Source organism: Manis javanica, chromosome 5 (assembly GCF_040802235.1).
Source record: "Manis javanica isolate MJ-LG chromosome 5, MJ_LKY, whole genome shotgun sequence".
Lineage (NCBI taxonomy): Eukaryota > Metazoa > Chordata > Mammalia > Pholidota > Manidae > Manis > Manis javanica.
The window spans coordinates 29,716,848-29,926,169 of NC_133160.1; the positions used below are offsets into that span (position 1 = coordinate 29,716,848).

At 42.0% G+C, this 209,322-nt stretch overlaps 4 protein-coding genes, 1 long non-coding RNA gene and 2 pseudogenes across 17 annotated transcripts; 3 read left to right on the plus strand and 4 right to left on the minus strand.

Annotated features, from left to right (window-relative positions):
* Window positions 1–29,432: 29,432 nt before the first annotated feature.
* On the minus strand, window positions 29,433–33,792 carry LOC108393858 (UPF0764 protein C16orf89-like). The gene is made up of 2 exons (XM_017654988.3): window positions 33,538–33,792; window positions 29,433–30,539 (listed from the first exon to the last, which is right to left on the minus strand). Exons 1-2 carry the CDS (start codon window positions 33,743–33,745, stop codon window positions 30,433–30,435), a joined length of 315 nt encoding a protein of 104 aa, XP_017510477.3. The 5' UTR covers window positions 33,746–33,792; the 3' UTR covers window positions 29,433–30,432.
* A 3,624-nt stretch (window positions 33,793–37,416) lies between these two features.
* On the plus strand, window positions 37,417–56,011 carry LOC108393860 (chitobiosyldiphosphodolichol beta-mannosyltransferase-like; annotated as a pseudogene).
* Window positions 56,012–57,117: 1,106 nt separating this feature from the next.
* Window positions 57,118–68,167, plus strand: MAVS (mitochondrial antiviral signaling protein). Of its 3 annotated transcripts, none has more exons than XM_017654989.3 (8): window positions 57,120–57,659; window positions 59,607–59,776; window positions 60,893–61,067; window positions 62,257–62,429; window positions 63,175–63,304; window positions 63,697–63,828; window positions 65,179–65,678; window positions 66,617–68,167. In XM_017654989.3, the coding sequence occupies exons 1-8, from the start codon at window positions 57,557–57,559 to the stop codon at window positions 67,031–67,033; spliced, it is 1,800 nt and encodes a 599-aa protein (XP_017510478.3). In that variant the 5' UTR covers window positions 57,120–57,556; the 3' UTR covers window positions 67,034–68,167. The 3 variants fall into 3 exon arrangements, with proteins under 3 accessions (XP_017510479.3, XP_017510478.3, XP_017510481.3); XM_017654992.3 differs by lacking the exon at window positions 57,120–57,659 and adding an exon at window positions 57,666–57,881; XM_017654990.3 differs by lacking the exon at window positions 63,697–63,828 and having other exon boundaries at window positions 57,118–57,659.
* Window positions 68,168–82,663: 14,496 nt separating this feature from the next.
* On the plus strand, window positions 82,664–110,360 carry PANK2 (pantothenate kinase 2). Of its 7 annotated transcripts, XM_037017405.2 has the most exons (8): window positions 87,765–88,169; window positions 98,989–99,198; window positions 101,817–101,959; window positions 102,229–102,482; window positions 103,515–103,691; window positions 105,064–105,187; window positions 106,626–106,751; window positions 109,866–110,360. In XM_037017405.2, exons 1-8 carry the CDS (start codon window positions 87,887–87,889, stop codon window positions 109,914–109,916), a joined length of 1,368 nt encoding a protein of 455 aa, XP_036873300.1. In that variant the 5' UTR covers window positions 87,765–87,886; the 3' UTR covers window positions 109,917–110,360. The 7 variants fall into 7 exon arrangements, with proteins under 7 accessions (XP_073092985.1, XP_036873301.1, XP_036873303.1 ...); XM_073236884.1 differs by lacking the exons at window positions 87,765–88,169; window positions 101,817–101,959 and adding an exon at window positions 82,664–82,712 and having other exon boundaries at window positions 98,989–99,341; XM_037017406.2 differs by lacking the exons at window positions 101,817–101,959; window positions 106,626–106,751 and adding an exon at window positions 109,456–109,633 and having other exon boundaries at window positions 87,759–88,169; window positions 98,989–99,341.
* LOC140849526 (uncharacterized) lies at window positions 83,272–87,560 on the minus strand. The gene is made up of 2 exons (XR_012131515.1): window positions 87,114–87,560; window positions 83,272–86,509 (listed from the first exon to the last, which is right to left on the minus strand). It is a non-coding gene; the product is annotated as an uncharacterized lncRNA (long non-coding RNA).
* A 2,900-nt stretch (window positions 110,361–113,260) lies between the features above and the next one.
* LOC118972265 (polypeptide N-acetylgalactosaminyltransferase 1 pseudogene) lies at window positions 113,261–129,672 on the minus strand (annotated as a pseudogene).
* RNF24 (ring finger protein 24) lies at window positions 113,261–208,963 on the minus strand. 5 transcript variants are annotated; one of them, XM_073236886.1, is made up of 8 exons: window positions 208,818–208,954; window positions 198,131–198,232; window positions 162,074–162,135; window positions 137,851–138,000; window positions 131,475–131,517; window positions 129,681–129,722; window positions 119,811–119,890; window positions 113,261–119,084 (listed from the first exon to the last, which is right to left on the minus strand). In XM_073236886.1, exons 4-8 carry the CDS (start codon window positions 137,991–137,993, stop codon window positions 118,946–118,948), a joined length of 447 nt encoding a protein of 148 aa, XP_073092987.1. In that variant the 5' UTR covers window positions 137,994–138,000; window positions 162,074–162,135; window positions 198,131–198,232; window positions 208,818–208,954; the 3' UTR covers window positions 113,261–118,945. The 5 variants fall into 5 exon arrangements, with proteins under 5 accessions (XP_073092987.1, XP_073092988.1, XP_036873305.1 ...); XM_073236887.1 differs by lacking the exon at window positions 162,074–162,135; XM_037017410.2 differs by lacking the exon at window positions 198,131–198,232 and having other exon boundaries at window positions 208,818–208,953.
* Window positions 208,964–209,322: the final 359 nt, after the last annotated feature.

Below are 209,322 nucleotides of genomic sequence, written 5' to 3' on the forward strand. Positions count from 1 at the left end.
CCCAATTGTCCTTATAATGTCCTTCGGAGCTATTTTTGCCACATCGAGGAACCTATCCAGGAGCTGGATTCAGTTGTCATGTCTCTTTGGTTACCCTGAATCTGGAACAGGAAAAAACCTTGGTCTTTTCTGACCTTAACATTTGGGAAGAGGTCAGGCAGGTCAGCTACATGATTTGTAGGGATCCTTGTTTGTAAATTAGGAATTTCGAGATGGTGAGAGCAGAAGGTGAAAACAAGGGTAGGACCCTTCATGTGCAGACCCTATGCACCTATACAGGTCAGAGACCCCTAAAGCTGGCTACTTTGCACGTTGTCCTTTACACTTCCTTTGAGTGGCTAATTCTCTTCAGGCCTCTGGTCCAGGACAGTGTCCAGGGTTAGGTGGCCTTTTGGTGCCAGTGCAATGTGTGGGCACCCCAGAGCCAGGACAAGTCCAGTTGGCCTTTGGTACCATGTGTTACAGTAGGTAGAGAGCCAGACATGAGCAGCACAGGGGAGGGGGACGTCTGTGTTATTCACATCTGGCTGGGTTTACTTCTCTTAGATGCTTGTTTGTATTCTAAACATTCCATGTAAACTGTTCTGGCTGGGGAGGGAGTGGCTAGATAACAGACCTGCCCAAACTGGTTCCAACATGGAGAAGTTGACCCTGATTCACATCAAAATATATGCTCATTAGCATACTAAAAATCATGCTTCTTGGCGCATGTCCCCAGACAGACCATCTAAGAACAAAAATAGGATGTCACCCCATTTCAGTTCTGATCCCCTTCCAGTTCTGAGAAGACCGCACCTATCCTGATGAATATTCCACACACACCCCACCTTCACCCCCGCCCCCCATTAAACAAGTCAGTTTTAGGACCACCCAGTCCCTACTACCGTGCTGCTTGTCTCTGGAGCTTGCCTGCAGTCCCTCTTACAGGTGTCCTTTTGCCCTGTTAAACTACTCTTTGCCTGTACCTGCTCGACCTGCCAGTGAATTCTTTCTCCATCAGAGTCAAGAACTCTTTCCCTAGTTGAGGTCTCACCTAGTGTGCAGGGAGATCTCCCTGGACTGGATTGACCACGTATGGGTACTAGAGAGCCAAACCAGCCCCTTTTTCCCTTTTTGTCCACAGTCAGCACTGTTAGTGCTTGAACTCAGGCCCCTCTTTGAGCCACTGCCCCTTAGAAGCAGTCAGGGTCAGGGTACTGGTATCAATCAAAAAAAAAAAAAAAAAAAAAGGCCGAGCTGTAAAACAGTTGTGTTTATTTGGGGCCTTAGGGATGGCATCTGGGAGACACAGATTTGGGTAGTAACCCAAATTATGCTCTGAGTTGCTGACAAAGTTTAGGGTTCTTAAAGTGAGCAGTATAAGAAAATAGTAATTTATCTTTCATTTACCCCATGGTCCCAAGCACAAAAGCCGGTGAGAATTAAGCCTGGGCTTGCCCCACCTTATCTCTAAACATCCAGACCCTCCCCTAAGGCAACAAGCCAGCAGATCCCCCACAGTAAAAGGCACAACTCTCTGCACCACGCTGCTGCTCCCTCTCTCTCTCCCTCCCCTCCCCTCTGGGGAAGCCACTTTCTCTTTCAGATAATAAAATCTGCCTGTGCCCATGTCTCCTGAGTAGTTCTGGGTAAGGAGGGTCATGGCAAGATTCCCTTTCATTGGTGCTGTGACTCAGATGAGGCTCTCCCATTGGCTTTGCTTTTCCTCCAGGAACCTGAGCTGCTTTGGGAACCCTCACTGCCCCATCCTCCTCCACCGGCTCACCGTCCATTTCCCCAGTCGCTCATCTTCTCACCCAACACCGGCCTTCAATTTGGTGAGTCTCCCCTTCATGGTCAACTTAAATGTCCCTTTGGAACCTGGGAAGTGACCGTTGAGTGTCTGGCACCCCCAAGGGCTCCTCCAGGACAGGGGCACCCCCAATCACAACTTTCAGAGTCACTTCTCTGCCTCCCTGTGGTGAGTATCCTCATTCACTGAGGCCTAGTCTCCCTTTATCTATGTATCTACTCATAAACTCCTGGTACCAGGTGTTGTGCCCAAAGTCTCGAATCCCAGAAGACCACCAAGGAGCCAACACCGATGCAAAAGCAAAGAGCCTTTATTCGAGCTAGCTCCAGCTCAATCTCTCATCTACACCAAGGCAGTGGCAAGATGCCAGAGAAAGAGAGCGAGTTTCAATACCACAAAGGTTTTATGGGGTTCTAGGGCAGTTGGTGGGGTGATGGGCGTGGCTCTGGCTGATTGGCTGGATCTAGGGATAGTTGGTGGGGTGATAGGTCGTGGCTCTGGTCAATTGGCAGGGTTTAAGGATGGTGGGTGAGCTCTTTGCTGAATGGAGAGGAGAGAGACCAAGCTCCGATTGGGTGAAATAGGATCCAGGTCCTGATTGGCTGAGGTAGGATCCGGGTCCCAATTGGCTGAAATAGAATCTGGGAGCTTGCCCTTTCACCAGGTACCAAGCCTCCTCGGCATTTTCACCCCGACCCCTCAGTTAGAGGTGGTGATGACCTCCTAACTGTGTCTGATCTTCTCCGTGACCATCTTAATTGCTCAGGGATGCCTCAGCGACTTCTGAATGGTCTCATTCTCACCATGGGATCTGGCCCCTCTGTTCCTGCAGATTGACCACTAGGGTGCTTACTCAATAATCTAAAGTCCCTCCACCTCGCTCCAGACCTCAAACCTGTTCACTACTTACTGTAATGAGACCTGGCCACAATATCCTTTGGACAGTCTAAATGGCCCCCCAATGGCTCTTTAGATCCTAAAATTCTCTGCTACTTATACAACTTCTGTGAGCACACCGGCAAATGGAAAGAGATTCCATATATCCAGGCTTTCTCCTACCTCTGAACTAAGCTCTCTCCCTGTCTCCCCTGCAATCCTAAACACCTACTACTTGCCTTAAAGTCCACACCCCTAAGCTTTTTTCATGTTCCCAAATATCCTTAACTGCCTATAAAACCCCTAGACAATGCACCACCACAGGCTCTCTTGTCCCCTCCTGGCTCATGCCAGGAGCTCTGTCTGTCCTCTCACTGTATCATTACGTCTCAATCTGTATGTTTGTGTGTCTTAAGTATGTAAATGAAAAATATTTTTCTACCTCCGCGTGGTATTAATAAAACTGATTTAGAGACAAGCGCTTGTGAAAATTGGGCATTCTGAAACTTCCAGAAAATTCTAACAGAAGATATTAAGCATTAATGCTAATTTAAGTTGAACTGAAATAGACATGTCCTTATAGTTATCAGCTGCCTAAGTTTACCTAAAGTCATTTTAGTTAATGTTATCTGTTAAATCTTTCAAACAGAAATGCTTAAAGTGAAGTGTAGCTTTGTCTAATGTGAGTAAGATATCATAGTTGTTGGGAATGAATAAACTAAGTGTGGCAAGTGAACATCTTAATAATAATAGTGTGTTTCATTGTGTATACCTACAAACAGCCTGAGAATTTTTGTAGTAACCTAAAAAAATCTTAAAATTTTGCTAAGTTTAAACATATTTTGTGCTTAGAGATTGGGCTGCAAAGCACTTGGTTCCAGAAATTATAAAATGTGTTCATAACTTTGTCAATCTAAAGAATGCTAGTGTAACAGTTTATAATAGCCTACTTCTCAGTGTTCACTAAAAATTAAGGTACCTAATAGATTTAAATTCTAATTAAAACTACTTAAAAAGGAAAACATTTCTGCATGCTAAAGAATGTGTCTTTTGATAAAAGAAAGTAACTTTGTTCTAAAGTACAGCTGTTTCTTTAGAGGGAGAACACTGAATGTGAAAAGAAAGTTGTAGAAAGCTTGTGAAAAATTGATATAGTTATGCTGTGTGAAATTAAAGCAAATAAGTCTCAATATCAAGTACACAGCAAAACTAGAATTCTTTGTTAAAAGAACAAAGATTAGTCAACCGTTAATGTTGAAAGATTACAAAGGGTTTTCTAATTGTTTTATCAAAACAGTTTCTCATGCTTAAAGTCTCAGTGAGTTGTCTGAGTATTTAAGAAAATGAGATCTTAATATTAAAAAGACTAAAAGCTAGGCTTTGCTAACAACTGTAACATTCTGTATTTGCCTTTAAAGTCTTTTATTGTCATTCTGGTTAGAATAGATAAGTATTGTTTCATAGTGACTTATGATTCTATTTAGGCTATTTAAGCAAGTGCCTCAAAAATTTTAACAGCTTCCCAAAATTAAATTCAAAAAGGTGCTTTTTACCTCTAGTTCACTCTGATATTTTCCAGAGGGCCCCTGGAACATGTCAGAGGAATTTTTTCTCCTCATTGGGGAAAATATATGGCTAATTTGGCTTATTTATCTGATACATATTTACCTGGAAAGCACTGTCAAAAGGAATGATGCTAAACTTTGTTACTGAATGTTTTATGTTACAGAAATACCTGAATTTCCTTATGTCAACTGTCTTCCAGTAAGCTCTCATCAGATCTTTAACTGTTGTCATTTGTAAGTCTTTTGTCACTTATAGTCAATGTTTTATTACTCTTAAACTAGTAAAAAACTAAATTCCAGCAGAACAAATATCCTAAACTAGTAAAAACTAGATTTCAACAGAGCAGGTATTAGTTACATAAGACTAAGTAAACTAAAGAAAATGATTTTGTGGCTTTTTGTTTCAAATGTTGTTTATAAAGTGTTTTAAGCTTTTTCTCTTAAGCTGAGAACAGTTTAATAAATAATAATACCTTTATAAGCAGAATTGAAACATTTATCTCTCTACCTGACCCCTCCAGAATTTAAAAGGTTTCAGTGAGTATTTTTTATATTTCATGGCAGTATGTTTATTTGCATAAACTCAATAAGAATCTGCTTTCCTTGTAACAAGACCAATTAAAAACACTGATTATATTACCAAGGCTTTGACTGGAATGTTATACCTGAGAGGTACATGCATAAATTCAGATATGAAGAGCTTTAAGAAACTAAGGTTGATTTTATAAAGCCAACAAAGCCCCCTGGAAGAACTGGCCTGGGACCTTGCTTACAGGGTTCCCAGCAACCTTACCAGGTGAGTAAGAAAGGTCACTTCCTGACAGGTGAAGGAACCTCAGGAATGTCTTGGGAACCTCAAGAAGAGAGGAATTCACCCAAATGTACAGGTACTGCAGGCACAACCTGATGGCAAGTCTGGCTTGGCTCTCTGGCCTCGAGAAGCCATTAAAAGTTCAACCCTAAATTCCTTATAAAAAGTTCCACAAAGCATATTTAAAAGAGCCTATGTAATCAATTGCTCTTCTTGCTGCACTTATGCAAATAATAAAGCCAAGTGTTATTTTCTTAACCTGGTTACTTCTAATAAAAATGAGGGAGGGGCGGAGCCAAGATGGCGGCGTGAGTAGAGCAGTGGAAATCTCCTCCCAAAAACACATAGAGCTATGAAAATATAACAAAGAACAATCTTCCTAAAATAGAGACCACAGGACACAGGACAACATCCAGACCACATCCACACCTGCAAGAACCCAGCGCCTTGTGAAGGGGGTAAGATACAAGCCCCAGCCCGGCGGGACCCGAGCGCCCCTCCCCCCGGCTCCCGGCGGGTGGAGAGAAACCGGAGCGGTTTTTTTTTTTTTTTTTTTTTTTTTTTGGCGAGCGCTTTTTGGAAGCCTTAGAGGGACGGGCCCCCGTTGCTGGGGAGGCAGGGTGGCGGGACCGGTGAGGAGGTGCCTGGGAACGGCGCCGGAGGACAAAGAATATCCCGCGTTTCTCCCTGCGAGACCTGGGGGCGGGTGCCTGAGACCGGTGCCTGAGGACGGAGGAGGTCGCGCGTTTTTCCCCTTTTTTTTTTTTCTCTTTTTGGCGAGCGCTTTTTGGAAGCCTTGAAGGGACGGGGACCCCAGTGCTAGGGAGGCACGGTGGTGGGACTGGTGAGCGGGTGGCTGGGACCGGCGCCTGAGGACAAAGAATATCCCCCGTTTTTCCCTGCGGGACCGGTGGGCGGGTGCCTGAGACCGGCACTTGAGGACAGAGGAAATCGCGCGTTTTTCCCCTTTTTTTTTTCTCTTTTCTGCGAGTGCTTTTTGGAAGCCTAAAAGGGACAGGGACCCCGGTGCTAGGGAGGCAGGGCGGCGGGACTGGTGAGCGGGTGCCTGGGACCGGCACCTGAGGACAAAGAATATCCCGCATTTTTCCCTGTGGGACCGGTGGGGGGGTGCCTGAGACCAGCACCTGAGGACGGAAGAAATCGCGCGTTTTTCCCTTTTTTTTTCTCTCTTTTTGCCGAGTGCTTTTTGGAAGCCTTGAAGGGACAGGGACCCCGGTGCTAGGGAGGCAGGGCGGCGGGACTGGTGAGCGGGTACGTGGGACCAGTGCCTGAGGACAAAGAATATTGAGCGTTCCTTCCCTGCGGGACCGGTGGGTGGGTGCTTTTTGGAAGCCTTGAAAGGACAGGGACCCTGGTGCTAGGGAGACAGGGCAGCAGGACCAGTGAGCGGGTGCCTGGGACCGGCACCTGAGGACAAAAAAAAAAAAAAAATCGCTTGTTTTTTCCTTTTTTTTCCTTTTTTTTTTCTCTTTCTTTCTGTTCCCTCTCTCATTGTTGCTGTTGTTGTTTTGGTTTGGAGAGTGCTTTTTGGAAATCTTAAAGGGGCAGGACAGGTCACTTAGACCAGAAGCAGGGAATCTGGGGATCTCTGGGCACTCTAACCCCCTGGGCAGCAGGGAGCACAGAGGCCCCTTACGGAGATAAATAGTCTCCTGGCTGCTCCCCCTCCAACGGGGCTCCACCATTTTGGAGGAACAGCCCCAGCCAGGCCAAGCCCACAGCAACAGCGGAGATAAACCCCAAAGCAACTGGGCAGGAAGCAGAAGCCCTGTCTGCGCACAGCTGCCCAGCACAAGCCACTAGAGGACGCTATTCTCCCAGGAAAAGGCTACAAACCAACAAGAAGGGAAGCTCTTCCAGCGGTCACTTGTACCAGCTCTGCAAACTATCTCTATCACCATGAAAAGGCAAAACTACAGGCAGACAAAGATCACAGAGACAACACCTGAGAAGGAGACAGACCTAACTAGTCCTCCTGAAAAAGAATTCAAAATAAAAATCATGAACATGCTGACAGAGATGCAGAAAAAAATGCAAGAGCAATGGGATGAGATGCAGAGAAAAATGCAAGAGCAGTGGGATGAAGTCCGGAAGGAGATCACAGATGTCAGGAAAGAGATCACAGAAGTGAAACAATCCCTGGAAGGATTTATAAGCAGAATGGATAAGATGCAAGAGGCCATTGAAGGAATAGAAGCCAGAGAACAGGAACGTATAGAAGCTGACATAGAGAGAGATAAAAGGATCTCCAGGAATGAAACAACACTAAGAGAAATATGTGACCAATACAAAAGGAAAAACATTCGTATTATAGGGATACCAGAAGAGGAAGAAAGAGGAAAAGGGATAGAAAGTGTCTTTGAAGAAATAATTGCTGAAAACTTCCCCAAACTGGGGGAGGAAATAATCGAACAGACCATGGAATTATACAGAACCCCCAACAGAAAGGATCCAAGGAGGACAACACCAAGACACATAATAATTAAAATGGCAAGGATCAAGGACAAGGAAAGAGTTTTAAAGGCAGCTAGAGAGAAAAAGGTCACCTATAAAGGAAAACCAATCAGGCTAACATCAGACTTCTCAACAGAAACCCTACAGGCCAGAAGAGAATGGCATGATATACTTAATGCAATGAAACAGAAGGGCCTTGAACCAAGGATACTGTATCCAGCACGACTATCATTTAAATATGATGGTGGGATCAAACAATTCCCAGACAAGCAAAAGCTGAGGGAATTTGCTTCCCACAAACCACCTCTACAGGGCATCCTACAGGGACTGCTCTAGATGGGAGCACCCCTAAAAAGAGCACAGAACAAAACACACAACATATGAAGAATGGAGGAGGAGGAATAAGAAGGGAGAGAAGAAAAGACTCTCCAGACAGTGTATATAACAGCTCAATAAGCGAGCTAAGTTAGGCAGTAAGATACTAAAGAAGCTAACCTTGAACCTTTGGTAACCACGAATCTAAAGCCTGCAATGGCAATAAGTACATATCTTTCAATAGTCACCCTAAATGTAAATGGACTTAATGCACCAATCAAAAGACATAGAGTAATAGAATGGATAAAAAAGCAAGACCCATCTATATGCTGCTTACAAGAAACTCACCTTAAACCCAAAGACAAGCATAGACTAAAAGTCAAGGGATGGAAAAACATATTTCAGGCAAACAACAGTGAGAAGAAAGCAGGGGTTGCAGTACTAATATCAGACAAAATAGACTTCAAAACAAAGAAAGTAACAAGAGATAAAGAAGACCACTACATAATGATAAAGGGCTTAGTCCAACAAGAGGATATAACCATTCTAAATATATATGCACCCAATACAGGAGCACCAGCATATGTGAAGCAAATACTAACAGAACTAAAGAGGGAAATAGACTGCAATGCATTCATTGTAGGAGACTTCAACACACCACTCACCCCAAAGGATAGATCCACCGGGCAGAAAATAAGTAAAGACACACAGGCACTGAACAACACACTAGAACAGATGGACCTAATAGACATCTATAGAACTTTACATCCAAAAGCAACAGGATATACATTCTTCTCAAGTGCACATGGAACATTCTCCAGAATAGACCACATACTAGCTCACAAAAAGAGCCTCAGTAAATTCCACAATATTGAAATTCTACCAACCAATATTTCAGACCACAAAGGTATGAAAGTAGAAATAAATTCTACAAAGAAAACAAAAAGGCTCACAAACACATGGAGGCTTAACAACATGCTACTAAATAATCAATGGATCAATGAACAAATCAAAATAGAGATCAAGGAATATATAGAAACAAATGACAACAACAACACTAAGCCCCAACTTCTGTGGGATGCAGTGAAAGCAGTCTTAAGAGGAAAGTATATAGCAATCCAGGCACACTTGAAGAAGGAAGAACAATCCCAAATGAATAGTCTAACATCACAATTATTAAAACTGGAAAAAGAAGAACAAATGAGGCCTAAAGCCAGCAGAAGGAGGGACATAATAAAGATCAGAGAAGAAATAAACAAAATTGAGAAGAATAAAACAATAGCAAAAATCAACGAAACCAAGAGCTGGTTCTTTGAGAAACTAAACAAAATAGATAAGCCTCTAGCCCAACTTATTAAGAGAAAAAGAGAGTCAACACAAATCAACATAATCAGAAATGAGAATGGAAAAATCACGACCGACTCCACAGAAATACAAAGAATTATTAAAGACTACTATGAAAACCTATATGCCAACAAGCTGGAAAACCTAGAAGAAATGGACAACTTCCTAGAAAAATACAACCTCCCAAGACTGACCAAGGAAGAAACACAAAAGTTAAACAAACCAATTACAAGCAAAGAAATTGAAACAGTAATCAAAAAACTACCCAAGAACAAACCCCCGGGGCCGGACGGATTTACCTCGGAATTTTATCAGACACACAGAGAAGACATAATACCCATTCTCCTTAAAGTGTTCCACAAAATAGAAGAAGAGGGAATACTCCCAAACTCATTCTATGAAGCCAACATCACCCTAATACCAAAACCAGGAAAAGACCCCACCAAAAAAGAAAATTACAGACCAATATCCCTGATGAATGTAGATGCAAAAATACTCAATAAAATATTAGCAAACAGAATTCAACAGTATATCAAAAGGATCATACACCATGACCAAGTGGGGTTCATCCCAGGGATGCAAGGATGGTACAACATTCGAAAATCCATCAACATCATCCACCACATCAACAAAAAGAAAGACAAAAACCACATGATCATCTCCATAGATGCTGAAAAAGCATTTGACAAAATTCAACATCCATTCATGATAAAAACTCTCAGCAAAATGGGAATAGAGGGCAAGTACCTCAACATAATAAAGGCCATATATGATAAACCCACAGCCAGCATTATACTGAACAGCGAGAAGCTGAAAGCATTTCCACTGAGATAGGGAACCAGACAGGGATGCCCACTCTCCCCACTGTTATTTAACATAGTACTGGAGGTCCTAGCCACGGCAATCAGACAAAACAAAGAAATACAAGGAATCCAGATTGGTAAAGAAGAAGTTAAACTGTCACTATTTGCAGATGATATGATACTGTACATAAAAAACCCTAAAGACTCCACTCCAAAACTACTAGAACTGATATCGGAATACAGCAAAGTTGCAGGATACAAAATCAACACACAGAAATCTGTAGCTTTCCTATACACTAACAACGAATCAATAGAAAGAGAAATCAGGAAAACAATTCCATTCACCATTGCATCAAAAAGAATAAAATACCTAGGAATAAACCTAACCAAAGAAGTGAAAGACTTATACTCTGAAAACTACAAGTCACTCTTAAGAGAAATTAAAGGGGACACTAATAAATGGAAACTCATCCCATGCTCATGGCTAGGAAGAATTAATATCGTCAAAATGGCCATCCTGCCGAAAGCAATATACAAATTTGATGCAATCCCTCTCAAATTACCAGCAACATTCTTCAATGAATTGGAACAAATAATTCAAAAATTCATATGGAAACACCAAAGACCCCGAATAGCCAAAGCAATCCTGAAAAAGAAGAATAAAGTAGGGGGGATCTCACTCCCCAACTTCAAGCTCTACTACAAAGCCATAGTAATCAAGACAATTTGGTACTGGCACAAGAACAGAGCCACAGACCAGTGGAACAGATTAGAGACCCCAGAAATTAACCCAAACATATATGGTCAATTAATATTTGATAAAGGAGCCATGGACATACAATGGCAAAATGACAGTCTCTTCAACAGATGGTGCTGGCAAAACTGGACAGCTACATGTAGGAGAATGAAACTGGACCACTGTCTAACCCCATATACAAAGGTAAACTCAAAATGGATCAAAGACCTGAATGTAAGTCACGAAACCATTAAACTCTTGGAAAAAAACATAGGCAAAAACCTCTTAGACATAAACATGAGTGATCTCTTCTTGAACATATCTCCCCGGGCAAGGAAAACAACAGCAAAAATGAGCAAGGGAGACTACATTAAGCTGAAAAGCTTCTGTACAGCGAAAGACACCATCAATAGAACAAAAAGGAACCATACAGTATGGGAGAATATATTTGAAAATGACAGATCCGATAAAGGCTTGACGTCCAGAATATATAAAGAGCTCACACGCCTCAACAAACAAAAAACAAATAGCCCAATTAAAAAATGGGCAGAGGAACTGAACAGACAGTTCTCCAAAAAAGAAATACAGATGGCCAAGAGACACATGAAAAGATGCTCCACATCGCTAATTATCAGAGAAATGCAAATTAAAACTACAATGAGGTATCACCTCACACCAGTAAGGATAGCTGCCATCCAAAAGACAAACAACAACAAATGTTGGCGAGGCTGTGGAGAAAGGGGAACCCTCCTACACTGCTGGTGGGAATGTAAATTAGTTCAACCATTGTGGAAAGCAGTATGGAGGTGCATCAAAATGCTCAAAACAGACCTACCATTTGACCCAGGAATTCCACTCCTAGGAATTTACCCTAAGAACGCAGCAATCAAGTTTGAGAAAGACAGATGCACTCCTATGTTTACCGCAGCACTATTTACAATAGCCAAGAATTGGAAGCAACCTAAATGTCCATCAGTAGATGAATGGATAAAGAAGATGTGGTACATATACACAATGGAATACTACTCAGCCATAAGAAGTGGAAAAATCCAACCATTTGCAGCAACATGGATGGAGCTGGAGAGTATTATGCTCAGTGAAATAAGCCAAGCGGAGAAAGAGAAATACCAAATGATTTCACTCATCTGAGGAGTATAGGAACAAAGGAAAAACTGAAGGAACAAAACAGCAGCAGAATTACAGAACCCAAAAATGGACTAACAGGTACCAAAGGGAAAGGAACTGGGGAGGATGGGTGGGCAGGGAGGGATAAGGGGGGGGAAGAAGAGGGGGGGTATTAAGATTAGCATGCGTGGGGGGGAGGAAGAAAGGGGAGGGTGGGCTGCACAACACAGAGAGGACAAGTAGTGACTCTACCACATTTTGCTAAGCTGATGGACAGTAACCGTAATGTGGTTGTTAGGGGGGACCTGATATAGGGGAGAGCATAGTAAACATAGTGTTCTTCAGGTAAGTGTAGATTAAAAATTTAAAAAAAAAAAGAAAGAAAGAAAGAAAAGGGGGATTACTCCTTAACAGGATAAAACTATTGGTAAATCAAAGATCAACGCATGCTTTAAATATCCTTAATGTTGATCACTTAAAGGGTGTCAGATGATCAGCTATGGAGGTACTCTTTTCTGATAATATTCCTTTCTCTTAATTAAAAAAAAAAAAAAAAGCAGTTACTGTGTGCTGACCTCCAATGAGTTCTGCACAGTGGTATAGAGGGCATGTCAAAGTGTGGGCAAAGGGTCTGTTTGTTTCTACGCAGAAGATCAAGGCCTAGCTTGGATACCCAGAAAATGAACTAAGATACGATACGAGGAGGAGCTTCCGGCATCAGCACTCTCTGGAGGACTCGTGCCGGGGGATGATCATCAAAAAGCCTCCACAGGGATCCGGACGATGCTGCGGTTGTGGCTGCATCCAGCCCACTGTCTCCTGGACTTGCCATAAGAAGGAGGAGGGAGATGTCTAGGCTGGCATGTGCATACAGTGAGACAACGAATTTGACTGGATCTGTACTGTTGGAACTCAACCAGGAGTTGGGAGGGGTGCAAGTTGTAGCACCCCAAAATCTCATGACTATAGACTATCTATGGTTAAAAGAACATATGGGATGTGAACAGATCCCAGAAATGGGCTGCTTTAATTTGTCTGATGGTTCAAGTACAGTTGGAAAATATCCATCATATCATAGATAAATTTTCACAAATGCCTTGGGTGCCTAAATGGTTTTCTTGGCTTCACTGGAGATGGCTGGTAATTATAGATTTGCTTTGTTTATGTCACCGTATTCCTATTATGTTAATATGTGTGTGCAAATTAGTTAGTAGTTTAAAACCTATACATACTTAAGGTACTATACAAGAAGATATGTCAAAGAAATAATCAATCCCCCCAAGTTTCCTTCATATGCTACATCTATAGCTTTTCTTCTTCCTTCCTAATTACAAACCTTAAATAGAACTCGTGCCTCATATCGAATTTACCGAGTATCATAATTCCTCCAGGTGGTAAAGATACCTCGAGACAAGTGCTGGGCATAGAAGCCACAGGGCATAAATCTGCAAAGAAGTAAAAAGCTAACCTTTGCAAACAATATTGCTTCTCTCTCACTTACCAACTTTACATTTCCCTGTATGGCCCCGGAAGATGACTGGTTAGCCAGAGACGGGTAAGATTCCTCAAGGGAGGAACAACCTAAGACAGGCACAGTCGCAGGGGGGCCATCAGGTGAGAATTTGGGGATCAACAGAGGTGAGGCTCAGAACCTCACCCCCCCTGCTTTGAGAGAAATCTTCTGCATCCGTGGATGTCTTGCTGCCCTTGTCTAGCCTGGATTAATACTTAGTCCATAGGCACACATCTGATCATCTGATCATCTACATTTGCCTTCTTACAGCACTAAACTATGTTTTCTACCTTTATCTTGCATCTACCTACCACTTCAGCATTTTATTAAAAATAAAAATAATAATAATAATAGGAGAAATGTGGGATCAACATATAAATCAAGTACAAAAATCAAATGAATATTCATATTTGACCTGATGGTTTATAGGTCATATTGCATGATCAAAACCGAAAGTTTCTGTGATGAATGCCCTTGTACTGTTCACCATGTAAGAATTTATTCACTCTGTAAGAATTCGTTCACCATGTAAGAACTTGTTCGTTATCCTTCAGAAGATTGGAGACTGATGAGAATTAGGCTTGAGATGGATTAATGATTGTACATTGAGCATTGACCCCCCTATACTGAATTTTATTGTTGTTAACAACCATTTGATCAATAAATATGAGAGATGCCCTCTCAAAAAAAAAAAAAAAAAAAAAAGACATTTGTAGAATTACAGATGATAGCCAGCTTCCTGGTGTTTATACTCTGTGCAGTCCTCTCCCACACAGAATAGGGCTGATTGATATAGCAAGTAAGATATTGCAGAAATGATAGTGTGTGATTTTTAAAGTTCAGTCATAAAAGACATTGTGACTTTTACCCTCCTTTCTCATAGATCTACTTGCTCTGGGAGAAGCCCGCCACCATGATGTAAGGATCCTCAATCAGCCCTATGGAGAGGTTCATGTGGGGAGGAACTGAGGCCTCCTGCCAGCACTGACCTGCCAGGCATATAAGTGATATTCCAGCCTCAGTCAAGCCTTTACATAACTGCAGCCTGACTGACACTTGACTGCAACCTCATAAAGCCCTGAGTCAGAACTACCCAGCTCTCAAATTCTTGGTTCACAATATCTGTAATAAAATAAATGCTTTAGGATAATTAATCCTACTGTAATAGGTCATTAAAAAAAAATGAGGGCGATTTTAGAGAAAAGTATTGTTTCAATAATGCAGCCTTATCCATACTAAATCCTAATACTAGTCATTGGGACATAAACTAGATCCAGAATTCTAGCTTCTTCAAAATATCTGGCTATGATATTCCAGATGTTCTAGTTTTCTCCTATCATTTCAGTTAAAGTTTTACTATTTCTAGTTCTCATATTCAGTCATTCATTCTTAATCTCATCAAGTTTGTCCCTCCAGAATGGAAAATCCAACTCCAGATGTTGCTACTTAACCTAATATAACACAATTTGTTCTATCTTGCTTAGAAGCCATAAAACTGCAAATAGTAATAGTAATAGAAATGGAACCCAGAATAGAAGCGCCAATATTCTGAGGCCCTCCCAACTGACCAGTGATGGAGACCTAGCTGCACCCCCTCTCAGCATGAAGCAGCCAGAGTGGTCATCACCCCTTTTCCCTAGTAGCAGCTAGGGTCTTTATCTGTAGAGGGGGGATGAGACAGGGACCATAGGCTAAGACAGAATAAGGTGAGAGCCTCTAGAAAAAGCAAGGCAAGATATCTGAAGTCAGAGCAATGTAACTACATGCTAGGAAATTGAACCCTCTACTAAAACTATGTTGAACATTAAGCTCTAGAATCATTCTTCAGTGAGATCAGTTAATGTTTCCCAGATAAAGAAGAGTAGCACTTGTTTTCTTACGCTAATCATTTGTGACCATGTGTAAGATTCACTTTAGCATACTAAAAGGCCCAGGCCTATGTGCTGTCTTTCCTCCAGATCTGATGAGGCAATTTTGCAAACTGAGTAACTAACTTAGCATGCAGACCCAGCTGTAGATGACATGGTAAAAGGCAGGAAGAATTCCATCTTAAAATATTGCATTTTAACACCCAGGAAGTTTAAGAGGCAGGATTCTTTAGCAAATAGACAATACATCAGCCCACCTTGGGAGCTGAGCAGGCAGCCCTTTGATATGCTCCCAAACCAAGACACCAGTATCCCAGAGAGAAATCAAGGCAGGAAATTCCTTATGTTAAGTTAATATTCAGAGACCACTTAACAAGTCCTTCCCCAAGGCTTTAGAGATAGTCCCCACCTTTTGGACAGGTTCTAGCACAAGACCTCAAATCCCTTACTCTCTTGAGCCCCACCCTTCTTCAATATGTAGATAATCTCCTCCTGTGCAGTCCCTCCCTACAAACCTCTCAACAAGATACTATTCTCCTTTTAAATTTTCTCTCAGAATATGGCTATTGGGTCTCACCCTCCAAATTTCAGCTGTCTGCCTCTCAAGTCACATACCTGGGAGTTCAGTTCTCCTCAGGCTACAAGGCCATTACCATAGACAGGAAAAAACTTCTCCAAACCATGCCCGTTCCAAACAACAAAGACACCATCCCTAACTCCCAAATGGCAAGGATCACACACAGTAATCCTTTCCACACCAACCGCAGTTAAACTCCACAGTCTTCCCCATTGTGTTAGGTTGGAGGAAGGAAAAACAAGGACATGCAAACAGAACAGAGAGATGCCATAGGGGGAGAACAGACCAGACCCCAAGGTCCGTCCGTGCCTTATATTTAAAGGGGACAGCTCTTCCTGAATTCCATCCTTCTGATGTGCCAACTAAGACCCAGATGTCAGCCTCCTCCCTCTTGGAAGGAAAAAAGTTTCTAGTTATCTATTATGTCACCTTTAGCCAATCATACGTCTCCACACCCCCTAGGATAGCTTGCACACTCCTCCCCTTCCTAATCCCTTATAAGCCCCCACCTCCCTGACTGGGTGTGACTTCCCCGGCCTGTAGTACCCAGACCACAGAACATCACCCAGGAGTTGCACTCAAATAAACTACCTGGCCCTTTGTTGCCTCTTTTCGCCTGCTTATTTTGACTAGAATTTATCTTACATTTGGTGCTGAAACCTGGGAAGGAGCATGAGTGCGGAGCCCCGACTGGCCACTGGTGGCCCCGCCCCCTTCTCCCCTGACCTAGAACCTCAGCCTGCTCTCCACTGCATGGACTATTTTCCGGTGAGTCCCTCAGTTTCCCCCTGTCCATTTCCCTCCCTAACTCCATTTCACCTGGTCCGTTAGAAATTGTACGTACATCCAGGTGGGACATTCGGCCCACCCTCTGCAAGCATCCGGCCCACCCCTGGCCCTGTTGTGGGGGAGACGTCCCTCACCCAGGCTCCCAGGACGTCTCCCCTGACTTGGCATGCTTGGGACACTGGGCGCTCCTCTCAGTGGGATTAGTTGGGAAGTAGCACAGACATGGGGAACCAGCCCTCACAAGCAGAGGCTCAGACCCCACTGCAGTGTCTCATTTCTAATTTGGCTACTCTATATTTGTCCCAGGAAGTTCGCAAATAGAAGCTAGTCTTTCTTTGCTCTGAGACCGGGCCTCAGTATCCCTTGGACAATCAATCTTGCTGGCCTCCTGAGGGAACTTTCAATTTTAGCCTCCTCACCACCATGATTAATTATTGCTACTGGAGCGGACAGTAGAGTGAAATCCCATATGTGCAGGCTTTTTGGACTTTGCACTCCCATCCAGACCTTTATGTTACATGTTCAATGACTCAGGTTCTCCTAGCCTGATCTCCAGTTAAAGATTGTCAGCCTCTTACTCTGCTCAGTCCTTCTTCCTTTTCCGATCTGCCAGAGGACCTTGATCTCCCACCTCTCTCAGCTCGCAATCCCCTCCCCCTCTCTCCACCACCATCTTTAAATCCTTTGTCTTCACACGTGTCACCGCTCTCTTAAAGTCCTACATTCTCAACCATGCTGCTGTCCTGATCTCCTCTTCTGGTGGCTGCGCCAGCCCCTCCCCCTCTCCTTCCACCTTCACTTCCCTCTTCCCCCACCAGAACACGCTCCTCCTACCCTCTGGTTCCAGAAGCCATGGACAAAAAGCTGAGGAGAGGGAAAGCAGTTAGACATCAGTGACTTAAGTCTTTTTATCAGTTTGTCTGTCTGTGTATATGTTTTTGTGTAAAAATATTGCTGACTGTAGTCATTGTGTCTCAGTTTGTATGTTTGTGTGTCTAGGTGTGTAGGTGAAAAATATTTTCCTACTCTGTATGGCATTAATAAATTTGATTTAAAAAACAAGCACTTGTGAAAATTAGGCATTCTAAAACTTCCAGAAAATCTGATAAAAAATGTTAAGCATTAATGCTAATTTGGGTTTGCCTGAGGCAGGCATGTCCTTGTAGTTATCAGCTGCCTAAGTTTACCTAAGGTCATTTAAGTCAATGTTATTTGCTAAATCTTTTAAGAATAAAATGCTTAAAGGCTTGGCTTTGTCTAATATTCAGTAAAGGTCTTGTAAGTAATGTAGCATAGTTGTTACAAATGAGTGAAGTAAATAAGTGTGGCAAGTGAACACCTTTTAATTGTGTATTACAGTGTGTATACCTATCTACAGCCTAGAAATCTTTGTGGTAACCTAAAACCTTAAAGTTTTGCTAAGTTAAAAAGATATACTTTGTGCTTAGTGAGAGATTGTGTTGTAAAGCTCATAGTTAACAGAAATTATAAAATGTTCATAAATCTGTCAATCTAAAGAATGCTAGTGTAACAGTTTATAATAGCCTACTTCTCAGTGTTCACTAAAAATTAAGGTACCTAATGGTTTTAAGTTCTAATTAAAACTACTTAAAGTAATAAGGAAAACATTTCTGCATGCTAAAGAATGTGTCTTTTTAGATAAGAAAGTGACTTTATTCTAAAGTACAGCTGTTAATTTAGAAAGAGAAATCTAAATGTAAAAAGGTTGTAGAAAGTTTATAGAAGGATTTAATATAGTCATGCTATATAAAATTAAAGCAAATAATGCTGATGGACAGTGACTGTAAAGGGGTTTATAGGGGGGACCTGGTATAGGGGAGAGCCTAGTAAACATAATATTCTTCATGTAATTGTAGATTAATGATAACAAAAAGAAAGAAAGGGGGATTACTCCCTGATAGGATAAAACTAACTATAAATCAACAATTAATGCATGCTTTAAATATCCTTAATTTTGATCATTTAAAGGGTGTCAGACGATCAGCTATGGAAGTACATTTTTCTGATAATATTCCTTTATCTTAAAAAAAAAAGCAGTTCCTGTGTGGTGACCTTCAATAAGTTCTTCACAATGGTATAAAGGGCATATCAAAGTGTGGGCAAAGGATCTGTTTGTGTTTATACAGAGGATCAAAGCCTAATTTGGCTACCCAGAAAACGAACTAAGATATGATATGAAGAAGAAGTTCCAACATCAACATACTCTGGAAGAGTCATTCCAGAAGATAATCATCAAAAAATGTCAACAAAGATCCTGGCGCTGTTGCAGTTGTAGCTGCATTCATCCCACTGGTTCCTGGAATTGCCATTGGAATGAAGAAGGGATATCTAAGCTGTCCTGTGCATACAGTAAAATAACAAATTTGACTAGATCTATACTGTTGGAACTCAACCAAGAATTAGGAGAAGTACAAGTTGCAGCGCTCCAAAATCTTGAGACTACAGACTATCTACTGTTAAAAGAACATATGGGATGTGAACAGTTCCCAGGAATGTGTTGTTTTAAATTGTCTGATTTTTCTCAAACTATTCAAATTCAGTTAGACAATATCCATCATATCATAGATAAGTTTTCACAAATGCTTAGGGTGCCTAACTGGTTTTCTTGGTTTCATGGAGATGGCTGGTAATTGTAGGTCTGCTTTGGTTATGTAACTGTATTCCTATTATGTTAATGTGTGTGTGCAATTTAATTAGTAGTTTAAAACCTATACATGCTCAAGTTACTCTACAAGAAGATATGTCAAAGAAATAACCAATCTTCCCATGTTTTCTTCCGTCTGCTACTTCTATAGCTTTTTTCTTCCTTCCTAATTACAACCCTTAAATAGAATTCATGCCTCTTATCGAATTTACCGAGTATCATAATTCTTCCAAGTGGTAAAGATACCTCAAGACAAATGCGGGGCATAAAAGCCACAGGGCATAAATCTGCAAAGAAGTAAAAAGCTAACCTTTTCAAACAATATTGCTTCTCTCTCACTTACCAACTTTACATTTCCCTGTATGGCCCCGGAAGATGACTGGTTAGCCAGAGATGGGTAAGATTCCTCAAGGGAGGAACAACCTAAGACAGGCACAGTCGCAGGGGGGCCATCAGGTGAGAAATTGGGGATCAACAGAGGTGAGGCTTAGAACCTCACCCCCCTGTTTTGACAGAAATCTTCTGCATCCGTGGATGTTTAGTTGCCCTTGTCTAGCTTGGATTAATACTTAGCCTATAGGCACACACCTGATCATCTACATTTGCTTTCTTACAGCACTAAACTATGTTTTCTACCTTTATCTTGCATCTACCTACCACTTCAGCATTTTATTAAAAATAATAATAATAATAATAATAATAATAAGGGAGAAATGTGGGATTCACATATAAATCAAGTATAAAAATCAAATGAATATTCATATTTGACCTGATTGTTTATAGTTCATAATGTGTGATCAAAACCGAAAGTTTCTGTGACTACTGCCCTTGTACTGTTCACCATGTAAGAACTTATTCACTATGTAAGAATTTGTACACCATGTAAGAACTTGTTCATTGTGCTTCAGAAGATCCGAGACTGATGAGAATTAGGCTTGGGGTGGATTAATGATTGTGCATTGAGTCCCCTGTACAGAATTTTATTGTTGTTAACTGTTAACAACCATTTGATCAATAAAAATGAGAGAGGCCCTCTCAAAAAAAATTAAAGCAAATAAGTCTTGGTATCAAGTACACAGCAAAATTAAAATTTTTTTCAGTTCAAAAGACAGTCTTCTTAACTGTTAGTCTGCTCTTATTATTGAAAGATTGCAAAGTTTGCAAAGTGTTCTCTAATTGTTCTTTCAAAGCAGTTTCTCATGCTTAAAGTCTCAGTGAGTTGTCGGAGTATTTTTAAAAAAATAAGATCTTAATATTAAAAAGATTAAAAGCTAAAGTTTGTTAACAACTGTGTAACCTTTATTTGCCTTTGAAATATTTTGTTGTCATTCTGGTTAAATAGATAAGTATTGCTTCATAGCAACCTATAATCCTATTTAAGCAAGTGCCAAAAAAAAAAAAAAATCAAATGCAAAAAGGTGCTTTTACCTCTAGTTAACTCTGATATTTTCCAGAGGGCCCCTGGAACATGTCAGAGGAATTTTTTCTCATTAGAGAAAATATTTGGATAATTTGGCTTATTTATCTGATATATATTTACCAGGAAAGCACTGTCAAAGGGAATGATGCTAAACTTTGTTACTGAATGTTTTGTGTTACAGAAATATCCAAATTTTCTTATATCAACTGTCTTATAGTAAGTTCTCATCAAGTCTTTAACCATTGTCATTTGTAAATCTTTTGTCATTTATAGTCACTGTTTTATTATTCCTAAACTAGTAAAGAACTAGATTTCAGCATAACAGGTATTAGTTACATAAGATTACGTAAACTAAAGAAGATGATTTTCTGTCTTTTTGTTTCAAATGTTGCTGATAAAGTGTTTTAAGCTTTTTCTCTTAAGCTGACAACAGTTTAGTAAATGACTGCCTTTATAAGCAGAATTGAAACTTTATCTTTCTCTCTACCTGATTCCTCCAGAATTTAAAAATTCTACGTGACTATTTTTATATTTAATGGCAGTATGTTTATTTGCATAAGTTCAATAAGAATCTGCTTTCCTTATAAGAGGACCAATTAAAAACACTGGTTATATTACCAAGGCTTTGACTGGAATGTCATACCTGAGAGACACGTGTGTAAACTCAGATATGAACAGACAGCTTTAAGGAACTAAGATTGACTTTATAGAGCCAACAAAGCCCCTTAAAAGAACTGGCCTGGTACCTTGCTTACAGAGTTCCCAGCAGCCTTACCAGGTGAGTAAAGAAGATCACTGCCTGGCAGGTGCAGGAACCTCAAGAATGTCTTGGAAACCTCAGAGAAGAGAAGAATTCACCCAAATGTACAGGTACTGCAGGCACAACCTGATGGCAAGTCTGGCTTGGCTTTACGGCCTCAAGAAGCCTTTAAAAGTCCAATCTGAAATTGCTTATAAAAAGTTCCAGCAAAGCATATTTAAAAGAGCCTATGTAATCAATTGCTCTTCTTGCTGCACTTATGCAAATAATCAAGGCAACTGTTCATTATTTTCTTAATCTGGCTACTTCTAATAAAAATGAGGGTGATTTTAGAGAAAAGTATTGTTTCAATAATGCAGTCTTGTCTATACTAAATCCCAATACTAGTCATTGAGATGTAAACTCGATCCAGAATTCCAGTCCCCCATAATGGCCTGGCTAATGCCCCTACTGGGCCCCTTAATAACAGTTTGTGGTTTACTCTTAGTTGCCCCTTGTGTCCTCAGGTTCCTCCAACAGCGGCTAACCCAGATGACCCGGGTCGCCACCAACCAGATGTTACTTCACCGTTACACACATCTTCCCACTGAACCCCCTCCTTCGGCCTAATACCAGCCTCAAACCCCCATGACACCCTTTGTCAGCCGGAAGTAGCCAGAATCTTGGCTGGAATGTTAGGCTGGAGGAAGGAAAAACAAGGACATTCAAACAGAACAGAGAGATGCCATAGGGGGAGAACAGACCAGACCCCAAGGTCCATGCCTTATGTGGAAAGGGGACAGCTCTTCTGAATTCCATCCTTCTGATGTGCCAACTAAGACCTGGATGTCAGCCTCCTCCCTCTTGGAAGGAAAAAAGTTTCTAGTTGTCTATTATGTCACCTTTAGCCAATCATACCTCTCCACACCCCCTAAGATAGCTTGCACACTCCTCCCCTCCTAACCCCCTATAAGGCCCCCACTTCCCTGACCGGGTGTGACTTCCCCGGCCTGTAGTACCCAGACCGCAGAACATCACCCAGGAGTTGCACTCAAATAAACTACCAGGCCTTTTGTTGCCTCTCTTCGCCTACTTATTTTGGCTAGAATTTATCTTACACATTGGATACACAACTCCCACCTTAAACTGTTTGTCTCACCTTATTCCCCTCTCACCAAATCTCCCACAGTTCCTACTCCTCCACCCTGATGGGACCTCTTACTCCACATTTCATGATGCTCAACTCCACTTCCACTCATCACTGAAGAAGTTTCTGCCAGCACAGAGTCCCAAGACCTCCCTTACAACCGCCATGCATCATGCTTCAGGATTATTAACCCTGGTCTCAACACTTATTCTCTTACCAGACCTATCTTCCCAACACCAGCCCTTTCTTTTCTTTCAGACTGTCCAAGAGATTGCACCATCAAGGATTCCCTTTGCCCTACAGGTTGCTTTCTGCCTACACATCTGTCCCCAAAGAATGCTATAATTCAGCCACCCTATGTAAACATAGCAATCATCCCAAATGCAAAAAATTTCCAACCAAACCTTTAACCAGCTTGCATTACAGGATTACCAACCCCTCTCCAAAGACGATGATCCTTATTAAACCTGGAACATGCCATCACCCCTAATCAGCAGGAAGCAGTTACTGAAGACTGACCTTCACCCCTTCCCAAATCCTCTACCACTTATAAAACAGAAAAGGGAGGAATATAAGGAAATAGTAATTTATCCTTCATTTACCCTATGGTCCCAAGCACATAAGCCAGTGAGAATTATGCCTGGGTTTGCCCCACCTTATTTCTAAACATCCCGACCCTCCCCCAAGGCAACAGGCCCAGCGAATCCACCACAGTAAAAGGCACAACTCTCTGCACCACGCTGCTGCTCTTTCTGGGGGCAGCCACTTTCTCTTTCAGATAAAATCTCTTACATGTGACCATGTCTCCTGAGTCATTCTAGGTAAAGAGGGTCACAGTGAGATACCCTTTCAAACAGAAATTTTATTCATTTATATAAGTTGTTCGGAATATTTTGTGACTGGAGTCCAGCAGAGAAGTTTGTACCTTAATGGCCTCCCAGCTCCATTTTAGTTGTTTCTCTTAGCCATGCTGACTCCATTTTTGTTTTCATTTGTCACATTTCACACTGGATTGAATAATGTGCCCCCACATTAATGTCTTTCCCAGAACTTCAGAATGTGACCTTTGAAAGAGGATCTTTGCAGATGCCGTTAGGATGAGGTCATAATGGAATTAGATGGGCCTTAAATCCACTCTGACTGGTGTCCTTATAGGAAGAGAAGGGTCGTGCAGAGAGAGAGAGACATGTGAAGGAGGATGGCCATGTGAAGGCAGAGGGAGAGACTGCAGAGGGCCTGAACTTGGAGCATGCTTGACATAATTGTTGAATGAATGGGTGAATTCCTGGGAGTGTTGGGATAGTCTGCTGGGCCACACCACTGAGAAAGTTCCTCTTTTAATTTTTGGTCTAGTATCTGGGTAACCTGCTTTCCCCCAAGCCTGGCTGGGCTGCTGAGACCCTGAGAAGAGAGTTGGCTCCTTGAGGCAGGGATGCTCTAGCAGTGTCCCAGGGCCGCTGTGAATAAGCGCCGCAGACCGGGACCTTCAACAACAGACATTTATTGTGTCCCAGTTCTGGGGGCTGGACATCCAAGATCAAGGTGTTGGCAGGGGTGCTCCTTTCCAGGGTGGTGGGGGAGAGGCCGTCCCGTGCTCTCTTCCAGCATCTGGTGATTCACTGCCTTCCTTTCCTCCCTGCATGCATGCCTGTGTCCAAATTTCCCCTTTTCTAAGAACACAGTCATAGTGGATTAGGGCCCGTGCCAATGCCCTTCTTTTAACTTGATGAAGGCTATTTCCAAAGAAGGCCACCTTCTGAGATACTAGGGGTTATGAATTTTTTGGGGGGACACAATTCAAAGCAAAAAAGGTGCCCTTTGGAGAGCATGAGGAGCATATGACAGAAGGGGCATTACTTTTATCTCTGGACTTACACGAGTAAAGCCATGCCCCCAGGGTTAAGTGTAGCTGTTCTCTTTATACACCACCTGATGTCACACAGGTCTAGGGACAGGGCAGGTTTCAGCCTTGGGAACATCTGCATCCCTTAGGAGTCTGCTAAACATGCACATTCCCAGGCCCCCTCCTGGCAGCTGAATGAGAGTCTCTGGAGGCAGGGCCAGGGAATTTGCATGTTTAACAAGATTCCCCACACGGTTCTGATGCAAGCGGGCACAGCCCACACAGTGGGCTAATAACTGTTAGCTCCACCCTCCTGTCTATAAACACCTTCCATTTTGTTACACTTCCTCAGAGCATCTCTCTGATGGGAGAGGTGGGATGCTGCCTGATTCATGAATCGCTTGATAAAACCAATTAGATCTTTGGATTTACTTGACTGCATTCTATTACTTAATACTTGTAAACTCAGGTCCAAGAGCCTTTTTGCTCTATTTTGGTAACTAAAGACTTCTAAAAATGTATGGGTGTCTTGTCAGCTTCCATGACAAATCCGTCCCAGATCCAGGAAGCATGGGAGGGGGTCAGAAGCCCCCCTAATCCGGTTGGGTGCTGTGCCTGTCTTCATGAGCATGAGTTTGTGAGGCAATGTGGCAGAAATCCTGAAGCATATGGAGTGCCCAGGGGGTATTAAGTTGTGGCCCCTGGTTCCCCAAGAAAACCGCCACCTCCAAAGCAACCAAGCCCACCAACACAACCCAGAGTGTTCCCATGAGCCTGACAACCTAAGAGCACTTTTGGGAAGCATCCAGGATCAGCTGCCAAGAGGATCAGATGGAGACTAACTGCCAGTGGAAAGCTTTAGAAGAACCGCTTCCACCACCAGGCCATTCAGTCAGGTGCCAAAGGAGCAAAGGGTATTTTAATTCGGTTTCTCAAATATGACCAGATTGTCACATAAGGATGATTGGCAGCTATTTTCCACTTTGAGGCAAAGTAAGATTGATGGATTTAAAGAGTCTCCCAGCCTAAGGACCAGGTTTTTAGCTGGTTTTTCTACCCTGGAGTTTAATTTTGACACCTGTCTGCATGTAGCCTGAAATCAGCACCAAGCCAGGACATAGACCCATCGTAAGGTTCCAGAAGGTCTTTTCTCAAACATTAGATTAGTGTCAGAGCTCCAGCTGACACTTCTAGATAAACTCTCACTGAGGCAGGACAGGAGGGAAGAACCGCAAGCTGGGATGCGTTGGCAGCCCCTTCCCACAGCTGAGGGACAAGCACCCACAGGCAACGCTTCCCTGGCACTTTAGACTTTACAGGGACTGTTATTAGTACCCACGGCAGCAGAGGCAATACTGAGGTAGGTGCTACAACTGTTCCAGTGGTGTTTATGAGGAGATGGAGTCATAGAGACGCTAAATTACTTTGCCCAAGCATACAGAACTAATTAGTGAGACAGCTGGGATTTGGACTCTGGCAGCCTGGGTGCAGAACCCCACCATTAACCATTAGGCTACACTGTCTTTTGTAAAATGGCATGACCATGACGCTACATGGCAAGTGATCCTGTAGAACTCTACAACAGATATAAAGAATTTATGCACTGACTTTTGTGGCCATATTTCGAGTTCTAGGTCATGACTTGAACTGCTACTTTCAGAGACCCTATTCCCAGAATCCCACTGGGAAGGAGGCAACAGTTGACATCTGAGCAAATCACCTTGAAGACTCGTTTATGGGTCTGTTTAGAACTTATGCTGTGTGGGTAGAAGGCGTGAAACAGCCCTAGAGGTCGTCCAAAGGGCTGGGAAACAAGACTCAAGTCCCCACTAAATGCACCGTAAATTTATTCACCTGCTTCCATTCCTGGGTCCATCTGGCCCCCCTTCCCTGGCCCTGCTCCCCAGGGACTAAGCTGCCTGCTTTGTCATCTGTTTCTACAGCTGCCTCCTTCTCAGGGTGTAGCCCAGGCGCCTGGGACTTAAGGAAGGAAGCCGGGTATCTGTTTCATCTTTCAGCGGCCGGTGTGGAGTAGCCGGAGTACGTAGCTGCTGGCGGGAGGCGCCGGTGCAGACTGTCGCAGCTCTCCCTGTGCTGGGGGGTATTCTGCCAGTGCGTAAAGGAAGCCCCCCAGGGCCCCCATGGCCATGGCTGTGTTGTGGGAGGAGCAGCCATCTGAGAAGAGAGAGTCCTCTGTCATTTCTGGGTGGTGCCCATAGTTCCACCGTGAGTGCTTTTCAGCTACACCCCCGCCAGCCTGGTACCTGCAAATCCCCTCTGCTGGGCTGGGAACCCATCTGCCAGCTGTTGTAAGTGGGGGCAACTAACAGCTCCCATCTTTGGAGAAATATCTTCAGCCAGTTGGAGCCTCCCCACCTGTGACACCTCCACCTAGTGACTTAACTAACACAGGGACACAAAGCCGGGCCACCCCCTGCTCCTGTGGTCTCTGAGGCCACACATGTGTCCAGCTCCTTCCTGTCTTCCCTGCTCCCAGGCCCCGCACGAGACCTTCTAGAAGAACACCTTATTGCCCCATTTGACAGATGGGGAAACTGAGCTCAGGCAGCAGACCTGAGCTCCCGGCCTGGTGACCCCACAGCCTAATTCTCGACCCCGATGGCCCCCTTATTGCTGCCTTGGGCCTGCCCATGTGACCCTGAGCACCAGCCTGAGACAAGAACCCCTTAGATGTTATTTGGTTTTCCGAACTCAAAGAGGGCCACCCACTTTTATTGTCTCGCTAGTGGAGGGACCCAGACTTTCCTCCACCCTCACAGGCTTGGTGAAGGAAGGACCTTGGTCAGGCCCCTCAGAGGGAGGGAGAAGGCAGGTTCCAAGGAGCCTAATTATTAACCCTGTAGTCTATGCTGATCAGTGGCCTGCCATATGCCAAATGCCATGGGGAGTGCCTTGCACAATGATCTGATACTAACCCCAAGAGCCCTGTGAAGGAGGTACTGTTTGGGCCCCATTTTACAGATGAGGAAACTGAGGCTCAGAGAGGCTGAGTGGCCCCCACAGTGAGGAAGGAGCAGAAGCAGATTTGAAGGGGCATGACTTCGAATCCATCTCTTAATCTCACCGTTACCCTGCTCCACGGGTGTGCATCACAAGTGAAGGGCAGAGCGCGCTCCTTCCTCATGGACAGTTTTTAAGTTGCTGGTCAACCTACAGGGGCCCCAGGAAGGACCCTGGGCCTTGGAATTTCTGCATTTCTCTTTCCAGCTCTCAGGATGGTCCTAGCTTCCAGCTGTAAATCTTTCCACTGAGTTTACAGCATGCCCCCTACCATCCAGCCATAGGTAGTAGCCCCAGCTCCCTGTGTCAGGCAGGCCTAATTTCTTGAGAGCTTCTCTTTCTTCCTCTGCTCTACCTTTGGTAGCAGCTACAAAATGACCCACTGGGTCTGTGCTTCCACGCCTCTCCCTTGTCTACCTGTAGGTAGGTGGTGAGACCAGGGAGGCACTGATGGAGGATTTGTTGGCTGGAATCATTCACCACCATATGCTGGACATCTACTCTGTGAGCTGGCTGTTCCTCCTCCCTTTCTGTGTTTGCCTTGAAGTTATTAATTTTTTTTGATAAAAAATAGAAAAGCAAATATCTTCCATCTCTCTTCCTCTCTGCATCCCTCTCCATCTTCCCTTCCATTACGTCTTGCCTTCCTTCCCTTCCCAATATGGTTATATCCTAGTCACAGCTTCTCTACATTGTTGGGCTGACCACATAATTTATCTTCTCAACCAGGACCCTTTTAGGAGGAAAGCAGCCACGATTCATAGTGGCTCTAGGACAACAGGTATAAGTTGGAGGCATCAGCACATGTGACCACTGGGATTGTGCTGGTTCAAAGATCCCCTCCCTGCCCTTCTTTGCTCTGAACCATAGTGTACTGACCCCTCCAACTACAGTCCCCAGGATGCCTCGTGCACCAGCTTCCAGTTAGGGTTGACCAACAGCAGGAACAGGAAGGAGGGGAGAAGCTGGGTATTTCTCCCCCATCCTCTGTCTCCTCTGTGTCCAGCTCCCAAAGGCTGTGGTAACCCCACTCCTCCCACAGTCCCTCCAGCTATGCCCCCTGGGTGGGCAGTGACTCCCTGCAGTGGTCAGTCTCTGAGTTTTCCCACTTTCTCTGTTTTCAGCTCTCAAAACACTTTGGACATGAGTCTCCTATATTAAATTCCCTCTGCTGGACTTCCTGGTGTGGGTTGTTTTCCTGAGTAGATCGTGACTGAGGGGCATGATCCCTCCTATTTTTAGTAATGTACTCAAAACTTCTCTATCCTGGCCCTTCCACTGGAGATAATGTCCCTGGGCTCTCCCTTCCTAAGAGGAGGGTGTCAGGGACTCCTACCCTTCCTTCCACCTCCCAAGCACAGAGGGCCATCCACCGGCCCCTTCAGTGAATAGCCAGAGGAGCCTGTCACAAATGCAGGTTCCTCAGGCCTACCCTCCCTGCTGGATCTGTAGGTCTGGGAGCCTGAGAATCTTCATTTTATAAACCCGTCTGTGTAAAAACAGACTATCTTACTGCAAAAACTCTGCCTCTTTGAACATCCCAGGCTTCAGCATTTATGGGGAGCCTCCTGTGTACCCTGCACAGGCCAGCTGGTTTCACATGTGTTATGTTGACTCCTCATAGTTCAGGAAAGGGATTTGTTTTGCTCATTTATTTACAGATGGGGAAATTGAGGCTCAGAGAGGTGAACCGACTTATTCTAACAAGGACCAGCTGCCCAGTGTCACATGGCTGGAACGGGGCTGCATCCTTTATGCACCCACTTCTGCTTCTATGTCACCTCCTCTCAGACATCTCTTTATGACCACTCTGCCTAAAGAATCTTCTGTGATATTCTTTTTTTCTCAGTCTATTACCTCCTTCATAGCCCTTATCAGAACATGTAATAATTTTGCTAACTGGTTTATTTAGGTGATTTCTGCCTCTTTTCCTCAGGGCCTTTGTTTTCCTGGAGCGTAGAGAAATGTCTGACACATATAGATACCCAGGGAATACTTTCACTGAGGGAAAGAATTTATTAATGCAGGTGTAGGAGGCTGACCTCTTCCCACAGGGCTGTCTCCTGTCCTGTGAAGTTTTGGATTCCAAAGCTGTAACCCCATTTCCATGTGTGTGTGTATTTGCATGTGTATGCATGCACGTAAGTATTGCAAATCCCTCACAGTGTCCCTAACACCACTGTATTCTTTCCTTACCTGGTCTAGAAACCCAGCCTCCACCACCCTCCCTCTCCCAGTGCCGCTCACCAGGCTTCCTGAAGCATCCTTCCTGTGGCTTCTGCCAACTGAGAATGGCCTCCAGCCACCGGAGCTTGTAGAAGTCAGAGAAGCCACCGATTCCACACAACATGACTGGAAGCAAAGACAGAGAACCTTCTGCAGGCCTCCCTCCAGGTTCACCTGCTCTCACCCCTCAAGGTCACCACGGTGCCTCCTGCCATCAGGGTGAGGCAGCACCAGGAGGTGGGCACTCAATGCAATGGCTGGAAGGGGGCAGCCCCCAGGCTCTGCCTTAGTGAGCAGGGGCTCCTAGACTTAGGGTCTTGGTTGGGAGCTGGTTGGGGTCAGCATAGGGATCTGGATACCCCTTTATGCCTCATCTCCAGGGCTTTGAGGTCTCTTTGCTGGTCAGCTAGGCAGTCAGCCCAGAGGTCTGTCACTTGGTCAGCCTTTGGGGGCAGGAAGCAGTCACACAGTAGCAAATACAGTACAGGATGCCCAGTTAAATTTGCATTTCTGATAAACAAATACAAATTTGAAAAGGCATATCCCATGCAGTGTTTGGGATATACTTATATTAAAAGTGTATTCATTGTTTATCTTAAGTTCAGAGTTAGCTGGGCAACCCCTATTTTAATCTGCTAAATCTGGTGGCCCTACTGCGCGCGTGTGCATGCGTGTGTGCGTGTGTGCGTGTGTGTGTACGCCTGAACCAGGGACACCCTGCTGCTTTGTCCTTAGAGCGGAACGCTGAGGCCCACTGTTTTCCATAAAGATGTCCTGGTGGGTTAGGTATATCCGATGGCCTCAGCTCTCCGGTTCAGGGCCACATGTTGGCGCAGAAGAGATTCATGTAGAGCTGGCTCTGGGGGAACAGCCCATTCGTGCATCCTTTCTGGGGACACAAACAACAGGAGACAAGAAGTTGGTGGTACAGATAACAGATACCTGCTCTGTTACAGGAAAAGACCCGCAGTTCTGAGATGGTCTTGCAAGTGGCTGCGTTTGGGGCAGGTCTATCCCCCTTTCCCAGAATTTCGTCCCCATCCACACTCCCGTCCTCTGAGGGCTCTGTCACTGGGGCTCAGAGAGAGCTGGATTGGAGTCCCAGCTCTACACTCAGAAGCCGTGTGACCTTGGCCAGCTAAGTTAAGCTTTCTGAGCCTCAAGGGTATTCTCAGGAAAAGGACCATGTTCTGTGAGCTGCCCCAGAGGTGAGCTCCTGCGGTAGGCGACGTTTCCTAGGAAGTGCCCTACTTGGTGCTCGACACTAGAGGGCGCTCTAAGCCATTAGCTGTCATTACATTGTGACTCCAGCCTAAACCCCTGGCAGCTTCTGAGCCCAGAAAGGACAGATGAAAACATCCTTTAGAAACTTCTGTAGCAGAAGGTGGTGTTAAGAGCTTGATTTCTGGAGGTGGGCCTAGGTTCAAATCCCGACTCTATTACTTTTTGTTGGATGACTAGAGAAAGTCTCCTTTAATTTCTCTTCATTTCACTTTCTTCATTTGTAAAATAGAGGTACTTCTCGGAGGTGGGGGTGTTGTAAGGATGAATGACCTAATGTGTAGAGGGGACTTAGCATTCTCTGCAGTGCAAAGTAAGCACTTAATAAAGCTTAGCTATTAGTACTAATTAGGGAGACTTAGGGTTCGCTGTACAGGAGGAAAAAAAAGGAAGGGATTCAAATTTCAGGGTGGGAAGCCCCTGTACTATGGGACAGGTTGGACGTTGCACAATTTGCCATGTGTTGGTATAGTAAGACAATTTTCCAGCAGATGGCAGTCAAATGACTTGAGGAAGGGAAGTTTTTTTTCTAATATTCTTAAAGGTGCCCTATAGGCTGGCAGTGGCCCTGCAGGGGTGGGAGAGAATGGTGGTGGTGGGGAGAAGAAGGTCAAGAGGTGGCCAGAAAGAGAGGGGATGTGAGGGAGAGCATCAGGGCTGAGAAGGTGAGAGATGAGGCTGGGCATCAACCTTCAGGCAGAGAACTTTGTTGGGGAGGGGAGCAAGGCTTAAGAAGGGTGCCAAGCAAGCCTTATGGGGTGATGGGCTCCCTAACACCCTCCTGTGGCTTGGCTCCATCCCTGAGCTTGCACCCCAGCAGTCTGGTTCTGAAGCCTTGTTCTGGACCACCTGGCTCTTCCAGCAGATGGAACGTTAACATGGTGGCATCCAGAGGGCTGCCCCAGTCACCAGGGAGACCCCTGTGGCCTCGTGAGTCCTGAGCCTTGTTCCTATTGCTCCCTGCCTGTGTGGCGGCTCCTGCCACCTTCTGGAACTCTCTCCCGGCTGGTGGAGGCTGCTGGTGAGAACTTTTGATCTCTTAGAGTCAGTGTCCACCTGGCTAATCCAAGCAGAGAGGACCCAGGAGACAAATGGACCCCCTCAGAAGAGGAACCCCATCGCTCTCTCTGGGGGAGGCTGGGGATGGAGGTAGGACTCTCATAGTGAGTGCTGTGTGAGCTGGTTTTCAAGCCCCTCCCACTTCGAGTGCGGTGGACCTGTGAAACCAACAAGAAACTGGGGCAATGATGGTGTGTGATTTCCTAGGCTTCGCTGTGAAAGACAGTGAGGCTTCCACCTTCCTCTCTTGGGTCACTTGCTCCAGGGGAAGCCAGCCACAGGTTGTGTGGACACTCAAGCAGCCTTATGGAGAGGCCCTCGTGGTGAGGAACTGAGGCCTCCCACCACCAGCCAGACCTGTGAGGGAGACCGGCAGCTCGGGCTGCCCCGGTCAGGCCTCCAGGTGGTCACAGCACGGCCAGCATTGTGACTGCAACCCTCTGTGGGTCCTTCCTCCGCTAAAAAAATACACATTAAAGATTGTGTTGATAAATGCCTTGGTATAAAGATGGATATGCGTGTCATTTAAAGCATTTCCTTTGACTTAAAAGCTCATTTATTTCTTCTTAAGAGAAATTACAACCTTTTTATAGGCCCCCAGAAGTATCCTGTGCTGGATGGGGAGGCCGGCCCTGCATGTTTTGTATTATTATTAACTTCCAGAGGAGTCATGAAGCAGGGCTGGGCCTGAATGAAGGAGACAGTGGCATGCGTCTTGCCAAAAGCTGGTCCTGGCCTGGAGGGGAGGGGACTAGGATTGTGGCTGGGGAGACACCAGGACGCCACCAGGCAGTGAGGCCAGGGACAGAAGCAGATGTGTCCCAGACCCCCTCCTCCTGCTGGGACTGGAGTGCAGGTGGGCAGGGGGCAGAAAGCTGTGACTGGCTATGCAGAGGGCATGATGCAGGGAGTGGGGAGCAGGGCAGACAGAGCCCCAGGCTGATACCAAGTCGGCTCTTTGTCACTTAGGCCAGAATGGCCTTTTGGGGAGGGGTTCGTTAACTGGAAGTGTGTTGTGTAGGGTGCCTCTCTGTTTGCCTTGGCCTGACTCCAGTCCCCTCAGTGGAGATATTGCATCCCTAAAGCTGAGCAAACACTTAGCTTTTTTCTCTGAGCTTTCAGGCGGCTTTGGCTGCAAGTGAGGGGAGTGGGGCTGGAACCTGATCTGAAGGGTTCCCCGTTTGTCTGTAGCCTTCCCATAAATACTCCTTCAAAGGACACACTCTGTCTATGCACCTCGTTCATGGCATGTCAGGAGGAGGGACTATTAAATAGATCATTTCCTTTAGGGAAAATCATAATTTTCAAATCTTTTCTTATGTGGCCTTTGAATCCTTCCTGCTTCTAAAAAAAATTGATTACAGCGAGGCCCCAGTCCCCCAAAAAGGAGCAAGCTGCCCCTTGCCCCTCTTTTCTTACAGACAAAGCTGGCTCTTTGGGGGCCAAGAAGTGGAAGTGGCCAGGTCCCAGGGGTGCAGACCAGACAGGTGTCAGGCTGAGAAATGGTTTTCCCGGTGGCGGGTCCAGGGGAAAGAGGGTGCACCCACCTTCCAGCACTCGGAACACTACCACACCGTCCAGGTTGATTTCTGGCAGCCTCTTCTTTAGGAAGGAGGTGGCTCTCTCCAGTGCTGAGAGGACGAGGTTTGCAATGGCGGCCTTTCCCTCTGGGGTGTCCGGTGGTGGCAACGAGGAGGGCTGCAGTGGGGGCACTGCCATCAGCAGGAACACGAGCCAGAGCCCCAGACTGGGCATGGCTGGTTGTCTGCTTGCCACCGGTCCAGTGCTTGAGCCCCATCAGCCCGCCCCAACACGCCCTCCGTCTGAGCTGCCTCCTACTCACTGCCCTGCTGTACTGCAGGCAGTGGCCTGGGCAGAGCTGACCCAGCAGCCTGGGGTGGCCCAGGCAGAGGGCTCTAGGAAGGGCCTCTGTGGGGGACTGGCTTTGAGGGACCCAGTGGTCTGGCCAGCCTTGGATGTGGAGCCAGCTGGCCACAGGCCAGGGAGGTGGGGGCCCACTTACCTTCTCAACCCTGATTCTCCAGGCCCACAGGCTACATCTTTGATCTAGCAGTTGCAGTTACAATCCAGAAATCTAAAAGCACTAAAGTGCAAACTTTTTTGTTTCGTTTTATTTTTTAAGTAAGTTTGGAATAAGCTCATTTGAGGGCACAGCTGCGTGACCCGATGGAAGATTCCTTAGAATGGCGTCTCTCCAGGAGAAACAGAATGTGAGCTGCAAAGATGAGCTGTGTGGGCACTTCAGAATTTTCTAGTGACCACATTAAAAAAGCAAAGAGAAGCAAAGAATGCATCCAATAGATCTAAAATATTGCCATTACGATTTGTAATCAATATAAAAATGACTAATTTTTTACATTCTTTTTTTTAAATTATCAGTTTTCTCATATTGAGTCTCTGAAATTCAGTGAGGATTTTACACTTGAGCCACAATTCCACTCAGACTAACCACATGTGGCTCCTGTATTGGACAGGGAACACTGAGAGCCCTCATTTAGCTCACTCAGTGTGAAAGCACATCTGTTTCCTTGCAGAAATGTTAATGTTGGTTTACTGGCTGCTGTCCTGAACTTTTCCAGGATGGTTACCTGTGCACCATATTTCCTTTTAAAAATCCAAAACATTCTGAATTCAGAAACATGCCTGGCCCAAAGGCTTTAGGTAACAGATTATAGATCTGTAAAAATAATAAAAATACCACCAGTATGTGCATGTGACATGTCTTGTGGCCAGCCTCTAGGGTCAGCACTTCTCAAATTTTAACTTCATTCTTGCCCCCCACTCCCTGCCTTTTTAGACTTTCTTTTCCCTGATCAGTTAAAAATAGAAGTTTTATTGAAATCTAATTCATATGCCATGGAATTTCCTTTAAAAGTATATCATTTGAAAGTGTCTTTTTAGAGTATAGTCACAAACTTTCACAAGCACCACCACTGTCTCAATCTGGAGCATTTTTATCACACCAAAAACAAAACCCCTACTCATTATGGAGTCACTCCCTATTCCCCTCTTCCCTTCACCCAGCCCTTGGCAATCACTGATCTATTTCCCATTTCTATGGATTTGCCTGTTCTGGACATTTCACAGAAATGGACTCATACACTATGTGACCTTTGTGTTTGACTTCCTTTAATGTTTTCAAGTTTTATCCACATTATAGCATGAACCAGTACTTGATTCCTTTGTATGGCTGGGCCACATTATAACCATTCATTGACTGATGGACATTGGGTTATTTCCACCTTTCTGCTATTGTGAATGATGTTGCTATAAACATTCATTTACAAGTTTTTGTTTCCAAACTTGTCTTCAGTTCTCTTGGGCACATACCCAGGATGCAATTGCTGGATCATGTGGTAACTCTATTTTTAACTTATTGAGGAGCTGCCAAACTATTTTCCACAGTGGCTGCACCATTTACATTCCTATGAGCAATGTATAAGGGTTCCTCATGCATAAGTGTTTGTGCAGAAACCCCATGAAATTTTAATACTGCAGATGTACAGCATACTGTATCTATGTCTGTGCTTTATACATCAAAAGAATAATTTTTTTTCCCCTTCCCAACAACCACTTTTGGCCCTTTTGGGTGTACCATTGAGAACAAATGTTCCAGGTGAAGCTTGTCACTATCATCACTTCTGTTAACCCTTACAACCCTGAAGTGGGGGTACCATTCTTATCTCTTTTTATACCTTAAACAAAATCTGAAGCTCATAAGGGGGGTAGTTAAGTGACTTATTGTGACCTATTGTCTCATAGCTAGTATAAGGAGTCACAGGAATTCCAATCCCTGAGTCCTATTCTGACCATCGTTGACTCTGCCAGCAGTCAGCTTCCCACTTTTGGAAGAGGATTTCATATGTGATGTATGCCAAGTGGGCAGGCGGGACAAACAGGCCGGGCCCAGCTGGGAAGCAGCCGTGGCTGGTGGTGCATTTTGCTCCTTTCTCCCTGGAGAAACGACCCCAACTTCTTTTCTGGTCAGCACTTCATCTTTCGAAGGCAGGCATTTACTCCTGGCACCTGGTCCTCTGCCTCTTAGATCGTCAGAGCAGGAGGGGCTTTCTGAAGTGTGACGTCTCCTTTAACTTACAAGCAGTAAATCCAACTGATCAAGACTGACTTGCCCAAGATCATGGAGCCCAGGAGGCCGACGTCTCAGACCCCAACCCCTTCCCTCCAGCGGGCGGACTGAGTGGGCAGGGCATGTTTTCCAGCCTCCACAACCCCGCTGCCCCAACACCCACGCAACAAAAGGCAGAGGTCTCGCTGGGAACTGGGGATAATAAGGCACCCCACGGTGTCTGTCTGCCCATCACTCCCATGGGTACATATCTGCTCAACTGTCCTTCCCTTCTTCAGCTCAGCTTTAACTGCTGCCTCACTTACGGTGTGACATTCGGGGTCCTTATCTGTAAAACCGGAGCCACAGGGCTACTGTGAGAAGCGCATGAGACACGTGCTAAGTCCTGAGCTGGGTTCCAGGGGCGCTGGGAACCACGCCGGAGCTGTGCCGCCTTGCCCAGGCTCTCACCAAGGCAGGAGGTGCCCTTTTTGTTTCTTCGTCCCGTGCGTGAGCGAAGGGGGCAGCCGGCGGCGGGCAGTGGCTGAGCCGGGCGGATGCAGGCTCTGGCGGGGCTCCCAGGGCGCGGGGGCGGAGAGGGCTCCACCGACACGCTCTCGCTCTCTCTTGGCAGGCGGACCCTCTCCAAGGTCCGAAGGCCCTCCTGGACACACACGAACTCTTCAGTGTGGCTGCTTTGGGGGGGCGAAACGGGCAAGTCTGAGAAATTCTCCCTCTTACTACTATGGACACTTCCAACCGTGGTTTCTACTTCCTTGTTGTTTTTCCTTTCTCTTCCTTCCTTTCTCTTGTTTTATTCAAGTACAACATGCATCCTGGAAAATGAACAAGTTTTCTGTTGCTGCTATTTTCCCACGTTACCAGACGGTTCACGACCAGCCCTAGTCCCTGGCAGCTCCCCACTGCCCCCCTCCCCCACTCACTCCCCGACCTCCAAGGCCGGTCGCTCTCCTGACTTTTAACAGCAAAGACTAGTTTTGATTTTATATACTAAATGGAACCAGCCACTATGCACCCTGCGTTTGTCCTCTTTTTTCAACATTAGGTTATCGGATTCATCTGAATTGTTTCACTGTATTTGAGAGTTATCTTCGAAACTTGAAAAAAAAAGTCCTTAGATCCCCACATCGTAAACACTTTATTTCACTACCTAAAGCACTCGCGGTTCTCGGCCCCCAGCCTCCTCCGTGGTTCCGCGGGCCCCCACAGCGGGAACCGAGCCCCAGCGCCGCTTCCTTCCACCCCTCGGAGGCTCGGTCTGCGGCTGCGCAGAGCGCCCTGCGTGGGGAGGGTTACGTGACGGCGACCGGCCCCCTACATGGCGGCCTCCTGCGTGGCTTTGCTGCCGACGTCCGTGTCTCTCTGCCGCTGCTGCTCCTGGTTGCGTAAAGGCAGCGCGGAGGCGCGGCCCGGCACGTGATGGTCGTGGTCCTGGGCGACGTGGGCCGCAGCCCCTGCATGCATCACCACGCGCTGTCGTTGGTCAAGTGCGGCTTTTCCGTGACCCTGGCTGGGGTCTGCAGTGAGTGCCCGGGGATCTAGGAGGGAGGTTGCTCTCTCAGACTCTGACCCTGTGGCTTTGACGCCCCTCTTTTCTCCCCGCCTCTGGGCAGCTCTCCGAGATTGAGCGAGCCGGGTTCCTGCCCAGCCTCTACCGGGTGGGTCTCCGGGAACAGCGCCTGCCCTGTGTCGGGACTGGCTAAGCTAAGTGAGCTCGTTGCATAGTACCGATGCTCCTAGTGTGTGGACAGATAGACTGGCATCAGGCGCGTGTGACGGTAGAGCCAGTGCTAGTGGCCACGTCTCGTTGGGGCTCCTGTTGTCAGGCTGTGTCTGAGCGGATAACTTGTCTCCTCAGCATTCCTCAAGTTCAGTGCAGAATTCTGCAGAGAGATGTTTTATTTGCACCTTATGTCCAGGTTTTCCCCTCACTGTGTAGCGGCAGGGGTGTCTGCTCCTCCATCTTCCTCCATGTTGACATCTTTAGAGGGTAGCTCAACCCTCTCTGTCAGGCAGAAGCACTGGTTGCCCTTGGTCCCTGTTGAGAGTCTCCTATCCCAGGGTGAGGGAATGGAGTAGGACTTCCCAAGGTTCTCTCTGTGGTGAGATAAATCCACTAAGCAGGGAATCTAGGTCAGTTTGCAGTGCCAGGTATTGTGTTAAGTAAATAAAGATGGTAAGATTTGGCCCTCCTGTCTGGGGTATTCTAGTGGAATCCAGATAGGAACTGGTGTTGTTCTGTGTTCTGATTGCTGAGGAACAGAGAGAGGTTTGGAAAAGTCTTATTTTTCAAAATGCTATGATTCAGCCTGTTGGTGGTCATCAGACTTTGGACAGGATCACCCTGTCCAATACATTAAAGGGGACATTTTTTTCCAGACTCCAAACACCACGAAGAGCTATTGCAGAGTGACAGAATTCAGATTGTGAGTTTGCCAGAACTTCAGAGACTTGCAGGTAGGATGCAGTCAACTGCAGATGGCCTTGAATCAGTGCATGTGTGTGTGGAATCTGCAAATTGCCAAATTTGGTAGTGACGGCTGTTTTTTGACTTGCAGTTGGGCCCCACATTCTCCAATATGGAGTCAAAGTTGTATTTCAGGCGGTGCACTTTCTGTGAAAGTTGATGTGCTGGGAGCCAGAAGCCTACATCTTTTTCCAGGTATGTCAGCGTCACCTCCCTCTGTGAGAACCACTGTTAAGTTTTCTCTACTTTCCAGCCTTTAAAAAATGTACTCATTGGTAAATAGATTACATATTTGCATGTATATATCGACTTCTGAAAACATGAGTAGAAGCTAATGGTCATTTGTCCATTTTTTTTTAGATGACCCATCTGTTCTATTTTTCTGTGTATTATAGAGTCTTACATTGTATTTATTACAAATCTAAGTGTTTCACATATGTTAACTTATTTAATTCCTAATAGTAATCTGAAGAAGCAGGTTCTTGTATTGCCTGCATTTTAGAAATGAGGAAACTAGACCCAGAAAAGTTCTGTAAGCAGCCCGTTGTACACAGCTTGGAAGTGCTGGAGTCAGGATTTGAAGCAGGTAGTCAGTCAGATTCTGAAGTCATACTCTGAAACTCTTACTGTAACTGCTAATTAACATATAGAAGCATCTTCTTTTCATTGGCTGCATTGTATTCCACTATGTGATGTACCCTAGTGTATTTAGTGTCATCGTAGTGTACACTCAGATACGTCCTGATTGTTTTTTTACTTTTACAAATAGTACAGTGAAGAGCATCAGTGAACATACTTTTTTTGCAGTTTCTTCCTTTGGGTAAATTCCTGTGGGTTGAAGTGCTTGGCCAGTGTTCATGTACTTTTAAAATGCTCTGGTGTATTGCTGGATAATCCTAGAGTAAGTTTGGGTCAATTTTTCCCCCATGCAATGGGGATGCCTCTTCCCCTGTGTCCTTACTACCATCAGCTATGGTTAGGTGTTTTAGAGTTTGCATTCTAATAGACAAAACATGCACCTCTTTGTTCCATTATTCATCTCCTTGATTATTGATGATCCTGGACTTCTCAGGTTGGCCAATTTTTATTTATTTTTTGGTGAGGAAGAAGGGTCTTTCTTCTGCTTATCAATCATCCAGAGCTTTGTGAAGATAATTAACTCTTTGCCAAGTTTGTTGCAACCATTTTCACTCAGTTTATTGTTGACAGTGACCCAGGTTTCCTCCCTTTCATTCAAGCCTCTCTTTCTCAGAACCCACCGGACTTGCCTGCCATTGCCATCTGCTGGTTTGTGGGCTGCCTCTGCTGGAGCAAGCTTGTCACTGACTGGCACAGCTATGGCTACTCCATTATGGGTCTGGGGCATGGCCCCCGCCACTGCCTTGTGCTGCTGGCCAAGTGGTGAGTGTCTGGGAGGAGTGTGCATACACTTTCCCCAAACTGCCCTAGGATGAAGGGTCAGCACGGAGTCTCAGTGAAGCTGGTTCTCCGTGTGCTCCTTGGTAAGTACAAGGCTGAGCAGTTAGGCTGCTGCTCATTACAAGTGACAGAAACAGGCCTAAGTAAAGGAGGGTGTTTGTTTTCTTACTTTTGCAAACATAAATTTGCATGAAATTGCAAGTCCAGAGAAATGGCTGATTTTGAGCTCAAAAGGGTGTCATTTGGGACCCCTGTCATCTCTTTCCACACTGCCTCCTGGAGGTGCTCCTCAGGGATGGGGAGCTCCCCTAGCTCTCATCCCCCTGCCTCAGGCTCAGTGCAGATAGCATGCCTCTCTTACTGGCTCATGCCCACCTGCTGTCCTCTGACTCCGCTGAGGCTGGGGTGGAGTTGGGGGCTGTTGTAGTACCCCGTTGTCTCAGGCTTGGAGGAAGGGCTCAACTGCAAGAGCTGGGTGCACCCAGACAGATCCCCAAATAAAATCTGGGAGCTGCTGCTGGACAATGGGGACGCAGGCCACAGTCTACTGTAGCTAAGACAGGGAGAGAGAAGGGCCTGTGGGAGCAGGTTGGACACGGAGTGGGAAGAGTTGTTCGTGTTCTGAGCCCGAGTGTGTTACATCTCCCTCGGTGGACCTCAGGCCACTGGCCAGCTGCCACCTTCCCCCAGATGGTCGTTTCCCTGGCAGTGGTAATGGCGGCGACAAACAGTTACTAAATACTTCACAACCTAGAAAACCGAGGCTGACCAAGGCTGAGAGCCATTATGCAGCTATTAAGTGTGAGGACCAAAATTTAGTCCTTGGCAGTCCAGTTCCAGAGCCTTCTCTGCCTCAGGGAGGAACAGGCCGAGATGCACCGGAAGCATTACCTAACCTTGAGTTGCTCTTTCCCCAGTTCTTTTTCAGTTCTGCCCATGAAGGGGCTTGAGTCTCAGTTGGGAGCTAATCTGTTGTTAACTAACATTTGCTAAATTCCCCTTATAATGCATGGAGCCCCGTGGCCTTTGCAGTCAGCAGTGCAGTGTGTTTAAGATTTAATAAGGTCTTTATTGTATTTTTTCTTTTTGTGGCAAGAGAGACTGGATTTTCCCTTCTGTAGTGATACTTGGTTTCCTTTTAAAGTAACTGTTGAAGCTGAAAGATGATAGGACATAAAGAAAGATGTGAAGGAAAAAATAGTACAGGTGGAACTCAGAGAATGCAGACTCTGGGAAGGTGCCTCACCAGCACCTGATTTAGACCCCAGCCTGGCACCTGATTTAGACCCCAGCTCCGCAGGTGCTGAGTCACACTGCGGGGTGGTAGCAGAGATGCTCGTCGTAGGCTGGGATTCCCAGCTGACTACTGATAACATCTTTGCAGGTATGAGAAGATCTGTGGATGCCTGTCCCACCTGAACTTGTGTGTGACCAACGTGATGCGGGAAGATCTGGCAGAGAGCTGGGGTATCAGGTAGGGGCCTGGGGAGGCGAGGGGTCCGTGCATGGTTCGTCCCAGCTGCAGTGCCTGCTTGTCGTGTTGGTGAGGCATCTAGAAATACCCAGAGGCCTGGCAGATGATTACTGGTTTTGAGAAGCCAAGGACGGAGGCTGGAGCTTCTTTCCCAGCCAGCCAGACAGTCCCCGCAGTTTTAGTCTTAGGACAGCTCTCTGTGTGTTCCCAGGTAATTCTAAACCTCCTTACTATCGTCTTGGATCCCCTAAGCACCCTTATTTTCCGGATCCTCCTGGGCTTTGTGTTCTGTAGGCCTTTTCCACCCCTCCCTAGAGTCTCTCAAATGATCTCCTTGCAGAGCTGTGACCATCTATGACGAGCCAGCATCTTTCTTTAAAGAGATGCCCTTGGACCTGCTACACCAGCTCTTCATGAAGCTGGGCTGAACCTACTCTGTATTCAGAGCCTGGTAGGTCTGTGTCTTCAAGCATTAGCTGCCTTCTCTTGCGCTTGCTGCTGTCGCGTTTCTTCCCTGTCTCCCTGTTGCTGTCTGACCTCCCAGTCTCCTTGCTGCAGACATGGGAATCCACTAATCCAGGGGTTGGCAAACAGTGGATGCAGGCCCGCCTCCTATCTTCATAAATAAAGTATTACTGGAATGCAGCACATTTATTTTATGTGTGTCCATGGCTATTTTTGTACTACAACAGGAGAGCTGAGTTTTGAAACAGAGACTGGATGTCCCCAAAGCCTAAAGCATTTAGTCTCTGGCCCTTTAAGGAAACGTTTGCCCTGTGCTAAGCTGGGGGCATCCTTACCTCCTGCTTGTAGGTTCCTGGCTCTGGCGAGGTCTATGGACCTGTGTGTTCTCTGGGGTGTCTCACTGGCTAAGAGGAGGCCCTTGGTGCAGCTCTTCACACAGCTGGTCGTTTGCTGCTTTCAGTGACCAGTTGGGTATCGTGTCTTCATCCTAAGTGAGGAAATGATAAGAACAGTAAGCCCCATGAAGGCAGGGGCTAAGCCCTGAGAATGCAGGGGCTAAGCCCTGAGAATGCAGGGCCTAAGGAGTCTTGTTTGCTGCTGTGACCTCAGCACCTGGCAACAAAGACATATATTTAGAGAAAGGAAGCAAGGCCTCGGGGCGTAGGGTTGGCCTGGTGACTGTGATGTGGCCGCACTACCAACCTTCGGAGCCTGTGGGCCTTACTCTGGTGGGAGATGGCAGTCCTGGGGCCCGTGGGCCAGCTCTGTGGCATCTCACGGCCTTTGTCTGCCCCATCAGCTCAGAACCCTTGGACCTGGCCTTGGAGAGGTCAGCCTTCATGGAGCAGGATGCTCAGAGTGTGATGGTGACACGTCTTGGAGGGCGGCCAGCCCTGTTGCTCAGCAGCACGAGCTGGACAGGTCTCAGGACCCTCCTGTGCACTTGGGGCTCATTTGCGTGGCTGGCTGAGCCTAGGTTCTCCTTGCCCTAGCAGTTCGTGCCCCATATAATGAGAAAGGGGAGGGCTGAGCTCGGAGAGGCATCTGAAAACTGGCCTGTGACACTCAGCTGTCTTTTCTTATAGAAGATGAAGACTTCTCCATCTTGCTGGCTGCATTAGAAAGTAGGTGTGTGGCCGTGATCAAGAGCTGGGCTAGTCAGGGGCTGATGAGCTGTGAGGTGCTTGCACAGCCTTGCATGGCATCCTCTGCAGCATGTTCCTACCCCGAGAACACTGGGTGGGCCAGCCTGAGGACATGGGAGGTGGAGGTGGCAGCTGCATTCCCATTTGGGTCACTGGGTGGCCAGCCCTAGATCTGAAGGACTGCCTCCGGGAGAGTGAACCTGTGATTAGGAGTGGTGTCCCTCCTCAGCTCTGCTGCCCCCTCCCCGAGTCTGAATAGATGATCCTGGTTATCCTTTATTGTTTTAAACATTTTAAACACAGAGTTTGAACAGCTGATCCTGGATGGGGAAAGCCTTCCTTCTCTGGTCTGTGTGATAACAGGTACCACCTGTTACGGGACCATCCATGTTCCGTATTAAATGGGGTTAGTGAAGTGGGTAGAAGGCACCTGCCTTTATTGTGAGGACTGCCTTCCCCACGTCAGGCACATGATGTTCCTTGTCTCGTTATTCCTCACCACCACTCTGATGTAGGGTTTTCTACACCAGCTTGACAGAGAGAGAAACTGAGGCTCAGAGGGGCCTCATGCAGGGCATGGAGTCTAGTTGAATCTCTTAGAGCATGATCTCAGACATCCTGGGGCTTTCCAGTTCTGCAGTGATTCCCAGGTATCTTTCTCTCTCTTTTTTTTTTTTTTAAAGAAAGAATGTATTGTCCCATGTAAAACTGCTTCCAGAGTAGGCCAGTGGAGAGAAGCAGAGTATGGCTGGAGGAGGAGGGTCCTGGGTCAGCTTCCCCACCTTGCACATTGGGCCTTGTGGCTCCTGGGGGCAGCCGGGGGCCCACTGCACATGCTGGGGCACAGGACGGCACATGTGAGCAGCTGTATCAGTTGGCACTCTGGTGCCTGGCAGGTTTATCCTGACCACCTCCCCAGCACAAGGCCCGCTGGGTACAGGTTCCTGGGGGGCAGGGCTGTGGACTCAGTAGTCAGGGCTCACACCCCTGGGTGTGGGCCTTCTGCTCATGCCCTTGCAGGGGCTTGTCAGGCCTGGGGTTGGGATGGGGACAGAGATGGGCCCAGTGCAGTGACTTGTATTTTCTGTGCAAGGCAAAGGTCCTCTGAAGGAGTATTACAGCCGTCTTATTGACCAAAATCATTTCCAGCACATCCAGGTCTGTACACCATGGCTGGAGGCTGAGGACTACTCCCTGCTTCCAGGTAACAGCGTCCAGCAGGAGGCCTGCAGCAAAAGGGCTGAGATTTGAAAAGGGATCCTGGGGCAGGGAGACAGTTTTTCTGAAAGAGGCCAGGTAGTAAATATTTTACCAGCCTATCTCATAGTCTGTTTTCACAGCCCTTTAAAAATTAAAAACCATTCTCAGCTCAAGGGCCATGCATATACAGGCCTCAGCCCTACCTTGGGCCCTGCTCTAGGGGCCATCTGGGGCAGGGAGATCCGTCTTCCAGGAACCTGTTGGAGGAGCTCTTGGATGAACTGCAGGCCATGAGGCTGATTCCTGGTGGGCCCAGGAGCTGTTCACCCAGGGATTCTGAGAGGGTTACGTTTGTTTGGCCTCATGTGCTCCATTTAGTCTTGCTCTTCCACCCATCTGGGCAGAAGGGCTGGGTGTTGGGTTGTGGCCCATTCCCTGAGTCTGGGAGGGCAGTGTCTGGGAGGTGCAGGGATGATGCACAGACAGTGCTGACCGTCCCAGCAAGAAGCCTCCGCCCTCGTCCTCCCACCTTCATTACTCTGGGGAGGGGAGTGCCAGCTGGCTGCACTGTGACTTCTAGGGCCTCACCTTCCAGCGGCCGGAGCCCTTGGTAGGCAGGACTTTCCTGCCAGTGTTGTGATGTGAGGTTGTCTATTTGGCTTTACTTTTACAGTGACAGCTGGTTCTCTCTCTTGGGTCCGCTGTGGGTTCTTTTTCTAACAAAATGAGCTGTTTTAACCATTATTCCATTTTTAAGTGTGTATCCAGCTCAGTGGCATTAGTTGCATTCACAGTGTTGTGCAATCATCACCACTATTTCCAAAACATTTTCATCACCCCATGCAGAAACTTTGAACCCATTAAGCAGTAAATGCTATGGATTCTTTTAAAATACATTGTGGTTAAGTAGAAAAGAGCAATTAGTTTAAATAAAAATACTAATGTCAGGTGGGTAGTTTTCAGATAGGGCTGAATGGCCAGGAATGGCAGTTGGGAACCGCCTCCATGCCATTAGCTGCATTCACCCTGTGCCAGGCTGCTTGGCCAATTCCAGCCACTTGTGGGGCTAGGGGCGCAATTACCCATTTTGTACTTACTTCCCACCAAAGGTGTTGATCCAGTTATTTGGGGATTTGTGTGCACAGGAAGCACGGCCAGCGCTCTGACGGCCCCTTGCTCTCACCCCGCAGGGTCGGTGGACCTGGGTGTGTGCCTGCACAAATCCTCCAGCAGCCTGGACCTGCCCATGAAGGTGGTGGACATGTTCAGGTGCTGCCTGCCTGTGTGTGCCCTGGACTTCCAGTGGTAGGAGCAGAACCGAATCTTCCGGGAGTTAGGTTCTCATTCAGCACCTGGGGGTGGGCGGTGGAGGGAGGGATCAATGCAGTCAGGATTGCTCCAGGAATGTCGCTGCCTCCCCATCCATGCCACACAGCTAGGTGGCCCTAGACATTTGGAGCTTTTGTGGTTCTTGGGAGTAGGCTGTGCCCCACTGAGGAGCTGACTTCCACAGAGCTCATGCTGAACAGAAAGTAGTGTCTTAGTACTCTGCTCAAGGGGGGCTCGTGTTCACAGGATAAATTGGTGCCTGGCCCTGCCTGCACAATTCACATGGTTTTTATTTTCCTCTATCCCTGATGTCAATCTTATACGGTCAATTTGAATTAGTTAAATGAGCATAATTCCCTGTCTCCACTCTTCCTGGCAAAGCTGGGCATTGGAGAGGGTAGTGTTAGAGGAGGCCCTAGAAACAGTGGCCCCGCCGGGTGCTCAGAGCCAGCCTTTGAATGGGACACACAGGATATCAGACCTGAGCTCTGGACACATAGGGATCAATCTCCACTGGTTATCCAGCCTTGCGTGCTGAGCCTCCCTCCAGGGTGGCTGCCTTTTACTTCATTTCTCTGCTGTGGAATTCAGACAGAAATGTAGAACTCACTGAGTATATTCTTATAAGAGTGTGTAGCAGGAAAGGTCCAAATCCTTTTACTGCCTCTCCTTTCCAGAATAGGTTTGGATTTTTAGTGTGTATCCATCCAGTTTTTTTTTTTATTCACACTCCAAATCTAAGAACAGATTGACTGAAACAGGACCGACTGTTCCTGGCCCTCACTTAGCCTGTGGGTCGGGGGTGGGGTGCAGATCTCGGTGGGCACACGGACTTCTGTTTTCTTCTCCAGGCAGCTCTTAGGCCTCCCTTTGTTCTTTCTCCGCAGCTTACACGAACTCGTGAAACATGAGGAAAATGGCCTGGTGTTTGAGGACTCAGAGGAACTGGCGGCTCAGCTGCAGGTAGTCACGTCCAGGCTAGGGCTCCGAGGGTTTGGGGCCTGGCACCATGCAATGCTCCCTGATGTCTGCTCCTGCAGGGGGGCAGATCTCTGCAGGCCTGGGTGAAAAGCTGAGGGAGGGTGCAGTGGTCAGAGGCTGGGCCTCCATGGATTTGGGGGAATTAGGGCTCGCCCCACCTGCCCTCTAGGTTTATGGGCTGATACCACACAGATGGCACCAGAGCCAGGTGAATCCTGTGTGCTATTTGGGGAGTGATTGGATCTGGGAATGAAGAGTGAGAAGTGAAGAGCTTCCTGGACCAGCCTTGTGAGATGAGTGGGAGTCTTTAAAGGATACTAATTTATTTATTTTTATTTTGTTATCATTAATCTACAATTACATGAAGAACATTATGTTTACTAGGCTCCCCCCTTCACCAAGTCCCCCCACACACCCCATTACAGTCACTGTCCATCAGTGCAGTAAGATGCTGTAGAATCACTACTTGTCTTCACTGTGTTGCACAGCCCTCCCCATTCCCCCCGCTACATTATACATGCTAATTGTAATGCCCCCTTTCTTTTTCCCTGCCCTTATCCCTCCCTTCCCACCCATCCTCCCCAGTCCCTTTCCCTTTGGTAACTGTTAGTCCATTCTTGGGTTCTGTGATTCTGCTGCTGTTTTGTTCCTTCAGTTTTCCTTTGTTCTTGTACTCCACATATGAGTGAAATCATTTGATACTTGTCTTTCTCCACCAGGCTTATTTCACTGAGCATAATACCCTCTAGCTCCATCCATGTTGTTGCAAATGGTAGAATTTGTTTTCTTCTTATGGCTGAATAATATTCCATTGTGTATATGTACCACATCTTCTTTATCCATTCATCTACTGATGGACACTTAGGTTGCTTCCATTTCTTAGCTATTGTAAATACTGCTGCGATAAACATAGGGGTGCATCTGTCTTTTTCAAACTGGGCTGCTGCATTCTTAGGGTAAATTCCTAGAAGTGGAATTCCTGGGTCAAATGGTATGTCTATTTTGAGCTTTTTGAGGAACCTCTGTACTGCTTTCCACAATGGTTGAACTAATGTACATTTCCACCAGCAGTGTAGGAGGGTTCCCCTTCTCCACAACCTCGCCAACATTTGTTGTTGTTTGTCTTTTGGATGGTGGCGATCCTTACTGGTGTGAGGTGATATCTCGTTGTGGTTTTAATTTGTATTTCTCTGATGACTAGCAATGTGGAGCATCTTTTCATCTGTCTGTTGGCCATCTGAATTTCTTCTTTGGAGAACTGTCTGTTCAGCTCCTCTGCCCATTTTTTAATTGGATTGTTAACATTTTGTTTGTTGAGGTACGTGAGCTCTTTATATTATTTTGCATGTCAACCCTTTATCAGATGTGTCATTTATGAATATATTCTCCCATACTGTAGGATACCTTTTTGTTCCATTGATGGTGTCCTTTGCTGTACAGAAGCTTTTCAGCTTGATATAGTCCCACTTGTTCATTTTTGCTTTTGTTTCCCTTGCCCAGGGAGATATGTTCATGAAGAAGTCCTCATGTTTATGTCTAAGAGATTTTTGCCTATGTTTTTTTCTAAGAGTTTTATTGTTTCATGACTTACATTTGGGTCTCTAATCCATTTCAAATTTACTTTTGTGTATGGGGTTAGACAGTGATCCAGTTTCATTCTCTTACATGTAGCTGTCCAGTTTTGCCAGCACCATCTGTTGAAGAGACTGTCATTTCCCCATTGTATGTCCATGGCTCCTTTGTCATATATTAATTGACCATATATGTTTGGGTTAATGTCTGGAGTCTCTGTTCTGTTCCAATGGTCTGTGGCTCTGTTTTTGTTCCAGTACCAAATTGTCTTGATTACTGTGTCTTTGTAGTAGAGCTTGAAGTTGGGGAGCAAGAACCCCCCCACTTTATTCTTCCTTCTCAGGATTGCTTTGGCTATTCGGGGTGTTTGGTGTTTCCATATGAATTTTTGAACTATTTGTTCCAGTTCATTGAAGAATGTTGTTGGTAATTTGATAGGGATTGCATCAAATCTGTATATTGCTTGTCAGGATGGCCATTTTGACAATATTAATTCTTCCCAGCCAAGAGCATGGGATGACTTTTCCATTTGTTAGAGTCCTCTTTAATTTCTCTTAAGAGTGTCTTATAGTTTTCAGGATATAGGTCTTTCACTTCCTTGGTTAGGTTTATTCCTAGGTATTTTATTCTTTTTGATGCAATTGTGAATGGAATTGTTTTCCTGATTTCTTTCTATTAGTTCATTGTTAGTGTATAGGAAAGCTACCGATTTCTGTGTGTTAATTTTGTATCCTGCAACTTTGTTGTATTCCGATATCAGTTCTAGTAGTTTTGGAGTGGAGTCTTTAGGGTTTTTTATGTACAGTATCATATCATCTGCAAATAGTGACAGTTTAACTTCTTTACCGATTTGGATTCCTTGTATTTCTTTGTTTTGTCTAATTGCAGTGGCTAGGACCTCCAGTGCTATGTTGAATAACAGTGGGGAGAGTGGGCATCCCTGTCTTGTTCTGGATCTCAAAGGAAAAGCTTTCAGCCTCTCGCTGTTCAGTATGATGTTGGCTGTTGGCTTATCATATATGGCCTTTATTTTGTTGATGTACATGCCCTGTATACCCATTTTGCTGAGAGTTTTTATCATGAATGGATGTTGAATTTTGTCGAATGCTTTTTCAGCATCTATGGAGATGATCATGTGGTTTTTATCTTTCTTTTTGTTTATGTGGTGAATGATGTTGATGGATTTTTTAATGTTGTACCATCCTCGCATCCCTGGGATGAATCCCACTTAGTCATGGTGTATGATCCTTTTGATGTATTTTTGAATTCGGTTTGCTAATATTTTGTTGAGTATTTTTTCATCCATGTTCATCAGGGATATTGGTCTGTAATTTTCTTTTTTGGTGGAGTCTTTGCCTGGTTTTGGTATTAGGGTGATGTTGGCTTCATAGAATGAGTTTGGGAGTATTCCCTCTTCTATTTTTGGAAAACTTTAAGGAGAATGGGTATTATGTCTTCTCTGTGTGTCTGATAAAATTCCGAGGTAAAACCATCTGGCCTGGGGGTGTTGTTCTTGGGTAGTTTTTTGATTTCTGCTTCAATTTGCTGGTAATTGGTTTGTTTAGATTTTGTGTTTCTTCCTTGGTCAGTCTTGGACGGTTGTAGTTTTCTAAGAAGTTGTCCATTTCTTCTAGTTTTTCCAACTTGTTAGCATATACGTTTTCATAGTATTCTCTAATAATTTTTTGTATTTCTATGGGGTCTGTCGTGATTTTTCCTTTCTCGTTTCTGATTCTGTTGATGTGTGTTGATTCTCTTTTTCTCTTAGTAAGTCTGGCTAGAGGCTTATCTACTTTGTTTATTTTCTCAAAGAACCAGCTCTTGGTTTCATTGATTTTTTCTATTGTTTTATTCTTCTCAATTTTATTTATTTCTTCTCTGATCTTTATTATGTCCCTCCTTCTGCTGACTTTAGGCCTCATTTGTTCTTTTTTTTCCAATTTCGATATTTGTGACATTAAACTATTCATTTGGGGTTGTTCTTTAAATATGCCAGGATTGCTATATACTGTCTTCTTAAGACTGCTTTCGCTGGATCCCACAAAAGTTGGGGCTTTGTGTTGTTGTCATTTGTTTCCATATATTACTTGATCTCTATTTTAATTTGGTAGTTGATCCATTGATTATTTAGGAGCATGTTGTTAAGCCTCCATGTGTTTGTGAGCCTTTTTGTTTTCTTTGTACAATTTATTTTCTAGTTTTATACCTTTCTTTGGGTCTGAAAAGTTGGTTGGTAGAATTTCAGTCTTTTTGAATTTACTGAGGTTCTTTTTTGTGGCCTCGTATGTGGTCTATTCTGGAAAAAGTTCCATGTGCACTTGAGAAGAATATGTATCCTGGTGCTTTTGGGTGTAGAGTTCTATAGATGTCTACTAGGTCCATCTGTTCTAGTGTGTTATTCAGTGCCTCTGTGTCCTTATTTTCTGTCTGGTGGATCTGTCCTTTGGAGTGAATGGTGTGTTGAAGTCTCCTTAAATGAATGCATTGCATTCTATTTCCTCATTTAATTCTGTTAGTATTTGTTTCACATATGTTGGTGCCCTTGTATTGGGTGCATATATATTTATAATGGTTATATCCTCTTGTTGGACTGACCCCTTTATCATTATGTAATGTCCTTCTTTATCTCTTGTTACTTTCTTTGTTTTGAAGTCTGTTTTGTCTGATACTAGTACTGCAGCACCTGCTTCTTTCTCCTTGTTTTTGCATGAAATATCTTTTTCCATCCCTTGACTTTTAGTCTGTGCATGTGTTTGGTTTTGAGGTGAGTGTCTTGTAAGCAGCATATTGATGGGTCTTGCTTTTTCATCCATTCTATTATTCTGTGTCTTTTGATTGGTGCATTCAGTCCATTTACATTTAGGGTGAATATTGAAAGATGTGTACTTATTGCCATTGCAGGCTTTAGATTCATGGTTACCAAAGGTTCAAGGTTAGCTTCTTTAGTATCTTACTGTCTAAGTTAACTCGCTTATTGAGCTATTAAAACACAGTCTGATGATTCTTTATTTCTCTCTTCTTATTCCTCCTCCTCCATTCTTTGTATATTAGGTGTTTTATTTTGAGCTCTTTTGTGTTTCCTTTGACTGCTTTTGAGGGTAGTTGATTTTATTTTTTGCCTTTAGTTAGTATTTGGTTGGTCTGCTTTCTTTGCTGTGATTTTATTTTCTCTGGTGACATCTATTTAACCTTAGGAGTGCTCCCATCTAGAGCAGTCCCTCCAAAATACCCTGTAGAGGTGGTTTGTGGGAGGCAAATTCCCCCAACTTTTGCTTGTCTGGGAATTGTTTAGTTACTCCTTCATATTTAAATGATAATCATGCTAGATACCGTATTCTTGGTTCAAGGCCCTTCTGTTTCATTGCATTAAATATATCATGCCATTCTCTTCTGGCCTGTAAGGTTTCTGTTGAGAAGTCTGATGATAGCCTGATGGGTTTTCCTTTGTGGGTGACCTTTTTTCTCTCTCTGGCTGCCTTTAAAACTCTTTCCTTGTCCTTGATCTTTGCCATTTTAATTATTATGTGTCTTGGTGTTGTCCTCCTTGGATCCCTTCTGTTCAGAGTTCTGTGTGCTTCCATTGTCTGAATGACTATTTCCTCCCCCAGTTTGGGGAAGTTTTCAGCAATTATTTCTTCAAAGACACTTTCTATCCCTTTCTCTCTCTCTTTTTCTCCTGGTACCCCTATAATGTGGATATTGTTCCTTTTGGATTGGTCACACAGTTCTCTTAATATTCTTTCATTCCTGGAGATCCTTTTATCTCTCTCTGTGTCAGCTTCTCTGTGTTCCTGTTCTCTGATTTCTATTCCATTAACAGCTTCTTGCATCTCGTCCATTCTGCTTTTACGTCCTTCCAGAGATTGTTTTATTTCTGTATTCCCCCTCCCAGCTTTATCCATTAGCGCTTGTATTTTTCTCTGCAGCTCCATCAGCATGGTTATGACCTTTATTTTGAATTCTTTTTCAGGAAAATTGGTTAAATCTATCTTCCCAGGTTCCCTCTCAGGGGATGTCTATGTGATTCTGGTCTGGATCAAAGTCTTCTGCCTTTTCATGGCGATAGAGGTAGTCGTGGGGCGTTGTCGTGTGTGTCAGCTGGGAGAACCAAGTCCCTTCTGGCTTGCTCGTTGCCTTCCTCTCCTGTGAGAACAGCGACCCCTAGTGGCTTGTGCTGGGAGTTGCGTGCCGACGGGGTCTCTGGTTCTGGCCCGGGCGGCTGCCGGGAGGCTCTGTGCAGCTGCTGTCCCCTCACCATTTTTTAAACAATTAATACCGTATATTAAATTCTTTCCTGTGAAAAAAACTGACCATGTCAAGTATTAGTGAAGAAGAGGACTTGTTTGGATCATCTGGAATCATGAATATGCTGCTGGTGGAAGTGTAAGGTGGAAACCACTTTGAGGAATTCTTTGGAAGCTTCTACTAAAGCTAAACATACCCTACCCAGCAATTTTTAAATGAGGGCATGGCTCTACAAAAAGACATGTGTGAATATTCATAGGAGCTTTATTCCTAATAGCCCAGAACCAGAAAAGTCCAAACATCCCATTACAGATAGAATGAATAAACAAATTGTGTTGTATTTATATAATAGAATACTGCTTAGCAATGAAAGAACAAATTTCTGATACATGCAGCAACATAGGTGGATGTCAAAAACATGTTGGGTGAAAGATACCAGACACAGTACCTATTATATGATTCCATTTGCATTAAACTGAAGAACAAGCAAAACTAAACTATAATGATGGAATCAGAATAATGATTGGGGGTGGAGATTGATGGAGTACAAGAGAAGTTCCTGGGGAAATGGAAGTATTATAGATCTTGATATAGGTGCTGGTTACACAGCTATTTACTCAGATAAAAATCAAGTTGCAATTTATGACTGATATATTTCATTGAATGTAAATTATGTTTCAAGAAACAAAACCCATGCACAAAATACCTGCAGCAGTTTCTGTTTTCTGCACTGAGTTCCAGATCCTGGGGGAGGGGCCCTATGCCAAGAGACCGCAAGAGAGGCTGAAAGCAAGCAGGGCACCAGCAGTGTGACAGGAAGCTGGGGCCATGGAGGGATGTGACCAGGGAGAAGGCTCCTGTGTTGGAGAGATCCATGAACTTTAGAAACTCTGAATCTAACTTTGCAGCATGCCCTGCCCATGCATTCCTTAACCATTTTTCCTCTAAACCCCAAGTAAATGTCTGCTGCCTAGCGACTTATTTCAGTAGTTCTCAGGAAAGAAGGGCAGGATGGCAGCCGCTGAGTGGAGGATGACCAGCAACACAGGCTGATCAGGAGACCATGCTGACCACAGTGGCTAGACAGCCCTGGAGGAGCTGGCTGCAGCAGGGACTGACCCACTGGACAATGTAGACTAAGCCCCCTCCTGAGACCCCTTAGAGGTAAAGTGGGCTCATACTGGACCTATTATGTCCCAGATCATGGCTTGAGTCATCTTATATGGCTGGTCAAGACTCTTGGAAGCAGAGTACTGAGAGGCCCTGTATTAGAGAAAAGAAAATTCTAGAAGAGACACTAGAATGTCACCAGCAGTTTCTCCTGGGTGGTGGCATTATGAGCATGGCTTTAGTTTTTCTTCATCAAACATTTCTATTTTTCCCTATATTAACTATGAAAGCATATAATTTTCCTCCAGCTTAATTGAGCATATCTCAATTTTTTGGTAATAAAATTAACAGTGAAAAAAACCAAAATGGTTTAAGGACTATAACAGTTTAAAAATGTATTTGAAAGAAGGGATTATGTTTTGTTTTTCAGCCTTGGAAAATTCCCTGAAAGGACTCAGACATGAGAACATGTCCCTTTTTGGCACCCTCTGGCATTCTCTTTGGGCCTAACTGCTCTCTGGGGCAAGATGTGAGCTGGTGGTTGCTGAGGTATCATATGTGAGCCACTGTCCTTCTTGGAGCAGTGGCCTGGGGGCTTGGGCCACCTGCCTGGGGGTGAGGTTTACTGCGGATGGGGGCTCCAAGGCCCTCACTGGGGGATGGGGAGCAGCCTGGTGTATAGGCCACTCTCTGGACTCACCCTTCTCCTAATAAATGGACAATGATCAATGAATTCTAGTCATGAAATTGGGTGGGATGCAACCACAGTAAAGATAAAATAATACAGCTAGATAGGGTCCAAAGGTGATATTACAATTTTATTCTACCTTTTACTTCTTCATTTTGAAATAATTTCAGATTTACAAAACAGTTGCAAAAATAATACAAATGTGTACATGTTACATAACCACAGTACAATGATCAAAACCAGAAAACTAACACTGATAGGATATTATTAATCCAAAAGCCTTAGTAAGATTTGTCATTTGTCCCATTGATATCCTTTTTTCTGTTTTGGGCTCCAACCCAGGATTCCATATTGCTCTCAGTTGTTATGTCTCATTATTTTCCTGTAAGCTGAAACAGCTCCTCAGTGTCTCCTTGTCTTTTATGTTCTTGACATCTTTGGAGAGTTACTCAGTAGATCCGTGCTGTCCAATATAACTTTTTCTTAACTCTGATGATAGAAATGTTCTATATCTGTGCCATCCAATATGATATGGCCATTAGCCTCATGAAAATAGCATTTGAAATGTGGCTGGTGGGGCTGAGGAACTGAATTTTACATTTTATTTCATTTTAAATAAAATAGCTACATGTAGCAAGTGGCTACTGTACTGGACAAGTCAGCTGTTGAATGTCCCTCATTTTGAGTTTGTTTTATGTTTCTTTATAGTATGCTCCAGATATGAGTTTTGGCAAAAATACCATAGATGTGAGTTATGTCTTCCTTTGGGTCCCTGCCAAAGGTGGCAGGAAAGCACCTCAGCCAGGATTTTTATTGTGGTAAAATACATATATAACAATTCTGTAGCACTCAGTAATTCATATCATTGTGCATCCATTACCACCATTCATCTCCAGAACTTCCCCAACTGAAACTCTCTACCGTTGAGACACTACTTCTCCATTCTCCATTGCCCCCAACCCCTGTGAACTACCATTCTACTTTCTGTTCCTGTGAATTTGATTACTCTAGATACCCCGCATAAGTGGAATCATACAATACTTGCCCTTTTGTGACTGGCTTATTTCTCTTAACATAACTGATTCAGAGTTCATCCATGTTACAGTATGTGTTAGAATTTCCTTCCTTTTTTTTTCTTCCTTCATTTTTAAGGATAAATAATATTCCACATATGTATATGCCACATTTTGTTAATCCACTCATTGATCGGTGGGCATTTGGGTTGTTTCTGCCTTTTGGGTATTGTGACTGATGTTGCCACGAACGTGAACATATAGTTATCTGTTCAAGTCTCTGCTTTCATTTCTTTGGGTATGTATCCAGAAGCAGAATTGCTGGATCATACAATAATTCTTTTTTTTTTTTTTTGAGGAACTGCCACACTCTTCCATAGCAACTGCGCCATTTCACATTTACACCAGCAATGTACAAGGGTTCCAGTTTCTCCACATCCTTGCCAACAATTGTCATCTTCTGTCTGTTTTATTATAGCCATCCTAATGGCTTATATGTGCTATAGACAAAGTGTTTGTGCCCCTCACCCCCATTCATATATTGAAAACTAATCCTCAACATGATGGTATTTGGAGGTGGGGGTCTTGGAAGGTGATTAGGTCCTAAGGGTGAAGCCCTCATGAGTGGAATTAGTGCTCTCTTGAGAGAACCCAGAGCCCTCCTTTGCTCCTTCTGTCATGTGTGGACACAGCAAGAAGACTGCCTATGAACCAGGAAGTGGGCCCTCACCAGGCATCAAATCTGGGACCTTAATCTCGGGACTTCTCAGCCACCAGAACTGAGAAATAAATGTTTGTTGTGTAAGCCACCCTGTCATGGTATTTTTGTTTACAGCAGCCCAAATGGATTAATACAGTATCTCACCATGTTTTTGAGGAAGCTGTATTTTTTAAATGCCCTGAAAAGTCCATCAAAGACAAGATGACAGCTGCATTTGGAAGCCAGTAACCAAGACTCGCAGTGTTATTGCTGCAGGCATTAGATCGGAGGTCACTGGATTTGTAGCAGGCAGGAGTAATTCTTCAGTCAGTCAATATTTACCCTGTCTTGGCTAAACAAGGCAGAGCTGGCTTTCTTACAGTTAGTTAAGTTGATGAGTGATAATAACATTTTGTAAGTGTAAAGGTTACTTTTTTAAGTTGTAGCATAACATGTAACAGTCTTAAGTGAACAGCTGATGCATTTTTACGTATGTGCAAGCCATGGACACGCCACTTACATCAAGATACAGAACATTTCCATTCCTCCAGAAGACTCCCTTGTACCCTATCCCTCAACACCTCCCAGAGGTAACCAATGATATGATTTCTATTTATGTAGATGACTTTTTGCCTGTTTTTGAACCTGACCTTACTTTGTGAATGGGAACAGACAGCATGTACTCTTTGTGCTTAGCTTGGTTTGCCACAGTGCCTATTCATCCTGGTGAGATTCACCCATGTATATACATCAGTAGTTTGTTCTCTTTCACTGCTGTATACTATTCAATGATGCGCACGCATGTGTTTTACTTCCATTTTCTTGCTGATGCACATTTGGGTTGCTTCAGAAGTTTGCCTATTGGGAATAAAACCACAATGAACATTATTTGTGCTGCATGTTTCCAGGTAGACATATACCCAGGAATGGTTGCTGAGTGATACTCTTGGCATATGTTTAACTTCAGCAAGAGCTGTCAAACATCTCCCAAAATCTTTTCATCTCTTTTTAAAGCAGAAAAAATAAATCTCCACCTGGTTACTGTGAGAGTATTGAATGGGCTCTAAGGTATAAGACTGTAAACCTGTACCTGGAACACAGTAGGTGCTCAATTTTTCCTTGCTTCTGCCCCAACAGAGGAAACGGGAGGTGATTGGCAAACACTGTGGGGGAAGTCCCGCCCCAGACCTTTGCGGAAGGCCTTTGCCACACAGCACTCAGCCCACACCCAGCCAACCTTGCCGGCCCTGCTTTACACCCACCTGTTCGCCCCCCATTCTGCTTCCTCAGGCCTGGCATGTGTGTCACCTGGCTGGGCACTTGCACCCTTGTGAACTTTGCGTGTCACCCAAACTATGTGCCAAACCTTCGGTGCCCAGGAGCCAATGACGAAGAGACCCTCATTCCTGGAATTACTCGTTAGGAGGAAGGATTGCTTCGCTTAGAAAGTGCGGGGACCCGGACTCCAAGTCAGCCTTTGGTTTCTAGCCAGACCCTGGATTTCCTTGTTCTAGACAAACAAGGAAAGAAAATAATCTGTTCTTTTGGGCCCCAGCAAGAACGGAGATCTGTCCCAAGAGCGGATCCAGCGAGTCCAGGCCCCCAAACCAAGGCCAAGGGCCTCCTGCCGCCGTCCCGGTGGTCTGGCCAATGGCCGCTCGGCCCCGCCCCGCCCCGTCCCCGCCCTGCTGGGAAGCATTCGCGGCAGTGGACTGGTGTGTGTCTGCAGGTTACGGGGTCGCGACTTCTGGAGGTAAGGTCGCTGTGTCCCGGGCTCTCGGTCCTCTAGGCACAGGGTGCACGGACGCCTTTCGGGGTGGTGGCCCGCGGCGGAAGGAGCCGCGTGAGACTCGGAGTACGCAGGAGCGCCTGGGGCCTGGGGCACGCGGGGCTCGAGAAGAGAGGGTCCGAAGGCACCTGCGGTGCGGGCCAGCGAGGGCTCCACGCGCCGTGTCCTGCGCAGAGGGGTCGGGAGGTGAGTGGCGCGGGGCGTCTGCTCCGGCTGCTGGGAAGTTGGGCCGGAAGGAGCCAGTGCCGGCTTCTGAGCTCCTCCTGCGGCCCGCAGACCCAGGGTGACCCCCGGGCGCGGCCTGGCGCGAGTGCGTCAAACTCTGGCGGCCGCGGCCGCGCCTGGGGGTTAAGAGCTGTCGCCCTTCCCTGAGTCTTGACAGTTCTCGGTGACACCTGCTCCGAACACCAGCCCCCACCCCCTCCGCGGACCTGGGTCCGGTCCAGGAATCCTGGAATCTGAGCCGGAATTGCGAGTGCCCTGATAGGCCTCTGGGGCAGTCGGTGGGAGTCTCTTGCAAACGTCAGTCTGCGACACCCCTCTGCCCATCTTCTCTGAGACCGGAGAGAGGTGCCAGGAAAACATGGAAAATAAAAACAAAAACAAAAACGACGTTCCCCATAACGTCGGCTGCTGTAGAACCTCAAAAACCTTTGGAAGGGACGATCAGCAACCCAAGAACCACGGCTACCCTGGAGGGCAGGGTTAGAATGTCCTCAGCCCCTTCTTGAAGACTTCCATCTCACAAGAGAAGGGACTAAATGTTGCATCTTTCCAGGCATACCCTCACCCGGCGACCCCCTCACCCAGGCAGTGGCCTTGGCCCCTCCCAAGGGCTTGAAGGCAGAGGGCTCTGTGAGTCACCCTTGCTGCAGGGGCCTATGTGCCCTGCAAGGTGTATTGTGAACTGCAGTGAGGCAGCAAGACCTGGGTTCAAATCCTGTCAGGGCCACTGGTCGGCTGCAATGGCACCACTTCTCTCAGGGTATTGTGGAAGGGGCTCAATGAAAGAAAGTAAGCATGTGCCTGCCTATAGTGGACACTCCATGACTGTGAACACATATGGGCTTCCTTTCTTTTTCATTGGACCATATCATACCCCCACACTCTGTGCCTTAAGGGCTGAGGCTGGGGTGCAGAAGAGGGTAATACCTGACTTCTGCTGGTACCTCCCTGGAGCCATGGGGGAGCAGGAAAGGGGCCATTTGCATCCACAGAATTGTTCTTTGTTCATCTCTTGATGGCTCAGAGAACCCCCCACCCCCACACCATCACCACCTCCCTGAACCTCTTGACTTCTGTTATTAGCACTTGCCCCACCAGGGATGTAGCCCCTTAGTGCTTAGCAAAACAACTCATGCAACCTAGGACTATGACTGTGAGGTCAGTAGATGTGGCCATGGGACTGAGGCCTCAGCACTTTGTGGGCTGCAGCCTGTTCTGTTTGTCCACTCACTAGCAAGCCCCTTGGTTTCTTGGGACTTCATTTTCTTCACCTTTCAAGTAGGGCAATCCGATTGTTATCATGTTGGGCTGCTGCTGCTTTTCTCTAGTATACCGTCAAAGAAACAGCACTTCTAGGTGGCGCCCTCCTGCTGCCAGTGGCTGGGGGCACGTACACACCTGGATGATAGTGGAGAACTAGAGCCTTCCCCAACACCCACCAGGCAGACATCACCCACCAGAGCCCTAGATCCCTTGGATTGGATTTTTTCTGGTCATCAGCTCATTTTTAAGCAAATTCATTCATGGCCTATGGAACTCAGGCAGTAATCAAATAGGATGTTTAATGAGAATAACGATTACAGGAAAAAGAAAAAAATCCCCAAGAGTGGAGAAAGAATTGCCTTTTGTCCAACCCCACTCCCAAGTCTTGCCATGTGGGATGTTTTATTCCTTTTTTCCTTTCAGGCCATTCACCCTTCACGGGTCAGAGCCTCTGTCACTTCAGAACCTGGACAGCGATGACGTTTGCTGAGGAAAAGACTTTTGCATATATACGCAGCCATCACAGCAATTTTTGCCATATTCATGTGCTGGAGATTCTGCCTTACCTGTCCTGCCTTACAACAAGTGACCAGGTGAGCCAGGGCATGGCAGCCAGCCACTGGCCGGGGACAGGGCTGTGGAGTTCAGAGTTTCACCCAAGCCAGGCCCACCTCCTTCCTTTTCTGTCCTCTCTATCTTCCTTCCTGTCCTTGACATTTTTCTAACTTTCAAAATGAGCAGTTCCAGCCTCACTGGGCTCCCTCTTGTGTCATTTTTGTGTAGTGCTAAAAAATACAGCTCTGGCTGGCTGGGATTTCCGGGTTCCACTCCCCTCCCGGACTTTTACTGGAACCGTTTATTTTTCTTCCTCTTGTTGTTCCTGCTCGGTTTTGATTCCATTCCCCCTGTCGTGGGATGCTGGCAGGGAGCCCGGGGCCTAGTTTTGAGAGTTCACAGGAGGCAGACCTCCTTAACTCCCCCAGAATTTGCTGTGGGCCCCTAGTGTCGTGGGCCAGATCCCTCCCAAGTTAGCTGTTCTCAGATCAGTACCCCTGGGCTCTCCGCTGCTTCCTCCTAACAGATGCTGGGGGCACACAGGTCTGTGGCTGATGGGATTTGGGCCCTTCTTGTATTTTGTGGTTTGTCCCTAGCTCTGTAGTAAATGCTCTCATGGATTTTCATTTCTGCTGCCTGGTTGCTTGTCTGTGGGAATTTGGGTGGACTTGCACCAGGTTTTCAATCTTGCCCCGGCTTATGCTCCCTGTTTCTTAGTTGGCCTCCTTGCTCCTTTGCCCTGTTTCTTTCGCCTTATTTTTCCTACACACCCTTTCCTCCTTTGCTAATCCAAAGGCTCTCTTTTTGCCTTAGGTCTGTAGAAGCGCAAGGCTTTGACCTCCTGGGTCGGGACTCATGCCCCGGGCTGGTGTAGGATCTTTGTTACCTTATTTCTGCTAAGCCTCAGGTTGCTCATCAGTGAGTAGGGGTAATAGCATTAAGATAATTCATGCACAACTCTGAATGGGGAGACTGGGATACACTAAGAGCCTACTTCTTGATAGCTGCCTTTAAACATGGGCTCAGACCCTGGCCTGGTTCTGTGCTCTGATCCAGTTTCAGATGGCTGCCCGGAGCCTCTCTGCTGCCGTCCCCTCCAAGTGGGGAGGGACCAGGGCCACCTGGCTGAGCAGGTGGTGGGCTGTGTCTTTCAGGACAGACTGCGGGCTTCCTATGAGCGCTTTGGGAACCAGGACACCCTCTTGGACCTCTTCAACAGCCTTCGACGGCGCAACAGCTGGGTGGAGTCCTTCATTAAGGCACTGAGGGCCTGTGAGATGACTGGTCTCGCTAATGAAGTGGCCCAGGTCTACCAAAGCAACCTGCCCCGTGAGCCTCCTGCCCTGGTCCTCCTCCTGTCTGTCCCCCAGGCCTCCACTCTCCTTCTCCCCCAACCTCTGTGCCTCTTGCCTTTCTCTGTCACCTCCCTCCTGCTACTCCTGGGCAGTGAACAAACTTGGGTGTACATCCCAGGTAGCCATGGTCTTTGGCTATGTCCCTTGATTTCCCTGAGCCTCAGTCTTCTCCTCTGTGAAATGGGCTAACGGCAATATCTACCTTGTAGGTTTGTGGTTGGCACCCTCCAGCAATGGCATGATGAGTGCTTAGCTGGGGCTGGCACCTCCATGGGCTCAGCCAACAGTGCCTCTTCTAATTCTGTGGCTACCACCTTTGCCTCCTGCTCTTTTCTCACTTCCTCCTGTCTCCTCTCCTCTCCACTCCCCTCGCTCTCCCCTCCCTCCACTGTCTCCTCTTTCTCCTTCATTCCTCTTCCCTCTTCTCCTCCCCTCCCCCTGGAGCCTTCTAGGTCCCTGCCCCAGCTGCCCCATCACTCCTCAGCTCCCTCTCAGCCCTCCTGCCAGGCCAAGTGCCCAGAGGGGGTTTGGTGAGGTCAGGTCTGAGGGGCTGAGACAGGAAGAAACACAAGCCAACCCTATTTATATTTCAGTCTAGTGACAACTCCTGAGACCCTGCTCAGATTTGCAGCCTTAGAATATCGCCTTGTTTGCCTCTTTCTTTTCTCTCCTCTTCCCTCCCTTCCCTCCTTCCAAGGGTGTCTCTTCATTTGTGGAGATGAACAGCAATCTCCTGAATGCAAACAACTGTGGTGGGGCCAGGGGCAGGAGGTGGGGCAGAGAGTGGGGGGCCGGGGAGGCAGCAGCAGGTCAGGGTCTGTTAGTGGTGACAGCCACCTACCAGGAGGAAGAGAAAGCCCAGAATGCCTGGGCACAGAGAAATAGTGACTGCTGATCCAGTCTGGGTGGTGAGAGGCCCACGAGCTCTCTCGTCCCGCTCTCTCCTCCTGCCTCTCCTTGTTGTCCCTGACTCCTTTCTCCCTCCCACTCCTGCCTCCCCCTCAGTGAAGCTAGTCTCCTCTGAGGAGTGTGTCCCACATCAGGACAGGTCTTGGAGATGTGGGCCTGGTAACTGTGGACCTGGGGGTCCAACAGAACCCAGACCCCTACTGTCAGAGATTCCCCTGATTCCTCCTTGTCGTCACTGTATCTTTGTTCTCCAGGGACCCTGAACCGCCCCCCAGCCCCTCTGGAGCCGCTGTCAGTTCCTGCTCAGGTTCCAGGGCCCTCAACTCCTGCTGTGGTACCCAGCATCCCCCACAATGGCTACAGAGAGGTGGAGCCAAGTTTCCCAGTCCCTGTTCAGGACACCCAGCCACCAGAGGCCCTGGGAGAGGTGTGTTGTCTTGACCTACCCTGCACCCCCTGCTTTTGTATTTCTCTTTACCCACTTCTGCTCACCCAGCCTTCCAGAAGCTTTTTCTTGACTCCCCCAAATCATTCCTGATCTCTGCTCAGAATCCCAGGGTTCCCTAGGGGGATCTGCCCTAGACCAGCTCCCGGACGGCAGACCAGGGCTTTATCCTGTGGCAGACCCAACCCTCTCATCAGCCAGCTGTGAGGTCACACTTGGAGGTCTTTGCAGTGGCAGTGGTCCATGTGAGATGTTGGGTTGGGTCAAGGGACCAGGGAATGCCCAGGTGAGGGGAGTGAGGGAGCAGGGCAGGAGGGGGTGGGGAGGGGATGGTGGAGCTATAATTATTGCTAGTAAAGTCAAGTTTGAGGGAAAGATGACTGATTCTATTTGGATAGATGAATGGGCAGTGGGGTATCTAGGAGACACCAAACCATGGACTTAAAGCTCAAGAAAGAGATCTGTGCAGTGGCTTTAGAGAGGCACCTTTCTACAGAGCCAGACAGGTGAATAGGGACTCCCCATGGGTATGTGTGTTTTCTGTGACATGGGTTCAAAGTCATCTGAGACAGGGTCTGGCACTTACTGAAGCTGAGGCAAGGACTTCTTTGGTTTCTGGGCTCCATGACATGGGCTGCGGCTGGAAGGAGCTGCCCCATGAGTGTAAGCTGCCCTTTGCCAGCTCCTGGGAGAAGCAACTGCCTTATTCACATTTTTCGTGTTGCAGAGTTCAACAAAAGCCCCACAGATACCTGGTAGCCCCCTAGAGCCCACCTCTGACATGGCAGCTGTCAGTCCTCTGACCTCCAGTGGGCATCAGGAGCAGGACACAGAACTGGGTAATACCCAGGCGGCAGGTATGTGTGGAATCTGGAGTTACAGGGCCTTTCTGACCTCTCAGTGTGGGTGAAGATCAGAGTTGCCCCTCTTCCTTGGACTGGAGGCAAGGGTGGGAATAAAGGGAGTTCACCCCAGGGAGCAACCCAGTTCTTAGCGGGCATATTAGCATTTCTTATGTAATGAACAGTCCCTAAATTTAGTAGCTTAAAATATGACTATTTTTTAGCTCATGATTGTGTGGGTCAGCAATTTGGGCTGGCTCAGCTGGGGAGTTCTTGGATCTTGTCTGAATTCCCTCCTGTGTACACACCAGTGTGCATAAAAGCCCTGCTTATGGCTGTTGGCTGGGGTACCTTGGTTCGCTTCCATGAGTTCCTCATCCAACAGCAGACAAACCCTTTCATGGCAGCTGAACAGAATTCTGAGAAGGCTCCTGGGGCAGAAGCTCAAAATGGCAGTGTTCCTCCTGCCTCATTCTGTGGGCCAGAGCAAGTCATAAGGTCAGCCCAGAATGAAGAACAGGGACAGACTCCATTCCTAGGTAAGAGGACGGAGCTACATTGCAGAGGGTATGCATGCAGGTAGGGAAGAGAATGAGGGCCACTTCTGCTTTCTATCAGATGGACTCTGTAGGGGCTTACCAGGACCTGGGGGGCATGCAGAAGGGCTGGGCCAGCTGTTGGCAAGGGAGCCCTACCCCCACAGGGGTCTCTAGCTCCCAGTGAACCACTAAAACTTCTCAGCCCCCAGAGGAAGTATGGTCGTCATCAGTCAAAGGCCCAGACCCTCACACCAGACCTTAGTGCTTCCTGTCAGGAATACAGAGCTACCGCTCTGATCTCCCAGGCTGGCATCTCTCTGCACTGCTCTTTCCCAAACTGGGCTCCACATGATGCTGGTGCCCCACCAGCCCTCGGTGCCCCTGGGACAGCCAGGGCACATAGCAGTTAAAGGCTAAAAGCCATCTGAATGCCCTGTACTACCATCACCCCCAAACTCTGCTCCAAGCACTCACTTATACTTTGTGATGTCATCTTGCCAGGGAGCATCTTTCAAGAAATGCCACTGTGGACCAGGGAAGCAAAAGACACCTAGATTTCACTACATGCCTGGACAGAGGTCCCATGAATTCTGTGGTGGCAGATTTGGCAGGGAGGCATCAAAATCGCCCCAGGTCTTTGTTAGCCTGTAGGGGCTGGCACATGCTTTCTCAAAGCTCCGTGGGGGAATCCTGATATAACTGTATGTCGCCACCTACTCCCTTCTGCTTCCCCAGGTGTATGCCCTTTTCCCCCTGGGGGTGGCTTTGTCCCTTCACACCCTCTCCCTACTCAGCCCTTAGGCCTCCTAGATCTGCATACAATGGGGCCTGGCTGGGATCCTGGTGTCACCTGACTGGCGGGAACTCTCCTGCTGGAGCAACCCTGCTGCCCTTTGCCCTGGTCCAGGATTGCTTTGCTGGTGGCAGATGTGGGTTGGCAGTGGGGGGAGTATTCAGGATTCCACCAGGTTAAGGAAATGACAAAGGCAGGCACAGGAGGAAAGGGGGTGTCCCAGGCAGGAGAAGAAAAAGCAGAGAATAATTAATAACCATCATCAAGCTTCTGGGTGCCATGAGAGGGAGGGGCTATTTCACCCTGAGGGAGCGCAGATCTGGGCCACAGGTCAAGGTCTGAGGATAGACAGGACCCAGAATGTGCCTGCACCTGCTGGATCTTGGGGCCTGGGAGCAGTGACCAAAGGAACTGTGGAATTCCCCACTGGGGAGGAGGTTGGGAGGCCTGGATGCAGTAGGGGCTTGAGCTGGGGCAGAGAGACCCTTCCTCAGCCTCCTGATCTCAGGGTGACTGTGATTTTAGGGTAATAGTCCTCTTTGTTTTTCCACCTGCAGGCATGGTCTCCAGCCTCCCATCACCCTGTGGGCCTGTGTCTCCGACTGTCTCCTTCCAGCCCCGGGCCCGTTCCACCCCCAGACCAAGCCGCTTGCCTGGACCCTCAGTGTTAGTTCCATCCACTGGCATGTCCTCCTCTTCCACTGGCGTGGTCTTTGCAGGGGGTGCCCATGAGCAGGGTGAGGCTGCCATCTGCTCCAGTGGGGCAGGGGCGCCCACTAACTCTATAACTGCCAGCACGTCACCCTCCAAAGTGGGTAACAGCTTGGTGCCTTCCAAGTTGCCCACAAGCTCAAAGCCTCCTGGTACAATGCCTGCTAATGTACCCACCAACCCAATGCCATCCAAATTGCCCATCAACTCAACACGTGCTGGCACAGCACCACCCAAAGCACCACCTAAAGTGCCTACTGACCACAGGATGCCTGCAAACATGGTGCCCAGCCAGGTGCCTGCCAACACAGTGCCCACCAAGAGGAGCACAGACAGACCTGTGAAGGTGAGTCCTGCTCCTTGCAGTGGTCCAGGCCCCTGCCCCCAGCTCTGTCCTTGCATCCTTTCCAGCCTCCATTTTGTCTCTGATCTGGACTAGTCCAGGCCTTATTTTTGAGGGTGTAGGGACAGCTGAGACCTACCCTCATCCATACCCCACACCATACCCTTTAGAGTAATAATAGTCATTACAGTTCTTAGTGTGGATGCCAGGAGGGTCGGGCATGGTGGGCCACCCCCACTGGTCACATGCATTAAGTCACAATTCAGAGCTCAGATTCCCTGTAAAGCTTAGCAGTGCCATTTTGCTGCTGATGAAACAGTGAGGGATCGAGCAGAGTGGCCTGTCTGCCTCAGTGCCTTGCTTTTCACCACCAGGACAGCTGGCCTGCCCCTCCATGACACAGGTATTCAGACAGTCCCAGCCTATCCAGCAGGGGGCAGCCACTCTGACCCTGCAGGCCCCTGACTGCTGCCCCTTCCATGCCTGCACGTCTGACCCCGCTGCTGCTATCTGCCTTGAGGGACCAAGTTGGTGGGGCCCTGCGGGCTCATGACCAGGCCTCTGGCCTATTAGCTGCTCCATAGCCCTGGAGCCCAGGCAGAATGTTGATGGAGCCACTCACCACCAAAGGATGGAGCCACTCACCACCAAAGGCTCTGAGTGGGTGGAGAGGGTAGGGGAGAGCTCATAGGCAGGCCAGTGAGGAGGCGGAGGGCTGCCCTGGAGGAGGTCACTGGTGCTGCCGCAGGGCCTTTGTCCCCTCCTCCCCCACTGCCCTCCTGCCCCATCAGCAGGTTGAGTCCCCAAGAAAGGGTGGCCTCACCAGCACTATGGGTAGGAATTGGGGGTGGGGTTGCTAGTTCATGCCCTGGCTTGGGAATGGGGCCATCCAATCTGGCTTGTCCCTCTGCCATCCCAAGTTTTCCTCCTTCCTTTCCCAGGAGACTCCAGCGTCCCCCTCCGGGACCACGGCTGGGGGCGGCCCACATCCCTGGGGCTCAGAGCCTGAGCTGAGCAAGCCCGGCGTGCTGGCTTCCCACATGGCCAGCCAGCCATTCTCGGGCTGCTCCGCGGACCTCGCCATCAGTCGCGACTCTTTGGGCCCGGGGTCTGACAACGCCCTGGAGGAGAACGAGTACGAGTCGATGCATACCTTTAGCATCCATGTGGCCGAGAGCCCCAAAGCACAGACCCTGAAGGACATCCCTGGGCAGCGCGCCGCCGCACAGGCCCCGGCAGCGGAGGAGCAGCTGGGCGTGGGCACTGTCCCCTGGGCACAGTGGCTCGGGGTGGCTGCGGCGGGGGCGCTCCTGGCCACACTCCTGGCCGTGCTGTACCGACGACGCCTGCTCCAGTGAGGCACCCGCGCCGCCCCGCCGCGTCTCCTCCCTCCCCCGAGGCACGCCTGACCCGCATCGCAGTCTCAGAGCCGGGTTGTCCCTGCGCCTGGGGCTGATGGGGGCTGGTGAGAGAGGAGGCCACGCTGCCGTGGGACTGAGCATGGGAGGCAGTAATTCCATCCCCGCTCATGCTCCTGGGCTCCCACACCAGTCTCAGCTGTCTACGCGGACCTCACCCTCTCGCCAGTGGGTGTTGCCCATGTCCTTTTGAGGTGGCGCCCTGTCCAGGCCCTATCCCGGTTTGCCCAAGTCCACAGATCAAGAGGTGCTGCTCGAGAGTGCAGGGGGTGGCAACATCTTGGTTCATGGCAGCTGGCAGCAGTTGTGCATAATAGGGGATCCCACAGGACCTCAGTCCAGCCCCTAGAGCCCAGTGGTTGCCCTTGCCCCAGAAGCGTCAGGGTGGCTCCTCTTCAGAGACCTGGTAGCTCTGGCCAGTCCCTCACCCCTGGGGTCCCCCCGCTTTCCTGCCAGGGAAGGAGTGTGAGATATCCAGAGGTTCCCCTGGACCCCTGGGAAACCTCAAGTGCTTGGTAGGCCTGAGGACCACCTTAAGAGCTCCTCTCCAGCCTCCTCTCCCTTCCTCCTGGTCTCCAGTCTGCTCACCTCCAGGGGCTGGCATTGGTTTTGGTGGGGGCACCTGCAGGGGCAGAGCTCAGACCTAGATTCGGATTTCAGCTCCACCCCTTCCTGGGCTGTGTATTCTTGGCAGATGATCAGACCTCTGCTCTTGCTTCCCCACATGGACAGTGAATGTTCATGGTTCATCTTCACTGGGTTCTGAGAACACAAGTGTTTGTCAAGTGCCTGGTCCAGAGCTGGTGGCCACTAAATGCTGCTCCCACCTCTGCCCTGCCTGGTCTGGTAGAGATGACGGCACGAGGGCTGAGTGCCCAGTGGGTAAGGGTGTGGGTCTGCAGTGTAGGGCAGCCCAGGCCTACACCCTGCTCTGTTTCTCACAAGCTGTGTGCTTTTGCACAATTAACCTCTTTGTACTGGTTTTCTTAGCTGTAAAGTGGGGAAGAATAGTACAGTTTTAAATCTATGTCCCCTAGTGTTGTTGTGAGGATTAAATGAGTTTATCTGACTAAATCTTAGAATGGTTCTTGGCATTTCTAAAGGTTGGATACATGTTATTTACTACTCTAATGTGGAGAGGCTGGAGCACTTGGCTGCCCCTTCAGAGGCACACTCAGACCCTATGGACTCCTCTCACCCCTTTAGATTATCCCTTTATCTTGTGCATCAGGGAACTGTTGGGCAGTGGGGAGGGAGGCATGTCTACTGGGGCAGCTGTGTGAGATGGGGGCTGGGGGCTGGGGTGCTACCCAGCAGCCAGATCCATTGCCTGTATCCTTGTGGGTTCTTTTCAGTCCGCATCACTAGACAAGGGGCAGGCACAGGGCCTCAGGGCTCTGCAAGGGAGAGGAACTAGAGCCCTGGGGGGACCACGGAGGGTGGAGATTGTTCTGCACCTGCTTTGGCTGCCAAAACCTTTCTTTGCACTACCATGGGGGACTTCTGTGACCTCTACCTTTAATGACCTTTACATCTGAACTTCTCTTGATCCTTCACTTGGGACCCAGCCACCTGCACCCTGAAGTCAGGAGTGGCCCCTACTCAAGCTGTCTGTATCACTTTCTGTCACCCTTGCTCTTAACCAGTGCTTTGTGCTACCCCCTTCCTCCCAGTCACCCTCGTCAGTGAACAGTTTGTACACAGGTACTAGTTTTAATGTGTCACCCTACCAGGGTAGCTTTGAAAACAAGTATGTCAAGAAAGCAATGTATAGCCCCAAAGAATGCTACTTAAATGGTAGAATTTCAAGTACAGTGACCAGCCATGGGGACACACCTTTGGGTAAGGTATGTAGGAAGCATTCAGGGACCTATCTGGCACTTATGCTGGCTACAAACCTGACCTGGCCTGTATTGAACAGCATGCCTGTTTTGGCTCTTGCTAACCTGAAGTCTTTTTTTATTTAAAATTTTTATTAGGGTATTGTTGATATACACTCTTATGAAGGTTTCACATGAAAAAACAATGTGGTTACTACATTTATCCATATTATCAAGTCCTTCCCACCCATACCCCAATGCAGTCACTGTCCATCAGTGCAGCAAGATGCCACAGATTCACTATTTGCCTTCTCTGTGCTACACTGTTTTCCCCGTGACCCCCCCACACCATGTGTACTAAACATAATACCCTTCCATCCCCTTCTCCCTCCCTCCACCTGCCCTCCCATACCCCTCCCCTTTGGTAACCACTACTCCCTTCTTGGAGTCTATGAGTCTGCTGTTATTTTGTTCCTTCAGTTTTGCTTCATTGTTATACTCCACAAATGAGGGAAATCATTTGGCACTTGTCTTTCTCCACCTGGCTTATTTCACTGAGCATAATATCTTCCAGCTCCATCCATGGTGTTGCAAATGGTGGCTGAATAGTATTCCATTGTGTATATGTACCACATCTTCTTTATCCATTCATCTACTGATGGTCACTTAGGTTGCTTCCATATATTCGCTATTGTAAAATAGTGCTGCAATAAACATAGGGGTGCATGTGTCTTTTTGAGTCTGAGAAGTTGTATTCTTTGGGTAAATTCCAAGGAGTGGGATTCCCAGGTCAAATGGTATTTCTATTTTTAGTTTTTTGGGGAACCTCCATATTGCTTTCCATAATGGTTGAACTACCTTACATTCCCACCAGCAGTGTAGGAAGGTTTCCCTTTCTCTGCATCCTCACTAGCATTTGTTGTTCTTAGTCTTTTGGATGCTGGCCATCCTTACTGGTGTGAGGTGATATCTCATTGTGGTTTTAATTTGCATTTCCCTGATGATAAGTGATGTGGAGCATCTTTTCATGTGTCTGTTGGCCATCTGAATTTCTTCTTTGGAGAACTTTCTCTTCATATCCTCTGCCCATATTCTGATCAGGTTATTTGCTTTTTGGGTGTTGAGGCATGTGAGTTCTTTATATATTTTGGATGTTAATCTCTTGTCAGATATGTCATTTACAAATATATTCTCCCATACTGTAGGATGCCTTTTTGTTCTGTTGATGGTGTCCTTTGCCGTACAGAAACTTTTTAGTTTGATGTAGTCCCATGAGGTAATTTTTGCTTGTGTTTCCCTTGCTCAAGGAGATGCGTTCAGGAAGAAGTTGCTCATGGTTATATTCAGGAGATTTTTGCCTATGTTGTCTTCTAAGAGGTGTGTTTTCATGACTTACATTCAGGTCTTTGATCCATTTCGAGTTTACTTTTGTGTATAGGGATAGACAATATAGTTTCATTCTCTTGCATGTAGCTGTCCAGTTTTGCCAACACCAGCTGTTGAAGAGGCTGTCATTTCCCCACTGTATGTCCATGGCTCCTTTATCATATATTAATTGACCATATATGGTTGGGTTTATATCAGGGCTCTCTAGTCTGTTCCATTGGTCTATGGGTTTGTTCTTGTGCCAGTACCAAATTGTCTTGATTACTGTGGCTTTGTAGTAGAGCTTGAAGTTGGGGAGCATAATCCCCCCAGCTTTATTCTTCTTTCTCAGGAATGCTTTGGCTATTTGGGGTCTTTTCTGGTTCCATATGAATTTTAGAATGATTTTCTCTAGTTCGTTGAAGAATGCTGTTGGTATTTTGATAAGAATTGCATTGAATCTGTAGATTGCTTTAGGCTGGATGGCCATTTTGACAATATTAATTCTTCCTATCCATGAGCAAGGGATGTGTTTCCATTTATTGGTATCTTTAATTTTTCTCATGAGAGTCTTGTAGTTTTCAGAGTATAGGTCTTTCACTTCCTTGGTTAGGTTTATTCATAGGTATTTTATTCTTTTTGATGCAACTGTTAATGGAATTGTTTTTCTGATTTCTCTCTCTGCTAGTTCATTGTTAGTGTCTAGGAATGCCACAGATTTCTGCATATTAATTTTGTATCCTGCAACTTTGCTGAATTCAGATATTAGATCTAGTAGTTTTAGAGTGGATTATTTAGGGTTTTTTATGTACAATATCATGTTATCTGCAAACAGGGACAGTTTAACTTCTTCCTTGCCAATCTGGATACCTTTTATGTCTTTGTGTTCAACCTGAAGGCTTCTAAAAGGCCCCTTCAAGTAGTGTTGGGAGCTGGCCAGTGTATTAAGGCCTATGGCCAGGAGAGGCCTTGGGGTAGTTGATAAGATTTCAGATCTCAGGAGTCCTGGATGTGGAGTGTGGCTTTCAGCTGCAGGGGGATGCATGCAGAAGGGAGACCAGGAAGATTACCTGGATCATGTGGAGGCCAGAGCCCAAGACCCCTACTCACAGTGGAGGGCCCAGCCATCTATATGTGGAGACTTGGGAAAGTACACTTCACCTTGGATTAAAGACTGGAGTGGGGCAAGAGAACTCAGACTCACCAGTAGTCAAGGTATTGGCTTATCAATCCCTTTCACCTTCTCTCCTGCTGAAACATTTCTCTCAAAGCCCGAGAAACACTACTGCTTCTCTCTCCCTGGAAAACACTTACAGACTTTTCTTGATTTACTGAAGCCAGACAGTGCCAGCCCGCTGCCCCACCCCACTTCCCTTGCTGGGTGCACTCAGATTTAGGGAAATCTCTAGTCAGAGATCAAGAAGATACCCTTTACCCTGTCAGGCCTTGGATCATGGTAGCTTCTTTTCAGAAAGTTTATTGTGGAAAACTTTCACAAGAGTAGAATATAAGAAAAAATAGACACCCCCACCCCCACCTCCACCCCTGTGCCCATCACTTAGCCTCCATAATTATGGACTCATGGCCAGTCTTGTTCAGCCTTGCCCAATTCTATTTCTGCACAGGTTCCTTTGGTAAGTCAGAGAATGAGGGGTTCAGAAAGCCGAGGGGCAGGCTTCGGTTAGGAGGATTTTGTGGCAAAGGCTGTCTGTTTTCTCCCAGGGCAGCATTAGACATTCCCCTCTTGACATCTCACTTGAACTACCTCCAAGTGTGAGCAGCACTGGGTTCTTGTCTTAGGAGAAGGGAGCCAGAGGGAGGAGGGAACCATTGATAAGCACCTTGAGAGCGTCTGGCTATTGCATCAGTTCAAGCAAGGTGACAATATGGGTGTGACCAGAGGCAGTTTTCCTTATTGCACTAGGGGCCTTGTCTAGGCTCTGACAGAACCTTTCCAGAAGGTAGAAATTTCCCCTCTAGGACAGATTCAAACTCCACGGCATGTCTCCTGCTCTTAAAGGAATCTCTCCTAGGAGTGGAGTCATTCAGGCCTTGAGGGTCCTGATGCACAAGCTGGTGGTCAAAAACTGCCCTCCACTCCCCCAGGGAAAGCAGTGTCCAATGTTCCTGGCCTAATCTGTGCTGGAAGTGATAACTCCCCATGGAGGAAGGTAACATGTGCCACCTGTGCTCACTTTTCTGCTCCTTTCCCTGTAGCCCAGGGCCATGTTCACACTTGGTGTCAGGCATGGCCACCTAACATTCCTCACCTCTAGCTGCTCTTAACAATAGCAGCAATAATAAAAAGGACTACTGCTTATCCCGTACCTTGCTGTGGGCCAGGTGCTGGGCAAAGCGCTTTACATAATATAACTCATTTACTCCTCAAACAATTCCACAGAAGCAGTACCATTATATCCCAGTTTACAGCTAGTCTGCAAGACTGGAAGGGAGGAAGGACCAGCGGGGACAATGCAAAGGAAAACTGACTCCTGAGCCTGAGCTGGATATGCTCTATGCCCATGACCCACAGCTGATCGGGTGTCTGTAGCTCATGATCTCATTTAAAGTGAGATTTCACAGCAACATATCCCTTCCCAGTGTGCCCAGATCTGCCACCTGCTATTGTAGTTTAATGTGCAATATATAATTAATATAGTCTCAGGGTGTTACAACAATATGACAATCATCATGTGTGTGCCATGTTTAATGGCCTGAGGCTGTATCAGGGCCCAAGCCTAAAATTTCAGGCCTCCAGAGGCCGGTTTGGTATAGCAGACATTGTTTATTACAGGATTCCCCTGTGCCAAGCCTAAAGCCTAAAACGAGCAAGGCACCTGCATATCCTCATGCTTTCATATTATCTTTTCATGTACTTATATAATATTTATTTTGGACCTACTGTGTGCAGAGTACTGGTAAAGGCCTTGGAGATAAGCACCTCACCCTAAAAGCCCCCTTCTACTACCATTGGTGTCCCATACAATAGTGTGTGGTTTAAGGACTGTTTCTGAAGCACAGGTGGGAGGGGACAGACAAGTAGTTATATAACATTCATAATTAACTAATCACTATAATAACTGAATTATAAATAACTAAATAAAAAAGTAACACTTAGAGTCTACAGGGAATAAGAAAAATATTAAGTATAAATTTACAAAGACATTCACCAGAAAGGCTAAAATGAAAGTGACAAGATCAAGTGTTGACAAAAATATAGCAACTGGAATTTTCATAAACTTTTGGGTGAATGTAAGTTGGTAAAACTTGGAAAACTGGCAGTATCTTCTAAAGCAGAACATACCCTACATATATGTAGAAATACCGCTCATACAAGCACAAAAGAAACGAGTTTGTCCACCACATATGTGGCAGAATATTTCTAAATGTACTGGTCATAATAATCCCAAGCTGGAATCAACCCAAATGTCCACCCATGGTAGAATGGATATGTCCTTATACATCCATTATCTATGTGGTAAAATCACATAGAATACTAGTGTACCACAATGAGTATGAATAAAAATATTGCCACACACATCATTGGCAGTATAGACATGATGTTGAGCAAAAGTCAGTACCCACAAAAAGTGCTCACTGTATGATTCTATTCATACAAAAATTACAGAAATAAACAAACATGGCCCATGGCATTGAAAGAATGGTTACCTTTGGGAGGGAAAGAGCTGGGAAGGGCATTCTAGGAGTACCTCCTGATAGGAGAGTATCTTTCATGACCACTTGCAGTTGATGACCAGACTCCCTGTTGGCAATATGGAAAGATGACCCAAATGAGAACAAACAGAGGCTATTTGTTCAGAGCTTGCAAGAGTCAGCCACCACCACTTGCATTTGGCAGGCAGGGAGTCAAAGGCAGCAGGGATGGGAGAGGAGGTAAGGTTGGGATTGGAAAGAAGCTGGCAGACATTGAGCAACCCCTGCTCATCTGGGCCCACTGTGGAGTCCATGGCTTGGCTTTCCAGGCTGGTTACTGCCGAGGTTTCAGGTCAGAGTTCTACTGTCATACACGTCTGGCCAGTCCCTTGTATGTTCAGTCTCTCAGAGTGAAGAGTATGGGCTCTGAGAGGGGTCTCCACTGCTGGAATGGAAGCGACTGGGCTCATACACACTTTCTCCAGCTCCCCATCCTTCCCTCAGGTCAGGTGTATTTGCCTCTGCAAATGGCTGAGGCCAATGGCTGGAGGGCTCAGCTCCAAGTCATTGCTTAGCTTCTACACCCACCAAGGTTCTTTTCTTCTTTAAGGCTTGGCTTACAGCCTCGTGCTATGGGAAGCCTTCTTTGATTAGAACCTTATAATTTATTAGGCTTCCTAAATTCCCATGATTTACTTCAAGCCCTGCAGAGTAAACTCCCATCTCCTTGCCTGCATTTAAAAAACCTATACTGAGTATGTTCTTCCTACTTACTCAATGCTGTTCCTCTAAAAAATACCACCACCAAAAATAGACCCCCAAACACAACTTTTTATGGAAGTAAAATACACATACCAGAAAGGGTACTCAGACAGAAGGGAGTTGAGGGGCAGCAGTGGGAAGGGATGAACTGGGGACAGAAAACAGGAGTGGATGGGAGCAGTGCACAAAGGGAGGAAGCATTGGGTTTTAGTTCTGGGTCCACAGCGTCCTGGTGTCTCTTAACCTCCTGGACCCGTGAGGCTGGATCAGATGGCAAATCCTTTCTCCTCCAGAGCTCAGTCTCATCAGAACTTGAGCGCCCTTGGCAGCCACTCCAGCAGCGGCTTCCTCCCAGCCCTGCTCCCCCTCCCCTTCCCCAGGTGCCATTGCACTCATGGGAACTGCTGATTTCCTAGCAATCACTGTTTCTATTTAATCAATTTGCTTGTATTTAACATAAGAAAGAAAAGTCCTTGTGTTATCACTTGCAGCTGGAAATCTGCTTGTTGCAGGAGGTGTAACCAAAGGAATTGGGAAAAAACTGGTAATCGGTGAAGTAATTTTCTTCCTACTTGCTGTCCTGACGTCCTTAGAATTGGGAGTACACGGACACTCATTTGCAGTAATTCTGCTATCATTACTTCTAGAAACTTAAGATCCTTGAACATTTTCTTCCTTCATCCCACTAGTTAGGAGGGTCTATTTATGCCAGGTGTCTGTTTGTAGTGGTAACTGCAGTGAATGTAAACTACTTTCAGTCCACGAGATCTCTCCCCCTTCTCCTGCCTTTGCTCTCAGGAGTTTTCTACTCAGAGACATGCTCCTCAGCCCTCAGGGTGTGTGGCAAGCTGTAACTTTCTGGAGTGTCTCAGCGGACTCCTTCCTATCCACCCAGGCCGGGGTGGGGGTGGGGGGTCAATCTCCCCTCGAATTTTCACCTTCCTTATAATCTAGTCTCTTTAAATCATGTTTAATTACACAGGTTAATATATGAAAACGTGTGTGGAGAAAGTGAAGGTTCCTATGGCCAAGATTCTCACCTGGCCCTGGTCAGCTACTTCACTACACATGTGTGGGCAATATGCTTTTATTGACTCTATATTAAGAGCTCCACCCAGTGCTTGGGTGACGTGACATGGCTGCTGCACAGCTGCAGGGCTGCAAGACTGCAGGAGAGCAGAGCAGAGGCTGCAGTGGTGGCAGCGCCAAGGACAGAGACTGAGACGGCTGTCGGGGTAGAGACCCAGAGTCAGAGACCAGCTTGCTGCATGCAGACTCGTTCTGAGTAGACAGAATTCTAGTGATTTACCTCCCACCCTGGGAATAAAGTTGGGTATAACCCTTTCACCCCAAGAATGTTCCACTGTCATCTTTGGTCTCATTGAATCCATACTGAACTTACCTGGGGCTGAAACCCATTGACAAGAGAGTCAGTAACAATGTAGTGCCCACAGGTGTGCAGTAAGCAAGTCGACCAGGGTCAGGTGAGAATCCTGGCCATAGAAACTTTCATTTCCTCTACACTCCACCCCTTCAGGATTCTCGCCTCACTATCTATATGCCCTCAATCTTTCATGATGGTCCCTGTGCAAGAAAGCTGGAACATTGTAGCCAAATTCCACAGTAACAACAGAGGTTACAACAATATACAAATAACAAAAATTATGACACATAACAAAAGTCATACTAACCATCAAGCCTGAGGAGATTCATTGCCACAAAGTGGTCATCCCAGCTGTACTCAAACCAGTTTTACTCATGTGAGTTCATGACTTGCACTTTCCATGCACACCTAGCAAGCAGCAGTTTTTACTAGTGTGTGTGCCAAATACACAGAGACATTAGGGGAGACTAACCATAAGGGTGATAAGACATACGCTTCAGTGATACCAACATAGGCAAATCTTGTCCATCGGGGCTGTAATGGGGAGATGGCAGCATGCAAACAGGGTATGACTCTCCTTTTTTCTGCAATTCATGGTCACATGCTAGGAGCCATCTGGCTCTTCCACTGGCCATACCAGGGAACCAAAAGGACCATGCGTGGGCCTTACAGTACCCACCTACTCCAGTCCCTGGAGGGCTTCTCCAACCTCTCCAGCAGAAAGTCTTGCAGACACACAGGCTGTTTTTTTTATTTTGTTTCTGGCTTCCATTTCTTGGTCCTTGTTTTAGCCAACGGCCGAAACCGTTATTCCAACTTCAACTGCTGCCATAGCTCCAGTAAGATTTTGACTTCCCATCTAATTTCTGTCTGTTCCTGTCCCTATTAAATCAGCCAGCATCTGGGTTCTTGTGACCTTCACAGGGCCCTTTAAATTCCTTTGAGTAGCAGACCTTATTTCCCTCCATGCTCTCACTGCTTCAGCCTCTCCAAAGTCTGCTACTGTACCTATAACTTCACTGATGGGCTGTCCTAAGTGAGGGGCAAGGATGGCCACTAGGAGCCCAGAGATGGGGGAGCTGTTTGAAGCACCACATTTCTCATTCCCGCAGTAAAAGGCTCCTCATCTGGGCCATAATTCTGAGGACTATAAATGGTATTTTTCACGCCTAATTCAGTATCACCCGTTGGAGCTCAGTATACATCTGCCATCTAGTGGGGGAAGATGGTAATTCACCCTGATTGGGCCATACATCATGAAGTGTGGCCATTTGAGGAGGGAGTGATTTTCTGGGGTCTGTCTGATGTGCATTTTGCAGTCACTGCCTCAGGCAGGGTAATTCGGCAGGGAAGCCAGTTTTCCTATTTCTAACCTGGATAGAATAATTCCGTCAACACCTACATCCCCAAAAACACAAGAGTCAAGCTGATGTTGACTCTTGAGGGCTTCTGTCGAAACTGGGAGCCCAAATCTACCAGCTCAGCCTGAGTATAGGAGCGGAGCTTAGTCTCCATGACCTGGGGAGGGGGCTGGCCCTCTCCTGGAGGAATCTGTGGCTGCCACGTCTTTATTTTCTTAACTACAACCAGGAGGGCTTTCAACAGAGGAGGGGAGGATGCCTCCAGCACCAGCAGAGCCTGCACCCCTACCTGCTTGTCAAACCTGGGCTCCTCCTCCATTTCTGGGCTGATGGCACCACTACATCTTTCACCTGCCCCACAAAACCAAGCAGCCTGCATTCTTGGGCTGCTGCCTCTCCTGCCACCCTGATATCCTTTACCACTTCTACAGCACCTTGTAGTGATGCCATTTTAGTCATCAACAAATTTTTCACCTCCTTTATGGCACCAGGTAGCTCATGTTCTCATGCTGCCTCTTCTTATGCTTCTTGCAGGAGGATGTCTTTCTCCCTTATGAGAAAAAGTCAACCCATGGTTTCTGCTGCCTCATGGGCACTCTGTTTTAAGGAATTCCCTATTTTGCTGAGGGCCACCTCTACTGCCTCAGACATCACCTCCACTTCTCCCCAGTCCTGGTTGGCTGTGGGGATGGGGGAGGGGCAGCCCAGTCCTCTAGGAGGCAAGCCACCTGAGACCACATGTCCACTGGGAGACACTTAGTCTCCCCAACCATAGGGACAGCCCACTGAAGCACTCCTCTCATGAGGGCAGCCTGTTCCATTCTTCGGTGTACAGTGATTCCTGCTGATGTTGCCAGTTGTCTTGCCAGCAGATTTCAGCCTGGGGCAAGTTCACTCTTGATTTGGTGAGATCAAATGACAATGGAATGTTCTTGGGGTGAAAGGGTTTATATCCAACTTTATTCTCATGGTGGCAGGTCAAGTGCTAGAATCTCATCCACTTTGGAGCATGTCTGCATGCTGCATGCCGGTCTCTGCCCTTGACGCTGCCACCACTCCAGCCTCTGCTCTCCTACATTTGTGCAGCACAGAGCATTGGGTGGAGTTCTTTATATAGACTCAATAACAATGTATTGCCCACACATGTGCAGTGAGCAAGCCGACAAGGGTCAGGTGAGAATCCTGGCCATAGGCTTCACTTTCTCCACAGGAGGGTTTAAGCTCCGGGCAAGTTCACTCTGGATCCAGTAAGACTGAATAACGACAATGTAATGCTGGGGGTAAAAGGTCTTATAACAAGCTTTATTCATGGTGGAAGATCAAATGCTAAAATCCCATCCACATCCACCAAGTCTACATGCAGCAAGTCCATCTCTGCCCGTTGCCTCCCCTTCTTCTCTGGGTGGGAGTCTTTATGTAGCAACACAGTCAATAATAGCAAAAATTGCCAACATGTGTGCAAGCATGCACCTGTGAGCATTACATGTGTGCAGTATTTGCAAGTAAATTTGGGTCAGGTGAGGATCCTGGCCATGGTAATTTCCATTTCACCTACACCCTGACACCCACAGGGGAGAGAGTTGGGGCCTAGCCAAGAATGCCCAGCTCCTTCTTTCAAATTTACCAATCAGATAATACATTCCCTCTCCTATTGCAGGGAAGTGTCCTTACCTTGTACCACATAAGCATCTGTCTTCTCTAGCCACACTTAGTGCCAACTCCAGATAGCTGTGCACATGGCAGGAGCTCAGTGGCTCTTTGGTTGTCAGGTTAATTTGTTAGTGTCCCAGAACCCTAGCTGAGCTCCAACCTTTGCAGTCTCCAGCTGAGTTAGGTCACTATGCCTACCTTACCCTTCAGTACTGATGGGTGTTTTGGAAGATTTTTTTTTTTTACACGTTTCCTTTGGAGTTTATAGTTAAGGTCTCATTCATTTGGAACCCTTTGTTTTCAAATTCAAGATATTTCAGACAGGGATCATATTTGATTTTTCCTCTATTCAAAAACTCGATGAAAAATATTCTTTAAGAGCACTGTCCTAGGCCCTCTGGGCACAGTAACAAATCAGTGACAAAGGGTCCCAGCCTCATGGAATTGCAGTCTAGTGGAGAGATGGGTGTGAAATGAGAAAATAAACAACTAAACAATGAAAAGGGTTTTAAGTTCCTTGAAGGGAACTATAATGAATAAATGGAAAATTTCTTATAAACACTTACCACAGGACCTATTCATATGAAGGGTGAAATCATATGTCCATAGAAATATTTGTAAACAAATTTCATAGCACTTTTACTAACAATAGCCAACAACTGAAAACACCTCAAGGCAGTACCACATAGTGGAGTACTTCACAGCTATAAAAAGGACAATACTGATATAGCAACAACATGGATGAATCTTAAAAACATCATGGTGAGAAAAAGAAGCCAGACTCAAAAAAAGAGCATATACTGAATGATTCCATTTGTATGAAACCCTGGAAGAGATAAATACAACCTACAGAGTAGACATCAGTTTAGTGGTTGCTTGGGACCAGGGTAGGGAAGGTTTTGGAAGGGGCACAAGGGAACTTTGGGGGAGGGAAAAGTTTTTAATTTTGGTGATGTTGGCTACCTTTACCAAAATGCATCAAACTGTGCACTTAAAATGGATGCATTTTATGTATAGTAAATTATGTCTCAGTAAAAGTTGATCAAGATGCAGTTGGAGAGGAAATAAATAAATAAAACTGGGAATGAGCAGGGAGGGGAAGCAAGGCCTACTTAGAGAGGGTGGTGTTGAGGGCATTTTCAGAGGGAGAGACATTGACGCTGGGACTTATGCATGAAATTGGCCAAAGGAATGAAGGGTGAAGATGAGTGGGCTGTGGTGGGAGTGTTCCACAGGGAGGAGGAATTGCAGATACAAAGGCTTTTGCTGATAATAACTACTTCTGATGATAATTAATTGGGTCAAGATTGGGAGATGTTTGGCCTACTTAAATTAATGAAATACCTTTGAAGAATGCAAGTAGTATCCCACTAACTTGCAAACATTAGTGACTAGTGATGAACCATTCTCATATATTCATTGGTACAGGACCCATAATGACCTCTGGATAGCACTTAATAAGCCATTGATTTAAGTCAATATATGAGGGTACTCAAGAGTAATGCAAACAGTACTTCACTAAAATGCTAAATTTCACACTTTCATTGATGTAGACTGGTGTTCTCTTTCAGTGAATATGACCGGTGACAGGGATTCTGGGAGGGGAGCAGAGAAAGTTCTGCAGTAGCTCCCATATGCCAAAATGAGGTAGACAATTCTTCCTTTGTGCATTTATGCCTGTTTTTGCAGCTTGCAATTTGAGAATCCTTAAGAAATGTCCCCTGAGCACTTTTGGTAGAAAAGCTGTAATTCAGGATACTGGATCATGGGAGAGGACAGGATAAAGTAGTCTTGATAATGAGGGCTTGGTCCCCACTGTTATTGTTTTAAGACCCTGGTTCCAAGTAAGAGAAGACATTGTAAGCTATATTAAGAAATAAAGCAGATGGGAAGACTTAAGACATTTTTTTAAAAAATTTGAACTTGAAAGACTTACATTTTTCTAATAATTGAGATTTTTCACAGAATACATTAGAAAACTTGAAAGGTACAGAAGGAAATTTTAAATGAAAGAAAAATGCCTCTTAGTATCTTATCTACTATTAAAATATTATACATTGTTGCACTTTTTTGGCATGTTCATGTTTTACAATATAATTGAAATTATACTGAATAGTGTATATCCTACTTGTTTCACCTATTCATTAAAACTAGGCAGTCTGTACTATTTGAAACCTCCGTGTAACATTTTTTGTGGATTCATAACATTTAACTCACTCAATGTGTTTACTTCACTGAAGCATTGCTATTATGCACTTTCATTGTCCCATGTTTATTGTGATTACCACAATAAACAATGCCCCAATGAATGAAGCAATATCTTTTAGATTATTTTACTAGAAGTTAAATTCTCAGAGCAAAGGAGAAAGTATTTTAAGGTTATTACTAAAACATTATTTTAAATAAACAAGTGAATGTTACCAAAATGTTACTCTTCAGTGTAGCTTTTCAACTTTGTTATTTTCCTAAATAAACTGGTCATGCACGGTGGTGGCAATGAAGGGCCCATCCTGGCCGGTAGCAAATTTTTAAGTGGCTTTGCACTGGCAACAATTCTGGATTAGATGCATTTTTGATGTCTTGTTGTGACAGGTACATTCAGCTTCACCAGTTCTGATGGTGCCTCCGGTCCACCAGGGCTTTCTCTAGCCAGGCTGGATGTGAGTCCTCAGTCCACATTTTAGCCTTGTTTCTTTTCCCAAAGGCTGTGTCACTGTTCTTTTTGAGTTCAGTCTAACACGGTGGTCTTAGGCATCTTATTGAGGCTTCATTAATGGTTTTGCAAAGCCTTAGTCTTTTTCTTTTTTAAGGCATCAATGATATACAAATCTATGAAGGCTTTGCAAGAAAAACAATGTGGTCACTACATTCACCCCTACCATCGAGACCCTCTCACATCCCATTGTAATCACTGTCCATCAGTGCAATAAGATGCCACAGAGTCCCTATTTGTCCTCTCTGAGCTACACTGTTTTCCCCATGACCCCACACACACCATGTGCACCAATCATGATACCTCACAATCCCCTTCCCCCTCCCTCCCTACCTGCCCTCCCCCACCCCTCCCTTTTGGTAACCATTCAAGACATTTGTTTTAATGTTACAGGAAGGAGCCCAAAGACAGCAATGTATTTAGCCCAGGAAAGGATCAAGAGAGCTGGAAAAACACTAACATTCTTCTGTTTTGCTCCATGCATCTGCCGATTCTTGGGTCTCTGTTCCTTTGCCTGCTTGGGGGATATGGCATTGCACAAACTTGGCTGTTGGACCCTAATATACAGATAGGGAGAGGGATTTCTTAGAGAAGAGTTAATAGTTGTTAGCTGGGCAGATATTGAACATTGTCTATTGCAAAGAGGTATTTTAAAGGATCCCAGTGTTGCTATTGCCACTGTAATCATTTGTTAACAGTGTGTGTGTGTGCGCACCAAGCAATTTACAACAAGGAAGTATATGATAAATGTCATTAAGAGTGACATCATAAAGGATCAGAAGGTTCATAGCTAACAGTGGTAATCAATGAAGACTTTAAGAAGGTATCCTGTGGGCTAAACCATGGAAAGTGGGCTGGATTTTGACAAGCAGAAACATGGTGGGAAGGATGAGCCAAGGCTTACAATTAGGTAAGAGTAAAGACTATCTGGAAAACAATGTGATTTATTTTGTTAGAACAGGTTATGTAAACATATGGGTAGTAATGAGGAAAGGTGGAAAGATGCTACCTGCTGTCGCATTCATGAGGTAACTAGGATGTTAAGTTGTCTGGACTTTGTTCTGTAGTCAAAGAAGCCACCAAAACCTTTTAAATAGGGGGGAGATGATAAAAAGAACACTAACCTGGGAGAGGTGGGAGTGGAGAGCAGAGAACTGTAGAGACAGAACATTTAGGGGGCAACTGAAATAATTTACTGATTACAGCTTCTTTGTCTAGTGTGATAACCACTAGACACTTGTGGCTACTGACTACTTTTAATGTGACTAGTGCCACATGTTGAAATGATATTTTAAATATATTGGGTTAAATAAAACATGCTATTAAAAAATTTTAATATACAATTATTTCAATTTTACAATTATACATTATTAAAAGTATTACTTATTAACACTCCTCAATATACTATTAAAATACTATTTCCTTTTATTTTTAAAAATGTGGCTACTAGAAATTCGAAATTACACATGTGGTTTTAATTGTATTTTTATTGAACAGTATTGGGGTCAAAACAGATGCTTTTACAGATACAGTAGTCCCATTTTATCCTCAGGGAACTAGTTCTAAGACCCCCCCAGTGGAAGTCTGAAACCACAGATAGTACCCAACCCTACATGTTTTTTTTCCTATACACACATACCTATGATAAAATTTAATTTATAAATTAGGCACAATAAGAGATTAACAATAAAATAAAACTATTGTAACAATATAGTATAATAAAAGTTACATGGTCTGTCTCAAACTATCTTATTGTACTGTACTCACCCTTCTTCCTGTGATGAGACTATAAAACGCCTATATGGTAAGATGGAAGTGATGTGAATGATGCAGGCATTGCGACGCAGTGTTAGGCTATTAATGACCTGACACTCCGTCAGGAGGATCATCTGCTCTGGATGGTGGTTAAGCACAGGTAACTGAAAAGGTGGAAAGCGAAATCATGGACAGTGAAACTGAGGATAAGGGACGGACTATTGTAGGTTTATTTGGGAGTGAAAATAATAATATCCATTGAGTTTTCAAAATGGAAAGAATTACATTTTCATTGCCTTTAATATAACAGAAATGAAAGTGATTTTTATACCCACAGGTGAATTTTTCAGTGTGCCTGAGGAACAAATTCTATGAAGAAAAGGGTCCCGTGGTCAATTACATTTGAAAGACAGCCACATACCCTAGCCTCCTCTTAGAGATTCATCATACCCTTCAGCATATTAAAAGCCTTAAGTTGCACTTGACCTCATATTTACCTTTCTTATTTGAGCATAAATTGCTTTTCTCACAACTACTTAAGTGCAGAACTATTAGTGGTTATCCAGTAATAGTCTCCAAACCAGTGATACTTAATGCAAGATAGGCCTTGAGCTTGAAAACTATGAGAAATTTTCAACTTTTTCAATAGTTGGGAAGGTACAGGATCTTCCATATTTAGGAAACTGAATTCTGGACTTGTATTGCATCTTGAATTTTCTTTATTCTTCTGAGACAAGGTGAGTCTTACTCATGAAAAGTAGGCAATACTTTCTTATTTTTTGTGAGCACTGGTGAGGCCATCAGAATGCCACAGGCTAGACTCTGTGTTACATGCATGTACATATAACACACATTTCTCTCTCTCCAGTAGTGGACTCTGGGTCTGGGCCAAGCCTTGAAAGAATGTCTAGGGCTTAAGAACTTCATGTTCTTTGTATCTTTGTCCTTTGGGAGAGAGAGAGGCAAGGTTTTCCCAAATTCCCCACACCATTACACTTTGGAAGAAAGGCCTTGTGCTTGAAAGGGGCCTGATCAAGATTCTTCATTTTCCTGGCCTCAAGAGCCCAGGGAAAGGAGAAGAACTTGGTCTTTAAACCTCAGCGGCTTAGTACTCCTGTGATCATACTTTTTTACTCCCCAGTGATGTTCTACTTTAGTTCCAAGAAAACTCAATGGAAACTCAGAGAGGGTCTGTTCCCACTCTTAGAAAGTAGTGGGATATGAGGATGTGAATCTCCTCACATCCACTGGGGGCTAGAGGGCAGACTGTGGGCTCCAAGATGGCCTCCAATGATTTGCTCCCTCTTAGTATTCCCATCTTTGTGTAGTGCCAACTCATGCTGAATTGGGCTGATCTGTTTAATAATAGGAAATTGCAGAAATGATGGTGTGACTTCTCAGGTTAGATCTTCAAAGACATCTCGACTTCTGCATGTTTTCTATTGGGTCAGTAGCTCTGGGAGAAGGGAGCTGTCATGTTGTGAGGACACTCACGCAACCCTATGCCATGTTGGGGCAACTGAGGCCTTCTGTCAACAGCCAGTACCAAATTGCTAGCCATGTGAACAAGTCATTTTGGAAGTGGATCCTCCAGCCCAGTATGTCCTCACATGACTACAACTTGGTTAAAGAACCACCCAGCTAAGTCATTTCCAAATTCTTGATCCACAGAAACTAAGATAATACATAATATTTATTGTTTAAAGCCACTAAGTTTTGGAGTTATTTTTTTCCCAACCAACAGTCAACTAATATGGTAACTGTATCTTCTATATGATGTTTTGTCACTGAAATGACTCTAGATTTGCAAGTCATTACATTAAGAACTGGTTAGTTCCTCTGAAGCATTATGCTTTATGACCCCTGTGCTCCTTATTCTGGTATGTACCAGAAAATTGGCTTCTCCCCAAGGGTAAATAACTGAGAGAAATGATAAAGAACTTAATAATGCTCTCCCTACAAACTATTTTAATAACCACAAAAGGAATCCTTTAATTGCTACTTTCAGTTCAATTTTTGAAAAAAATCTAAGTTTAATCATGGGTTTACTTTGCTCCAGGGCAAATCTTCTAATTTTTTTTTAAAGAAATGCTTTATTTAATTGTAACAGAGAAAAGTGCACAAATCAGGTGAACATCTTGATGAAATGTTACAGGGTGAACACATCCATGTAACCACCATCCAAAGAGACCAACATTACCAGCCTTCTAGAAGCCCGTCTGTTGCCCTCATCACTATTCTCTTCCCCTTCACCAAAAGTAATCATCATCCTGACTTCTAACATCATTTATTAATGCTGCATCCCATATAATCATACAATATGTATTCTTTCCTGTTTTCTTTTATTCCATTTACTTTCACTTTTGGTTTAGGATCATAAATACCTTGACTAATTGCCATTAGTATATGCTTTCCCTGTTATTTTGGATAAACGTTGATAATAGTCACAAACTATCAGAAGGTTCACACTAGAGAGTGAAGACATGCATACATTTAAGAGGAGAAAAAAAACCTTCTGGTAATTTATTGGAATTTCACTGAATCTATGCCTTTTGATTCTCATAAGGCAGAGCGTAACTGAACTCAGGAATACAGGCTCTGCCATTTTTAAAGCTATGTGTCTCTGGATATGTTGCTTCATTATCCAAATGTTGCTGGGAGGGTTGACATGTAAAGGCACTCTGTACACTGTGAAAAAAAATGCTACACATATTTCAGGTGGTGTTTTGAAGTTGGGGTTCATCTTGGCAGCCTCAGATGCTAATTCTAGATTCTTCAGGATGACCTATCAGAGCTCACAGCCTTGGATGGAAGCTCCCTCAGGTCAAGGAGGGCCATATTTTGGGTAGGTGGGTGTGGGAGAGGCAGAAAGATAGGCAATGCTGGGCACTGAAATTTCTAGAGCAGCTACAGGTATTGTTGTTTCTCGCAGGATCCATCTGGGGTGGCCTCCTACAGGGGTTGGAATTTCCCGAGTTAGGAGATAGAATTTCCAGAATAATTCCTACAGTAAAGGAGCTAGTGCATGTTAATTTTATTCAACAAGCTAGAGAGCAGCTCATTTTTCTTGTTCGGCCCACTACTAGCAGTCATTATAGGAAAGGTGAAGAAAGGCAGGGCTATCACCCCAAAGGGACATTAGTCTCCCTGGGGAGGCACTTATGAAAAAATTAGCAAGATAAACCCACAGCCCCATTAAACTTGACGGGAGTAAGGGAGTGCCTTGGGGATACTGAGCGGGGCTGGATCATTATAAGCCTGGGAAATAATTCCAGGGATGTTTGGAAGGGGCCTTTTGGTGGGCGTGAGAGGTCACTATCTAAGGGCTGGAGGTGATCATGTTCTCACCTCCAAAAAAGAAGTGAATGAGATGATAAAAACAAAAACAAAACCCTTCAACAACCCAGGCTCCAAGGTGGCCACCAAATTTTCCCAACTCCCCCAATAAACGACACAGAAAGCAGGTCCAGACTCTCCTTCAAAAAGCCAACCCTACATCCCGGCTCCCCCACACCCTCCTTCACCACAGGAGGGTGGCGAGGGATTTATAACCCACCTCTTTCTTTCAGTTGCCATGGAGACCAACTCCAGTCCTTTCTTTCCTTCTGGTACCGGGAACATTTTTCCAACGCAGGCGGAATGGTGTGGGCTTAGCCCAGACACGCCAGTGTCAGTGCTGGGGGAAGGGGGTTGGTAAAACATAGCGCGAAGCTGGCGGCCTCGGCGGGAGCGGCGGAACCCGGACCAAAGACACAGGATAAGGCCAGCAGCTCTTCCGTCCGCCAACCACTCGGTGCCAGACCCTGCGGGGGCCCTGCCGGGCTGGAGAAAGGAGAGAGCCGGGAGAGGACTGGACGCAGCAGCGGCGCGGGACCCGGGGGCGCGCGGCTGCGTCCTGGGAGAGTTCTGCGGCCCCGGGCGCGGGCCTGTTCGCCCGTGTGGACGGGAGCGGTGGGAGGAGGGGGTGCCGGCCCCCCAACCCCCACGCGTCCATTGGGCGGCGCCGCCATCACTCGGTCCTCGCCAGCACCACCTTCTCCTCCTCCGCCGAGCCCGGGCCCCCTCCCCCGTTGCTCCCCGCCCTGTCCTGTGGTGGGAGCCTCTCATTGGACGGGGGCGCGGGCGATCCGCCTCGAGTCAGGGAGCCGATTGGACATACGGCTTCCGGGCCGCCCCCAGCTTGCTTAGATTGGTTTCCTGTGCGTTGGCGCAACGGAAGAGGCGGTCGGGAGAGGATGAGCCTCTGCTCTGGCTGGACTGCCGGGGAGGAGGCGGCAGAAGGGTTCGGTGCTGGGAAGCTGGCTAGCGGGACAGCGGCGGCTGCTGCGGATGGGAGTGGGTCGGCTCGGCGCGCCCATGGAGCGCCACGGCAGCGCCGCCGCCACCTCCGCCTCATCGGCTCGGGAGCCAGCGCCCGGGGGGCCGGATGGGCGGCGGCGGGAGCCGCTGCGGCGCCGGGCGAGCAGCGCGTCGGAGACCGCCGTCGGGGCCGGGGCTGGGGCCGCGGCCGCAGCTTCCGCGGAGGAAGTGAGGCGGGACCACCCCGGCTCTTACAGCGGCTCTACCTCGGTCTCCCGCCAGCGCGTCGAAAGCCTCCGGAAGAAGCGGCCGCGTAAGTGCCCGGCGGGGCGCCCTAGCGGCTCGCCCTGCCCCCTTCCGGCTTGGCAGCCGTTTTTCCCGCGCGCTCGCGCGGGGACAGTGCCCCCGCACGGTGGTCTCAGGTTTGTGCATGGCTGACACTCGGCCAGAGGCCTCGTGTTCAAACGCAGGGGCTTCGGGTTTCGGCCTTTACCTGGTCCTGGCCTGCAGTTGTCCGCGCTTTCCGGTTGTCCGAGTGGAGGGCCTTTCCCTAGGACCTTTCCTCCCTCTTAGCTTAAGCATTCTTTGCCCGAGAGTCACATCATTCTGTTCTGTGGACCAATTTCCACTTCCTCTCCGCCCCCAAACCCTTTGACTCCCCCTTGTCCTTTGACCTTGAGTTTCCAAAGAGCTGTTCTCGACGACGTTAAACCTTCTTTGTCTGGAGATTTCGGGCTTACCTGGAAAATGGTTAACTGCACCTTGGCGTTGCTACAGACCTAAAACTGGGTTCTGTGGTCTGTGCACTTAACTGTTTTTCCTCCCGTGAGAATTCGGGTCACCTCTCACCCATACATCTATTTGCTGATACGATTCAGGATTGTGGGCATTAGGCCTTTTCTTCTGAGGGACTCTTGCCTTAGGAAGTTGAACACTTTCCAGAGAATCAGTTTCTCCATTTTATCAGGTTTCTTTTTCTGCGTTGTGGTCTAGTCTAAGCATTTTCTCCCCTTTCCAGGTCTTCAGTTCAAGTCTTCTGTATAGCAGCCATTGCTGCTGTTGAAAGATCTGCTGCCTTGAGACTGTAATGTGAGCTTTACAGTACAGTGGCATTTTACATGTGCTGAGACTTTTTTTTCTTGTTGCCAAATTCCTGTTTCAGGAAGTACTTGCTTTAAGTGCAAATTATGAGAGTGAGAGAAAGGCAGGATGAATGTGAGGTCTTTATTGCATAGCCTTAGACCTTAGTCCATCCACCCACTTGATTTACCCTCTCTGATTTGGATGATTAAATGTTAAATGTAGGCTTATTTTGCTTTGAAAAGTTTGGGAGTTTTTAATTCTTTTGTCTTGATAGATTTGGGAAATACCAGCTCTCAATCTATTACCAAGCCTAGAGCCACTTACCTGGCTTGTGTTTTATTTGAGGAGCACCTGATGTTTAAGCGTTGGAAAACATTGCTTCGTGGTTTTGTACTGCATCATTAGAGATTGTAGATTCCATCAGCAAATAAGAATCACAGGTATATAGTCAGTGAGCTGCTTGTGGCTGTTGGCCACGAAGATTCTAAATGTGTATTGCCTTTTGGGGTGTTTACATGGGTCAGGTACTCTTAAAAATTAAAAATTAAAATGAAAATCTTTTTTTAAAAATCTAAAAATTAAAAAAAAATTTTAATTGTCTTTTTTCAGGCACTTTTCTGAGATCTTTTAATAAATAACTTATTAGCTCTCACAACTGTGAGGTAGGTGGCAATGTTCCATTTTACAGATAAGAAAACTGGGGCATGTTTGCCCAGTTTCAAATGGCTAGTGATTGGTGGAACAGAAATGTAAGTTAAGGAATTCCAGCTTTAACCACTGCTTTATTAAATTGGTTATGTCCTATTAGCTCTTTTTTTTAAGACCAAGCATAATCACAGTCTTTTGTGTTCAAGGTTTTTACTTGAGGTGAAAATTTCTAGGTGATGTGAAAGTACTTCCAAATTTTGAGTGTGAAAACGACCTTGGGAGTTAAAAATGGAGATTGCCTGCATCCAGTTCTCTCTTTTGAGTCAAAATCGGGGGAGGCCAGTGAGAAGGTGGATTTTAACAAGCTCTTATTCAGTGGCCAGTCGGCAAAACAACTTGTTTAGGACTGTATGAGGTGTGAGGGTTGCTTGGGATGGTATATGAGGTGATTTTGAAGTGTCTTTTAAGGAACTATGACAGATACTCGTGTTGTAAAATTTTTTTGTTGTTGTTGCTGTTTTGGTGTCTGGTGTTTGGCGTGGTCCCTTCACTGCTTACTGATAAATCATGAAGAGCTGTCTCTCAGGTAATGAGACCTGCTAAAAAAATAAACGTATTCTTTCTCCCATTTGCTCTTCCTCTGCTGTCCAAGGGTACACCTCTTAAATGTAGAGGCAGCCTGTTTGTTGACTGCTGAACTGTCCATGAATATACTTTGGTTTTAATTTTGAGAGAATTCAGTAAAGACCAAATCTCTGTATTTATTGTTGGGTGAGTCAGGTATGGGGTGGGTATCACCTTTCTTAGGAGTTTAGAAAACCTTGTTCTGACGTCTTTACACTACTTGTCTATAAAGGTGGGAAACTAGTTGTCATTTGAAACATGAATAGAAGGGGCTATTCAGTTTATCTTAGAAATGCTTGTGGGCCCTGGTTATAGTCATGTTCTACAAACACATGTTCCTTGGAGCAGTGTGATTGCCAAACCTACCCTCATCCCAGATTTACAGCCGTTAACGATGAGGCTAGGCATGTGTGTGTCTAAGAAGTTCTTCAAAAGTTTTAAATTAGTTAGAGTATGTCTCACCGGACTGTGAGAAGTGCCAAATAAAGATTGATTTAAAATGGTGGAAGCAAAGATGCTAATGATGGTAACAGTGCTTAATTGTTAGTGTTAGACACTATGCCAGATATTTTATATTTTATAAACATATTATTTAAGTCTCACAATTATCCTGTGAGGTAGGTATTTTTTTATCCTCAGTTTCCAGATGAGGAAACAGGCTCAGTGAAATTGTTCCTTTGTCCAAGAGCATATTGTGAATTAGTAATGCAGTGGTGTTTCCATCTAATTGTCTGATTGTCCAGTGTTGGCATGCCTCTCCTCTATCATAAGAATAGAGATACGCTGTTAAAATATTTTGCTTAAACATGTTGAAAGGGAAGGAGCAGTAGACTGTAGGCTATTGGAGAGGACCTTTTCAGGCAGTGACAAGAATAGCTGTTTCAACTGGTCATTTAAAAGAGCAATGATGTTCCTTGGGCTTAAAGTTATAACCTAGTCAGCATTTTCCAGGTTCATTACTTGGGGTATCTGTCTAATGGGACTGTTCTTTCTCTGTTTATGTCAGTGACACTAAGATGTGAAAACCCACTTTTCTAAATAATGGCTTAAAGTTTGCTTTCTAAAAGTGGAAGCATCTTGCAGTTTTTTAGTAGTCTGTTAAGTTTTGTGTATTTATATTTCCATTGAATGTAGAATTTATTATTGAGTCTGCTGGGTTTATGATATGCAGTATTTTATAAGTATCTAATCCTTGAGGTAAAACTTTTGGGAAGAGGAATAATTATTAGTAAGGAATACCTTTTAATGGAGGCTAAGGATTGCTGCTTAGACTAGCCTAGGGATTTGGGTTTGCGATATCTTAAACACATGTGGTCTGATAAAGATGTAGGTCACAATATTGGGACATTGAGCACACTTTTATGAACCATATATTCTGCTTGAAAAGTATTTTGGTTTTTGAAACTTATTTGGGTAGACATTGTGCTAAAGATGGTTTTGCATAAATAATCTGTGAGGGAGAATTTAAATTCTTTCTTAGATGTGTCCTAAGTATGAATACCTTAGAGGTCTTGATATCAGGACGTAATGGTAAGGGGTGCAAACAGACTAAATTATCTGTGAAAATTAGTGGAAGGGCTCCCTAATAGATGTCCTTTCAGTGAGATTTGAGTAACGTGATGTAGTAAAAGTTCCTTTTTCCATGACTTTTCCACCAGAAACACAGTGTTTTAAATAAGGATTAGAAGATTTATCCCACTATGTATTATATTACAGAATATGGGGTAGTCTCTCAGTGATAGGAAGCTAAGCCCTTTTGGACAGGTGGAATGTTTAGAAATACCAGAATTGGATGGTTGAGACACTTCTTTCAGCCATTATTAGACAGCATGTGTCTAATGGGCCTCCCTTGCTTCTCAGTGCCTCTCAGTTTTGGTATGTAAATAATTTGGTCAGTAGTTTAGAGAAAAATCCAGAAACCATTGAGACTTTTAACAGGATAGCTTTTGGTATGAACTGCCCTCTTTTCTTAAGGCTCTTTATTTTTCCTTATATATTGTTGATCCTCCTTATTTAAAGTATGCGGATTTTGTTAATTTTATTTTTCTACTAACTCTATGTGTTCTGCACTCTTAGGTTTATATAGATACTTGTTGAAGAATTTTGGAAATTTGGGTTTGAGTTCTACCTCTGTCTTCTCTTGACTATGACGTTGGGTTTTTTTGCATTTCAGTTTCTTAATCTGTACAGTGGGATGATTTGGTACTTACCTTGTATGGTCATTGTAAATGTGAAATAAGCTCATGCACCCGTGTATAGATGATCATTTAAAACATAATGGCCATATAATACTGTTTCATTTTTTTAATCTAAGGAAATCGCTGTAAAGCTTAATTTGCTTTGAGTATTAAAAAATTGTCCCTTGGTCTTAAGATAATGTCCAAACCTTAAGATAGCAATCCTGTTGATGTGCTGTTTGTTGGTAGATTGCTCTTTCTCTTCTTTGTGGTCCACAAGCTTGGCATCATTCTAAAGTTGATGCTTAAAGAATGGTGTTGCTAGTAGGAAGATCAAAACTGAATCTCTTTGCTTTAATCATCTGCAGCACTGTTGCTTGCTTAAGGGTAAAGAAACTTCTTCTAGGTGCCAGGGACAGACTTTTCATGATTTATGCTAGGTTGGGAAGTCTGTCACTGGTAATGGAATTATTGTGGATGTAAAAAAATCAGGACCCCCTCCCCCCACTGGGATTGAGATGGAATGACTACTGGGGAGTCAGCCAGTGTTATCTTTAGAATTGCATTGATGTTAGATGATTGATTTGGGTAGAATCGACATTTTAATAATACTTCATTTTCATTCTTGGAACAAGAATTATCTTCCCACTGCTCTTTCAGTATGCCATTTTTACAGTGATGATATATTTAGTATTGGATTTATTTCTAAATATTTTATGGCCTTGTTCATGACATTTTTTCATGTCATTTTCTTGTTGGATTTTGCTCATTATATAGGAAAAGCTATTAGTATTTGTATTTTTTTTACAACCAAATACTTCAAAAATTTTTATTAGGTCTTTCGGCTTTAATTGATTCTCTTGATTTTTACTTTTTGAAATTATTGAGATAATCATTGTTTTTCAATGTGCTAATGTAAGCAAGCCTTATTAATTAGAATTTCTAATGTGAAAACCATCGTTGCATTCCTGAAAACAATGTCTGTAGGCCATCGTGTACTACTTTTGCTGCACAACTGGATTGTGTTTAAAAGTGTAGTGTTTTTGCAATTGTTGTAATAATACTTTTCCGTTTTGATATAAGGTTAGAGTGACTTGGGAATCTTTTCTAGATTTTTCTGTGCCCTAGAAGCTCTTAAAGGTTTGCCTGGAGACCATTAGGACCTGGTGCTTAGTTCTTTTAATTTGGTGGTAGGTCTTTGACCTGTTTTTAAAATTTCTCAGTGCTTTTGATTTCTGTTTTCTACCTCATCTTCAGCTACTTGTTGCACTGGTTTTTCTTGATAATTTTGTTTAGTGTACATTTTAAACTTACTGTTAAAATGTTATATGTTGGCTTATTTGTATAATCTCTGGTTATGTATTCTTATATCTTTTTTTATTTTTAAAGAAAAGCTGTATCTTCTCTCTTGGATATACTTAACAGAAATTTGAGTTTTAATGGCTTTTTCAAAGCTGGATTTTTTATTGATCAGCTCTACTGTAGCTTTGTTCATGATGATGTTTTTCTAATTTTATTTATATCTTTTATTGTTAATGTGCTTATTTTGGGTCTGTTTTCTTTTTCTTGCATTTCAGATTGTATGTGACATTCCCATTCAGGCTTCCTCTTGAATATGTTTAATAAGCATTCAAGGCTACAAGTTTCCCTTTGATTACAACTTGGGTGTATCCTGTTGTTTTTAATATATAGTGTTCTCATTGACATTTACAATTTGTGTTGTTTTGATTTTTTTCCTCAACCTCAGTTAATAGAAGTGGGTTTAAGAATGTATCAGATGGGTAGATTTATTTCTTTGTGTTCATTGGATTAATTTACAATTTTGAGGTACTGTGCAAAGAGTATGGTTTTTGTTTTTTGAAATTTGAGATTCTTTTTGTGAATGATCTATAGATATTTGAAAGGAAAGTATTTTTTTGATACAAAGTTGTATTTGTTTAATAGGTCCACCTTATTAGGTGTGATATTCAGATCTTCTGTATACCTTTATTTTGTATGGGTGCAAATTTCTGAGATGTGTCATTCTCCCATTAATTTGTAGATATGCTGATTTCTCATAATATTTTTGAAGCATATGTTAGGATCATATCAATGACACCATTTTATGCACATATTTCTTTTTGTTCCCTTTTAATGCTTTGTGTTTGACGTCTGCTTAGTCTGCTAGTATTGATTTGCTTTCTGTTCAGTTGCTTGATACAGGGGCACTGATGCCGGGGTTCTTGTTTGCAGAGCCGAAGAATGAGCTTCACAAACGGTCAAGGTAGGAGAGCAAGGTACAGGCTTTTATTTGGAGATAAAGTGAAAGGACAGAGCTCCTGGCTCACGCCAGGAGGGGACAAGAGAGTCCGTAGTGGTGCATTGTCTAGGGGGTTTTTATAGGCAGTTGAGGATTTTTCGAGAACATGAAAAAACTTAGGTGTGGGGACTTGTTAAGTGGTCCCTGAATATTAAAAATTAACTTAACTGTAAGGAATTTCCTGCCTTGATTTCTCTCTGGGACACCGGCGCCTTGGTCTGGGAGCATATCAAAAGGCTGCCTGCCCAGCCCCCAAGGTGGGCTAAGGTATTGTCTACTTGCTAAAGAATCTTGCCTCTCGAACTTCCTGGGTGTTAAAATGCAATCTTATCTTTAAGATGGAATTCTTCTTGCCTTTTACCATGCCGTCTACAGCTGGCTGTGCATGCTAAGTTAGTTGCTCAGTTTGCAGAATTACCTCGTCAGATCTGAAGGAGAAAAGACAGCACATAGGCCTGGGCCTTTTAGTATGCTAAAGTGAGTCTTACACATAGTTACAAATGATTAGCATAATAAAACATGTGCTACTCTTCTTTATCTGGGGAACATTAACTGATTTCACTGAAGAATGATTCTAGAGCTCAATGTTTAACATAGTTTTAGCAGAGGGGTGGTTTCCTTGCATGTAGTTAGAGTGCTTTGACTGCAAATATCCTGCCCTGCCCCCTCTGGAGCCCCTCACCCTACTCTGACTACATCTATGGCCCCTGTCTCAGCACCATCCAGGCATTTACTTTGCTTACCCAAATTCAACTATATAAATGTTGCAACTGAGTTTAATGAAAGATGCCAGTGATACCTACCTACTGATTCTGTAGTTGGATTATATAATTGCAAGTGAACATGGAGATGAGAGTTGTGTATCTTATTTCCTTGATAAATCACTGTTGGGAGGGGTACCTCATACTATGAGCATAAGAGTCCCTATTAAGTGCGGTGCTGGTCTTGCAGGGTAAGGTTTGACTGAATTCACCATACACCATGGCTCCTAAGTGTGAATTAGCTGCAGTCTATAATATGTCAGCTTCAGTGAAGTGTTTAAGGTTTTGATATGAGTACTTTGAGTACCTTAGGATGGGACTCTGTTGTGGGTGTTTTTACCATTAATTTATCTTAAGTCTACTTGTACTTAGAGGTATCTTTTTATATAAGCATATAGTTAAATTTGACCTATTTGTGATTACTGATATGTTTGCATTCATGCCTGATTTTTTTGTTTTATATTTACCATATTTTTTTCTTCTTTGTTTTTGAGCTGATTTAATTTCTTAGTTTTTTGAAGGTCATGCATATATTCATTTTCTCTTCTTGTGGAGTTATCTGCAAATTTTCAGCCTATTTAAACATCACTACTTTATTTTTGTTTAGAACTAATGAGAATCTGTTTCATCCTTTCCCCAGCAAGGCGGAACTGCTACTTGCTTTTACTTCCCTCGTTTCTCTTCCCTCTTTGACTTCCTATGTTGAAATCATGGTAAGTATTTTAGTTCCAGATTGCTTATTTTTCTAAAAGTCAGCATGTAGTGCTTCCTTTGCTTACTGTTTCATATCTTGGACGTTTTAAAAATTTTATTGGAGGACTTCTAATTGTTTCAGGGAAGGTTTTGAGTAGTAAATTTTGAGCTCTTTCATGTGTGGAAATTGCTTTTGTACTTGCCCTTGAAAGATGATTTGGCTGGATACAAGTTTCAAAATCTTCATTATAACTTTGAACTCATTGTCTTCTAGCATCTGTGTCACTGTTGAAAAGTCTAATTCTACTTTTATGTGATTTGTGTATCTTTGTAGGAGTTCAGTTTTTTCCCTTTGGAAGTTTTGAGGATTTCCCGGAATTTCAAGATGTGTCTCAAGTATCCACTAATTGATTCTTGCTTAACACTTAGTGAACCCGATGATTTCCTATCTTCTTTGTCCCATCTTCCCCAAGAAATTTCCAGAACTCACGTAAGACAGATGTTGGACTTCCTGGTTCTCTATTTTATATATATATATACATATATATATACACACACATGTGTGTGGGTGTGTATATGTATAAACCTTTCATATCTGAGAGCATTTGGGGAGAATTTCTTAGTTTTGTTTTCCATTTGTTCTTCTTTCTGTGCCTATTTCACTGTTAAACATATCTGTTGAGCTTTATTTTGGAAATTAGTGTTTCCTTTTTTGCTTTATTGAGGTATAATTCACAATAAACTGCATCCATTTTAGGTGTGTAATTCCATGCATTTTGATAGATATATATACCCATGAAGCTCCTTCCTCACCCCCAGCAATCAAGAATTGGGTTACTACAGAACGTTTTCTCCTTCCTGTGCCTCCCCCCGACCCACCATTGATCTGTGTTCTGTCAGATGAAGAAATGATTAGTTGGTATTTTCTAAGGGTCATATAAATGGAACCTTATAGTATGTAGCCTTTTGTGCAAAGCTGCTTTCACTTGGCCTGTTTTTGAGACTGATTTACGTTGTGTGTAGTAATTTGTCCTCCCACTTTTTATCTTTCTTTTTTCTTTTTGGTTTTGAAACTCCAGCCCTCATCTAGGAAGTTAACGTTGCCTCAATTCACAGTTCATACTTAGATTTCACCAGATTTACATGAACTCTTGTGTATGTGTATTTAGGTCTGTATAATTTTATCATGTTTAGATTCTTGCAGCCACAACCACAGTTGGCAATCATTTCTAAATTTCTGGGTTTTCTTTGTGATGGCTTCCTCATTTTTCATGTATGTGATATTTATGATTCTTTTAAAGTCTCCTATTTGTTCCTGCAACTCGTCCTTCAGATGTCTAGCTTCTCATTTTTGTGGTGCTGATTGCCCTTTTGCGGGTCACCTCTGGTTTGAGGATTGCTGTCTGCCTATCAGTGGATGCAGTGTCTGTTTACTGGTCTTGGGATGGAGTATGAGGTAGAGATAGGGGTATATGGCCAGGTGTGGGTGCTTCCCATTTCTTCTGGGTAATAGCAGCTGCCTGGGTGCTATCCTGATTCTTTGGCTCAAGTGCCTTTGCTGAATGAAGACCTTGCTCTTCGGGTGTGGAAGTGGAGAATGGGTCTCAGAGGAGCAAAGTGGCTGGCCTGTCCTTTGGCACCCAATGCATTTTGCTGCCAGATGACCATGACTGTGCTGGAGCCTGCTCCTGTTTCCCCATTACAGCTGCTCCATCTAACAGCTTGGATTGAACCCTTCTTTGCTCCCCACAGCTGCTTGTAATTTTTGTAACATTCCTCTATTGAAGACTCTGGACAATTACTGCCTCTATCAACTTAGTTCCTGCTGATAGTATCACTTCTTGTTTTCCAGAATTATTTTTGGAAATAATACAGTTGACCATTAAGCAACACAGGTTTAAACTGTGAGGTTTCACTTCTACGTGTTTTTTTTTTTTAGTAAAATATTGGAAAATTTTTTGGAGATTTGTGACAATTTTTAAAAAGATTTTCTTTCCTCTAGTTTACTTGACTGTAAGAATAGTGTATAATATAGCATACAAAATATGTGTTAAACTGTTTGTTTATATTATTAGTAAGGTTTCCAGTCAACAATAGGCTATTAGTTAAGTTTTTGGGGAGTCGGAAGTTATACTTGGATTTTCAATTGTGTGGGGAGTTGACATCTCTAACCCCTGTGTTGTCCAAGGGTCAACTGCATATTAATAAATCTAAATCTTTAGTCATTTCTAGGATTTGAGGTGGGAGGGGAAGGCATGTATGTATGTGCAGTCCATCTTGATCCAATCTCTTAAAGCCATTTCTTGGAAAGGATTTTGGGGGAACAGATACTTTGAAATATTTGTTCCATTGAAGTCCATTGAAACCTTTTATTTATAGGACATCAGATTTTGACCACTGGAGCTTGTATGTTACATTGAATTGGTAGTTTCCGCTACCCCTACTTTGCTACTAAACCAAAGCTCTGAAAAGTCTCAACATTTCTTCCAAGGGGAAGGATGATACTAATTTAATTCTCTATCTTCGTTTCCCCCCCATCTCCCCAGAGTTGAGGTTCATAGGTAGTCATTTTGTGTTTTTAATATCTCATATTGTAGTTTGGGCTTATCTGTGTAAGAGGGTTGGGTTGGCTTGACATTTTGTTTTTCTTCTTAAAATCTTTGTAATTTTTTTTAAAGACGTGCTTCCAAATCAGACCATCATATTTTTCTTCTCCCCAAAACTTTTTTGCTTATGTAGTCCTTGGAAACCTCAGGGTATAAATATGAAATAAGTTGCTAATCTAGTAAGTATAAATTTAGTTTTCATTAAAAAGCTGTTCTGACTTTATTTTCCTTCCCCATTTAGTTTTTCCATGGTTTGGCTTGGATATTGGTGGAACCCTGGTCAAGCTGGTTTATTTTGAGCCCAAAGACATCACTACTGAAGAAGAGGAGGAAGAAGTGGAAAGTCTGAAAAGCATTCGGAAGTACCTGACTTCCAATGTGGCTTATGGGTCCACGGGTATTCGGGATGTGCACCTGGAGCTGAAGGACCTGACTCTGTGTGGACGCAAAGGCAATCTGCACTTTATACGCTTTCCCACTCATGACATGCCTGCTTTTATTCAAATGGGCAGAGATAAAAACTTCTCGAGTCTCCACACTGTCTTTTGTGCCACTGGAGGTGGAGCGTACAAATTTGAGCAGGATTTTCTCACAGTATGCATTTTTTAGCTTATATACAATTTATGGTTATCTGATTGTTAAAAATAATTCCAGTAGTAAGTGGTGGAGTCATTTCCATCTATAATGAACTTGAATTTTCTTGAGTCAAATTAAGGTTAAATATAAATTAGTTGTAGGAGTTAGCCACCATCTAGAGATTGTTTTATAGTTTGATTTTTGCGCGGTTCAGATGAGTTGATGAGAATGAGCCACTAAAAGCATAGCGTTTAGTTCTTCTAGTGTGAAAAAATAGTGAAACTGTAAGCAGAGTAAGGAAGGATCTGCCCATGAGGAAAACATTAAATCTTGAACAATGAGATTGAAAAATAATTTAAAAAATTAATGTCATTTCATGGCCTAAAATTTTTTTCAATCTTGTCTGTCACATAATTTCTCTTGTCCCTCTTAAGTGGTTTTTGGCAAGTTTACTATTAAAAAAACAAGGAACTCAGGTCCAGAGCAGTGGTTTTCAGGCCTCAGGTCTGGTGGGAGATGGTTGACAGCAGAGGTGCCTTGTCCACGGGCTGTGCTGTGCTTGTCAACAGGAGTCTGAATTGTTGTGGACACTAGGGGGAGTGCCAGCAGGCACCTGATTTTGCATTCAGTGAACACTCTGCAGGCCTTGGGGCTAGTTCCTTTGAGGGTGGATGTAGGGTGGGTGGGATAACTGACAAGTAAATTGGCCAAGACTCGGACCTTCAGGGTGCAATATAGATTTAAAATGTCTCAGTGACCATTAATGCCACCAATAAGAATGTTATTACAGAGTCTGCCTTTGCCCGTGTTAGTCTATATATTTTTCCCCTGGCTATCATTGTATGGTTTGTGACCTTGTCTGCTTTTTTTTGTTCTCTATCTCCAGACATTCTCTCATAACTGACCACAATCATAATGTAGAATTAACATGCATTTTCAACAAGGTTTATATTCTTTGCTTGAATTTCTCTTGGTTGTTGGTGCTCATGGGTTTCTTTTCTCTTAGTAAAGGGGAAGTAGGTGGAGGGACAGCTCCCCTCCTTTGTGGAAGCCCCAAAGTGGACTCTGGGTTCTTGAAGGAAAAGGAGGAAGTCCTTGTATTTCCAGGCCTCTGTAGAGATGCTCTTTGGAACATATTTGAGAACCAGTTGGGCTGTTAACCAGAGGTTCAGCATTGGGTGGTAAGCCAAGGAGAAGGGTACAAAGTGGCTTTTAGACCTTAAGAATTGGTTCTTAGGCAGTTGGGGTTTTTCATTTATAGGTAGTAAGTAGTACTGTCCTTGAAAATTGTCTGAAAATGAAATGCCTGTCAAATCCTTGTACATTAGGAGTGACTAATACTTAATAGACCACAGTGAAATATTTTTTTAATATATTGAGTTTACCCTGTTTCTTTTTTAGTGTGAATCAGATTTCCTCACATTATGATGTTGAGTTTTCTTGTTGGTGCAATATCTACATTATGAATAACTTGAGTTAGTGAAATTATGTGTTTTAGTCATCTTAACTATCAGGCTGGGATTCATGAAGAGTAATAGCACAGCAGGACGCTTCAGGATAACATGAGTTGTTGGAAGGATAAAAGGAGATATTGGCTTGACATACCATGGCAGACTACTTGGATTCCATAGGCCACCAGTATAAAATGATTTGTCTTAGAAATGGAACTGCTGGTCCTTGAGATTCAAGTGTCAGGAAGCTGGTATTCCTCTTGGCAGGGAGGGATGAGCAGATGAGACAAGGGCAGTGTTGAATACTTCAGGGGCTTGGGGTTAGTCAGAGGAGTAACTTAATATTCTTAATTAGGGATTAATTAAGGGGTGAGATGAAGTTACCAGTTAATTTCCGTCTCTGCTGTGAATTGGAATACTTTGAGTGTACATGTAATCAAATGAGACTTGAATTAAAGGGGGAGAACTTGCAGGGAGGACTGAACGTGGTTGTAAACAGAAATAGGTTGAGACACGTTCATATTTGTTAGAAATACTGAGTATATATACTTGTAAACATTCAAATGGGTAAAAAATTCAGAGTGTAAAATGTGGATGTTTGTTTATGCCATCTCTCCAAAGTCACACTGAAAAGTTTATGTATATTTTTTAGTTTTCTCTGCATGACTGTGACACATACACATGCATATAGACTTGGTTTTAAAAATACACAGATTGGATCATATTTCATAAAATGTTTCTTAAGTTGCTTTTTGACTAACAGCATGTTTTGGAGTTCTTCCCACTTCAGTCTTAATCGAATGAAGATTTTCTTTATTCTTAATTGCTGTATAGTGTCACATAATATGAATAATAATCATTATTATTAAAATGGAATTAAATTGCTAATAAGGTTTTCAATTTTGTTACTGCTGAAATCCTCCTCCAGAGGCTATAACTAGTTTATATAATGAAAAATGTTACCTTTTAATTGGATACTTTCAGCCCTTTGGCTTCAGGTTATTAATAATACAGTATGCCCTCCTTTGATACTCTCCCACAGCACTGACCACGGGCTTCTGGAAGACAGATGTCAGTGTCCTTGTGGCTTTGGCCATGTGTACCCAGGGGTTTGTGTCACGTGGATTGCTTGGTTTGCCTTCTGATAGGGCTGGGACTTCAGCCGGGCTCCTGCTCATGGTCCCTGTGAGCATTTTGTTTTTTGCTTGGGTTTTTGGCACATTTCTCCAGCTGCTGCAGTGATTTGTAGGTAGAGTGTATTTGGGTCTGGGGGAGCAGGAGGAATCTGTCTTGTCAGTCCGTCGTCTACAGTTCTGTTACGTAAAGCATGTACAAATAATACATGTCCATGAGCACTGTTAGGGTTTGTTTAATGTAGAGGGGATGCCTTATAAATGGAACTTTTATTTGTTTGGCTTGTTAACAAGTCTGAATACATTTTTGTGCCGTTACAGATAGGTGATCTTCAGCTTTGCAAACTTGATGAACTAGATTGCTTGATAAAAGGGATTTTATACATCGACTCAGTTGGATTCAATGGACGGTCACAATGCTATTACTTTGAAAACCCTGCTGATGCTGAAAAATGTCAGAAGTTACCGTTTGATTTGAAAAACCCCTACCCTCTGCTTCTGGTGAACATTGGCTCAGGGGTTAGCATTTTAGCAGTATATTCCAAAGATAATTACAAGCGGGTCACAGGTACCAGGTAGGTCGTTGATATAAAGGTGGTGGTTTATTCTTGATGTCATAATGGCTTACAATTGAGTTTTCAGGTATTGCATATAAGTACATCTTCAGGGATCTGTTAAAATTGTGTGGAAGATACATTTTTCTGGGATTGTGCAAATATTGTTTCTTTTTGAAAATTGTAATTTCATCAACAACTTTTCTTTAATCTCTGTTGCTCAAGATTTTATTACCGTAGTTTATCATAAACTATCTCAGCAGACTCATTGAGTTCATAGTTGCTGCTCTCAGGTAGCGTGTTGTACACATGCCACTGAGTCATCATAGCTGCTAGGTAGCTTCTGTAAGGAGAAGGCAAGGCAAAAGCCCAGCTGTGAAAGCGGCCCGGATTTTACACATGTGTGTGCACACACACACTCAACAGCTGGGGCTGGTGTGAGGCCTAGAAGCTGAGGTCCTGAGCAGTAGAAAAGTGGCTGGGGAGGGTAGCCTGAAAGGGGAATTAGGTAGTAGGTGGGAATGAATATATTTTGGTTTGAGGACTAGAGATCACTTGAAGGAAAACAAGGAACCTAGGGATGGAGATAAACAGTTTTTTAATGGGTGTGAGTTAGAGAATGATTTTTGGGTGAAACCATATTACTGGAGGAGTTCTTGGGGCATGGCGAGGGTGGTAGCCAGGGAGCTTGGATGAGGATGACTTGGGTTAATGCACTTGGAAAGGGAGGAGGTGCCGGTATGGGCCTGGGTGTAGGGGGTTTTGCACCTGAGGCCTCTTCTCCGCACATGCCTGGCCTGCACTCAGGACAGGGATGGGGATGGGGAGGTGGGCCCCATGTTTTGCTCATTTCTGTTGGCTCACATGGATATGTATTTTCAAGATATACGTCAGGCCCTTTGTGTTTATCTTTTCATAGACTTGTTTCCTTGCAGTGGCATCTGGCATGATTGGGTTAGGGCAAGATTGAATATGGTTTTAGGTTTATAAATACTACCTTCCTATTCTTATTTTAAAAAATTTTAGAATTCTGTTGTCTGCTTTTGATCACAGTCTTGGAGGAGGAACTTTTTTTGGTCTCTGCTGTCTTCTTACTGGCTGTACCACTTTTGAAGAAGCTCTTGAAATGGCATCTCGTGGAGATAGCACCAAAGTGGATAAACTAGTACGAGACATTTATGGAGGGGACTATGAGAGGTTTGGACTGCCAGGCTGGGCTGTGGCATCGAGGTAAGGGGGCATGTGTTTTCTAAGAAATGTAGGAATAAAAGCTAAATAATGGTTATATTTTTCCTTTTCAGCAGCTTTATTGAGCTATAATTCACATACCATAAGGTCACCTGTTTAAAGTATAAAATTTAGTGGCTTCTAGTATGTTTACAGAATTGTGCAACCACCACCATAATCCAATTTCAGAACATTATCTTCATTTTAGAAAGAAACCTTGCATCCATTAGCTGTCACTTCCTATTCCCCCACTCCTAGTTCCTGATAATCTCGAGAGATTGCTAATTCTGGACACTTCATATAAATGGTATCAGATAATGTGATTTTTGTGGCTGGCTTCTTTCACTTAGCATAATGTTTTCAAGGGTCACTGTGGTACTTCACCAATCAGTACTTTGAATTTCCATGTGAGTTTGAGGATCAGTTTTGTCAGTGGCTCCAAAAAAGGCAGCTGGGATTTTTGATAGGAATTGTGTTGAATTTTTTGTGGATTATGTTAGGGAATATTGCCATTTTAATGGTATCAAGTCTTCTGATCCAAAAAGATGGAATGTCTTCCCATTTATTTAGATTTTTGCTTTCTTTAACCAGTGTTTTATAGTTTTCAGTGTACAGTTGTTAAATATATCCCTAAGCATTTTATTTTCTTTGATGCTATTGTAAGTGGAATTGTTTTCCTAATTTCATTTTCTAACTGTTTAGAAATACAGTTGTTCTTTTGAATCGGGGTGCATGGTTTTTAATATAGAAAAAGCATTCATATGTACTTGTTTACTAATTTTAGGCACCTTGTAAATGCCGTAGATTTCATTTCTATGTTTGTAGTATTTGCTCATATGTAATCACTTTTCTGATTGGTTAGATTTGTGTTCTGGTCTCAGTTACTAATGTAGCAATTCTGCTGGCCAAGTACTATGAAGTACTTAATCTTCCAGGGAAACCTGAAACTTTTAAGTAGTTTACTGGGGACTCAGCTGTCTGCACTTTGCTCTGACAAAGTAGGTTAGCAAATGTGACTCCTGAGCTGAGTGGAACAGCTGAGCAGTTGAGGATGAACTGCTGGGAGAGGTGTCCTCTTGGAACTGTCCCTGGTTGCAGATGAGAGATCCTCACCGAATGTGGGAACATCTGGGATCAAAGCCAGGTTTCAGTGGGAACCACAGGAAAAGTCACTTTTTCATTCAGAATGCTTGAGGAATCTCTTGGAAATTACATTTCTCTTTGAGCAGATGCTCTGTTATTTTATAATAAAAAGTTTGAAGATTTGAACAGAGTTGCCCTAAAAGTGACATTTATCTTAGTAAATTAACATTTAAATTCCACTGGGCTGTGTTGCTTTTGGTTTAGCAAAGGTAATTTTTTTTTTCCATCACAGCTTTGGAAACATGATGAGCAAGGAGAAGCGAGAGGCTGTCAGTAAAGAGGACCTCGCCAGAGCAACTTTGATCACCATCACCAACAACATTGGCTCAATAGCAAGAATGTGTGCCCTTAATGAAGTAAGGGGACATGGATTTCTTCAGCTGCTCTGAGGAGAGCAGAATGTCCACAGTGGGCCTCACCTTGTGCACGTCTGTCTTCTCCTCTTAATAGTGCCTGCATGTTATGTGGGGTAGTTTGTTTTATTGGCAGTGTTCAAACTCTTCAAGTGTAGATTGATCTTCCTTGATTTTTTTTCTTAGTGAAGATAAATACTGCTACCACCTAGAAGTAAAATTACGTCTTTTGAGGAGAAAACAGAGGAAGGTCGGAAGGTAGTCAGTGCTGAGCCCGGCGTTGAGCTCTAGAGTCCCTGGGGAGGGGCCCAGAGGAAGTCCCTGGAGCTGGGAGAAGCTGGGCGCCAAGGAGAGAGCGTCTTCGTGCTTTCAGCTTCTTTACAATGCTGCCTTGTAGCATCAGGTCAAGCAGCATTGTACAGGGCTATGAAAGAACCAAGAGTTGCCTTCCCTCGGGGGCCCAGTCGCTCAGTCGCCGCATGTGCCGTTTGTGCTTCTGTTTACAGTTACTGTTTTAAATGGATAATGTAGGCATGTGGTTTAAAAAGGAAACTTCAGAAGGTACAAAAGGATGGGGTCCTTTTCAAATACACTGTATCAGCATCAAGTAATTAAAAAGTTTCCATTCATATGTGTTAACACTTGTTTTCTCATTGCATGTTCCCTTTCCTGTGCTTATGTGTCTTAAATTTTTAGTTGGTGAACACTATTTATATTTTTTACTTAAATTACACATTTCATGGCTGCATGTGTTTCTTTTGTGATGTAAGTCATTCACGTGGAGCTGGACATTTGGTTGCTCACCAGCCATAGCTCTGTGGTAGTTACTCTTGCTCAGGGGCTTGGGAGTGAGATGTCTCACATGAAGAATGGGACCGTGCTTATGGATGTGATAGGCACCGCCAAGGTGCTTTTTTGCACAGGGCTGTACCAGTTTAGATGATTTTAGCCACAGATTTTAATGGGTCAGTTTAGCACAGCTTGACTAATTTTGGTGGGATTTCAGTTGGTTGTTTTGCTAATAGCTTTTAATAGGTTTAAAATTATTTTTTATTTCATTACTAGGGAAGTTGATTTTTCCTATTATTTTTCTTATATAATTTGTGTATTTGTTTCACTTCTTTTGAATTGGTTCTTACTTTTTTTAAAGCTTATCTGTATAAAACTTTAAATAGTATTTATTGTTTGTCACATTTAATACAAATGTATTTCCTAAGTGTTTTCTCCTATGACATTTTTTGGTGTGCTTTGAAGGGGATCCAGAGTTGTCTGGGGATCAAATTTACATAGCGTTGGACTGACTGGATTAAATGTAAATACTTTTTTTGATCAGCAGTCTAGTTGCTGCTAAAACTGTATACATGGTGCTCTGTTTGGAATAGCTTTTACAAGAGAACAGAAATTGAGATGAAAACTAACTGCCTTTTTTTGATATGCTCAGAACATTAACCAGGTGGTATTTGTTGGAAATTTCTTGAGAATTAATACGATCGCCATGCGGCTTTTGGCATATGCTTTGGATTATTGGTCCAAGGGGCAGTTGAAAGCACTTTTTTCGGAACATGAGGTAAGCAGATTGACTTGTTGAAGTATACGTAAGGGAATGTCCTCACATGTTTTGGAACTTGACATAGAGGTGAAATGGACTGCAGTTCTTCTTTTTGTAATTGTATGATAAAGTTAACTTTTATAAAGTTCAAAAGCTATTCTGATTTAATGCAAGGTAGATTTTTGGTTAACTTGTGACCCTCAGCAATTTTAGAGAAAAAAATCTTGATGAACATTCACCTATGTTTCTGATGCCATATTCTATTCTGAATGATCCTTTATGTTTTTCCATTATGCTTACTTCGTAAATGCACTTACTCTGGGTTCTGCTGCTCTTTTCACTTTTTGAAGTCAGTTTTTATGTATTGATACAGTTCAGGTGCCATTTACTTAAGATGTATGTTCTAAAAACAAGTAGATGAGTAAGAAACATTCCAGGACCAGAACCGCACAGTCATAAGAAGTTGACATGGAGACAGGCTGGAGGTGACAGAGTGGAAGAGAATGAGTGGATTGCTTGACCTGGTGTCCTGTGTTGAATAGTGCCTTTCTCTTTTCCAGTTGGGGGGGGAAAAAGGGAGCCAGCGCTGTAGCAGGGGCTCACTCTTCCTTCACCGTGGTGGTGGGGCACTCTTTTCAGGTGGTGGTGAATTTTAGACAGTGCTACCATGAACATTTTACAGAATTGTATGTGTATATTTACTTTAACAGGGTTTATATGAATTGACAGAAATCAAAGTAGGATTTGAAGTGCTATAGAGATTGCTTTTCCTTTAAAGTTTTTCTTTTAAAGTTGCTTAAATTCATGGTTAAAATCCAAAATGCACAAATTCCCTATATCAAAAAACTTAAAATTTGTAATTTTTAAAAAAACTTTTTAATATAAGAATTTGTTTATTGAATAATTTGACATGTAACATGTAAGTTTAAGGTATATGGTGTGTTTGATGCATTTTTATTGTAATGATTGCAGTATTCCCATAGTTATTACATAAATACAGTACAACATTACTGCCTTTAGTCATGCTGTGCTTTAGATCTCTATGGCTTGCTTACTACATGTTACAAGTTTGTACCCTTAAGTTTTACTTTTAACATTCTTTTATTGGTAATTGGTACAAAATTATTGAGTTTCTTACACCTTCATATACATCTTGCATTTTGTGATCTTTGGCCTGTTTTATTTTTGCTTTGTATTAGAAAAGAAACCCTCTTTAATGTTATGTATAAGTATAACTTCACTTCTGCTGCATTTCTACCTCTTGTTGAACCTTTTCCTATGTAGGACATGGAGATTGATTTCTTAGGTTAACTTTTTTCTTTTTTAACTTTTCAATAGTTATAATGTATGGAGTTTTATTTTTACATTTGTCATTCTTACTGCCCGCTGACTTCATTTTCCTCTCTGGTTAGCAGTTGCTGGTCCATTTGTCTGTGTTTTCCATTGGCATTCGGGCCTCTGAGTCTAGTGTTGATCTCAGTGCTGTGGGACTTTATTCTAGGCTTTTTGAGACTTGAATATTCTCCTGCCCTCACCCTGAAGTTAGTCAAGTATTGTTGTGAAAGCCTTATATAGATTCTTCTCAGGCCTTTTTATGTTATCCTTTACTGTTTGCATTATAGCTCTTGGCAGCTTGTAATAACCATTATCTTTTACTTGATAGTAGGTTGTGGGCCTTCAGTGATGCTCAGTATAATGGTTAACTTCATCTCTTTTTTATTATAAAGTGAAGCACAGATACAGAAAACCACATAAAATGAAGTAGATAGCTAAGTGTTGTACATGGACACCCTTGAGTCTGTCCTCAGGCTGTGACTGGGGATCCCTGAGCGGTGCTGTGTCCTGGTCAGCAGTCCTGCTGTTGCTGGCCGCCTTTCCTAGCACAGATCCATGTGGCTGCCTTTTTTTAAAATTAAGGAGGAGAGTGAAAGCGCAGGTTTTAGCTTCTATTGTGTGGTCACAAGCTTCTTGGAGAAGCTTTTCTTGGAATATAAATTAGACCTTAGTTCTGAGAATTTTGTACATTGTTTTAAATCCACAAGCAAGTCTTTCAGGATCTCCTACATTCCTTTTTCAATCATTTTTTTCTGAAATTACTATCTAATCTCTTCCTTTGGAGACCTTGATGGATTCTGTGTTACTGTAGGGTGATTCTCTGATTCCTGCTGGAAAGATCTTCCACTGTGGGTTTTGTCTCATTTTTGAAATGCTGAGCCCCTTTTTGTGTGTGTGTGTTTCATTTTTGGGTTATGTCCTGGTTCTTGGTTGTGCATGACCTTGACTACTTCTGGAGTGGGTCCAGCTGTGGCTGCTCTGTTTCATGCCTCTGCCTGCCCCTCATGTGCTTCTGTTGTTCAGATGTTTTTCTGTCTGCACCCCTTTCTTAATGTCATCCCAGGGCACTGCTGTCCACTCATCTGCTGCATGTCTCTGCTGGTGCTGCTCTGCCTGCTGCCCTTCTCCAGAGCCCAATGTCAGTTACTTCCTGGGTGAGGCTGCTTGGCAGCCTGGGGCACCTCAGTCCTGCACACTCTGTTTAGAAGCCTCGTTGCTTGCCATATCTTTTGTTCCTTTCCTGTGTCCTGGTTCTTGGGCAGTATCACTGGGTGTGTGGGAGGGACCTTATCTCCTTCAGGCGGGTCTTGAACCCATCCCACCCCTTCTCACTCTCCCTCCCACCACCAGTGCAGTCAGGCTCTCCCTCTGTGACTTGCCTCCTTAGCTTCTCCTGCTTTGTCGCACTTCGTGTCCCATCTCTCCGTCCTGCCTCGGTTGTCTGGAAAAGCTCCAGGCCTCTGCTGCTTCTCACCGCCCCGATTCCCCGAAGAGCCGACTTGGATCCTGCCTCCTACCAGAGGGAGCCGAGCCACCATGGGCCCCTCAGCTCCTGTAGCCCCACTGTGGGTTTTGGTTAGGACTGGAGTGTCTTGTGCGTGGGCCCTTCTCCTCAGCCTGGTTGCTCCTCAGAGCTTTTCTGCTCCCAGGGTGGCCTTGGGTTCAGCAAAGTGGGTACTCAGAAATCGGGTGTCAGAAATTAAGGGCAGTGTTGGCTTTAACCCTTGTAGTCAAATTTATGGTAACCAAAGTATGTCAAAGGAGAATTGCTCTTATTTTCGGTGTACTTTTTTTCAGGGGTATTTTGGAGCCGTTGGAGCACTCCTTGAGCTGTTGAAGATCCCCTGATTGTTACCTGGGGAGGGGTTCCTGGAACCTTCCACGATGGGATCTGTGGACTTTTGTTTTTTTAAGAGACTCAATTTTATGATTGTGTAGGGCCCGAATCAAAGCGAGAAAGGACAAGTATATTTTCCTAAGTCATCAAATAAATCCTTAAAAATTCAGTGTAAACTAGTAACCAGTAAGCATATATATATACATATAAAGCGGACCACATCCATGGCAGTGAGGATTTGCCATAGAAAAGCTGCTCTTAAATATAGCTTTGTTAAACCTGCTTTGTATTTTTGAAACTCAGCTTCACTCACTAGAGCCACTTCAGGGGAGAGCTGTTGTGTGCTCAGCTGACTATGGGTTTGTGTCCTGTTGAACTTGTTGAATGTAAGGCAAACTCCTGTGTGTTATAATCTAATCAGAATGTTGTAACAATGGCTTTGGAGGTCGTCTGTGCATTAAGTCTGATGTGCATTTAGCCTCTATGTGAACATGTTGGAAAATGTTTATTTCAAGGTTCTGCAAAACTTAATTGGGCAGGTTAATCCTCTACCTTTAACTTTGCCAATTAAGCAACTTTTGGAAGCATAGTTCTGGGTTCCTCTACACTGTAATCCTGGGAAGGGCTGTTTGGAAAGACAGGGCTTACCCTGGGCAGAAATTCCTTGTGCAGTGGGGGTATTACTGACTGGATGGAAGTGAGTCAGCTAGTAGGAAAAGCATGTCGTGAAGACAAACCAGACAAAAAGGGCCACTGGAATTGACATCTTTTCAAGGAACTGGGCAGAACCTTGTTATTTCAGGATAGCAGAAAGTGAAGAATCAAGGTGTCCACTGATTAACCCATGGGGGAGTTAAATCCCCACCCCCACTCCCTCTCCCCCATTGTGGAAACTTGCCCTGAAAGTGCCTGGCAGGCTGACTCCATCTGCCTGAGATGGAGCACAGGGGCTGTACCTGCGAGGCTCAAAAGGCTGCTGGAGGGGAGAGGTTTCAAGATGGAGTCTTGGTAGAGATTGACTTTGAACCTTGTCTTTCTGCTGTGCAGAATAATTTTAAAAATCCTCCTTGGAGACAAAACGTTTGTTCTTATTTGGTGCTTCCATTGCTATCACTGATGAAGGCAGTGAGGTTCAGTGTAAAGCAGTCTTTTAACTAGGAAACCCCAAGCTGCAGCCTGCGTGTGCCCAGATGTGAGGGTTTCAGGCTCAGTGAAGAGCCCAGCCTGGAAAGACCAAAGGTGTAGGTCGCTGAGGGTAGAGGGTTGGTGCCTTCTTAGGCAGCAGGGGCCTGTGCCCACCAAGGGTTTCCAAAGGGTATGACCCCCCCTTCAGCCAAGCTCCTTTGCACATATGTAGTGGGTGCTGCTGGCCTGGTGGAGCTGGGGGGATGCTGTAGGGATGGGGATTGGGCTGTGATACATCTCCCATTGCTCCTGCCTCGTGGCTCTCCCGGGCCTCAGCCTGAGCCACCTTCAGTCCTGTCCCTCTGCCCTTGGCACTTACAGATATGATCTTGGTAGCCCCACTTCCCCTCATGGCCAACAAAGACAGTGCTAGCACCTACACTCCCTGTACCACAGGGGGCTCCTCATGCCCCAAGCTCTCCTCCCTGCGTCCTCTGGGCAGAGCGCTCCTGACAGCCTCCAGAGAAGGGAGGGAACATACACCAGCAGCTTCCTATGGAGACTCAGCCTGGCCCCCCTGGCCCCTTGCCATGGGTCTGAGGCTGATGCCAGTGTTTATGTTGTGTTATGCAGCCCGTTGTTATCCTCAACAGTTTAACAGAAGCAAATGTGCCTGAGGCCATGGTGCTACCAGTGGGCACCCCTCTCCCTCCCCAGCATTTGCCTTCTTCCTCCGTGGACCCACCACTTCCTGCTCTTGAGACCCTCACTTCGCTCTTTGTGCTCAGCCCACACCACCACTCCATGGGAGGGTTCTTGCTAGGTCACCACTGAATCTTGTCACTAAATCTAATAGACGTTTCCTGTCTTCATCTTTCTCAATCCCTTCTTGCTTTTCCTTCTGTCTTTGCAAGCTTATTCTCCTCTGAGGATAGTTAGACATTCCTGGCCCCAGGAACAATCCTGGACCTCCCTGAGCAGTCATCAGCACTCTCCTGGAGTCTGATTTCCATGGTAGCCCTTGTGTCTGAGCTCTAGCTCCAAAGTGATGATTGCCTTCTTTCCAGTTGTGAATCTCCAAGGCCATGTCTACATAGAAATGTCCATATTTTTTCTGACTCCACCAGCATCCTCTCTCCCATCCACTTCACTACCTCCTCCCACTTGTGAGACGCTTGTAAAAATCTCCAGTCACCACTGCCACCACCCTGCTTGCTCTAAGCCATTGCCCTCTCTTATCTCAGCAGTTGTCCCTTCCACTCTGCCCTCTACATGCAGCTCGAGGACCTCATCCTATGCTCCCAAACTAGAGGCAGTCTCGGTGGCACTGGCTGTGGTCATAGCCCAGGTGAGAAAGGAATGCTTAAAAGGCTGTGTCAGGATGTGGGGGAGGGAGCTTCTGGAAGGGGGCACCTGGGCTTGTTGGTGAGTCTCAGTTTTGGACTGTGGTTTTTGGTTCCAAGTAGGCAGGTACCAAGTTGGTACCTGGGTTGGAGACAACAGGCCTGAGAGTGATGTGCACGTAGGTGGGAATTCAGTGGACATCCAGGTAAAGTGAGGATAACAGTTAAGAGACAGGCTGAAGAGTGGTCAGAGGGCACAGGTGGGGCCTGGTGCTCAGGAGGCTGAGGGGAGAAGAGTTACCCAGGCACCTGTGTTCAGAGGTCTAAGAGGTGGCCCAGATGTGGCTGCAGGATCATGGATGGTCTTGAGGGGAGCAGTTTCCCCAAAGCTATAGGGCAAAAGCTGTCCTAGTGAGGGGTGGTGAAGAGAAATGGCATCTGCTACCAGATGACTTTGGACCAAGAGGTGTTTATGTTCTCTTCCTAACAGAACAGTTGGTACTTCCAGAACTGAGATGGAGCTAGAGGGGTGAGGTGTGGCCTGGTTCTACTTTATTCCTCCCCCCCGCCCTCCCACTCCACCAGGCCAAGCACCAGTGTCCACATTTGGGTGATGGCTTATCTGTGTCCAGTTGCATCTGCAGTGTGGAAAGCCAGGCTGGCAGGTGAGGCCTTAGCTCATCACTGCTGACCTGCACCCCAGTGGCACCCCACATCCCATGACAGGCCAGAAGCCGCTTTTATTACAATTACATGTTGCTGATGACCAACTCAGGTTGCTAAGAACCACTTACCTTGACTTTTCCAGTTCTTTGCTGCATGGATTTCAGTGCTGGATGTGGGTGGACACAGGCATTCTGAGTTGAAGGGTACAGCTCAACGTGAAGTATTTTCCAAATCTGATTTTTATTTACATTTGTTTCAGTCAATTACATGCATGTTTTATTTTTTAAATGGGAGTAATTAGCAAAAAAATGCATTAAAAATTTAAAATAGCAATTAAATATACAAAAATATAGCTTACAAAAAACTGCGAATGTTTAAAAATATTCTGCTGCAGAATTCTTAGTGTACAAACATGTCTATGAAATCTGAGCTTCAGCATTTCATAAACCTTCTTTTTAAGGGAGTTAATGAATGACCCCAGTGGGCTAAACTACAAGACTGTAAACTACTCCCCTTCCTGGCAGTGATCTGTCAGGAGACCCAGAGATGATGGAACACTATTGGAAGACCTGGCTGTCACTCGGAGGGACTTCCTAACTGGCCCACCTGCCCACCCTCATTAGTGGGGCCTAGAAGAGAAGGGGCAGATGGAGGGAGAGTGTACAGCTGGCCCAAGACACAGGCCCTCCAGGCTTGTACTGGCACAGGGAGCTGGAAGGAGCTTCAGCAAAATAAAGACAAGTCCTGTGACCCAGGTAGGGCCCATGTTCTAGGCACATGTCCCTGGAGCAGGGAGGATGTTCTCCCTGACGTGGCAGCCGCAGAAGTGAGCACTGGACTGGTGAGCCAAGCGCTGCTGCTTGGTCTAAAAGAATAAAACTATTCCGATCTTGCAATAGTCTGGGCTCTAAAGCTGAACTGGGAAAATGACAGCTTTACTGAACATTTCCTCATTTCCTCAGTTCCCCTCAAATGGAAGCACATTCCATGGCTCATGGGATCCTTTAAGCTAAAGGACCATGACCCAGCATTTTCCAGTTACTAACTGTATTTCACAAGAATTTGGACATCATGAATTTAGACATGTTCATGCCCTTTACTCAAATTCATAATGGCTCATGTGAAAGACACCCAGGGCCAGGAATGGATAAGGATAGAAGGGTGGTGGTTCACACAGAGTTCCTATTCAAGGTTCAGGCTGGGGGGCTAGTTTCATTTGTAATCCGGGAGCAGCCCAGGGTGGCCAGACACCAGGACATGGGCGAGGACCTAGAAGCAGAGTGAGTCCATGCCCCTTCCCCCAGTGCCACCTGGACGAATCAGCCTTAAGTTTTACCTCCTGTAGGGGCAATAATAAAATAAAAATTTTTTTTCTTATTTTTAAATAAGATTACTGGTGGGGTAATTTCTGTTGTCGAATGGGAAAAAAATGCTGGGCTAGGGGGGAAATTCTGTGGGAAGCATCGTTTAGTGTGTGCATACAGTGGGGAGGGAAAGGGAGTGGATCCATGTACTCAGGGGCTTTGTGGAGTATCTGGTTAATCCTGAGGAAACTACTGCTTAGCAACACCTGCCCCACACAATAGATGGATGCTTCAGGCCTTCAGCTGCTGCTATGTCTCAGACTCCTGCAGGCAGACCTGGCTGCTGGACTTCAAGCCTCACTTGGAACGCATGGAGTGACGGGGGCTGGGCAGGGCCCCTGCAGAAGCTGCTGGACCTGGGCAAGAGGAACGCACTGGTGCTCTTGGCTGCAGAGCCTTCTCGAGTGTCCTGCTGCAGGTCAGAAAGTCTGCAGACTGGTTGCGCACCTACTGTCTGGGCATCCATGAGAAGGGTCAGGAAGGGATTGTACTTTCAGATTTGTATAGAAAACCAGGATTCTAGTATGCTGCAATCAATAAAACGCCTCATTCAGAAGGAAAGTGATGGCAGAAACATCCCAGTTCTGGGCTCACTTTTTACAGACAATGCTGACTTCTGGGATGGCTCTTCCCACAGAATAGGAATGCCTCCTGATTATACTTGTACAGTATCACATGAGTTAAAAAAAAAAAAGGTATATATATATATATATATATACACACATCTATACACACGTCTTCGCCTGTATATGTGTAAGTGGCCTCTGGAAGGATATATAGGAATAAACTAAATGCGGGTGCTCAAGAGGTGAGAAGTTGGGCTTGCTGGAGGTCAGGGTTTCAAGACTTTAAACTTCCAATTTGTGAACTGTGAAGGAATTACCAATTCAGAAAGTTGAAGCAACATTCAGCACTGAGCAGCAACACCATGGGTAAAGGTGGAGGTGGTGACTAGGGATGATAGGGTAAAGGGGGAGAGCCAGGTGCCCTGGAGAGGCCCCTCCACCTCAGTAATGGCCAGTCTTTCTATGGGACAACAGGAGCCCCAAGCAACCTGTGTGACGTGGTAACATCACGTAGCGGTGGCTTCCATGACTCCAGGCTTGGACATGGTGGCAGGTCCTCGGGGTTTGGTAAGGACACTTAACTACAGCTGCTGGGTGTTGAGAAGGAAACAAGCCCAGGGAGGCTAGCCTGCAGAAAGACACCTGACTGGTGAGTGGCAAGAGGGTGACTGAAAGCACTCTGACACCTCTGCCCCGAGCTCTGGGGATGGCTCCCTGTGTGCATTTCCTAATCTGTAGGAAGCCTCAGAAAAATAAACTAAAGTTCACAGTAGCACAGCAGAGGGGGAGTAATAGGCCATGGAGATGACAGGCTTTGGAGTGGAGCAGTGGGAAGGGATGACTCAGTCATTCCTCTGATGGATCTGAGGGGCTTGGTACTGGGAAAAGGATTTTTATGTGTCAGCCCTTCTCAAGAATGGTGAGAGGTCTTGTGTTCCTCAGCCCAGACTTCCCCATGGGCTACCTGCCCCCATCAGGCCATTTCTGTCTTGTCCTGTTACCTGTCTGAGCACAGGCAAAAAGGCCCTTACCTGCCAGGGACAGGCCTAACCAAATCACTGTGGCAAAGAAAAGCAGCAGATGACTGGTGTCTTATGCCTGTTCAATCAGGAATCAAGTAAGGCTGGTTTTCCCTGTTGCTAAAGCAGCTGCATTCAGCTGTACTCCTAGTAATGACGACAATGATTCAGCCACCCTCCAAGTCCAGCTGGGGCTGAGTTCTGCTCCACTAACCAACAGCACACAAACACCCAACCTCTGAGCTGCCTAAGACACAGTAAGACCAAGTAAAGAAAGTTGCCATGTCACCAGCCCACAGCCCATGAGCAGACTAGCGTCCCCATGTGTCTACAGATTAACAAAAGGTCAACAACTAGGTGATAGCTGTGGACAGGGTGGTCTCACTGAGAGGTGAGCCTAAGCCAAGATAAGGTTTAAAGAAAAGTCTAGATGGAGATTTAACCTCTTCCTTCACACAAAACTGATTTTAATCAGAATTAAAGGAAGACAATTGAAAGCCTGACCATTTGCAGTTACAGCAGAGCAGCACTGGGGTCTGAGGAGGGCCCCAATGGGAGGAAGGGCATTCAGGTGGTGCTGCTCAGAGCCACTGGAACTACTGGCCACCTGCAGCAGGACACTGAGCCACTGAAGGGGAGATAAGGGCAGAGGTGCATTTAACAAAGCCCCCCCATGCTTACAAGTGCAGGGGTCATCTGAGAGCACCTCATGGGGCAAAGTAAATCACAGTGGTTCCCTGTGGAAAGAGAATCGTATTTGCCAGCTTTCCCCTAATGCTGGAACTGAGTGTGGTGCCTCAGGCCCAGCGCCACACACCAACCACCTCAACTTGCTGTGACACAGTGAGATGGATTAAGTTGTCTCCCTACAAATACAGGGCCTTGGGAAGGCTGTCTCCTTAGTACCAACATCCAGGAAAAGGAAAGGGCTGCAACTGAAAGGCTGTAACAAGCTGTGAGCTGCACCCACTTGTGTAGAGTACTAGAATTCCTCCTCTGAGGGGAATGCTCTTTCTCCTACTAGGACCTGTAACAAGGAGACATTCATCCCAAGGCCATTCCCTGGAAAATGGTGGGTGTTGGCCATTAATTGAGGCTAGTCCTGAAGCAAGCCTACCCTGACATTGGTCACTGAAAACATTTCACTGTAAATGATGCTCTACAGCATTCAACTACAGAAAACAGGGTGAGGGTGGGGGTGGACAAATGGTTCTCATGGGTGCCATTTGGGCTAAGGCTTCATGTAAAAATACCCCACACTTCCCTTAACCTGTTTTAGCAGCAGTCCAGTTGGCATACCACGAATGGGGCACACACATAGGAAACAGCCAATTGTGACCAACTGGATTTGTAATTTTCCAAACTGGATTCTGCCTAACACTTTTCTAGGCTAATGAGAATTTTCCTTCTCGTCTGACTCCAGCCACCTGAGCCAAGGACACAGTTTCCCCCTCCCATTGTACAGAGAGGATGGACTCCAGAAGAAATCCCTGGACATATGCCATGTAAAAGTAGCAGAGTGCCCTTCATCCTCTCCACACCTTGCAGATCATATTTTTCACTGAGAAACTGCCCGCCCTCATACGTGTGGGATGGAGCAGAGGCAAAGCTGTTGAGTTTCCCTAAGAAAGGAGGTGGTGGAGAGCAGGGCTGAAGCACAGAACTTACTATCTGACCCAAAGCTGCTTCACACAGCTAAGTTATACAATATTCACGAATCCTAATGGACTCTTGAGTCATTTCTAGAAAAGCTGGACAGACAGAGCCAAAGAGCAGCATGCATTTCTTTTCTGTAAAGACACTTTCAGTTAGTTACTGCAGGTCTGAATACTGAGGCACACACCAAGGGGGGACGGCCCTGCAGGAGCTTTCTGAAACTATTTACAACTTCAAGTGGATCTCCAGCTTCAGAATTACATAGGGATCTTATTTGGGATGGTTTAAACTGCTAAGAAGTCAGGATGGGCATTTTCTCTTAAGTAGAGACAGAGGGGGCAAGAAAGGGAAGACAGCAGAGGAAGGAAGGAGCGGGAAAGGCTGGCCATTCACAGAAACCTGCTCTCTGGAGCTTGCCAGGGCTCGGGACTGAGGCAGCGGGCCAGGACCAGCAGCGATGTGTGTGTAGGTGTGGTAGCACCCTGGGGCCCCCTTGCTCACAGGAACAGCGTGTGAAGGAGGCCCAACCCCTGCTGGGGCTCCTTTGGGCAGCTTGGCCATGTGGCACTGCTGAGGAGGAGGAGGAAGTAAGAGGAAATAGCTCCTGCCCAGGCCTTTCCAAGCACATCTAATGTTTTTAGCTCAGATGATTTGATTAGCAAGGACTGAACTTGAGGGAGATGGGGGTGGTAAAGGGCACTGCTGCTCTGTTATAACCAAAGCCCTTGGCTCCAAGATGGTCTTATCCAAGGAGCATAACGTGAAGAGCCCCGTGGGCACTGCCTCACCAACCACCGGCACCCGGTCGTGCTTCAGCTGAGGTAACTGCTGGTGTGACTTGGCTCCGGCTGCCGTGAGGGTTTGCTGCTGGAAGGCATGTGCTGGCTGCACAGGGGCCAGTCTGTCCACATGGCAGGGGGCTGGCTGTACAGACCTGCCCTCAGCCCCCTTCTCTAACGCCTGTGTTCATCTTCCCTTCTGCTGATAAAGATTCACCTTGGCATGGAGATAAGTGTCTGGGAGACAGTGTAATGGAGTTAGCAAGAGACCCTCATGAAGTTTCTTGAACCAAACCTGCAGGCTCAGCCACTCCTCTCCTCTTGGCGTGGGGTAGTGTCAGCGAGCTCTGGTTGTTACAAGACCCAGAAGGTCAGGGTTCCCAGCTTAGCCGGCCCAAGAGTTCTTCATGAGGCAAAGGAAGTGGCAGCTGGTGTCCCAGGTAGAGCAGCCAACACAGACAGCTCGTACTCTTGGCTCCGCGCGGATATCGGCTCCTGCAGCAGTTTGATCCTTGTGGTGAGCTATACAATGTTCTCGGCCCCAGGCAGGGGCCCCTGTGGGGGTCCACGGTCCTGCTTACTGTGCAGCTGGGCCAGCTGTAGGACTGGCATGTTGCACAGTGGACACACTTTCCGAACCTCCAGCCACTTAATAAGGCACCTGCAGAGTGAGACACCACAGGAGGGAAGATGTCAGGCCTGTGCTCATGGCATCCCTGCCCACATGCCTCATGTGGTGCACATGCCTGTCACCCAGAGCTGGGGCTGGTGTGAACAGCTGTTAGCCAGGAGCCCCACTGGGTGGAGGATGCATTTTAGCTCCTGGAAGAACCAGAGCCTCCAATTTTCCCAAAAAGGGTACTAAGAAGGCAGCATGCTGTCCCCTCAGTCACTCATGACTTTCTTAAAGAATGTAGTACACTGAGGTGGGTGGTGGCAAGTAGGAGAAATAAAATTTTCTAACAGAAATACAGAATCCATAAACTTGCAAGGAAAGGGGAAATACTAGTATGTCTGCAGGGAGAGGAGATGCCCCACACTACCATTTACATTCAGACTATTCATTTGGATTTAAAATAACTATGGTTTTGATTAAAATAAGTTAGTAGGAATTGAAGCTCTCGTTGGAATGTTCCAGTAAAACAGCTGTTTATTGCCTGGGCACCAAGGAGGTGTGGGCTCATCTGGCTCTGTAACCAAAGTCCTGCCATGGTGGTCATGTCCCACCATCCTGGTCCCCCCTCCCTGTGGGGTGCTTTCAGCTTTCTTCAGTATAGACCAGTCATGAAGCCAACAAGCTTGCCTGGCACTGCCCAAGCCCATAAATAAGTTGGGTCGGTGTGCCTCAAACTCAGGTCCCCTTCAGGGATTCCACACCAGTACTCACTTTCTGTGGAAGGCGTGCTTACATGGACAAATCCCCAACTCATCTCGAGGCTTGAAGTCTTCTAGACACACTGCACAGAGCTGAAAGACAAGTTTGCAGATGAGGCAGTGTCCCACAACTCATTAAGTGAAAGAAACAAGCTAGAACGGGTGAGATCTTCTGAAGACTGCTCTTCCTGTCACACGTTTTCAAGGCGGAGGGCAGACGGGAAAAGACATCAAGAAGCAGCTTCCTTTACTTGGTGCATCAGAAGAGTCTGGTTTATTCTCACTGGATGGGCTGAACATAATGTAACCTATGGCATGCTGGGGGCTGCCGGTCTGCAGGGAATTCTCTGCCTGCTCAGCAGCACAGGCCCCACGGGGCTCTCCTTCCTCTGCTGTCAGTGTGGAAGCTAACCACAGCATGCCTGCAGTAACGCACTTTTATAGTGCTTGGGAAGTTCATGCTGGCACTGTCCTGTTGGTCTTTGTTATATAAAGACACCATTATTCAGGAGTCACTCAACTGAAACCGATGGAAATGTGCAGGGGGCGGGCCAGGATTGTTCTCCTTCAGGTAGCTAGGCTCCACAGCCTGCAAAGAGGTCTTCCTCACATCCACATGCCTGGTTCCAATCATCACTTCTTGGGCACTTACCAGAGTCCAGGGACACCAAGTATTGTTGCATTTACCTGCTGTATAGATGAGGGAACAGAAGTTCAGAGCAACAACCACATTGTCTGAGGCCATGCAACTGGTGAGGGGCTGGGCCTAGCTGGGCCCTCAGTCTGTTGTACTGATGTGCTGTCCCATTTCTGTCTCCCACCCAAAGGGTGAACTCCTCCCTGCTTGCTTCCCTGTCCATCTCCAGGGATCATGTTTCAGCCATCACCATTTCATTCTCAGACTGCTGACATGGCCTCCCTGTCGCCTGTTTCTTAACCTGTAACACTAACCCAGTCTCTTAGGTTATGTGACAGAACAAGTGGCTCCTGGTGCCCCATGGCTAGTGCTGTGAATGCTGGTCTTCCAACACCCTTCTCCAGGGCGCTCTGAGTCTTGTGTATACAGCAGATGGCAGCCTTGTGTTTACATGATGCACAAAATTAACCATTTTAATGGTTAATACAGCAGACAGGATTTTCACAGGAGCAGAATAGATAATTGTCATCAGATTTGGCATTACTGTGGAGACAGCAGGAGAGCAGGGAGGAATGCTGGACAGATGGCTGGCCTTGGCTTGGACCCCCCACTGGCTGTGTGACCTCTGCCATCATAATGCCTCCTAAGCTCTGTTCTTTCTGTAAAGTGAGGACACCACCTGCCCTGTTCCCCTCATAGGAACATATCAGCTCAGGTGGCAGCAGGGCTGAGGAGGCAGGAAGGCAGTCTACCTATGCCAATTGTTTTTATTCATGTTTAAATTTCAGGATGGGAGCACTATTTTCAAGTCCATTTTTTGTTTTCTGGAGGAAGGTTGAGAACAAGCTGTATGCAAAGATGAGAAGCCAGCCGTTCTGGTCTTTGGGCCTCAGCTTTCCATCTGTATAGGGGGAATGCATCCCACCTCCTAGCCTGTGTGGACAGTCCCTCTGGCCTTAAATGCCCAGCTTCTGTCCCAGCACAGCCTTCTCCTGGAACAGGGTCAGGACTGCTGGATCAGCCTTCTGGGGATTCAGTGCTGATACTACCAAAGGGCAAGAGGCTGAGCAAATCACTCATTTCCAGGATCCAAAATTAGATTTGTAGCCTTCTCAAAATTATAAAGTGCTGTTATGTTCTTACAAACCCATAGTCACCTGAAAAAAAAATAGGGATTAATTCTGACATGCTGAGTGCTACAGGTGACTAAAAGTCAAGGGTAATCAGGAAGAGAAAAGCCTTAGCGCTGACTTCTTAGAAGTTCCTGGCAGGTTCAAACTAATTTTACAACATTATAGATCATATTTCCACTATTTTGACCTCAGATTGTTCCTGCAGTGTGATTCCCATCCCCTTTTGAAAGTGGAGATGTAATTCACATACTATAATACTCACCCCTTAAAGAGGGCAATTCAGCAGTTTTTAGTATATTCTAAGTTGTGCAACCACTGCAACTATTTTCCTGAGCATTTTCATCACCTGCCCCCAAAAGCCTTACCCATATGCAGTTACTCCCCACTCCCCTTTTTCCCCAGTCCCTGGCAGCCACTAATCAACTTTCTGTCTTGATTGATTTATCTATTTGGGTCACTTCCCATTAACGGAACAGAATCATGAAATGGTATCATATAATATGTAGTCTTTTGTATCTTGTTCTCCTTCACTTAGTATGTGCCTGCAGGGTTCATCTACATTGTAGCATGAATCAATACTTCATTCATTTTTATAGCTAAGCAGCATTATAGATATACCACATTTTAAAATCCATTCATTTGTTGATGGCCACTTGAGCTGTTTCTATCTTGTGGTTATTGTGAATACTGTTGCTCTCAACATTGCGTGCAAATATCTCTTTGTGTTTTCAATTATTTGGGGCATACACCTATGAGGAGAATTTGAGGAACTACTAAACTGTTTTCCAAAGTGGCTGCACCATTTCACATTCCCATCAGCAGTATATAAGAATTTCAACTTCTCCCTATCTTCAAGTTATTCTTATTGTTGCTTTGCTTATAACCATCCTAGATGGTTAAAGTGGTATCTCATTGTGGTTTTGATTTGCATTTCCCTAATGACTAATGATGTGCATATTGGCCATTTTGAGAAATGTGTATTTTCTTTGGAGAAATGTATATTCAAATCCTTTGCCCATTTTGTAGTTCGGTTATTTTTCTTTTGTTATTGACTTATAAGAGTTCTTTATATATTTTAGACACAAATCCCTTATCAGATAGCCAACTGGTTTTGACAAAGGTGCAAGAGCAATTCAATGGCAGAAGGAAGTCTCTTCAACAAATGGTGTTGGAGTAAATTAGACATCCATAGGAACCAAAAGCATGATCTGACTCCTAAAGCACAAGCAACCAAAGGAAAAATAATTTATAAATGCAACTTCATCAAATTAAAAAAACTTTTGTTCTGCAAAAGACACTGTTAGGATGAAAAGACTGGGATAAACTATTTGCACATCTTTTTTTGTGGACTTTTTATTACTGAGTTGTAAGAGTTCTTTACAGATTCTGGTTACTAGACTTATCGGATATAAGATCTGCAAATATTTTTCTCCCTATGGGTTGTCTTTTTACTTTCTTAATATTCTTTGAAGCACAGAAGTTTTAAATTTTCATCTAATTCAGTTTATTTATTTTTCCTTTGGTTGCTTGTGCTTTATGTGTTGTGTCTAAGAAACCACTGTCTACACCAAAGCCACGATGATTTATCTTTTTTTATTTCTTTGAGTTTTGTAATTTTAGTTGTTACAAGTAGGGCTTTGATCCATTTTTGAGTTAACTTTTGTATGTGATATGAACCAGGGTTCCAACTTCATTCTTTTACACGTGGTTATCTGGTTATCCCAGCACCATTTGTTGAACATTGAGTTGCCTTGGAACCATTGTTGAAAATTGATTGACCATAAATGTATGGGTTTATTTCTGAATTCAATTCCACTGATTTTACCCATCTGCCTGTATCACACTGTCTTAAACAATGTAGCTTTGTGGTAAGTTCTGAAATTAGGAGGTGTGAAATCTCTAACTCTGTTCTTTTTTCAGATTGATTTTTGGTTATTCTTGGTCTTTGTATTTCCATGAGTATTTTAGGATCTGCTTGTCAATTTCTACCCCCACCCCCACCCCCCAAAAGGCAGCTATAATTTTGATAGGGATTGTGTTTATTCTCTTAAATATTTTGGGGAATACTGCCATATTAACATTAGTTAGTCTTCCAAACCATGAACACAGATATATTTCAATGTTGTTTTGTAGTTTCAGCATATAAATGCTTCTTTAGTTAGATTTATTACTGGGTATTTTATTCTGTTTGATACTATTGTAAATGGAACATCTATATACATAAAAGGTGTTGGTTTGGAGAGTTTTTCCTTCTTGTGATAAGTTGGAAATCTCTTCGTTATGACAGCACATTCAGTAGAAATTTCTGGTGTGCAAGGAAACCCTAAAAGATGCAGCTCTCTGGAAAGCACATTCTGTTATTTCATTGTCTGAATATTCTTTACAATGATTCTTGATGAATGACTCTTTCAATCTTGTAAACATCAGTGTGCACAGTCTTACTATTATGTATTTTCATGTCCTTGGGCAGGAAGGTTGGTTCACAGCTAGTGAAAAGCAAGAGGAGTATAAGTTTTAATGGCTGATAAACCTTCCATTCTGCAGGAGGAAGGGACTTTTCCTTTTTTGCTACTTAAGAATGTGGCAGAAATGTGTGCTGACGTAGTCCAATCAATCTTTTTTTCTTTTTGTAAATTTGGTCTCAGATTCTATTTCTGGAAGGATGACATTTTGAAGGAGCCACTGCTGGGACCGGCTTCCATTGCAGTCTCTAATGCTGGGCACCTGACTGTCCTCTTCTGTGGCTTTATCCAGGCACTGATTACTGTTCACAGGCTGCAGGGTTAATTTCACTGGGTCATACTCCCAAAGTTGGTTGCCTTTTAGATGGTGGTATTTGAGCATTGTGACCAGGCCATTAAGTTTGGAGACATCCAAGCAAAGGTCATCTGTTCTAACTTCTTTGTTAGCAGTATAAGAGAAACATTACCTCCCATACCATGACAGTTAAAAATTCCAACTTTTTCATTCTCTTTTCTAGCCATGTTGTCTAGACTCTGATCTGTTTTCATATTTCTTCTCTCTTCCAAAGAGAAATAGTGATGTGGAATCTGGGAATCAAGATAAATATTATCTAGGTACCAGGAGAAAGGTCTGCATTGTAGTTTGTGTCTTAGACCAAGTCTTGATGATATGTCTCCATAATCTACCTTTGTAACACCTGGACAAATTATATAGAAAAAATTCTTGAATTCATCCATTCACACTTCTGCAAGTCATCTGTTATTTTTATTGGTAATCTGCCCTGGGCCCCCAGGAAATATGTAAGGTGTGGCTTTCTGAATCACATGTCCAACATGTGAACAGGTAACAGTCTCCAAAGTTCCCTGACACTGCCAAATCCTAAAGGAAATTTCTACGTTTTCTCCTCCCCAAATATCCATTCCAGCATCATATGTTCCAATTTCCTGAAAGTAATCCCTGTCTATTGAAAAAAGGCCTCCTGCCATTGTAGGAGTTCTGATAGGAAGAGTCCGATCACCTTTCCTCCTGTCCATTTCTCTTTGGGGAACAGAATACCAGCAAAAATTGAAGTTCCAGTTGAAGCCACCATAGGTCATACCATAGCCTGCTGTGTATTTAGAGTATTGTTACTGATCACATCAATAACAGGACATGCCACTGTTTTCCTGTCATGTTTGGTCTTTGGCCAAGACAGGCTCCAGCCATCCCACTGTACACTCACAGTGAGCATCTAAGAAGGTGATCACTTGTCCTTTAGACACAGCAGCTCCTTTTAACCTAGCTCTCTGATCGATCCAGAACGTTGTTCCATTCAAATTACATGAACTGGTTCTTTAAATTTTTTCACATAACTCTCTAGAGGTCTTCTCAAAAAGTCTCTTTAACTGGCATCATCTACTAGAACAATTTCTTCTGCCATGTGTCTTGGTGAGCGATTAATGATACTATGGACAGTTCTCAGAAGTGTGCTCCAAGCCTCACTGTGGAAAACAATCACCACACTTGTTGTAGGAAGATTATTTGGATACACCTTTGTTTTACACCCTTCTAACCTGACATCTGGTAAATATCTGTTGAGTGCAATCATCTCACTTGCCATTAAATTGAACTGATTGATTTTAAACATCGCTTTCATCTTATCTTGATCCTCTTTAGGAATGACAGCTGGTTTCACCATTTCTCCAGGACCTTCCTGAGGCTTTTGTACTGGCTCTAGAACATACCCGCAGGAAGTCCTCTCTCCTTTTTTTATTACATTTGTTGAATTCACTGAAGTAAAGCGGAAGGAACACATCCAAGAGTACCCAAATCTAGGAGGTGGCTAGGTCCACCTTGCAATATGCAAATTTTCTCATGGCACTTTAAGTCAAATGCAAAATTAAAAAAATATATATATAAATATCAAAGATCATGAAAATTATTCCAATCCAGTTTCATCAGAAATCACATAACCTCCGTTCGCGTGTGGCGGAGGGCACTACTTTCGAGCTGCCGTCCACCGCCCCGCCTTCCCCGCCATTGCAGCCGGCTCCCCGGTGGGCAGGCCGGCCTGGCGCGGGGCCCAGCCTCCTTGCCGGCCCTTGCGGGGACGGTCTCGCTGCTCTACTACTGACCGCGCCGCATGCTGCCGCCTCTGCTGCTCGTTCGGGACCGCCCCGGCGCGGCGGGCCAGGCTGCAGGGTGCCCGCGCATGCCTCTCGGGCGCAGTAGTCACAGCGTGTGGCGTGCGGCCACTGGTGTGGCTGTGTGGGTCTCTATGGCCATTTGATTTTTGACAAAGGTGCAAAAGAAATTTAATGGAGAAGGCAACCACTCACCATAACCAGGCCTGGGGACCCGGTGGTAAAAAAGTCAAACACTAAATGCAAATGGTGAGTAGATTTTAGACTAATGCCAAGACTCTCAGGCCTTTCTTGGAAAGGCACAGATCTGCAAACAGATGGCCTGTTTCCCCATGGTAACAATTACCTAGAGCTGAGTGCTGGCATCTCTTTTACAAAGGACCTGCCTGCCCCAGAGCTTCCATGGCACCTTTCTGGTTCTCTTAACACCAAGACTTCTATTACGTAACATTTATTGTCCTATTTGCACAATTGTTCTGTTGTTTCTCTTGGAAATAAGTTTCTTTCTACCTATGTCTCTATTAAAAGATGGAGGAAGAAAAGAAACAGGGAGGATGATGGATTTTGAGAGAGGGTATTTTTCTTTATTGAAGTACAATATATTCTCATGCTCTGAATATGTATATACCACTTCCTTAGTTTCACTTACAAAAAGTGTTAGCTTAACTCTTAGACTGGTAGAGAAAGCTAAACAAAAAGTGATATAAATAATCACAGCTGTAGAGTCAACTCTCTTATAAGGTGGGGGAAGGCTGTCTGGGCAGCTGAATCAAGGTCCCAGGAAAGCTCCCTTAGGGCTGCAAAAGCCAAGAAGAAGCCATGCAATCCTGCAATACCAGACCCTCAAGGGCTTGTCAGTGTATACTCAAGCTAACACAGCACCCTTCTGCACTCTCTAGTATGACTTTCTCATCTGGACTGAAACTTTTTTTTTTACTTTGGGAAATCAGTTTTTTTAAATTATTAAAGTATCATTGATATACAATCTTATGAAGTTTCACATAAACAACATTGTGGTTTCAACATTCACCCATATTATCAAGTCCTCACCCCCTCTATTGCAGTCACTGTCTATCAGTGTAGTAAGATGCTACAGGGTCATTACATCTTCTCCATGTGGTACTGCCTTCCCCATGACCTATTTATATTGTGATTGCGAATTACAGGGCTCCTTAGTCCCCTTCTCTCTCCCCTTTGGTAACCACTAGTCCCTTCTTGGAGTCTGTGAGTCTGCTGCTGTTTTGTTCCTTCAGTTTCGCTTTGTTTTTATACTCCACAGATGAGTGAAGTCATTTGGTACTTTAGTCTATAACTACTTAAGAGCAGAAATGAGTATTTTATGCTTCTTTGTGTCTCCATGGTTTAGTATAGTATCTGACGTTTTATGTATTCAATAATTTAAAAATTATTTTCAAAGTAATATGTTAATTTATTTTCCTATTTAAAAATTAAGAACATTACATATAAAACCAACATCCCTTTTGACCCACTCTTTTCCTTTTCTCTCCTCCTGTATGTGATCATTATGCATCTTTTTCAAACTCAGAAAAATACTTTGCATACTGCATATAAATCCATGAACAATGTGGCGTTTACCTTACATGTGTGATATAAATATTTATATCATTTTGCAACTTGCTTTTTTCGAGATTCTGCCAGAGATCTATACAATAGATAGAACTCATTCCTTAATTTTGTGTGCTTTAGTACCTCATTGTATGAATCACTGCATCAGGTTACCTTCCTTCCCTCCTTCTTTTTCTTTGTGGGTAATCTTCCAGTGTATCACGTTTTATTTATTCATTATACTACTGATGGATATTTAGCTTGTCTCTGATTTTCCATTATTATAACTATTCACTAATAACAGTATCCATATCAAAATTCCATGTGCTTACACAGGACCAAGTTGTATTTCACTGTATAATAAGGCTACAGGAAGCACAGGGAAGACAGTAGTGACTCTGTGGCATCTTGCTATGCTGATGGACAGTGACGGCGGTGGGATGTGTTGGGGGGACTTGATAATATGGGTGAATGCAGTAAACACAAGGCTGCTCATGTGAAACCTTCATAAGATTGTATATCAATGATACCTTAATAAAAAAAATAAAGAATACAAAAAATAAGGCTACAGGAATGCATACACACACATATGACAAAAATAGTTTCATCACCAAGAAATGCAACTGGAAAGGACCAAATTGCAAAAACTGAAGGATGGCTTCCAGCAACAAGCATAGAGCAAGGTTATGTTTTCATAGTTATAGCTTCAAAAAATAGGGAAAAAAGGGACCAGTAACTTGATCAGACTCTGCAAAATGAATTGGTGGGTGCAGCTGGGATACTGATGAATACATAATGATGCAATACAATGCATTTATTCAGGATAAAGATTCTAAACTAGTGGGTCAAAACAGTAAGGAAGAATTGTTTCTGATGAACCTGGTTATTCAATATTGCTAATGTATGTCAGAATTTAATCTTTCGATTTATGGTCATCAAAGAGACCCCAAATAATGTCTAATATGTAATAATATCTAATATGCTGGAACATATCAATTCTATGATTAAAAAAACATGCAGAAAGAGCAAAGGAGCAATAGATGATTTCAAAGTAGTCAACAATAATATAAATCATTATTTTTATTATTTGCAAATAATTCACAAATCAGCTTTCTTTGAAGAGACTGGCAATGTAGCTTCACCACTTAGGCTATAAAAAAAAACAGCTATTACAAGCAACTTTCCAAATCATTGTTTTAAACATCAATTCAAGAACTTGGAAAGAGAGGAAGAAAAAGGGCCCTAAAATTAAAAGTTCTGAACATTTGTAGTCAGGGGCAACACAGGGAAAAAAAAGAAAAACAGTTTTACAGTTTATGTATCTTAAGGTGTACTGCAGGACACACACTTTGTATTTAAGTTACAAAGCATAACATAGTGAACATCTGTGAACCAAGCACACAACCTCATCGTTCGACAGTGCCAAGGATTCCTCTTTCCATGTATGTTCTTCCATTCCTCTGCCTTGCCTCCCCAAAACCCCACCCTTGTGAAGTAATCACTGTGTTTTCTGTGTCATGGGTAAGAAGGCACTAACATGGGAACATGATTTCAAGAGTGAAATTAGTGCAAATTCATCTTTGGTAGAAAAACTAATTTATATCTATTTCCTCCTCAAATACTATGAAATCTTACATTGGCACCATCCCTATTAAAAATATGAGCTATGTATCCTCTTTTTTCACATGAAAAAACAATGTGGTTACTGCACTCACCCACATTATCAAGTCCCCACCCATACCCCAATGCAGTCACTGTCCATCAATGCAAGTTGCCAGAGATCTACTATGTCCCTTCTCTGTCACACAACTTATTTTTATGTGATCTCACTCTCAAATCTTCTATTAAGCTGATCAAAACAAGTCTAATTTTTTTCATTCTGAAAGTTATTTGTGCATACCATAGTATATATACCACTATTAGAAAACAGCTCATTATTAAAATACTTATAGGTAACTTACCTCATGTAAATTCAGTTCTTTTACTTTCTCTTTTAATATAACCTGTAAGACAAAAAATATGTTCTTATGCCCAATTAAATTTGTAATTAAAAAATTTATTATACTCACAAATATATATATATTTAAAATTTTTTATTAAGGTATGATTGATATACACTCTTATGAAGGTTTCACATGAAAAAACAATGTGGTTACTACATTCACCCATATTATCAAGACCCCACCCATAACCCAATGCGGTCACTGTCCATCTAGTGCAGCAAGATGCCACAGATCCACTATGTCCCTTCTCTGTGATACACTGTTCTCCCCATGATCCCCCATACCATGTGTACCAAACATAATATCCCTCAGTCCCCTTTTCCCTCCCTCCCCACTCACCCTCCCATACCCCTCCCCTTTGGTAACCACTAGTTCATTCTTGGAGTCTTTGAGTCTGCTGCCATTTTGTTCCTTCAGTTTTATACTCACAAATATTTTTGTTTGGTGTATATAGCTCATTTCCTCTCCTATTCAGTATTGGAGAGAATCTCTTTTGCAGTTTAAGACATAACATTTTAGTAACAAGCAAGTGAAATTTGGAGAAATCTCTAAATTTTGAACCCAAAATGGTTTTATACAAATAATTATATTCCTGAACCGAAAATGGGTTTGAGGGCAAATCACTTTCAGAAATAACAACCAGAAGCTGCCATTGCAGCTATGCAGGGATGTACTAAATTTCCAATTAAACATATTTGAAACATATTTTTATCATCTGGTGTCTTTGTTAGTTTTATCAGTCAATTTCACCTTTTAAATGACCACCAAGGCCAATTTTATTTTCTAGTTAGCTTACATACAAATATCTTGTAGGTTGTCAAAGTTATGATAGAACTGAGACAAAAGGATTCACTCATTTAGAAAACTTAAAAATTCAACTCTGTATGAATATGGGAAGAATGTGGGGTTACCTACTGACATCAGTGTGGACATCTAAGAAACTCACCAGTTAGCTCGGATTTCAAAGAGATGTGGACAGAAAGATAGATATTCCTAAATGGCAGCATGGTTCTGTAACACCAGTGTTCGCAAGGTTAAAGACCCAAATAAGCTGAAGCTTACTCCCCATCTACCTGCTGCCAAAAAAAATTAAAAAACTAAGAATAACAAAAATAATTTTATGCTAGGGCCAAAAGAAAATTAAGAAACACCTTGGTCCATTGTTTAGTGTCAGATGGTAAAAATGTTAAAGGATTACACATGGAAGAAAAAAACAAATTTTACTTGGCCTTCAAGAAAAACTAAGTTTATTACCTTAAAAAACAAATCAGTAAAGGGTTAATACAAAGGGTTAGAGGTTAACAGTGATGTTCCAAGTATCTAGACTTCCAGTGGTGTGACATGAGCTAACATTTAAAGTACAAAGCGGAGGAGATGAGATTCATGGTCATCTCTGAGGAACTGGTATGTCTTTTAATGCAGAAAGAGGTAAAAAAATTTATTTAATGGAATCTCTGAACTCTATTAGGGTAACAGAACTCTAAGGATTTTATAAGCTATAGCATTTTCCTTTATCAAAATGTTCTTTAAAGTTCCCTGTTAAATTCTATCATCTGAATCTTCTGTAACTTCAAATAATACTTAAGAAAAGTACTTAAAGGGGAGATGATCTATTTTGTACTGCGAACTGGCAAATGAAATGCTAAAATGAACACAAGTAAATCCAGTCCTAGTTTAAAATATGAGTGGAAATCTGACTCATTTTTCTTGGTAAAAAATACTACCAAAGCCATTCTAAAGTAAATTTCTCACCTGTTTGTAGGCATAAAATTCTTTGTGTGCTTGATGTCTTAGCCTAAAAGAAATAAGCAATGTATACTGAGATTTCCAATATAACAATTTGAAAAAAAAACAAAACTGCTGACTTTCGGTTCTAATTTATGTATCAGTTATGGCTTAAAATCTATAATTTTTATTCTGGAATACACCCAAATGACATATCTGTTACCATGTTATGAGAAAGTAACAGTGAACTATAAAATGTTATCCAAATGTAAGTTCAAATGACATATTAAAACAAAATCTCAATACAACAAATATTTTAATGAAGCTTAAATTATTTTTATATTGATAAGCCACTTGTTTCAATATTTAATATATCACTTTTTTAATTGGAAAAATTTAAGTGTAACATACATCTAATAATGTATAAAAATCTAAAAAATGTAGCTAAATATTTTTAAAAATATGTATATATACATACGAGTGCAACTGTCACTCAGGTCAAGATATAGAACATTTTCAGTGCTCCTGAAATGACCTCATAATCAATATTTACTCCTAAGAGGTACACACTATCTGGATGCTTGTTTTTGAACTTCACACAAATGGATCATTTTGTATATATTCTTGTGTTGGCCTCTTCCAGTCAACAATTACTTGTGAAATCCATTCATGTTGTTGCAGTAATTCTTTTTGAGTGAAGTATGGTATTCCATTGTATGAATATAAAACACTCCGTTCTACTGTTGACAAATATTTAGATTACTTGTTTTGGGCTAATGTGAATAAAGCTGCAATACAATTCTTCTACATGTCTTTGAGTGGACATATAGACTCACTTCTGTTGAGTATATACCTAGGAGTAGAACTGCTGGTCCAAAGTGCTCGTACCAATTTCTACTCCTATGGGTAAGGCATGAGAATTCTAGTCATTTCAAATCTTTGCTACTGCTTGGTAGGGTCGATTTAAAAATGTTTAGCCAGTGTAGTGGCTGTTCAGTGGTATCTCATTTTGGTTTTAATTTACATTTCCTAAATGATGTTTAGAACCCTTTCATAATCACATTGCCCATTTGTATATCTTCTTTTATGAAATGCCCATTAAAAAAATGAGTTGTCTACTTTTTTCTTATTGATTTATAGGAGTTCTGTGTATATTTTATATGCAAGTCTTCTGTTGTGTTTATGTACTGCAATTATCTTCTACTTTATGGCTTGCCTTTTCATTCTCTTAATGGTATCTTTGATGAACAGGAGCTTTTAATTTAAATTAACTCCAATCTGCCAACTCTTCCAAATAATGTCAGTTCTTTTTGTGTCCAGTTAAAGACACCTTTTATCTACCCCCAAATCATGAAAATATTCTCGTGTGTACTGTGAAAACAATTTGTTATTTTATCTATCACATTTAGGTCTATGATCCATCTGAAATTAATGTCTAAGTTTGATGTGAGGTAGGGGTCAAGATTCTTTTTATCTATATGCAGATTTTCATTTGACTCATTTAGTAAAAAGACCTTCCTTTCCTCACTGCATCACACATCTCTTTCAAGTGGCAAATCTGCTGCAACTAGACCCAGTTTGTGGGTCTGTTTCCAGAATTTCTATTCAATTCCATATCCAACTGGAGCCTCAGAATGTAACTTATTTAGAAATAGAGTCTTTGCAGATTATTAATGAGGCCATATTGGAGTTAGGGTTAAAATGAGGTCACATGGGGACCCTAAATCCAATATAACTGGTATCTTTAGAAGAGTAGAGTACAGAGACACAGAGAAGGTCAGAGACTGAAGTGATGCAGGAACAAGCCAACCAACATCAAGGATTGCCAGTAACCACCAGGAACTAGAAGAGTCAAGGAAGGATCCTGAGGGAGCCTTTAGAGGGAGCATGGCTCTGCCAATACCTTGACTTCAAACTTCCAGTTCCACAACTGTGAGATTAAATTTCTGTTGTTTAAGCCACCCAGTTTGTGGTATTTTGTTACAGCAGTCCCGGGAAACTAACACACCTGGTGTCAGTACCATGCTAGTTTTTAAAACAAATTTTATTGTGAAATAATTTTAGACTTACAGAAAAGTTGCAAAAAATAGCAGGGTTCACATATGCCTTTCCCCAGTTTTTCCAGTGTTCATATCTTACACATCCATACTACAATGATCAAAATCAGGAAATTAACACTGATAGGATATTAGTGTTAATATTAACATATTATCAACTAAAGTCTTTTTGAATTTCACTTTTTTTTCTGTTAATGTGGCATATTGCATTGATTGATTTTCAAATGTTAAAATAACCTTAATTCCTCAAATAAACCCCTTTTTGTTCAGGTGTGCTTGTGCTTTTGAGGTACAATCTAAAATTCAACTGCTAATCTGAGATCTTCAAGATTTACCTGTTTTCTTCTAAGAATTATCTAGCTTTAGCTCTTATATTAGGTTTGTTAATCTACTTTAGAGTTAGTTTTTATATAGGTTATGAGGTAGAGGTTCAAATTCATTCTTTTGTATTTATTATTCAGCTGTCCCACCATTTGTTGAAGAGAGTATTCTTTCCCCCATTGAACGGTCTTGGTACCCTTTTGAAAATTAGTTAGCCATGGATGTTTGGATTTATTTCTGAACTCTCATTTCCATTTCATTGGTTTACATGTCTATTCTTATGCCAGTATCACAATGTTTTGAATACTGTAGCTTTCTAGTAAGTTTTTAAATTGGGAAGTATGAGTTTTCCTGTTTTGTTTTCTCAATATTGTTTTAGGTATTCAGAGCCCCTCGCAGTTCCAAGTGAATTAATAAGGATCAGTTTCTCCACTTCTGCATAAAAAGCTATTGGAATTTTGATAGTGATTATACTGAATCTGTGGATGGCTTTGAGGAGTACTGCCATCTTAATAAGTCTTCCAGTGCATGAACATAGGATGTTTTTCCATTTATTTAGGTCTTCTTTAATTACTTTGAGCAATGTTTTATAGTTTCAATGTACAAATTTTCTATCTCCTTGGTTAAATGTATTCCTAGGAATTTTATCCTTTTGGATGCTACTATAAATGGAGTTGTTTCCTTTATTTCCTTTTCAAGTTGTTTGCTGGTGTATAGAAACAGAATTGGTTTTTGTGTATTGATTTTATACCTTGGAAGTTTCCTTGATTTGTTGATTAGTTCTAGTAGATTTGTTTGTGTGTGTGTGTGTATTCTATGCAATTGTCATCTGCCAAAGAGTTTTACTTACTTCTTTCTAATTGGACGCCTTGTATATATTTTTCTTGCCTAACTGCTCTGGCTAGAACTTCCAGTCCAATGTTGAATAGCAGCGGTGAAAATGGGCATCTTTGTCTTGTTCCTGGACCTTAGGGGGAAAGGTTTCAGTCTTTCACTGTTGAGTATGATATCAGTTGTGGGTTTTACATAAATGCCATTTCTTGTGTCTTTGATACAACTATGTTTTTTCTAGGAAAATGTGTAATTCAACTAAAATTTAAAATGTATTGGCATTGAATTGTTCATAATATCCTCTGTGATCTTTTAATATTTGTAGGATTTGTAATAATGTCCTCTTTTACATTTCTGGTATTAATAATTTATGTTTTCTTTCCTTTTTTTCCTGATCAGTCTTTCTAGAGATGCATCAATTTTGTTAATCTTTCCAAAGAATCAGCTTTTGGGTTCAGTGATTTTATTACACAGTTGTTTTCTATTGCATTGATTTCTGTGTGTGGCTTTTTGATTTGCTTTTCTTCCTTCTATTTTCTTTTGAATTTAATTGTTTTGTTTTGCTCCATGAAAGGAAAACTTTTATTATTGTTTTTCAGTCTTTCTTGTGTAATATATATGATTTTAAAAGTATAAATCTCTTTTAATTAGGTCAAATTTATTAATCATGAAGTTCAAATCATCTGTATACCTACTGGCTTTTTAAAAATTATTCTTGGTTTGCCATTTTACTGAGAGAAGTGTAAAGTACATTTTCATGTAAAGGAATAAATGAACTCCATTAACAGTCATTACAATGATGCTTGATTTATACATCTGTTTTGCTTATTTGACTCTTTCAATTGGATCTGCATATTTTCCTAAAGCATCATTACTTCCAGCCACAGGATGGGTCAATTTGTGCTCACCTTTTTCTTCAATCCATGGCTCAAAAATTCATCCCTCTAGGAAGTCCTCTTAAATTAACTTACCCTTCTGATTACTCCTTTATTCTAAGTCCCACTAGTTACCTAATATTTTAGATTGCATTATTTTTCATTTGCTATGCATTTAATAAAAATATTTTTTGCTATTTCTTTCAGGAAACATACTAGTAATATAGATTGTGACTTTTTGGTGAAAGGAGGTGAGAATGGGGAATATTTTTTATTTCCTTTTTCTTAAGTAGTTTGTTAGCCATTATTTAAAAGAAAAGTAGGTACTGCTCATTTAAAAATTCCAGGCTCAAAACTGAAAAAAAAAAAGCTTTAGAATAACCTTACCATGCAAATCTGTCTTTTGAGAGTGATTATGAAATTCTGAAATGGTTATTTTGGAATGAAGCTTTATAAACACAATTTATTTATTATTTTTAACTTTAAATGCCTTGTTAAATCCAAACAACATTTGGAGGGTTTAAAGTAACAACTAGGATCATCATGATTAAATTTTCAAAATGGCACTTGGAAATGAAGTTCAGAAATGTTTGAACATGACTAGCTTCTCTGATTAAACAAGATAATGTTATTTTAGTGTACTAGGTCCCCACTTATTTGCTGTGTTAGCTCAATAATAAAAAAGGATAACAATGATGAAGTGAAGTACAGCGATGCATGATAACAACTGCTATCCTTTTTTTCATCTCTTTATTTGCTTGCTTACTAAAAGGAATACAATGAGGCAAAATGGTGTTTCACGACTTACTTCTCAAAAACTTACCCAGAATCACAATTGGTATATTAGCGTTTTCCTTAAAGCAAAAAATTTAAAGGGTTAATTAATTCTTTGACATAGTAATAAAAACCATACTATGAGTTATATATTTTAGGATGTTTTATATATGATAACCCTTACTTAATGAACCTTATTATTTCTGCCTTTAAAAAAATTTGGTTTCAAATATTAAAATCATAAATTTCTGAGTTGAAAAGCCATGATTTGTAGAGCAATCACCAAAAAATTTATTAAGTCTGAAAAAAAGGAACATATTTTAATGCCATGAAGTCCTGTTGGTGCTATGGCTAATTCTGCAATTTCAAAAAATGCTGTTATTTACGTAACATTAACCAATTATGGATATGTGGGGAAAAGGAAATTCTAGAAATATATTTTTAAAAATTTTCCTTTGGTGCTACAGTTATATTAGCTAAGTATTTAATTTATCTCTCTGAGAAAGAACCTAACAATCATAAGCAACCTATCAATGAGATATGAGCAGTTGCACTTTATGAGAATTTCAGAAAAAATTCACTTTCTATGAAGAATGTAAATTCACTTGTCAGAAAATACACTCAATTCATATGAATTTGATCATCAACAAGTGAGTCCCCTAAAACACTGGTGACAACTATAAATTATTGCTGAAAGATATCTGATAATGGTATTTTCTTAACCATAATCATATACTGTGTAAACACTAAAAACTGTTAGATGTATGGCTACTTAATAAAATTCAATGTTCTAGTCTTTTACTCCATAAAGCTCTTTGAACAATACAGTATAAAAAAATTTTATAGTCTGAATTTTGGCTTTGAAAACAGACCTTAATTAAGAAACTTAAAAAGAGAAAAATGCTTCTTGCTTAAACAATTATAACTCAGTCAATGATAAATCTTTACTGGTCAAATCCATTACTCTTTCAACTGAGATGTTATCCTTCATACTTGTACATATGCTGCAGAGACTGTGGGATATTTATTTAGTGTTCTATGCAGATAATCAATCACCTGAACTCCTGACCAGCTGACAACAAATGAGAGCTTAAAATCTTGAGAGACCTAAGAACCTGTTTAAAGGCTTAAATCTTAACTTGGATGTTATTTTCTGATCTCTAATGACCTTAAGCTTTAGCTAATAATGATGCAACACTCTCCTATAAAGCAATCTTGAAATCTCTGTGAAAGTAGATTAAATCTTGGGGAACAATGACATAAGTATATCTGGACCAGGTGCTAATATGTTGGAAAAATAAATGACAATTTTCTCTTATAGAGTAAAACACCTCATTAAACACCTCATTAGCAGACAGGATTGTAGACTGTATAAAAGTGTTTTACTGATTAGTAGTTCACAGAAAGTTAAAATGTTAAGGTACCTTAATTTTAGGAAATTTGCTAATTACATGCTTATAAAATTCTTTAACCTAAGGGCAGAAAGTTGGTTTATTATTGATTGCTTAACATATTCTGAAGTAACATTAAATGAAAATTGATTACCTAATCAAGTAGCAACAGAAGAGTAAACTAAGGATGAAGACAAATATAGCAGTGCCAAAAACCACAATGTATATGTTGAGAGGCAGATTCTGGAACCCAATATTAGGCATCCTGAAGTTATAATGTGGGAAATCCGAGCTCATGGATGAACTATGGAGGAAGAAAAGAATGGAAAAAAAATAGGTTATAAAGATTCAGAACCAAGATAGCATTATCTTTGTACATGCACAGAGGCAATAATTTTCTTAAGCCTTGACCTGATGTGAAACAAATATAATACACAACGGGTTAATATTTTTGCCATTCATTAATTTATTAAGTACTTACTATGTACTTGGCACAATTCCAGAAGGTTGAGATACTCCCTAAAGCTTTATAAGTTATATTCATTCACAAAAAGGTATTTTACTGAAATAATGCCAGTAATTAATAAACATGAAAAAGTTCGTCCTCAAAGAAGTACATAAAAAAGGGACAAGTCTTCATATATTAATAACTCTTTAACCTTTAAAGCTGTAATATTAATGGTAAAATACTGGAAACAACTTAGATATCTCACTAAAATAATGATTCAATAATTATGTTAAGTCATTATAATGGTCATGAAATGAGGTCATGAAAATCTGTTTTCAATTAATTATAACATCAAGGGAAATATAAAGATATATAGGAAAATTAGGCAGGTATAAATTGTATATAAAATATGACCTCTGTGTAAAATGTTGGAAAAAAGGTGGGGGTATATGTGCATATATATGTGTATGTATATATAATAGTGTGTGTGTGTTAGAGAAAAGCCTGAAAGCCAACGTATCAAAATGTTAAAAACAGTTTGTGATTTACGAGTCATTTTGATTTTTTGTCTTTTAGCCCCCTTTAATAAGTCTGGCTCTGTTCTAAGCATTTTACTGGCTTTATTTACTCTTCAGATAAAACTTCTATAGGTAGGTACCATAGTAACCAAAGCTTAGAGAGTTTTGGTTGCTTAGCCATGACTGACTGAGTATGTACAGGAGCTGAGGCCTCGCCAATGTACAGTGTCCTCAGCCTCTATGCTTTATGATCTTTCTCATGTGTTACTTTCATAATCAGAAAACAGCAAATATTTTTTAAACATTAAAAAAGAGACTATTTCTGTTGGTTTGTTTGGTAATATTTACTGATCACTACACAAAGGTTTCATAAATGGAGGTTGTCCCCTCTTTTAAGTGATGAGATATAGTGATAAAGTGGCTCATTACACCTCACAAGAACTTTGTTATTTTAATTCACTACAAAATAAATGGCAACTATCAGGCCTGTTTATCAAGACATGATGATAACTAAATTATGACTGCTACCAAAAATCAAAACAAAAACCTGCCAAACAAACAAAACACTTCTACTTTACTTATACAAGGTAAACTAAAAATGTGTTTACAGATCTTTAGTGTCCTTTTTAGTTCTCAGAAGAGTATATTTATATTGTATACATCGAGATGCTGACTGGCTCTTTTTGAAATAGAAGTCTTATTACTTTATTTAAAAAAATTTTTTAAGGTAAGAAAGGCACTAGTTTTATTTATAATAACTCCAACCTAGACATAACCCAAGTGTCCATCGCCAGCAGAATGGAAAAACTGTGGTATAGCTACAATGGAATATTAGCCAGCAATAAGAAAAGGAACCACTGGCACATGAATAACATGGATGAATCCATTCAATGTTAGGTTGCATAAAAGAAGCCAGAAACCAGAGCACATACTGTAGGATTCCACATAACAGGGAGTTTAAGAACAACCAAATTGATGATGACAGACATCAGAACAGAGGTTACCCATGGGGGGCTATATGGACTGAGAAGCAGGGATCCTTATATGATGCTGAAAATGTTCCATATCTTGATATAAGTGGGAGTTATACAGGTGTGTACATATGTAAACAATCTAGCTGTACACCTAAGATAGTGCACTCTGAGTACTTGGCTGTATGTATGTTTCATCTCCAAACAAAAAAATCCTTAAAAGAAGACACTTGTGCAATTTCCATGTTGTGCATACCACACCTGTCAGACAGGCCAGACTATTTTTACTCTATTGCAGTGACCAAGATGTCACTTCACCTGATAATAGTTGTATGTCTATCACTGTTCCTGTTCCTTCTTCTGTACCACATCCTCCCATCCCTGCTACTCCAGGCACCGAGGTTCTCTCTCATATTTCTTTCTCTCCAGTAAGTGTCCCTTCCCTGCCCTTTGCTCTAAGGGCCACCATCTATGTCCTCTCCAGACCCTTTGTGGCACAAACCACCACCTTTCCTGGCATCCCACCCCTGGTAACCCTCAACTCCCACTACCCATCCTCCCTCATATCTGACTTCCATCATCATTTCCATGACTCATGGGATCTCTACCCCATTACTCACTGCCCTCTTCCTAATTGCCTGCAACTGGGCTTCAACCACCCTCTGTGCTCCTCCAGGTCACAGAAACCCTGCCAATCATACAGTCCCCTTGTCATCAAGGGTTTTCACCCATTTGTCCCTTGGCTGATACTACAGACCTCCCCATCTTCATAGGTTACCATGAAGCTTCCCCATTTGGGCCCTCAGACCTCCTCTTTGTGCTGTCTTCCTAATCATCCTGTCTCCTGATGGGAAGTCTGCCTTCATGCCCCCTTTGTCTCTGTCTTCTCCCAGGCAGTCTGGTTCACTCTCACCTTAAAGCCACTGACTCTTAGCTCTACCTCTCCATCCTGATCTGCTACTGAATTGTTTGCCTTCTGGCATTTCCATGTGGACATGTGGGTGGATGTTTGCCCAGCCCAGCACCCAGTCCTCCTCCTAGTTAACAGCATCCTGCTTTGACTTTAAGGAAACCATCCTTCCTTCCACACTTTCTTAGCCCATGCGGTCTGAGTGGGGGTTAATGGACCACTCTAGGTTCCAGGGGTAAGAAGGTGGTATTGGCTTGGCTGATCAGAATCTTGGGATGGGCACAGATCGAGAAACTTGAGTCAATGGTCATTTCTTCAGGACTTCTCTGTAACTACTTGGAGAAAAGCATCCTCTTTGGGCTCAGGTTTGTCAGCTGGTGGGGAAGGTCAGAGCAGCAAAGGTCATCTGTTTCTCCTTTGGGAGAAACAACCCCCTCCACCCATGGTGAGGCAAGGCCCCTGTGTACAGAGGCAGCCCCTGTGTACCTGGTCCTGATGCAGGGCTGCCTCGAGGCCTGGGATCTCGTTCCCCTTCAGTCTTGGGTGGCTGCTGCTGCTGATCCCCTGCCACCCTCTCAGGGAGCGGGTGGCTGAGCCTTGAGCCAGTCGCCTAAGTTGTCTAGTTACTTTAATTTCCAGCTTCTATTAATTTATATCAGGAAGTCAGCAGCTGCAAAGAACAACTTCAGCCCATGGAAACTCCTCTTTGAGAACTTCCAAACTTAAATAATGGGTAATATTTAGTTTTGAAACTTTAGCCATTTTCTGCAAGTGCTTTTACTCAAATATATAATTTCCTTTTTCCTATAATTGATAATGCTGGCCCCCAAATCTAAGTAGATGGTGTATATTCCATGATGTTGATCTGGCGATATGTTAATGTTACAACATTTTCATCGTATCTTCTCAGAATGAGTATTAATAATCTTTTAAACAAGATGATCTTTAAAAAGAGAACTATTTGACCCCCTATAAAGGAGTTCATAGATAATTGTATCTAGCACATATAGAGCTCTAAGAAAATTACAGCTGTACAAAACTTAACTCTTTTAACTTCAACATGATGACAGGGCCTTACTTGATGACCCTCGACAGTCAAGACTTAGATGACTTTCCTTCAATCCCTTAGAAATATCCCTTACCAGTCAAACTGGGCTTGCTAAAATAGCTCTCACATTAGGAAATGGATTAAACATCCATGCTGGGAAGGCTAATAGAGAGGCAAGAGGCAGAAGAAAGTGGTGTGGTGGAAAAAGAGACAGGTTTACAGTCAGTAACTCTGAATGTTGTTCCCAGGATGTCACTAGTTAGATATCAATACTTGGCCCATCTATAACTCAATTTTCTCATCTTTCAAATGGGACAGGGCCTATCCTATTGACTTCAAGGGATTCCCGGAAGAGCAAAATGAGGTAACAGGTATTGAAGTATCTGAAAACTCTAAGTTAGGAAAAAACACAAAGGTTTTACTACATGTTTGTGTGTGTGTATGTGATCATTTTGGTGGGGTCGTGGGGAAGGATGACATTTAAAAGTAGTAAACAACATAAAAGAAGCCACTGACAACAATCAAGTCCCTGGTGAGGATTCCACCAAACCAAATGCTCCTTTCTCAGAGAGCTCCTCTGCATACACTGCCAAGTTTTGTGTCAAGTGGTCTGACAACCTGGCCTCCAGAGATAGGAACTGGAAACCTATCCTGGCCAAAGGCAGTCATCAGTACAGGCCAGCTGGGCGTGAGCCTGCAGTGTGAGAACACTGCTCTGCTGGAGTCCTTGCCTGGACGGCACGACAACAAAATCTTGGGGAGTCTGAACAGACAAAACATCACAGAGTCCTGGAGGCAGACTGTCAACAGAGGGAAGGGACACTGCCTCAGGGCTCCTGGGAGCTGGCTGCTGAAACCTCCCTCTTGAGTCGTCTCTTCTTGGCAGGGCCTCATAACTCATTACTGGGGGTGAGGGCAGGGGCTTGGCAGAAGGTGTGTTGATGCAGAAGAATACATTTTAGGAATTTCCCCCTTTCTTTTGGTAAATGAAATTGCTCAGCTACAATTGATAATGCTGGCCCCAAAATCTAAGTAGATGGTGTATATTCCATGATGTTAATCTTGGTCTGGCGATATGTTTATGTCATAACATTTCATTGTATCTTCTCAGAATAAGTATTAATAATCTTTTAAAACAAGATGATCTTGAAGTAGAGCCAAGATGGCAGTGTGAGTACAGCAGCAGTAATCTCCTCCCAAAACCACATATATTTATGAAAATATAACAAAGACAACTCTTCCTAGAATAGAGACCAGAGGACACAGGACAACATCCAGACCACATCCACACCTGAGAGAACCCAGCGCCTCGCGAAGGGGGTAAGATACAAGCCCCGGCCCGGCGGGACCCGAGCACCCCTCACCCCAGCTCCCGGCGGGAGGACAGGAATCGGAGCGCAGAGGGAGAGGGAGCCCAGGACTGCTAAATACCAGCCCCAGCCATCCGGACCAGAACGCAGACACAGTGCATGCTGGATACTAGAGAAACAGGACAGCAAGACCTTTGAGGGGGTCCCTGAGGCCGGCACCCGGGGACAAAGAAAAGCGAGTGGCCTTTTTTTTTTTTTAATTTAATTTTTTTTTTTTGTGAGTGCTTTTTGGAAGTCTTAAAGGGACAGGGACCCCAAAACCAGATGGAAGCATCCTGGGACACTCTCAGCACTCTAACCCCCTGAGCAGCAGGGAGCACAGAGGCACCTCACAAAGATAAATAGCCTCCAGGCTGCTCCCCCTCCAACGCGGCTCCACCATATCGGAGCAGCAGCCCAAGGCAAGTCATGCCCACAGCAACAGCAGAGATAAACTCCACAGCAGCCAGGCAGGAATCAGAAGCCCTGTCTGCGCCCAGCAGCCCATCACAAGCCACTAGAGGTCGCTGTTCTCCCAGGAGAGGAAGGCCACAAACCAACAATAAGGAAAGTTCTTCCAGCCGTCATTCGTGCCAGCTCTGCAAACTATCTCTATCACCATGAAAAAGCAAAATTAGAGGCAGACAAAGATCACAGAATCAACACCTGAGAAGGAGACAGACCTAACCAGTATTCCTGAAAAAGAATTCAACATAAAAATCATAAACATGCTGATGGAGATGCAGAGAAATATACAAGAACTAAGAGATCAAGTCCGAAGGGAGATTACAGACACCCAGAAGGAGATTACAGAAGTGAAACAAACTCTGGAAGGATTTATGAGCAGAATGGATAAGATGCAAGAGGCCATTGATGGAATAGAAACCAGAGAACAGGAATGCATAGAAGCTGACATAGAGAGAAATAAAAGGATCTCCAGGAATGAAACAATATGAAGAGAACTGTGTGACCAATCCAAAAGGAACAATATCCGTATTATAGGGGTACCAGAAGAAGAGAGAGAAAAAGGGATAGAAAGTGTCCTTGAAGAAATAATTGCTGAAAACTTCCCCAAACTGGGAGAGGAAATAATCGAACAGACCACGGAAATACACAGAACTCCCAACAGAAAGGACCCAGGGAGGACAACACCAAGACACATAATAATTAAAATGGCAAAGATCAAGGACAAGGAAAGAGTTTTAAAGGCAGCTAGAGAGAAAAAGGTCACCTATAAAGGAACACCTATCAGGCTATCATCAGACGTCGCAACAGAAAACTTACAGGCCAGAAGAGAATGGCATGATGTATTTAATGCAATGAAACAGAAGGGCGTTGAACCAAGGATACTATATCCAGCATGATTATCATTTAAATATGATGGAGGGATTAAACAATTCCCAGAGAAGCAAAAGTTGAGGTAATTTGCCTCCCACAAACCACTTCTACAGGGTATTTTAGAGGGACTGTTCTAGACGGGAGCACTCCTAAAACTAAACAGAATTCACCAGAGAAAATAAAATCAGAGCAAAGAGAGCAGACCAACCAAATACTAACTAAAGGCAAAAAAATACAAAAAACGACCCACTAAAAGCAGTTAAAGGAAACAAGAAAGAGCACAGAATAAAACAACCAACATATAAAGAATGGAGGAGGAGGAATAAGAAGGGAGAGAAGAAAAGAATCTACAGACAGTATATATAACAGCTCAATAAGCGAGCTAAGTTAGGCAGTAAGATACTAAAGAAGCTAACCTTGAACCTTTGGTAACCACGAATTTAAAGCCTGCAATGGCAATAAGTACATATCTTTCAATAGTCACCCTAAATGTAAATGGACTGAATGCACCAATCAAAAGACAAGGAGTAATAGAGTGGATAAAAAAGCAAGACCCATCTATATGCTGCCTACAAGAAACTCACCTCAAACCCAAAGACATGCATAGATTAAAAGTCAAGGGATGGAAAAACATATTTCAGGCAAATAACAGGGAGCAAAAAGCAGGGGTTGCAGTACTAATATTAGACAAAATAGACTTCAAAACAAAGAAAGTAACAAGAGATAAAGAAGGACATTACATAATGATAAAGGGGTCAGTCCAACAAGAGGATATAACCATTATAAATATATATGCACCCAACATAGGAGCACCAGCATATGTGAAACAAATACTAACAGAACTAAAGGGAGAAATAGAATGCAATGCATTCATTTTAGGAGACTTCAACACGCCACTCACCCCAAAGGATAGATCCACTGGGCAGAAAATAAGTAAGGACATGGAGGCACTGAACACACTAGAACAGATGGACCTAATAGACATCTATAGAACTCTACATCCAAAAGCAACAGGGTATACATTCTTCTCAAGTGCACATGCAACATTCTCCAGAAGAGACCACATACTAGCTAACAAAAAGAGCCTCAGTAAATTCCAAAATATTGAAATTCTACCAACCAACTTTTCAGACCACAAAGGTATAAAACTAGAAATAAATTCCACAAAGAAAACAAAAAGGCTCACAAACACATGGAGGCTTAATAACATGCTCCTAAATAATCACTGGATCAATGAACAAATTAAAATAGAGATCAAGGAATATATGGAAACAAAAGACAACAACAACACAAAGCCCCAACTTCTGTGGGACGCAGTGAAAGCGGTCTTAAGAGGAAAGTATATAGCGATCCAGGCACACTTGAAGAAGGAAGAACAATCTCAAATGAATAGTCTAACATCACAATTATCGAAATTGGAAAAAGAAGAACAAATGAGGCCTAAAGTCAGCAGAAGGAGGGACATAATAAAGATCAGAGAAGAAATAAATAAAATTGAGAAGAATAAAACAATAGCAAAAATCAATGAAGCCAAAAGCTAGTTCTTTGAGAAAATAAACAAAATAGATAAGCCTCTAGTCAAACTTATTAAGAGAAAAAGAGAATCAACACAAATCAACAAAATCAGAAATGAGAATGGAAAAATCACGACAGACTCCACAGAAATACAAAGAATTATTAAAGACTACTATGAAAACCTATATGCCAACAAGCTGGAAAACCTAGAAGAAATGGACAACTTCCTAGAAAAATACAACCTTCCAAGACTGACCAAGGAAGAAACACAAAAGTTAAACAAACCAATTACGAGCAAAGAAATTGAAACGATAATCAAAAAACTACCCAAGAACAAAACCCCCAGGCAAGACAGATTTGCCTCGGAATTTTATCAGACACACAGAGAAGACATAATACCCATTCTCCTTAAAGTGTTCCAAAAAATAGAAGAGGAGGGAATACTCCCAAACTCATTCTATGAAGCCAACATCACCCTAATACCAAAACCAGGCAAAGACCCCACCAAAAAAGAAAATTACAGACCAATATCCCTGATGAATGTAGATGCAAAAATACTCAATAAAATTTTAGCAAACCGAATTAAAAATATATCAAAAGGATCATACACCATGACCAAGTGGGATTCATCCCAGGGATGCAAGGATGGTACAACATTCGAAAATCCATCAACATCATCCACCACATCAACAAAAAGAAAGACAAAAACCACACAATCATCTCCATAGATGCTGAAAAAGCATTTGACAAAATTCAACATCCATTCATGATAAAAACTCTCAGCAAAATGGGTATAGAAGGCAAGTACCTCAACATAATAAAGGCCATATATGATAAACCCACAGCCAACATCATACTGAACAGCGAGAAGCTGAAAGCATTTCCTCTGAGATCAGGAACAAGACAGGGATGCCCACTGTCCCCACAGTTATTCAACATAGTACTGGAGGTTCTAGCCATGGCAATTAGACAAAAGAAAGAAATACAAGGAATCCAGATTGGTAAAGAAGAAGTTAAACTGTCACTATTTGCAGATGACATGATATTGTACATAAAAAAGCCTAAATACTCCACTCCAAAACTACTAGAACTGATATCAGAATACAGCAAAGTTGCAGGATACAAAATTAACACACAGAAATCTGTGGCTTTCCTATACACTAACAATGAACTAACAGAAAGAGAAATCAGGAAAACAACTCTATTCACAATTACATCAAAAAGAATAAAATACCTAGGAATAAACCTAACCAAGGAAGTGAAAGACCTATACCCTGAAAACTACAAGTCACTCTTAAGAGAAATTAAAAGGGGCACTAACAAATGGAAACTCATCCCATGCTCGTGGCTAGGAAGAATTAATATCGTCAAAATGGCCATCCTGCCCAAAGCAATATACAGATTTGATGCAATCCCTATCAAATTACCAGCAACTTTCTTCAACAAACTGGAACAAATAGTTCAAAAATTCATATGGACACACCAAAGACCCCAAATAGCCAAAGCAATCCTGAGAAAGAAGAATAAAGTAGGGGGGATCTCACTCCCCAACTTCAAGCTCTACTACAAAGCCATAGTAATCAAGACAATTTGGTACTGGCACAAGAACAGAGCCACAGACCAGTGGAACAGATTAGAGACTCCAGACATTAACCCAAACATATATGGTCAATTAATCTTTGATAAAGGAGCCATGGACATACAATGGCGAAATGACAGTCTCTTCAACAGATGGTGCTGGCAAAACTGGACAGCTACATGTAGGAGAATGAAACTGGACCACTGTCTAACCCCATACACAAAAGTAAATTCAAAATGGATCAAAGACCTGAATGTAAGTCATGAAACCATAAAACTCTTAGAAAAAAAACATAAGCAAAAATCTCTTAGACATAAACATGAGTGACGTCTTCTTGAACATATCTCCCCGGGCAAGGAAAACAATAGCAAAAATGAACAAGTGGGACTGTATTAAGCTGAAAAGCTTCTGTACAGCAAAAGACAACATCAATAGAACAAAAAGGTACCCTACAGTATGAGAGAATATATTTGTAAATGACAGATCCGATAAAGGCTTGACATCCAAAATATATTAAGAGCTCACCCACCTCAATAAACAAAAAACAAATAATCCTATTAACAAATGGACAGAGGAAATGAAGAGACACTTCTCCAAAAAAGAAATACAGATGGTCAACAGACACATGAAGAGATGCTCCACATTGCTAAACATCAGAGAAATGCAAATTAAAACCACAATGAGTTATCACCTCACACCAGTAAGGATGGCTACCATCCAAAAGACAGACAACAACAAATGTTGGCGAGGTTGTGGACAAAGGGGAACCCTCCTACACTGCTGGTGGGAATGTAAATTAGTTCAGCCATTGTGGAAAGCAGTATGGAGGTTCCTCAGAATGCTCAAACTAGACTTACCATTTGACCCAGGAATTCCACTCCTAGGAATTTACCCTAAGAATGCAGCACTCCAGTTTGAAAAAGACAGATGCACCCCTATGTTTATCGCTGCACTATTTACAATAGCCAAGAATGGGAAGCAACCTAAGTGTCCATCAGTAGATGAATGGATAAAGAAGATGTGGTACATATACACAATGGAATATTATTCAGCCATAAGAAGAAAACAAATCCTACCATTTGCAACAACATGGATGGAGCTAGAGGGTATTATGCTCAGTGAAATAAGCCAAGCAGAGAAAGAGAAATACCAAATGATTTCACTCATCTGTGGAGTATAAGAACAAAGGAAAAACTGAAGGAACAAAACAGCAGCAGAATCACAGAACCCAAGAATGGACTAACAGGTACCAAAGGGAAAGGGACTGGGGAGGATGGGTGGGTAGGGAGGGATAAGGGCAGGGAAGAAGAAAGGGGTATTATGATTATCATGTATAATGTGGGGGGTGGGAGAAAGGGGAGGGCTGTACAACACAGAGAAGACAAATAGTGACTGCAACATTTTGCTCTGCTGATGGACAGTGACTGTAAAGGGGTTTGTGGGGGGAACTTGATGTAGGGGAGAGCCTAGTAAACATAATATTCTTCATGTAATTGTAGATTAATGATAAAGAAAGAAAAGGGGGATTACTCCCTGATAGGATAAAACTAACTGCAAATCACCGATTAATGCATGCTTTAAATATCCTTAATTTTGATCATTTAAAGGGTGTCAGATGATCAGCTATGGAAGTACATTTTTCTGATAATATTCCTTTCTCTTAAACAAAAAAAGCAGTTCCTGTGTGGTGATCTCCAATAAATTCTTCACAATGGTATAAAGAGCATATCAAAGTGTGGGCAAAGGGTTTGTTTGTGTTTATACGGAGGATGAAAGCCTAATTTGGCTACCCAGAAAATAAATTAAGATACGATATGAAGAAAAACTTCCAACATCACCATTCTCTGGAAAAGTCATTCCAGAAGATGATCATCAAAAAACTTTAACAAAGATCCTGGTGCTGTTGCAGTTGTAGCTGCATTCATCCCACCGGTTCCTGGACTTGCCATTGGAATGAAGAAGGAGATATCTAAGCTGGCCTGTGCATACAGTAAAACAACAAATTTGACTGGGTCTATACTATCGGAACTCAACCAAGAATTAGGAGAAGTGCAAGTTGCAGCGCTCCAAAATCTTGCGACTATAGACTATCTGCTGTTAAAAGAACATATGGGATGTGAACAGTTCCCAGGAATGTGTTGTTTTAATTTGTCTGATTTTTCTCAAACTATTCAAATTCAGTTAGACAATATCCATCATATCATTGATAAGTTTTCACAAATGCCTAGGGTGCCTAACTGGTTTTCTTGGTTTCACTGGATATGGCTGGTAATTGTAGGTCTGCTTTGGTTATGTAGCTGTATTCCTATTATGTTAATGTGTGCATGCAATTTAATTAGTAGTTTAAAACCTATACACACTTGTGTTACACTACAAGAAGATATGTCAAAGAAATAATCAATCTTCCCATGTTTTCTTCCATTCTACTTCTATAGCTTCTCTTCTTCCTTCATAATTACAACCCCTAAGTAGAATTCGTGCCTCATATCGAAATTACCGAGTATCATAATTCTTCCAAGTGGTAAAGATACCTCAAGACAAATGCTGGGCATAGAAGCCACAGGGCATAAATCTGCAAAAAAGTAAAAAGCTAACCTTTTCAAACAATATTGCTTCTCTCTCACTTGCCTACTTTACATTTCCCTGTATGGCCCCAGAAGATGACTGGTTAGCCAGAGATGGGTAAGATTCCTCAAGGGAGGAACAACCTAAGACAGGCACAGTTGTAGGGGGGCCATCAGGTGAGAAATTGGGGATCAACAGAGGTGAGGCTCAGAACCTCACCCCCCCTGTTTTGAGAGAAATCTTCTGCATCCGTGGATGTTTTGTTGCCCTTGTCTAGCTCAGATTAATACTTAGTCCATAGGCACACACCTGATCATCTACATTTGCTCTCTTACAGCACTAAACTATGTTTTCTACCTTTATCTTGCATCTACCTACCACTTCAGCATTTTATTAAAAATAATAATAAATAATAAGGGAGAAATGTGGGATTCACATATAAATCAAGTATAAAAATCAAACAAATAATCATATTTGATCTGAGTGTTTATAGTTCATGATGTGTGATCAAAACCGAAAGTTTCTGTGATATGACTGCCCTTGCACTGTTCACCATGTAAGAACTTATTCACTATGTAAGAACTTGTTTGTTATGCTTTAGAAGATTGGAGACTGTTGAGAGTTAGGCTTAGGGTTGATTAATGATTGTGCATTGAGTCCCCTATACAGAATTTTATTGTTGTTAACAACCATCTGATCAATAAATATGAGAAATGTCCTGTCAAAAAAAAAAAAAAACAAGATGATCTTTAAAAAGAGAACTACTATTTGTCCTCCTATAAGCATGCTTTATTATTCAGGTATGACAAATGTTAAAGTCATTTAGTAATTGATCCTTGTGGGAGTGAATGAGAGAAACAACATCCAGTGCACTGCTGGAACTAACTTCATTCACATGAAAACCTTTATCCCCCTTATGTAATTCATGGTTCCTGAAATCTCTGTCAGCCTAAATTTCAAACTATCTAATCAGCTTATTTCAAAAAAATAAAGAGACAAGACTATCTGAGTATTTTATCAGTAATGGGACTTTTCACCAAGATACAAAAGGGACAGAGTCCATGAGATTTGGCTCCATGGAGAACCTGAATCTAACACAACACAGCTAGATGGGCTGCAGCAGCATTCTTGAAGCATGTTTGGTGGCCACATTCTTCTTAGACCAGTTCCTGTTCCCTGGACAATATTAAATCATTTTCTTCCCAGTAGTTAGTATTCTACTTTAACTTCAAAAATGCTCAGAAAAAGAGATTCTAGTAATTAGGTTGCTGTATTTTACAACCTATGGTTCATGCAAACTATTAAAAAACCACATATTTATTTCTTATAAATACAAAAAGTCCAAGAAAAACTTTTTAAGAAAAACTGTTTTAGGCTTTAATTAAAAAAATTAATTGAGACATAATTTATATTTAAAAAGGTACCCATGTTGTGTTTACAAGTCAAAGAATTTGGACAAATGAAGGTACCCATGTTACCACCACCCTAATCAAGATACAGAACATTTCCATCTCCCCAGAAAGTTCCCTTGTACCCCTTTGTAGTTAAGTTACCACTTTCAACCACTGATCTGATTACTACCATTACAGATTCATTTTCCTTATTCTAGAATTTCATATTCAAGAGAAGTCACACAGTATGTACTCTTTTGTATTCAGCTTCAAGTCACTCAGTCTGTGAGAAGTTCGTAACAAATAGTTATATAAAATATGTCACATTTTATTCCTAGTTTACCCTAATTATCCTATTATCTACAGCTGTAGTCTCTTAATGATTGTTAAGTTCATCTTTAAATACATCAGTTTTATGCTTAATCCTTTGATATTTCTTTCTATACTAAATTCCTGGCTATCTTTTTTAGGTGGTGGTGTTTTTATGCAAGAAATTTTCACCAGGTCCTTTATATGGATTTCTTTTCTATTTTTAAGTCTTTTTTCAGTGGAGGACTTTCTTTTTACCCATTATTTTTAAGTCTTTAGCAGATTATTTCCATGTTTTGGCTGTTATGAATAATGCTGCTATGAACATTCATGTGAAAATTTCTGTGTGGGTATATGTTTCCACCTCTCTTAGGTATATACTAGGAGTGGAATTTCAGGGTCATATTGAAGTAGGGCAGGGACATGGGACAAGCATCATGGTTAACTTTTCCTGCCTATGATGAAAAATGCAGGATATAGACAGTATAGCAAGGACAGGAGGGACTCCATCTTAAGGCTAATATTCCATTTAAAAAACCAGGAAATTAGGAGGTAAGATTCCTAACATATTCTGTGGCAATCAGCCAACAACCTGTCTTAAGGCAGGGAAGCAGTCCTGATATGTTCCCAGTGCTTGAGAGCACTGTTAAGTTTATCTTAGAGAATCATCCAGAGAACTAACTGTGGATGGTGACATAATGTCTCTCACCAGAGAGAGACATCATGAGACCACATGTCAAGCCACCCTTTGCCCCATTCTTTAAAGCCTTAAAAGGCAGATTCTTAAGCCCTTAAGTGCACCTTCTCTCTGAGGTTGCCCACACTCCCCTTTCTCTGAGTGTGTACTTTTTGCCTTAAATAAAGACTTCTTACTGCTCAACTTTTTGTGTGGGGGCCTGGCCTACGGCCAAGGCTGAGCCCCACTCTAGCTGGACAACGCCCTAAAGATGGCGCCTGCTTCCTGCTCACCACCCTTTCCCCTCTTCCCTGTTGGGGATTGGCCCAGCAGACTTTCGTACCCGTGCACAGCTCGTGCTGCCCGCTTAGAGTGGCGCGTGACACCTATCCGCTTAAAGGTCATGCATGATACTGTCCCGGATTGGTTGGGTGACTGAATATAAGGGAGCCCGCCGGGAGGGAGAAGAGCTTCCCGACAACTGCTGTAACCGCCGCGAGAGATTAGACAATAAAGCCTAGAGAAGAATCAAGACCTTGGGCGTGTTGCTTCGGTCCCTGAAGGGTCGCGACAAGTGGTGCCGAAACCTGGGAATCGCTAAACCTCGTTGCGACCTGATCCGCTGACCCTGGTGCCTGCCGATGAACGTCGCTGGACGCCGTTCGGTCGGCTGGCCAGACCGGGAGAGGGAACCGAGGAGGGTGAGTGGATCGGCGAGCAAACTGAAAGTATACGTGGCAGGGCAGACAGCAGGCAGTTGCGGTGGGTGTTTATGTGTAGTGTGTGTGTCCTGTTAGTGTTTGTGACATTGTTTATTATAATATATGGAATGAGGAGGCGCCAGTGAAGGTTCGCAGAGCGGCGACGAAATCAAAAGGTTCGCAGAGTGGCGACGAAATCAAAAGGTTCGCGGAATTAGTGACGTAGTCCATCTAAATCATAACTAGGATACTTGCCCCTTTAGAGAGAGGAGGGCCAAGGAACCTCTGAAAGCGCTCCTTAGAGCTAATGGAACCCCTTTGAAAATGAAGACTGCCAGGGCATTCCTGAACACTATAGAGAATCATGCCCCATGGTTCTTAGATGAAGGAAAAATCACCAGCCCTTTATGGGACAGGCTGGGGGATGACCTACGCCAGGCAGACAAGAGGGAGCCCCTTCCGCCAGGCACAATCCCTATTTTGGGTCGAGTAAAAAATTGCCTGAAGGGACAGAAGCCAAGCTGCCGAGAGGCCATCCAAGAGGGGGAGGAAATATTAGAGGAAGTACGAGAAGAGTGTGCCTTCGCAAAGGCATCGGAAGGGGGATCTGAACAGGGACTGCCATCTGATGAGGATGAAGACGGGGAACTTTCGGGGGATGAGCTAGAGAACAGGTTTAATAGCAGAGTTAAACTAACCACAGAGACTTTTTACAGTGAGCAGTCTAATGCCATAATGAAAAAACAGGGGTACGCGGGCACTAGAGGACTAGGGAAGGATCTCCAAGGGAAAGAACAACCAATCCTTTTAGCAGGGAGACCGCCCAAAGGGCCCGGAGGACCAGGATTGGGTTTTTCTTCGGGGCCACTGAGGGAAAACAGCCTATAGAAATAACATGGCAGTCAAAAAGGCCCGTGTGGGTACCTCAGTGGCCCCTCACCAAAGAAAAGAAGGAAGCAGCCCACACTTTAGTACAAGAACAGATAGCAGCTGGTCACCTCCAGCCCTCTACCTCGCCATGGAACACACCTATTTTTGTAATTAGGAAAAAGTCTGGCAAGTGGAGATTATCAAAGACTGTTTCTTCTCCATCCCCCTTCACCCCAGAGACTGTCAAAGGTTTATTGCCACAGGGCATGGCTAATAGCCCCACCATGTGTATGTAAAGAAGGCCTTACAAACTGTCAGGAAACAGTTTCCCCTGATAATCATCTATCATTATATGGATGACATCCTTTTGTGTCATGAGAGCAGCAGGGAGCTAGAGACAACCCTCAGGGTCAGGGTATGGTGGAATGCACCCACCTCACCCTCAAGAATGCCTTATATAAACAAAAAGGGGGAATAGGAGAAGACTTTAGAACACTGGACAAAAATGGCCGCAGTGCAGCAGAGTGGCACGGCCAACAATCCAATCCAAAACACATGCCTAAAGTTTTGTGGAAGGATGTGTTGGAAGGAACATGGAAAGGCCCGGACCCAGTGATAATCTGGACCTGAGGCTCGGTTTGTGTTTTTCCACAGGACGCAGAGTGGAAAACCCCGGAGCGGAGGCACAAGATGCACTGCTTCTGCTCCTGCCGTGGATCCTACAGCAGGCAACGGCGGAGCCGAGCTGCAGCTGTAGCCACCGCTTAATGGTCTGTCCCAGGCCACTGAACCTTCTTCAAGAATAATTGGACCTCTTGGGGGAGGTTTTGTCTGTGGGCTGCGTATATGAGGGTGTATTACTGGTATTCCTTTTCATAATTATTCTAAAGCTGCCAACTTGTCCAGACAGTTAGGCAAGATGTTAACCACAAATTGGTCCAGTGAGCTTGACGAGCTCACCACTCAGCTATGGTTAGAAATTTTGCTCCGTAGCTCAAATAGCTGAAGCTGTGTTAAATGCCACCAAAGCCTGGTCAGGTGTAGGTGTCATAGGAATATTGCTAATTGTGGGCCTCTCCTGCTTGGGAGGAAAGTCTGTTACAAAAACAGCAATGGGGAGAACGGAAGGTCCTGTTGCAGGCCATGGCAGCGCTAGAGGAAGGCATCTCCCCTAGAGTATGGCTTAATATGCTGGATCAGTAGTCAAGGACGGGTAAGATCGGGAGCTGCGCATATCAACCTAAGACAGGGCGCAGACCTAAGCTGTCTGTTGCCTGAGGACGGGTAAGAATGCCGCAGACTCCGGACGACCTAAGACAGGCATGATCCCGACAGCCCTTTGGTTAAAACAATAAAGGGGGATTTTTGCATTTTGTCTCTGTGCTCTTCTAGTAGCATCTCTGTCACTTAGCTATTTCATTCAGTTTTCTACACTTAAGCACAAGTCTTCACTCTCTCTGTCCTACTTGAGACAAGTAGAGAAGGGCTATTGAGATCTTTGACTTGGGTTTGCAAGTTCCCGTCACCTGGGTGACCCAGGCAGGACAGCAGCTGTACCATCATGCTCTTTAGTAGCCTGCCTGAAAATCTCCTTTCTTTGCCTTTGGGAAGTTCTCTGAACATAATTTCACTCCATCCAGTGTTCTGCTACCCCAAATCCTGGGGTGGTAGGGGCTTAGTTCCCATGCCATGCAGATTAAAGCAGACACTGGATACCAGGTGATCCTGGCTTGGGAGTTGACAAGGGATTTGCCCTGTGCTGAGCAGGGGTTCAATGAGCTTCCCTTTTCATCCTCTGCTCTTCCTTGCTTTCTGCTGCCTGCAAGGCAACTGCCATTCCATGCTACTCTCACTTTAATGAATTCCTTCCTTACCTATACTCATCCGACCTGCTTGAGAACTCTTCCTCGTTCAAGGTGAAGAACCATCCCCCCCCCATTCAAGTTGAAGTTTCTCCTAGCGCTTCACCTAGTGTGCAGGGAGAGACCTCCCCAGATGCAGCTGCCCAGAAACAATATGGTTCCTTTATGCTTAGCCTTTCGAGGACCTGCCAGACTGTTTTCTAAAGTGGCTGCATCATTTTAAAATTCCAGCAGCAATGTTTGAGGGTTCAAATTTCTCCATTATCATCTCCAAACTTTTTGTTATCTTTTTGATTGTAGCCATCCTGGTGGGTGTGAAATAGTATCTCATTGTGGTTTTAATTGGCATTTCCTTATTGACTAGAGATGCTGAGCATCTTTCCCTGTGCATATTGGCTATTTGTATATCATCTTTGGTGAAATAACTATCAAATCCTTTGCCCAATTTTAAATTGGCTTATTTGTTTTCTGAATTTTAGGAGTTCTATATATATTCTAAATATAGGTACTTTATCAGATATATGGTTTGAAAATCTTTTCTTCCAGTTTTAGGCTTGTCTTTTTGCTTTAATGGTGTCTTTTGAAACACAAAATTTTTTAATTTTGATGAAGTTCATTTTACCAATTTTGTCTTTTATTGGTAATACTTTTGGTGTTGTACCTAAGAAATCTTTGTCTAACTCAAGGTCATAAAAATTAACTCTTACATTTTCTTTTAAGAGCTTTATAGTTTTAGCTATATAATCTTTTGCTCTATGACCTATTTTAATTTTTGCATATGGTACAAGGCAAAGGCATAAATTAATTATTTTGCATGGCCTACTTGGATATCCAGTTGTCCCAGTACTAACATTGAAAAAACAACCCTTGTTTTGGCACCTTAACAGAAAATTAACTGACCATGATATAGGGATTTAGTTTTAGACTCTGAGTTGTGTTTCATTGATCTATCTCTCTATCTTTATGCCAGTACCACACTGTCTTGATTACTATAACTTTGTAGTAATTTTTGAAATCAGAAGTGTTAAGTTCTCCAACTTTATTCTTTTTCAATATTGTTTTGGCTATTTTGGATCCTTGTCATTCCATATAAATTTTAGGAATCAGTTTGTTAATTTCTGCAAAAAAGCCAGCTGGGATTCTGAAGGAGATTGCTTTGAATCTATAGATAAGTTTGGGATGAAGTGCCATTTTAATATCTTTAAATCCATGAACATAAATTTCTCTGTTTATTTAGTTCATCTTTAATTTTTTTCATCAATGTTTTTTAGTTTTCAGTATATAATTCTTACACTTCTTGTTATATTTATTCCTAAGTATTTATTATTTTTAATGCTGTTATGAATGGAACTGTTTTCTAGACTTTTGTATTTGTACATTGCTAATATGTAGAAATAAAATAGATTTTTTTGTATAATGATCTTGTATCCTGTAATCTTGTTGAACTCATTTACTAGTTCTAGGTTTTTTTTTTTTGATTCCTCTGCATTCTCTACACGCAGGATTCATTTCATTTGTGAATACAAACAGCTTTAGGTTTTTTCTTCTTGCAGAGAATATGAATGCATTTTTTTTCTTTCCTGACTGCGTTGGCTGGAACCTCCAGTAGAACGTTGAAAAGAAGTGGTGAAGGCAGACATCTTTTCTTTGTTCCCAATCTTGGAGGAAAAGCATTTAGTCTTTCACCATTAATTGTGATGTCAGCCATAGGTGTTTATGTAGAAGTTTCTTCTATTCCTGGCTTTGCTGAATTTTTAATCACAAGAATGTATTATGTTAATTAGTTTTCTGATATTAAACTAACCTTGCATTCCTGATATAAATCTCATTTGGTCACAATAATTTTTATATGTTCCAGGAATCAGTTTTTAAAAATATTTTGTGGAGGATTTTTGCAGCCATAGTCATAAGAGATATTGGTCTGTAGTTTTCCTTTCTTGTGATGTTTTTGTTTGGCTTTGATATCAGTCTAATACCCAGGATATCAGAGTATTCTGGTCAGAGAACATACCGGCCTCACAGAATGAGTTCTGTTCTTCCTCCTTTATTTTCTTAAAGAATTTGTGAATAATTGTTATTATTTCTTGTTTAAATATTTAGTTGAATTCACCAGTGAAGCCACCTGCACCTGGTCTTTTCTTTGCAGGAAGACTTAATAACTAATTCAATTTCTTTACCTATAATAGGTCTATTCAGGTTTTTGATTTCTTAAGTCAGTTCAGTAATTTGTTTCTTTCTAGGAATTTTCCCATTTCATCTACAATCTAAATATTTGTTGACATAAAGTTCTTCATAGTATCCTCTTATAATTCCTTTAGTTTTTGTAAGATTGGTGATAGTCTTTTCTTTCATTCCTGATTTAGTAAGTTGTTATCTTTCTTTTCACTTGGTCAGTTTAGCTCAGGGGTTGGTAAACTATAGCCCTGGTCTATTTTCATATACAAGCAAGGAATGATTTTTACATTTTAAAAAGTGTGTTAAAAAGCAAACAAACAAGAATATAGGACAAAGACCATATGTAGTTTTTAAAGCCTGAAATACTACCTGGCCATTTATGGAAAAAAAAATCTGCCAACAACTGGTCTTCCTAAAGGCTGCTCAATGTTGATTTTTTCAAAGAACCAAATTTTGATTTCATTATTTAGTGAATAATGAATCTTATCTAATCTTTATTTAAGTCTTGCCTTCTACATGCTTTGGGTTAGTTTGCTCTTTTTTTTCTAGTTTCTAATAATGGAAACTTAGATTATTGATATATTTTCTAATATAGGCATTTAAATGTAAATTCCCCCCTACTCTCTGCTTTAACTATGTACCATTGTTTATAATCATTAATGATCTATTTTTTTGAGCAATGATTTAATAAAAACAATTTACTAAAGAACAAATTTATAAAAGTTCTAGTAGCAAATGATTATTATAAAAGTGATACCTTTGAATATAACTTTCAAAATTTTGGTTTATCTCTTCTTACGAGTATGTACCCTGCATATGTTTTAAAAAAAACTGAGGTAAAATTCACGTAACATAAATCATTTAGAAGTGAGCGATTCAGTGGTATTTAGTGCCTTCACAATATTGTGCAACCACTACCTACCTCTAAGTCTAAAACACTTCATCCCTCTCAATTTAATAACATCATCTACCTATGAAGCAGTTACTTCCTACATTTAGACATATATTACTGAATTTTGGGATAGAAAAACTATGAGACATTTCCAGAAGAAAAGCCAAATTGCTACCATGGAAAGTGTACAGAGCTGTTATCAGACTTGTCTGGGCCAGAGGTAACAGAGTGGACTGGGGCTTTTGGAGTCATAGAGCCTGGGGCTTAACCATGACTTTCAGCATGTTACTTATCTTTTCCTCATCTAATAATGTAGAATAATAGTAGTAATTACTTTATAAAGTATCACAATTATTAAATGACTCAATACATGAAAAGCACTTAGAACAATATGTGGTACATAGTGTACACTTGGGAAATGTTAGTTATCATTATTAACTAAAACACTGAATAATACAAACCAATAGAGGTCACTGCCTATATCTCCATCAAAAGACAGTCAGGTAGACTTCTGATTGCAAAAAGATGGAGTAGACACACATTTCCCTATTTTTTCATCTAAATATAATGAAAAACTTGGTATTATATATAAAACAATGGGAAGTCCATGAGAAGACTCTGAAAGGTAGTGAGAAGAAGTCATGGTAGCACTTAGCTTCAGGACCCAAGGAACAACATGGTGATAAGTTTTTTTTTGTCTCATATATCGCGGACTTGGAACTAGAGAAGGTGGCAAACAAGAAATGAGAACAGGTGAAGACAAAAAAAGCCCCTGTTCTCTCTGGCCACAGAACCACAAAAGTTAGCCTAGTAAGACAGGAGAATTTCAGACAGTAACTGCTCTACTTCAGCCAAATATCCCAGAAATAACTGTGGCTTATCCCTGCATGTGCCAGCAAAGGCTGAATGGAGAGTCTAGATTTCCACCCTTGAGTGACAAAGTGCCCCACACTGTCCTAAAAGGCCAAGAAGCTGGAAATTTGATCCTGCCAGTGGTAATGAGGCCCCACATCTAAAGTATTAGTGGAGATGACATGTGGGCCTAGACTTACAACTCTTCCAGCAGTAATAAAGTGACTGACTGTACCCCGACCCACTGGTGTGGTGACAGAGGAAGTCTGGTGGAGAGTCAAGATTTTATCACTACCAAGTGGCAACAAGCACTCCTATTCCCCCAAGCCAAGGAGGTATCAGTGAAAGTCTAATAGAGAGCTGGAACTTAATCCCTGTCCAGCAATAATGAGGCACTCCCCCACCCCCCCATGTCAATAGAGGTTGAGGGGGGAACCTGGAACAGTGTCAGAGGAAGGCAGATAACGTAGAAGACAGAGTCTTATACTTAACACAAAATGTCCAGGTTTAAATTGGAAATCACTCATCACACCAAAAACTAGGAAGATCACAAACTGAATGGAAAAAAAAATCAACAAATGCCAAAATGAGATGACAGAAATGTTAGAATTATCTGAAAAATATTTTAAAGCAACTATCATAAAAATAATTCAATGAGCAATTATGAACATGTTTGAAAAAAATGAAAAGGTGTTAAATCTCAGCAATTAAACAAGATATAAAGAACAAAATGGAAATCTTAGAACTAAAAAATACAATATATTTGAAATAAAAAAACCTCAGTGGATAGCTCAATAGCAGAATGGAGGGAAAGAAGAAATTGTCAGTGAATTTAAAGAAATAATAATAGAAACTACTCAATCTGAACAAGAGAGAGAAAGCAGATTGAAGCAAAAGTGAACAGAGCCTCAGGAATATGTGAAATGATAATAAAAAATTTAACATTCATGCCCTGAATTCCCAGAAGAGAAAGAGAACAGAGCTGAAAAGGTACTCAAAGAAATGGTTAAAATAACTTCCAGTGGTTAAAAATTCTTGCCAAAAACCTAAACATACAATTCAAAAAGCTGAGCGAACAGAATAAACCCAAAGAAATCTACACCAATATTATAGTAGAACTTTTTAAAAATAAAGACAAAAAAAAAATCTTGAAAGCAACCAGAGACAAATGTATTATACCTGTAGGGGAAAAAATAGTTTGAAAGAGAATACTCTTCCCATCAGGAAAGAGAGACCAGAAGGAAGTGACACATTTTCAAGGGCTGAAAGAAAGGAACTATCAACCTAGAATCCTGTGTCTACTGAAAATATCCTTTAGGAATGAAATAGGAAATCAAGATACCCTCACATGAAGGAAAACAGAATTTCTGCCAGTAGACCTACTCTGAAAGAATAACTATGGAGAGTTATCTTAACAGAAAGGAAGAAAAGGAACCTTGGAACATAAGAAAAAAAAATATGATAAGTAAAAATATGGGTAAATAAACTTGCCTTCTTTTGAATTTTCTGTATTTGTTTAATGAAGTCAGGGTGAGCAACAGCTATTACATTCCCCCAGACACTGTGATTGGGGACAGGAACAGGGTTAGTGCCATTGTTTATGTTCCCCCTGCACATTGCTAGTGCAGACAAAAGCAGGGTGAGCTACGTTTACATTCTCCATGCACATTTATAATGCAGATGAAAGCAGTGTGAGCAACATCATTTACATTCTCTGTGCACATTGATAGTATGGACAGGAGCAGGGTCAGGGTACACACACAAGCTACAGATGTGACAGACGTGGCCTCCTTGCCCCTGCCCAAACACATCCATCACAGATCAAACAGTCCCAGCAAGGTTGCATTAGCATGATACCCACACAAATTCACCCTGCCTGCTCCACTTCCATACCCAGCCACCCCATTTGCTTGACTCCACTCCAGTGCCAAACCAGAAGACCCCTGGACTCCACCCCCACAAATCCCAGCTGCTCCATTAGACTGGCCCTGGCTAGCACCCACCCAGAAACCCCTGGGCCATGGCCCTTCACCCGCAATCCCCCAACCAGTGAGGACCAGGCCTCTGGCCCTCTCAGGAGCCTCCTGGCCCGTAGCCTGGAAACTCTAGCACCAAGATACCCTGGTCCATACACACAGCCATCTGTGATCCTCCAGCCAGCCATCAAAGCCATCTGGCATATGCAGGCTACCTAGGGGACATTCTTACACAAGGGCATGTCTTCAAGATTGGGAGAAGTAGCCCTTTCACCTAACTCACAAAAACAAACAAAGTCAAGCAAAATGAGAAGATAGAGGAAAATGCCTGAAACAAAAGAACATGACAAACCTCAAAAAAAAACTAACTGAAACAGTGTTAAGCCTTCTACCTGATAAGAGTTCAAAATAATGGTTTACAAAGATGCTCACCAGCGAGAAGAGTAGATGAACTCAGGGATCAACAGCAGGGTGCAGAAGAATGAATCAGTGATCTGGAAGACAGAGTAATGGAAAGCACTTAAGCTGAACAGCAGAAAAAAAAAAAAACTAAAAGAAATGAGGATACATTAAGAGCTTTCTGGGACAATCTCAAACGTCCTAACATTCACATTATCGGATTCCCAGATAAAGAGAGAGCTAAAGAGGTGGAAAACTTATTTAAAGAAATAATAGCTGAAAACTTCCCTAACTTGGGGGAAGGAAACAGACATCCAGGTCCAGAAAGTACAGAGAGTAAACCCAAGGAGGTCCACACCAAGACACACAATAATTAAAATGTCAAAGATCAAAGACGAAGAGAATTTTAAAAGCAATGAGTTACCTATAAGGGAAACCACATAAGGCTACAGGCTGATTTTTTAGCCAGAAGAAAATCTACAGGACAGAAGGGAATAGCATGATATATTCAAACTGATGAAAGGGAAATAACAACAACCAAGACAATAACAACAAAGAATACTCTATCCATCAAGGTTATCATTCAGAATGGAAGGAGAGATAAAGAGCTTCCCAGGTAAAGAGGTTAAAAGAGTTCATCATCACTACACCAGCCTTACAAAAAAGGTTAATGGGACTTCGTTAAGAGGAAAAGAAAAAGCCGTAACTAGAAGCAAGAAAATTATGAAAAGAAATAATTTCACTGGCAAAAGCAAATGGCAAAGGTCGCAGATCAATCATTTAAAAGCTAGAATGAAGGTTAAAAGACAAAAGTAGTAAAACCAAGAACTTCTAAAAATTAGTTAAGGGAATCATTAAATAAAAATAATTGTGTGAAAGACGTCATATGCGTAAAATGTGGAGAAGGGGGAGTTAATAATGTAGTGCTGTTAGAATGCATTCAAACTTAAACAACCATCAACTAAACACAGACTGCTATATATGTAGGATGTCATATATAAATCACATGGTAGTCCCAAACCAAAAACCTATGAGATACACAAAAAACAGAGAAAGGAATCCAACCACATAGCACTGAAGAAAGTTATCATGCACAAAGGAAGAGAGCAAGAGAAAAAGAAAGGACCAGAGAGGAATGATGAAACAATCAGAAAATATTTAACAAAACAGCAATAAGTACATACCTATCAATAATTACTTTAAATATAAATGAACTAAATGCTCTAATTAAAAGATATAAGGTGACTGAATGGATAAAAAAACAAGACCCGGGGGGGCGGAGCCAGGATGGCGGCGTGAGTAGAGCAGTGGAAATCTCCTCCCAAAAACACATAGAGCTATGAAAATATAACAAAGAAAAATCTTCCTAAAATAGAGACCACAGGACACAGGACAACATCCAGACCACATCCACACCTGCAAGAACCCAGCGCCTTGCGAAGGGGGTAAGATACAAGCCCCGGCCCGGCGGGACCCGAGCGCCCCTCCCCCCGGCTCCCGGCGGGTGGAGAGAAACCGGAGCGGTTTTTTTTTTTTTTTGGCGAGCGCTTTTTGGAAGCCTTAGAGGGACGGGTCCCCGTTGCTCGGGAGGCAGGGTGGCGGGACCGGTGAGCAGGTGCCTGGGAACGGCGCCGGAGGACAAAGAATATCCCGCGTTTCTCCCTGCGGGACCGGCGGGCAGGTGCCTGAGACCGGTGCCTGAGGACGGAGGAGGTCGCGCGTTTTTCCCCTTTTTTTTTTTTTTTCTCTTTTTGGCGAGCGCTTTTTGGAAGCCTTGAAGGGACGGGGACCCCAGTGCTAGGGAGGCAGGGTGGCGGGACTGGTGAGCGGGTGCCTGGGACCGGCACCTGAGGACACAGAATATCCCACGTTTTTCCCTGCGGGACCGGTGGGCGGGTGCCTGAGACCGGCACTTGAGGACAGAGGAAATCGCGTGTTTTTCCCCTTTTTTTTTTCTCTTTTCTGCGAGTGCTTTTTGGAAGCCTAAAAGGGACAGGGACCCCGGTGCTAGGGAGGCAGGGCGGCGGGACTGGTGAGCGGGTGCCTGGGACCGGCACCTGAGGACAAAGAATATCCCGCATTTTTCCCTGTGGGACCGGTGGGTGGGTGCCTGAGACCGGCACCTGAGGACGGAAGAAATCGCGCGTTTTTCCCCTTTTTTTCTCTCTTTTTGGCGAGTGCTTTTTGGAAGCCTTGAAGGGACAGGGACCCTGGTGCTAGGGAGACAGGGCAGCAGGACCAGTGAGCGGGTGCCTGGGACCGGCACCTGAGGACAAAAAAAAAAAAAAAAATCGCTTGTTTTTTCCTTTTTTTTTTTTTTTTTTCTTTTTCTTTCTTTCTGTTCCCTCTCTCATTGTTGCTGTTGTTGTTTTGGTTTGGAGAGTGCTTTTTGGAAGTCTTAAAGGGGCAGGACAGGTCACTTACACCAGAGGCAGGGAATCTGGGGATCTCTGGGCACTCTAACCCCCTGGGCAGCAGGGAGCACAGAGGCCCCTTACGGAGATAAATAGCCTCCTGGCTGCTCCCCCTCCAACGGGGCTCCACCATTTTGGAGGAGCAGCCCCAGCCAGGCCACGCCCACAGCAACAGCGGAGATAAACCCCAAAGCAACTGGGCAGGAAGCAGAAGCCCTGTCTGCGCACAGCTGCCCAGCACAAGCCACTAGAGGTCGCTATTCTCCCAGGAAAAGGCTACAAACCAACAAGAAGGGAAGCTCTTCCAGCGGTCACTTGTACCAGCTCTGCAAACTATCTCTATCACCATGAAAAGGCAAAACTACAGGCAGACAAAGATCACAGAGACAACACCTGAGAAGGAGACAGACCTAACTAGTCCTCCTGAAAAAGAATTCAAAATAAAAATCATGAACATGCTGACAGAGATGCAGAGAAAAATGCAAGAGCAATGGGATGAGATGCAGAGAAAAATGCAAGAGCAGTGGGATGAGATGCAGAGAAAAATGCAAGAGCAGTGGGATGAAGTCCGGAAGGAGATCACAGATGTCAGGAAAGAGATCACAGAAGTGAAACAATCCCTGGAAGGATTTATAAGCAGAATGGATAAGATGCAAGAGGCCGTTGAAGGAATAGAAGCCAGAGAACAGGAACGTATAGAAGCTGACATAGAGAGAGATAAAAGGATCTCCAGGAATGAAACAACACTAAGAGAAATATGTGACCAATACAAAAGGAAAAACATTCGTATTATAGGGATACCAGAAGAGGAAGAAAGAGGAAAAGGGATAGAAAGTGTCTTTGAAGAAATAATTGCTGAAAACTTCCCCAAACTGGGGGAGGAAATAATCGAACAGACCATGGAATTACAAAGAACCCCCAACAGAAAGGATCCAAGGAGGACAACACCAAGACACATAGTAATTAAAATGGCAAGGATCAAGGACAAGGAAAGAATTTTAAAGGCAGCTAGAGAGAAAAAGGTCACCTATAAAGGAAAACCAATCAGGCTAACATCAGACTTCTCAACAGAAACCCTACAGGCCAGAAGAGAATGGCATGATATACTTAATGCAATGAAACAGAAGGGCCTTGAACCAAGGATACTGTATCCAGCACGACTATCATTTAAATATGATGGTGGGATCAAACAATTCCCAGACAAGCAAAAGCTGAGGGAATTTGCTTCCCACAAACCACCTCTACAGGGCATCCTACAGGGACTGCTCTAGATGGGAGCACCCCTAAAAAGAGCACAGAACAAAACACACAACATATGAAGAATGGAGGAGGAGGAATAAGAAGGGAGAGAAGAAAAGAATCTCCAGACAGTGTATATAACAGCTCAATAAGCGAGCTAAGTTAGGCAGTAAGATACTAAAGAAGCTAACCTTGAACCTTTGGTAACCACGAATCTAAAGCCTGAAATGGCAATAAGTACGTATCTCTCAATAGTCACCCTAAATGTAAATGGACTTAATGCACCAATCAAAAGACATAGAGTAATAGAATGGATAAAAAAGCAAGACCCATCTATATGCTGCTTACAAGAAACTCACCTTAAACCCAAAGATAAGCATAGACTAAAAGTCAAGGGATGGAAAAACATATTTCAGGCAAACAACAGTGAGAAGAAGCAGGGGTTGCAGTACTAATATCAGACAAAATAGACTTCAAAACAAAGAAAGTAACAAGAGATAAAGAAGGCCACTACATAATGATAAAGGGCTCAGTCCAACAAGAGGATATAACCATTCTAAATATATATGCACCCAATACAGGAGCACCAGCATATGTGAAGCAAATACTAACAGAACTAAAGAGGGAAATAGACTGCAATGCATTCATTGTAGGAGACTTCAACACACCACTCACCCCAAAGGATAGATCCACCGGGCAGAAAATAAGTAAGGACACAGAGGCACTGAACAACACACTAGAACAGATGGACCTAATAGACATCTATAGAACTCTACATCCAAAAGCAACAGGGTATACATTCTTCTCAAGTGCACATGGAACATTCTCCAGAATAGACCACATACTAGCTCACAAAAAGAGCCTCAGTAAATTCCAAAATATTGAAATTCTACCAACCAATTTTTCAGATCACAAAGGTATGAAAGTAGAAATAAATTCTACAAAGAAAACAAAAAGGCTCACAAACACATGGAGGCTTAACAACATGCTACTAAATAATCAATGGATCAATGAACAAATCAAAATAGAGATCAAGGAATATATAGAAACAAATGACAACAACAACACTAAGCCCCAACTTCTGTGGGATGCAGCGAAAGCAGTCTTAAGAGGAAAGTATATAGCAATCCAGGCACACTTGAAGAAGGAAGAACAATCCCAAATGAATAGTCTAACATCACAATTATTAAAACTGGAAAAAGAAGAACAAATGAGGCCTAAAGTCAGCAGAAGGAGGGACATAATAAAGATCAGAGAAGAAATAAACAAAATTGAGAAGAATAAAACAATAGCAAAAATCAACGAAACCAAGAGCTAGTTCTTTGAGAAAATAAACAAAATAGACAAGCCTCTAGCCCAACTTATTAAAAGAAAAAGAGAGTCAACACAAATCAACATAATCAGAAATGAGAATGGAAAAATCACGACAGACTCCACAGAAATACAAAGAATTATTAAAGACTACTATGAAAACCTATATGCCAACAAGCTGGAAAACTTAGAAGAAATGGACAACTTCCTAGAAAAATACAACCTCCCAAGACTGACCAAGGAAGAAACACAAAAGTTAAACAAACCAATTACAAGCAAAGAAATTGAAACAGTAATCAAAAAACTACCCAAGAACAAAACCCCGGGGCCGGACGGATTTACCTCGGAATTTTATCAGACACACAGAGAAGACATAATACCCATTCTCCTTAAAGTGTTCCACAAAATAGAAGAAGACGAAATACTCCCAAACTCATTCTATGAAGCCAACATCACCCTAATACCAAAACCAGGCAAAGACCCCACCAAAAAAGAAAATTACAGACCAATATCCCTGATGAATGTAGATGCAAAAATACTTAATAAAATATTAGCAAACCGAATTCAAAAGTATATCAAAAGGATCATACACCATGACCAAGTGGGGTTCATCCCAGGGATGCAAGGATGGTACAACATTCGAAAATCCATCAACATCATCCACCACATCAACAAAAAGAAAGACAAAAACCACATGATCATCTCCATAGATGCTGAAAAAGCATTTGACAAAATTCAACATCCATTCATGATAAAAACTCTCAGCAAAATGGGAATAGAGGGCAAGTACCTCAACATAATAAAGGCCATATATGATAAACCCACAGCCAGCATTATACTGAACAGCGAGACGCTGAAAGCATTTCCACTGAGATCGGGAACCAGACAGGGATGCCCACTCTCCCCACTGTTATTTAACATAGTACTGGAGGTCCTAGCCACGGCAATCAGACAAAACAAAGAAATACAAGGAATCCAGATTGGTAAAGAAGAAGTTAAACTGTCACTATTTGCAGATGATATGATACTGTACATAAAAAACCCTAAAGACTCCACTCCAAAACTACTAGAACTGATATCGGAATACAGCAAAGTTGCAGGATACAAAATTAACACACAGAAATCTGTAGCTTTCCTATACACTAACAGTGAACTGATAGAAAGAGAAATCAGGAAAACAATTCCATTCACCATTGCATCAAAAAGAATAAAATACCTAGGAATAAACCTAACCAAAGAAGTGAAAGACTTATACTCTGAAAACTACAAGTCACTCTTAAGAGAAATTAAAGGGGACACTAATAAATGGAAACTCATCCCATGCTCATGGCTAGGAAGAATTAATATCGTCAAAATGGCCATCCTGCCCAAAGCAATATACAGATTTGATGCAATCCCTATCAAATTACCAGCAGCATTCTTCAATGAATTGGAACAAATAATTCAAAAATTCATATGGAAACACCAAAGACCCTGAATAGCCAAAGCAATCCTGAAAAAGAAGAATAAAGTAGGGGGGATCTCACTCCCCAACTTCAAGCTCTACTACAAAGCCATAGTAATCAAGACAATTTGGTACTGGCACAAGAACAGAGCCACAGACCAGTGGAACAGATTAGAGACCCCAGAAATTAACCCAAACATATATGGTCAATTAATATTTGATAAAGGAGCCATGGACATACAATGGCAAAATGACAGTCTCTTCAACAGATGGTGCTGGCAAAACTGGACAGCTACATGTAGGAGAATGAAACTGGACCATTGTCTAACCCCATATACAAAGGTAAACTCAAAATGGATCAAAGACCTGAATGTAAGTCATGAAACCATTAAACTCTTGGAAAAAAACATAGGCAAAAACCTCTTAGACATAAACATGAGTGATCTCTTCTTGAACATATCTCCCCGGGCAAGGAAAACAACAGCAAAAATGAGCAAGTGGGACTATATTAAGCTGAAAAGCTTCTGTACAGCGAAAGACACCATCAATAGAACAAAAAGGAACCCTACAGTATGGGAGAATATATTTGAAAATGACAGATCCGATAAAGGCTTGACGTCCAGAATATATAAAGAGCTCACACGCCTCAACAAACAAAAAACAAATAACCCAATTAAAAAATGGGCAGAGGAACTGAACAGACAGTTCTCCAAAAAAGAAATACAGATGGCCAAGAGACACATGAAAAGATGCTCCACATCGCTAATTATCAGAGAAATGCAAATTAAAACTACAATGAGGTATCACCTCACACCAGTAAGGATAGCTGCCATCCAAAAGACAAACAACAACAAATGTTGGCGAGGCTGTGGAGAAAGGGGAACCCTCCTACACTGCTGGTGGGAATGTAAATTAGTTCAACCATTGTGGAAAGCAGTATGGAGGTGCATCAAAATGCTCAAAACAGACCTACCATTTGACCCAGGAATTCCACTCCTAGGAATTTACCCTAAGAACGCAGCAATCAAGTTTGAGAAAGACAGATGCACTCCTATGTTTATCGCAGCACTATTTACAATAGCCAAGAATTGGAAGCAACCTAAATGTCCATCGGTAGATGAATGGATAAAGAAGATGTGGTACATATACACAATGGAATACTACTCAACCATAAGAAGTGGAAAAATCCAACCATTTGCAGCAACATGGATGGAGCTGGAGAGTATTATGCTCAGTGAAATAAGCCAAGCGGAGAAAGAGAAATACCAAATGATTTCACTCATCTGAGGAGTATAGGAGCAAAGGAAAAACTGAAGGAACAAAACAGCAGCAGAATTACAGAACCCAAAAATGGACTAACAGGTACCAAAGGGAAAGGAACTGGGGAGGATGGGTGGGCAGGGAGGGATAAGTGGGGGGAAGAAGAAGGGGGGTATTAAGATTAGCATGCATGGGGGGGAGGGAGCAAGGGGAGGGTGGGCTGCACAACACAGAGAGGACAAGTAGTGAGTCTACAACATTTTGCTAAGCTGATGAACAGTAACCGTAATGTGGTTGTTAGGGGGGACCTGATATAGGGGAGAGCATAGTAAACATAGTATTCTTCATGTAAGTGTAGATTAAAAATTAAAAAAAAAAAAAAAAGAAAAAGAAAGAAAGAAAGAAAAGGGGGATTACTCCTTAACAGGATAAAACTATTGGTAAATCAAAGATCAACGCATGCTTTAAATATCCTTAATGTTGATCACTTAAAGGGTGTCAGATGATCAGGTATGGAGGTACTCTTTTCTGATAATATTCCTTTCTCTTAATTTAAAAAAAAAAAAAAGCAGTTACTGTGTGCTGACCTCCAATGAGTTCTGCACAGTGGTATAGAGGGCATGTCAAAGTGTGGGCAAAGGGTCTGTTTGTTTCTACGCAGAAGATCAAGGCCTAGCTTGGATACCCAGAAAATGAACTAAGATACGATATAAGGAGGAGCTTCTGGCATCAGCACTCTCTGGAGGACTTGTGCCGGGCGATGATCATCAAAAAGCCTCCACAGGGATCCGGTCGATGCTGCGGTTGTGGCTGCATCCAGCCCACCATCTCCTGGACTTGCCATAAGAATGAGGAGGGAGATGTTTAGGCTGGCATGTGCATACAGTGAGACAACGAATTTGACCGGATCTGTACTGTTGGAACTCAACCAGGAGTTGGGAGGGGTGCAAGTTGTAGCACTCCAAAATCTCATGACTATAGACTATCTATGGTTAAAAGAACATATGGGATGTGAACAGATCCCAGAAATGGGCTGCTTTAATCTGTCTGATGGTTCAAGTACAGTTGGACAATATCCATCATATCATAGGTAAATTTTCACAAATGCCTAGGGTGCCTAAATGGTTTTCTTGGCTTCACTGGAGATGGATGGTAATTATAGATTTGCTTTGTTTATGTCACCGTATTCCTATTATGTTAATATGTGTGTGCAAATTAGTTAGTAGTTTAAAACCTATACATACTTAAGGTACTATACAGGAAGATATGTCAAAGAAATAATCAATCCTCCCAAGTTTCCTTCATATGCTACATCTATAGCTTTTCTTCTTCCTTCCTAATTACAACCCTTAAATAGAATTCGTGCCTCATATCGAATTTACCGAGTATCATAATTCCTCCAGGTGGTAAAGATACCTCGAGACAAGTGCTGGGCATAGAAGCCACAGGGCATAAATCTGCAAAGAAGTAAAAAGCTAACCTTTGCAAACAATATGGCTTCTCTCTCACTTACCAACTTTACATTTCCCTGTATGGCTCCGGAAGATGACTGGTTAGCCAGAGACGGGTAAGATTCCTCAAGGGAGGAACAACCTAAGACAGGCACAGTCGCAGGGGGGCTATCAGGTGAGAATTTGGGGATCAACAGAGGTGAGGCTCAGAACCTCACCCCCCCCTGCTTTGAGAGAAATCTTCTGCATCCGTGGATGTCTTGCTGCCCTTGTCTAGCCTGGATTAATACTTAGTCCATAGGCACACACCTGATCATCTGATTATCTACATTTGCCTTCTTACAGCACTAAACTATGTTTTCTACCTTTATCTTGCATCTACCTACCACTTCAGCATTTTATTAAAAATAAAAATAATAATAATAATAGGAGAAATGTGGGATCAACATATAAATCAAGTACAAAAATCAAACGAATATTCATATTTGACCTGATTGTTTATAGGTCATATTGCATGATCAAAACAGAAAGTTTCTGTGATGACTGCCCTTGTACTGTTCACCATGTAAGAATTTATTCACTATATAAGAATTCGTTCACCATGTAAGAACTTGTTCGTTATGCTTCAGAAGATTGGAGACTGACGAGAATTAGGCTTGAGATGGATTAATGATTGTACATTGAGCGTTGACCCCCCTATACTGAATTTTATTGTTGTTAACAACCATTTGATCAATAAATATGAGAGATGCCCTCTCAAAAAAAAAAAAAAAGAAGACCCATTTATATGCTGCCTACAAAAGATTCACTTCAGAGTTAAAGACAACACACAGACTGAAATGGAAGGGATGGGAAAAAGACATCCCATGCAAAGAGAAAAGAAAAAAAAAGGCAGAAGTAGCAGTACTTATATCAGACAAAACAGACTTTAAAACAAAGACTGTAACCAGAGGCAATGTAGGACATACATAATGATTAAAGCCTTAATCTGCCAAGAAGATATAACAACTGCAAATATCTATGCACCCAAATGAGGAGCACTTAGATACATAAAGCAAACCTAACAGACATAAGGGGAGAGAATGACAGTAATACAGTAACAGGGGATTTTAATACCCCACTTACATCAATGGATAGATCACCCAGACAGAAAATCAATATAGAAACAGTGGCTTTCAAAGAAACACTAAACCAAATGAGCTTAATAATAGATACAGAATAATATATACAAAAACAACAGAATACTCATTTTATTCAATGCACACAGAATATTTCCCAGGTTAGATCACAGGTTTGGCTACAAAACAAGTCTTAATAAATTTCAGAAGCTTGAAATCATACCAAGCATCTCTTCCAACCACAACAATAAAAAACTGGAAATCAATTGAAAGACAAAAACAAGCAAACATACAAAAAACCAGAAGAAACACTAGCACATGGAGGCTAACCAGCATGTTACTAAACAACTGATGGGTCAATGAAGAAATCAAAGAGTAAATAAAAAAATACTTGGATAATAATGAAAATAGAAACAAAACAATACAAAATACTTGGGATACAGCAAAAGCAGTTCTAAGTTTATAGCATTACAGATCTACCTCCAGAAACAAGAAAAATCTCAAATAATCTAACCCTACACCTAAAGAAACTAGAGAAATAACAGAAAAAAGGAAATAATAACAATCAGTAAAAATAGAGACTTAAAAATAATAAAAAAGGTTAATGAAACTAAAAGCTGGTTCTTTCAAAGGATAAACAAAATTGATAAACCTTTAGCTAGACTCATCAGGAAAAGAGAGAGTATTCAAATAAAATCTGAAATGAAAGGGAAGTTACACCACAGAACTACAAATTAGAGATTACTATGAAAAATTGTATGCTAAAAAAATGGGCAACCTAAAATAAATAAATAAATTCCTAGAAACATGCATTCTCCCAAGACTGAACCAGGAAGAAATAGAAAATCTGAACAGACTGATTACTAGTAATGAAATTGAAGCAGTAATAATAAAAAAATCCCTCTCAATAAAAATCCAGGAAGTGATGGCTGCACAGGAGAATTCTACAAAACAGTTAAGAGAACAATGAGTACCTATCTTTCTCAAACTATTCCCAAAAAATTCAAGAAGGAAAGCCTCCAAATTCATTCTATAAGGCCAGCATCATCTTGATACCAATACCAAAAACACTATGAAAAAATAAAATTACAAACCGAAATCCCTCATGAATATAGATGCAAAAATCTTCAACATAATATTAGTAAACTGAATTTAAAAACAGATTAAAAGGACCATTCACCACAATCAGGTGGGATTTATTCCACGAATGCAAAGATGGCTCAATATCTGCAGCTCAATGTGACACAGCAAATTAACAAAAAGGATAAAAACCATATGGCCATCTCAATAGATGCTCAAAAAGCATTTGACAAAATTCAACATCCATTCATGATAAAAACTGTCAACAAAATGGGTATAGATGGAACATGCCTTAACATAATAAAGGCCAAATATGACAAATCACAGCTAACATCATACTCAATGGTGAAAAGCTGAAAGCTTTTCCTCTAAGATCAGGAACAAGACAGGAATGCCTGCTATCAGCACTTTTATTCAACACAGTGCTGGAAGTCCTAGCTATAGTAATAAGACAAGATAAAGAGATAAAAGGAATCCAAACTGGTAGGGAAGAAGCAAAACTGTCACTATTTGCAGATGATAATGGTGCTATATATAGAAAACCCTAAAGACTCCATTAAAAAACTATTAGAATAAATGGATTCAGTAAAGTCACAAGATACAAAGTCAATATACAGAAATCTGTTGATTTCTATATACTAACAACTAGCAGAAAGAGAAATCAGGAAAACAATTCCATTTACAATTGCATCAAAAAGAATAAAATACATAAGCATAAACATAACCAAGGAGGTGAAAGACCTGTTCTCAGAAAGCTCTAAGACACTCATGAGAGAAATTAAAGAACACACAAAAATAAATGGAAATCTATCCCATGGTTATGATAGGAAGAATTAATATTGCCAAAATGGCCATCCTGCCCAGAGCAATTTACAGATTCAATGCAATCTTTATCAAAATACCAATGGCATTTTTCACAGAACTAGAGCAAATAATCCTAAAATTCATATGGAACCACAAAAGACCTTGAATAGCCAAAGCAATCTTGAGAAAGAAGTATAGAGCTGGGGATATTATGCTCCCTGACCACAAGCTACACTACAAAGCAATAGCAATAAAAAAAAGTATGGTACTGGCACAAGAAGAGACCCATTGATCAATGGAACAGAATAGAAAGCCCAGAAATCAACCCACACATACATATATGGTCAATTAATATGATGGAGTCATGAATATACAGTGGGAAAAAGTCTCTTCAATAAATGGTGTTAGGAAAACTGGACAGCTACATGCAAAAAAATGAAACTGGATTACTAACTCCATACATAAAGTAAACTTCAAATGGATCAAAGACCTGAATGTAAGTCATGATCCATAAAACTTACAGAAGAAAACATAGGCAAAAATCTCTTGAATATAAACATGAACGACCTTTTTCCTGAACACATCTCCTTGGGCAAGGGAAACGAAAGCAAAAATGAACAAATGGAACTACATCAAACTAAAAACCTTCTGTACAGCAAAGGACACCATCAGCAGAACAAAAAGGCATCCCTAACAGTGTGGGAGAATGTATTTATAAATGACATATCTGATAAGGGGTTAACATCCAAAATATATAAAGGGCTCACATGCCTCAATACCCAAAAAACAAATAACCCGATTAAAAAATGGAGGATCTGAACAGACACTTCCCCAAAAAAGAAATTCAGATGGCCAACAGGCACATGCAAAGATGCTTCACATTGCTAATTATAAGGGAAATGCAAATTAAAATCACAATGAGATATCACCTTACACCAGTTAGGATGGCCAACATCTAAAAGACAAGGAACAACAAATGCTGGCGAGGATATAGAGAAAGGGGAACCCTTCTACACTGTTGGTGGGAATGTAAATTAGTTCAACCATTGTGGAAAGCAACATGGAGGTTCCTCAAAAGACTAAAAATAGAAATACCATTTGACCCAGGAATTCCACTCTTAGAATTTTACCCGAAAAAAAAAAACACAAACAAAGATTCTTGATTTAAAAAGACATATGCACCCCTATGTTTATCACAGCACTACTTATAATAGCCAAGATATGGAAGCAACCTAAGTGTCCATCAGTAGATGAATGGATAGAGAAGATGTGGTACATATACACAATGGAATATTATTCAGCCAGAAGAAGAAAACAAATCCTACCACTTGCAACAACATGTATGGAGCTAGAGCATATTATGTTCAGTGAAATAAGCCAGATGGAGAAAAACAAGTAACAAATGATTTCACTCATTTGTGGAATACAGCAACAAAGCAAAACTAAAGAAACAGAAAAGCAGCAGACTCACAGACTCCAAGAAAGGACTAGCGGTTACCAAAGGGAAGGGGTAGGGGAGGGTGGGTAGGGAAGGAGGCAGAAGGGGATTAAGGGGCATTATGATTAGCACATATAATGTAGATGGGTCATGGGGAAGGCAGTATAGTATGGAGAAGACAAGTAGTGACTCTATAGCATCTTACTATGCTGATGGACAGTGACTGCAAAGAGGTTTGCGGGGGACTTGATAACATGGGTGAATATTGTAACCACAATGCTGCTCATGTGAAACCTTCATAAGATTGTATGCAAGTAATACCTTAATAAAAAATATATATAAATGAGAAAAAAAGGATTAACACCAATTATTGACAATCTCTTGAAGAAAATAGGGAGGAAACACTTCCCAATTCTTTGAAGCTAATATTACCTTGACAGTCAAACCAGGTAAGGATAGCATCACATAAATATGAACAGAAGAAATTCTTAACAAAATATTAGCAAGTAAAATTCATCAATATATAAAGGAGTTTTACACCATGATGAAGTGGGATTTATTCTAGGGATGCAAAGATGGTTTACTATTAAAGCAATTAATGTAATCTACCATATTAGATGGCTAATGAATTTTTAAAAATCACATGATCACATGTCAAAGACCTGAATGTAAGTCATGAAACCATAAAACTCTTAGATAAAAACATAGGCAAAAATCTCATGGACATAAACATGAGTGACTTCTTCATGAACATATCTCCCCGGGCAAGGGAAACAAAGGCAAAAATGAACAAGTGGGACTATATAAAGCTAAAAAGCTTCTGTACAGCAAAGGACACCATCAATAGAACAAAAAGGTATCCTACAGTATGGGAGAATATATTTGAAAATGACACATCCGATAAAGGCTTGACGTCCAGAATATATAAAGAGCTCACACGTCTCAACAAACAAAAAGCAAATAATCCAATCTTTTTAAATCAAGAGGAGCTGAATAGACAGTTCTCTAAAGAAGAAATCCAGATGGCCAACAGGCACATGAAAAGATGCTCCACATCGCTAATCATCAGAGAAATGCAAATTAAAACCACATGAGTTATCACCTCACACCAGTAAGGATGGCTACCATCCAAAAGACAAACAACAACAAATGTTGGCGAGGTTGTGGAGAAAGGGGAACCCTCCTACACAGCTGGTGGGAATGTAAATTAGTTTAACCATTGTAGAAAGTAGTATGGAGGTTCCTCAGAATGCTCAAAATAGAAATACCATTTGACCCAGGAATTCCACTTCTAGGAATTTACCCTAAGAATGCAGCACTCCAGTTTGAAAAAGACAGATGCACCCTTATGTTTATTGCTGCACTATTTACAATAGCCAAGATATGGAAGCAACCTAAATGTCCATCAGTAGATGAATGGATAAAGAAGAGGTGGTACATATACACAATGGAATATTACTCAGCCATAAGAAAAAAACAGATCCCACCATTCCCAACAACATGGATGGAGCTAGAGGGGATTATGCTCACTGAAATAAGCCAGGCAGAGAAAGACAAGTACCAAATGATTTCACTCATATGTGGAGTATAAGGACAAAGGAAAACTGAAGGAACAAAACAGCAGCAGAATCATAGAACCCAAGAATGGACTAATAGTTACCAAAGGGAAAGGGACTGGGGACGATGAGTGGGAAGGGAGGGATAAGGGCGGGGAAAAAGAAAGGGCATTATGATTAGCATGTATAGTGCGTGGGGGGCATGGGGAGGGCTGTGCAACACAGAGAAGAGAAGTAGTGATTTTACAGCATCTTACTACGCAGATGGGCAGTGACTGTGAAGGGGTATGTGGGGGGGACTTGTTGAAGGGGGAACCTAGTAAATATAATATTCTTTCTGTAATTATAGATTAATGATACCAAAAACAAAATCACATGATCATATAAATTGATGGAAATAAATCACTTGACAGAATTCAACACCGATTCATTATAAAAAACTTCTAATAGAGGATTAGATGGGGAACCTCCTCAACTTGATAAAAAACCATATACAAAAAGCAAACAAAAAATCAAAACAACAATAAATATGTGTGTTAAAATGTAGCAGGACATAAACAGGATGTATAACTTTCATCACTAGGCAGGAGGAAAATAAACCTGGATCATTTCAGTAAAACTAGAAAGGAAAAAAGGGCAGGCAGTCATAAGAAAGAAAATGAAAGGAATATGAAATAAAATGGTAGGAACATGATTTAAAGTTAACTATGAGAAAAATGAATTGTTTAAATCCCCCCTTTAAAAGGAACTCTAAGACTATATAAAAACAATAATCAGCTAGAAGCTATTTATATAAGGAAACATTTTAAATGATTCTAAGGAATTTTTAAATGAGGCAGTGATGAGAAAATGAGCAGAAAGATAGCAGGCAAATATCAGAGAGAAATTAGGAATGCCAATTTCAAAGTAAAAAGGAAGGCAACAAATATTACATGGAACAATAATGTTTTACAGTGATTTTAAAAACCAGAGCTATATATAACCAAGTAAGATATAACAGACACAAACCTTTACTTAATACAGTATCAAAATAGACACGCAAAGGTTATTAAACATACTAAGAATTTGGTAAAAATATATTCATGGTGGGAGCTTAACATACTTCTCTTAGAATTTAACAGATCATTAGTTAAGAGGTAGGGGAAGGAGGGAGGATATTAACAATACCATTAACAAATAATAAATATATATTTACAACTTTGAATCTTACAGAGAAAATTCTTTTCAAATGCATCTGGAACATCTATATTTAGATAAATTGTTTACTGTATCACAAAGAATATTCAAAACAGCAGGAAAAGACCACATTCTATGACCACATTGCAGTAAAATAAACTCAACTGTAAATATATACACAAAAAAACCCCTAACTACCTGAATATCAAAAAATCATCTTTGAAATGACTTGGGTTCAAGAGGTAATCAAAACAAATTATAGGCCATTTAGAAATTAATCACATTAGGGGAAAAGCCTTATACTGAGAGAAAAATTCATAATCTTCAATGCTTGTATTATGAAAAAATTGATAAAGGGAAACTTCACTCACATGGCAGCAGAGGCCTGCAGGGTGGGGCTCTCACAGCTACCACTCACAGACAATTGCAGACCCCACAGGAAGGAAGAGACAAACATCTTACAACCCGTACCATTCTGGCTACTTTATCACCCAGCAGAAGGAGGGAAGAGTTTCTGCCTGCCTCAGCAACAGCCCCGCAACAGCCCAGCCAATGAGAGATTCTAAGAACTCAGCCAATGAGCAGCTACACCTGGAACTCCCAGTTTCCTCCAATAGACTTTTTTACTTAGAACAGTTGCCCCAACTCTCCCCTTCTTCTATGAAAGAGCCTCCCCTCCCCTCTTTTGTCTTTTGGACATGCTTGTGGTTTTGCCATTCCTTGCTTGTTCCAAACTACAATTCTCTGCTGTTCCCTAATAAGCCCATTTTGCTGGTAAAATAACTTGATAGTCTTACTTTTTAAGGTTAACAGTTATCAATCTAAAAAGAATTATGAAAATAAATGAACAAAAGAATTCACTTTAGAAGCTAGAAAAAGAACAAATCAAACAAAATAAACCATAAGAAGGAATTAATAAAAGTCAAACAGAAAGAGATGCAGCCAAGCAAACAAATCCAGAGGGGAATTGAAAAAAACAGAACAAAACAGCCAACCAACCAACAAAATATTAAGAATGAGAAAGAGATAAAAACTACTGATACGCCAAGATTATTAAAAAAATCTGTAAGAGAATTCATTTAAACACAGATTAAATGTATGATTTTATGGGAATATAAATAGCCAAAATTAGCTCAAGAAGAAATCCTGAAAATATAAAACTCTGCCTTCACAAAAAAGCCCTAGAGGTGGAACTCCATCTAAACTTGTACAGATAATTCCTCTGCTATACAAATGTAACAAGAGTATGGGGGGGGGAAAGGCAGAAAATATTCAACTCATTTAAAGAGGTAAGCATAATCCTGAAACTAAAAACCAAAACTATAAAGTAGAGTTCACAAACTTAAAGCCTGTGTGCCAAATCTGGCCTTGTGACTATGCTTGTTTGGTCTATAGAAAGTTTTAAATATTGAGATAACAGTTTAAATTTGGGAGATTTAACAAAATTTGCAATATCCAGCTTTCCATGGAGAAAGATCAGAATTTCTGATGACTCTGGACTTCATTTTTGTATGGTGATGTTTGGAACTGAGTGGCCTTGGGGCCTCAAAGCTGCCCTGTTATACAATTGGGAGGAGAGGAGGCGACATCCTTACTGACTCAGGTGAATGTGCCCCTAGGTCAGCAAGCTCTCATATGCCACATTTCTGTCATCCCCATTACTCCCTAACTCTGAACCAAATGTCGATGGTCACTTATTGTGCTTATGTTGTTATTTTTCTCAAGGAAGATAAATATTCCTACCTCTATCAAAAGCAAAACAAAACAAAACAAAAAAGAAATTGAGGATTGCCATGATTTTGTTTCCACCCAGTGGAATTTGTTTCTTTACTTATATAGCACCTAAAATAATTATTAAAAATATTTATTACTAAACATAACTTTTATTTTGGACTAGTTGATCTCTAGCTCATCTTTCTGATGCTAAAATGGCAAACTGACAAGTTGTCTCTCAAGATCCTGCCCAAATGAGACAGTGCGCACTGTCTGTGCCTTAGAAATGTAATGTTTGATTCAGTGTACTTGAATGATTCAACCTTCTGCCCTGACCCTGTAGCCCTGTTGGCACTGAGTTTGTGCTCCTCCTTTATGGTTTCTATCTTTGATTTCCCCATACCAGATTATAGAAATATTCTTTTATAATTCTCTTTAAATACTTACATGGTTTTGCATCTTAAATGTTTAATCCACCTTGAATCTATGGCATATAGAAAAAAGACCTAAGGTTTCTTTCCAAATGGCGAGTCATTTGTTCCAATAGCACTTATAAAATTTTCTTCACTGTCTTAAAATTCTACTTTTTTCACAGTCACTTTTTACACATGCCTGGGTCTGTTTCTGGATTTTGTAGTCTGTTTCCTTTTTTTCTGTATATGATATCCCACTCAGTGTTTTGTTTTAATATAACTTCAGCATTCCAAAAATTCATAGATGATAGGGCAATATCTCCATCATTACTTTTCCTTTTTAATATTTTCCAGGAGATTCTTACACAATCTTCTTTTAGATAAACAAGTTAAAATATATCCTGCTGGGAAGCTGACTGAAATGTATTACATTTATAGCTTACTTTAGGGAGAGTGGGCTTTATACCTAGGCACATGGTATGTCTTTTCATTTATTCTAGTCTCATTTTATGCCTCTCAGTAGATTTGGATAGCTTTATTCAGTCAGGTGTCACACTTTTCTTCAGTTTGTTCCCAGTTATCATATATATTTTTCTTGCTATTATGAATGAGAATTTTTCTCCATTATATTTTCTAATCTGGTTATTCCTGGCATAGAGAAAAACTATTGCTTTTTGTGTATTTATTTTGGAACCTAACATGGACAATTTTTTTAAGGCAGGTGCAACTAACAGCCTGAATAAAAATAAACTTTATAAAACACCCACAGAACATTCAGCTCTGGGGGTGAGCACTCCAAGAAAAACTGGATAGTTTCCTATCTTGATATATATCACAAAATATATATCAAGGCAACTGAATATAGTGACTTTCTATGTGGACTTTTTACTTATATAGCACCTAAAATAATTGTTAAAAATATTTATTACTAAACATAACTTTTATTTTGGACTAGCTGATCTCTAGCTCATCTTTCTGATGCTAAAATGGCAAACCGACAAGTTGTCTCTCAAGATCCTGCCCAAATGAGACAGTGCGCACTGTCTGTGCCTTAGAAATGTAATGTTTGATTCCTAGCATAACTGAAGGTGGTTTCAAGAATAAATTTTAAGTACTAGAAAACCAGGATACATCCCTGTTTTATTCAGCTGGAATATAGGAACCAAGTGCAGAAGAGGTCATTCTCTCAAACTGTGACTGAGGTTTAGCTGATGAGCCACAGTGTGGCCTCACTGGACTGGCTAACACCTGGCCCTACTGTAATAACTTGAGCCTGAGAGAATCAGATGGCAGGTTTCTATGTCTGCATCAGTTGGGTAGATGTGGAGCATCTGCAGCTCAGCCCATAGCTGATTGCTCTCTACTACGTCAGAGGCCAATACAGTGCAAACATATTGATTATTAGTTGGATTTGGTACATTTCACTACTAAAGAATATAGGAATTTGCTTGAATATACATAAACCATTCCTGGAAGGGTTTTTAAGAAATTGATAATGATTTGCTCGTGGTGAGGGGACTAGGAACCTAGGGAGAACAGAGTCTTTTCATTATATATAGAAATCCTCAGTGATGTATTTGACCAATATTTGTCTACATCTGCACATAAGAGCTGGTAAAGAAAATGATATTAAAGGACTTAAAGGGAGGTGTTAGAAGTCTATCTGTATAAAAGCCTAGACTATATATGTATAGAATTAAGAATACATGTCCTGCTATGTCCAGAGTATACTGGTGTGTATAGAATTAAGAATACATGTCCTGCTATGTCCAGAGTATACTGGTGAATGTTAAACACTTCAGTCACGAGAAAGCATACCAATACCAGGGAAGAATACTTCAAGTTTAGCAGAGAAACACTTCTTAAAACCACTTACATAATTCACCAGCGTTAAACACTGACTTTAACTGTTTTCCCCATGTGACACACCTAAAGGAAAGATAACAAGAATTTTACTCAGGCCTACTCAGCGTTCAAGTTGACCTGAAAATTCTGTTTTTCATGACAAATGTATAAACTGACAGTCTTGCAGTCTTTGGTTAGCAAGATTTTCTCAGGCCCTGGTTATCCCTGAGTAAAGGTAAGGTTGCATTTCTGTATGTGCAGAGGCCCAGGCCCCAGAATGCAGCAACTTGGGTAGAGATCCTGCACGGAGATGTTTTGTGCCTGAGTCCCTAGGCTGTGGCTCCTGGATGATATCATCCCTTCCAAATGTTCCAGTCTCTACCACTTATATTTCAGAAGTTCCCTCTCAATTCCCAGTCTTTTATAATCTTTTCTGCTGTTTGGAGATTGGAAATTCTTCTAAAATACCAGCGTTCAAAAATCTTTTATCCTCGAAAAGGCAGACAGCTAGTCCAAGATAATTGGCTGGTATTCTGTAAAAATTGCTGTAAATGTATCTTCTTTCTATTGTTTGAGTTGCAAAGTCTGAGATCATTTTTATCTTTTATTCTCCAGAGCATAGTTCTTCCTTCTTTCTAGTTTTAAGAAACTGAGAGCAGGTATTGTGGGGATACTGTCTTTTAAGTGCCAAATCTGGAAAATAAGTACTCCACAAAGTCTCTATCTATCGGCAAAGGTCAATTTTCTCTTAAATAACTTCTTCAGTTTTTCCTTTACTGAGCTTCCTCCTCTTTGCAACCCATCCTTCACTCCTGTCATTTAGAGGAGAGTTGCAAATGCAAAACACTAGGTCTATAGGATTTGTTATAACCTATATGTCTCTTTCATAGGTTTTTAAATCTGCATCTTTCCAATTAGCATCAATTATATTGACCACCCCATTATTTTGCTGCCATTTTTTCCCTTAAGGGACATTGTAAATTTCTTTATATTCTTTACCATAGTTTCTCAGGGTTTTTGTTTGTTTGTTTGTTTTAATTCTAACCAGTTCCTTTTGATAGTCTCTGTGTCTTTTATCCTTTTCAGCCCTATTTTTTTTTTTGAGAGGGCATCTCTCATATTTATTGATCAAATGGTTGTTCACAACAATAAAATTCTGTATAGGGGAGTCAGTGCTCAATGCACAATCATTAATCCATCTCAAGCCTAATTCTCATCAGTCTCCAATCTTCTGAAGCATAACGAACAAGTTCTTACATGGTGAACAAATTCTTAAATAGTGAGTAAGTTCTTACATGGTGAACAGTACAAGGGCATTCATCACAGAAACTTTCAGTTTTGATCACGCATTATGAACTATAAACAATCAGGTCAAATATGAATATTCGTTTGATTTTTACACTTAATTTATATGTGGATCCCACATTTCTCCCTTTATTATTATTATTATTTTTATTTTTAATAAAATGCTGAAGTGGTAGGTAGATGGAAGATAAAGGTAGAAAACATAGTTTAGTGCTGTAAGAGGGCAAATGTAGATGATCAGGTGTTAATCCAAACTAGACAAGGGCATTAAAACATCCACGGATGCAGAAGATTTCTCACAAAACACGGGGGGGAGGTTCTAAGCTTCACCACTGTTGATCCCCAATTTCTCACCTGATGGACCCCCTGCGACTGTGCCTGTCTTAGGTTGTTCCTCCCTTGAGGAATCTTACCCGTCTCTGGCTAAACAGTCATCTCCCGGGGCCATACAGGGAAATGTAAAGTAGGCAAGTGAGAGAGAAGCAATATTGTTTGAAAAGGTTAGCTTTTTACTTTTTTGCAGATTTATGCCCTGTGGCTTCTATGCCCAGCATTTGTCTAGAGGTATCTTTACCACTTGGAGGAATTATGATACTTGGTAAATTCGGTTTGAGGCACGAATTCTATTTAAGGGTTGTAATTAGGAAGGAAGAAGAAAAGCTATAGAGGTAGCAGATGGAAGAAAACATGGGAGGATTGATTATTTCTTTGACATATCTTCTTGTAGAGTACCTTAAGTATGTATAGGTTTTAAACTACTAACTAAATTGTGCACACACATTAACATAATAGGAATACAGTTACATAACCAAAGTAGATCTATAATTACCAGCCATCTCCAGTGAAGCCAAGAAAACCAGTTAGGCACCCTAGGCATTTGTGAAAATTTGTCTATGATATGATGGATATTGTCCAACTGAACTTGAACAGTCTGAGAGAAATCAGACAAATTAAAACAACCCATTCCTGGGAATGTTCACATCCCATATGTTCTTTTAACTGTAGATAGTCTGTAGTCGTAAGATTTTGGAGCGCTACAACTTGCACTTCTCCTAATTCTTGGTTGAGTTCCAACAGTATAGATCCAGTCAAATTTGTTGTTTTACTGTATGCACAGGCCAGCTTAGATATCTCCTTCTTTATTCCAATGGCAAGTCCAGGAAATGGTGGGATGGATGCAGCTACAACTGCAGCATCGCCTGGATCTTTGTGGAGGTTTTTTGATGATCATCTTCTGGCATGAGTCTTCCAGAGAGTGCTGATGTTGGAAGTTCTTCTGCATATCGTATCTTAGTTCATTTTCTGGGTAGCCAAATTAGGCTTTGATCTTCTGTATAAACACAAACAGACCCTTTGCCCACACTTTGATATGCCCTTTATACCATTGTGTAGAACTCATTGGAGGTTACCACACAGGAACTGCTTTTTGTTTTTTTAAGAGAAAGGAATATTATCAGAAAAGTGTACATCCATAGCCGATCACCTGACACCCTTTAAGTGATCAAAATTAAGGATATTTAAAGCATGCGTTAATCGTTGATTTACCATTAGCTTTATCCTATCAAGGAGTAATCCCCCTTTTCTTTCTTTCTTTCTTTTTTTTTTAATCTTTAATCTACACTTACATGAAGAATATTATGTTTACTAGGCTCTCTCCTATACCAGGTCCCCCCTATAAACCACTTGACAGTCACTGTCCATCAGCATAGCAAAATGTTGTAGAATCACTACTTGTCTTCTCTGTGTTGTACAGCCCTCCCCTTTCTCCCTCACCCCATGCATGCTAATCTTAATACCCCCTTTCTTCTTCCCCCCCCTTATCCCTCCCTACCCACCCATCCTCCCCAGTCCCTTTCCCTTTGGTACCTGTTAGTCCATTTTTGGGTTCTGTAATTCCACTGCTGTTTTGTTCCTTCAGTTTTTCCTTTGTTCTTATACTCCACAGATGAGTGAAATCATTTGGTATTTCTCTTTCTCCACTTGGCTTATTTCACTGAGCATAATACCCTCCAGCTCCATCCATGTTGCTGCAAATGGTAGGATTTTCCCTCTTCTTATGGCTGAGTAGTATTCCATTGTGTATATGTACCACATCTTCTTTATCTATTCATCTACCGATGGACATTTAGGTTGCTTCCAATTCTTGGCTATTATAAATAGTGCTGCAATAAACATAGGGGTGCATCTGTCTTTCTCAAACTTGATTGCTGCATTCTTAGGGTAAATTCCTAGGAGTGGAATTCCTGGGTCAAATGGTAGTTCTGTTTTGAGCATTTTGATGAACCTCCATACTGCTTTCCACAATGGTTGAACTAATTTACATTCCCACCAGCAGTGTAGGAGGGTTCCCCTTTCTCTACAGCCTCGCCAACATTTGTTGTTGTTTGTCTTTTGGATGGCAGGCATCCTTACTGGTGTGAGGTGATATCTCATTTTAGTTTTAATTTGCATTTCTCTGATAATTAGTGATGTGGAGCATCTTTTCATGTGTCTGTTGGCCATCTGTATTTCTTTTTTGGAGAACTGTCTGTTCAGTTCCTCAGCCCATTTTTAAATTGGATTATTTGTTTTTTGTTTGTTGAGGCGTGTGAGCTCTTTATATATTTTGGACGTCAAGCCTTTATCAGATCTGTCATTTAAAAATATATTCTCCCATACTGTAGGGTTCCTTTTTGTTCTATTGATGGTATCTTTTGCTGTACAGAAGCTTTTCAGCTTAATATAGTCCCACTTGTTCATTTTTTCAGCCCTATTTTTGACAATTCCACTCCTACAGTTTACATCTTCTTTGTTTCATCTATTACCATTGATTTCTCTGGGTTTGTGCATGCTTTCTCTTCGTTGATGTTGCCAAACTTCTAAAATCAAGTCAAAGGTGCTATCATTGTTTACCATAACTGAAGTCTGTCTTCTTAAACATTTTATTTCAGATATTTGTTATTTTGGTAGGTCTATTTTTAATCTGTTATCTTCCTAGTAATTATTCTGTGCCAGCTTCATAAAGACTTTTTCTCCATTTTGTCTAAAATGATAAAATCTCTATTTTTAATTTAAGTCATTCCATTAAATCTTTTTGAGACTTCACCTTAATGATGGTGAGGCATTCAAATTTGGTATCTCAGAGTCCCCTCTGATCTCTCCTCTAGGTACAACTGTACATGCACTATAATTTGACAAATAATCTGCTTATTAGCATTTAATGACTACCTTCTGTTTAATTCAGTTTTGTGACAACTAAGAATGGAATTCTAAAGAGTATGGGTTGTAGGAAAAAGAGCACAGAGTAATGCTGAGATAGGATGAAATGAAAGGTTGCAGGGAAGGAAAATACTCTCAAGTTAACTTCACATCAAAAATTACACAAAGGCAGGGAAAAGAAATCAACAACAAGCAGTTCTCATCCTCAACATGAAATAAACCCTAGTGTAATACAATACCTGCTTAATTTTAGAAAAGAGCTGGTATTTTCTCCAACAAAAAAAAACATGTTTTTTCTCACAAAAAAGAAATCAAAGCACAATAGGAGAGCAATACATTTATCCCTCAAAACCATACTCTAATTACCTGCAGATGTTTAATTTTCAACACCTCTCAAGTTTGATGAATGGGCCAGAGAGTCTTTTTTTTTAGACCAAGATCTTATTCTACATTAATGGCTCATCATCTCCTGGTTCTTGTACAGGTGGGCATAATAGATGCCTGCAGAGCATAAAACAAACACAATTCTTAAAAATTTGTTAAGTACTTCCAGTTGCTAGAGTGAACAGTACTTATTGTTCGTGTATGTTAATCTACTTATTTACTGGGATTATTGTAAAGATGTATCATGAAAAGAAAAATTTTCAGTATGAATTTTTTGAAAGTTTTTGATTGGGTAATAGATATGTTATTTGAGTAATGTTGTATCTTTTCTGCTCCTTGAAGAAAGCAACCTGAACCTGATTGTAAAGAAGGAATTAAAATTATCATTATATGCAGATAATAATAAAATAAAAAAGAATCCCACTAAGAGAACAAAAGAGTATTTACTAATAAGTATACATAATCTATAATAAGAAAATACGAACAATACAAAAGAAGATGTGAATAACTTTAAAGTATCTGCTTGTTGGTTGTGGAAACTCAGTATTATAAAGATGTCAAATTTCCTTAAATCTATAAATTTAATGCAGATATGGTAAGAATATAATGACAGTTTGGTTTTTTCTGGAGTAATGACTGTTTTTTTCTGGAGGGAGGAAGGTGGTTAGAGAAGGTAAATTCTAGTTTAATGAGAAAAATGAAAATGAGTGAATAGCCAGAAATATTCCAAAAAAGAAAAACCTGTGTTATTACCACATGAATTGACAGAGTAACAGGACAGAATAGAGATATGGTAGTTAGCCATAGCTGCTGTTTGCAAAGTATTTTTAGCTTGCCATCTCCTAGGCATTTCTATGATGGTAATTCCTCGCTCCCTTATAATAGGTTAGGCATGTGATGAATACCTGTTAGTGAGTTGTAAAGGGAATTCCAGGCTGAACGTTCTGGTGTGAGACTCTCCAGAGCTCTCTTTCCCTTAGGACAACTGGCAATGTTCAAGATGGTGAGAACTCTGGCAGACTAAGCTTTTGAGTGAAGAGACATGGAGCATAGCCCCCAGAGCCCCTTGAGGGACATGTACCAGAAGGAAATAAATTTACTGTCATAAGCCACTGAGATTTTGAGGTTGTTTGTTAACTACAGCATAATCTAGCCTATCCTGGCAGATACAAGAAAGTCGAAGAGCAGACCAAATTCATATAGGAGTCGAATATGTCATAAAGTTAGTATTACCCATTAGAGAAAGAAAACACTTTCACACATTATTAGTGAAATTGTTAATTAGTAAAACTGTCAGCCTCCAAGTGCGCAATTTAGCAAAATTATACATGGACTCACCCACTGACCCAGAAATTCCAATTTAGGAATTTGTCTTTCAAATGTGCTTGCACATGTACTCAAAAACATATGTGTATGAGGCTCTTCTTTGCAGCCTTGTTTGTAATAGCAAAAGGTTGAAAGCAACCTACATATGTAACTGGTTAAATTACAGTTTATCACCATAATCTAATTTCACAGTTGTTAAAAAAAAATTGTAGATTGTGCTAATTCAGTACACTTTCCATAATAATATTACCAAGTAAACAAAACAAAAGGTACAGAACAGTATACATGGCATGTTACCATTAATGTAAAAAGAACTGAGAGAAGCTAGCTTTCATATATGCCTTAAAAAAAGTCTCTGGAAGAATACATAAAAAACAGGTACCCTCTGACAGGGCTGGGAGAAGGCTGACTCATTTTTTTTTTTTTAAGGCATCACTGATATACAATCAACATTGTGGTTATTACATTCACCCATATTATCAAGTCTCCCCTCCCCCCGCACGCCCCACTGCAGTCACTGTCCATCAGCATAGTAAGATGCTATCGAAACACTACTTGTCTTCTCTATGCTATACTGCAGAAGGCTGACTTCTCACTAAATAGTTGCTTATAATACCATTTTTATTTTATATTATGCGCACATATTACTTATTAAAGAGAATAAATTAAAATTTTAATCATAAATGGAAATAGAAAAAAGGTCCTCTGGTTGTTTGTAAAGATTTGTAAGTATTTTTCAAATCTGATTCTTATTTAAAACACTTGGTTGAAAACCTTGGCTTTTTCTGGATAGATTTGGTGAGGAAAATTTTCCACAAGGATTATCAGATATTTCATAAACACCCTGTAGCTATATGACTTAAATCAACTTTCGCTTACATAAAGTAATTATCTAATGATGATTTTAATCCCTTTTTTACAATTACATATAAATTGTTTCTCCTCTGAGCTAACATCTCCGGAACAATTTAAAAAATAATGTAAATAATGGACATTCTTGTCTTGTTAATGATCTAATGAAACTACTGTTTTATCAGTAAATAGGATACGTACAGCTTAAAATACACACACACCATATTGACGGAGTTTCCACCTATTCCTAATAAGCTACTTTTTACTGCATTGGAAAATGTGTTCCTTAAGGATAACCAACTCAGTAATAAATTAGCCTTTTTAATATTTCTCTTTATTCAAAGGTAAGCATTTGAGGACTACTGATGAGCAGCTCTTACTTCACCAGATCTTCTATTTCTCTGACCTTCTCTGGTTTTGGCTTTAGATTGGGATTTTTTGAAAAAGAACCTGACTGATGTATGTGAAGCTGCTTTAGTGAAGCAGCTAAATCAACAGACAGTAGACAAGTAGGAAGAATAATTAAGATCTGGCTGGAGCTACATAACAGCCCTTCAGCAGGCACTGAATCAGAGCATTTAACAATCTGAAATATGGACACAGAATCAACCTTACATCCATCACATGTAAAAATAAAAAAAAATAAAATTTCATCACAGTTAGTTGGCAGCACTACTTAAATGTCTTGACTGAGCTGCTTGTTTTCAATTTGTTATAGAACACTTTTGGAAACAAATGACAAGGTTATAAGTCTCATAGTTGGTAGACTGGGCATTATATCTTTCTAGGATCTCTCTTGAAAACAGCTCTACAGATTCCACTGGCTGCTTTCACTTCAAACTTCAGGAAAACTAAAAAATTTGGGGCTTTCATATTTGAAATTCTCTTCCTAGTGTCATGACTTCCAAAACAAAAGGGCTAGATATTGGCTTAAATAAGTGAAATTAATGTGCATGTAAAATCTATATATTAAATAGAATATAATGTTAAGCATATTCTTTGTTTCTTAGTCACATTGGCTTAAGTTCAAACTGATGTTAATGATAAAGGTTCAAAATATCATAAGCATAATTACAGACAGGTCATCTATGGATTGTAATTGTACCCAAGGCAGTAATACAATTAATCTAGGAAAAATCGCTTCAAGGATAGCCAGGACATACAATTCCCAAAGGCGGGGAATCTTTTTCTTTCAAGCAATTCTTTAGGACATTAACCAAAATGAACAGTTTGCATAGTATTTTGGAGTTTATGGCTAGCATTAAATCTCATCTAATCTTAATAATCACTATGAAGTGGGTATCATACTCTCCCATACTCAGAAGAAAGTGAGACTCAGAAAGGTCAAGCCAGCTGTCCAATATGAAACCATGGGTGCATGGTAGAAGAGGGACTGAAACCCACTGCCAAATCCAAATCCTTAACTCTTCCCATGAGATCCTATTGCCCCACGGACCTTACTAAGCTCATGCTTGGACTGTCAGTGTTTGAGTGGACCTATAAGTGAACCAATTTCTGTGACTGGTTCCTGTAGGTGGTGTATGCTACTGTATCCTGGGTCATCTGTACTGCCTTAGGGAGAGAGCCTCAAGAAAGGGCAATACCATAATTCCCAAACAATGTGGAACAGTGAGTATATTTAAACTTTTAACTTTGAAATAACTTTAGATTTACAGGAAAGTTGCACAAGTTCCCACAAACCCTTCATCTAGCTTCCCCTAATGTTAAAATATTACACAAGCATAGTACAATGACAGGAGATCACATTTGTATAATACTATTAACTAAACTGCAGACTTAATTCAAATTTCACCAGTTTTCCCACTATTATTATTTTTCTTTTCTAGGACCCAATCCAAGATCCCACATCACATTTAGTTATGTCTTTTTAGTCTTCTCTAATCTGTGACAAAGAACTGAATCTTTTAAATTAGAATTAATCAAGGTTTATTCTATTCTGAAAATGTCACATTTCTGGAAAACAGCACTGAATATTGAAAACCTGCCTCGGGAACTGCTGGGTCTAGGTGATAACCAAGAAAACACCCTGAAATAAAGAGCTAGAGTTGCCCTAAAGACAGAAAAGAGTCACTCTTTAAATAAAGGTAAGAGCTGGCTGTGATAATATGAATAAATCAGTTGTGTTTGAGATACCTATCCACAGACAATAAATTAACAATCAGTTATAACTCCCTGGAAAAGCAGCAGGTACTGGAAAGGAATCAATACAACTCTGTTTAATGGAGCAGTCATGAAAGATTAATTTGTTTTTAAATTAAAGTACTTAAGTTGGTTCAGTCTACAGATAGAGTAACTTAATAACTAAACTTAAGTATACAAAAGGTTATTAGAAGGCACTAAATGTCTTCTACATATGACCTCCCTTTTCTTAACTGTAGTATTAAAGTTACTGAGCTATAAGTGACTCTAATTATAACCCTGAACCCTTGGGAAAGTACAGTCTCTAGACCCTGTTAAAGTTAACTGAGATAAGTGGCAAGAGGGTCCCTCTATAAACCTTGTTAGGTTACCTCCTATTCTTGAGGGTTCTAGATTGAACACAGTAATTCCAGGATTTTGCTGGTGATATCTCAATTACCAGAAAAGGAAATAGTTTCTCAGAATTTCTACAGGAGCTTAGAATCCCTGAAGAGGAAAGATTAGAAGGCATAAACTGTGTATACTAAAATTGAAACAAGAAGTTCAGTAAACCACAAACACTTCAAGAGTGGTAAAACAAGACTGTGTGAACAAATGAAAAGTTGAAGATTCTGTTATTGTATAGCCTCAAATATGAGAGAAAACAATGCCTCTGTGGTTTAGAAATTTATCAGCAGGGAAATAGGTAAACCAGAAGTCTCCATGGCAGTAAGTGGGCTCCACAGAAGATGTCATAGGCAAGGCATTAACTGCAGACTCAAGCTTAGCCACTACCCCCCATCTAGGACTACAGGCAAGTTGAATTTCCTACTGAGACCTATTGAGTAAAATGATAGTTACTATAACTGTCTCCGGGGGGTGTGCCTGGCATATAGTGAGTGCTCATCATCTTATCAAGGTCTCTTTTGTTTTTTGGTGTGAAGTTAGCATTGTGGCTAGTGTCTGAATTTTCTTGCTTCAGGGTTAATTTGGGCCTGGACCACACCTCCCTGGACTACTCTGGTTCAGATCCAAATCTCTTGAGTCTGGGCCACAAGCAGATTCCTTTCTGAAGGTACTCAGACAAAGCAGGGAATTTTGAGAAAGAAGTATTTGTATAGCTACATTTCTTAAACAACAATTTCCCAGTGGCTGATCTGTGTAAATCAAAAGCCTATCAGTTTTTGGATATTAATTTTGTGGAAGGAGAATTCTATAGCCATAAAACAGTATCTAAAATGCTCATAAATAATTCAGCAGACCTTAAAAAAGAATCGGCAAAGTGTGCAGGCTGCCTGGTAGTTTGACACTGGTGATAATTACCTTAAATTTCTCCAGATATTATAATCCTATACAATCCTCAAAGTCTCTCCTTTGTCTATTGGGGTCACTTTGTTCTTTTATGGGAAGATACGGAAAGACTTCATTCTTAAGATGACGTCAGGCAGACAATGGCACATATGAAATTTGTTATTTCAATACTCTGCATGGTGAGTCTGGTTCTGCTGATTCTGTATCTTCAAAAACTCTGAAAAGGTCACACAACCATTCCAAAACAGTGAATAATTTTCCTCCAAATGGGTTTTTAAGAGTTGAGACTTGCAATATCATTACCCCTGGAAGCTCTTTCTTATATAAAAACACTTTATAAGGCCACTACTAATATTCATTGTACAATGCACTATTATTTTGATTTTATAGATGGATATATTAAGGACTACTCAAGTTTGTGATTTTTCTTTCCCCCTTCAAGATCAGGAAGGAGAGATGGGTGGTGGCTCAGGTGAAGGCTCAGGTAAAACTCAGATGACACCTTACAATGTGTATATTCCCAGTGGGAACATACATTTTTCAGTGGAAAATCTACACTAACTCCAAGAGGTTGGCTCATAAATTATAATACCAGCTCATGAAATCAAAGCAGGAAATACGTGTAGAAGTTCTTTCTTGAAATATTCCTTACGTTAACCCAATTACAGAAAACAGTGTAATATATTCTCAAGAGATGTTTCCATTCCCTTATGATCTCTTCTCTAAAAGGACATTTCCATTTAGAAAATCGGTATCAGCTACTAGAAATATAGACCCCTTCTTTAGTGGAAGAGATGTAATGGCAAATGTTTCTTGGTTTTTCTCTTTTGTTTATCATTAACCAGATTGTAGTACAGCCTCCCTATACCCCAATATCTTTTCTCCCTGTCTTCCACTGTAATTAGAATTTTTAGCTGGGCACATGGCTACACTTCCCAGCTTTCCTTGCAGCTATGTACAGCCACTCACATGGCAATGTCTGGGAATCATGCTTAACAGAGCACCGAAGGTGTGTTCTACCTTCTGCTCCATTCCTTTCTCTACCCTGCAACCTGTAATGTGGATGCCACCAACTTGCTCAAAAAGAATATGGTTTACACCCAAGAGGAGGGTAAAGTGCTAAGAAGGAAGAGGGGATAATTGGTAAAAGGTCCTTGATGCCTTGAAGCTCCATACCAGACATGTGCCAAGTTTTACATGAGTGAGAAATAAATTTTAATCTTGTTTTAAGCCACATGTTCTTTTAGATTTTCTGCCACTCACAGCTGAACCCATCTATTACACAGATATTCTAGGTTTGTACTATTTTTAATTATTTTGTATTAACAGACCATTTGGAATAGCAGACTATGGATCCTCTTTTTATTTCAGAAAAATTTGAATTTGGCTAAGAAATACCATTAGCTTTCTGACTAACTAATTATAATATAAGAAATCTAACATTACAATGCAATCTTCTTGATATGATATAGGAAGTAGTCTGGGACCATCAGTAATACATTACCAGTTATCTTCACAGGACCACAGAGTTAAAGACCATCAAAACTAACTGAGCATAGAGTCAACTGTTGCTCCATTGCTCCACTTTACAGAAGAACCTGAGGCACAGACAGGCTAGGTTTGCTAAAGTGAAAAGGCTGGCTTTTTTTTTTTTAAACTACATCCACAAATTTAGGGGGAATATGCTTTGAGGATTGTACTTCTTTGAATCTTGTGTCCAACAACTCATTTATACTAATAAATATAGTCATGGGTTATCCCTAAATAAAATACCTAACACTGAACTCATCAAGCTCAGATAAAAATAAAAAATGTGGCACATAACCACAGATATTAATGTGTAACATGTAGCATATAGCCATAGGCATTATATAATAATGTCTCACTTATGCAGAACACTCAGCAGGAGAATTAGTTACCAAAGAAAAACAGCAAATAAAATGACAGTGGTACAATAGTTTTAGTATAGTAGTCTCATAGTTACATATTATTATTATTTGTACTGAAAGATATAATCCTGACATTATTTATGTACACAAATGCAGCTAAAAGAATGCTGGGACATGAATCTTTCCCACATTATATATACACTGGAACACCATTCTTTGGTTTGCAGCTACAGTGACTGTTTATAGGGCTTTCTCTCTTTTTTTTTTTTTTGTGAGAAAAATTTTGTGCCTAACAACCAGTAATGAGACAACAGTAAATTTTCTTCACTTTCATCTCTCCTTCCTACAGGATAGGTCAGTGTGTCCCTCAGAATCATAACATAGCAAAAAGAGAACAGGGACAGACCCTGAAAATACCAGGCTAGGTGAAAGAAGGCAGGCACAAAGCATCACATACTGTATGGTTCCATTTAAATAAAAGCCCTGCCTAGGCAAATCCATGGACAGAAAGAGTAGATTAGTGATGACTTAGGGTGGGGGTGAGGGGCAGTGACTGGATTGAGAGTAATGGCTAAGGGAGTTTCTTTTTGGGAAAATGATAATGAACATCTTCTAAAACTGATTGCAATAAGTGATTGTGAATATACCAAAAGCCCTTGCATTATACACTCTGAATAAATTAATTATGTGGGATATAAATTATGTCTCAATAAAGCTGTTTTAAAGAAGGCCAGGGACTGACTTAAGATAACCATCAGAAATCATTTACACAGAATCTCTTGAAAAGTTTAAGTGTGTAGTCCAGCTAAGCAGTGACAGTTTTTTACATCATTAGACCACGACTGGAATGGAACCTCTAAGTAGCCACAGCTTGTCAACCCAGCCAAAATGGCAGCATAACTGGTCTCATATTTAGGAAAAGGAAAAGACCGAGATGACAGCAAAGATTTTCTTGAGTTCACTCTTTCCATTGTCCTATCCCTTGCCTAAAAACAACAATCATTAGGAGAGCACTTGATTAAAGGAGACAGACTATACTCACAATAACTGAAGTTATTCAATTATAAATTCAGTAACTGAGGCATTCTATTATAGTTACCCCATCTGAGGCTAAGAGAGGTAGTGCTTCATCAAGGCCATACAGCTAACAAATAGTAGGGTCAAATCTTACTCTAATCCCACATGCTTTTGGCTACATCACTCTACTTTTCTGCCTTTATGAAAATTAACTTGTGCCTTACTGTGCAAAAATATATGCTTAGGTTTTTAAGAGTTGGAAGTTGGTCGGAATAAAATCTAAATGTAGGCACCACTGATTTCACTGCATTTGTGGTTAGTTATCTTAGCTTGAAGAAAGTATTGAAATTCCTCATAAGGAGCCAGTTTTCTTCATCTTTAAAGGAACTTTTAAGTCAAATCATGTAAAATGTCAGAAAAAGAATATTAAAATTACCACCTCTGATCTAACAAATTCAGAAGGAACTACTCCTTAACTTTATTAAATGTAGTGGAGTTATTATTCAATAAGAGTTTCTTAGTACAAGATGTGGGATCTCTATAAATTCAGACTGAACAATACCTGGCACTTAAAACATACTCAGTAAATATTTATTGCCATGAATAAAGGTAAGATGGCAAATCCAAGCAACATACCGTATGAAATAATTGAAATATTCCTAAGACAAAAATCCATCCTTGTTTCTGGCAGAGGCTAGAAAGGGGAATGTACAAGCGTCATGGCCTCTAAAGATTCAACCCAAGTGATGCCAGTGCTCCACCACTTCCTCACCCATAGAGAACCTGACACAAAAGAGTATGGGACAAAAGGGCTGCATGGCACGGGGTCTTCTGGCATTAAATGAGGGCCAGGAGGCAACACAGTTGAAATAAAATTTCCCATAGGGCTCTAGAAAAAGGTAGCACTTTCTGTCTTCTTCATCTGAACAGTTAAGTCAGCCCTACTAATCAGCACCTAGTGTAATGACAGAGGAGGTGTTCCACAAGCATCCATTTTAATTCTACAGGTAGGAAAATAGAATTTTCAGCACTAAAACCATTTGAGTCCTGATGAGGAATAAGTATGAGTTTAGCTCAACATACGTTGATATAAAGAACATAAGTGTATATTCTTATCTATGGTCTGTTGAGGCATCCCTTTATAATGTCATTCTTTATCTTTCAGAAAAAAACTACAGTATTACTATTAAAAAATAAACAGCATAGTCATAGCAAGGATATGCCTGCAGAGACATCATATTAGCATATGCTTTTAACAGCTTCTGAAAAAATACAATTAGAGCTATCTAGAGATGGCCACTAAGCTAAGAACAATGATCTGTTTAATGTTCATTGATATCAAGGTTACTTTCCTCAGAATACACAAGTTCATAAGATGAACAAAAACACACTGGCTTATGGCAAAATGGAGCAGGTCAAATAAGTAAGGCTATATTCAGCATGACTTTACTCAGTAATTTTACTGAATAAGAGGTTTTATGAGATACAGTGGTCAAAGGACTCTCTTCCATAAAGTACAATTTAAATAAAAAGAATATTGTTCAATGAAAGAATTCTCCCTGCCTTTAAAGATATTTAAGCATTAATTCTGTATTACATAACTTTGATATTTTAGTCTACACACAATTTCATGAAAACACAGGATATTTTGGGGATACACACACATGAAAAGCCCACTCTATGAAGAATGAATGGATTAGACATTCAGGGGCTAGGCCAAATCCAAATTGACTTTGGAAACTCCTGATTTTTTAAAATCCTCATCTAGTATTCTTTTCTCCCCATGCGTTCCAGAATTCTAGTCTATAACAGGCTTTCATATATTTCCACCTTTAATTTTCAAAGCAACTGGAGTATACATTTTCAACTGTACAACAAAAGCAATCATTCACATTTTGCTACAGTAATCAGAAATTCATTATAACACTCATTAAAACAAAAGATTAACTCAGTTCCCTTTATTCCAATTCAAACTCATTATCTTTTATCAAGAAAACAATAGTATAAAATTACTTGGCAGTTTCTCATACAAAATGTATTTCATGGTAACCCCAAACAGCCCTAGTTGATGAGGTAAAGGTCTTTACAGAATTCCTCCTAATAAAATTGGAAGAGATGACAGAATAAGAAAATCACCATTTTGCCACAATGGATGAAGTATACTGATATGACCATCATGGGGGTCTTTTATTCAGCATCACTAGAAGTTGGGTAGCCAGATGGTAGGCTTCTGGGTGTGATGCAATATCAAGCACCTCCTAAGCATTTTTGCCAAAAACTTAAATCTGATTTTAGTCAAGCCTCTAGAGCTAACTTTCATTTGTAGAAACATAGGGAACAGAACAAGCAACTGACACCACAGTGAAGCAAGTAGACAAAGTGTGAAAAATTCCACAGGACAACTGACCTGGTTTCTGCAACTAGTCCTTGACACACAAAAAGTGGTGGGGAGAGAGGGAGGGAGGAGGAACTGCCTCTGTTCTCTGCTGTGGGTTTTCAGTGGAATAACCTATGTCAGGAATAAAACAGTCATGTGAGACAAAATAACCAAATGTGATCCATTGACTTTGAATCCCACTGTGAACAAACCATTTCTAAAAACGATATTGTTGAGAAAATGGCACAAACCTGAATAGAATCTAGCTATTAGATGATACCAAGGAGTAATTGTTAAATTTATTAGGTATGAGAATGGCATTTTGATTCTGTAAGACAATATCCTTATTTTTTAGAGATGCATATAGAAGTATGTCAGGGTATATATACAGAAATGCTTGGGATTTGCTTAAAAATACCTTAGCAAAGAAAGGTGAAAAAAGAAGGGATAAATGAAATGTGGCAAAATCTTGACAACAGTTGAATCTGAGTTATGAGAATAAAGGAATATGTTGTTACTGTCTGCTTTTTGAGTGTATTTACAATTTTTTATAATTTAGAAAATGAAATTACTAGCACAGAAGTCTGAAAAACAGTACAGATAAATCTACTAAGTAATATTAACCTTGGGAAAAAATTAATGGGTCTCAGCTTCCACAACTTTAAGAAACTTCTGTTGTTTATAAGACACCCAGGCTATGGAATTTTGTTATAATAGCCTAAATGGACTAGGACATTCAGACAACTATGTAATATATTGTTTTATTCCTGACGTAGGTTATTCCACTGAAAACCCACAGCAGAGAACAGTTTTATAGAATACACTAAAAAATACATAAAAACAACAAAAACTTTTAGGAATGCAACTTTTTCCTTCCCTCAGAACTGTGTCATGCTTTTATTTAATTCTGGAATTCATGGATGGTGGAAGTGAACTGAAACAGCAAGTTGAGACACAGAAAATACAAGTTAAAGCTGCATTTTGAACGGAATGCTATGAGTTTTTCTTTTTGTGTAATCATTTGATCACTTTTCCAAGAACCTAGGATCTGCTTCACATCCCTCCTGAAACAACAGTATTTTAACTTTTAGTGTGTAACATTCATAATGTATTCCACAGATAGTGCTGACTAAGACTTTTTGGAGCTCCATTTTCAAGTTACCTTCCAAGTGGTTCAAAGTAAACCAAACAGAAAATCTATAATCTTTCAGGAACCTTAAAGCTTAACACATTTCAGGTCTAATAAAATAGTGGTTCTTAACTTTTTTTACAGGTTTTGAGCCCCTCTGAAACTCTATAGAAAAAGATCTGTATCTTTTTCAAAGGGTTATATCATAGCTCTGAAGACCCCTATGAGAAGCCCTTATAATACAGTGTTCTCATGGATAAGTTACTAAACAAAGTACATATTCATCAGTTCAACACTAAAGGTCTCCCATGAATTGGCTGACTTTTCAACCTCATTCCCCACTATTTCTCTAAGTACCACCTGTTAGTCAAATGCAATAGTTATGATTCCTTGAAGATACTTCCCTAGTTATGTTCTTGCTATTTCCACTACCTGCACACCACGGGCTATCCTGACCATCTGATAAAAGTCTGTCCTTCATGACTGTCACATGCAATACAATCTCCACGGAACCTTCTGTGATTCCCTAAACCTTCTTCTGACTTCAGTCTGCTGTCCTTCTATACTTTGTTTTCCCTATTGAGTATCATGATCTACTGAATACTTGTCTAATCAGGGATTCTGTGTGACACAGCAATTGAAATGAAAATCATCACAAAGGAAGTTCTTACCCCTGTAGTAGGTTAAATGGTGCCCCTCCTCCCGCAAAAAATATGTCCACATCTTAATTCAGGAATCTGTGAATGTGACTTTATTTTGAAAAAGGATCTTTGCAGATATAGTGAAGGATCTGGAAATGAAATCATTTTAGATTATCTAGATGGATCTTAAATCCAATGCAGTATCTATAAGAGAGAGAAAGAGGAGAAGGACATGTGAAGACAGAGGCAGAGACTAGAGTTATGTAACCACAAGCTAAGGTACGTGAAAAACCACCAAAAGCTGGAAGAAGCAAGGAAGGATTCTCTCCTGGAGGCTTTGGAGGGAGTAAAGCAGTCCTGCTGACACTTTGATTTCAGACTTCTGACCTGCTGAACTGTGAGAGAATAAATTTCTGTTGTTTTTGCCATCAATTTTCTAGTAATTTATTGTGACAACCCTAGGAAACTATATAACCCCTTTGTCCCATTCTAATTCTAACAAGTCATTTTTTAAATTTTGCTATTATTAATATACAATTATATGAACAACATTATGGTTACTAGATTCCCCCCATTATCAAGTCCCCACCACATACCTCATTACAGTCACTGACCATCAGCGTAGTAAGATGCTATAGAGTCACTACTTGTCTTCTCTATTCTAACAAGTCATTTTTATTTATTGCAGTAGTTCTGCAATGGTAAATTACTTCAAGAGCATCGGAAGGAATTAAAAAAAATGGAGATGCTCCCCCAAATTTCTTATTCTCCAGCTATTTTCTGCCAAGGTCTCTGAGTTTTCCTTCATCAACAGTCTTCCAAAAGTGCCAGTGTTGGATAGCATGTGAATAGGAAAGAGCTATGTTCTTGTGGAAGTTGACGTCATCAACTGTGATACATGATGAGTTGGAGAATAAAGGCCTGGGTTCTAAACCTGGCACCTGACACTGTGAACCCGAATAAGTTATTTCTTTAACTTTTTGTTTTATCATCTATAAATAAGTCTTTGAGGGTTGCTATAAGAAGTAAATAAGCAATGCATTGTAAAGCTACTGGCACAAAAGGTTTTCAGTATAAGTTAGCAACAGTGAAGGATCATTTTCTGGATACAATATTTCCCCTAGCTATTGATACACCATTCTATGATTTATAAAAAAACATCTTTCTCACTGCCACAAATATTTCTTCTGGCTTGTTTTCAGGAACAATCAATGAAAATAAGTAAAAACTTACTTAATTAGAGCCACGCATGAGATTTCCAACATGTTTCCAAAGTTGTGTGATTTCTTTGTGCTAAAGGAAAAGAATGAAAACCTACACTTTTCATTTCCTTTCCCACCCATTTCCTATGAACTACATTAGCTCATTATCTGCTAAATTTTTTATTTCAGTCCAAGATTTAGAGTCTATTGGGATATGATACCTAGATTATATATGTCAAATTTATACCACTGAGCCTAATTTTTCATTATTTGTTGGGAAAGAACAACAAAGATACAGGTAGTTTGTAATTTTTTGTTTGCCTAGATGAACTTAACAAACATAGGTAATGCAACACATTCAATCTCCAAATTTGAAAAAAAAATTGTTTTTAAAGGTAACAAAGCTTACTGATAGACAGTGGTGAAGTTATCAATTTCAAGAATTCAATAAACACTATATCAAATGAACTAATGCTCATAATACTTGCAGTACCATATTTGCACTGCATTTGCTCTCAATTAAATTAGGATGACAATAAAGTTTGCTAAAGAAAGAACTATGATACAAACACCTGTCTAGTTAGGAAAACACAAACAACAGACAAAATGAGACACAGATTTTAAGACATCATACATAATGAACCTTCTACAGAAGCCTCTGGTTTATATAGGAGCAAGCTCTATGACATGATGAAAATTTTTACTAATCCAAATGACCAAAACTTTCAAAGATTAAGACAATGAATAGAACAAGCAAACCTCACTTTAAGAAAAATCAGTAAATGAAAACAGGAACTTTGAAAGCAGATAAACTGAAGATTATTTGCAGTAAAAAATATTCACTATAGTTACATTAATAGTAGGCAACTCTAATACAGCTAACAGCATTGGAACCATAAAAATTCAATTTGCATTACACTTTTCCAGAGCAAATTCACAATTTAATGTGAGATTCACTTGTAATGTTATCTAAGAAGTGGCTTCCTTTCCTTGCTACTCAGGCTTGCTCCAACTCTCTGGAGTACCATGGAGGCACAGAGCATTTCTTTGGTGTGAGACTGTCTGCGGGGCAGATGGCGGGCCCAGGCTGGCTTTCCTAGGAATGGCCAACCAAAAGTAAGGTCACTGGCCAGCTGCTCTGGGGCCAGCTGGCATGGAACAAAGTGTCTGGTTCCTACCTTCAGAGCAGACAAGGCTCAGCCAGCTGGCTTTCAATGGACTGCACTAGTTGGAGTGCTCACAATTCCTTTCAAACCATCTGGCATTCTTTTTGAACCCTAAATTTACCCAACACTACACTCTGACGTCTGAAATGCTCCAATAATTGGAGGAGTCCCCACTGTGTACCAGATAAGAAAATAAAGAGGCAGAGTAACTGTTAATTACTTGAAGGAACAACTTCTAAAATTAAAAACTTCTCTCAATTTTAGCTTGTATGTTATCTATCATAAAATCTAAACTAGTCCCATGATTGTTAAGCAAACTTTCAAAATAAAAGAACAAATCATAAGAGAATAGGCTAAAATGTAATTTAACATGCCAAAAACTTGTAAGAATCCCTTAAGACTGGCAGTTCCTGTTCTGAACTTCTACAGAGCTTGTCTTTATCCCTCATGAGGTTCTCAAAGTGTACTCTGTATTACTGGGAAGATATATTTATCTTCTCAGCTAGCTGATAAATGAAAGCAACAGTGTCTTATAAGTACTTTAAAAAAATCTGTTGATGATGTATTTGGTGTTTGAAAAGTCCCATTTCCAGAAATTAGAAAACTTAATGTAGAATAACATGAATAAGGAACCTCACATCTATTTGGGCAAGCCAAATAAAGAACAGGACTTAGCTTGAAATAATAATATTTTATCAAGAAATCAAAATGATTTATCAAATGACCAAACCACTGGGAAATACTATAGGATGCTCATCTGTGAACTGTAGATCATTTTATTACTCTATCACATGGCAATAGAGAGGCAAGGAATCAGGGAAAAAAAACCCAGAAAAACAAAAACAGCTATGTCACACTTATAGCCAATATACCCTAGGAGATATAAGTACTTACACTCTCAACACAAATATTACTGTGACCAAGTCAGATCAAATATTAGAAATTGGAGGCCATACAAATAATAACTGTAACTATAATCATTATTTGTTATGTTTATCCCCATGCCAAGTACTGAGTTTAACATTTTATATTATTTCATTTGACCCACACAAGAAACGTATGAGGGTGTATTATTAGTATTTCCTTCTTGCAGATGAGGAAACAGGCAGGTTAGGAAACTTCACATGGCAAAAAATGAAAGAGCTGAAATCCAACTCCAAGCAGTCTGGCTCTACAATCCAGCGGCAAGACTACCAATGTTAAATTACACTTATGTGAGAATAAAATGGAATGTAGGGAAAAATCAATAATTAATATAGTCTTCCTAATATGCTCAACTCAAAGTGTAGCAAAAAGTGGCAATTAAAAAATAAATGAAAATTTGATTTTGTTAGATACGTTTTAAAAGCAAAGGCCATTCTACCAGGTTAAGAATGTCAGTTGTGCCCTTTTTGGCCCATATATTCAGTAAGTACTTGTGCCAGTTGCTATCCTAAGGGACATAATGGTAAACAGGCCAAATGAGGTCCTTGCGTTCCTGGAGCTGACCTTCCAGTGGGGTAATAGACAAAAAAAAAAAAATTGGTCAACAACAGAATTTCAGAGAGTGATAGGTATTACACAGGAGGTAGGGAGGAAATATATACTTATCTTTTGAGATATTTAACCATGAAGGGAAACAGAAGGGGATGGATAGGAGGTCAGGGGAAAGTTGTTTATTGAGATTTTTAGATTGTTTTTAAAGATGGGCAATGTCAGAGCTTGTGAATGCTGACCCGGTGGTGCTCTGGAGAGCTGCTGATGAAGCAAGAGAAAGGGTACAAATTCAGGAGTCAAGTCCCTGAGTTAAGTATAAGGAGATATATGGAGGGGTGGAAAGTTGACCTCTGAGAGGAAGAAAACAAAACATGGGCCTAAGGAAGGGGGATTTCTAGATTTGGTGGGGAGAAGATGAATGGTATCTGTCTTACAAGTTCTAACTCCTTAATGGAAAGTATGAGGCCTGCTCATCTGCAAGGGGATGGGTGGGCTGCTCATGCTTTTAAAGAGTGGAGAGAAATTATGAAATAGTTATAAGCATAAAGATCTTACTAGGAATCTGATAGCTTTCTTGAGTAGTGCTGACAGTCCACTTCAGATTTTTTGTCCTAATCTCAAATTCTCTTGTAATATTCAGCCTCATGTAGATGCATGGAAAAACTAGATAAGGGATAAGGCAGCTGCAAATAGAAAAAAATTCATGGGTAAAAAAAATATTAAAGAAATATGTGTCCATGTGATATACACAATGTCCAATCAAGTTGTGGTTTACATAGCTCCATGTCTCCATCTTCTCATAACAGAAATTCCTGCAAATAATATAGTTGTCATATTTAGTCATGACATATTTGATCATAAATTTTAAGATTGTTTCTTTTTGGTCATGAAAGGTTCTGTCACTTCCTGAGGTAGATTAAGAAAAAAAACACATGATAGTTTTCTTGTTGATTCCAGAGGTGACTGCATTTCACTGCTTGAAGAAACTTTCTCTGATGTTAACTGATATTTCCGGTGATGATTACATTTACAAGTAAAAAACAAAAATTAATCCCCCACCAAGGTGCATGCTCTTGCTCATCCAGCTGTACTCCTAATCCATGGTGCTGGCTCAAAACGCAAAATATTCCAGTAGGCATTCATTTTTGCACAGGTCAAGGATAGGAAACAAAGACCCCACCTCTTGATGGAGGCATGTCAATACCATAAAGAATAACATATAGAGATGGTGTGTGTGTCTGTGTGTGCATTTATATGTACATATATATAGTCATTTTTAGAAAATATTCGCTCTCCCACAAGAAAAGTAAAGAAAAAGAAAAAAAATATTTCAGGAAACATCATGGAACATTAGGGATAAAAGGAAGATCCCCAAATCTTCCAGAGTTGGAGGAAAACGGAAATGGAGATTAGAATGGCACTGGACTTCTCAATAGCAACACTGGAAGCTAATGGAACAATGTTTTCTAAAGACAGATATTAATTTTCAATCTAGAAATTACCATTCAAAGTTGAGGATAAACTACCATTCAAGAGTGAGGATAAAATGAAGACATTTCCAGCCCTGCAACTTCTGAATTCAGGAAGGAATGTCAGAGTTTGTATGTGCCCTTTCTCAGGAAGGTATGAAAGAATATGGAAGACAGAGGACCCGGGAAATTAAGGATCCAACACAGGAGGAGGGCAAAGGAAAAAATTGCCAAGATGATGATAAAGGGAAGTCCTAGATGACTGCTAGGAAAAAGGAATGAAACAGAGATTACCTGAAAATATTGAAAGGTCATCAGTTCTTTCACAGAATTTTAGGATGAATTAGTGACTGGTGCAAAGGAACTAAGAAAATGAAAACAAACAGGAGGCAATTTAATTCAGGAGAAACAAAAGTTGTTCAAGAGAAAATGTAGTATAAATACGCTACATGGCTCATTCAAGAGAAATCGGTACATTATCAGAGTCACATAAATACTGAATACTGACTTAACTGGAAACTATAAAGTATAGGTATGAGTGAGTGGGGGATAGAAGGATGGCTGTATGGGACAACTACTTCCTCAACTTCCAAAACAGAAGTCCAGAGATAATATCCAAAGGTGGAAAATAAATAAGTTTAAACATTAAAAATGAGATAAAAATAAATACCAGAAGGAACTGCTGAGAGTTGACAGTGGCTGAACGATTAGAAATTTCTGAGTTTGTCGACTCTCCACCCTAAAAAATGGCAATTTCATATAGTTTAAGCTAATGTACTATAATAATGTTACTTTATTACTGATCTTAGAATAAACTGCATTTGAAACAAAACAATTATTGATAGAAAATGCTCAATAGAAAAAAAATTCTTTTTGTTATCAGACATTGCTGGAGGGACAAAATATCCCAGTTTGGGGTAACAAAGTGTCACCATACATGCTATTACCATCACTAATATAACAATATTAGTATTTCTAATGACTATGAAGAATATATTTACCACTAAAATAGCTTTTAACATAATTTAATCTATTTTGATAATACAGAAATTACTTTAGAATTTTTCTTCAGCAATCTAACTACAGAAATGTTAAACTTTGAGTTAGTAAAGATTTTAATTAACAAAATGCTGAATAACAAGGCCAGGATATTTTAGGTTCCTTTGTTGATACAAACAATAGCTAAGTCACTCTTGCAAAACTGAAGTTCCACAATACTGTAGTACTATGCAAGCGCATTTCAGCAAAATTCCGGTTATACTACTCTGTTTATTTAAGGCTTCCTCTTATGGTTTGTTTTAAGGGAATTCCTTAAAAAAGTCTTATGTAGGTAGTTTATAAATTGTTGCTTCAACACTGGTGACACTAATGAAATTAATGAAGCCTTTGTTTTTAAGTTATTTATTTTGAGTTAAATTTACTGATTTTAAAATTTATCTGAAGTCTATATTATAAAAATAAAACTTCCCCAAATTGAAAATCAACTTTTACTAATTTTAACTTTTTCAGGAAAGGATTTGACCATGCTAACATTAGACTTTTACCAAGAATAATAGACCCCAATCCAACCAATGGAAAATTTCCCCTTCAAATTAAAAGCAAATGTTTTTAACAGAAGGAATATATGTAAACAGATGCTGTGGGAAGATTGCTTAGTTTAGATACCATTCTGCCATGAAACTACCAGGAATTAAAATACGTATGATTAAAAAAGAATCTTAAAAAGAATCTTAAAACTCAACCAGGTCAATTATTCATATAATCCAATAAGATCCTCTTAATTTTTTTTTTTACCACCACTACTTTGAATCAAAAGATAATAATAAAATTAGTTTTTGGAAATGTGTTTCTCACTTTAGCTGATTTCCCATCATTTTGCAAAAGAATATGGGTAAAAAAGAAACTGAAAATGTAACCCACCACCTTCTAAAACTTATAAAACCTGGTTTAAAAGGGAATAAGGTCCAAACGAAATAGCAAGGAATAGCTGTTGCTATTTAAACGGCTTCTTTTTAATTGGTGCACCAAACCTTAACTCTTCATAGCTTTACAAAAGACCACAGTCAGTCAGTCCCACCCACCCAGCAAAAGTCTGTGGGAATATGCAGAGCTTCCTTCTCTCTCTGGGGATGAGGACAATGATAAAAGGTGTTCTGTTTTCCAGTAGTCCTGTAAGAGGAGCCATTGAGCTGGGCTGCACAACCAAACAACAGAACACAGGAAAATTCAGATCAAAGCAAGGGCGCACGCCAGGGCAATATGCAATAAAATCCTTTGCCAAAGCATTAAGGAAGAAAAAAAAAACCAAGGAGGTGCAGAGAACCTGCTAGACCACCTTCTTATTAACACAGAGAGGCAGGAAGAAACAAAATCTGCCTGTGTGCTGAGGAGCAGAGAAAACAGTGTCTTAGATAAACTGGAATATGTCCTACATGTATATATGGGTAAGTAGACATACTATCAATTAACTAAACCCAGAAAGCAGTGTCCTATATGTACTGGAGCACTCCTATATATATATATATATATATATATGTGTGTGTGTGTGTGTGTGTGTGTGTGTGTGTGTGTGTGTATATATATATACATATATATATATATACGTATAAAGTACCATTAATCAAACCCCAAGAGCAAAGTGTTCCAGATATACACATATATGAGAATATTCATTTCAATGACTATATGAGAATGTTTGTTTTCAATTAACAAACACACTAGTTTTCCAATAAGAAACAAAAAAAATACTGTTTCAAAGAACATCAGAGACAGAATTGGGTGAAGGTCTGATAAAGCAGTATGTCTTTTTTTCCTCAGGCCCTTTTTTAATGATCTGATTCTCTCACTTCGGAAGACACACACACACACACACACACACACACACACACACACACACACACACACACACACACACACACACACACACACACACACACACACACACACACACACACACACACACACACACACACACACACACACACACACACACACACACACACACACACACGCACTGGAAACAAAGAAGAGTCCTTAATTCTCTGGCCCGTGGGAGCACACACGCCACCCACCCACATCTATGAGACCACCACCTTAATTCCATTAACTGAGTAAGCTGAGGAGAGAGGTCTCACTCCAGGCCATATAGCAGGCACACAGTGACAAACGGGCACGAGCCAAACGCCACAAAGAAAGGGGAGGAGCAGACGGGGCCCAGGAAAACACTGCCACGCCGCGCCCCCACCCCGCCAAGGCGCGCTCCCACTGCCAACACGAAGACGGCAGTGCCCGCTATCCTCGTTCTCGCCTCATCCCGCGGCCTCCCACGCCCGGGGACCCGAAGCCAGGGCACGGACTGGCACGGCGCGCGGGGCGCCGCGAACCTCCGCTCTGTGACCTCCCGGTGACAGCCCCGCGCCGCCCTTTGTGCGGGGCTCACCCTCTGGCCCTCCTCCCCGTCCCCCCGGGCCTGGGGCCACTATCCCCCGCTTCCCCGCCCCCCGCCGAGACGCCCGGGGTGTGAGTTGGGGAGACTAGCGCGGGCCCGCGGACTCGGCATCCCGAACCCGGACCCGCCCGGTCCCCTGAGCCCCAGCCCGGGAGCTAAGGCCCCCGTGTCCCCGCTCTCGCTCACTCAATCGGGCGCGCCGGCTGCAGCGGCGGCAGGCGTGCTGGACCGTCAGCGCCGGGCAGCGGGCGGCTGGTTGCAGGAGTCTGTTGGGACAGAGCGCGTCTGAGGTGGCGGCGGCCGACTGCGCTCGGCGGCCCCCGGCAAGGGGCGGGGCCTGCGGGGGAGGGGCGGGCGCCGTGCCTCTCATTCATGCAGCGGGGGCGGGGTGAGGGACCCGGATGCCCGGGCAGCCCCCGCCCACCTTGCTGAGGGCTCCGGCTTCAGAGTCTGCTGTGCGCAGGCGCAGCGCTCTGTAACAGGGCCCGGTCCTACCCCGTACATTGGGGATGTCCAATGGGCGGAGCTGCCCCAAATTAACCCTCTCTCTCTCTCATCCGCTTGGTATTTTTGCATGTCTTTTTGGCGTTTTGTAAAAGTGAAAGCTTGGGCCGCCACCTCCTTTGTAGCATCCAGCTTGCCACTCCCCAGGGGCGCAGGAGTGCCCATTAGTTTGATAGGACAGTGCACA

Excerpts from the sequence above, each read along its gene's own strand:
- RNF24 (XM_037017411.2), bottom strand. The coding sequence starts at position 137,993 with ATGAGCTCGGATTTCCCACATTATAACTTCAGGATGCCTAATATTGGG. Across the intron at positions 129,723-131,474 it reads AATTTTATGCCTACAAACAG|GTTATATTAAAAGAGAAAGT; the intron begins GTGAGAAATTTA and ends TTTGTCTTACAG. Across the intron at positions 119,085-119,810 it reads AAGCACGCCTTCCACAGAAA|GTGCCTTATTAAGTGGCTGG; the intron begins GTGAGTACTGGT and ends CTCACTCTGCAG.
- LOC108393858 (XM_017654988.3), bottom strand. The coding sequence starts at position 33,745 with ATGCCCAGTCTGGGGCTCTGGCTCGTGTTCCTGCTGATGGCAGTGCCC. Across the intron at positions 30,540-33,537 it reads AGTGTTCCGAGTGCTGGAAG|AAAGGATGCACGAATGGGCT; the intron begins GTGGGTGCACCC and ends TTGTGTCCCCAG.
- MAVS (XM_017654989.3), top strand. The coding sequence starts at position 57,557 with ATGGCCGCTCGGCCCCGCCCCGCCCCGTCCCCGCCCTGCTGGGAAGCA. Across the intron at positions 61,068-62,256 it reads CTACCAAAGCAACCTGCCCC|GGACCCTGAACCGCCCCCCA; the intron begins GTGAGCCTCCTG and ends TTTGTTCTCCAG. Across the intron at positions 65,679-66,616 it reads GCACAGACAGACCTGTGAAG|GAGACTCCAGCGTCCCCCTC; the intron begins GTGAGTCCTGCT and ends TTCCTTTCCCAG.
- PANK2 (XM_037017404.2), top strand. The coding sequence starts at position 87,887 with ATGGGAGTGGGTCGGCTCGGCGCGCCCATGGAGCGCCACGGCAGCGCC. Across the intron at positions 102,483-103,514 it reads AAGCGGGTCACAGGTACCAG|TCTTGGAGGAGGAACTTTTT; the intron begins GTAGGTCGTTGA and ends TTTTGATCACAG. Across the intron at positions 105,188-106,625 it reads GAATGTGTGCCCTTAATGAA|AACATTAACCAGGTGGTATT; the intron begins GTAAGGGGACAT and ends TGATATGCTCAG.